This window comes from Balaenoptera physalus, assembly GCF_965194825.1.
Source record: "Balaenoptera physalus genome assembly, chromosome: 4".
In the NCBI taxonomy this organism is placed as follows: domain Eukaryota; kingdom Metazoa; phylum Chordata; class Mammalia; order Artiodactyla; family Balaenopteridae; genus Balaenoptera; species Balaenoptera physalus.
Genome location: NC_138891.1, coordinates 114662679 through 114951036, shown reverse-complemented (window position 1 = coordinate 114951036; position 288358 = coordinate 114662679). Strand labels below are relative to the sequence as shown.

Sequence of the window (288358 nt, the reverse complement as noted above, 5' to 3'; positions counted from 1 at the left end):
GAACACATGTATTATTATTAGTGCTGACCCCCAAACAATTATTTCATGTTTGTAAGAAATAACTGGAAAGGTCAAATTTATGGCTCAAATACTATTTTGCATTATTATATGTACTTCTTTCACAAGAAAGAGAAATATTCTTTCCTAACTCATAGAGAATGAATACATCTCCTTGGGTGAGATCTACTACTATGTTTATATGAGAATACTCATAAGCCACTGTTCCCTTCTTTACCAGCAGAGGATCCCCTCAAGCATTGTTTTGTCTGCAATAGTACAAAAGTGTTTCCTAGCCCTCTTCTCTCTTCTGGTGGCCTGATTACCTGGTCAACCTGCAAACCTTGCTTTACAACCTGTGATGATGCCCTGTACTTTCCCCTATAACTTTTTGCCCATTTGCTGGGGATGGGGTGGGGGATTGGCTAGGGGAGTGATTCCATTGCAGTTTTTACTTCTGCTGAAAGCAGTACAGAGAGCGATGATTACAAGTCAAGCACTCACGTTTCCAACGACATCACTATTTTCCGACAGCTGACTCAATCGCTCAGCAAGCACTTTTAGTGCCATCTAGCCAGGTATGTGATTTTCAGTGGATATGTAATTTGGATCTTGGCCTCTCACTTCTTTAACTGTCAGAACATGGGCCTCCTAGAGCAGCAGACTGCTCAGATCCTAGAGGGAAAGGGCTGACTCCCATTCATCAACAGACCATTAAATGAAGAGTCCCATCTGGTGAACTCCATAACTTTCTGTGTTCCTGTATAAAGCAGGATGGGAGGACATAGGGTGGTGGCAAAATTAATGAGAATGTAGTGAAGAGAACAAGTCTTTCATGATAATTCAGAACTAACTAGAAATATTTTCTTCTGCTTCAGAAATAAAATAAAATTTTAGAATGAATTAAAATTTAAATTAAAATAAAATTCTTATTCTTGAATATGTAGGCTTAAAGAATATGTTTGTGGCATCTGAATTTTTTCTACTTCTCTTTAGGCCAAAAGAAACATGTTTTATAAATTATTTTCTCAATATCTTTGATCCAAAGATTCCCTTTTTACTTGAAGCTAGAAGGCTAAATTTTATTATTCAAATGCAAATGTTTCATGATTGGGATATATTTAAAAATATAAACAAATTTTGAAAAATCTCTGTGAGACTCAGGGAAAGGCTGACATTTTTGTGTTAATATAGAGTCCAAGAAATTAGACCAGCTCTCTGTGCCCTGTAAAGCCAAAAGTAATTTTTATGTCCTATGATGTTTATATAGATACGATAATACCCAAATCCTTCTTTTCACGAGATGTTAGCTAAATTTGAAAAATATCAAAATATTTTGGAAGACATACACATTCTTCCAGTCAAATATAGTTCAAATATGGTTTTGCAAATGAAGAGCAAACATCTATGAGGTTACAGAATACTCATATATCTTACATTTACCAAGAGTAATTTGTTAGAGAGCAACACCTAAATCATATGTTAACATTGACTTTACCCATAGTACATGAACGTACTTCCCAATTGATTTGCCGAATCAATCTCTCAAAGCATAGGTCTCACCCTGATATTTTCCTATTGAAATGGTTTCTTTTTTTTTTTAAAGGAATTCATTCATTCATTCATTTATTTATTTATTTATTCATTTATTTATTTATGGCTGTGTTGGGTCTTCGTTTCTGTGCGAGGGCTTTCTCTAGTTGCGGCGACCGGGGGCCACTCTTCGTCGCGGTGCGCGGGCCTCTCACTATCGCGGCCTCTCTTGTTGCGGAGCACAGGCTCCAGACGCGCAGGCTCAGTAGTTGTGGCTCACGGGCCTAGTTGCTCCGCGGCATGTGGGATCTTCCCAGGCCAGGGCTCGAACCCGTGTGCCCTGCATTGGCAGGCAGATTCTCAACCACTGCGCCACCAGGGAAGCCCTGAAATGGTTTCTTTGCTTAAGGAATCACAAAGAAAAACAGAACTAAAACAATGTCCGTTCTGCTGCTCTCCCATAGATACTTCTAAATCTCCCAAGTCCAAATACTTTTGAATCGGATAACAAAGCCCCAGAGCAGTGTGCCAGTTTTTCCACATTCTGTTTGGAAATCACCTATACATTACCACTGTCTGTTTGGAAATTCTTCATCATTAAGTCCTCTTGCTTGTTTTCAAACCAGGAGCTGTCATTTTGCCTAGCCTGATTTGGGCTGTTGATTTGAAATCTGATTGTCTACCTGCTTCCAACACAGTATCCTTTGGCCTGCTGCACTGCCATTTGGCTCTCCGAGTTTCACGCTGCTAAACTCCAGGTTTGAATGTCTTGTGCACTGCCCAAACCCCTGAGGGCACTCATATATCCAGACCCCTCACGTCTGGTGAGAAGAAACCGTGTACTGAAAAGTCGTGTCGATGTTTTCATTTGCCTTAATGACTTTGCGAGTGAGTGAATTGGATAATGATGTTCCTAAAGCTCCATTGCTAGGAGGATGTTTAATGGCGTAACACAGAAAACATCTCAAGAGAGATTCTATGTTCAGGTTAGGCCCCAAAGTGTAAGTGGCTCTTTCTGCCAAAGACATCAGAACAAAACATCATTATTCCTAGGGGCAAAGAGAAAGCAGATTGTTCTCAGGACACCTGTGCACTAAGAAGGCTCAGATTTGAAAAGGAGAAAGCCATTCCTGCACTAACAGGGCAGGCAGACAGCAATATTTTTGCTCACCCAAAAGGAGGACATAATTAGTGAGATTTAAAGGCTCGAAATGCAGACTAAGCACTAGTAATGAGAGCATTAAAACAAAGAATTGCCAGTCAAGGCGTGGAAGGTTTGAGGCAACAAAGCAGAATATACAGTTCCCGGAAGAAGGAAAGATTGGATGCAGATTCTTTTATCCACGTTGGTTCAAGTTTGCCATTATTTTTCTAATAAAATATCTCCACAGTTTTATACCAGACTTCCACAGCACATCCCTTATGCGCTTTGTGTATAATCATGCTCAAATTCTCTGTATAGCAAAATACAGAATTCACACTCTAGATTGTTGGATTCAGTCATCTTCCGCTAATCCTTTTCTTGTCACCATGGTGTTGTAGTTTGAAAATATTCTTGTGATATTAGGTAGTGCTGTCTGCCTCAGCGGTCCCTCCTGGGGGTTGACAGAGCAGATTCCAGGGCTCGCTATTGGAAAAGGGGAAGAACAGTACAAACGAGCAGACAAGTGACCTTCCTCAGGGTAAGCTGCCTTTAAAAAGCTTTGTTTTCTTTGTGTCTAGAATACATTGAGGAGGGAATGATCCTGCTTTTCTGCCCTCAACAAAAAGTCATCTTTACACAACAGTAAGCAAGCAAGCCCAAGAAGATGGAAACACGAGATGGTAGCTTCGTATACACTTTGTGGTAGCATTACGTGGTTAGTGAGAGTTTGGGCTTTGGAGTGAGACTGCCTGGATTGGAATCCTGGCGTGGCTCTCTCTCATGTTTTTCATTAGTGAGGATAACTTACATCTAGTTTGGTGGTAGATGTTGTCCGTCTGTTTATTTTTACAGGGATATGGGAGAGGTTCAAAAAGGACCTCTCCACAGCTACCATCTTTTCAGAATCCCCTTTGTTTATTTTTGAAGAACAGGAATTATCTTTATTATATATGTTCTTTCTTGCCTAAAAGAACATATCATGTTGATTATTTTAAGGAAATTTGGGGGGATGGTTAAGCAATTTCAGTAAGCAGACTGGGCCACATAATACCTAGTCTCAGGTTTAAGCACACATAACGTGGAACATTCTTTCCTCATTTTGAGGCAAGAGGGCATGTCATAAACTTCTGAATTCATTTATTCTCTTTCACCTTGGAAGGAATTTACAATATTTGAATACAAAAAAAGTTTTGTTGAGCCACCCTTTTACTCTAAGGGTGGCTTATTCTAAGTTTAGACTTCTAAGTCTAAGTTTAGACTTCTGTTTACAAGTATATTATAATGAATATATTACAACAGATCTACTATAATCTGTAAACATGCATTATTAGGATGAAAATGTCCCTGACATAGTCTCTTGTCTTTGGAATAAAAGCAGCCAAATAGAGGCAGCAACAACTACAAAAATTTTCACTTACAAGGAAATAAGAATGAGTATAAATTTGTAATAACAGAGAAAATCCAAGACTGATACTGCTATTGGAAAAGCTTATAAAATAGTTACCAAGTAGCATAAATCTCCCCTAAATAATCATGAATTATCAACGATGTGGAGATTTAGATTAGTCCTTTCTTAGTTTTGTTTGTTCTTAAAGTAGTAACAGAGGTAATTTTCTATCGAATTAAAATAAGCTATCGGCACTTCTTCACAGATCATAGTACACTTTAATAATAAGGCCTATTATTGTTAATGGGGGAGAGTGATTCTACCAGATGAAAAACCTGATGCATCCCTTGGTGCTCATTTATAGTGGTTAAATGGGATTTAGTGAATTGTTAACAAACTGATATATATTGTATAAATGCATTTTATTGCCACTTTTGAGATAAAAATATTTCTATAAATTGAATTTCTAATATTTTAATCTCCACTGATTCAAATATTACTATTTTGTCAGTAATTAAGAACAAATGGGCAAGGTTGAAATGAGGTAGCTTTTGATGTATAGTAGGGAAGAATCTACTAATGATTCAAGCCATACTGAGATGGAATGCTTAATACTTTTAATCCTTAAAAATATAGTGAGCTTCCTTTTATCAGAGGCATTAAAACAGTGCTGAGAAATTTATTTGTAGAAATGACTCACGTATGTATAGAGGCTTGGATAAGTTGCCTTTAACATTACGTGTGAATCTGAAATACTGTCCTTTCACGGTCAGTTTTGAATCCATATCAAAACAGTGTGTCTAGGACAGTGCAACATACTTTATCAATATTATTCTAATTGCAAAGTTGTTACTTTTTTCCATACAAGTAGTACATGTAGAGTAAGACATTCACATGGTTAAAAAAAAATCAAGCAATAGAGTATTAAGCAAAAATAAAATGTTGTCCCTTATCTTCATTGCCATCTCCTAGATGTAGTCAGATTTAATCATCACTTTTTAATATTTTTAGTTAACCAAAATCAGAATAATATGCTTATGTCTAACATTTTTCTTTATTAAATTTAGATACTATTGTTTTCCTGCCAATAAAAATAATGAATTCGTCACTATTACCTCTCCTGCTCCCAGTTGTCCGTGTTTAAGTTGTTATAATTTAGTTCTTTTATTTGCTACCTTCTGTTCTAGTTCTAACCTCTAGTTACAGTTCCATCAGTTTTAAACAGTTCACTCTCCACTTTTACACTTGAATAAACACCTGAACTTCCCTCTTTTTACCTGTACACCATCAAAGTTTATAGTATTTATATTCTGTTACTGTGATTAATTCTTCTGTGCATTGCCTATAGAGTCTAAAAATTGAAATTCAATAAACTCTGATTTCAATTTTGCGTTTATTTACATATCATACACTGCAACTAAGCAGAGTGATTGGAGCTGAAGAGAAAATTATGCTATCCTATGTACCATTTAAAGGAGAATGTTACAAGTTTCAAGGTTAGATATATTTATTTTATCTTTCCAGTTGCTCAAAAGAATGCCTGATTTGAGAGATTCAAGTTCCCTAACACTCATTACAATTAGCAATATTTTTCTTTCTTACGGGAACTAAAATAGATTGGAACTGAAAACCATATCTATTTTTAATATGTCACAGTAAGATCTGTTTGCTCCCCTTCCAGAAGAAACATTATGCATTTTATAATGAGGGGCAAGAAGATAAAAATATGTGGAATTCATGTACCACATCTTATTCTATCCAAATCTTATGTTTGTGTTCTGTTTTAATTTTCTATTAAAGAATAGAGAGGGATCTGCACATTCTCAAATGAAGTCATAGAGCTGTAACTGGGTATCATCATGGCTCATAATATAGGCTCTAGGGATTAAAAAAGTTGGAATAATCTCTCCATTTTAAGAGTTTCCTGTTGATCATACAAAGCTCTGTGACAAGTTGTGTACAAGTTCCTTGGCGTCCCTTTAGACCAAGTAAACCATGCCATTTGGTAATTTCTCCTTAGATGACAAGGAGTCAAATATAGATGATATCATAACGTTGCTTGGCATTTGTGGCTGAAACTATCATGTCCACTTTTATCCATGTGCTACTCCACTTTTGTTGGCCATGGGATTGAGTGGAACGTGGATAGAAGTGATGGACGCCACCTCTAGGACAGGCCCCTAAAATGTCCTGCACGTTCTATCTCCCCTGCTAGTCATCTGGAAATCAAGAACTATGAAACCTGAGAATCACACAGTGGAAGGAGCATGGTTCTCTGGGTCACTCTTTGCAGGAAAGTACACAGAAGGGTAACTTGATCAAAACTGATAAACCACGAAATAAAATTTCATTTTGTTAAAAAGTCATGAGACTCTTTTCATTTCAGTGGCATAAGCTGGCCTATTCTGACTTATATATCATTGTTTTATGATGAAATTATGGTATACTTTATTGGTCTGTTTCTTGGTGTCTTGAAACTTGTCATGTTTATTTAAAAAGAAAAAAGCATAGCTCAGAAAGGTTGGTTATACCCTATTTAAATTTTTTTTTTTAATTTTTTATTTTATTTATTTATTTATTGGCTGTGTTGGGTCTCAGTTGCTGTGTGCAGGCTTTCTCTAGTTGCAGTGAGTGGGGCTACTCTTCGTTGTGGTGTGCGGGCTTCTCATTGTGGTGGCTTCTCTTGTTGTGGAGCACGGGCTCTAGGCACACAGGCTTCAGTAGTTGTGGCACGCGGGATCAGTAGTTGTGGCTCGTGGGCTCTAGAGCACAGGCTCAGTAGTTGTGGCGCACAGGCTTAGTTGCTCCACGGCATGTGGGATCTTCCAGGACCAGGGCTCGAATCCGTGTCCCTGGGTTGGCAGGCAGATTCTTAACCACTGCGCCACCAGGGAAGTCTGGTTACACCCAATTTTAACACCAATTTCATTTACTTCTTATTTGAACCAAGACTTCTTGTGGGGATGTTTTTCTAGAGTTTGTAAAAGCTTTTCTTTTTTGTTGACAAAAATATATTATGATTTCTTCATCATGTTGCTAAGATAATCCATCTTAATCACAAAGTTTGTTTAATAAAATTTATTTTCTGAAGACATACTTCTCTGAGTCTTTAGTTATAATATGTGGCATTTTACTCTACGCCAAATCTTTTTATTTCTTCTATATTTGCTGCATAGCTGTCATTTCAAGTTTTCTTTTCAAGGGTTAGATCCATACCATTCCTTATACACTATGCTTTGTTCTTTTGGTATTCCTTTTTCATTTCTCCAGATAATATCCTTTAATAATTAAAAATATTATTCAAAGGATATAAAATTTTTGACTCCTGTATTTCTAAAATTATCTTTAATTTCCCTTCACTAATTATGGACTAACATAGGTGCAGAATTCTAGGTTTAAAATAATTTCTCTCAATCTTTGACAGAACTGTTCTACTGACTTCTAGAATCCACTGTTGCTAATCATAGCATGTTGTCTATTATAGTCTAAGTTTCTTCCTTCCTTTGGAGATAAACTGTTTTTGTTCTCTGTAAGCTTTTCAGACTCTCTCTTTAGTATTAGTATTCTATAATTTCACAATGATGTGTCCAATGTTGGATAATTAAAAGTTTATTCTGCTTGGCACTTGGTCAGTTCTTTTGGTCGAAACTTCTTTTCTTCAACTCTGGAAAATTCTCTTTCATTTTTCTTGGATCATTTCCTTTTCTGCACTTTTTCAGTCCCACTCATAGCCCCACCACCCTCCAGAACACCCCCCAGTTATATGTTTAATATCATGGTTTCATATCTCATTTTCTTTTTCTGTACATGCATGCTATTAACTAGGGTACAATACAGCCTCCTAATATATATATATACATATATATATATATATATAATGAATATAGACATTGGACTTTCTTGCCTTTCCTATCTCTAAACAATTCAGAATCATTGACATTTTATGCTATCTTTTAAAATATGCTTTAAAATACATAAAATCACTACCTTTATGTCTATTTAAAATGTATTTAAAATACCTCATAAATAACTTTGATTTTAGATTTTATCCTTCATCTATTTCAACCACATTTTAATTTTTCCCTTTAATACTCAAACTTCACATTATGGGGGAAAAGCATAAGGGACATTTATGCCTGTGGAGAAGGGTTCTTACATCATTCGATCATAAATCAGAACTTTCTGAAACTACACCAACTCTCTCAATCAGTTGACACTGTTGGATGTATCATATGATGAAGATCTGAAAGAAAATTGATACTTAGATCCTATTTTTCTTCCTGGAGTCTCCCATTGATTCTAAATGGATTCTCAATATATGCTCTCAATATTCAGAGATTTCCAAGTGAAATCTTTTTCCACCTCCATGATTATGCCTCTGAGATGAGATTATCTTCCAGGTAACATTGTTCAGTCTTGATATATATCTGCATATGTTGTTTTCGCATTTATGTCTTACAGCTAAATAATGTTTCTATGGGACTAGGAAGATATCTTACTACCTTTGAATTTCTGCATTTTCCTATAGAGTCCAGTTTCAAATGTGTGTGTGTGTGTGTGTGTGTGTGTGTGTGTGTGTGTATAAAATTTTGGGTGACTATGGAAGGAGGAACTCTTTGACGGTCTTCAGTGGTAAGGGAATTCTTGGGTATACTCTATTAAGTGTTGGTTCAGTTTTTAGTTATATAGTGTACTTCCAGGCTTACTGTGTGCCACCAGGCTCTATAATTTGCAAACAGTTGTTTCAGTTTTATTGATTTCTCTCTGTTCTTTCTTTCCCCCTGCAACATCTCTTTGGCTCTTGAGAGCACCTGTGCCATCAGGTCTTAGTTGAGCCAGTTTCTTGGTTATTCCTTCCTTAACACTGATGACAGTCTCCAGCTTTTTTCTTATCTACATTGCCACCTTTGCATTTCTACAATAGGTTTCATTAAAGCAAAAAGTCCTAAAATTTACATTTACATTTTAACATAAATAGCTACAGTTATACAAAATAATCACCCTTATATCCCCATTTTGCAATGTGGATGCTACCTTATAGGAGCAAAAGAAGATTTTCCAAGAATCCTGTTGGCATTGACATTGTACATGGCTAGCAAGTAGTAGTCAGTATTGTGGTGTAAGCAAGACACCTACACAGAAACAAAGAAACAGAAAAGCACTGGTACCTCAGGCTTGTCCTTTGCGGGTGTGTGTGTGTGTGTGTGTGTGTGTGGAGGGGGGGTGTTTGTGCTTTCAAATATCTTCCTTCTCTGATTGGTTGGGGTTATGATGCTAGTTAGATGGAACTTCAGTAAACATTTGAAACTGATTAGCTGACTAACAGCATAATTTATGCTATTTCACGCATAAATGAATTATGCTTCTGTAAGATAAAATACAGAATCATTAAGTAGAAAACAAAAGATGACATCATTTTTATCAGCTTGTGCTTAAATAGAAATCCTATTCAGGTCAAGTTTCCTAGGTTCACAGACTACAGAAACACCTGTTTACTTAAAATACTGCAAGTGATTTGTGAAATTTAGAACACAGACTGTAAAACACTCATAATTTGAAATATTATTTTTACTAATAGCAGATATTTAATTTTAAAAGTCCATGGTTTTTAAAGCAAGAACTATTTAGCACTTATTAGTTACAAAATATACACACAAGAGAACTAGAAAAAAGAAACCCCAAAGACTCTTATTTATATGCATTATAGATGAAAATATAAAACCTGTCTAGAACACTGGTTTTGAATTTTACTGTAATTGTGCTTTTCAAAGTAGGTAATTAAATTCCTATGTCTTTGGGAAGAGGTCAGCTGGGATAGCACAGATTAATCTCTCTAGGGCATTTGCTCTTAATAACCATGAATCCTTGTTTCATAAGCTTGAAGGCTTGGCAAGGTTCCATCCAGCTTAAAATACTTTGAAAATGACAGAAATTCACTAAGAAACACTCTTAATAGTTTTACTTAACCACCAGTTAACCTGCATAAGTAACTTTGTGTTCTCATCTACCTGTTAACCTACACTATGATCAGATATTGGGGAAAATGAGAACATGAAGCCTCCCGGGTTTTCGCTGTTCTTGTTGCTCATTCCTGTATTGGGTATGATGTTTGTGCCCTGAGCTAGATGCAGAGGGCAAAAGAGATGAGCTCAGGTACAGACAGAATCAAACCTCTAAATCTATAAATTATTACTGAGTGCCTGTCATCTAATTTTGCATTTCTATTGTAATGTTCCCATGCTGTACTTTATACAAATTATTAAGAATAAATTCTGGTACAACTTATAAGAGAGTCCTAAAAAAACCTTTCTAAGATATAATGACAAAATCTATGTCTATACAAGCAAAATTAGAGTCCTTTATTGAGACTATGTCAGTCTCAAGTCCTTCTAATGAGAAACAAGCAAACAAAGAAAAAAAACAGCTAATTCGATCCTGAATTATCTAACATGAATATTCTCATGTTGATGGGATTATCCTGCCTCACATTCTCATAGCCTAAAAGAAAAAAAAAAAAACTGATGATAAATTATAAGTGAAAAATACTATTTTCTAAAGCATAACTATTAGAGACATAATACAATCCCTGCCTCATTTTTAAAGTTGTGAGCCTAAATTTGATAATTCCATCAACATACACTTAAATTACCAGTAGAATATCTAGATCCCATTGGGGAAAAAAACCCCTTTTTCATATGGTAATTATTAGTGTATGCTTGATAATTATTTTTCAAAAGCTTGTTTAAAGGAACTGGGATCTCCAGTGCTTAAAAGAAGGGCTCTTCTAAACTGAATACCTGTTTCCAGATTATCCTTCCTGGCCATTCAGCAACTTGTGCTTTCTAGTAACATCCTCTGACTTCTCTGAGTTATTAAAGGAGATTTTCCTTGTGTTGGTATTTGAAGAAATGAGTCTTCCCTCTTCCTGATGCCTTCAATATGTGTGTTGGCATCAAAAATTTGGACTCCTAAGGGAAGTGTTTAATATCCTGTAAGGGCAGTATTTAAGGGGAAGAAGCAAAAATGGAGACTATTCTAGGAGAAAATCACATTTTTTTATTAGTCTTAATTAACAAGGTTCATAACAACAACAAAAATATACATGTAATTGCTTTCTTCTCTGGGTTAGTAAGGGCTTCTTTCTTGGGACACTTAAATTATACTTTAATCTTAAAATAAATTTTGTTCATTGATTTTGATTTAATCACCTTTCCCTGTGAGCACTGACTGTTGAGCACTTTGTGTTATGAAAGTTCAAAATGAGGAGATAACTATTACTGTTACATGATTACATCAACCTGAAAATATTTACAGTTTAGTAAATTGTTGCCCAGAACAGCTGTCCTGAACCACCAAACTACCTACAGGACAAAGTATAGACTAGTACTTTTCTTATCAACAATAGTTCAGTTCATCCCTTTTTAGTATTTACTGTATTTTATTATTATTATTAGCAAGCCATTTTTATAATCAATTGCTAACAGAAGGATTTTTTTAAGTTGACATTTATTACTTTTTGAAACTGATTTCTTAGTTGCCAGTGTTTTGAAAAATATACTAAATAAATGTGAGAGCAATTGCAGCATAAATATATGAAGCTAACTGACAGAAGCTGTAGCTGCAAATAAATTGCTGAATCATATTTTTTACCTACTTACTGGGATCCTAAACACTGCTGACTAATATTTTCATAGTCTTCTAAGTGTTTTTCTACAATTAGTAAAAGACACTTATTCTCCATTTCACATTTAGTAACACCTCAAAAATTTATTTGTGCATCAGAAGGAGTTTTTCTAAAATAAAGTGAACATAATCCCCACTGAGCCTACAAATCACATGTATTACATGTGTATTGTTAAAATATATAAAAGGATTCCAACTGCTGGGAAGATCTTGTACATTCTGTGATTATCTATATAAAATGTATTTGACTTTAATGTTAAGAATAATTTTAAAGAAATCTTACTTTTGTCCACTGTTTATTTAATTAACTGAACAGTTACACTCATTCTAGTCTATAATTTCTAACAATATAGTGAAAAGTTACTACATCTCAAAGCTGTTCGGATCTGAAATTAATTTTATTTCTCTGCTAGGTCAATTAATACTAATTCTTTTATATCTCCCCACCCTGTTTCAGATTATTTGTTTCATTTACCATTAATAAACTCCTTACCCTAAAAAAGTTATTGCTTAAATTGTGTTTTCATGTGATGATAAAAATCTGCAAAATCATTTGTTCATTGTTATGCCCCAAATTCAGTCATTAGCATTGAGGTAATCACTCTACCTTTAATTATGCTGCCTACAAAGGCTTACAATAGCTTCGATACTGAACAGAACATTCCTTAAAGCAATTCACCTCAAACTATTAAACTAAGAAATTAATGGCTCTGTCTACTGTGGCTCTTTCTGGCAGATTACTTGAATAAGATAAAGGTTTGTGTAAAGCACATTCTTCTTCCTTGGTCCTTGGTTTGCAGCCTATCATGAAGTTTGATGACCTTCCTCCAATTCATCATTCTAATCAAACTTTCTGACTTGTACCAGCCACTTCCTGTGGTGTGCATTTTAGTTGTTGAGTGTGAGTGTGTGTGTGTGTGTGTCTATGTGTTTAGGGCAGAGAGGTTGTTACATGAAGAACATGTGTCTTAAGGAGTCATATGACAAGACTAAAGAGTATAAATATTAGTGGAAGAAAAATAAGATGGCTTTTATCCCGTGGCTTTTAAATTTGTCTTTCTGACCAAGAACTTACCTAGTTCTCCTTGCCTGATACAACCCATAAGAACTTCCTTTTAGAAAGGAAATTGATGAATTCATTCATACTGAGATGTAAATGATGAAGGGTCAAAATATTTCTAAGGGACAGGGCTTTTATGTTTACAAAGAAATAGCACTATAATTATAAAAATTCATGCTTAGTTAAATAGTAGATTAGTACTATTCTTCAAATATAATAACAACAATGATGATCATAATATATAGTTTATATTAAGAAATACATGGGCAAGACACATCCTATGAGTTTTACAAACATTATCTCTTTTATTTAACAACAATTCTTTGAGGTGGGTAATATTATTCCTGTTTTGCATACATGCATCCTCAGAAAAGTGTCCCTGAAATTTCTGAAATCACATTGCTGAGGCAATTAGTAACATTTTAAATCACTTAATCATTGGAAGGGGTGGTGGTGGGGAGTCCTTGCCTTCATAGTTCAAACTAAGTTAAAAATAAAAAATATTCCATACAGAATATATGCATAATATCACTAACTTAAATTTTGAAACATAATAATACCCATAAACTTTGGGGGAGAAAACCAACAAAAATACTACTTGAAGGCACTGGAGAACAAGCAAAATTAGGGAGAAATTGGATGGGAATCTGCCCCTGGAGGAAGGCATAGGGCAAGTCTAGCAGATCTGTAATTGACCTCCCAAAAGGAGAGAAGATAAATAATGGGGAAAACAAAGAAAATTAAGAATAATGGCAAAAATTTCCCCAAAGTTGGTAAAAATCAAATTGCTGAAAACTAATTATGAGAGAAAACTTTGAAATTAGCTAGAGAAAAAAATGACACATTAAGAATAGGGGACTCAAAACACATATTACTGGAGACTCTTCATGAGAAATAATGAAGTCCCTAAGACAGTGGAAAGACACTTAAAAGTGCTGAGACAAAAAGTTGTCAACTCTATACCTGTTGAAAATAATGTTGAAGAAGGAAAATGAGATACAAACTTTTACAGATAAAGCATAAAGAAAATAATTCATCATCAGAACAACTACACTACAAGAAATGCTATAGGAAATTCTTTAGTTTACAGGGAAATGATACTATATTGAAACCCAGGTCTTCAGGAGCAAATGAAATTACTGGAAAAAATAAATATGAGAATAAATATTATGTGTACTTTTTTCTTTTAATTAAAAAATATATAATTTTGTTAAAAAGTATAAACTTGTATTATGTGTTGTATGTAATACACAGGACAACTGTAAGAGAAAAGATGGAGGAGATGAGGTAAGTGGGCCTACATGGCTGTGAGTTTCTTAAATTTTACATGAAGCAGTATAATATTAACACTGAGTAAACTGTGAAATGTTAAAGATATATTTTGAAATTCCTAGATAAACCACCAAACATATTGCAAAGAGAGTTAGCCAAAATCAAATAGTTAAATAAAAATGGAATTCTAATAAATGCAAATAACACAAATTATGGAAGAAAATTTTAGATGAAATGAAAAAATTCTGTGAAGAACATACCAAACTTTTATACAACATTAGTAGAAAACTTTACTATTGCTACCTACATTAAAGAAACTAAGCTTATTATCAAAAACTTATTCACAAAGAAAGCTGCAGGTAGATTCACTGGTGAATTCTAGCAAATATTTGAGGGAAACAATACAAATCTCACACAAACTGTTTCAGAAATTTAAGTATGAAACACTTCCAATTTAATATTAATTTCCCTGATAACGAAATTAGACAAAGTCATTTCAAGGAAAAAAAACTACAGACAAATATCTTTCATGAAAATAGATACATATATTCTCTACAAAATATCAGCTAATAAAATTCAGCAATGCATGTCAAATCGACATAATGACCAAGAGGATAATAATACCAGGAATGCTAAGTTGGTTTACCATTTTAAAAATTCAATGGAGAACTAGAACCCATTCCTCTCTTACCACCTCCAACTTTCATATCATGGTACATGACACGTGCGTACGGGTACGTGGGAGAAGATGGTATCTTTAACCCAGGGTTGCACATGCACTTGGCCTGGAATTCAGAAAAGCTGAAGAAGGAGATCCTCTGAGAAGTGGAGAAGCTACAGGCCCCATTGTTTGCCCCACACTCACAAAGTAAGCTAGTAGATTAAGTCAAGGTAACACCCTATTAACTGAATAAGAGAAAAATCATATAATCATTTCAATAGATTAAGAAAAAGCCTTTGAGACTATTCAATGTCCGTTCATTATAAAAGCTCTCAGCAAATAAGAATAGAAGAGAACATCTTCAGTTTGATGAAAAGAATATACAAATTCCTTCAACTAACATGACAAAGGTCAAAGACTAACCACTTTTCCCATAAGATCAGGAATGAGACAAGCCTGTCTGCCTGCACCACTTATATTCAATACTGTGTTGGAAATCCTTCCCAATGCAATAAGGCAAGACAATGAACTATAAGACAAATAGATCATAAAGGAGGTAGTAAAACATTCTTTATTCACAAATGACATATTTCTTTTTTAAATGTAGACTATGTTGAGGTGTCTATAAAACAAATACTACAACAAATAAGTGAATTTAGCAAAGTCACTGGATACAAGGTCAGTATAAATAATAATAGTATTTGTATATAATAGCAATAAACAATCAGAAAATAAGGCTGACAATTAAAAATTGCATTTAGAATTAGAAAAGCAAAAACAGAATAGAGTCGAAAAACAAAATATTAAGAATAAAATAACAAAAGAAGTACAATGTTTTTACACTGAATACTATAAAATATTGCTGACAAAAATTAAAGGACATCTAAATAAAAGAAGAGATATACAATGTTCATGGATTAGAAGACTCAATATTTTTAAGGTGTCACTTCTCCCCAAGTTAAACTATAGATTCAATGCAATCCCAATCCTGATTATATCAGGCTTTTTTTTTTTTTTTTTTTTTTGGTAGAAATTTGCAAGCTGATTCCAAAACTTAGGTAGAAATAAAAAGACCTAGAATATCCTAAATATTCTTTTAAAAGAAGAGCTAATTTGGATGACTTACACTAGCTGACTTTAAGATTTTCTATAAACCTACAGTAGTCAATAAAGTGTGGTACTGGTCTACAGATAAACAAGATCAACTTGGACAGAATAAAGAACTCAGAAATAGACCTATCTTAAATTAATTTTTATTTAATTCCATCAATTTTTGACAGAGGGGCTAAAACAATCTAATGGGGAAAGAATATCCATAAAGAAAAAAAAAACAAACAAAAACAATGCAAATTTAAACTCATACCATAGAAATTTAGGATGAATCATAGACTTGATTGTAAAAGTGAAAACTGTAAAACTAAATCCATACAATATAGGAGAAAATTTTTGTGACTTAAGTGTAGAGTAAGGTGTATTATAGAAGGCACAGAAAGTAATAATCATAAAAGAAAAATGATAAACTTCATCAAGAAGTTCACCAGCTTCACCAAATGTAAAAACTTTGGTCCATTAAAACATTCTCTTAAGAAAAGGGATAAGACTGTCATACAGAGTGAAGTAAGTCAGAAAGAGAAAAACAAATATTGTATAATATCACTTATATGTGGAATCTAGAAAAATGGTGCAGATGAACTTATCTGCAAAGCAGAAATAGACACACAGATGTAGAGAACAAACTTATGGATACCAAGGGGGGAAGAGGGGGTGGGATGAATTGGGAAATTGGGATTGACATATATACACTACTATGTATAAAATAGATAACTAACGAGAACCCTATAGCACAGGGAACTCTACTCAGTGCTCTGTGGTGACCTAAATGGGAAGGAAATCTAGAAAAGAGGGGATATATGTATATTTATAACTGATTCACTTTGCTGTACAGTAGAAACTAACACAACATTGTAAAGCAACTATACTCCAATAAAAGTTAAAAAAAATAAAAAGAAAAGGGATAAACTACAGACTGGGAACAAATATTCACAAACATATTATCTGTCAAAGGATCGGTATTGTAGGGGTCCAAAATGAGCCTCCCCAAAATGTCACTTTTGCATGATGATCATTCTGAGCCAAAGATAATCGAGACCCTGTGGATTCAAGAGAAACTATTACCCCTCCATTAACTAGAAGAATTTAAATTGGGGATTATTCCCAGAAGAGAGTTATTATTGGAGATAAACTGTACCTAAATGGCCCCATCTATGTAACAGGGCAAACATCTAATTATCAAACATCTGCTTTTCTTATCATCCTGTGAATGACCCTCCTGTTCTGTCCCCAGGCCTCTATCCCATTCCTTACCTCAGGATGGCATATATACCTTATTTTACCTTTCTCTTTTGGAACCATTCACATATGTGAGGTTCCAGTATGCATAAATTTGATTTTCTCCTGTTAATCTGTCTCATGTCAATTTAATTCTTAGACCAGCCAGAAGAATCTAGAAGGGCAGAGGAACGTTTTCTTCCTTCCTGACAGTATCCAGAATTCATAATGAAATCTTACAATTCAATAATGAAATATCAAACAACTCAGTATAATTGGGCAAAATATTTGAACAGACATTACATAAAGAAAGGTACATAAATGGCCATAAACACATGAAAAAGTGCTCAAGATCAATAGTCATCAGGGAAATGCAAATTAAAACCACAATGGCATATCATTATACAGCCACTGAAATAATTAAAATTCAAAAGAATAAAAACACCAAATTTTGATGGGGCTGATGAGCAACTAGAATTTTAGTACATTATTTGTGGTATTACAAAATGGTACAACTACCCTTGGTATTATAAAATGATACAACTACCTTTGGCAATTTCTTATAAAACTAAACACACAGTAAAACTCTTATTTTTCATTGCTGCTTTGGACTACTCTTTCATTACTGCTGTTGCTTCCTCTTCTGAAGTCCATTATAGCCTCCATATTCCTTCATTTCTAAATCCTGTGGCTAATGTTTACTGTTGTCCAGATGTATCTTGATGATTTTACTGACAAGTTTTCTTCCTTAGATTGTTTTATGCCTTTCTACTTAGTGCTTTTATTGATTGCTTTGATAACCTATATGGCACAACAGTTCTTTGACCTTCTCAACTGCAGGGACTTACAATTAAAGAGTTGCCATCTGGCAAATCCCCATCTCAGAATTTTCCTGCAGTTGGAACTTGAATGATTTTTCTTTGACTTATAGCTTTTAATTCTCTCCATTTTCCACTTTTACATCTGCTCTAAGGCCTTTTGACTCTTGGCTCCCATTGTGACCTCTGATCCTTCACCACCTGCTCATTTTCTTGGTTTTGTTCTTTCTTCACTATTGGGACCTAGCATTGGCCTTGAAACTGGAGACCTTCCATAAATGCTAAACTGAATTGAATCCACTCACCTCTCTGCTTTGGCAGCATACTGTGACCTGTCATCTCAATATCCCCTTTAAGGCACCCTAGAATCACTCATCCCCTTGGCCTGTACTGCATTCCTGAACCCTTAATCACTCTTACCTGTGGTTTCCTCTGTTCTCTCTTCCACCTTGTTGAAAGTTGATGTAAGAAGTCTATACAAATGCCTGATGACATATAATAATTACTATAGCTATTTCAGAGAGACCTAGCTGTACCTCAACAGGCCTTATATTCATCTTGTGTTCTATTCCTATTCTACCCTCTACAGTAGCTAGTCTAATATTTTTAAATTTCTTCAAATATTTTGTTCCCAATCTTTTTTCTTTTCTGAGGAAAATAATGACTCTCCTGTTTTCCAGCAATAATAATTCAATGTTTGATCCCTTTTCATCCTGGCTTCTACAAAAGAGCAAGTTTTATCAATAATTGCCACCCTCCCCTGCCCATTGCACTGTTGATACTGTTTGCATTACCCTCCTTTCCCTCTTTCTATAAAGTTACTCAGATCTCCTCTCTCAAAAAATAAATATACATTTGCCACTCAAAAATTTTTTCCATGGTACTACTCCCCCCCAACACTATGAACTCAAATAAGTTAAAGACAAGCTTGCACTCATTATTTCTATTTCTTCAATTGTAAATTCTTAGCCCCTGGGCCCTTAACCACTTAAACCCTCCATTTGTGGAAGCTGCTTTCAGGAAGGCCACCTCTGACTTTTTCACCAAAGATCAATGTTTTTGTCTGTTTTCTTCATCTTTGAACTGTCAAGTCATGTGACATTCTTACTCTGTGTTTCAAAATTTTATCCTTGACTTGGATTCTGTACTTGAATTCCATTTTATCTTGTATTTTGTTCTTGAATATCTTTTTCACTGATTTATTTCCTTCTCCTCTTCCTTCTCAAAGTTCTGTTCCACCTTGCCCTTCTTTTTGAAAGGGTTAATGGCTGACAATAGCAATTGGGCTCACCTAGTTCAAATACCTCTCCCTAAAGATAAATGAAGTTCTTCTTTTAATGAACCTATTTAAAAATGCTAGGAGAGGGCTTCCCTGGTGGTGCAGTGGTTAAGAATCCACCTGCCAACGCAGGGGACACGGTTCAAGCCCTAGTCTGGGAAGAGCCCACATGCCACGGAGCAACTAAACCCGTGTGCCACAACTACTGAGCTTGCACTCTAGAGCCCATGTACCACAACTACTGAGTCCATGTGCTGCAACTACTGAAGCCCATGTGCCTAGAGCCCGTGCTCCGCAACAAGAGAATCCACTGCAATGAGAAGCCCGCGCACGGCAATGAAGAGTAGCCCCTGCTCGCCGCAACTAGAGAAAGCCTGTGTGCAGCAACGAAGACCCAACACAGCCAAAAATAAATAAAATAAATAAATTTTTTAAAAATGCTAGGAGAAATTCATGATTTAAAATAAATTATATTCTGTTTGCTCATGGTTTATACCTCTTTTTCTTTCTCTCTCCCTCCCTCTCCACACACACACACACACACACACAGGCACATACACACACACACACACTCATGTGACAATAGGAACTGAGTAAATTATACATTATGCTTGGCCATGACAACCAAGTAGTTCAATTGTTAACAATATATTTGTCCCACATTGGTACTGGTAAGGTCCTTCGTAACTAGTATCTGGGTCCCAGCTCTTCTGTATCTCCATCTTCAATTATCCTGTTTCCTATGTCAGTTCCACTTTGTCCACTTCTGGGACACATATGGTCTAACTCATTTGGAGCACACTCTCTGAAATTTCTAGAAATTCATTCCATAAAAAGCCTGTTCTTCTGTTGCCTCATAAAACACAGCAACTATACTTCTGGTAGTACAACCATTTCTGTTTATAATTGCTCTTGCACAAGTCCAAGGAATGTCTTCACTATGGTTCTCCATCTCTCACTTCCAAATCCTCCCTGGCAGCAGAAGCTAACATTAAAGCTGTCTACTCTAAGTAAATGCTGCCTCACTTTCTATTTGCCAACAATATAGGGATTAAATTCTAATCAAGTTACTTTCTGCTCAGTGAATCAAATTTTCTCCCATCAATATACCACACCAACTCTAAATTCTTCATTAAAGCTTTCAAAATCCTTCATAAACTTGACCAAACTTATGTGTCAATCTTATTTTTATTCCAACACATGGTTCTCCTTTCATCACATAGATTGCATAGTGCCCGACACAGCATGATGGTGCCTGTCAGCACAGCTTCTTAAATCAGGTTTGTTTCACCTCACCTCGATGGCTCTTCCCTCTTGCTTGTACCATTATTCCTTCTACATATTGTTCATGGCCAAACTCAAGTCCCATTTCATCAAGGAATCATTCCTCAATTATTATACCTTTCTTGTCTTCCCTTAGTCTGGTAACATTTACTCTGTACCACCACTGAGTATTTGGTCACAAGTATTATTATTTATTTTTAAACTACATTGTGAAATTCCTGCTGTCAGGTGCTTTATTAAATAAAAATATTTATCGCCAGAAGGGAATTAGACATGTTTCAATTGCACATTTACAGTGCCTGAATATTATATATTCAGAGAGTTTGCTGGGTGCCAGATGCTACCCTAAATTCATTTAATTCTCACCACCACACTCGGCAGTTGTCATTATTAAAGCCATTAAATAAATGAGAACTGAGGTCCAGAGAGGTTAAATCTCCAAGGTCAGAGAGCTAATCAAAACCAGTTATGTTTGATTACAAAGCCCCTAATCCTTCCATTATACCTGGAAGATTCCAAATACCTGTGAAATGATTGTTTTAAATGAAAAGACTGTATTGGTTTAATATGATATCCAGTATTTGTTTATAAATATTCTGCCTAACTTTGAGTCTACACTCTGAAAAGAATTCTCCTTCTTCTGCTATTTTGTTGCTGTTGCCGTTGGCAGTGAATGTCCTTCTGGCCTGCCCCAAAATGCCATTTCAAGCTGTGAAGTTCCGTATAATAGAAGTCCAGGTTTGTATTATTCAGTAAAAAACCCCTAAAGATCAAATGATTGAGATAAGAAACTGTCAAGAAGTACAGGAAAAAATTTTATCTCATAATGACAAGCAACAGAGTAATAAAACTAGAACATCTTGAAAATCTGCTAGTATTGTTTAGATGACCTGAATAAATTATGGGTGTTTTAGTAATAAGGTCTTTTTAAAGGGAACGTTACAATATTTATCTCATAGAAAATGTGAAAAATAGCAAATGGAAAAAAGGTTAAAAGAAGTCATATAAAAGCTTCCAATTTTACTTTGTGCAAATAAAATATGTTTTCACCCTTAGGGTGGAGAAAAAAAACTGAGCGAACCTCACAAGACAAAAAAGTATCATGTAAGTAGAAAAACTGGGTCAGCGAGGTAGTATTTATTTTACTGCATCAGCTATAACTATTCCTGAGAAATATATATGAAAAAAAACCCATGTAGAATAGAAATAGTTTGACCATGAAGTTATTAGGTTGAAAATCTTCAAAGTTAATCAGATTATGTCAGTATATCTGAATGACATTTTAACTCCAGAATGTTAAAGGAAAGTGCAATGGATAAGCAAAGGAATTTAGAACTTTTTGGAATCTGTGTTCAGCTGAGAAACCCCAGGAATCTGTCATTTTCTAAGAAAGGTTGATGTCATTATGCAAGGCCATCAGAACTTTTAAAGAGAATAAATTCTCTTTCCCTTAACTCCTTATCGCTTGTGTTATTAGTGAGTCAACCTGAATTTTCTTTTCCTAGCCCCGAATAAGGATCTTAAAATTGTTTGTTTGATTTGGAAACATCCCAGATATGAGGGCCTATGAGGTCTTCCAACACCTGGAACATCTGCCTCGAGCTCGTGGCAGCAGGGCACATCACCAGATCCCCTACCATGTTTTGTTTCCAATGACTTTCATGGCAATCCAGACAGGAGAAGCTGTTTATATCCATCATCCTTTATTATCTACATCATTTTGTTGGCTACAGAAGACATTCTTTTTTTAAAAAAAAAAAAGAAAGGAGAGGGCCTCAAGTTAGAAAAGTAAAAGAAAAGCAACTTAGCTGCTATCAAGGGACTTTGAGGCAAATAAAAACTTTCTATATGAGAATAAGGAAAGAAACCTGCCAGAGATGACAAAAAGACATCTCTTTCTGTGAACAGTCTTACTTTAGTTCTGCTGAGATCCATTAGCAGCTGCGAAGTGTGAAAATTAGGAGCTAAAGCACAGATGATATTTTAAGGCTGAGAACGCACTAAGCTTTCACATTTCCTTATCACATCCCCCTTTATTCCATCCAATGTATTATTCGTGCTATTTTTTAACGATTTCTCAACAGACTCAAATATTGCCTCAGAACTCTGATGAGGGAACACGCTGGTTTGGAGTGATAGCATTGGGGCCTATTTCCCACGAGAAACGTTCAAGGGGTAGGGGAAGAAAGCAGATGTTTTCCATCAACAACTGATGCTGGAGAGCTACCACATGCTCTAGGCTGTAATCATGTACTCCTCTCTTCTGCTTTCATAGACACAGCAGCATGTCATAATTCAAACCCTGTCTTGTTGACACAGCTTGCTTCAGCTGTTCACAGAGCAAATTGTTTGTTCACTGAAACTGAAGACATGGCAGCTCTTTGTGGAATGACTAAAAGGAGTTGCAGATTTCTGGATGATGTTTGCAGTCAAGTTTGCTGCTGTGTGAGGGTCCAGAAACATTACACAAATATGTTTACACTCTTTCAGCCCCAGCTACACATGGGGCATTTCCATCACTGCTATTCACATAACACACATTAGCTAAAACAGCGCCTGTACATCATTTGGTGAGCCTCACACTATACCAAAGCGACTTGATCAAATTTCTCTCTCTACCAAAAATGTAATCTTTATAACTGAGGGAACAGATGTGAAGGGGCAAAGGCAATAGGGATTATTATATGGGAGATAAAATCAATCTCTTATTAGGGCACTGTCAATCATAATATACCACTGGCCTCATCTTCCTATATCATATATGTTTCCTTATTATTAGGGACAACCTACTGGTCATTTACCACAATGGATTATTTTATTTAGGGTATTTGTCTCATCAAATGTGGTTGGCATTAGCTCATGGCAGCAAGCCTTAGTGGACAGAGAACTGATGTAGAAGTTCATATGGCTGGGCTTGTCCCAGCTGGACACAAATTATGTAACCAGAACAAATTCACTTTAGGACTCAGTTTCCTTATCTACGAAGTGAGAACTAAGATATCCCAAAAACTCATTTAAGTTTTTAAATGCCATTTTTTCCAAATTCATGCTTAGTTATCAAAGCCGCAAATCAGCACAATTGCAATCTAATCATCTTTCCAAATGATTACAAATACTTTTCAAAGACAAAGTCCATATGACTAATTTTCTCTGCTCTTCTAAAGGTTATATGTTCACAGGGAAAATTTTCCTGTGAAAAATGAGCAATTTTGCATAATCAGATCACTCCTTTTTTTTTCATTCCACTTTGATTGTTCAAGCCCAGGGCTCTATACATTTTCTGGTTGGTATTTTTGGTCTTTAAGTCTACCTGCCCTTGCCCCCTGCCCTCCCTCACCCAACTCCTTTACATGACAGCAAGAATCATCTTTAAAAAACTATTTCATTATTTCCTTCCCCTTTTCCAGGGTATGAAATACTTCTCTGTTACCTGTGAAATCAAGTCTAAATTATTTGGTCTAGCTTTCAAGACCCTCATTTTTTATGATTAAATTTTATAAATGCCCCAGAATTATCCACCCTTGCCAGGTCAGTTTCCTTACTGACTGAGATACATCACCTTTATTTCTCAGTGATCCCCTTTTTTCCCCCCTCCTGTCATTTACATGCCTGGAATCTCTTTTCTCCTATACTTGATTTAACTGGGTTCTGCCTATCCTTCAAACCCAGTTTAAACTCCTTCAGGCTGCTTCTTCCCAGGATCTCATAGGGCTCCCCAGTTTCTCTTCTCTTTGCATTAGGTCAAAGTGGCATTTTTGGGAGATACATATTAGTGCTTCTCCTTCCTGAGTTTGAAACCAAATGAGAAAAATGGAGCTTGACATATGATCTCTGTGATAAGGAAAGGCTGAATTGGAAGTTGTGACTTACCTAGAGCTAAGGCTGCAGGGAGTTTGACATCCATTATTTCAGCCCAAATTTGAACAACCCCACCCTAGGGTGTGGCAGATCACTGCCTGGAGGCCATGCTCCCTGCCAGCAGGCAGATTGGACAAGACAAGACAAGACAAGGAAGAGGAGGCTAAGCTCCTTTTCCTAAATTCCCCAACCAGATGAGCCTCTCCCCTTCCCCTTGGGTCAGAGAGAAGCCAGAAGCTGTAAATATCATCTACATGAAGTTACTCCATGTGGAAACTTGATGCCTCTACTTCTTGATCAAAACAAGAGATCAAACACATATTGACCCTGTTAGTGCTTTACACATATTAAACATGTGCTCCCAGTTAGATTTGAAGCCTTAAGAGGACGTGAAACATTACCTGTATTTCTTTCATCCCCTCACAGTGCTAGTCACACAATATTGGTCAAAAATTCATCATTGCCTGATTGCTTAAGACATTCAGCTCTTCTTTGTTTTTACCATTAAAATGTATCTTATGAATTTGTGTGCATGTTGAATGTGAACAAAAATAAATATTTGCAGATGACAATAATCTTGAGAACAGTTATCATGTGACCTTCTAAGAGAAGTGCATATAAAAAGTCATATAGAGAGAATACTTTTTGTTGAAGCAGATGGTTTTATGAAGAGATATAACTACTGAATCTTCTTTTGTTTCTGATGGAGTATAAACAAACAGAGCTAATAGTAAGTGCAACAGCAACAAACAGACAAAACCTGCCATCTTTTGTTAGCTCTTTTTGTTAGGGAGGGAAGTCAAAGTGTTTATTATTTTGCCTTAATGGGATACTTTTAGTCATACATTTTACTGATAATATTGAGGGAAAGGGTCATTTTTGTAACCATAACATGGGAGACCTTCTTGGTGTCACAAACTTGGAATGAACTTGGGGGGAGAATAGAAATGTTTAAAGTATTACACCAAAATTTTAAGAAATAGTAAAATGGGTAAAACCACTGTGACAATAATCACAGTTAATTCATCTTAAAATAGTAAACTAGATGTCTTCGAAGGACTAATTGCTCTTGGCTATCTTTATAACAGTATAGATTTTTTTCTAAAATTTCTATTATAGAATTTTAAAATTTTATTCCCTTTCCACTTGTATTTTGCTGTATTTTTCTGATATTTGTGGAATACCTAGTAAGGGAGAGACAGAGAAGCTATTAAAAATTTTTACGTGATATGATTTATATAATATATATTATACATTTTAAAATTTACATATTATGATATACATTTTGTATGAATGTTGTATATGTTTATTACATAGTATAATAAAATATAATATTATATATTACATATTATATATAATTTTTCCTTGGTGACATTCTTTTATCTTAGGAAGAGGTAACATTGTGTTATGCCTTCAATGTTGTTTTTGTCTATTTACTCAGGGACATTATAACGAACTAAAGTCTGAGCTGCCTGTTGGTAAGACATACAGGAAGTGGCTGGATATTGCATTCCAACAGGCAATTCTCCAGAGGAAACTCGGGTGTCTTATGCCCTTAGGCCTTTCTCATACATAATAAAGGGGTCTCTAGTGTGTTGATCTTCTGGCAAGAGTAACTTAGTTTTAGGCTGTCTTAGTGAAGAAGACAATATGAAATTCATGATTTATTAGTAATTGGGCATAAATTGAGTTATATATTATACAGGTTGTTGGGGCAATGGGTAGATTTTTTTCTTTGTGTGCCAGGGGGGTAGAATGCTGGCTGTGATATTCTGATAACTCTCTCCCTTCTTTCCACCCTCACCCAATGATGTTCATATCTTAATCCCAGGAACCAGTCAATATGTTACCTTACATGGCAAAAGGGACTTTGCAGACATAATTAAGTTAAGGACATTGAGGTAGGAGATTATCCTGGATTAACTGGGTGGACCCAATGTAATCACAAGGGTCAGTATAAGAGGGAGACAGAATGGTCAGACTTGGAAGGAGATGTGACAATGGAAGTAGAGGGTCAGAGCCAGAGAGTGATTCGAAGTTGCTATGCTGACTTTGAAGATGAAGGAAGAGACCACCAGCCAAAGAATGCACCAAAGAATGCAGGTGGACTCGAGAAGCTAGAAAACGCAAGGGCGTACATTCTCTCATAGAGCCTCTGGAGGGAGCACAGCCTTGCTAATACACTGATCTCAGCCCAACAGAACCCACTTCAGACTTCTGATCTCCAACAGTATAAGATAATAAATGTGGATTGTTGTAAGTCACTAAGTTTGTGGTAATCTGTAACAGCAGCAATAAGAAAACAATTCACTGACACCTGTTAAGAAATGGGGGAAGACTCAAGTATAAGCTAACTTTACATTTATTAGAACATTTTGCTATGTTAAAGAAATTTATCAATCTTCACAAAGGTCTTAAGGCCTTGTTGAAACAAAGCACTGTAAAACTTTCCTAGAACTTCTGTTTTTACCTTTTAGAAGGTCCAAAAAACTTTCAAAGCCAACTTGAATATACCATATCCCTGATTTGGATGATCCCTAAAGATTTAGGTCTATGTCAAAAGAAGCCTTGTAAGCCTTGTAATCCTGGGTTGGAATACTTCCTAATACTGATCAATAGAACTTGGAATCACTTGTGATCTCATCGGCACTCAGTTAAATTTAATACTTCACCGATATTTGGTCAAGTATGTTCCAAAGCACTGTAGACTTTGAAAAGTTTTACTTTTAATTTACCTGAAACAAAATCTACTCTTCAGTTTTGAGAAATGCATATATCTGTGTGTTCACCACCAGAATCAAGATATAGAATGTTTCCAAAAGCCCCCAAATTCCCTCATGCTCTCCTTTTGTAGTCAAGCCTCCACCCCAGCCCCATCCTTTGGCAACCACCTATCTGTCTTTTATTCCTACAGTTTTATGTTTTCCATAATGCCATACAAGTGGAATCATACAATAATTTGTATAATCACCTTTTGGATATGAGTTCTTTTACTTAGTGAAATGCAGCTGAGGTTTAAACACATAGTGAAGTATATCAATAGTTCATTCATTTTTACTGAGTAGTTTTCCATGGCATGGATGTACCGCAGTTCGTTTATCCATTCATAGTTAAGAGAGGTTAGGGTGGGTTCTAAATTTTTATCACAAATAAAGCTACTATAAATCTTTATGTGCAGGTTTTTGATGATCCTAAGTTTTCATTTCTTTCTACGAGTGGGAATGATAGGTCATACATTTAATTTTATAATAAATGGCCAAACTGTCTTTTCTAAAGTGGCCACATCTCTTCTGCTTTACTGCCAACTATGTGTGTCAGTTCCATTTGCTCTATGACTTGCCAGCACTTGCTATTCTTTTTTTTTTCATTTGTCTTTTTAAAAAAGTCATTCAAATAGGTATGACAATGTTGACTTAATTTCAATTTCTCTAAATATTATGTTGAGCATCTTTTCACATTATTTACAACCTATTTATCTTCCATGGTAAAATATCTTTTCAAATCTTTTGCCCATTTAAAAAATTGTTTCCCTACTTTTGTGTTATGTGTTCTGGATGTAATTCCTTTCAGATATATCATCTGCAAAAATTTCTCACAGTCTATGGTTGTGTTCTCATTCTTTTAATAGTGTCTTTCACAGAGCAAACTTTTTAATTTTGATAAAGCCCACTCTTTATCAATGGCTTCTTTTATGAATTATGCCTTTTGGGGGTCATATTTAAGAACTCTTGGTCTAACCAAATGCCACAATGATATTTTTATATGTGTTCAGGAAGTTTTCTAGTTTTAGGTTTTATATTTAAGTCTATGATGCATCTTGAATTAATTTTTGCATAAGGTGTGAGATATGGGTTAATTTTTTGTTTTGTTTTGTTTGCATATAAATATCCACTTGTTCCAGCATCATTTGATAAAAAGACTATCCTTTCTCCATTCAATTACCTTTGCAACTTTGTCAAAAATCAGTTTACTATATTTGTGTGGGTCTATTCTTGACTCTCTATTCTACTCAACCGATATGTTTCTTTTTGGTCAATACCACACTTTTTTTTTTTTTTTAATTATAGATTGAAAGCAAAGCTTGAAATCAAGTAATGTGAATTATCCAACTTTGTTTTTCCTTTATAAAATTGTTTCGGCTATCCTAATTCCTTTGCCTTTCTATATGAATTTTAGAATACACTTATTAATTTCAGGAATGCCATGGTGGGATTTTTATTGAGATGAAAAAATCCAAATTTAAGAATAATTAACATCTTAACACTATTGAGTCTTCTAATCCATAATCATTGTATAAATTTCTATTAATTTCGGTTTTCTTTGATTTTTGTATAGTGTTCACTATAATGACTCTGCAAATATCTTATAATATTTATATCTAAGTATTTCTTTTTCTTTGGTGCTATTGTAAATTGTAGTTTTTCTTTTACATTTTGAATTTCAATTGTTCACTGCTACTATAGAGAAATACAATTGATGTTTTAAAATATATTGATCTTGTATACTGCAACTTTGAATGGGGTTAAATTCACTTAACTTTATAACTTTTTGTAGAATTTTCATGAATATATATATATATATATATATATATATATATATATATATATATATATATACACACACACACACACACAATTATATTGTCTGTGAATAGAGAATGTTTTGATCATTCTTTTCCAATCTGGATGCCTTTATTTTCTTTTGTTGTTTTATTGCATTGTCTGTGACTTTCAGCATGTGGTTGACCAGGAATTGTGAGAGCAAACGTCCCTGCCTTGTTCCCCATGTTGAGGGGGAGAAATAAGTCATAAGTATGACATTGGCTGCAGGTCTTTTGTAGAAGCCCTTTATCAGGTTGAGGAGGTTCTTTCTATTCCTATTTGGCTGAGAGTTTTATCATCAATGGCATGTGGAATTTTGTCAATGCTTTTTCTGCAGTTTTTGAAATAATCATGGTTTTTCTTATTTAGTCTACTAACATGATGTTGTACATGGATTGATACTCAGTTATTATACCAGTCTTGCATTCACATAATAATTCTTGCTTGTTTGTGATGTGTTATGCTTTACTTATATGTTTGTGGAATTGGTTTCATTATAATACTGAAGATTTTGCTATCTATACTTATGAAAGCTATTGGTCTGTAATTTTTGTTTCTTCTAATGTTTTTAGTTTTGATATAAATGTAACTATGGCTTCATAAAATAACTTGAGAAGTTTCCCTCTTCTTCTATTTTCTAAAAAGATTGCATAGAATTTGAATTATTTCTTCCTTGAATGTTTGATAGATGTCACCAGTGAAATTATCTGTATCTGGAATTTTCTGTCATTAGAAAATTTATAACTATTAATCCAAATTTTTAATCATTGTAGGTACCTTCAGATTATTTCTTCTTGGGAAAGGTTTGGTAGTTCGTGTGTTTCAAAAAATTGGTCCATGTCATCTAAGTGTTTTTCATGCTGTTCCTGTGTTAACAGTTTATTGTCCATGAATTCTGTATGATAACTTATATTTCATTCCTAATATTGGTATATTATAACTTTTCTTTTTTTTTTTTGGTTAATTAGTCTAGAAGTTTATTAATGTTATTAATCTTTTTAAAGAAGAAGACTTTGGCTCAGTTGACTTTTTCTATTGTTTTAACTCTGCTCTTATCTTTATTATTTTTTTTCCTTCATTTGCTTTAGCTGTAATTTGCTTCTGTGTTATTTTTCCTAGTTTTTCGTGGAGAATGCTTAGCTTGTTGATTTAAGACTCTTATCTGTTCTACTATAAATATTCAATAGTATAAATTTCTCTTTACACATTGCTTTAAATGATTCCATTCATTTTGATATGTTGTACTTTTTATTTTCACTTAATTCATAATACTTTTAAAATTCATTTAAATTTATTTAAATTTTTGAGACATCCTCTTTGACCCACAGAAGTGTGATTTTTTTTAAATTCCAAAATTTTGAAATTTTCCAGACAGTTTTCTGTTATTGATTACTAGTTTAATATTTTGTGATCAGTTTAGTTCTATTATGGCCTAAAAACATACTTTGCATGATATTTATATTTTTAATATTTATTAGAGTATGCTTTATGGCACATATTTACATAGATTTTGGTAAATATTCCAAGTGTATTAAAAATGTGTATTTTACCATTGTTGGGTAAAGTATTCTATAAATGTTAAGGTGATGGATACTGCTGTTTGGGTCTCCTATATGCTTGTTGATTTTACGTCTGCTTATTCTATCAATTATTGAAAGATGAATACTGAAGTCTTCAACTATATTTGTAGATTTGATAAATTCCTCTTTCAGTTCCATCGGTTTTGTTTTCTGTATTTTGAAATTATGTTATTAGGTGAATACACATTTAGGACTGTTATTTTTTTAGAAGATTGGCCACTTTATCATTATGTTATGTCACTCTTTGTACCTTTTTAATTTTCTTATTTCTAAAGTCACCTTGCCTGATATTAATATAGTCACTCTGGCTTGATTTTGAATTGCGTTTGCATGGTATATCTTTTTCCATACTTTTACTTTTAAGCTATCTATATGTTTATATTTAAAGTGTATTTCCTGTAGATAGCATATGTGTGTGTCTATCTTTTTAATCTCATCTGACAACCTCTTTCCTTTAATTGATGTGTTTCAATCACTTACACTTAATGTAATTATAGCTATAGTTAGAATAAAATCTATCAGTTGCTAGCTATTTTCTATTTTTTGATCTGTTCTTTGTTTCACTTTTTGTCTTTTCTGCCTTCCTTGGGGGTAATTTAGCAGTTTTTATGATTCTGTCTTATCTCCATCACTGGCCTATTAGACGTACTATTTATATCTCTTTTTCTAAAAATGGAGTTTTCCTAGTGTATACAGTACACATAGAGTACACTTTCAAATACTTTTACAATATATTTCTAATTCCTCTCTCTTATTTTTGTGCTACTGCTTTAATACATTTTAATTTTGTATATGATATAAGCAGAATGTATTGCTAAGTATTCTTACTTTTGGACAGCTATCTTTCAGAGCCAATAATGTAAGAAAAATAAATTTTAATTTCACCTTCATTTATTTTAGTTCCAGTCTCATTTATTTCTTGTGTAGATTCAAGTTACTGTCTGGTATTATATTTCTTCTGCTGAAAAATTACCTTTAACATTTTCTTGTAGGGCAGAATGACTGGCAATGACTTTTCTCAGTTTTGGTTTGCCTCAGAAAGTCTTTATTTCTCCTTCATTTGTGAGAAATATTCTCACTGAGTATAGTTTTTTTGCTTCTCAGTTTTTTCTTTTAGCACTTAAAAGGCAAGAAGTCGTCTTTGATTCTCATCTTTGTCCCTTCGTATGTAATGTGTCATTATTTTCCCCCTGGCTGCCTTCTAGATTCTCTCCTTGTCTTTGATTTTCAGCAGTTTGAATATGGGACGTCTAGATGCGTGAGTTCATTCATTTAGTTATCCTGCTGCTGTTCCATGATCTTCTTAAATATATGATTTGATATTATTAACTTTGTAGAATTCTTAGCCATTGTTTCTTTACCTATTTCTCTGTTCTGTTCTTTCTTTTTGGCCTCTGGAAGTCCAAATACATGTAGGTTAGATCACGTGCAATTGCCTCACAACTCTTGGTTGTTCTATTCTGTGGAGGGTTTTTCCCCCTTTTCAGTTTGGTAATTTCTACAAACCTATTTCACTGACCTATTCCTTAGCTGTTTTGAATCTACTAATGAGCATGTTGAAGGCATTCCTCATCTTTTTCTGTATTTTTCATTTCTATTATTTCCACTTGTTTCCCATAGTTTCATCACTCTACTGAAAATATCTACCTGACTTTCCATGTTTTCCACCTTTTCCACTGTAACATTTAACTATGATAGTAATCACAGTTGTTCTCAACTCACTGTCTAATATTTCCAACCTCCGTCTCATTTCTGAATTTGGTCCATAGATTCCTGTTTTCCTTAACAGTGGTACATTGTCTTTTTTTTGCTATTTCATGTTGGTTAATCACTCTGCAAACTCAGCTTTCTGAAGGGCTTAGGAAAAGTTATGAATTTGAAGTTTGTCAGTTTCGTTGTTATTTTAATAGTGGAAGTTTTACTCTTTCCTGCTTTATATATCCCAAGCGGAAACCAAAACCAGTACTATATACTTTTAATAAATAAGTAAGATCATCTCTGTTTTGAGGCAGCATATAGGTCTAGGTGGATATATGTAGCAGGAGTGAGGTAGGGGGATCAGAAAGGAACCAATACCCAAAAGCTATAAAATGATTCATTAATTTTATTTAAGACATATTTATCATGTATCTACATTGCCAGATCTAACAAAAGTTTAAGGAAAATAATCAATGTGAAATCAGAGGCTTTTTATAATTATTAGTAGTTTTACATGTTATAATAGCTTATAATACAGGTGTCATTATTTGTGTCAGTATTGAAAATACAATGGAATGAATAATTTCCCCAGTGTCATATATACAGTATTTATTGAAGCCAGGATTCAGACCCCTGTCTTACATGCCAAAACTCATGTACCCATCACATTTTACATTCAGTTGGAGGCTGGTGGCAAAATGAGAAAAAATCTTATTAAGGATACATTATTTTTGGTAGATTGAGAACTATTAAGAACAGATAAGGTCTACTGAAATAATTCAGATTAAAGATTAATTAGGGATGTGGCTATGGAATTAAAAGAGACAAATGAATGTTAGAGTTGTCCAGAGATCAAGTCTAGAAAACTTGGATGTGGAGTTAAATAGAACTCAATCAGTGACTAGAAATGGTGATGTCAAAAGATAGATGTTTTGAACAAGGGGAGGATTAATAAAGAGGCAGATGAGGAGGGAGGTGACGAGGTAGGTTTAAATATAGTATCTTGAATTGCCAAAAGCATATATATGGCCTCATGTCTAGTAGAGAGTTAGGAAGTACTAATTTGTGAGAGGATTGAAATAGAGAAATAGGCTTGGTATACATCTATAAAGGAAAATCATTAACCTTGTGGAAGCAAATGATATTCTAGAATTATTAGGGTGCTTATAGGGAAGAAAATATTATCAAAAACAAGCCTTAATGGATACCTATATTTAGAGAATGGGAAGAGAAATGAAGTCCAAAGGAGATAGTCAAAGACTCAATGTGTAAGTAATGAGACAGAAAGGACAAACATTTGTCATAAAAGCCAAGGGAAGAGAGAGAGCTTAAAAAAAAAAAAAAAAAAAGCAAAAGCAAGTTTAACCATGTCAAATGTTCATCTTGAACTGAGTGGGGGAAAGTAATATGTGAAAAGGTTACTGAACTTCTAGATGAAGGCATTGTTAGTGAACAATCGTTCAAGTAGTCTTGTGGGGCAGAAGCCATAAAGCAGGAAATTGTATTCTCATATCGATTTTTATTAAATACGCATGTTCAATTTATGAGAATTTACCCAAGCATCCTTTAATTCAACAACATATGCATTACTTTGGAAAAGGTTTACATTATATGCAAATGGAGAATAATTTGAAAATTGATATGCAAAGTTAAAACACATTTATTATATAGACCCACAGACATAGAAAACAAACTTATGGTTACCAAAGGGGAAAGAGCGGGAGGGATAAATTAGGAGTTTAGGATTAACATATATGCACCACTATATATAAAATAGATAACCAACAAACACTTACTATATAGCACAGAGAACTATACTCAATATTTTGTAATAACCTATAAGGGAAAAGAATCTGAAAAAGAATATACATATATGTGTGTGTGTGTGTGTGTGTGTGTGTGTATATGTAAAATTAATCACTTTGCTGTACACCTAAAATTAACACAACATTGTAAACCAACTATACATCAATAAAAAAATAAAATAAAAAGAACTAGATCTTAAACGATAAAAAACAAACAAAAAATACATTTATTTTATTTTTGCCTTTTGCCCCCAAAATTTTAGTTAAATTTATGCAAAAATGAATTTCATGATTTTTTTCAGATTATCTTTTTTTCTTCCCTATTAATATTTTCCTGGGATTCATCAAAATATGGGCATGATTTTACTATCCATTTTTAATTTTTTTCTGAGCATGAGGTAAATACCTGTTTTAAAATTCCTAGTTTAGATTGACTAGCTTGGTGTTTTAATTACACAGGCTCATTTCACTTTCTTTGGTTAGCCATGCACATCTCTAATTTCAGTTGGAATATTGGCCACTCAGGATCACATTACTTTTCAGTGTCATTTGTATCAATTCTTTTTTGTTACAGAATTGTTTATACTAAATTCACTGGAAGCAGTGAAATCTTCAGCAAAGTGGCACGGGAAAGAGTTAATTTGCAGGGCTGAACTGTTCCCATAGTTCCCACTGTAATTGCTGCTAATTATTTTTATGTTGTAATGAAGCAATAATGATCAAAGCACAGGGTATTTCTTAGGGATTCATGACTGGATGGCTTTGCTTCAGGCCATTAACCCCAGTCATTAATTCCCCTGGAAATACTTTGTGCTGAAGTCATTATTGTTAATAACAGAGCTGTATGAAAACATTTGCACACTCTCTATAGTAAAACTGTTGATTATTTTCTGCCTGTAAAGTTTTGTGATTGAGAAAACTAAGACTGATGAAGTTTGACCAAGAGAGAAAAATATTGTTCAGTGGAGAGGAATATGATATATATTTGACATATATGTAATATGATATCGTGTGTATGTATATATTTATCTAAACACTTAATATGGACAGATGAGCAAGCACTGTATCTTATTTTTTGTACTTGGACTGTATAAACATATTTAAGTTGTGAATATATTTTTTAAATTTTTTATAATTTGTGAATATATTACATATCAGTTGAAGATTTTAAGGATTGCCATTCTTAATTATAGTTATATTCTCCATTATGAAAAACAAATATTGAGCAAATTTTCTTTCTCCTACTATACATCTGTCTCTCCTTTATACCACTTGGAGAATGAACATGAATAAAAATTTCTTTGAAAATTAATTCTCTATTCAGTAATAAACCAAAAATACCCCCATTATAATTTCCTTAGAATAATGAAAGGTGGTGGGACTGTAATTATCACACTGGAAATGTTTTATTTTATTGTTTTCAATATCCTGTATGCACATCACTGTAGTTCTCACCAAAAGAGTAGCTACAATGTGAGATTTAAGACCGGGGAAAATTCAATAGCAAAACAACTTAAACTCTGTCTTAAAGTTCAAAGACCGTTCCTAATCAAAGAACTATAATTGAATCTTCTCTTTAAGCTTCAAGTTAAGCTTCCTTAAGGGCAAGTGGTTGCCCTCAGAAAAAGGTTAGAGAAAAGGAGACACCAAATCGTTAAACTGGAATTGAGCAAAACTCAGTATATTCTGTCCTCCCTTTACTCCCTTGTAAATGAAGTTGTTTCTGTGATAGACCTCAGTCAGTCACTACTGAAGTTTAACTTCTGAAGAAAGATAATTTCTAATATTTATTAAAGTTTTTAATTTGTACTTTTAAGACCATTACAGATAATTTCTATTTAATTATCTTTCATATTCTCCTATATTTTAAAACTTATATAGTGAGGAAAATACACAAAAGGGAGAGGGATATAGCTAGGGAGGATTTCAGATATTTTCCCTATATAATTCACTCTATCCAATATAACTGAAAACATTAGGTACCATACAAATGTAAATTTTTAAAAATTAACAAGCAAAAAAAACCCAACTTGTATAAAATTTTTTTAGCCTTAAATATGGCAGAAAGCTGGTGATTCAATCTGTATTTCTCAAATAGGTGCAAATCAATGAAATGTGAATTAGTGGAAAGATCTATCCTCACTTTATAGATGAAAAAGCATGGTTCAAGTAACTAATTTAATTTAGGTAAATCACCTACAGAACAGCAGAACTAGGACTTAAATTACTCACAAGGCATATTTTTCTCCCTTGTTCCCCTTGGTTTTATCACAGAGAAACATTCACTAGTCTGTCGTTTTTAAACACTTTCTATAGATACACAGATGTCAATAGCGAGACAACTCTTTTCAGTAGTTGGTGGGATGGTTAATCTTATGTGTCAACTTAGCTGGATCATGGTGCCCAGGATTTAGTAAAACATAATTCTGGATATTTCTGTGAAGGTGTGTTTTGGGTGGAGTTAAACTCTATGTCAGTGGATGTTGAGTAAAGCAGGTTATTCGTCATAATATGGGTAAGCCTCATTCAATCAGGTGAAGGCATCACTAGTCTCTACAATCTCATGAACCAATTCCTTAAAAAAAAATCTTTCTCTCTCTAGCCCTATGTGTATCTACTTAGATACACATCCTGTTGGTTATGTTTTCCTGGAGAATCTTGACTAATACAGATGGGAAAAAAAAGAAATAGGAAATATTGTGATGAACCAAATGTATATGGAAAGAAATACAGATATGGAGGACATAGTATGAATTTGAAAATATCTTTGAGTGGAGTTTCAAAGGGATCCCTACCCTTTCCCTACCCCCAGAAACAAACAAATAAAACACCACCACAAAAACTTCTGGGTAGAGTGTGGGTTGACATGATGATCTAGTGATATTTTATTTATGCTTTCTTGCACAGTGAAATGCTGAAACCATTTATATTTGATATACCTAAACTCTGATTTCCCTTAGAAAATCTAGGTTCATATGTAGTTTAAGATTAAAAAGTACTTAGGAAATTCCCTTTCCAGACTAATTTCTTTTTAAATTTTTATTGGAGTATAGTTGATTTATAATGTTGTGTTAGTTTCAGGTGTACAGCAAAGTGAATCAGTTATACATATACATATAGTCACTCTTTTTCAGATTCTTTTCCCTTACAGGTTATTCCAAAATATTGAGTATAGTTCTCTGTGCTATATAGTAGGTGTTTGTTGATTATCTGTTTTGTATATAGTAGTGTGTATATGTTGATTCTAAACTCCTAATTTATCCCTCCCCTGCTTTCCCGTTTGGTAACCATAAGTTTGTTTTATACATCTGTAACTCTATTTCTGTTTTGTAGATAAGTCAGACAGAGAAAGACAAATATCATATGATATTGCTTATATGTGGAATCTAAAAAAGGTACAAATGAACTTATCTGCAAAACAGAAATAGAGTTACAGATGCAGAATAATTTTTGAGCAGGGCATATATGAATGAATTTATGTGTATGTGTATATATGGAAGTAATAATTAGCTAAACAGATAAATGTGGAGGTTGGGGAAAATGTATCCTTTGTGATATGTATTTCACAAAGACTTCTACTTTCTATAAAATTAATTTGCTGTAGAAAGAAAAAAACCCTGAAAGCCTCTCAATAACATATCATCTCTCCCAGAGGCTTCATATTATTTCAATTACATGTAATTATATACACAGGTATATGTGTATATATACATTTATATATATATATATATATATATATATAATTTCATGTTTATATGCAGGGTGGCCTATTTGCAATGAGATTCATTTCATACCTTATTGTTTTAACAGGCCACCCACACATGCTTTAGAAGTACTCATGCCTATATAGCCACTTAAGGTTCTTTCTCCTGTAACAGTCTAAATGGTGGGAGGTGGTTTCCTCAAAAACAGAGCATCATGGGCAAGGGGGTTAGTTTGGAATGGCAGCGTGTAGAAGAGAGTCAGTGTTCCCTATCCCTGGACTCAGCAATGAGTAAAGATGATTCCTTCTTTTGGAGAGAAATGATACTTGTTATTCCTTGTATTTAGTCTGTTATATTGCTAAACTGTATCTCTAAAATATCATTTCCAGCAGTGGCAAGGAGGGAGATAAATGGAAAATAAGGCAAGAACTCAGGAGGAATGATAGTGTATTCTTTTTGCCATAGATGTTTACCACTAATTTTGCTGGCATAGAATGTTTTATGTATTTAAGGGGAGATACCTTCACACCCACATCTGTGGGACAGAGATAGGGAAATGGTTCCTGTTTTTAGACAGTTACTTTGGATGCTGCCTCCTGGCCTGCCTTCTCTGAAATCTCTCCTGCATTATAGCATTTTCAGGATGAAAGGTAGGAAAGACCCTTCTCCTTAGGAATAAATACAAATGAACACTACAAGTCTGCAGATAGATTCCTCCTCTACAATTATTTCACAGAATAGAAAAGTGGCAGGGCTCATCTTCATTATTTTATTTTGTGTAGTGCCTTTCACAAGAAGAGCTCAAGTTGATAATTTGATGATGAGTTATGATGATGATCAATTAAAAGTGAAGTATTATTCATGATAATTGAGGGCTTAAAATGAAAAGTTTTCATTTCAGAGTGGTGCCAAAAGCAAAATTTTACATAAATAGTATTATCCATCATTAGCTTAACATGCAGGCATTCTTTCCTATGAGAACAATTTTTAAGTAATATTTGTTGATTGCTATTCCATTTCCAAATGTAACTAAACCATCCATAATTCTACCACCCCAAAATAAAGTGTTTTTCTTTTTTCCAAATTTACATACTTGTACATAATAAAAATGGTACTGTGAAATCATACAACTCTTTTAGACTTTATTTAGTGGAATAATACTATTCAATACAGAATATGAAAACCCTTCTACTAACATATTTGTAAAGATGCTACAGTGAGGGAAATTCTGTTATCCTATTAATGCCTAAATTGTCATTACAAAATATAGTCTCACAGATATATACTTACTTCTTTAGAGAGATCTCTGCCTCCCCTCATCCAACTTTCCCTAGTACTACATTCCTGCAAAATTCTTGCTGAAATTCTAAGAATATCTTACATTTATGTTTTATAATGTTTGTAGTACTTTCACACTTATTATCTCATTTTTCTATGTTTCTGTGTGTCATAAAGATAACAATAGACAATTATCTCCTATTTTACAGATGTATAAATTAAGCCTCATACAGATTTGCTGAAATTTTCACAAGTAAAATGGTAGCAGTTGAGCCAGGACTAAAACCTAAATTTCTGGTTCGCAAACAGGTCGCATGTTGTATCATAGAGTCCTAAACATATTCATATTAACAATCATCATCAGTGGCTTAAAAATTGGAGCAGAATTTTAAAATGGCCCATTATTTTGGGCCACTGTTACATCCCTCTGGTTCATCTGTTTCATTGGTCACTATGGGACTTTCTTTAGTTCCAGGACATGTGATCAATGCCCACCATGTAGGTGTCACCATTTTAGTGCCCCAAATGAGTATTACAGTATGAGTAACTTCTCTCTTCCAAGTTAAATACAGTCAGTTATTTTCTTACACATCCATTTATCCAGTGCAGCAAAGGTTCCAGCAGTAGGTCCTAAGCTGAATAACCATTGGAAATGCAAACAAGTCCGAGAATGAATGGGCTAAGTTTATAGGAAGTAGGTGGACAGCAAGGGTCGAAGGGGAGAAGAAAGAGTATATGTTGGGAAGGGCAATTTGATTGTCACATTAATTCAAAACCATATGCTTCTTAACTCCTTTGGACAATGTCTAGATATGAATTCCCAATTCAATGACCGAAATCCTGCTCACTGTAATACCTGGTTATCCTCAGACTGTCTTCTGGCCTGTTTCTTTCAGAACAATGCAAACTCCTTGGTGGTGGAGACCATAATAAAAGTGAGTCAAATAAAATGCTTCCTCAGTAGCGTTCCCATTTAAAATTAAGATTACAAGTTTTGTGTCTAGGCAACAGGGTGTAATTCCAGAAGAGAAAGTTATTTCTCATCATCAACTTCAACATCTGGATTCCAGAAAGTAAAGACAAGAGGGGATAGATAAGGCACAAAAGTCAATAAAATGTCCTGCCAGCAGTTCTCGACAAAGAAATTTCGAGTAGTTGATCTACCCTCTGGGTGGTGGTTATAGGACTAAAAGTGAACCCATCTTGAGAGTGAATGAGGAAAAACACTGTAGCCTCATCAGAGAGGGAACTTTTAAAAGACTACTGAAGTACAGTTGACATTATATTACCTTCAGGTATACAACATAGTGGTTCAAAATTTTTATAGATTACACATCATACAAAGTGGTTATAAATATTGATTATATTCCCTGTGCTGTATATTACATACAGTAACTTATTTTATAGTTGGTAGTTTGTAGCTCTTAATCCCCTTCATCTATTTTGCCCCTACCCCTGTCCCTCTCCCTGTGGTAATCACTAGTTGTTCTCTGTATCTGTGAGTCTGCTTTATTTGTTCATTTGTTTTGTTTTTTAGACTCCACATATATGTGAAAACATACAGTATTTGACTTTCTCTGACTTATTTCACTAAGCATAATACCCTCCAGGTCCATCCATGTTGCTGCAAATAGCAAGATTTCATTCTTTTTATGGCTCAGTAATATTCCATTGTATATTATACATATACTACATCTTCTTTATCCATTCATCTGCTGATGGGCACTTAAGTTGCTTCCATATCTTGCCTACTGTAAATAATGCTTCTGTGAACATTGGGGTGCGTGTATCTTTTTGAACTAGTGTTTTTGTTTTCTTCAAATAAATACCCAGGAGGGGAATTGTTGGATCATATGGTAGTTCTATTTTTAATTTTTTGAGGAACCTCCATACAGTTTTCCAGAATGGCTGTGTCAATTTACATTCCCACCAACTGTGTGCTAAGGTTCCTTTTTCTCCACATCCTTGCCAAGACTTGTTATTTCTTGTCTTTTTGATGATAGCCAATCTGACATGTGTGAGGAGATATTTCATTGTGGCTTCGATTTGCATTTCCCTGATGATTAGTAATGTTGAGCATCTTTTCATGTACCTGTTGGCCATCTGTATGTCTTCTTTGGAAAAATGCCTATTCAGTCCTGAGAGGGAGAATTTTATGTTTTAGAGCAAAGGTAAGTTATGGGAGTAAGTGATTTTACTCACTGTCTCTATTGTAGTGTGGTCTGAGAATTTTCTGTTCAGTGGGAGTTAGGTGTTTAACTCTGGGCAAGACACTGTGCCAAGCTTCTTGGGAATATAAATAGGAATAAGGCAAATTCCTTGAATTTAAATATAGGTGCTTAGACTCTATTAAATGCCAAAAAATGATTAAATAGAGAATCAAAACAGGAAAATACATATGGAGAATTGAGGGGACAACAAACATGGAAATGGTAAACTTTAAGCTGGCCACTCAAGGGGGGGGGATCAACTTTATCAGCTAGATTTCTGGGTTGCGGCACATTGACCCTCCTGCATTAATTATTTTTACTATACTGAGATTTGAGTAAAACTCTCAAATTATATGAAAGGCAACTATAAAAATAACTCTATGAAATATGACATTGAGTCTATTGTAGAGAGTGGTCAATGATTTTGTTCTTTATAACATAGGATCCTGAGAGAAACTGCTGTCTAGACTTAGTTCCAGAAATATTTCTGCTTAATAATTGGTTTTGTTGTATGGACTCTCTAAATTGTGCAACTGACCAGATTTTAATTTTAACACAGTTTGTTAAAAAGGAAATGTGTGGCCCAGGCATAGTTTTGCTTCATTTGATAGTCCTGTCTTTATTCTTTTGCCCATTCTTCAGTCTGCTTATTACATTTCATATATCCTGCTTTTAATCTTTTCTAGATGAAGTAGGGTCAACATGGCTTCAGAAAAAATGAAAATTAAAATGGTGAAAATATAGTTTCAAAATATAGTTTTAGCAGAGAGATAACCAGAATTCTGAACACAGATGTTGTTTGTAAGAGTCTGAAATACTTTGAAACATACCATGTCTGAAGAAGAACTGTTCTTACGGTAGTGGATCTGGAAAAGAGTAGATTCAGATTTGGGGTTTGGAGGATACTACTGAACCAAAGAAATGTTGAATCACTTGAGGGTTTTCAACCCAGTGTCTTCATGCAGATTAGAAGAAAGATATTTCTTAGTGTCTCAGGTTGCAGAAAGAGAGCCAAGGTGATAGAAGTATGTACTAGTTTCCTAGAGCTGCCATAACAAAGTGTCACAAGTTGGGTAGCTTAAGACAGCAGAAGTACATCGGTTCCCAGTTCTGGAGGCTAGACGTCTGAAATCAAGATGTCTCTGCAGAACCATGCTCCAATTGAAGGCTCTAAGAAGGATCCTTCCCTGCCTCTTCCTAGACTCTGGTGGTTGGTATTCCTTGGTTTATAAACACATCACTCAAATATCTGCCTCCATCTTCATGTGGCATTCTTCCCTATGAATGTGTTCAAATTTTCCTCTGATTTCCAGATCCACTACTGTGAGGATAGTATTTCTCCAGAAGCAAGCAAAAATTTTATGTTTTAAAGGTTGTTTACAGAATTTTACAAACAACATCTGAATTCAGAATTTTGGTTATCTCTATGTTAAGATCTTCCCTACTTTTTTTTTTAAGGCCCACTGTAATTCCCTATGATCTCATCTTAACTGAGTCTACAAAGACTCTATCTCCAAATAAGGTCACATTTAATTCAACCCACAATAAGTAGTAACAACAGTAATGATACAGCAAAAATTATACTACAAACCAGGTTTTGGCTTCCTTCTCCAATAAGTCTTGTTACAGTCCCCTACTACTCAGCTCAAGTAGTTGTACAAGTTTATTTTTCCACTTTCAGTAATACCTGCTCTGTCGCTGTACTTGTACCTGAATTCTCCCTCACTGTATAGTTCCTTCAGATTAATGATTCATTGGCTGAGACAATCAGATGATTATTTCAGCTGCTAAAAATCTTCCTCCTTCCAGATGACCCACCCTGGACTCCAGTGAGCAAATGATACTACATTTCCTCATAGACTCAAGCTCCTGTAGACAGAGAATCCCATACAAGCCACCTGGCTTAAGGAAAGTAAGGAGTCTTCGTTGACCTCTGTTCGAGTATGAAACATTTATCAACTTAACATGCATGGAATTCGGAGCTAGATCGAGATGAGTTCAAACTCTGATTTTGCAAATACCGGGGCAGACTATTCTACCTGGGCTTGGAGAGGCACAACCATGTGTAAAACTGAGTCCCAGTTTTCCTGACACTCCAAAGCTTAAAGTGAAAAAACAGTGAGCTCCATGACTCACTTAGGAAACACCAGTTCATCAAAAGAAATAAATCTTAGTTACATACAACTGTAGAGTAATTCAGCAAAATATACATCCTGGTTTTGCCACTCCTGAGATGTGTGAACTCACACATTAATTCAACCCCTAAAATAAAATTCCTTTATGTATAACATGAAGGAGAAAACAGCAGTTATTAAGAATCCGCCTGCCAATGCAGGGGACATGGGTTTGAACCCTGGACTGGGAAGATGCCACATGCCGCGGAGCAACTAAACCTGTGTGCCACAGCTACTGAGCCTGCACTCTGGAGCCCGTAAGCCACAACTGCTGAGCCCACATGCCACAACTACTGAAGCCCGCGAGCTCCAACTACTGAGCCCACGTGCCATAACTACTGAAGCCCGTGTGCCTATAGTCCGTGCTCTGCAACAAGAGAGGCCACCCCAATGAGAAGGCCGTGCACCGCAGCAAAGAGTAGCCCCCGCTCACCTCAACTAGAGAAAGCCCGCATGCAGTAACGAAGACCCAATGCAGCCAAAAATAAATAAATAAATTTATGAAAAAACAAACAAAAACAACATATTCAAGTGATGATCAATATGCCTTGCTTGTAATTTATAAATAATGATAACATACTTGCAATGGTTTGTTTTTTTGTTTGTTTGTTTTTAATTTTTAAATAAGACTAAATATCTATTCATTCACATTTGAAAGTAGATGATCTACCGGAACTCATTTTGGGATTTGGGGAGGAAGGTGGGAGGAAGAAAGCAAACCTTTCAGAATAGGGACCATTTAAGCATCACTGCACTGTTTGGATAAAATATGACAATAAAAGGAAAATGACATACTAGTAAATGTTTATTTCCTTATAATTTCCCCTTTCTAATGGATATTGATCTTCAACTACCATAAGCTGAATTTAGTACCCAATAAGAATGCTACAACCCTTTTCATATTATCACCAACACAAGTGGACTGCAGAACTTATATATCTTGAAGTTTAGAATGTTTCCTGCTTTGTGAAATCAGGATAAAATCTGCTTTCATTGGTAAATTTAGGGTATTAGGGTCAAGGCAAGTGGAGACTCAGAATGACAGCTTCTGAAGAGTTAAACTTATATATTTCTTTAAAATAACTAATCTAGCCATGTGTGCTTGGGAAACAATGTAAAATGTCATGGTAATATTGATGTACACTCCCCTAACATGGAATTATTATATTTTTAGTAACCTCCTCAAAAATATTTTCCTTCTGTAATTGGCATTATTTCTATTTTCTGTCTTGTGTTTTATCCAAATAAATATTAGCCTAGTTTCATCTTCTTTTATGAAAGTGTGCTACATTTTGAGCACATGAGATCTGTCTATCTACACATTTTTTTTCCCCTTTTACTCTTAAATGCTTCAGGGTATATTTCCTAAGAATAATAATATTCTTTCATAACTACTGTACAGTTTAAATTTTTAGGGGATTTAATATTGACTCACTCTCCATGTTTTCTTCTCTACATATTCCAATTTTGTCAATGACATTCTTTATGGCAGCTTTTTCCCCTCCAATCTAAGATCCAGTCCAAAATCACAGGTTGCATGTAGTTTCCTTTAATCTGGAACATTCCTCAGCTGTTGTCTTTCATGACAGTAACATTTTGGAAGACTTCAGACCCTCTCTTTTCTTTTTTCTTTTTTTTTTAACATCTTTATTGGAGTATAATTGTTTTACAATGGTGTGTTAGTTTCTGCTTTATAACAAAGTGAATAAGTTATATATATACATATGCTCCCATATCTCTTCCCTCTTGCATCTCCCTCCCTCCCACCCTCCCTATCCCACCCCTCTAGGTGGTCACAAAGCACAGAGCTGATCTCCCTGTGCTATGTGGTTGCTTCCCACTAGCTATCTATTTTACTTTTGGTAGTGTATATATGTCCATGCCACTCTCTCACTTTGTCACAGCTTACCCTTCCCCCTCCCCATATCCTCAAGTCCATTCTCTAGTAGGTCTGTGTCTTTATTCCCGTCTTGCCCTTAGGTTCTTCATGACCTTTTTTTTTTTCTTTCTTAGATTCCATATATATGTGTTAGCATACAGTATTTATTTTTCTCTTTCTGACTTACTTCACTCTGTATGACAGACTCTAGGTCCATCCACCTCACTACAAATAACTCAATTACGTTTCTTTTTATGGCTGAGTAATATTCCATTGTATATATGTGCCACATCTTCTTCATCCATTCATCTGTTGATGGACACTTAGGTTGATTCCATGTCCTGGCTATTGTAAATAGAGCTGCGATGAACATTGTGCTACATGACTCTTTTTGAATTATGGTTTTCTCAGGGTATATGTCCACTAGTGGGATTGCTGGGTCATATGGTAGTTCTTTTTGTAGTTTTTTAAGGACCCTCCATACTGTTCTCCATAGTGGCTGTATCAATTTACATTCCCACCAACAGTGCAACAGGGTTCCCTTTCTTTTCTTTTTAATAATGTGTCTTAATGGGTTTGTCAGAACTTTCTTCACATTTAGTTTCACATTTAGATGTGTATCCTAGCTCTAAATTCTATGTAAAAGTTTGTGCACTATTCAAGGTGTCATATTAGGAAGTGCACCTATGTCTCTCTATCCCTCAATGGTGATGGCAATTTGGATCAACATAGCAAATACTGTCTTCTTTCTCCACTGTAGAGTTACCATATTTCCCTTTGCATCTTAAAAGCAATCTGTAGGGAGACCCTCTAAGACCATGGAAATTCTGTTCGTCATCAAAAAATCCCCCTCCATATTTAACTGAAAAAAGTACTTTTTATGATGAGTGCAAAATAATGACTTTCTAACTCCTGTACTTTCTCTACATTTATTGATCAGCATTCTATTTTTTTTTTTTTTTTTAGCATTCTATTTTAAAGAAGAGCCTTCCCTTCTTTTTCCTTATTGATTATCAGTATGGATACATTTGTTTCTATTTATAATTCATTACTCTCCCTGCTTAATTACCTTGTTCCAGGCTTGGTTAGTGGGTTCACCTTCAAGCTGGTGATGGTGTCCTTTTAATAGGTCATCATTTCTTTTTGTACATTTTTACTTTCTTGCATAGTAAATTATTTCAGACTCAACCTACCCTGTTCTAGACCATAAATTGGTAAATTATCTGAAGATTCCTGTTTAATTTTTCGTGGGGAGTGTTATAGAGGTGTGTGGGTTCTACATGTGCTTGTCGCCACTGGAGTTTCTCTATTTATTGGCTTTGCAACAGACAGAAGTAGTATTTATAACATAAATTCATACTGATACTTCCAACTGCAATCCATCTCAACATTATTCTTCCTTCCCTCCTTGCCCACCTGCCATATTTATATTTTCCTTCATCTATAGTAGGGACCCTGGCTCTCAGCAATAACAATACACTTATTCATTTGCTCAAACCTACAAATCCTGTGTAATAATCTGAGAATTGTTTCATCCATACTAGTACAAAAAGGAATTCTACTAAAAAAGTTCAATATTTCTTTGCATTTCCACCCAAATCCCAATATCCCACCCCTGGACTGAGGGTACATAGTCACATACTGTGTTCTAAAGTTACTTTGATTACATTTTTTGTTTGGTTTACCTTTATCCCTCTGATGTGATATTGAAATACAGTTGAGTTCACCTGTTTTAATTTTAGTTTTTTAAATTCTCATTGTCGTTGACTTATTTTAAATTTTTGAATATGTAAAGCATTAACATGCTCCCAAGAGTCAAATCCATATAAAAAGGTACACTCAGAAAAGTGTAACTCCCTCTTTTTTTCTTCTCCTTTCCACTCATACCTCGCCTGTAATAATTTCATAGTTTTCTGGTTTATCTTTCTTTTATATTTTTTCTTCGAAGAGCAGATATATGCATGCTTATTTACATATATATTTTTTCTTTTGCCTTTTGCTTTTTAAAAAATTTAACAATATATTTTTAGGGGAAAAACTTATCATTTTTTAAAGATGACAATATCAGCTACATGGAATATGTATGTAATAGTATAGAATAATATACAAAAAGGAGAAGGAGTCCACAGAGGAGAAGCATTGCATTCTCATGTTGAGGATAGTAAGGTAACTCCTGTCATTCCATCAGGTACAGCCTGTGCCAGGCCACACTGAACTACATGCTTCCCTCAACTTCCCACTGCAAGACTAAAAATTCATCTTTTCACTTTTGCCTCCTATTCTCTGTGGAAAGACTGTCCCTTCTCTTAAAACTAGTCTTTAAGAATTTGTTTCTTCCATTTCATTCTGGCTTTCCTTCTTGTCAATATGGTTTTTTCCATTAGATTATTTTCCTCATAATAGAAGTGTTTCTCACCATATTCCATGTCTTAATTACCTCCATTATCCTCTATCTCCTTCTGGATATCTCAGCATTTCACTCTTACCCTTTATTGTAAAACTTCTCAGACAAAAGGTTTAAGGTTCATAGACTCTTCCCTATCTTCCATTCACTCTGTAATTCATTTCAGTATTAATTCTTCCCCACCACTCAAATCATTTTTCAATTTTCCTTTCTAAGTCATTGATGATGACACTGATGACCATTACCTCTTTCCTACTCAAAGTATGGTCAAAGCATCAGAATAAACAGCATTACTTAGGAGTTTATTAGAAATGTAGCACAGATACAAGGGAAGGATAAATAGATCTTGGTGGAAGACCTGTCAATGTATTTGGCAGTCTTTAACCCGCCAATGTTCAACTTAGAAGGAGAGAAATAAAGGAATCAGAAGAGCACATTCCTTCTATTTCAGACAGTTTCCAAAGTTGAGCGCTCCAGCTTATGCCTACATTCCAAGTCACATGGTCACCTATATTGGAGAGTTTGGGAAATGTAGTTTTTCTTCCAGGTGGCCACATGCATAGCTAAAAATTGAGATTCTATTAATTTAAAAAAAAAAGGGGGGGTGAGAGAATAAAAATTCAGGACAACTAACAATATCAATGTTAAACTGTTCAAAATGGAAAGCTTTAATTTCCTTCTTCACACATTTCAGAACAAAATTTTTCCTATCCCAATCTTTCCCATCTCAGAAATTTGCATTGCTACTCAAGCCTGTTATTCATCCTTGATTATTTCCTTTCTCTCACCTCTCCCAATTTATCATGAAGTCCTACTCATATTTTATATATTTCTATTTTATGTCATTCCATCTCCACAGCTGCCTTCTCACTCCAAGCCAGTGTCATCTCTCTTTGGTTCTCTGTAATTCTCTTCTACTTGGTCTCACTGCCCACACATTTGTTTACCTATCATTCATTCTTCATAGAAATGTCAGAGTGATCTTTTAAATGTGGGAATCATATCATTCCTTCATTTAAAAATCCCATTGCAGGCAGGATAAAATCCAAAAACCTCCGATTTGAGTTTTCTGATTTGTTTCCTTTCCCACCTCATCTTGTGTATTATTATCCTTCTTATTGGCCAGACTTCAGCCCTGTAGGCTTTTTGTTGTTGTTGTTCTGTTTCTCAGAGATACAGGACACTTTTATTTGAGTTTATTATTCTCTCTGCTTAATAAAGTGATTTTTATTTGTTTCTTTTCCTTTTCTCTTTTTAGTACTCTGCATGATGAGATCCTTCTCATCTTATTGGTGCTTCACCTTAAAAGACCTCAAATGAACTTCTCAGAAATGCCTTTCTGGACCAACATCTCTAAGATAGTTCACTCTAGAATTACTCTATATCATAGCAGCTTTTGGATATCTTTTAGACATTTATCTGATCTATATTTCATGTATTGATTTATTATTTTACTGTTCATCTCATCCTATCTATAAGGCAGAGTCCTTATCTGTCTTGTTTCCACTTTATCTACAACACTTAGCACAGTGCTTAGCATATAGAGAGGCTCAATAAATATTTTGAGTGAATAAATAAATGATTGAAAGCATGTTCTTCTAAAAGAACTCCCAGTTAGGACAACTATTGTGTGGCTTTAGTCAAAACTTATTCTGTAGTAGCTGGACATTTGCAAGCTGACGAAGATAGGCTTCAGTCACTCATAATACTTTTCTTTAATTAATTAATTTATTAATTAAAGATTGCACAGAGGGCCCTAATATTAATATTAATATTAGGGCCCTCTTTGCAATATTATTAATATTAATATTAACATGAAGTCTATAGGCATTTCTGAAAATTGTTTCCAGCTGATAGCATCTCTTCTCATTTTTCTATCACACCTGTAATACTTTCTTTCTTCTACAATCCTACCCCCTTCTCCTTCTCTTTATAATCATCATCACCCACACCCTCATATATCTTCTCTGTTATTCCCTGGATTCTATCACTAAAAGCAAAATTTAATATTTTGTTTCAAACTTTAGTTGAAAGGTTTTGAGAAAAAAATTTTAAGAGAGAATGGAAGATCTTTGGGGGTTCAAATCCTGAAACATACATTCAGAACTCAATGTCTTCATTGCTTTGGTTACAGAAATGGCCAACTTTGCCCTTTTATGCATGGAAACTTTCTAAAGTCTGGTTTTGACAATTTGTGGAAACATAAACTAAGGAATACTTTTTGTTACCATTTCTAATCCAACTTGGGTTCTCTAGTGGACCCTGATTTTCAGAATGTAAAATTTTTATATGAGCCAACAATGCAGTAAATTACTGCTCTTAAATATTTGTTTCAAGGCCCATATATCTAGGAATAATTCCTTTATCTTGGCAGATGAATTATTCCTATGGTTGCAATATGAATTATATTCTAAGTAGAACAACAAGCCACTCAGGAAGCACATTTTTACTCAACACTAGTGCTTCTGGATGAACTGTAAAAATGTCATTGCAACATTTTCCACATTATCTCAACTTTACAAAAAGAGAAAAAAATGTTTTTTAAATAAATATTACAAATTATATTTTTTTCTTGAGGTTTCTTGATACTTATTTCCTAAATGTCCTGTCAAAAATTTAAAACTGAAAATGCCATCTAGTGAGGGTTATATTACATTAAATAATAAAAACCTTTACCATAGTTCTTACCTTATAAAACTATGATTTTTATAATTAAAGACATGTGTTGTTTACTTCTTTAAAGATAGATTGTTAGATGATAGTTGATTTAGGATATCTGCCAAGGTTATTTGAAACTGTATAACTTAAGCTAAAGAAATGTGCCAAGCAGAATATGGTTTATCAGAAGTTAAATTAAGGAAAACTCAATTCACAAATCAAGTTTCCTTTCACTTAAGCTTTCAGACCTAGCTAAGAAACATCCAAGTCTTGACAGTTCAGGATGAGGGGTTTTCTTACCAACAGTACTGCTTTTCTGTGCCTTGTAATAAATTTTTTTAAAAGGAGATAAAGACAGTGCTCTATCATCAAACTCTCCTATTCTATATAAAAACTTAGTCAAATATATTTTCTTCTCTCTTTTGAGAAAAATAATACATTTTTGCTGAGTCATTTTCAAACTAAATATTAGTTTTGTTTATAGACATACTTTTAATTACAACATATTAATGACAATCTCAGCTCTACAAAACTATGTAAAGGTGTATGATCAAGACCTGATACTGCTTTGTTAATTAATTTTCTGTGATAAGCTTACAAATGGATATATTTCTCCATGGCATGTTGATTCTACATAATAGGCCATCCTTCCATCATACCTGTACAACTTTTAACCAAGCTTTTTCATGCTCCCTAAGTTTCTACTATTAAATTTTTTAATTTAACCATTTATTGACAACACATTCTAATTCTGAGCTGGATCAAATTATGATACTATTCCTAAATAAGCAGCAGACTGGTTATGAAATCATATCTATTTCAGTCATTATGTAAGAATTAAATGGTAGAGATTATGATTCTGCTATTAAATATATACTTTAATTACTTTTTTTCTATTATGGACTAGAATGCTGCTATATATTTGAATGAGAAACAGGTAAACCAAAATCAAAGACCAGTAATTTTTTCTCTTATGATGAAAGTGAAATTGAGTAAGTTTTGTTCTGAGCATTTTCTTACTTTTCAATCATATATACATATATATACAGCATACTTTTGTAAATCTAAATCCAGGAGTGAGGGTCTTTTTGTGCTGGGCTCCTGCTTTAATCTTCTATGCTCTAATATTTCATGTCAAGAGTGAAACATTTTAAAGGAAATTGAGGGCTGCCAAAAAAGTTTATGATTGCCTATTCAAGATAATAATTATTATGAAATATATCGAGAGGAAAAAAATCTTTAGCTTCAATATGAATATCCATGCCAATACTTAAATGTACATACATCAAATTAAGTTTCTCATTTCTTTGAGAAATAGCCTAAAGCATATATCAGGTTAAATTACAGCATAGACCTCTAAAGAAATGTGAGCATTAACATTACGGTTTGTCATGGAGCTACCTGATAGGAAATATAAAATATACTGGGTTGGCCAAAAAGTGTCTTCAGTTTTTATGTAAAAATAAAAGACATATTTTTCATTTTCACCAAGAACTTTATTGAACAACGTATTCATCCTTTTGTTCCATGACCTTCTGCCATTTTTCAGACAACTGCATAATTCCATCTTCTGAAAACTTTTTATTTTTTTGAGCAAAGAACTCTTCCAGGTGCCTTTTACAGTTTTCCAGGGAATTGAAATTTTTTCCATTAAGAGAATTTTGTAAAGACATAAGTAAATAGAAATTTGAAGGTACAACGTCTGGTGAATATGGTGGATGAATCAGAACTTCCCAGCCAAGCTGTAACAGTTTTTGCCTGGTCATCAAAGAAAACATGCGGTCTTATGGTATCCTAATGGAAGATTATGAGTTTTCTGTTGACTAATTCTGTATGCTTTTCATCGAGTGCTGCTTTCATTTGGTCTAATTGGGAGCAGTACTTGTTGGAATTAATCGTTTGCTTTCCCAGAAAGAGCTCATAATAGAGGACTCCCTTATCCCACCATATACACAACATCACTTTCTTTGGATGAAGACCGGCCTTTTGTGTGGTTGGTGGTGGTTCCTTTCACTTGCCCCATGATCTCGTCTGTTCCACGTTATTGTACAGTATCCACTTTTAATAACCCAACACAATGTGTTTTAAAAATGGAACGTTTTCATTACTTCTAAGTAGAGAATCGCATGCAGAAATACGGTCAAGGTTTTTTTTGCTTAACTTATGTGGAACCCAAACATCAAAGCGATTAACATAACCAAAGTGGTGCAAATGATTTTCAATGGTTGATTTGGATATTTTGAGTATGTCGGCTATCTCCCACGTGGTATCACGTTGATTGTTCTCAATTAATGTCTCGATTTTATCGCAATCAACTTCAACTGGTCTACCAGACCATGGCGCATCGTCCAGCGAGAAATCTCCAGCACGAAACTTCGCAAACCAGTTTTGACATGTTTGATCAGTCACAGCATCTTCTCCATACACTGCAGAAATCTTTTTTTGCATTTCAGTTGCGTTTTTACCGTTCTAGAAATAATAAAGCATAATGTGCCGAAAATGTTGCTTTTTCTTCCATCTTCAATATTAAAATGGCTACACAAAAATTCACCAATTTTGATGTCTTTTTTTAAATGCACTCTGATATGACAGCTGTCACACACAATCTAACAAAATTGTTTCGAATGAAGTTGAAGACAACTAAGTGCTACTAGAACCATCTTATGGAAAAAAAATGAATGAACGTTTTGGCCAAACCAATAGCATTTTTAATTGTAACGACACTTTAAAAAATGGAGTTGGCTCTCTTATGGAGGTTGAGAAGTCCCAGTGAGCAAGTTCAAGACTCAGGAGAGCTGATGGTACCGTCCGAGTTCAAGTCCAAGGCAGAAGAAGAACAATGTCCTAGGTTGACAACACTAAGGCAGAGAGAAAGCAACTTCTCCCTTAGTCAGCCTTTTTGTTCTATTTATGCCTTGAATGGTTGTATGAGGCCCACCTATATTGGGCAGGGCAATCTGCTTTACTCAGTCTACCAATTCGAATGTTAAACTCTTCTAGAAACACCCTCATAGACATACCCCGAATAACGTTTAATGAAATTTCAGGGTATCTTGTGACCCAGTCAAGTTACACATAAAATTAACCATTACAAGCCCACCCCTTGTAAATTTGGCACCCATATGCATCTCTTTAAACCATATTTAATCTCCAAATAAAGATAATAGCAGGATCATAATTCCACCTAACATGATACAACTATCATACATAGAACTGAAAACACAGTAACTCCTTCCCCAGAAGAGGAGGTAAAGTCCTTGAGCGATGTTTACCCTTCTCCATGATATTCCATAATTAAAATGCAATGGCATTATACCCTGAGAAAACCATAATTCACAAAGAGTCATGTATCACAATGTTCACTACAGCTCTATTTACAATAACCAGGACATGGAAGCAACCTAAGTGTCCATCGACAGATGAACGGATAAAGAAGATGTGTCACATATATACAATGGAATATTACTCAGCCAAACAAAGAAATGAAATTGAGTTATTTGTAGTGAGGTGGATGGATCTAGAGTCTGTCATACAAAGTGAAGTCAGAAAGAGAAAAAAAATACCGTATGCTAACACATATATACGGAATCTAAAAAAAAAAAAAAAAAAAAAAGAGGTTCTGAAGGACCTAGGGGCAGGACAGGAATAAAGATGCAGACGTAGAGAATGGACTTGAGAACACAGGGAGGGGGAAGGGTAAGCTGGGATGAAGTGAGAGAGTGGCATGGACATATATACACTACCAAATGTAAAATAGATCGCTAGTGGGAAGCAGCTGCATAGCACAGTGAGATCAGCTCAGTGCTTTGTGACCACCTAGAGGGGTGGGAAAGGGAGGGTGGGAGGGAGACGCAAGAGGGAGGAGATATGGGGATATATGTATATGTATAGCTGATTCACTTTTTATAAAGCAGAAACTAACACACCACTGTAATGCAATTATACCCCAATAAAGATGTTAAAAAAAAAAAGTTATACAATGTTATAAAAAAAAATGCAATGACGTAAAATTAACAATTCTTAAATACTATGATATAAGTTCAATGTAACTTATGTTACATGATAAGGGAATAAGAGAGAGAAGAAAATAAAGATATTTTCTTAGTGTATATGTATTTATGTGCATATACATATTTAGGTATATACACATATGTATATATACACATTCATAACAAAATAAGGAGAAAATACTCATTAACATTACAGTCCTTATTTCTGTAACCAGTTACATGGTTGTATTGAATAGCTGGTATTTTTAACTATCTTCTTCCACTACTCAGTGTATTCCATTTGCACTCAGCAAGCAACTCAGCTGGTCTTAGTTCTCTACCTGGTGGAGCAATCTAAACCTTCATTCTTGAAGGGTCTTGACCACTAATATTCCTGCCTGGATAGGGTTGTTGTAGTTTTCCATTGACCGTAATCACAGAGCATGGTAATACTAGGACAAGCCCTAAGGGATCTCCTGTATTCCAGACATACTCTTCCCTACTTTCACTGGAGAGTAGCCGCCCAATTTCCACTTGGTAATCAGGATCAGTCACTCTGGCCAGCACAGTCACCCCCTTCTTTTCCTATTGATTCAGTGGCCTGCAGAGTCCAAAGTGGCCAGCTGGAAGTCAACTTCCAGTTCAATGGAATCATTGTTGTGTCTCCTTATGGTGGTACTTCTCCGTTTGGAACTAAGACCTCTCGGCCAACAGGGTATAAGATTGCAGAATCAGAAAGCAAAAATTTTGCTAGTGGGCCACTAGGGGTAATAATGAGTGATGTCACTCCCATTTCCACTCCTTGATTCCTGCACCAGTGAATCCTGGCTATAGGAGAAACATGACCATATATTGTACGCTGATTCAGAACATATACAGCCTTCTGGAGAACTTTGCCCATGACTTGCAAGGTATTACCACCTAATTGGTGCTGTAACTTAGTCTTCACAAGGCCATTCCACCATTTTATCAAGCCAGTTTCTTCAGGATGGTGAGGAACATAGTGAGACCAATCAATTTCATATGCATCTGCCCATTGCCACACTTCTTTTGCTATAAAGTGAGTTTCTTGATCAGAAGCAATGCTGTCTGTAATATTATGACAGTGGATAAGGCATTCTATAAGTCCACAGATGATAGTTTTGGCACAAAAACTGAGTATAGGGAAGACAAATCCATATCCAAAGTGTCTATTCCATTAAGAACAAAAATCTACCCCTTCTATGATGGAAGGGATCCAGTGTAATCAGTCTACCACTAGGTAGCTAGTTGATCACCTTGGGGAAGGTTCCATATTGGGGACTCAGTGTTGGTCTCTGCTGCTGCCAACTAGGTACTCAACAGTGGCTATAGCCAGATCATCCTTGGTTAGTGAAAGTCTGTGTTGCTGAGCCCATGCATAAATTTTATCCCTGCCACCATGGCCACTTTTCATGAGCCCATAGGGTAATGACTAGAAAGAGAGGTTGACTTATACCCACAGAATGGGTCATTCTATCCACTTGATTATTCCTTTGCCGAGGTTACCCTTTGTGAAGTTCATATAGATGCAACTATCTTCATTTTTTTCCCCCATACAGAGATATCTATTGACATACCTCATTCCCAAATTTCATTGTCACCAGTTTTCCATTTGTGTTCCTTCCAAGTCCCTGACCATCCAGCCAAACACAGCCCATCAATTGGTATATAATTGCACATCTGACCAATTCTCTTTCCAAGCAAGGTGAGCAAACAGGTGCATTGCTTGAAGTTCTGTCCACTGGGCAGATTTCCTTTCACCACTGTCCTTCAGGGATGTCCCACAAAGGGGCTATAATGTTACAGTTGTCCTCTTTCAGGTGGTACCTGCATTTGGTGCAGAATCATCTGTAAATCAGGCCTGAGTCTTCCCTTTCTTTGTCGTTTGATTATAGGGAACTCCCCGTGAGGCCAAATGTGTAGGCTGGGAGAGAGAAGGCAGTGTAGCCGGAGTTGGAACCATGGGCATTAGGGCCACTTCTTCCTGTAACTAACTTGTGCCTTCAGGGCCTATTCAGCCCAATAATGTACACACCACTTCCACTTCTTGATGGAGTGTAGCTGTGCACACATGACTTTATCTAGCTTGGTGGGTCAGATAACACCCAGTTCTGCTAGGCATCTCAGGTCACATGGTAACTTAATGGCCCATGGTTAAGCGTTCATTCTCTACTAAGGCCCAGTAGCAGGCCAAGAGCTATTTCTCAAAAGGGAGTAGTTATCCATAGAGATGGCAGGGTTTTGCTCTAAAATCCTTAGGGCCTGCACTGTGATTCATATACAGGGGCTTACCAAAGGCTCCAATCAGCATACTTATCTGACACTACAAGCACCATTGAATCTGTTGGATCCTATGGACCAAATGGCAGAATCGCCCACATGGCAGCCTGAACCTTTTGCAGAGCCTTCTTTTATTCTGGGCCCCACTCAAAATAAGCAGCTTTTTGTGTCACTTGGTAAATGAGTTCCAACTCCATAACACACCCAAAGGAGGAGTATATTGCCTCCAAAATCCAAAGAGGCCCAATAGGCATTGCGATTCTTTTTCAGTTGTAGGAAGGGCGAAATGCAACAACTTATCCTTCATCTTAGAAGGGGTGTACTGACATGCCTCGCACCACTGGACCCCTAGAAATTTTACTGAGATAGAAGGTCCCTGAGATTACATGGGATTTATTCCTCACAGTCTGACAGGCAAATTTCTTACCAGTAAGTCTAGAGTAGTTGCTACTTCTTCTCACAAGGAGTAATAAGCATAATGTCATCAATGTAAAAAGCCAGTGTGATATCTTGTAGATGGAAAAGGCAATCAAGACCCCTATGGGCTAAGTTATGACATAGGGCTGGAGAGCTGATATATCGCTGAGATAGGATAACAAAGGTAAATTTCTGGCCTTGCCAGCTGATGGCAAACTGCTTCTGGTGAGCTTTACTGACAGGGGTGGAGAAAAATGCATTTGCTGGGGCGTAGTACCTGGGAGCACACCACTGGATATGATTATGTGTATAAAAACACTTAGAACTTCATCCTGAAGGGAAAGAAAGGGAGTATAGCAGGAAAGTTCTTATCTTTTGAGAAAATAAGTGTGAATCTACCAAAGAAAAAATAGATTTGTCCCCTTCCTACACCTTCCCTCCCTTCTCCACCCAAATTTGTAGAGAACATCATTCAAGAACATCAATTTCAATTAAACAATTAATGAGCAGCTACTACATCTTAGATCACTCTTGAAGCCATGTGGAGAGTAAATCTGTGAGGGGGAGGGCCAGCAATAAAGACTGATCAGTAGGCAATAGACTAGGTGAGATGTGCTGAGAGTATGATACAAGAAAGAGGCAATGGGAACAGGAAAAGAAGAACTTAGGGTGGTTATTTTTGATCAAGTAATGGAGGCAGAAACCAGATTGCTATGAGAATTGAGAATTTAATATGTTTAAAATTACTAAACCACAAGAGAGACTGTGAGCAGCCAAAGTTTGAAAGACATTCCTTTGTGGTACATCAATGCTCATACAGCTAGAAGTTGGCAGAGATCTCTCTATTCCAGTCCAGAGGTCTTTCCATTACATTACCTGCCTTAGTTTCTGCCTATACAAGGAAAATGTTCTCTTTGAAGGAGAAAAAAAAGTGAATTATGTAATGGTTTCTTTTACAACCGGATACTTCTGTGATTAGAGGCTATACGTAAGAATGCTATTTGAGATGGTGTTTTCACTCTCAGCAAGAGATTTTCAGTTAATCATATGTTGGTCTACTTGACTGCTGATACACATCTGCTTATGAATTCACATTTCTGTCTTGACCAGGTCATCGGCAGGTTATCATTTATTACCACCTAAGTAAATAATTTCCTTCTTGTCTTGTGGCTCTGGGTTAACCAAACCCTTAGGTTCCCTGCCATTGCCTCTTTTTGCTGGAAAAAAAAAAAAAGAGTATCTGTGTTTTGTTTTGTTATTCTTATTTATTTCCTTGCAGCATCTTCTCATTCTTTCAATTAACAAATATTTTTAATGGCCTATGTGATAATTGTTATGACTCTTCAAAAATATTCTGATATTCTTCTCCTACTAGGTGTGATAGAATTGCACTCCACTGACCATTTTGAAGTTAGGTGAGGCCATGTGATTTGCTTTGGCTAACTAAATGTGAGCAAAAGTGATTCGTCTCATTTCCAGGAAGACACTCTAAGAATCAAGCAGCAAGCCCCCCTATCCCCATTCTCCTTCCTGCCATACCGATCACAGAAGCCCATGCAAAGATAGAGACTAATTCTGCCTAGATTAAGTGAGACTTGTGTTGGATTTGTGGTCTAAATAAACAATATACCTGAGACTCTGGAGCTATTTATTATTAGAACTACTGAAATTTGCACTTTGAGATGCAGTGCTAATGTAACAAAAATCTAAAATATATGGCATTGGTCATAATGGTCAACTGATGAGGAAAAAATATATATATATACCTTGGAAGGTGGAAAACAGAAGTTCAATGTTTTGAAATAAAAGACTTGGTAAAGTTGTCTTCTCTTGTAACTTAGAAAGAAGATCAGTGGACAAAAGCAGTTCAGGAGCTTGTAGTTCTAGAAGAAGTCTGAAAACAGAGTACCTGCATTTCACAGTATGTTCAAAGAAAGAGAAGCTCAGAAAAAATCTGATCAGCTTGAGAAGAAATTAAAGAAATCGGGAGAGTACATAAAATCAGGACTTTCAGAGTTGAAGGAGGCTACCACTTCTCACCACAACAAAAATGAGAAGAATATTGACCAACGGAAGACTGTTAAAATTCACCTTGCACCTGAATTAAATCAAGGAAAACGCCAATATACTTACATACTGGTAAATCTTCTGTTTTGATTTTGGTATCCCAGAGAAAGAATGCAGGCTGTGATCTTGAGCAAATACTTTCCATTAGAAAAGAGAAAAATGCCCTAGGAACATTGACAAAGTATTTGTTTTTTTTTCCTCTGAAAAACACTAGGCTCAAAGTATACATTACTAAGTCTAGAGAGAAAGGATAGGGTTAAGAAAGCAAAGAAAAATCACCAATTAAGAATAATATCTAGAAAAGAATGCTGTTCTTAAAAGAACTGTAAGCATGGATTTTGACACACGGAGGTCACTGGAATCAACTAGGTAAAACCATTAGAAAGTTTTTGAGAGAGTTGTCTTGCCAAGAGAACCAGCAGCTGGACAAAAAGAAACTGTGATTGTTCACAAGTTAAAGTGACCTGTGGGGCCCCATCCAACTACCGGCTAATAGTTGGAAACTAATCTGAGAAAGAGCTCAGGGCCAGGATGAACACATTCGTCAATGTCGCCTAGTTCAGTTAGAGCAAGGAAGATAATGGAAAAGACAGTGTCCCACAGGCAGAGCAAAGTGCCGTGTTGGGCCCTGGACAAAGCAAGCACGACCAGGATGGACTCGGGGTCGACTCAAGACATTCTCCACCCAGAGGATGGGGTCCCTCACTGTGTCTAACCTTCAGGACATCAAAATTGCTACTGCCACTGTCTGCATTGCATCTGCCTTTCTTCCCCTTTCTGAGTGAGAATGTTTACTTTGGTTATTTCTTCTTTTATCATATGTTTCTATCAAGTACAATCTTTATTAGTCTATTAAATCTATCTGTCTACTCCATGTCTCTACCTAAACACTTAATATCAGTGGGGGGAAAAAAAACCCACAAATTTGCTGACTGATCTAACTTTAAAATTCAAAACTAGAAATTTCAATAGGATTAAAATCATCAGTGCCTGAAAAATATACCATTCATCCTTTATATGCTCAATTTTGCACTCTATATAAAACCATCACAAGAATTGTTCCCGTCATTTCAAACTTGTGAGAAAAATAAGATCTGATTCCCAGTCATTTTCAAGTGTTATCTTTATTTTCACTTATGCATTTAATGAGAGAGAAAAGCAAGAAGGAAAAGGAAGGAATGACTTTAGGAAAAAAGCAAAATAAAAAGAAGTTCAGAAAAAACAATTTAAAAATTTGAAAAAATTATTAAAATGAGTTTGTTTTAAATCAGATATTGTGTTTTACATATAGTTCTTTTCTGTCAATGTTTCTGAACTCTAGATTATTATTCTTTTATCTCCATGAAGTCAAGAATTTAAAAAATATATTTTTAATTCTGTTTTCATGATTAATATATATAAGTATATGGAAATGTATAAGCATAGAAGCATATGAAGAAATTCCTTAACCATGACTGTTTAAAAACAATTACATCCACAAGATAATTGCATGAACATCATATACCTTTAATTTCCAAACATACAGATATTTAGCCAGGCCTGTGTTTACATCAGGAAAATATTTGTAATAGTGTGGTTAATCTTATTTTTTTAGTCTTTTTTTTTTTCCATCCACCCAGTAAACAAGGTGCTATAGTGGGACTAGATGTAGCTCCACTGTAAATATATCTTCATCTAAAAGTAGCTTTAGGATACATGTTATACATGTTTTGAATTAAACTGGTATCACTGTTTTTATGTCTGAAGCAAACTGCTTCCATACTAGCCTTGTAAGCAATACAAAGACTCCAGTACAACTGTTAAGTTAGCCTCAGGACTGCTTATTTGAAAAAAATATTTTCATTAAAGGCTCTGTTTTTGACAACAAATGTGCACCAGCTTATTTCCTTATGGAGCATCTATCCTTTTCACATCTCTTTTGGTTCCTTGACCAAATCAAGGACATCTTGGCCCGGAGCAGCAGCACACAGCTGTGTTTATAGGTGTTGTTGACAAGAGAACATGCATCCCATGCACCAGGATTGAACCAGAGTTGTTATATACAGAGAATAGGACATGTGGTGAATTCCACTACTAAGAAATTTCATTTAACTTTCCCTACTTCAGGTTTTTTTTTTAAGATATTAGAAAAGAAGTAGTCTTACTATATTAAAGGTAATTATTTAGAAAGTACTTTTCAAATGTAATTTGGATAATGTTACTGAAAAAAAAAGTCAATATTGTCTGAAAAGCATTGAACATGGAAGGCGCCAAGAATTTAATTCCAAAAGTAAGTATAAGGAATAAAATAAAATCAGGGTGTGATATTAAAGAAACTGTTGGTCTATTGAAAATAATTATGCCAATATTTGTAAGAAAGATAGATTATAAATATATATATATATATATATAGTAAATGTTTCAGGTAATTAATTATACCAGGTAGATATAAGGAAATGAAGGTACAAATGAGACTACCATATATTTTTTCCAAAGGATTAGTTATAATTTTCCTAGATTTAAGAAAGAACAATTTATTAAACATCAAAAAAAATTGAAAAAAGGAATATCAAGCTTATGGCTGAAATAAAAATGGTGATGGAAATGATATAATGTTGAACGTAGTAGTTCATCTTGAAATTGAGGTGGAGGAGTGAGGGAGAGCAAGCTGAGATTAACAAAAATGAAAGTGGATTTTAAAATGCTCTTTAAAGAAAGTTATGTGTTATTTTGATACACAGTTAATGGAAAACGTACACTGGTACATTTTTGGAGGATAATTGGGCAACAGTTATCTAGAGATGTAAAACTGAACATTTCTTAATTTGCAAAAAAGAAAACCATCAAAAATATTTTCACAAAGTAATTTTCTCCTCAACACAATACTTTCATCTTTGAGATGACAAGTATGACAGCAGTCATGATTCATCTAGAGTATTAAAAATATCACAAGCTTCCTAGCTGCCCAAGAGGGATGCAGAGAAAAATAAGCATTCCTTTAAAATTTCCCTCTTTCACTACAATGTATCTTTCCTTTTAAAAACTACAGAAAACCATTACCACACAGAATGTATTTTGTCTTTCACAGACAAAAGAGAGAGTTAAGCGAAGGACTAGTTTTCCACAGGCTATTGGGAAGAGTGAATGAACAGGCATGCCTCCCTTCTGTCTTCCTCTGAACTCTATTTTCTTTTTAAGTATACTGTCCCCTGGCCTCCGCTGAACTGGCTGGCCCAAATCTAAATTGGACTGAATTTCTGTGGTAGAAATATATGCTTAGTCAATGGTCCTGATAAATGATATCTCCCATGCCTTCTCTGCTCTGTCCACAGAAAAGCACTAAACCAGTGCATTTGCCACTATCTTCTTGGATAAAAAACAGGACAAGATAAGACCTGAAAAGGAATAAATTCTTAATGTCAATGCCACATTTCCTGATTTTGGAACTCACTTTGTATTTATTCCTTCTCTCTCCTCTATCAAAACCATGGTATCATATAGAAACTAGCAAACATTCTCAATTTTTATCCCTCCAAAATATATTTCTCATAATAAAGGAGGAATTTTATGGAATAAAAGTGGTTGATAAGGAAGTTTTAGAACAGGTAATATTTAAATTAAGAGAATAAAAAGTAAGGAAGCATACTGAAGAAACAAGTTTTCTGGAGTGGAGAGCCCATATTGTTTATTTTTTAAATTAATTATTGATTTTTTTAGAACAAATACTTATTGAGTAACAACTAGGTGCTAGGAGCTATAATGGGAAAATATGCTTTTCTGTTGTTGAATAGGTTTGGAAGGCCAAGAAACTAGTAGTAGAAATAAGGACTTAAATAAATAGGCAAAATGAAGCCTTTAAAAATTTTTGAGAGAGAAAATAACAAAAGTATTAGATTTGACATTATAAGTGAGTTCCTCAGACTACTGTTTATGGGCCTAAACTGGCCCTCTCAAGTAAGAAATTTCTATACATCGTTAAATAGTTTTTAAAAAGAAAAAGAATATTTAGTGATATAAAAATTATATGAAATTCAAATGTCAGTGTTCATAAATAAAATTTTTTGAAACACAGCCATGATTATTTTATTGCATTGTCTATGGCTGTGCCCGTGCTACAATGGTGGACTTGAGTAGGTAAGTAGTTGTGGTTTGAGGTGTTTACCAATAAGTAGGACCAATTTTTTTCCTCAAGTTCTAGGCAAGTTAAAAAATGAAAGAGTATGTTAAATGACACAAAAATATAGCTCTACTAACTAATAAAGTTCATTTTTAAAAAACAAGTTTTATATCAGTGGGCTAGGGGACCTCCTAATAGTGATTCTCTCATTTTGGAGAGATTCACCTATTAAGTTAAAAGAAGTTCTGGGCTCCTATATGGGGGGGCAGGCTTCTTCTACCATATGTCATAGGACAGAACAGGAGACAGAGGAGAAGTCATCACAGAGATAGAGAAATGCCACTTGTGTTTTCTTATCATGGAAGTTAAAGGACTGGGAGATATATATTCCATCCCAGCTCCCCCCACCATTTTGTTTTCTTCACCCTCTGGCCTTAAGCAATAAGTCAATCAGAGCTGTGATGATCCTCATCAGGGAAGCCATCAGCACATGGACAGTCTTGCCCCACCTTCCTTGAACACAAGCCACTGGCCTTTTGTGGTTCCTCCTGGGATCACTGGTATGGAACATAGATTTTTCACCTACAAGGCCCTAAAATATCTCAGAACAGTATACAGACAAAACACACTCCAATCCACTGTGCCACCAAAGCTATACATTCAGTACAAAGTTGTCTGTTATAGTCTATCTGAGCTTCTATAAACAATGAAATTATAGGACACCATTATAGTATTGCCATAATAAAATGAATACCAGAACTTCAATAATATATTGCCAGTAATAAAAAGGTATGCCAAACTTGTGTGCAAATCTTCTCCTCCCATTATCAAATTCCCAGAATTTTAGGGGGAACCTGAATTCTGAACTTACCATGCCTCACAAGTTAAAGTCTAAAGAAATCGAAGTGCCTGTTTTTCAAATTCCTCAAATCAATATCCCATACCTTCTGCTGGCTTTTCTTCCTGGGTTCCATATTTCGTTTACTACTGCCACTTACACTCTGGTCTCTCACACTGGAAACCTGAAAGTGATCTCTGTCATCTATTACACATCCTAAAAACATGTGATTGTCAAGTCCAGGTGATTCTCTCTCCTAAATCACCCTTACATGTGTCCAGTTCTTCTATTTCAGTTTACATTTGCCAAGAGCGAACTTTTATCACCTTTCAAGTGGATTATTGTAAAAGCATCTTACAGGTCTCCTGCCACCAGGCACCCTCTCCTCCACCCATCATCCCATCCACACTAGGCAGGAACTAACCTAGATTCAATCACAACTGCCAACACACAATATAAAGCATATATATGCAAAGAAAAAAATATCAGCCCACTCATATAGGTAATAAAAAAGGGAATGATCTATATGTAGGCATGCATGCATACAAATGGATAAAAGAACCTTACAAGTATTTGGAAATATCAAATGTTTAACAGTGGTTACCTTTGGGGAAAAAAGACAGGAAGACTAATTTGGGTAAGTGAATGTGAAAGTAGAATGTTATCTTTTATGCCAGATAATGCTATATTATTTATTCTAATAACATAGAATATCACTGCTTATTATGTGTGCTATTAGAAAAAAGTAAAACAATGTCTGGAAATACATACAGCAACAACAGTATAATAAAAAATGTGGCATCTACCTGATACAATATAAGAGCCTGGTCCCAGACACTAGTCAGGGGGCTTTCCACTGGCCTGGGTCTGAGGTGGTAAACTTCTGGATAGGGAGGCGTCAATGGATAAGGGAGCAGGATAGCAGAGAAAAGGGGGCAAAACCAAAACACATTTGGAATGGAGAAAATCCAAATAAGTCACCCAGCCTAGCAGATAAAAGAGAAAGAAATATCAAAGGTAGAAACTTCCCTGGTGGCGCAGTGGTTAAGAATCCGCCTGCCAATGCAGGGGACGTGGGTTCAAGCCCTGGTCTGGGAAGATCCCACATGCCGCGGAGCAACTAAGCCCGTGCGCCACAACTACTTAGCCTGCTCTCTAGAGCCCGCGAGCCACAACTACTGAGCCCACGTGCCACAACTACTGAGCTTAACTGCTACAGCTACTGAAGTCCGCGCCTAGAGCCCATGCTCCACAACAAGAGAAGCCACCACAACGAAAAGCCCGTGCACTGCAACGTAGAGTAGCCCCCGCTCACTGCAACTAGAGAAAGCCACGCGCAGCAATGAAGACCCAATGCAACCCAAAATAAATAAATACATTTATAAAAAAAAAATCAAAGGTAACTTCAAGGTTTCCATCTTGACAGCTGTGGTGATTTACAACTGAAATAAATAGCTTATATGTGAGGTGACATATTTTTCAGGTGATATTTTTATTTCCATCTTAACGGGTTAAGTTTGGGGTCATGATAAGACAATCAGGTGGAAATGTTGTATATGTAATCAGAGTTGCAGGCTTAAATGCAGAACTTAAGGTGGAAGATTTGATTGTTTCATTATTATGAGTATATAGGTAATAGTTGGATCCATGAGTTCTTGTGGGGAAGGAATGGAATGAGAAGGGACCAAAAGGCTGAACACAAACCTTTAAACAGAGTCATGAAAAGAACAGAAAGGTAACAATGAGAATAGAATATATAAATAATATTGATTGCACAAAGGACTCAAAGGGAGAAAACATTCCAAGCAACACTGGGGGATCAACAATCCCAGATTTTACAGTGCTATCAAGGATGAATGTGTATGAGAAAAGTCCTTTACCTCTGACAAGAAATAATTATTAGTGACCTTGCAAAGAAAATTTTCTGGAAATATACCTTTACCCTTTCAGGAAAAAAGAATACATATTAAAATAAGCTATATGTATTGTATGAGTAAATATACTATACCATATTAAACATACATTCTGTGAGTAGAACCTAATATGGGCAAATGATATGAACAGATGATAAACAGACAGTTAAATACAAATAGCTATCAAGTATATGAAGAGATCCTCAAGCTCATTTGTAATCAGAGAAATGCAAATTAAAGTAAAATAATTTACCACTTTACAACCATCTGATTGGCAGAAACTAGAAAGTTGAATGGTGGTAATTATTAGTGGGGATGTGGAGAAAGCAGATGAGCTTAATCTCACTCAAGAGCACTCCAGCAATACTTACTCAGATTTAAAGTGCATATACCCTACATCCCAATATTCCTATTTCTGGTTACACAGCCCCAAGATATTCTCACACAGGTCTAGGAAGGGGCTTATATGATGATTATATCAGTCAGGAGAGATGAGATTATGCTGTGGTAACCTCCAAACCCCAAACCCCTTGCTTGGAATACCATAGGTTTCTCTTTTGTTCACACTGCAGGTCCATCACAAGATTGGCAGGTTAAATCTGCCCAGTGTACTCACTCACACTGAGGATGTAGCCACCCATCTCAAACACCGTCAGCCACCGTGAAGAGGGAAAGATGAACTCTGGAGATTTCAAGCCAGCAATTAAATGTTCTAGGCCCGAAGTGATACATGTCACATCTGTCCACACTCATTGGCCAGAATCACATATAAAAGTGATCAGACAACACAAAATGCCTCCCATGTATTCATACACTGCAAGAACCAGAAATACCTGTGAACAATGCCAACGACTTTCAAAACACAGTCAATGCTTCAGTGGGGTAGCAGAGAGTCAATTTAGGTGTCCATTTCAAGAGGATTTTTGGAGATGTAAAATATTCTATAGGTTTTGTGTGGAATACTATGCAGCACTTAGAAGCAAGGAGCTAGAATATGCACAGAAAGGTGGATGGTTAATTAGATTCTGAGTGGAAAAAGAAATAAGATAACAAGGTTTTTGGCACAATAACATTTACATAAATTAAACATATATGCCTACACTAGAAAACAATGCAAGGATACACACAAACTTGAGGATATATATCAGACACATTTAATTTAATTGACCACGGGGGAGAGGAAGGAAGCTGACAGTAGGAAAAGAGTGAAGAAAGTCGTAAATTAAATAAATAAAGCAAAAGGGCATTCCATACTGACCACTGATGATAGGTTCCATGAATGGAGTAATATGATTAATTTGTTGCTTCATATGAGGGTGTACACAAGGCGTAAGCAACTTACATATGATAGAAGTCATGATAAGACTAGAGAGTGTCTCTGAAAGAGACTGGGGAAATTCAAAACCCAGTGGAGAAGTTGAAACCCATTCTATAAAGTACCACTTGCCTACTGCAGTGAGGCAACAATTTGAGAATTAAAGGGAAAATGTGGAATGTTGTGGAAATAGATATAGGCGACCAAGGTGTGGTAAAGTGGACCCATCAAGTATTGTTAGTTCATTAAAGAAAGAAAAATGTAGAGTTGAAAAAGGGACAAATCAACTTATGTTTGAGGAAACATGTGCCTTTTTGTCACCTTTTATGGAGGCTGCTTAGAATTACAATGACAGGAAAAAAATGCTAAGAATGATAGCTCAGGATAAAGCAAATTATTAGCAGCTGCTTACTAGAAATTTTAAATCAATAAAGAATACTGAATTGCTGTCCTCATTTCTAAGAGAAACTATACTTGGGGACAGATGTGAAAGCTTACCATACATCATGCATGTTCTCTATCCTGTGGCAATAACTTTTAATTTCAGACCCCATCTTTGCTTACTGTTGAGCTTCTTTGCCTTCTTAGATTTCTGCTATTTCTCCTCCAAATAAGTCAACTTGTCTCTGATTTGATTCATGTCAGAATTGGCCCATCTACTTAGCTTTCCCACCAGAAGTGAACATCATATGGTGTTTGATGAGTTTTAGCCTGACCTTAGGCTAGAAATTCCCGCCTTGTAAGGATTTCATACCTATCACTGCCCCTTAACCATCTAACGCTTCAACACACACAAGCAGCATACATTAAAAAAAAAAAAAAAAAAGTGCCCAGCAATCTTGTTTCTCCTCTTCCTCTTGTTACATGTCCAGGTCAGAAGCTGAGGGGAACGTGGATATTAGGCTGGTGGACTGCCAGAAATCCACATCTTTAGAGAACCTGCTGGTAAAGATCGTGCCTCTATTACCTTACTTTTATATAATACTGAGCCATTTTCTAAGTAGTACTCTTGCATTTGCATGTGTGATCTTCCTGAATTTCCTGATCATACGAAAGAAAGCTAAAATTAGAGAGTTGACAAAATCGTAGTGTTGAAAAGGCTAGAAGTGATTTTTGTGGTTAGTCAAAGTTTCACACTTCTCTTTTGGGAAAAACATGACCTCTATTTTATAGATCCAGAATCTGATGCCACATTAGAAATATATTCAGACAGAGGGGAGAAATAGTAATGAAAGGAAGAAAGACAAAAGGGCAGAATTAAAATTATGGGTTTCTTGTAAAGTAGTTTATTATTTCTTTGAATTTGTAATAATTCCACATTGTACTAAGTGTTTGAAATAAAACTTAGCTGCGTTAATTCTAATATGCATATAACCTTAAATGATAATTTGTTAACGATTCTATTCAGAACTCAAAATAATATTGGCATCAAAAATTACATTATTAGCTGGAGATGCATATGGCTTACAGAGATTATAGTAAACAAACATTGATTTTTGCTGAGGTGAAGATCAATGTAAAAATCAATCAATGTTTTTCCATTTCAACAAAATCTTAGAATTACCAGCATCAAAATCTCTTACTCTTTCCACTGGAAAGCTTATGTGAAATTGCAGCACCCCCTAAAGAAGTTAAGAAAATTTTTTCTCCAGAACCTTCTTGTATCCCTTTTGGGTCATCTTCTGGCCTCCAGATGTATATAGACTTGTCCAATCCCTCGGTCAGGAATTAAATGTCTAGGTGACAACAGAGGGATGCCTCTTCTTTAAATGCTCCCTGCTCCAAATTAGGATTAATTACACTCCTCTTCAATAATTTTTTAAGAAAAGAGAAAAAAGAAACCAAAATGGAAACAAAATGGAAACAAAGAACAATCCCTCCAAATTAGGATTAATTACCCTCCTCTTCAATAATTTTTTAAGAAAAGAGAAAAAAGAAAATGGAAACAAAGAACTATTGAATGAGTAATAAAGAGTCAGTCATATTTTCATATACTTCATTCAAACCCTACAGAATTTTTAACAAACCCTTCATGTACGTTCTTGTCTAAAAATACTTAAGAATAAACTATACAAAAATTGATAAATTTTATTTCCACCATCACTATGGCAATAATATTTAATTTTTAAAACTTTAAAATTTTACTGTTTTTTATATATCTTTGACTTATAGATTGAGGATTGCCTCCACCTCCCCATTAGATAACTACCTTAAAAATCAAAACAAATTTTTCCTGTTATTTAACTTTTTGTCCTTAATATTCACATCCATAAAATCACTCAAATTTCCCAGAAAAAATATGAAATTGAAAATGCACACACACACACATGAATACACCCACAGCCTAAACAAAAGACATTGCAGGAAAAGACTAAGATGCCCTACCATGTGAAGTCTGTTTTTCCTTCCTCACCCTTCCCTTCTCACCTCATTTGGAAAAAAAAGAGAGATCAAACAATTGACTGTGAATGCATATGCTGTGACCAGGTGTTTCCTGCTTTATTAACATAAGAGATGAATCAAATCACAAAATGCCAGAGCTGGAAATTTCCTTATATACCAGTCCCACGTGCTCATTTTATAGATAAGGAAATCATTCAGAAAGGTTGCTACAACCACAGAGAAGATGGCAGAGCTGAGAAAAGAAAGGAGGTCTCTGGTATGTAGCTTATACAGATAAAGTCTCCAGGTTTTATTTTGTATACTTTTCCAAACATGAGATTGAACATTGAGAAAGATCTATGTTTCTATTAAAGGGAGGTTTGAAAATGTGGAGAAACTTGAAGAAAGGAGGAAGAAGAAAGAAGGAAAAGAGTTGCTAAATCTTAATTGGAATTAAACTTTCTAAAATAGAAAAACCTTGTTCGTAGTTTAATATACACTGGTCCTATTGCTCAGTCTCTGTCTCCATCTTTTCTCCAGATTCTTACCGAACACTCCTTGTTCTTAAATTTACCTTTCCTCGATTCTTCTTCTCTCTCTCTCTCTCTTTTTTTTTTTAATTTTGGCAAAAGATTTATTTTTATTTTTAAAATTTATTTATTTTACTTATTTTTTTGGCTGCGTCGGGCCTTAGTTGCGGCACACGAGACCTTCATTGAGGCATGCGGGATACTTCGCTGTGGCGTGCCGTGCGGTCTCTTCGTTGCGGCCCGCGGGCTTCTCTCTAGTTGTGGCGTGTGGGTTTTCTCTCTAGTTGTGGCACGTGGGCTCCAGGGCACGCGGGCTCTGTAGTTGTGGTGCGTGGGCTTCAGAACTCGTGGGCTCTGTAGTTTGCAGCACACAGGCTCTCTCGTTGAGATACGTGAGCTTAATAGTTGTGGCACACAAGCTCAATACTTGTGGTGGGTGGGCTTAGTTGACCTGCGGCATGTGAGATCTTAGTTCTCCGACCAGGGATCCAACCCACGTCTGCCTGCATTGGAAGGCAGATTCTTTATCACTGGACCATCAGGGAAGTCCCTAAATTTTGACAAAGGATTTGAAGCGGCTGACACATCTGGGATGACATTAACCTCAGGCAGCCTTTGCTAATAAGTAGAAAACTGGAAATTCCCTCCTCAGTATTTACTTTGGCTCCAGGAAGCTATTATAACATGAAACTGCTGTGAAAAAAACAAGTTCAAACCACACACTCTCCTGAACTGCCTTTCAAGCTCAGTCTAGTTCGATTAGGAAACAATGCCCCAAATCAAACCAGCGTTTGATTCACATTGAAATGAACATACACAGGTCTTTCCTGGCAGAACTGGTAGCAACACCAGTTGCTGATTCGTATGACTTAGTCTTAAAGTTCCCATTTATAAAATTCTGCATTTTTGGATATGGCACTTTTCTCTCCTTTAGACGGCTAATTTTGTTATGCTCTCTTCCCACTTATACCTATTAGAATTCTAAAGGAGTCATTAAACACAAGATACCATCATTCATATTAAGGCACCATTTACTGGATGTATTTTTTAATATGCTATTTTCCAGACATTTAATTATTAATATCGACTACTATTCCCACTTTATAAAAGATGGAATGAAGATAGAACAGTATTAAGATACTTGTCTAAAGTTACATCACTGGTAAATGTATTTGTTGGAATCTGAAACCAAGTTTGGCCAACAGTATCTCCACAATGATGCCTTTCTCACTGTGTCTCTCCAACCCAGGATCTGCCCTGATTTCCAGACTCATGTATTCACTGCCTACTTGGCATCTATGTTTGGATGTCTGGTGGGAATCTCAAAATTAATTCATCTACAAGAATGAGTCTTTTAATACCATACTCCTTCTCTGACCCCTATTTCTACTTTATTAGTAAATGGTACCACTATCTACTTAGCTGCTTAACGTAGAACCTTACAGATCTCTCTATGAATCTTCCCTTTCTTTTAGTCTCACTAAGCATATCCAATTAATGAGGAAATCTAATCAGTTTTACCTCCAAAATACATATCTCATATATAATTCTTTCCATTTTCACATTTCTCCCTAGATACCAAAACACCATGATATCTGTCCAGAACTATTTCATTCTAACTTGTCTCCCTGCGTTTACTCTTTTCTTACAATAAGCAATTTTTTGCAAAATGGTTAAAAATATAAATCAATTGATACCACTTCTTTGCCTATAGTGATTTTTGCCATTCCTCTTAAAAATCCAAATTCTTTAATTAAGCCTGAAGTCTGCATGATCTAGCTCCCACATTCATCACAAACTCTCTTCTCTTTTACTGTGCTGTATTTACATGAACATCCTTTCGATTTTTTTAACACCTAAAATTATTTTTCAACTCTGGGTCTTTACGCATACCTCTTTCAGATATCTCCCCTTATTATTCTCATTTCTCAAGACTGGGTACCAAAATCATCTTCTCAAGGAGGTCTTCCCTAATCATCCTACATAAAGTAACACAGATTGTTATACTTCACCAAAATTACCCTGTTTTATTTCCTTCCTTTCATCACAATCTATCATTAACTTATCTGTTACATATTTGCTATTTCCCTCCTCTGGAACATAAATTTCATATAGTCAAAACTTCTTCAGTCTTGTTTGTTGATGTATTAATAATGCTTAGTTTAGTATCTAGAACATAATTGTCATTCCCTAAGCAGTTACTAATTGAATGACTAGAAAACTCACAATCATCTCCTAGCTCTGCTCCTGCATCATTAGGAGTAGAGGAAGCAGAAAACTGGATGGCTGCCATCCCAGGAAGCAAGTACACTTTAACCAAGGGCAAGAGTATAGAAGCTATTGGACTAAACCTTACTTCTGCTCCTTTTTGGATGTATCAAGCTAATTTCTGAACTACTCATAAAGGTAGTGAATGGAGATATAATTATTTAGTGTCATGGTTTGCCTATAATCTATGAAAAAGTTTTGTCACCTGCAATTCTAAAGCAGATAACTTTCACTAATGAAAGTTAACTTTCACTAAATTGTCATCATTTTTCTTGATGAAGATAGGCAAGTAGATAGATAGATATAGACAGAAAAAAATAAAGCATGGAAAAGATAAGGAAGATTAGGGAACATAACTTGGGAGTGCATCAACAAAAAATATGAAGTGCTAAACGAGGCTCTGAAAACATGACCCTATTGATCACCCGATCCTTTTCTAATTTATTTTCTTAGGTGACTGTTATGATTGCCTTCCTTTTTCTTTTTTTAAAAACTTCCTCCTTCATCATTCCATTCACTAAATAAACAATGGCATTGTACTAACTTTAAGTTCTATTTTGCAGTAAGATTGAGTTTAAAAACATCCACCCCTACAGCAATACTGGAGTTTTCAGTTGCTGACTTTTTAGTGGATTACATTAAATTTTTCAATAAGGAGTGCTTCACTGAACAGTCATCTGTGGCATGCCTATCATATACCAGGACCTGCTAGATCCTGAAATTATAGCAACATATGGGACATACAATACTCAGAAGTTTTTGGTCTGGAGTATGTGGGGTAGATGTAAAAGTAGTAGCTGACACGTTACAGTACAATATAACGTTACTGAAAGTAAATAAATCCTGTGACTACTTTGGGGAGAAGAAAATAAAAATAAACACTGCTTAGAGATATTGCAACATATACAAAGGGGAAGACATTTTGCAGATATATTTAAAGTCCCAAATCAGTAGGGTTTGAATTATTAAAAAGGGAGAATATCCTGGGTGGGCCTGACTTTATCAGGTAGAAGACTTTTAAGGAGGGCCAGAGAGTCCCTTGCTAGTTTTGAAGAAGCTAGCTGCCACGTGTAGAGAGGGTCTATATAGTGTAGAAAGGAACTGCGGGCAGCACCTAGGAGCTAAGAACAAACCCCAGCTGATAGGCAGAAAGGAAATGGGGACTTCCATAGTACATCTGGAAGATGACTTACGCCAAAGCCTGAAGGAGTGTGGGGTATCGATAGATTGTTTCATGGACAAGCCTCTGATGAGACCACAGCCTCGACCAGCATCTGATTGCAGGTTTGTGAGGCTGAGCGTAGAACCCAGCTGAGTTGTGATAAGACTTATCTGTGGAAATTGCGAGATGATAAATGTGTGCTCTGCGAAGATGTGAGATTTGTGGTAACTTGTACACAGTAGTGGAAAACTAATACAGAAGGATTTACCTTGAGCTCTACTTGGAAGGACAAGTTGCAGTTGCTCACACAAAGAAAAGAGATAAGTAGATATTATGTGACGGCACAATATGAATATATTGAGAAAGGACATGGCATATTTGAAGAAGGGTGAAAATTTCATTTTGGTAAGAATTTAGGATGTTGACTTACTTTTCAAAGAAATATTATTTTTAAATTTTTTTCTACACCCTCTTGTCGTATTTCTTAGATTTATTAGACAGAAATAACACCCAAACGTTTATTTACAATTTGGAAACTTGAGACCTACAAAAGATTACTAACTTGTCCAAAGGTAGAGTAAGGTCTTGTGGTATCTGAGGCTTATACAAGGGGAAATTTCTTTAATAAGAATATACAATTATGAATATAAAATTAAATACATATTAAGAACGAGGAAAAATATGAGAAATTGGAAATTTTAAATACCACAAATATTGGAAAAATCAGAAAAGTAAAATAATGTTATTTAGTTAACTGGCTGACACACTGTGCTATCATCTTGGATATGTCAACACGTGGTAGGAAGGGTATTTCCAAAAATCATCCCACACTGGGCTATCTACCTAACTATTCACAAAAATGAATGCAAACCACATAAATATATTCCATATAACCTAAATTCAATCTGCCCTCAACTCAACTTCCTCGTGCCAGATCCAAAAACCATCAAAGATGACCAGAATGCCACCTAATAAGAGGGAAAGTCTCACAGAAGGAAATTTAGAGTGGAAAGAAGCTGTAATCTTAATCATTTATAATTAAAATATCTACTTCTGCAAATTTTTACAAAGGCATACAATTATGTGACCACGTTTATAAGGTCTCTTACAGTAGCATGAAAGAAGCCTATACAAGTGATGGGTGTGGAAACGTAACATTCATTAGTTCCATAGTAATCTGCCCTGGATTTGTCCACAGTCATACAATTAGTGGCAGGACCCTTGACTAAAACTGCATCTTCTTAATATTCAGTCTCATGTGCACACGAAAATCATAGAGTAAAAAAGCTAGTGGTACAGGTGTATAAGTTTGTGTGTGTCTTTCCAGATATGTAATGAAGAGTCGATTGACAGAGCCTGCCTAATGTGTTTTAATCCTAAAAAAATTGTGGCAGTTAGCTAAAGTGTGCAAAGGTAGTCTGTACTCATTAGAAAAAGTACTCAATGGGTTTTGAATAAATAAAGCTGTAATTGGAGATTATATTAGGATTATATTAAGAAAGTAGGTTGGAACTTGTTTTTTGTAAATTAATTTGGCAGGGATATGCTCCTTGGGAAACCAGACATGTTTTGAAACAGTGCTGAGGCTATGAATCATAGTCTGTTGACAAAATATCCAAAATGTGGAATCAACTTGTTAATAAAGTCATGTACAGACAAGTATAGATGTTCCTTTTTCTCTCTAACTCCCCTCTCTTTTCACTCCTGCTGCCCTAAATAAAAGAATATCTCATTACGGACAATTGGTTATATGGCAATGATAAGAATCTATAAAAGAGGCTAGGAGAAACCATGCAGAGTAGGTTGGATCTTGAAATAGGGGTAAGAACAGGAGACCAGGGAGGAGAATAAACTCTTCAGCCATATGTAATGGCCTGGAAAGGCTAAAGTAGCATCTTCAGTGTTCTGAAGAACAGGAATGGAAAGAAAAAGATTAATCTGGATAATCCTCTAACCCAAAAACTTCCACCTAAAATCAATGAGTGGCCAATCAAAGGCTCTCTTCCTGGACTAGATGATGAACATTACAGAAATGGAAACTGATGAACTTATTTGCTCCAAATATGTTCTAGTCTTGTGAAAGAATATAGACTCTCAAAGTGAATCACTAGTTTTAGAAATTTTATTGTAATTAAAGATATGATTTTATATCATTTCTGGGAATTTGAATATTGTTACAATCAGTCTCATTCTGAATTTTTATAATGTTAAATTGATATCTGAAAAACACTTCAATGGAACCGCAGGAGGGTGACTTGGACGTCTGAGTTTTATTAAGTATGAAAATTCTATATTTTCAAGGATAATCAGAGCCTATTGATTGTTATAATTTTCTATTTATTCCTTCTTGACAATATTCAGAGTATTTTTTTGTTATACCACTACAAACATAGAGTCAGTTCTGGGTGTATCCAAAAAAGGTCTGATTAAGTGTTTGGTGTATTTCCCATGTCTTATGGTGGTTCTTTTTCTTCCTGTTACCTGCATATACATAGGTTTTCAGTCAAAAAGTAGAAAGTATTCTAATATGAATAAATTATATTAGTGATTGTTAAAGACTCCCATACTTTAAAAGAGATTAACCTGTGGATTTTATCTTTTAAAATTTCTGTCACCCAACAAAGTAGATTATGTAGATTCATTTCCATAGGAATTTTAATATTATTTCTATTACTAATTTCCAGAGTGCTTATTTTAAAATGATCTACAATGGAATCGCTTCATTTAATCAATTATATAATTTATAGTTAAGTAAATTAACTATAATAAAGACATTATTTTTTCTTCTAGTATTTCATATCAATAAGTTAAATCATAATTGGATTTTTGTTACTTGTTTTCTGGTAGTTTTAAAACGAAAAGAAAAGAGAAGTAAAATTAAATTCAACCCACAGACAAGAGGAAATTTGTTGTAGGGGGAAGACTACTGGTTTGTGTGTCAGTCAGACTTGCATGCTGTATTGACAGGAAAGAAGGTTTGGAAGTGGCTTCTGCATTTTCTTATTTGCTTTTAGTGTATTTTGACTTATTGGTATTTAAATGACCATATTCTTTATTTTCAAGGCTGCTAAGTATGTAAAAGAGAGGTGATGAGGGCATGAATCCATGAGAGTATTAGAAATAGGCGAGTGCTTAAAAGTTTCAGCCCTGAGTGTTGGATTCACAAACAGTGGTAAAAGTACACAAGTGTTTAATAGTTGCCTGCAGAGCAACCAGGTCAGGTGACATGCGAGCAAACACAAGTGAGTGAGAAAATAACAAAGTTGTCATATTTGTATTCCTGGTATGGACTCCTAGTCAGCCATGTTCTGGAATAAGAAATAAAGAAGATCTAGTCATATCTGAAACAAATCTGGCCAAAATAATAAAAATGAACAGCAATTCGCACAAATGGAAACACCTCCTTCTCCCTGACCAGCTGTGTTCTCCAAAGCCTGTGGAACTACATAAAGACCAGAGCTTAAATTCTGTCCCTAACTCTCCTTAATGAGAATGACTCTCATTTCAGGAACATAACTGCTGGGGGCAAAAAAGCAGAAATGAGGAGAAAATAGTTCTGTTATTATGTTTCCAGTGCAGTTTGAGTTTATGATCATGACAAAGTGGCTAACGTTACATGAGCTATTGATGGTGATGTGTGCAAAAGTAGGAGCAGACACGCAATGAGAGATAAGGTTGTGGATTACTGGTTAATAGACTATTAAGAGTCAGGAAAAATGATCTATATAAAGATCTATAAAGATCATCTTTGGCATCTATGCATAACTCCTTCAGTTTACAAGACATTTTGATGGTTGATAAGGAGTTAGGGAAATGAGGTCCTAGGAAACTATCCAAGGACAGTTTGAGACCTAGAAGCATGAAATAATTTAGAAATCTCAGTGACGAAACTATAAAAAAGTGCAGATCAGTGATCTGGGAAGGCAGGTGTCAATTAAGATTCCAGTTTTGGAACAGTCAGATCTCTGGATTATATACAGACACTAGAGGGTACATTGGAGGGATGTATGGGTAGACGTTGGGGCTCAGGTATGGGTAGCTTCTTATTCACTGATTTCTATCAGTAAAGAGCTCTGGTCTATTTGGGGGTTAAATTATATGTTCATCATCTACCTTCTTAGCTCTAAATTAAATAAATAAAAAGAACTTTATCCCATCCCATGTTTTTTTCCAACCCCAATAAAGTTATGTGTCTGATTTAACTATTTGACTACCATGGAGGAATCCCAGCTAGTATTTAAAACTGTATTAGTCTCCAGGCTTCTTGTGAGTTTCCATTATTTGAACAAATACATAATTTCTCTCTTGTGTTATCAATCCCACACAATTCTCTTAAAATGCTGAGATTTTATGTAAATCTACATGATTATTGTTTTGAGATTTGAATTAAAGCTATAATTTTTTGGCAATTATGTTTCTGTTTTCATTATGTAAAAACGTGTCAGCTTTGTTAAATAGAAGTGGTTTGTAAAGCCTGCATCCTCTAGACTTCTATTTTTATTCATACTTCCTGCCACTAATTTCTCTGATTAATAAAAGGCAATGCTTATAAAACCCAGAAGAGAATAATTCTGTTAAGTCTTAAAAAACTGTCCACTCTCTCCCAAATGTCCTAGTAAGTCTGAACCATTTTGCACCTTACTTTACATCAATATGTTTCCCTGATTCTCAAATCACTTGGGACATTTGTTTAAAATAAAGATTTCGAGCCCACCATAGATCACTTCCCCATGTAATTCTCAGGATGAGCCAAATTTGGGAAACACTACTTCATATATCATTGTCTTACCACGTACACGGAGACAAAATAAATTAGGAGTATACCTTTTACATATGCAGACGGTCTTTGCAGAATCAATTTCATCAATAGTGGCATTTGAGGACTTGATTTATCTAGAAAATTCACTCCAGTGACAGACCTTATTGAGAATGAGTTTCAATGGAATCTATGATATTACTCTACTATCCACTGGGAACATTTTAATTTAAGATCTTTAGCAACTAGAAGTCTCCAGGATGGTGAGTGATTACAACTGTGAATTATAGTTGCAGCAGCTCAATATTGAGACAAGAACTGCATGACAATATGCAGGAAAACTTTTGACAACTGTCATTCAAAGAGATTAATTAGAGGGACTTCCCTGGTGGTGCAGTGGTTAAGAATCCACCTGCCAATGCAGGGGACATGGGTTCCAGCCCTAGTCTGGGAAGATCCCAGATGCCGCCGAGCAATGAAGCCCGCGAGCCACAACTACTGAGCCCATGTGCTGCAACAACTGAAGTCCGCGCGCCTAGAGCCTGTGCTCTGCAACAAGAGAAGGCACCGCGATGAGCAGCCCACGTACCACAATGAAGAGTAGGCTCCACTCACCGCAACTAGAGAAAAGCCTGCGCTCAGCAATGAAGACCCAACACAGCCAAAAATGAAGAAATAAATTAATTAATTTTTTTTAAAAAGAGAGATTAATTAGACAGTTTTGCTGAAAAATGAACTGGTGTCTTTTGGCTCAAATTAGATTAAGAGATTTAGAAGTGATATATGTATATTTTAACTCAAGAGGTGTAAGATGAAAGAATAAGACATGGTATCCCTGTTTATTTGTATATCTTGATGTTTAGGAGGAAAGTGTTTCTTCTGAATTTAAAGAATATATTAAAGGCTGTCTCTTGAATTGGAGTCAGATTATATCACCACCCCTTGTACACCCACACTCCCAAGATAATCTTAAGGCAATACATGTTTGAAATGTCCAAGATTTTCTCAGCTGGATCAGAATTCAGGCAAATTGATAAGCTCCCCAAAGCCCATATTCCTACCATTAGTGTCTTTTCTTTCTCTAGCATTTTCCTACTCCTTACTGCAAACCCATCCCAGACCCCAACAACTTGAACTAAAATATTTCCCAATGCGCAAACATTTGAGTGACGTCTCTCAAACATGTCTTGCTCTTGTCAATTGCTCTAGTGGCCAGGACCACACAGGTGGGACCTGAGCCCTCTTTCCTCACAACTAAACCAAAGCAGCAAGCAGTAGAGCCATTAAAATACTTAATGGAGGGCAGTGGTATCAGGCAATCAAATCAATAGAAAATATGACTCCCAGCAATTTTTTTAAAATTTCAGTATATTCCCACAGTAGAATATTAATGCAATCATTAGAGAAAATGCTTTGTATAGTTTCTAGTAAGCTGGGGAAATGCTTTTACTTCTTTCTTTTAAATTGAAGTATAGTTCATTTACAATATTGTGTCAGTTTCAAGTATACAGCAAAGTGATTCAGTTATACATACATATATCTATTCTTCTTCAGATTCTTTTCCCCCATAGGTTATTACAGAGTATTGAGTATAGTTCCCAACTCCCAGCAATTTAGATATTACCTGTCTATCAACATGGACTTTTAGAACTTGATTTTATTTTTTTAAACAGTGTTTAGACATTCTTCTACATACTTAACAAATAATAACATTTAATTCTAAGAACAAGCCCATGCAGTAAGTAGGTAATATTACTACCATCCTTATTTTACAAATGAGGCAGACAGGATTAAGAAAGCTGCCCAGAGAAACAGAGCATCTAAGTGAGAGGGCCAGGATTTGAACCCAGGAAAAACTGCTCCAAGTCTGAGCTTTGACAACTATTGAGATTATTCAATGCCTCACAAACTTAATGGCACAGCTCTGCCGCCTATATATAAAGGTGACACTCCACTAGGACTGAGTGTCCTTCTTAAAAGCTCAAGGCATCCTCAGGATATCAGGTTACTAGGTATAACATAATGCCCGCCCTCATCCATCCTCTACACAGCGTGAAAGCCACAGCACGCGCTGCTTATCATGTCATAAATGTCCTCCTTTCTTGTCGTGATCTTTCCCCACAAACTCTGAGAAAATCACATGCTGGAATAAAAGACTTCCCAAGCCACAAATCAACAAGCTAACCTTTAAGGAAACTGTCATAGGGACTTTATGGATGCTTGTGGCACACTGAAGAATGACTCGTGATCAATCTTGTGGGGTTTTGAAAGAAAATTAGAACAGAGGCTCACCAGTAGTCATCTAGTTCCAACTGGAAGAGGCTATGGACTGCTACTTCTGTCATTTGGTCCCTTCCTATAGATTTAAGTTGACACATACTCGAGAATAGGGTTTCTTGCCATTTTATGGTCTATCTGAGAAACAGATTAAAAGTATAGACCCTCTCTCCAAAAAGATGCATAATGTATATATAGAGCAAAAGTTGTCACAAAATTTATAGACACTACCCCTACTTCTCACCATGCCCAGTAATGGAACCCTGGAGAGCCATGAACTTGCAGTTAAACGTCATCACTCAGAGGAATTGGGTAATGACCCTTTAAGCTGTGACTGCAATTTGAAGAATCTTTTTTGATAACCTTAACTTTGTTTGTAAAGTGGTCATTGATCACTGGTGACTCTGCTCTCAATATGATTGTTTTTGTGCTTTCTTGAGAAAGTTAACTTTAAACTAATTTCTCTCTATATATTTCTCTATATGTCTACCTCATGATCTATATAAAGTGATAGAATACTATATATAAAGAGAAAATTACTTAACATTGGGTGTGAAATGGCAAAACAATTAAATGTTTAAGTTGCTTACCTAGAGAGTATAATTATGTTTTAAAAATAGTTGTCAAAGAGCATAGAGTCTTGCCTAATGGGATGTCAGTTTTCAACTCTAACTCAAAATGAAAGGCCCTTTAATCTCTGAAAAGATTGGAAACTATTTGGAAATCAGAGAGCTCAGATTAAACCATTTCTTCAATTAAAAAAATAGAGAGAGAGAGAGAGAGAGAGAATTTAAACTATGCGTATACAGAGCTTTAGTACAAAAAGAAAAGTAGCCACTAGGTTGGATATTTTGCTCCTGTTAATGTATTTCAACAAAACCTATACTTGGTCTATCACAATATTTATTAACCTTTACTGGCTTTGTTGTTTAATTAGCTGACTTTCCTGCTAAACCATAAGTTTCAAGGAGGTAAGGATCACATATATCATTGTAATGTATGCCTCATTCCATTTATAATATTTATTAGGGAACACATATATTTATTAGTAATAATAAAAAATAGAATTATAAGTATGTGCCAAGCACTGTACTAAGTAAGTACATTCTCACTTATATTTCCTTTCATTGCAACAGGCACAAGAATGTTTCGGTAATCTGAAGTAAATATAATAGCACATAGAGGATCTATGCATTAATATATATTTGTTAACTATATAAATGTATTTATGCACTTTTCAAAATTTATAACAATTTTACTTAGTGATGTTAGAGTAATTTAAATAAATTTCAAGCATTTTTTTGGCAATTAGTAATTGGGATACATATATGGACACTATGTAATTAAGCCTATTGCTGTTGCATAAGACAAACATGAAAGGTACACTAAGTCAAAGAGAATATAAGAAAAGAAATCCAGATCTGATTAATCAAAGGCAGAGATTATTCACTTGGTCATATCTTGCTAAGTATTATCACCATTTTATTGATGAGGAGAAGTTGAAAGATTATATCAAATCCTCAGAATATCATTTATAGTTTTGACAAGTAATTTTTTGTTTTGGTTAGCTCTACCATAAATTACACCCATTTCTCAATCTAAATGTAGGTATATTTGTTCATAACCAATCTCCCCATTGTCTTCATGAAACCTCAAGTTAAGAAATGCTCTGTGTGTCATTACAAATGGATGTTGAAATGGGATAGACTCCTTGATAACTGCATTCAGTTTCTGGGCTCCAAATGAATAGAGGTGAGCACCACTTCCAAGAAGGCTATCTTAGGTATGCTTATTTCAGCTTTTCTGTGCCATATAATCCAAGACCTAGAAGATATAGAATATCCCTGTATCTAGAAGAAGCCATCAAATAGCTTTAAGTTGTTTTAATCATCATGGAGATACACATCTGCTAACTTGCTTTATTTCCTCTTCTCACATCAGAAACCACTGAGAGACATGTCTTTTCCTTGCAGACCTACCATTTCTTTCACTTTGGACTTTAAAGCCTATAAATACAAGATAAATCTGACTAAGTACCCTCCAAATAATTCTATTTAAAAATCATGTGAAATATGAGTGTCAAGGTGAGGCCTTTCTGCCTTCAGCACTCAGTCCTAATTCAAACTAAACTCTCCAACTACAACGAGATTTTGTTCACTTGCTCCGCCTGACCTGCCTCTACAACTCTGACTACTTTTTTGTCTTTGGAAAAGCCAAATACATGATGGAAGTATAGGATTCTCTCCAGCCACTGAGAACAGAGCATCACAATTCCAAAAGCCCACCATGACGTTGAGCTAGGGAAGAGAAAGGAGACAGCCATCTGTATTACAGGGACAAAATTAACCTCACAGAGATCAATAGAAATTATAATTAAGCTGTGGATATTTATCCCTCTCAAAGCCTTCCATTTCTCAAATATTTAAATGATGACTTTGCAGTACGACTTTCACTTCATCAGCGTCTCCACGGAAATTGGAAATTACTGCATGTGATACAATTAAAATGTATATCCACAACCACTCAGAATAATCATGGCTAATTAGAAATTATGAATCATTAAAATGACATGGTTTTCTGTCAGTATGTGTGTACAGCACATTCATGTCTTCTAACTTCCCAATCCAATCTCAGTAAACCTAAGGAGGTACATTTGTTTCAATATTTCTATTAAGACCCTCCATTAAGTAAATTACCATTACAGCCAAAGTTTAAAGGTTATCTGGGCTAGCAAACTACTCAGCAGAGCTAATACATATAATTAGCTGTGGTGCGATTTCACATTAAACTTTTCCACTGCTGTTTAGTGAATTTTCAAAAACAAATCATTTATGCAGGCTTATCAAGATTGCTACAGTCCTCCTAAAGGAATTCAGGACATCTTTATCAAAATAAAATCCTAATTTCTATTTTTTCTTGTATCTATCATTAATTTTAAGGTTGACTAAAAAAATCAACTAAATACTTTAGTATTTCTAAAACAATGTTTGGGATGTTCCATGAGGAGAGTAGAAGTATAAGAAAATTTAAAAAAAGGAAAACAAAGAGAACTGAATTAAAACTGATTTTTTTTGAAAATTCAAAGACTTTGGTTTTCTTTCTTTTTTTAAGTTCAGAATAAATTTAAAGGAAAAAATACCTACCTAAAAATTGTTTCTGTTCAAATAGGCTGCATCCAAGCAATAGTCTCAGCTGACAGTTCTGAATTCATAATCCAAAGAAAAGCTTCAGATACCTCCTTCCCTGAAAGGGTGATAAACACGCTCCAAGGTCTAAGTAGATTATGATTCCAAAACTCTCCAACTAGAGAAGAAAGAACTCGATGTAAGACTACAAAGTTTTAAGTACCTAGTGGGTCGTGAGACTGGACTGAGTCCCAGGAGATGTCTGGTAGTAACTTGCACTTAGGTGTGTATGTTTCTAATTATTAGTGTATCCACAGATAGACAAAACCCCATTGCTAGTGCATAAATATTCTCCAGCTGATGCAGAATTGATGCTGCCGTCATTGACATGCTAGTTATTAAGCTGTTGTCTCTTAGCTTTAAATCTGCCCTTCTAGCCTCTTCTTTGTCATGCTGAGGCTGGGACTCTATGAAATACATTTCTGCTTTGCCAGCAGGAACCGTGTTAAGCTTTGCCAACAGGGGCCACTAGAAGGAGACGAGAAGTCTGGAGGATGAAGAAAGGACTTGCTCCTCCTGGTTTTGCATTCTTTTCCTTTCATTGTCCCTTCAGCAAGTGTTCTTCACCCTCAGAGTGGCATCTAGCACCTGTTTCCAGTTTGCATTTTCACATCCAGGAAGGAACCTCATCACGGTCCCTCACAGACACCAGCTCTAGTGGGGCCAATACTCTCTCCTCAGAGGTCCGGCTCCCAGAACTGCAGGTACACCCCTCCAACCTTCTAGGTTCTAATAATTTCACCCTCTCTTTGGGGGGTAAGTGTCCCCCAGACATGGAGGTTCCAGCTGCTTCTTGCAGTTACCAGCTCCGAAATAGCTCTGTGTTACCTTCGTCTTTTACATCTTCCAGTACCTGTTTAACTAATTCTCTACATTCAAAAGTAACTGGTGTTATTTTCTGACTGAACCCTGACTAATACGGTAAGTAAACAACTATTTTAATATTGACGTATGTAGGCTTGCTCTGCATTTCATGATTCTGGCTTGGTGTACACCATGGTGGACTTAAATTGCTTGTCTAGCATTCTTTCCTTTGAAGACCACCCCGTCCTTAATGCTTTGGTCCTGGTGGGAGTAGCGGTGCTGTCAGATATAGTATCCCATCCCATGACAGGTGTGGACTCAGGATCTAGGTTGACTAATCAGATCTCACCCATCTTCTGCTACACAGATTTAGGGGTAGGTATGAGATGTAGGTGGGCCAATCACAGTCTCTCCTGGCACTTTTCTGTTTGAGTTGGTGACATGGTCATATGATGGACAGAAGTTGTGGGAACTAGTTTCAACTTACCCTCTTGCATGGAATTTTTAACTACAGTAGAAGGAAATGAGAGGAGGAAAATATATTTTGAGAGAGAGAGAGAGAAGGCAGAGACAAAAACAGAGAGAGAACAAACTTCATCTGAACCCTCAGATCCAGTTATCACGCCACAGGGACCTACCTACCCAGGCATTTTTGTAACTAGAAAACAAAAGTTGTCTAACTAACGTGCACCAGCAAGTATCATGTGAAGGACTAAATAAACATTAGTATTGGAAGAAAAAGAAAAATACTTTTGCTTAAATGGCCAGAAAATATACATTTCAGATTTACAGAGACGGTAATCAAGCTACTTTCACATTTTTTATTTAAAAGGGAAGCAAAACGTACTACCAGTGTTTAGGAGGCTAGTGTAGTCTTTTTGCTCACAATTGAAATGAGCAGAAAACACTCTCTGCTGGTTATTTATTTTGCATTTATTTGTTTTAGAAGTACATTATTATTTAGTATATGAAAAACTAATTATAAGTCAAAATCCAATCTTGCTTAAGGGCATATCTAAGAGTAACAAATCCTTGGTATCTAGGAGTAACAATCTTTGGTTTGACATGCCTCATATGATACATTACAAACCATGAGAGAATCATATCTTTTCATGGGGCAGTGTTACAAGAGATAGTAAACAAATTAGAACAGCTAAATCAAATTTAAAAAGCACCAAGGTTTAGAAGTCCCCCCCAATACTTGAACTTTTAATATACACTCTGGTCTAGTAAACAGTTATTTCCTGTATACCACTCTTTTTAAAAGCTGATGGCCTGTTTCCTTTCATTTGGCCTAGAGCATCAAAGAGAGTAAGAGAAGTTCAGGATGACTTATGATTTCTCTCCTGGGGTAATGAAGTCTTTTCCTAGTCTCAGAAAGAAACCTGCTCCAATCGTGAGAGAGGCTTCTCCTTCTTAGGGGTATGCAGCCTGATAAGATTTCTATATCATCTCAAAGGGAAAGATTCCAAGAAGTTGGACCTCAGGTCTGCTTGTTGGAAACACAGCGTCCACAAAGTGATTTTTCATCTCATTCTGTCAGCATCCGAAAGTTGCCACTCCAAGATCCTCCCAGGAGGGAGGAGGGATTCTAGCAACCCACACACTTTGTGTGACCTATTATATCCAAATGTCCATTCCAATTCAGTCTCGTTGCTATTGTTTCCAAGCTTATTTACACAAACCTTGCAGTCCAATAGATGAAAGTGATGACACATTTCTCAATCTTGGGTTAGAAATGTGAAGATCAGATCCCCGTTTTAGAATGAATTTTATAGTCCTCCCCAACATATTGGCTCTCTCCGATGCTTTTCCTCTTTGAGCATTCACTAAATGTTGGTCCTGCAATTTATTTTTTAATCTCAGCTTAATGAATATTTACATATGAAAGTAGACATCTGTTTTTATCCACACTACTGTGTCATGATCAGGAGGATTTGAAAGCTGCACTCCTGTGCTTATATCTTCTGTCTCTGCTGCCCGTGCCTTCATTCCTCACCCCTCTCCTCCAATACCCACAGACCATAAACAAAAAAACCTAAGATAACTGCACTGAGCTAGCGTGACTGAATCTTACATTTTCAGTTTATGCCGTGGTCATAAAAAATAGGATTTTCCTCTAATCTTAAAGGTATTCATGCCAATTGTCTGTTCTCTAGCTGGGCCATGAATATATGAAATTACTCATAACAGCTGTTTGACTTTAGCTCTTACTTTTTATATTTTTTTCTATCATTGCAGGAGAGTTGCATCATAGCTTGAACTTACTCTACTGTCGCAACAAAACAGCATTTCCCAATGATTTTGCAATTGACTGAGTGCTTAAATATTTTTTGGTTTTTATTAAAAACTGTTAGGAGCCCCAAGGAGAAAAAGAGTTAACCATCTGTACATGCACAATCAATTAAATAGGCTATATATTACAGTTATATAAATTTTTCAAGTATCTGAAAATTTGTGAGTCATCTTTTTTTTTTTTTTTTTGTGAGTCATCTTTTTTATGCACTAGAATTTTTAGCTATCGTTGTTGGGTAGACACAACCATAATCAATTAAACTGAATAGTTCATGCAAAGTGCTTGTTGATACTTGACACATAATGTCTATTAATGTCAATTATTAGTATTATTTACATTGGTAGTCTTCAGGCTATCTTTAAAATGATTAAAAAATATAAAAACTTACAAATAACAAGAAGGGATTTTTTTTTTCATTTCATAATGAACATTTTATACATGAACTGCAGTTTAACTTTCCCACGATACCTTCATAAAGTTAGCATAAACCATTAGCATTATACCAGAACAACTCATTCCGTATAAAAAACAGGAGACATAGCTCAGATAAACCTTCAAGTTTTATAGAATTGATTTTCCATTTTCAAAAGAAGAGTATTTCTTAAGCTTTCTGCATTATTTTGCTTATTAAATTGTCTCTTTAATGTAGCAAAATTGCCTTTCTGAAATCCACGCTTAAACACCTGTTATAATGATTAAAGAAGTTTATGCTCTCTCCGAATAACAAAGCATCCACTTACCTGCAACGTTTATGCACACAATATAGTGAGATTATGCAGTTTACTTAGTAGCAGTGATGCTCGATACACATCTCTAGGCATCATTTCTGTGACTGATGCACTAGAAATATATTTAATGTGTAAAATTTTATTGAAAATAATTTAGTTTTACTTGTTTATTACCTCTTTTTAAGATTTAAAGATAATAATAAAGATTTAACAGTAGATAATAAAAATATATAAATAAAGATATAAAGGGGATTTGTATATAGCCAAAAAATGGAATGTTATATTGATTTTGCCAATAATCTTAAAAATTGATTAAACCTATATGTAATGGGGTAGTTACATAAATTTTGAATAAAGAAAACAGAATAAATTTAGTGATAGATTTAGCAGTACTAACAACCTATATTACAAGGAAATTGACACTGTATTATAGTTCCATTGTATTGCAAATATCATGATGTTAAAATATGTGAGTATAAATATTGTCCTATCAGATGTGAAAACGATGTACCTGGGAACTAAGAGAAAAGTGCATGGACATAAGTTATATCAAAGATGAAAATCATTTTTATAAATTATATTCATTTGTTTACTCTGCAATTGGTAAGACATGTTGAGTTTGAAATATATAAGAATATTTTAAAATGCCATACTTTATAAACCTGTAGTTTATTTACACCAGAACATTTTATTTTACAGTAGAACAAAAAGATATTTTAGAGAATAAGCACAATTGATTTCTATTAATAATACTGTTCTCAGAAAATAAGAATGCCCTACTAAAATCGTATACTTCCCTTGTTTAACCTATTGTATAATGATGGATTTATTTAAACTATACTTGAACATGCATTTATTTTGCAAGACTTTCTATTAGAGTATTGTGCATTTTGATCACATTTGATTGCCACATTCATAAACTACATGAGTGAGCACTTTCCCAGTATATTAATCCAAATATAGATGAGATGTTTGTTCATCTGTATTAATAATATGCATTAATTTCCCTTTTTATCCTATGTAGCTGTCTACCTTAAGCTAGGATAGCTGTTTCCTCACTTACACGAAAATTGGATTCAGCTGGGAATTATGTTGGAAAAATAAGCCATAAAAGAAAAATCCATTTATATGAAATACATAATTCAGTACTTAGAAGTCACGCAAAGCTTTGGGTGGATATAAGCAGATGCCTTTGTTTTTTATTTATTCAAAGCAAAAGAGATCAATAGTGAGAACAGACCTATTCATCTAGTTAATGGGATATTTTCTAACTCAAAATTACAATATATTTTGGGGCTTCAAATATTTTTTAATTAAGTAAAGATTTTAAATATTCCATAAGCAGGAGAAAAGTTAGGATAATTGTATTTACTGTTTACATTTGGATTATTTTGTCATCAAATTTGTGAAAATAATTAACAGCATTGTAGTGGAAAACCACTTATATCTTTGGTTGCATCTTGGGTGTGCTGTGGAGACAATAAAAAAATATGACTTTAATAACTACAGATACACTGACCTAACAGAAATATTTTAGAATTTAATAAGGATCATTTTGAATCACTGCTGTAAAATACAATTTTTTTCTAAAGGGTAAACCAATCTAATTCTAGAGGGTATGAAGGGACTAAATATAAATGCTATAGCCAGTTGCCCAGAAGTGATTAACTTAGAAGAAAATAATTTTTTAAAAAACTATAAGTATTAGTTTCATCAAAAGTTATTATATCAAAAATGATATAATTTTAATCCCTTTTTATGAACCTCTGAGTAGTACAGGAAGGCAGTAGGTCATAATTTAGGATGAAAAAGAATTCAAATTGGGGTTCTACTTCTGTTTCTACCCTATGGAGAACCGGTAGCAAATACTTGGTTCTTAGAATGTAGGAAGGTAAGGATAGGCTATTAAAGAAAAAATGAATAGAAAATATTACGGCAAACATTTCTATTTCTATAGTGTAGTGTCAGTAACATTACCATTAACACAAATTTTTTCATAAAATGATGTAAAAACTATAGATAGTGTATAATAATTGTCTTTACTGGGAATTTCATTTCAAAGAAAATAAAACAGAAAGTTAAAGCCCCAAATTATTTTAATTATTCTGTCGATGGACAAAAACTGGTCTAGAGAAACAAATAATTTCCACTCATGACGGTCAGCATTTTACATTTACTCATCAGTATCTCAATAAAAATAACATTGGAATATGCATATAAATATATTTATTGTATGATAACATTTTAGCAAATATATTTTTGTGGAATCCTTAGATGTAGTTTTAAATGTTAAATAGTTATCCTTCATGATTCTTCTAGAGAGAAAAATATTTTTAAAACTTTAGCTGGTTCTACTGATATTTTATAGATATTGATAATTGAACGTGTTCTTGTTTTTTAATGTTATTTTCAAACTTTAGCTGTGTTTTATAATATTTAGATATGGATAACTGACATTTTTAGTGCTTTCTCTTTTTTTAGCCTCCAATTTATTGACTTACTAATAGGCTGGACAAGGTTTTAGCTCTCATTCACGGTCCACATTTTATGCACAAACACACATACACAAATGTGCAGACACATGAGCGCATAAAATCCCACAGGTCCTACATCTTACCAAGCGTATTGCATCATTATTCTTTTTGAATAATAATTGGGATTTGTATTATTTCATCTTTGTAAATGTTATTTACAGATATCTACATAGTATATTTATTTTATAATTCCTTTGTTGGAGTTGATAACTGCATTAATTTTCACATACTTAGTCTTCTTATTCATTCTTTAAATCTTTGTCAGAAGTTTAAACGCCTTTAATTCCCCCATGAATTGATCCGTTGTTTTTTTTCTTGGAGATATTATTCCTTAAAACCTCCATCCTTCCACTCCAATTTGAATTGGCTGATTTTCTGCCCTGATGCATGAGTGTTTTACTGATATTTCTTTTCTATAATTTCCCGGGAACTCCCTGCATCCCTGTCTTGGGTTGAACTACCCATTTCTTATCTTTCTTTTTCTTTAGGAGAAAATCCAACAGGATTATGTTGGAAAAAACAAATGAATCATGAACCCAAATTATGCATAACCGTTTGTCTGGAAAATAGGAAAGGGGCACCATATTACACAGAGTGGCAGTTTAATATACTGGTGATGTTTTCTTTTTTAATTTGATGGCTAAGAATTTGAGGATTATTTAATTATTGATTGTTATACTGTACACATACATGTATATGTTTACTCATCTCTTTTACATATATTTCACAATTTTTAAACAAAATTTGTCAAGCATTTTATCCAGACTACGTCAGAGAAACTGAAACATTAGGGGTTTGGGTAACCCGCACTATATGTACTTTTTTCAGAAATGGAGTGGTTCTCAAACCCTCATCTTATATCTGGAGACTATATCTTCTGGAAATTTACCCAGACAACTTTGGGGAGATAATCTTAAACTTATTAAAATTCTTAACATAAAGTTATTTACTTTGAAAATAAAGTACTTTACAATTTAAATATTTTTTCAAGATTTTTTTAAAAATTAATTAAAATATAGAATCATAGGAAAAAAACAGTATGAAGATCAAGATTTAAAAATGCCTTTCATCTTTGGGTTACAGAGATTTAGACATTTATAATATTTTAAAGGTTATCTTAGTTAGTTTGAGGATATAAATAGAATGCAAAAGAAACTGAAGTAATACTATTTGAAATATGTAAACCACTTAGAAAATAGTTGGATTCAAAAGAGTATGAATAATAAACCATACTAATGTAATACAATAAAAAGTAACCAAGCAGCATGTAGCTTCAGCTGGAATAAACCTTCATGATTTTAACAGAAATATAACTTTGCAAATAATAAGAGATTAAATGTGAAGTGTTGCCAACCTTTTTACCCTGCATAAAACATAGCGGTGATTTTGTTAAAAATCATTAATTTATAACATAAGTTTAGTAAACATTGTCTCTAAAATCTCATTCTTGAAGAGATGATATAGGAAATAATTGTGTTGTATATAATTGGGGTACTACTGGCTTACAGAAAATATTTTTGTAAGTATAGTTAGGAGAAAAATAACAAAGTAACTTGAAATTATCAAATGATCTCTTCTATATACTAATGTGTACATGAATTTTATTATATGCTCATACTTGGAAATATGCCATACTATGTATAGAAGCTATAAACTAATACAATTAGGAAAATAATTTACCAATTCTTTTATACAAACATTTTCTGAGTTCATATTATGGACAAATAATAGACTAGTTAATTATTCTAACCTCAATGATTTCATGGAAGCCAAAGGAAGAATCTTTCGAGTTGAAAAAGGCAGCAGTGTCAAATGTAGTAGTAGGACAACAAAAAGAGGATTTTTTTAAAATGACAATTGAATTTGGTAAGTAGATCAGTGATGTCATTTGCCTAAAAGTATCACTGGAGTAGTGAGATAGGAAGCCTGATTTCAGCCTCCTCCTGTTGATGGGAGGAGAGGAAATGAAGACATTGCATGATGACAAGTAGAACTTGAAGGAGCTTAGTCCTGAAGAGACGTAAGTATTAGGAGTCATGAGGGAAGTCTGAGTGTTTGTTTGTGTGTGTGTATGTATATGTTTTTCAAGTTAGAGAATATTGTAGCTTGTACTATGGACTGAATTGTGCTCCCCCTACTACCAAATTCATATGTTGAAACCCTAACCCCCAATGTGACTTTGTCTGGAGATTGGGTCTTTAGGAAGTAATTTAAAGTTAAATGAGGTCATAGGGTGGAGACCTAACCCAATAGGACCACGGCCTTATAAGAAGAGAAAGAAAAAGAGATCTCTCCCTCTCTCTCTACCATGTGAGGACACAGCAAGAAGTTGGCTGTCTGCAACCCAAGGAGAGAGTACTTATCAAACCCCAGCCCTGCGGGCATGTCAATGAACTTCTAGTCTCTAGAACTTTGAGAAAATAAATTTTGGTTTTTTAAGCCTCCATTATCTGGCATTTTACTATGTCAGCCCAAGTAGACTAACACAGCATTTTTTCCCTGAATCTAAATCATAGAAATACACAGCTTTTAAAAAAGCATTTTTATTACTGTTAATAATGTTTGATGAAGAATTTTTTTCATTTGTAAAAATGTTATCTGATATATATGTATTTCTAGCTGTACCATTTATATAACAAATCCATTTACTATTGAGTGGTAACAACTTGAGATTAGGCACTGGATCTCTCTGATCTGTACACCAACCTTTTTCACTACTCAGATGCACGTATATTAGACGCTATGTGCTTAATTATGGGCTGTTGAATTGAGTTTAATGATAAAATTAAAGACCTGTGGCCATTCTGCAGAGTCTCCCAATAAACCTAATAGAAGTATTTTGGTGAGAAGTCAGAAGGTAATAGTTGCTTAAGTAAAATGGTGTGTGGGGGCTTCCCTGGTGGCGCAGTGGTTAAGAATCCGCCTGCCAATGCAGGGGACACAGGTTCGAGCCCAGGTCTGGGAAGATCCCACATGCCGCGGAGCAACTAGGCCCGTGAGCCACAACTACTGAGCCTGCGCGTCTGGAGCCTGTGCTCCGCAACAAGAGAGGCCGCGATAGTGAGAGGCCTGCGCACAGCGATGAAGAGTGGCCCCCGCTTGCCGCAACTGGAGAAAGCCCTCGCACAGAAATGAAGACCCAACATAGCCAAAAATAAAATATAAAATTAATTAATTAATTAAAGAAACGTTTAAAAAAAATTTAAAAAAAAAAAGGTGTGTGTTGTAGAAGAACACGGATATCAGGTTACTGAGAACAAGAGTCTCTACCAAAAATTTTCTTTTACCTCAGTGTGTTGCAGTAATGTTTTTATCCCAGCATTTTCTCTCTAGATCTTGGGATGATCTAATTCTGCCTGTAGAGTTAAGAAAAATTTGCACTATGACAAGACTTTTTTCCTCCTTATAAAAACAAGTGATGTGGTAACTCAAGTTTTCTAAGTATATTTAGTATCAGTATAATTAATTTTCGTTATCCAGGAATGAAATTCAAAAGTTAAGGTTGAGAATGTGTATGAAAAGGCATAGCTCTTTCCTCAAACAATATCCCCAATTTCAAATCAAAAGCCAGCAAGGCAGGAAAGACCAGGAAGTGTATATGAGTTTCCCATGGCTGCTATAACAAATTACCACAAACTTGATGGCTTCAAATAACAGAAATATATTCTTCCACAGTTCTGCAGGCTAGAAATCCTAAATCTAACAGGGCTACTCTCCCTCACAGAGCTCTATGGGAGAATCTGTTATTTACCTCCCAGCTGCTGGTGGTTCCAGGCGTTCCTTAGCTGTGGCCATCATCACTCCAGTCTCTGCCTCCGTGGACATATATTGCCACCTCCTCTTCTCTGTATCCCTTAAAATTCCCTTTGTTTTTCTCTTACAAGTTATATGTAACTGTATTTAGGTCCCACTGGGGTAATACAGGGGAATCTTCTCATCTCAAAATTTTTAATGTAGTTACATTTGCAAAGACCCTTTTTCCAAATAATGTAACACTTGGAAGTTCCAGTGATTAGTACTTGCTATCTTTGTGAGGCCATTGTTCAACCTATTACAAAAGGGACTTTTTATTTTTTTAATCTTAAAAGGTAAGAACTCTCAAAGAAGGCATGCACGTAGATGTTCATAGTAGTAACAACAAACTGGAAATAATCCAATGCCCATTAGCAGGAGAATGGATAAACTATTATGGTATAGTCATATAATAGACTACTACTCGGCAAAAAAAAGGAGTGAACAATTGGTATACCTGGATGAACCTCATCAGATTACGCTGAGCAAAAGTAGACAGACAACATAAGCTGTCTGTCTTGGAATGGAATGGAATGCTGTATACTTCCATTTATATGAAGTTCAGAAAAAGGCAAAGTAAGTCAATAGACATAGAAATAAGAACAGTAATTAAATTTGAATGGGGGAGCAGAGTAGGGGATTTATAGGAAGTGAGTTTGAGAGAATATTCTAGAATGATAGAAATGTTCTATATTTTGATGGGAGTGTAGATTAAATGGGGATATTCATTTGTCAAAATTTATAAACTGTACTTTTAAGATCTGTGCATTTATCATATGTAATTACACCTCAATAAAAGTAAGGCAAGAGCCAAACTGAGTAGATCTATGGAGAGAAAAAGAACCTATCATCCTACTTCCACTGGCAAAGGAATCTCAGACTCTGTGCCTTTATGGACAACCCCATAGTCCAAACCCCAGACTGTGTTCTCTGGCATATGATTAAAAATAGGATTACTCTATTACAAAACACAACTGAATTTCTCTTATTCAACATTTCACTCTTTTGTTTTTGTCTAAAATTGCCATATCTCCAAAATATTTCAAGAAGGCATGTTCTGTCATTTTTATTGCTGGCAGTTTATAACACTACTGGTTAGCCAGTATATGCCGAGAGCTTAGCTGGTCTATTTACAATTGATTTCAGGCAAACCACAACCTCACCCCCCATAATACTCTGGTAAATTGAGAGTTGACTGTGGTTGTCTCATTTCATCCCTCTCCTCATATTTCCTACAGAATTTACATAAAAATCCTATAGATTTCCACTTCATAAAATTATGCTTTCACATCTCTGTACACAAATTTATACCTCCACTTCTTTCCAGGTCACCTTAGTCCAATGACCCAGAATATGTCTTTCATTTTCTTTCAATTATTTTGGTCATATGATTTTCAATCTGGATTTAACATGTTGTCAAGTGGCCTTTATTTTTTTTCCCCTGGCACTGGTTAAATCAAATTCCTTTGTGTGTACAGGTGCCCTTTTTTTTGGATCTCATTGAAATTGTTATGATTTTTTATCTATATTGGACAAATCAAGGCCTAGAGTCTCTTTTTAAGAAAAAATAAAAATAAAAAGAGGAGAGCTATACTGTTTTGTAAGGAAAAGAGGAAACATCACCAATAACAAAAGAATATTAAAAAATAGAGTATACTGGGTTTTAAAGAAACCATATACAGTGGTAAAATTCAGATAAATATTAGGGAACACAGTTCCAGAAACAGCAAGAGATTGAAAATTATTCCTTTAAATGTGTGGACGGGGTGGGAGATTGGGAGTGAATAGCTAGTAGAAATTTGGTTTGAGTTGCTTACAATAAATGTTTCAGGGAGGATTTGAAGATCCACCACCCCTTTAATTGTAGCAACGTAAAATCTGCGTGAGCTCTGAATTATACACAGAGGAGAATCTACGGGGATTTAGCTTGGGTTAATAAGTGTCAACTTCCTGGGACTATGAAATAAGCTGGAAATAATTTGCTAAGAAGTTTCCTGAATATGAAGTGGCTTTAATAAGATAGTTTGATGAGTAAATGAATCAGAAAATTGAGGGCTAAATTTTCCTTACATTTCATACATATTTGCAGTGATGGTAAGGTCAAAACATTTGGATTATAATTTGAGAACCATCAGCTCTTGAGGTAAAGATTATTAAACCAAGTCATTGTCAGGCACTAACATAAAATCATGAATCCCACTAATTCAAATGCAATTCATGGGTCTAGAGCTCACATTTGAGAAAGGAAAACTAAGCCGCACTGTTATACATATTATGCAAATGTATAGCTCAGCTGCAACATTCTGAGACTGTGAAGTGTGCAGAAAATCATGTCTACTAATAATCAACTATGCAAATTACTTTTAAGTAAAATCGAATGAATTTAAAGTTCTTTTTATAAAACATCATATACATTTTTTATTGAATAAAATAGGGTTACAAGGAGCACTAGATATTTACACATAACTGGAAGACTCTCTTATCTTTGCCAAGACACTGTGCTGTTAATGATTCCTGTGATCACACATTATTGTAGTGTTTTACTTTCCTGAACATATTTTTTGAATGACAATATATGCATATATCCACAGCAAGGTAGTGCCCTTGTGAATGTCATCCATAATAGGTATTATAACAGAAAAAGATCTGACATCATCACATATACTACTTTTATATTATATTTATTCACACATCCAAGTATATGGAGTATTTACTCTGTCCCATGCACTTTTCTAGGCACCGGGCATAGAGTAGTGAACACGAGAGATAAGCCATGGGCCCTAAATTTTCCACCTGAGCAACCCACCCAAACACACACAAATGTACAAAATATATGAAGTAATGGTTTTCATGAGGATGTTGAAAACCCCACAAATAACATCTTCCTTCTTCCTTTTTAAAAACTATCTTTTCATCTACTTCTATCTGATTATGCTGTGATGATTTAGCCCATCACCCAGACTAGATACCTCAGAATCATCTTTGATTGCTCATTGTACTGTAATCCAGAAATATAGTTTTTGTTTGTCACATGAATCTGCGTATTATTATCTTCTGTTTTCCTTCCAGATGGCCCTTTGAGTGTGTGAAACTAATCTCTTCACCATGTGTGTCTTTTTCATGCTCTAGCAAAGAATAAGATTTAGAGGTTGCTCACCTAAAATCCAAGTTTATTATCAGATAACCTTACCAGGTACTTACTCTCTAAATACAATCCCTGCTCTGATATAGAGTCCTGCCTAAACTCTGGCCCATTTGCCTTCATTCCCGAATGCAAATTTCTACTGGAGGAGCATCAAGCTGAATACTTCCTGGGTGGAAACGCAAGGTCATGAAAAGGAAACTACGTGTTCTAATGTCCGTTTTTACATATTTGAAGGTTTTATTTGGCTCTCCACATGATTTATCTACTGCATAAAAGGAACAACCGAGCAAAGAATGTTTTACATTTTACAAAATAAAATGTTCAGGCCAAGGCATTTTGTAATTTTGAATTTTATTTTGCAAAATATGAAACATTTACTCAGTCTTTCCTTATTGGTGACTTAATCAATTTGACCTTATCAGAGTTCTCTTTTTTCATATTTTATAGTAAAAATTAACAACAGGGGATATTGAGAAGCCTGATAATTTTAAAATCACTGATTATCATGCTATTAACAGTAATTAAAAATTCAAATGTGTTCTCTCAAACCCTTAGATTTTATAAATTCAAAGCAGTTACACATACATTAAAATAAATTTTTCCCCCAAGTTAATTTTCCAACAAATTAACTGACTATTAAAAAAATCATTAATACATTGCAAAATATCAGAGAGTTTCAATTTATCAAAAGTCTATATTGAGCTTCCCTGGTGGCACAGTGGTTGAGAGTCTGCCTACCAATGCAGGGGACACGGGTTCGAGCCCTGGTCTGGGAAGATCCCACATGCCGCGGAGAAACTAGGCCCGTGAGCCACAACTACTGAGCCTGCGCGTCTGGAGCCTGTGCTCCGCAACAAGAGAGGCCGTGACAGTGAGAGGCCCGCGCACCGAGATGAAGAGTGGCCCCCGCTTGCCCCAACTAGAGAAAGCCCTCGCACAGAAACGAAGACCCAACACAGCCAAAAAAATTAATTAATTTAAAAAACAAAACAAAAACAAACAAACAAAAAACATAGCTGTTGCATGTTGGAAAGATCTTTATAAAAAAAAAGTCTATATTATAGTCAAATTTCATTAAGATAGAAGAGAGTACAGTCTTTCAAACCCGTTCACGTTAACATTTACGTTTTATTTTACTTTCAAACCATAACATTTAAGTAGAGGAAAAGGAGAGGAGTGGAAGATGTTGGTAGTTTTGCAAAAAAGTATCTGTTACTAATACATATGCAAGCATGTCTGGGAAGAAAACTAATATTACCCTGTGCACTAAACATTATGCACACCAGAAAGTACATATTGAAATAGCAGTAAATAAAGGCTTCCAAGTGAAAATACTGTAATAATTATCAAAACTTTCTGATTAAATTACTAACTGTTATATCAGTTGGGATGCTTTCAACTGTAACTAACAGATAGCCCAACTAAAAATGTCTTCAAAGTTATTAGCTCCCATAACAGGAAGTCAAGAAGAAGGTAGATGTCATGGATTGTTGATTCAGTAGCTTAATGATATCATCAGGAACTCAGTTCTCTCCATCCCTCTGCTCTGCTGTTCACATTGTTGGCTTCCGGGGTATAGCTCAGGGGAAGAGCATTTGACTGCATATTGTTGGCTTCATCTTAAGGCGTTTCCCTTGGGATCATAGAAAGGCTCTCAGCAGCACATGAAAATATGCTTCCTTACTAACATCTAATGGAAGGGAGCCTCTCCTTCACTCAGGAAGTGTGGTCCTTTCCCTAAGTCTGAACAGCTAGGATTTCAATAACCAGGAGAACGGCCCGTATGTGTCGATTTATTTTTACATCATGATTTTTTTTTTTAATCATGATATTTTAAAGATCATGAAACAGCATTTGAACTGAGGATGGATCCAGTTTCTCCAAAAATGTAACGGGATGAGTAGTTTGTCACCAACATCTGAACAAATCAAGGTTTGGTTATGAAAGAGAAAGTGGGGAATAGATTCGAGCTGGGCAAATAGCCACGCTTTCTACAGCTGTGGGTCTGTCTCCGCTGAGTGCTCTTAAGTACATTCCTCATAGACCCCATCGCAACACCAGCACGAGGGCTTGCACGTGGTTGGTGCTCCACAGATGTTTCATTGTCCTGCCTGATGGGGAGTTTGAAGGAAGCATCCCTACGGTAGATAAGAAATGAGGAACAACTGAGGAGTGAAGAGTAAATATTAAAATGCTGGCAAAAATGGACTTGTTATCTTGGATTTAATAATGGCCATGCTGGGCACAATCAAAATGTGTGTGAGAAGCTTAAAAAATGGTGTGGTTCAGTCTCATAGAGGTGCTGTGGACCATAAAACACAATCCATGCAATCAAAAATAACGTCAGCATGCATCAAATCCTTTCCTTGTCAAATACCGTGAAGGAATCCTAATCCCTAGAAATACCTCTTAGCTTCCCCCTTGTTTTTCTCTGCCATCCTCAGACTTTATGTACTTTTCCACTCTTTGTGTCTGCCATCAAACTAACTGAACGCTCTGCTCCTTCCTCTAGCCTATGGCACTTTTACTCCATTTCTTCCTATATGGGCCTTTACACATGAAATTCCTATTCATTGTCTAAGAGGTGGGAAGGGCTACCCATTCTTTTACATTAAATATTTTGTGTCCTTATAACAAAAGAATTTAAGGGGAATTGAACTGCAAGAATGTGAATCACCAAAAAATTAGTTCAATCGTCTCAGATCACTAAAAATTTTATCCTGAAACAATGAAAACAGATGAATTTTCTGAAACACTATAACTACTATGGGATAAAATTATGCAGAATGGACACGATGTCATACGAGTGGAAATTATCTAATTAGCATCCAGATATACATATTCTTATAACTGCAGATTTCGTTGTGCTTTTCCTTTTTAATAACACAATGCTGGCGATGGTGATGTGAGAGCAAGCAGCAAGACAGGTGTTCTCATACACAGCAGCTGCTGAGAGGATGTACTTCCACTTCTCTGAGATAAACTTAAAGAAAAAAATATACACTGCAGAGAAGACCAGTCTGCATTTTTCTCAGTGTCATTCATAAGTATAAATTATTTGAACAATCTAAATACATAATACTGATGAAATAAAAATTTATATTACTCAGCCATAAAAAGAAATGAAATTGAGTTATTTGTAGTGAGGTGGATGGACTTAGAGTCTGTCATACAGAGTGAAGTAAGTCAGAAAGAGAAAAACAAATACAGTATGCTAACACATATATATGGAATCTAAGAAAAAAAAAAAAAAAGGTCATGAAGAACCTAGGGGCAAGACGGGAATAAAGACACAGACCTACTAGAGAATGGACTTGAGGATATGGGGAGGGGGAAGGGTAAGTTGGGACAAAATGAGAGAGTGGCATGGACATATATACACTACCAAACGTAAAATAGCCAGTGGGAAGCAACCACATAGCACAGGGAGATCAGCTCTGTGCTTTGTGACCACCTAGAGGGGTGGGATAGGGAGGGTGGGAGGGAGGGAGACGCAAGAAGGAAGAGATATGGGAACATATGTATATGTATAACTGATTCACTTTGTTATAAAGCAGAAAGTAACACACCATTGTAAAGCAATTATACTCCAATAAAGATGTTAAAAAAAAATAAATAGTAAAAAAAAAAAAAAATTTATATTCTAAGGCAAGTTGAGGAAAATTTAAACATAAAAATTTTGTCTTCCTTTTGGCCTCCTCTCTTCCCTCTACTGTGCATTGTGTATCTGTACTATGGATCCACCAAACCTCCTCTTCAACAGAAATACCTGCTCAACCATAAAGAGCAACATTCTCCTAGCGTCAAGATAACTCCTTGGGAAATAACCATTCTTCTTAACCTTGTAAGAGGCCATGATGGCCCATTACCCACTACTTGCTTTGTATGTATAGATCTGGATTGTGTAAACAGTCAATAATATATCATTTAATGTACAGCCCTCTGTCTCAAAAACTTATATCTGTGCTTTGACCTCTAATGGGTGGAAAAGTTCTCAGAGCTACCTGACAGTCTGTTCTCGGGTTATAACCTTCAATTTGCCTCACATAAAATTTTCCATTTCTTTCTTGGATCAACTGATTAATTTTTTCATCGATAATACAAAACTAATGATTCAATAAATTCTAGTTCATTTATGAAATAGAATAGAATTTGGCTATTAAAAATGGTACCTATAACTACACTGAGGATGGCACAGCAGGGAGATGAAAATAACTTGCGTTTTTAAAAGCATTGAGCTCTTAACTCAATCTTTAGCAAGCCCTACTGGACTTCTTGTTTTGTAAGCTGATACATTTCCTTTCTTGTCTGAATCAATTTGAATTTGTTAATACTTTCATCTAAAGTATTTTAACTAATTCATAGACCAAATTCAATAGCATATTAGAGAAACAGCACATTGTGACCAATTGATTTATCCAAGAATTTAAGAAAGGTTCAGCATTAAAAAAAAAAAATATATATATATATATATATACACACACACATATATATGCACACACACACATATATATATATATATATAAATTCTTTAGAGTAAATGAGGAAGGGAGAAATGAACATATGATCATCTTCCAACATATTACATGTTTAAGTAATTATTCACGGCCCATTCCTGAATAAAAATTATCATAGTAAGTTACAAATAAAAGCAACATGATAGGGCTTCCCTGGTGGCGCAGTGGGTGAGAATCTGCCTGCCAACGCAGGGGACACGGGTTCGAGCCCTGGTCTGGGAGGATCCCACATGCCGCAGAGCGGCTGGGCCCGTGAGCCACAACTACTGAGCCTGCGCGTCTGGAGCCTGTGCTCCACAACAAGAGAGGCCACGATAGTGAGAGGCCCGCGCACCGCGATGAAGAGTGGCCCCCGCTTGCCGCAACTAGAGAAAGCCCTCGCACAGAAACGAAGACCCAACACAGCCAAAAATAAATAAATAAATAAATAAACTCCAATCTCTAAAAAAAAAAAAAAGGAGATATCTACAGCAACTTAGAAATATTTTAAAATATTTTAATAGTTTCTAATTTTCCCATAGTTTCTAATTCTAATACTTGGAAGTTTGGAAATAAAACAAGGATGTCTGCTACCACTTTTACTTTTCAATATTGTCTTTTAGCACCACCACTTAAATCAGTAACTTAAAAAAAATAAATGAGTTCTAAAATTTTTAAAGACTGAGATAAAACTATCATCTTCCCATGATATGATTTTAAGTCAAACAAGAAAAACAAAAACAAGATGAATTAGGAAGTACAACTACATGTCTAAATAAAAAAATGCTTAACACAAATACAAACAAAAACATCTGAATCAATTCAGGAAATGCGTTTGGGGTGGGGGAGTGGTGCATTCCCAACAGCAATAAAACTAGAATATTTTTTGTTCTACAGAAAGCATGTTTAAGGTCTATATAAAAAAATAATTATCACTGTTAACATATAGGCCTAAAAAAGGATTGAAAAAAACTGGAAAGATATATCCTGGAAAGGGAAGAATCAACAGTGTAAGGATATCACTTTTCCCAAAATTAACTTTTAAATTAAATGTCTTCCCAATTAAAATCCTTGTCGGAAATTGAAACACTTGATTCTAAAGTTCATCTACTGAAAAGGTGCAAAAACAGTTGGGGTTTTTTTGAAAAAAGTAAATATTAATTGTGTTAAACATCAAAAGTAATAGAAGAGAAATATGTCACCATGTTAAAGTAATAATCACGAGTAGCAGGAGGATAAAGGAGCCTCTTCTTTTCTTAAACAGATTTAGATTTTCTCTAGTAGATGCAACTTCTATTTTCATTTAAAATATTAATAAGTATCTTTATTTTCTGAAATAAAAAAATACAGATTCTACAAATTGACAAAAGGGCTTAATATAATCACAAAACAATTTTACAATGAATTGTTACTGTAAAAGATTATGAAGCATTAAAACTAGGTACTATATTTAGAGCACCTACTCTGTGTCAGACATGTCCTTATATTGATACAGTGCTTCCACTGACATTACAATGTTGATAGTAACTTTTTCCATATGGAAGAAAATTATAGATTTTCCTATTGAGTGATTAAGTTTATCGGAAGTTATATCAAAACCCATCCACATTAGTGAATAATAAGTGCTCTCTTTGAAAGTGCAGCTTTACATAAAGAATTATTCAGAATTTATTCACATCTGTCTTGAACTCTACAAGCATTTCATATTTGGACAATTTGTATAAATCAAAATAAATCAAGAAATTAATTCAGAATGATGTCATATTTAATGAGAAAGTTTACTCATATTATTTAAATGCTCCCTCTGTTTTCTATTACTGTGAAACCTTCAAATATTTTTGCTCACTAAACACTTTTGGACCATATTTTATTACTAAGAATTTCAAAATAAATTGTATTATGGAGACATAAATAAAAGTAAGAAATCATTTTTTCATCTTTACCACAAAATTTTATAGAAACAAACGAGTAAAGAAAGACATTTTATCATATGGTGATAAGAAATGAGACTTTTTTTTAAGGAGGCAAAGCTATAAAGCAAAGAGTTATAAAATCTGCAGGTTTTAAAGATGTAATATGTTAACAGAAAAAACATAAGACTAAAGCTAAAATAAACAGAGACAAGGAGATATGAATAATAGGCAGGGGACACTGAACTATTCAGATAATTAGGGCTAATCTATTTATTTTTTCCTAATTATATCTCAATCTGACCTCAGGGTCTGGTCAGATTCCCTTGACAAGCTATTACATTTGTTTTCAGATATTCCAAAGGGCATCAGGGGTTTCTAAAATCACTGGAGAACAATGTCAATATCAAGTACCAGTAGAATCTATCATAGCTGAATCATGTCACAAGACTTAGGAAACAAGATGCTGAAAAGAATGTTGAAATAGGCAGCAAGTAGGATCAAATGCTCAGACCGAATAATCCCTAATTTCACCCAAAGGTCCCAAGTGGAGACGAATATATCCCGGGTAGAACCAACAGTCTCCTAAAACCTGATCCAGAACCAAAGTTGTATAAGGCAGAAACCTCAAACATATTTATCTCAAGACATGAAACTAAATAACAGGAACATAAACCCGGGTCTAGAGAATCTCTCGCTCTCATTTTTTAAATACTTTTGGGGATTACATATTGACCTACGGTTAAAAATACCTCTTTTTCCTTTCCATAGTTCCATCAGGGAAAGAAAATAAATCAGGTGAGAACCCACATATATTTCAGCCACCAATTATGAGGGCTTCTCTGAGAAACTGTGAATAAATCATTTGTTGTGATTATATAGTTCCTAATTGACAGAGTTTTAACAGAATACTGTTGTGGGGTAGATACCATAAAATACCTAAATCTGTTCATACAGTCAAACATTCAGTCATTCATTTCCTCATTAGCTCAACGAGTATTTTTCAGGCACTTCAGGTACCATGCTTGGTTCCGGGAATACAACTGAGAACAAGAAAGTATTGATAATATACCTCCTCAGAGAGAATCTAGTGGCAATTTCCAAGAGTAAGTAAGCAATTAGAATCAAACAATGATAACTGTAATGACCTGAGACTACCAACCTCAGACCTAGTCTCTTTCTAGAAGAGTTGACGAGTGATGTAAAACCTGTGATCTGAAAGTTAACGACCCTCTACCAGGTAAAATGTGTTTTCACGTGTGATGGGGGTTAGAGTAGACAAAAGGGTATGTCATCAGAGGTATTCGGAGGCAGAATAAAGGTCATGTCTAAAGTTCGAGAGGTAAAAGAGGATGTGGCTTGTTTGCGGGACTGAAATTCTTCACTCTGGCTGGATCTCAGAGTTTGATATGAGTGGATAGAATTTAATCTGAAGAGAGACTTGCCTGGCAGTCCAGTGGTTAATACTCCTAGCTTCCACTGTAGGGGGTGTGGATTCGATCCCAGGTTGGGGAACTAAGATCCCGCATGACACGTGGTACGGCCAAAAAATTTTTTTAAATAAATAAATAAAAATAAATAAAAAAGCATTTAATCTGAAAAGGAAAATAAAGGTCAGATGCAAAGGGTTTGTACACCCCTTTTGTACACCTTGCGCACCTCAAGAGTTTGGACTTTTGAGATCAGTGGGAAGCCATGGAAAAGTCTACCGTCAGGGAGTGCTATGATCCATCTCACATTTTAGAGCAATTGCTCTGGCTGCAGCATCGTAGATCATCTTCAGGCAGACAAGGCTGGAGTCAGGAAGTCCAATGGGAGGGCAGTAGTAACATAGTAAGTGCAGTAGTAATGTAGAAAATGTAGTCATTGTAGTAATGTGGAGGGCAGTGGGTGCTCAGTCACTATTACAGTTGCTACAACTGGCTGTGAATGTGGCCAGCAATAGGAAATAATTATTGTACTTTCTTCTTTCAGTGGATTATTCCCTGTTTGATCAGTTATCAGCCATTTAATGGTCTTCTAACTGGTTTCCCACATTCATCTACTCTGACCACCACTTCATTAACACTGAAGTCAGAGTTACATTTAAAAAATAAGATTGCTTTACTCCTTTATTTACTGCCATCCCATTACTCTTGGGGTAAACACAATTCTTAACATGCTCTTCTGTCTGCTGGACCACACCTAGCTCTGACATTATCATTTATAATCTGCCCTCAATACACCAACCACATTAACTTTCCTACAGCCATTCTTACCCACTGGATTAGTTCTTCTCCCTTAAACAGTCTGATATCATTTGTCTTTCCTTCTTTTTAACAAATGGTATTATGAGTAATGATTGGCACTTCAAAATGTAGCAGAAATATATGGAAATACATATAGAAAAATAATGGACTGAACTGATAGGAACCCCCCTTTCTTTTACAAACACACCAAAATGGTGGATAAACATATCAAAAAATGTTTAATTGCATAAACAACCTCAAAAGAAGGAAAGGTAAATCCTTAGGTATCAATGCTAAAGAAGAAAACCTTAAAGCCAGAGCAATAAGCAGAAACTCACACTGTTGCAGCTACTGTGATATTTTTTACTCAAGTTTAGTCTTTCATACCCATAAGTGAATGCCATCAGAAGACAATCACAGCCAAAAATTATTTTTGTACATAAAGACTAAAGTTGCAAAAAAGTTGCTCCAATTCTGAAAAGAGAACCAGAAAAAGACTGAAAAGTTAATGGGAAAACTTTTATTTCTTCCTAGGGCCTAAGTAGGGGGAAAAAAGTCACCTATGGAAAATAAAAACAAAACACCTAACTCCTTCTAAGCTAAGTATTGAAACTGAATTTTCATTTTTATCATGATGCTGTAATCCCAAGCCAAGAAATTAACACAAAAATTAGTTTAGGACCTCTTAGGCCACCACAGAAATCCATACAAAAACCTCCTTTGGGGACATTTGCAAAATCTAGGACACATGGGACTCTTATGAAATAAACACACGCTTATTACAGATTTAGTTTATGTATATCCCACATTCAGTTTGGCCTCTCTGCTACTCAGGCCTCAGTTGATTGCCTCAATTCCTGGATGAATAGCCCTAATGATGACTTACACTGTTATAGTGAAAAATCCCTGCCACCTGCTAAAGATGTCATGCGCACCACATAGACCAAAGATGACATGCACACAACACCAATGAAAAAGGAAAGCCTATCACAGCAGCACATGGTCTGAATGGGCCTGTGGAAACTCTGCCTATGTGCAAGGAACATCTTCCCCTGGGAGAAGACTTTTGATCAGTTAGAGAGAGGAGACACGAAGAAGACATCAAGTAAATTGTTCTCTCTTAATCATTTCACCAGTGTCCTCTTCCAAATGCATTGTTTCATAAAGGCTTTCTAGAGAGATTATGTGTGACTAAGCACCAGCTCTGTTTTGTCTGCAACGCTGTGGACAGCTCAGTAATGCCTTATCTAGCATTTGCTCCCATTCCTTTCTTGGCTCACTTTAATCTTTTCTTCACTCCTCCTTCCCCAGATTTTTTATCCTCCAATATAATGTTAGCATGATAAAGGTAAAGAAATAAAAAAGAAAGGAGAACAAGTAAAAGATATTGAGAACAGAACAAGAAGTCTCAAAAATAAGTCTACAGGTATTTTGGAATAAGAAATTAGAGAAAGAGAGAAAAGGCAAAATTTGAAGTGATAAAGGTTGAGCATTTTTCGTAATTGAAGAAAGCCATTGCTCTTCAGGTAGAGAAAGCACACTAACACTCACCACCATAGTAAATTATGATGAAATTGAAGAAGCTAAAAGACAAAGAGGAAATATTGAAAGCAGCAAGAAAAACAAAAAAGACAAATTGTAGACAAAGGAATAACTATTCAATGTACAGAAGACTTCACATTAGCAAGATTGACATCAGAAAACAATAGAATAATATCTTATCAAGTTGAGAGAAAATAAATGTCAACCATGAATAATACACCCAAACTATTGTTTAAGAGTCATATTCAGACAGATTTTTAAAATTTATCATCCATAACCCTTGCGGAAAGAACTTCTGTAATACTAAGATAGGCTAATAAGAAAGAAGGAAACAACCCAGAGTTGAAAAGTTGTTGGAAAAAGCAATAGCATGCAAGGAAATTAGTGTGTTGTTACGTTTTTAGAAGACATCAATTATAAATAACAATAATAACTGTAAATAATAAAGGTAATAGTAGTTTGGGGGGATTTTAAAATGTAGAATAGAAAATAATAATGAAAGAGTAGAGGTAAGAAAATTTGAGATAATAAATTCTGGCAACAATTGATAAAATAAATTAGGCAAGTTATAAATTTAAAGTAAGCAGGAATAAAAGAAGTATAATGAATATATAGTCTAAGATAATAGAAAAGTAAAAAGAATTTAAAAACCCTATCAATACACTAGAAGGTAAAAAAATCAGAAAAAAGATATTAAAGGAAAAGCACAGTACATTTTTAAAATATCAGTATAATGTCAAAAATATCAGTATCACAATTAATGTAAAAAACTTAGATATACCCATTAAAACATAGAGTTTCTACAAATAGATATAACCAAACTCTGGGTATAGGTTATTTGCACATACCTATTGATACATCTACATATAGATTTACACCTAAGCATTATAATAAAGGAGAAAAAAATTGAAAGTAAAAATTCCGTACAAATATAGTAAGTAATCATTAATCAAGTAAGGATGGTATTAATATAAAAATATTAATATCAGACAAAATACTTTGGGGCAAAATGCATCATTAATAATAAGGCATAATTTCCAATTAATTTAGGTATCAATCCACTAAGACAATTGTATACTTCTGAATGTGTATTTACCTAACATTATTGTCTCAACCTATATGGGTGTTTATATATAGTATAAATACATATACTATGTTTATATATAATATACATATAACATATTTCATAAATATACAGTGTAAAAATAAATGTACACAGAGATAGATGAACCTACACAAGGCTTGAGTTGAGACATGTCTAGAAAACTCAGCCCAAGAATTCATGAACATTCTTTAAATACATGCCTGAAATATTTATAAATTATGACAAGATAGCCACTCAAAGGAGAATAGCTATTTCCATGGATATGATAGAAGTGAGCTGAAAGGAGAGGAAAAGAGGGGATCGATGAACCAAAAGACGCTGTGCAAAGTGTTACGGAGAAAATAAACTGCAAGACAGAAGGATGAGCCATACGTATTCTTTTTGTTAGAATTTGATTATTCATTTAGAATTCACATTAATTATAAAAATAATAAAATGCGCTGTATAAATTGTCAAGGAACTATTTTATTATTATCAAAGTTAATTTACTTTGAAATGAGTTACAGAAATAATAAGGTGAAATTTGTATAAGCACTGTGTACTTCTCTGTTCTGTGTACTTCCTGAAGTACAATGTACAAAAAGAACACCCAAGTCATCTCGGTGTGTCTTTTAAAAGTTAGCTTTATAGTTGAGAAAACACAAACACACACAGGAAAAAAGTAATTGTTCTAAAATATCACGTTTGAATGTTTCCAACAATTCTATGAATTGATTTTCAATTTCATGGTGTTTTTATTTGTAATGCACCTTCAAAAATGCAATCATGTGCATATATTGTATTGAGCAGGTATGTAATACAGGTTAAAGCACCCAGATATAGTCAACTGATTATCTGTCCTATTAGAACACATGTTTCCTGTCTGCCCCTCTTAAATCCTACTGATGTATCATACATTAAAAATTATGGGGCTTCCCTGGTGGCGCAGTGGTTGAGAATCTGCCTGCCGATGCAGGGGACACGGGTTTGAGTCCTGGTCTGGGAAGATCCCACATGCCGCGGAGCAACTGGGCCCGTGAGCCACAACTACTGAGCCTGCGCGTCTGGAGCCTGTGCTCCGCAACAAGAGAGGCAGCGATAGTGAGAGGCCCGCGCACCGCGATGAAGAGTGGCCCCCGCTTGCCGCAACTAGAGAAACGAAGACACACACAGCCAAAAAAAAAAAAAAAAAAATTATGGAGCAACGCTGCTATATTTAAAATAGAAAACCATCAAGGAGCTACTGTAAAAAAAAAATTATGGCGCAAATGAAGGCATTCATCTGAATCATTCTCGCAAAAAAGTTACTTTTTTCCTGGAATACTGGGTGGGCCAATATAATATCATTAATTTCTATAAGTTCTGAATATTTGAGAAAGTTCTATTCATGTTTGCCCCTAGAGAGTCAATTAGGAAAATGAGCCTGTACACAAATTAATACTGTAAATAAATGGAATGTGGCCTGCCTGAGTTAAGGGCAAATAACAGCTCTCATATATTTGTAAACTCAACTGAGACAGAATATTTCTGTAGACTTAAGGAAAATATTATCATAATATATATTAATACATTATATTATTAATATATTATTTATACAATAATAAAGAATATTTAGAGTCACCAAGAACTATCTCCATTCATTTACTCTATCTTTAATACTTTATTTTATTTGTATGTATTAGTATTTCATAGACTATAATAAAATGTCAGTGTCCTGAAAATAAATTGTAGGCATTATTACTCATCTTTTAATTTTTTTTTTAATTAATCAATTTATTTATTTATATTTTTGGCTGTGTTGGATCTTCGTTTCTGTGCGAGGGCTTTCTCTAGTTGTGGCAAGCGGGGGCCACTCTTCATCGCGGTGCGCGGGCCTCTCACCATCGCGGCCTCTCTTGTTGCGGAGCACAGGCTCCAGACGCGCAGGCTCAGTAATTGTGGCTCACGGGCCCAGTTGCTCCGCGGCATGTGGGATCTTCCCAGACCAGGGCTCGAACCCGTGTCCCCTGCATTGGCAGGCAGATTCTCAACAACTGCGCCACCAGGGAAGCCCCATCTTTTAATTTTTAATGTCAGAAGGTTTATTGTCAAATTGGTTGGTAACCTAATAAACAAATAAATAATTTCTTCTGAAATTAATTAAGTGGAACTAACTAGCTCATATAATCCAAGTTGAATTGTATATGCCTACTGCATGAAGTTCTAAACCCCTAAGGCAGCTATCTAAAAGCCCTGGTTTCTCTCTCCAGACCTCCTTTTACCATCCTTCTATGTATTTTCTCTCTCTCATCCGTCTACCTTTTGACTAACCTGCTTACCTAGCTGTATCCCACTGACTGCCAATCAGTTCTATCACTAGCCCCAGTCCACTTGTGAAAAAAGTCCAATTCAGAGACGTTAAGTAACTCAATTAATGTCACACAGCTAATAAGCAGGAAAGCCAGGAGTGGGTCTCAGAAATGTCCAACTCCAAATCCATAATTTCAGTCCCTGCACTGTACTGCTACTGTGTGTCCTCTGACATAGAAGTCATACAAATATTTCAGATTCTCTGGTAAATTTCCAATTTCTATTCTTGTTCAGCCTGTTCTACATGCTCAGAAAAGGCATCGGTCTTTTGAATTTTACAGATTCTTCATATCTTGTTAAAATGAGTTAATGTTCACAAAGCTTTTCCCCATTCTTCTTAGTATAACATGCTGAAGACATGAAAACACAAAGAATAGACTATGGATTTTGTTCAGCTTGAATACTAATTTTGACTATATTTTTGAAGATTAAAACTTCCTTTTCCTAACAATTTTAAAATTAAAAAATATATTGACACTGTGAATATTTGTGTAATTTAAAGAGTAATTTATATAGTATCTAGATCAGAATGCAAATATCTTTACTATAGGTGTAGAATTGGAGAGCAGGGAGGGAAGAGAATCTGCATATACCCCGTGGTAACTGCAGGAGCGGAGTGGAGGCAAGGGTTATATTTGCAAAGAAGTTGGGGGTGGAGGGAGGTTTGGAGGGAAAATAGGAAAGAGATTTAGACATGGTTCTCAGATCCCAGGACACCAGGTTTAGACTATCATGAAGGAGGGGGTAGAAGCTCCTTTATCGTCTCAGATGAAAACTGAATTCACTGGAGCAGAAAAGACTCAGTGGGCATGAGTTGATTTTTGAATAAGAAGAATAATTTTAGGTTGAAACTTGTTTTATCTTTCTATCCACGTCTGAGGCAACTGGACACAGTGTTCTCAAAAACAAGAGGTGTGAGAAACTGAAAAAAAATTGATAAATATAAATGCTGTAACATTTGAAATATTATTTAAAAAATCAAGAACTTCTATTTCCATTATAGGGAGCCCAAGCATTATTCTAACACAGGTGGAAATAGACCCTTCTTTTGTTTTAGTGAGAGAAACACAGTCAGTGACAAAGGTAGACAGATCACTACCAGTAATAATGAAAGAGGTCACACCACTGTGACAGCAAAACATCCCAAGATGGGGCAACAAAGTGGGAACAAAGTGGGAAAGTGGGAAGTGGCAACAAAGTGGGAAGTGGCAGCAAAGCAGCAGAGCTTGGTGGTGACGTAGCAGAAGAAATTGATCCCACAGGGTTACAGAAGCAAACAACCAAGGCTGCTAAGGAGAACCAACCACTCACCCAATTCCCTGCCAGGAAATGGGAGGAACTATGGGAAGAACTTGGAATCCTAACAATTCTGCTTGGCAAAACACAGACAGAGTATGTCTGGTGGTGTTATTCTTGTTGTGATCATGCCTTCCTCGTTGTCCTCTTGGCTAATGCAAAAGCATGTGCTATGCAACATAAGATAAACATTTAACATCACCTTCTAAGTGGCATTTAAAAATATAGCACCACCTGCCTCTGTTTCCAGAGCTAGTCTCATTGGGTAGGGAGAGGTCATAATTAAATTTTCATCTTGGGTGAATATTGTGCCCTAGATGTTTGCAAGCAGGTCTAATGCGATTGTGAAGAACTTCAGGTGCATGTTATCAATCTTTAGAAGAGCTGGTTCATTTCAGACTACACTAGCATCTACACTAGATGCTACACTAGCATCTACCCCTTGCCTGTGTACCTGTTTGGTTAATTATTTCTCTCCATTACACTATAAATCCCACAAAGTAACCCTGCAGCATTTTCTTTGCAAAATAAAGCATTATCCTTTGTCAAAGGAGTGCATAATTGCAACAAAACAACAGTTCAAAACTGCTTACAATTGGTTTTTTACATTTGACAAACACAGAAGAGAATAATTGCCTAAAGACAGTGTGTAACCTTGATTTAAATGACTTATTATGCACACTTCGCATATATGCAGCGAAAATAAACTTCCTCATTCAAAACAAGTTTCCCCTGCTGACAAATGAATTTGTTTATGTTGAAAACAGTATACATTTATAATTCCCTTGTCTGTTTTATAACTTCGTGGATCTTACATCCACTCCCTTTTTACCTCATTGTCCTTTTTTTAATCCAAGAGATTGTTGTTCATCTATGTTAACTTTTAAAAATAAAACTCAGTGCAAGTCTGAGGAAAATAAAGAATTCAGTCATACAAATAGGGCAGATAAAATTAAGGTAAGAGTAGTATTCCTGTCTCCCCCTCCCACTCAATATATACACCACTAATGCTGTAATGTTGGCTATAGAGAGAGGTAGGTAATAGCATGAACTGCTACAAATAGTATTTAATGTCCTGTAGACCCTCAGATTATATATATATCCCAATTAAGCAAACTCCAGTTTTGTCTTTTTCCTTTTCCAACAGGCAGTGATAATTCTCTGAATGTTTTGAGGGTTTTGTAGAGGTATTTTTGCGATTTACAGGTCGTTTGGAGGGTTAGAGTCTTCATATACTTTCAAGTCTCCCACCTTAAATGTTGTCAGATTACTGATCAAAATGAATGTGAAACCAGATGGGGTTTTAAGAGCAAGATGTCTTACTCCTCTTGAATAAGAGCACCATTAAACAGGAAAGGAAAATGCAAATAAGAAAGAGGACAGATCAAAAAGACTTCAGAATATTTGAGAATGCCTATCATGTGTTTTGATATTATTGGCTGCTTTTTCTTTAGTAAAATTCGGACGCTAGCCATCAAGTTGTACTTAAAGCTTTGCAGCAGATGGTGGTCAATATTAATAGATGCTTACTTGTATCAAGCTGTTGGAAAGTCCAAAGTAAAAATTGCTCAGTGATGGCATGTAAGTAGAGAGGAGAGTTCCAAATGGTCTGAAAAATTTAACATATGCAGGAAAAAAAAGCCAAATAATTAAGGATCAGAAACAGAGGGCAAAAGCAGCTGCCCCACAAGCAGTGCATCTGGGCCCTTTTCGGGAAAAGACACACTGATATAAATATCATCTGAGCCTTGCAGCATGTCTCTTCCTGACTAGTGTTTTTCAAACAGAAATCACTGAATGAATACCTAGCAATCTCCAATCTCCTCTGAATAAGAGGTTTTTAAAAACATATTAATTTAAAAAATCAGATAACAGAGGCATATACTGGATGATTTAAAATCATTTAACCATAAAATGAAGTACAGTGAGGTAATTAAAGCTGGCATTTCAATGTCACTAGATACAATCAGATCCAAATGTCCATTCGTCATTCATTTATTCAATCATACACACACACACACACACACACACACACACACACACACACACACAGAGTCTCTGCTATATGCCAGGCATTAATCTAAGACTGAATATATACAGCAGTAATAGGACAGACAAAATTCTTGTTCCCATGAGAATATATGAGACACTCGTGGGATCTGGATAGCAAGTACTATGCAGAAAATTAAACAGGGTGATGTGATAATAACATGCCTGGGTACTGAGTTCAGCAAAATCCTCTAAGATGAGATGGTACTTCAGGTGAATCATGCATGATGAGGAGGAGAACATCAAGGAGAAAAATAAATAAATGAAGTGAAGAGAAATCCAGGCAGACTAGTTAGTGCAAAGACCATCAACACCTATTTTTGTGTGTTAGAGGAACAGAGAAAAACACTGTGACTGAGACTTGGTACTGAGACGGGAACCAGATGATGGAGGGCTCTGTGGTCCAGGACAAAGAGTTTTTGAATTATTGTAATTGCAATAAAAAGGAATCCACATTTTTAAGTTCCAATATTTCTATTAAAAAGATTGCTCTGGCTCCTAAATGAATAATGGTTTATAGTGAGGTTAAAAAAAAAAGACTCAATTAGGTGGCTTGTAGGAATCCATTCAAGAAATGAGTATAGCTTATACTCTGATGCTAATATAGATATGGAAAGAAGTAGATGGATTCACTGGGTGAATGTGGGAGATGAGAGAGATGAAACAAAGTGGGAGAAGGGTGATGGATCCCTGGTAAATCTCTGATCACATGGATAGGCAATAGTCATATTTTCTGAGTGGCGAAGACTCAGCATTAAGCAGTTTGATGGGAGGAGGGCACTAGGAATAAGGAGTTATGGTTTGGATATTTACAGTTTGAAATGCTTATTGGTCATCTAAGTGGAAAAGTCAAGTAGGCAAGAGAAAAAGGCCTGAAGTTTCAGGGGAAGGTTCAGGGCAAATCAATGACAGAGAAAAAAGATAATGCTGTGGATGCTTTAGAATTGTTTAAGAGATTGAGAAATGCTCTTAGAAAAGTAAATGATCCACTTTATGATCATATTGCTAACATCCAATGTCAAGTGAAGGGTACAGTATCATCCTTTTAAATAGCTAACTCAGAGTAAAAACAAAAAAGCCCCAAACCAAAATGGCACACTTGAATAATTTCTTATTCAATGTAATAATTTTCACATATTTGCATTAATAATTAAATGTTGTAAAATATAACAAATAATTTTAAATTTTTATTTTTTGTCATGATATTTGCAGTCAATATTTTTAAAAATAATGTCTTTTGACATTTTAGTACCCATTATACAGATTCAGGTGAAACACTACCAGAAAGATAGTCCTTCTTTTATTAAATATCTTTTGTTTTATGATTATTTTGTATCAAAATATTATTCATTCTCTCTACCTCCCCCAAAGAAATTGTAGTTAACAAACTTTCACCAGCTACTTTGCAGTTAAACTGTTTCTTGTAGCTTATAAGTGGGTTAGATTTATAGTGCTGGTTTATTTAAATAAATTCCTTGTAGTTTTTTTCTTCTTCAATGTAAAATATGGTTTTATTTAGCTTTTTAGCTCTTAAATAAAGATGTTTGAAATGTAATTTACTTTTAAGAGTTGAACACTTTGAACAAATCACAATGCATTATATTTTTCTTCAGAGGATATAAGGAAAGATGGAAAGGAGACTTTTGCTACTATATTTAAAACGTGTTTTTATTATAAAAAATCAAACGTACAGTTGAATCTGGGAAAAATAAATATTTTAAGATAAAAAAGATGACATTCTTTATGGATTTTCTTTGATGATGCTAAAAGATGATTTAATGATAGTTTCCAGTAGGAAAAAAAATCTCTCTTATTAAATTAAATTTTCTAAGGTTTTTTTTTTTTCATTTTATTTAACATAAAATCCAACTCTCTAAAAGGGTCTCTAAGGTCTCATACATTTTGTCCCTGCTCCCTTCCCAATCTCGTCTCCCACCAGACTTCCCCCAGATTACTAAAGCTCTGGACACAGGAGCCTTCCTTCTATTAACTGAAAATAAATAGACCAGATCCTGCCTTGAACTTGCTGTCCCTTCTGCTTGGAACACTTGACCCCTGGTTGTCTGTGTCAGACTTCTCATCATTTAATTCTCCATTTAACTGTCATCTCCTATGTCAGAGACATAATCCCTGACCGCCATAACCAAAGCAGACCCATTATCTTCCACCGTTTTTAAAAATGACATTTATCCTTTTCCCAGTTTTATTTGCTTCACACTTATCACTACCTAAAATTATTTTGTTTTGAATTTTATATTCACTTCTACTTGAAATTATTATTTATTTACCTGTCTACTGTCAAAGCGTACTTTCAAGTAGCTGGTGCCAAAAGCAGTGCCTGCCACATAGAAGAGAGTCAGTACATATTTATTAAATCAATTACTGATGGATATCTTGAGGGACATTTTAAAACTTTAAAATCTAGTAAATCTGGAAAATGAGCTCCCGTCACCTTTAGCTCCCAAAAGCTGATGAAATTCCCCTGTGGCACCTTTTTAAAAACTACCATTTAAAATGCTTATTTATTGCTATTTGATTTATTGCTCTGAGGTAGATGATGTTTTCTGATCACCTAGCTAGTTACCAAGAAAATCCTGGAATAATTATTATAGGAAAGGGAGCCAAACTAGAATGTATCTAAAAATCCATTATGTTCTGGAATTTTGAAAAGTTTAGTTTAGCAATTAGACATTGTTCATTAAATAGATGTAACTACACTGTGAATTGCGGGCAGCTCCTCCTGGACCCCATCCTTTAGGACACCTTGGGATGGTTTGGCATGCGCTCAATGTCCTCCAAGAAGAAGCAAACTGCACTAGAGAGGCATGTCTTAGAATGAGGCACGTCTCTGAGGCTGACACTATTTCTCTCTACAGATAAAGAAACCTGAGGTTCAGAGGGGCCAGTAACTTTTCTAAGGTTCAGGGGTGTGATTGTCAGAACAAGAATTCACCTCTCTTCAGACATGTTTTCCTCACTGTGCCAGGCTTTGCTATCTCCTGAAACCCTCCTTGCTCTTTTTTCTGGAATGTCCTATAGACAAAACAAAAACAACATGGCTAAAAACAAAATTATCATCGGTGCTCTTTTTCGTATTTTCTCTATTTCAGAAAATGAAGCTGTTATTCATATTTTACGAGTTATCCCCCATCTAAGTATCCAATCAGTTATCAAATCCTATGTATCCTGCTTCCTAAATATCCCTTGTTTCTGCCACAATTCTCCCCAGGGCCAGCCTTCATTCCCTTTACTGCTGCCATAGTTTAGTCTTTCATCTTTTTTTCCAGATTCCAACATAGAACTGTAACTCCCTCTAAGTTCTACTCTCATGACTGACACTGACCTTACTAAGGGAAACATTACTAATCATTTTTAGCCTTAAAATACTACTAGGGCTTCTAATAGTCTTTAGGATAAAGTCCAAATGCTGTGGCTTATCCTTTAAAGTTCTTCACTTTGAGGGATCTATCTTTTGCTCAAGTACTCCATAACCACCACTGTCTCCAGTCATGTTGCATTACTTGCAGTTCCTAATATACTTAATACATTCTAAATTTTCATTCTTTCACACTTATTGCCCCTAGGTGTAGAGACTCCATCTTCCTGTTCAAGTTCTACTCTTCTTTCAGTTGTCAACTCAAATGTCCCATCTTCTAAGAATGTCCCCTGATGCCCCCTGGACCTCTATATTTTAATTTGAGGTTTCTTTTCTGTTCCTTTTCACCTTTGAATGCCTATTTCTCAGCATTTACATACTGCATTAAAATAAAGCAGTTGATTAAACTGTGAACTCTTGAGGGCAGTGAATGGTTGTCTTTCGATTGAGCATCCCAAGATCCCAAGTACTTAGCACAATGTCTAGTATAGAGGCTCTTAATACATATTGCTTGAAAGCATTTAAAAAATGTGTGAATGGAAAAAAAAAAGTACTTTTCTATAATTCACAATTTTGCCTGTTTATCAACCTCAGTAAGTATCCAGGAAAAGAAAAGCCACTAGATGAGATAATCACTCTATTTCTGCGAAATCCAGTTATCCTTGCAGTTTCCTCCTGGTTTAAATTCAGTTGGCTTCTGGGTGGTCTATCTGCTGCTTCTTTTTAGTTCCTGTTATGTTCTTCCTCAGGAATGAAGCTTAGTCTGAGCTTCATGTCTGCATTGTCACAGAATCTCAGAAAAGTTGGGTATGAAGGCATAATGAGGTTACCTAGCCCAATCTTCAAAGGAGCCCAAATCATCTATTTTGACAGGTATTCAATGATAATTCATTACCTATCTGTAAATGTGCTGTGACAAATTTTATGGAAGTAATGAAATTTCAGTAATCCAAGACAGCTCCACTATGATCTCTGCTACTGACTATGTTTTCTTGGTGATAAGAAACCCAGGGAGAAGAGATTAAAACTGCTATTTGAATGAGATTAAGGAGGGGGGCTGTTCAGATTTATGATATGATAATAAATTGGCTGCAAGTGAAAAAAAACAGGAAGAGTATATGAAATTTATTGTTATAAAACAGCACCATAACGAAAGATCCGCTAATGGTTTTATGATTAAGGATTTGTATCAAGGGCTTTCTTTTCACTTAGAGTGTGTTATGATCAAAATAAATAAAAGTGTTGCTATTCATGCAAAAGGAGAAAAAAGGTAAATAACACATTTAAATAATGGAAAGTTCTTAGCAAAAGTTAAGGGGAGCAAAGTTTGTAATCTTCTCTTAATGAATTTCTTTCTTCAGTTCAAGACCCAGAGAGAGAAATGCGATAATTCTATCCAATTATATGAACATATCCTAAACTTTCCTCACCTTTAACATTCTTCTTTGCTTTCTTAACTCACTAAATTTTTTTTTCTTTCTAAATGCCATATGAAAACTATTAACTAGTGTTGTTAATATACTTTAGCAATTTCTTTTAATTTAGTGAATACTGGGTTAGAAATAAAGATTATTCACAACTTATTAAAAAGGGCATTGAGTTCCATGGTTAAAGAGCTTTAAAAAACAGTATAAATATTTTCATTTTGATTGCAAAATATTAGCTCCAATTCCATAGCCTTATATCCTAGAACTTATACTTGAATAAAGGAGATAATAAGAGTAATTCTGAAAGTCAGTATTAAAAAAATTATTCCAATTACCTAATTTTCTCATAATCTTTCTTTACTGCCATTGTTGAAGCTCAGACTCTCATCTTTTATCTGTACAAATACAATGTGATATCTCACATCCAGTGCATATATAAATATGTTAAAAAATACCTTTTGCCATAGCAATATTTTCCCATTTTCTTATTTCATTAACTCAACACTTAATATTGAATAGCAACTGGTAAAAGCATTTTCAGGAAAGATTCAAAGAGAATCAAGTTTGCAAATACACTTTTATTCTGATTCTGGAAGGCTGTCCCCCTGGGATTGCATCTGATAATTTTACTTTATTGTGGGCTTTAGACAACTTCTCTCATATAGAGAAATCTTAGGTGGATTTGGTACTCCCTGTATCTTGAGAACAAGGATATCACTTTCATTCATTCCTGCTTTCACATAGTCTAGCATTAATACATAATTTGGTTATCAAAATAATACAAATCCTACATGTGAACTAGGAAAAGATGAAGGAAGATATTTTTATAATTAAGGGAAAACAAACTATCACTAATTTTGCTGGTCGTCTCATAGTAAAACATAAAATGGTGGAGGACAGTATAACAGAGATGAGGGGGATTTGCCCAGGATAGATTTCACTTAGGGCCCTATACCTTCTTCTGATAATCAATTTCACTTACCTCAATTATAAGTGCCTCTGTTTTTAAGTCTGCCCAATAATGTAATTTCTTTAACAGATACTAAAAAGATCTCTGGCTTTTCTCATGGAATAAATTTCTTTGCTGTCCCTACTGAGCTATAATCCAAAAGGAAAAAACAAGAATCAATTACTAAATACTTCAGAAGAAACAGCAATTTTGTTCATATTTCTTTCTTCTTTCTTCATTTATCTATCAAGTAAATAAAACCAGTGAGAAAGGATGTCAGATGGTTCCGTGACAACATGTCCTTACAAGTCAAAGACCTGGGTACATACTGGTGACTTGAAAAAAATGTTTGCAGAAATGCCTGGTCATCTCAAGAGACTATTTAGTTGCTCTTGCTTTTCTCATTAAAACTTTCAAGGTGAATGAATATGTGCTCCTAAAATATCACCATTTTAAATCCTGCTTGATTTCACAGTCAGCCCATTGATACCATCTTAGCAGATACACAGCTGGAACTTTTCTCATATGAGTCTAATGACCTTTTCCTTTAATACCCTACCTCCTTCAGTTCTGCCTTTCTAGACAGCACAACATACTGAGTGTTGATTTATACCAGGATACAGGCTGTTCTTGCCTTACATTTGTCCAGATTGTATGAGGGTCACAGTGAACAACAACTTCTCTCATGTACTTATGCAATATTACAGAAGTCAGGTCTTCTTTCAGCTTGAGCTTATTATTTGGAGATTTGAGTCCTGACTTCATTAACTGCTTGATTTATTTTTTGCCTTCCCCTAAATTCAAACTACCACCGGTGCCTACATATTTCACTGTGTGTTTTCATCAAGTTTTTAAGTTCTATTTGCTTTTTGACATTGCCTCTCCCATGATACTAAGAGGAATGTAAATTTCAGGGGTGTCTTTATCATATTAAATAAATACCATCTTTCTATTAAAAACAACTCTGGTTCTTCAGCCATTGAGTTTCTTTTATCCTTCTCTTTAAGAAACATGGAAGTTCAGGATTGGAAAGGAGCTGAAGATCAGCAACCTCAGGCTCCATTTAGTGCTTGAACTTCTGGAGTTCTGCTCAAATATGTCCTGTTACATAGAACGCATTTCCTCACTAAGAAACACCATTTCATTTCCCAAAGGCTCTAATTGTTAAAAGGTCTATCTTTTTATCAGAACTGAATCTGTTACTTTCTTTCACTGTTTTTTGTAACTTCTGAGTAACATAGAACTTCTGAATTTCTTCCCTAGGACACCGCTTGATGACAGTTCCTATACTTTCCTCTGCCTGCTCCAAACACTTCCTCACCTCTTACACAAGATTATCAAGCAGCCCTCCCAGTGGTAAAACCTTGTCTTCTTAATTTGCTCCAGGCTGCCAGCCTTCCTGACATACAAAACCAAGAAATTATACTGTTATATGTAGAATAAAACATAATAGTACCATCATTTCTTGCATTCTGTATATTATTCTGTAATTAGTGTAACTTAAGCATAGAATTACTTTTTTGGGGAAGTCATATCACATTGTAATTTCTTGCTAATTAAAATCACTAAAGTCAAATTACATAACTTACGTCTTATAGAACCTAAGTAAGGTTCTGTACCCGAACTAGAATGTTACATCCATTTTGATTATATTTCATTTCCCCTTGTTAGGTTTGACCTACTCTTTCCCAGAGAACCCCACCAAAGCACCTGATCAAGAAACAGTGTGAACCTGAGTGAGAAAACTAAATCAAGTTGTGGTGCAGCTGAGGAGCCTTTAAAAATAACCTGTGAGAGGCCCTATTTTTCAGTTACTGATGGCAAATCTGAGAAAAGAATGAAATAAATGAAAAGAGGAAGAAATTCTTTCCCAGCCTTTAGACTAGAAAAATGTGTGTTCTTCTGCATATAGTAGAAAACAGGTAAATATAGTGTGAGACACTGCAATTTAATTAACTATGGGCTAGTTACTGATAAGCTGATAAAAACTGAATACTGACCCTCACAATAAACAGTTTTTATGAGCCAGCAGTACAGTTACTAAAAATAAAATAAAATAAATTTAGTCACAGAGTTTGTTATTTCTATGTGTTGAATATAAGTTAGCCCAGAGAGGGCAGATTACATAATTCACACAGCATTTAGATAATGGAGCTCATATGCGAACTTAGGTCTTTCTGTACACTTAATACCAAGAAAGTAAAACTGGCATGACAATATTGTTGTAAATAAATAAAGGAATGCAAAATTTCTATTTGAATGAGAGGTAGGACAAAGTAGACATGAGCCCAATTATTTTACTGAGAGAAAAGAAATAGGAATTTTTATTCAAAAACAACTTCTTGATCACATACCATGGAATGTGCTTAGTCTCTAGGCAAACAGAACAAATAGTAACTCCTCAGAAAAGAGAAACAGAAAAATTAAATAGTTAACTGATGTTGAAAGTTAGAGGAGAAAAAAAAGAAATCAGGGAATGTGGATCAAGAAAGCCAGGTAGACAGGATATTCAGTTTTTTAAATAGGGTCATGCAACAGAGTAAAAAGAAATATTTGGGTACCATCTGAAAGAGATGATGGAACAGGCTAAGCAAATATCTGGAAGAAGAGCATTCCAAGCAGAATGAGTAGCCAGTGCAAAGACTGGAACATTACTGGGGTGTCCAGGGAACTGCAAGAAAGGGATTGTCTATCGAACATGATGATCGAGAGGCAAAATAATAAGGAGCTGCCAGAGACAGGATGGTAGCCACAATCATAAGGCTTTGTAGGCTTTTGAAAGACTTTGGCTTACACTTCTTTTTTTTTTTTTTTTTTAATTTATTTATTTTTGGCTGTGTTGGGTCTTCGTTTCTGTGCGAGGGCTTTCTCTAGTTGCGGCAAGTGGGGGCCACTCTTCATCGCGGTGTGCGGGCCTCTCACTATCGCGGTCTCTCTTGTTGCGGAGCACGGGCTCCAGACGCTCAGGCTCAGTAGTTGTGGCTCACGGGCCTAGTTGCTCCGCGGCATGTGGTATCTTCCCAGACCAGGGCTCGAACCCGTGTTCCCTGCATTGGTAGGCAGATTCTCAACCACTGCACCACCAGGGAAGCCCTTGGCTTACACTTTGAGTGAGGTGAGAAGGCACTGAAGGGTTTTGAAAGAGAAGTGATATAATTTGACTTACATTTTAAGAGGATCACCCTGGCTGCTCTTTGAGTTTAGATTGTAGGGGGATGGCATGAGAGTGGAATCAGCAAGAAGAATGAGATTGCAAAAGTCTATATGAGCAGTAGTGGTGTCTTGAAACAAGGTAGTAGTAATAGAGCTGGTGAGGAATTGTCAAAATTCTGAAAATATTTGGAAGGTAGGGCACATATTAATACAAATTACACTGGAAAGCTTTAGAGACAGAGAATAAAATCCAAGTGGGTCTTTACTCCCTTAATCTTGTCCCCAGGTTAAATCCAAAGAAATCAATATATAAACTAGTAAGAGCTTCAAAGAAAATTGCAGAGTCAGGAATTCAGCTGTATTTTTCATAATATCAGTGAAACCATCTTTGATCAAGCTAAGAGCAAACAGTCTCTAGTTTTATCCTATGCATTATTTATAGCATGCCAAATATTGCCCTGGTGTTATACTTATGTGATGGGGGGAACTAAATCAACCCCCAAATCTCAGGTAACATTAAAGAGAGGAAAAAAACCCGTACTGCTTATAAAATTGCATACATGTCTCTTAAAAATAATATTTCAGAGTTTTGTCCTTCTATGGGAATCACAAGGTTGAAAAACAACGCCTACCTTTTTTTCTTTTCCTCTTGTTTTCAGTGCAGTAACATGTCTGTGCCTATTTGCTCAAATAAAAGAAACATTTACTATTGCTTTTTGTTGGTGGTGACTGACATTATAAGCTTTAGTTACAGTCTGAAATTAAAAAAAAGAAAGAAGAGGAAAAATGCAAAAACTGAAATCAAGTTCTGTTTTCATGGAAGTTATATAAACATATTGCAATCTTCTCAAATGGCTCCCAGTGACCCTCATCTGCTTGGTGGTGCACACACTCTTGTGTTATTCCCTCACCTGGAGTGTAAGCTGAACCTAGTGACTTGCTTGTAAGAAATGGAATGTGGCAAAATTAATGGGATGATGCTTCTGTGATTATAGGTCACAAAAGGCTGTGACTTCCATCTTGCTGGCATTCGCTCTTCATGGTACTTTTTCTTGCCTTCTTGCTAACTTGCTGGTATAGTGTAGGAGGCTCTATGGGAAAGCTCACATGACAAGAACTGAGGTGGGCCTCCAGCCAACAGCTTATGAGGAACTGAGGCCTCAGCCCAACAGCTCCATGAAAGACTGAATTTTCCAATGACCATCAACTAAGAGCCTTTAGAGAAGAGCCTTGAGAGCACTACATCCTGTGATATTTCTGGAACAAGAAGACCCAGCTAAAAAGCACCTGGATTCCTGACCCAGGAATCTGTGAGGTATTGTGAGATAATGTATGTGTATTGTTTTAAGCTGCTGTTATTCAGTGATAGATGACTGATACACAGCTCTTTTAGTTCATATTTAGGAGAACTGTCAAAACAACACTGAATAAACACTTTTAAGTAGGTCACCTATTACTTTAATGTCCTGGTTTTTTATGCCATTTTCAGGAAATAATGGTCAACTGTAAATGTTGCAGCAGCAAAAGTAGGCTTTTGAGAATAATAAATCCAAGTTCCTCAAGTTGAGACAATGATTCAGCCAGAATGAGACCATACTCAACAGCTGAAATGTCAGCTACAACTTTCAGTTTTACGTAATAGCTGTAGTTCTGTAATAAACTTATGGCAGCAAGCGTGAATTCATCATGATTCTGCACTGTTAATATGTTTCATGATCACAAGACTCATTAAAGTCAGAAGTATGTTATACCCCTCAAGAATTTGAGGGATGGGAAGAAGTTTTTTGTTTAATATATCTTTTATCTCCCCCCCATCCTCACCCCCATTTCTAGCCATCAGTGGCTAAAATTTAACTGGTCATATGCTTAAATTCTATTGAACAAAAAGAGCATCATTCTAAGAGGCTGTAACTTTCTGTATGGCAGGTAAAATACTTTTCAGTATTATATTTTAAAGTTAGCCAGAGAATATTTCATAAGAGAAATTTAATATAAGTACTGAGTAAACATATTCATAACATATCCTATGAAAAGCCTGGCCGATGCCTAGTTATACCCAACGGCAGGATTATAAAGATGGATTTCTCCTAAGGAGTTGATTTCTACAATTCAGTGAAATATTCTTGCTTTACATACAATTCCCTCAAATGGTAAGTTCTTGTGTAAGTTTAAAATAGAATGCTATTCTCAACATAACTAGCTAGCATCTATTAACAGTGCAAAATGGGATAACTTACTAGCTACTTCTCACGTCTTCTCATGTTTTTGAAAGTCTCTCACAAGACATTTGCTCAATACGACTTCATTCTCCCACATAGGCCCTTCCAGGTCAAAATTTAGAAGCCTTCTTTACACTACACACTGTGGTGATTATTTAGAAACCTGCTACTGCCACTTGTTACCAATGTGATCTTACGGAAGTTACCTGATACTTCTGAACTTTAATTTCCCTGGTCTGGGAAGATCCCACATGACGCGGAGCAACTGGGCCTGTGAGCCACAATTACTGAGCCTGCGCATCTGGAGCCTGTGCTCCGCAACAAGAGAGGCCGCGATAGTGAGAGGCCCGCGCACCGCGATGAAGAGTGGCCCCCACTCGCCGCAACTGGAGAAAGCCCTCGCACAGAAACGAAGACCCAACACAGCCAAAAATAAAAATAATAAATAAAAAAATTAAAAAAAAAAAATGAACTTTAATTTCCTTATCTCTAAAATGGGGGTCATAAACTACAGAACATACGGTTTTATATTTTTCATGATCATGTAAAATAATTTTAAAAAATGAGATTTAAACCCAAATCTTAATTTAAAAGCATGGAAGTATTAGTGCTATCTTATATCCTGCATCACACTACAATCGAGTAGGAATGGATATGTGAATATTTGCCCTCTCCTGAACTTTGAGGAAAGAGGAGAGATTATTATAATCAGTCTGCAGTAGAGTTAGTAATAGAAAGATCATTGTAAAATTTATCTTCTGCTAATATGTTATTAAAGCACATCATAGAAATGTAACTTATTCTAATAAAACTAGTGATACCAACATCAAGGAATGTAAGTTAATGACCCCTACAAATGAAGAGTTAACAGTAAGTGGTCCAAATAAGTTGAATTAAAATAGCACTTTGTATTCCTTGTATTCGTGTCTTTAAATTCAATCTCGAAAGAAATGATTTGAAATAGAAATATTTGCAGTTTTCTCAAGGAGCTCACTAAACCCTTAGCCCTGGGTTAACTATTCTCATACACACTAGAGAGACGTTTTCTCTGCATTTTATCATCCTTTCACTGGAGATAAAAGACCAGGTAAGCATATTCAAAACATGATTTTTCTTGAGTGAATAGAGAGAAGAGACCTCTGAGATCCTTGTACTTTGCTTTTCAGATCACCAAGAATAGGTATACATGGTCAAGAATTGAATGTGCTTAAGAATAGTAGCTAAGTAAAAATGACTACAATATGAATGATTCAAGAGTCAGCCAGTTTCTGGCACTGCGGGCTCATCGGAAATATTAAACCCATCATTCACTGCAGATAAGTTTGTGCAAACCAGGGCCTTCCAGACTGCCCACTGAGTCTTCTTAATATTTTCTAAACAATACTGGCCTTTATGATGTCAATAAGAGGGCCATAAAAATAAAAAAGACATTTTAGGTAAGATTTTTTTTCAAAAATTTCATTTTTTTTTTTTTTAATATATGTGCAAGACATTGTTGGAGCTCCCAGAGTAAAGGCATTTCTATCTGACTCTTCTCTGAAATCTATAAAAACTACAAAATGCATGAAACTCAAATAAAAATTTTCTGTCTTCAATGAAAACATGAAAAGCCAACTCAATTTCAAACCTTATTCTATAAATAAGCTGCCAAGAATATTGACATCACAACCAATTCGTGGCAGGATGCCTAGTCTAGATCTCCCTCTGTATCTATGTCTGTATCTATGTCTGCATTTTCATCTATGTATGTTAATAACCAGACAGCACAGATCTGAAATGCCTGTGACCTACACAGTTGATGATTGATGCTTATTTGAAATAAGTTTAAGGAACTGAATGAATTATGGGAAAATATGTGAGCCTTATTCCACGCTGCAGAGAGTCAGAGTGAGGCTAAACAAGGAACTGACATTCTCAAGAACAAGGCTATAAGTGGGAGGGAGTGAAGGAAACAATCACAACAGCTGCTCATTATCAACTGAAGAGATTTGCAAAAATACAAGATCATCAAAAACAAAAGCTATGAGAGAATGACTCACTCTGGTCCAAGCTTTTTTCTTTTTTGCCCAAATGCTCAGAGCACTGAGTGGATGATGGTGTATACATGTGCTCAGAGTAGATGGTGTAAGAAAGTCTTCTGAGAAATATTTCTTTCCCATCTTATTTTTTCAGCAAATTGCTGATACTGACAGAATAGACCCCATTAAAAATGAATTAAGATCAAAAGAACTTTGTACACAAACTAGATAAAGATATCATAACAGAAAAGGAACAAAGTAACACAACAAATGAACAGCAAATGAAGAGTAGCTATTAGAATAAGAACTAGTGAGAAAAATTTTAAAACATTCCATATAAATACTATCAAAGATATCTTTAAAAACTTGGCCGAAGACAAAGTATCAAAGAGAAAAAAATAAATTAAAAATAATAAGACAAAAGGAGGTTAAAACGCTGAAAAAAAACAAGGAAACAGAAAAGGGAAAGAAAACAAACACGGAAATAACAATCATCTTATGAACAGCAAGAATTGTAATGGACATATCTGAAAACACAGGCTTGGACATAGAAGAATTGAGAAAAGTGAGCCAAATAAGAGTGTATTCAAATACCCAGTAGCAGCAGGGAGATTTCAAATGTCTTGGTCTTGCCTTGCATAAGACTTGGCCTTGCATAAGACCTCTGGCACAGCCCAGGTCCTGGGAAATATTCAAGAATGGCTAAGGATGAAATTACCAACCACATGGCAAGTTGTAAGCTCTGAGTCAAAGGCTGATATAGTGAGATTGAAGTATTTATTCATACTATATCAAAAAGGCAAATAAAATGTTTTCAATTTTCCGTAGCTGATGTGATTTTCCTTGTGTGTTTACCAAGCTATGGGGTGAGGGAGAAACTTTAACTTACCAATTCATCTACTCACTGTCTCTTCTGGTAAATGCAGATACTTTTTAGTTTTAAATAGTCCCTTTCAGGTAAATACTGACTCTTACACTTTGCTGCTTCCTCCCACCATGTCCTTCTCAAGATGCCGTCTTGCTATATGAAAGAGCCTGCGTTTTACCTTCGAGGAGGTGGTACAAAGGGCCTTGCATTCACTTGAGAATCCCTCTGCTGCTCTCTGAGTCTTAGCTGTTCTCTTCAGTGATGGTGGTCCTTGTCCTCCTGGTTATATCTCACTCTAGGGCAGTGATATCACACATAGCCCAAGTGTAATTTGGTCAGAGTTATGGCCAATACTAATATTAGACTCAGAAAGAATAGACCTCAGGAGAGAAAGGCCTCTGTCTTGGGTCCTACACCTTAAAGCATTCCACTCTGGCCTTATTCTGACTGCATCTCTCCCCTGGGAGCACGACAACCCGGAGCACAGGTGCCATCTTCTAAAACACAGACCAAGTACACAGGATCCCAATACTGCTTGCCCAAATGGGCTCTGAACCCACTTCCCGGCAGGCCCAGCCCTCCTCTCCCGGTCCATCTTCTGAGGACAGTCCATACCACTTGTGTATGTACCTGGGGCAGAGAGACTTCAAAGTGGTCCCCACGATCAATTCCTCCTGATGTTATTGCTTTCTATAATCCCCAATTCTCACCCTTGAGGGTTAGCAGAACCTGTGAGTGCTTCTAAACAACAGAAGACGGCAAAGGTAATGGGATGTCACTCCTATATGACTACATCATGTTACATGGAAAAAGCAATAGTATATGGGTCCCAAGATTATGTTATGTAAGATTTGGTTTTGCTGGGCGACTCATGGTAGAGTCTTACTGTCCTGTCACCTTTGAAGAAGCAAACCATGACTTCTACACCCTTAAGGAAATGAACTCTTCCAATATGCTGAGGGAACATAGAAGCAGATCCTTCCTCACTCAAGCCTCCAAATGAGAATGCTGCTAGACTGACACCCTCACTGTAAGACCCTCCTCAGAGGATCCAGCTAAACTGTGGCTTGACTACTAAGCCAAAGAAACTATGACATGATAAATGTAGCTGTTTCGAGCCAAGTTTGTGCTGCACTAAAAACTAACACAACATCTCTAGGTCAACAGGTGGCCAAGGGAGGTGGCTGGGAGGACTGAAGGCCGTTTGGATATGTGGGCTGGGGTATCCTCAAGCATCGAAAGGGGCTCCTTGTAGACTGTGAAGGAGCCAGGGTGGTGTGCAGAAGAGAGTGAGAGGAGAGGCTAGCTGGGACTGCCTTCTCCTATATTGCTATGATCTGATATGGATCTCCAAGGAGCCCTGCAACTATAAATCTACATGTGACCTTCTCGGTTGCGGTGAAGGTGGAGCAATAGAACACATCTCATCTAATAATTTGTTAGCGTTATTTATAGCTTTTAAATATGAACATGGTGTGTGGATCTCCATTTGTACTTGTGTCCTGGGCCTGTTCAATCTGTTCTCTCTCACATCCCCTAGAGCCATCCTGCTAACTCAGCCCCATGTTGGCAATGATAGGCTTAGCCTCTTTAAATTCCCAGTAGAGTACCTTGCTTTGCTACCCTTGGCCAAAATCATTTCAACCATGCATGGTGACCCAGCCAACCCCTCTGCCCATGCATAGCTTGAAGGAAGCATATCCTACTGAAGGGCAGGTGGGAATTTCTAAGTACCTCCAACTCCAGAGGGGAGATAAGGAAATTAGACAGACTTCCTTTTTCTCTCTCTTCCTAACAAGGGATAATTCATGTTTTACTGTCAAGCAGCTTCCCCAAGTTGGGGTTGGAAATGGAAGGAGGTAGGCTCTCTGCAATATAGTTTCTTCCAAGAGTCTTCAAAAGTCTGCAAGGCAAAAATTCTCCCTTTTTATTAGGTTTTCTCATCAATCAAGCTAACTTGGTTTCTCTCTCTAGCACTTATAGTTCAGAAAAGCGGGATGAGGGCACATGTGACCGCTCCATTCCTTTCCTCACGTTCTCTCTAGACAGAAGGGCTGGGCTTTCCATCATCTCTATGTGAGGTCATGAGTTATCCAGGTCTACAGTAAAGCTCCGTGTGCTTGTTTGATAGGATTGGTTTTTGATATGGTATATCAGTTATGGATACTATTGTTTTTCTATAACTCACAAAAGTCAGCTGTAAAACAAAGCTAAAAAATTACCTCTTTGTTGTAGGAAGGATTCTCCACTACTGGGGCTATCAAACTTATAGCTAAACTTTGAAGGTGTTAAGTCTAGAAAGAGAAGAAAAACTGGCTTAATCCACTCAAATGAAACAAGAATTAGACTCATAACACCAAAATATTTTCTTGTCACTTAATAGAAACCTTATTTAAAATGCAAGTTGGTATGCTAAGTGTAGTATTGCTAGATGCGATCATTATAGCTCACAATCTCAGCCAGCATTCCACCAAAATGTTACGATTTCAAAACTGCTGCACAGAAAACTAACTTTGGGAAATGCCATGTTAGATTACCATGAAAGCAAAGACATCCTGGGGCTGCGTGTACAACAGTAACAATAAAATATGTCTAGCTATTGCCAAAAAAATGTCAGAGTTAGGCTAAGTAGTCTAAATGGCATGAGAAGAAACATCTAGTGACTCCACAAGATTTAACCAAAGGTAGGAAGTGAAGTGGGGAGGAGTGGCCAAAGCTACTGTGGACTGCTCTTTTCTTCCCTTTTTTCAAATAGTACCAGGTTAGGAAACACGAGAGGGAAAGGGAAAAGGCTGAGACATAGGTTAGTGAAAGAAGGGCATTTGTATATGAAACTTACAAATTAAGAAATTTAGTTTTAACATAAATTGTATTTATTTCAAGTGTCAAAGAAGCCTAGATATGTCTAGTGGCCTGATGAGGCAGAGCTTGCTTGCATATAGAGCTTGTTTGTAGGGGGGTCTATATACCCCTCTCTTACATCCTTCCCCCACAGTCCTCCTCCTAAGGGGAAGGAGAATCAAGCACATAGGTGATGCCTAACAGTGATGCTCTACATATGTAGGTCTCTTCTAAAGGAACCCCAAGCGCTGTGATTAGTGTTTAGTGGTTGACTAAATCTAAAGGGAGGCTGGGTGGTTGTCAAACAGAGCCCATAAGAAACCAAATGGAGAATCAGTGCCTCTTCAGTTCTGTGGGAAACACTGCACATAGTTTGACTGTGTTGAAAGTTTCAGAGAATTAACTTTGCTCCAGAAGAGCAGTAATGCCCAAGAGCTGTGTCTAGCAGCAACCGAGGTCCTTATTACCAAGTTGCTGGAGTGGGGAAATGGAGTGACCTAATTGGGAGCAACAGATGAAATATCCAAATGCCTCACTCAACTTCTCTGAGAGTTGACTTAAGTCTGCAGACTTTAAGTTGACAAGGGAAGCTGAGAAGACTTGTATGTGAACACAGCTTGAGACATCACATATGGACTCCAAAAGATACGTCGAAGAGACGTAAAGGGAACTAAAAGCACTGAAGGTTAGACTGAAGCAAAACTGAACAGAATAAGGTAATACACGAATCTGAATGTGTCCCTAATTGTACATCAAAGATTAATGTGTCCCAGGAGCATGGGCTAAATGGTCAAATGTGAGTCACAGTTAAAATCTGGCTTATTAATGAAAATTAATTTTTATGTAAAAAATCCTACAGTTCTTTCATTTTCATTGGTTAGAATTTTATACACAGTGCAATACCATGTGTGTAAAGAGTTTTTTTGTGTATATGTTTGTTTATGCACAAAATATTTCTGGACAAAGACACCAGTAGCTGATAACAGTGACTGCCTCTGGGGAACCTAGGAAGTAGTTTGGGAAGGGGAAGTTGACTTATTTTGAACTTTTTACATAAGTATGACTTGAACATTTTTACCATGAACATATTTCCTACTCATAAACCCCATAAAATATAATTATAAATAGAACAAAATAAATATTAGTGTTTTTAAGACCCATTTTTCATTAAACTAAAAGACTCTATACATAATGTCAATAAATGATTTAGAGCAGCTGCTTCCTAGCTTTTTTTAGATAGTGGTATAGATGGCACTATTGGGTAAACTTGTTATTTCTAAATAGACAATAGGATTGTAAAGATTCCAAAAGTCTTATAGGCCCAAATCTATTTTTTTCCCATCAGCCTTCAGGAATCATCAAAAAAAAAAAAATTCTGATCTGATTATGAGAAAACGATTTCTTAATGCCTTATTTTTCTTTTATTTTTCCCTATCTACCAGGAAACTCAAGTAGGCAATGTTCAATTATAGCTCCTGGCAGTATTTCCCATTTCCTTTCTACAAATTCTTATCTGTTTTGATCTTTATGTTTATGCAACTATGTTCCATAGTGGTTTTTATTATTAACAATCTCAAATATGTTTTGGCAGTAGGGATTGCTTAAATTTAATCTAAACCTAGTAGAATAATGGATTGGGCAAAGAATACACAGTCAATATTTTCAAAAACTCTTAGGTAAAATTGTATGTGTTTCTGGAGTGAAATATGGCAATGCATATCAATTCTCTTAAAAAAAAAAGTGCACACTCCTCTGTAATCCAACTTCAGTGATTAGAGAAAAATTGCTTTGAAAGGCATTGTGAATCAGTCTTAGGAGAAAGCAAAAGACTTTCTGGGCAGGATAAATAACAGGCATATCTTGAACACATATTCAGAGCTGACCCACATTAGAAGCTTGCCCACCTGGGAAGTTATATAGCCTTCAAGAATTCTTGAGAGACACAATCAGGCTCACTATTCCAGCAGCATGAGAATAGGAAGCTTGTATTGGGACCGTCCAATCCGCCTGGTCCTAAGTGGTCATATGTGGTTCTCAACTGAGGTTACTTCAGCTACTCCACTCCCCTCCAGGGACATTTGGCAACTCTGGACTCATTTTTGGTTGTCACAACTGGGCAGGAGGGTAATAATGGCATCTATCAAGTAGAGGTGAGGATGGCTGCTAAACAACCCAAATGCACAAGACAGCTTCCCACCCATTTCAAAATCTCCATAGCACCCAGATAGAGAAATTCCGGTATAGATCTATTCTTCTTGGGTTTTGCTGCCACTCTTGGGCTAGTGCCAGACAATGGGGCACAGATCCTCATCTTTGCTCAGCTTGATGGTAAGGAGAGAGTGGTGCGCCAAGAGTGAAAATGATTCTTATTTTCACAATGCACCCTCTCTATGCTCAGGAACATTCTGAGGCTGAACTATTAGAATGAGAAGAAAAAAAAAAAGTTTTCCATATTTAATCCTTCCAAATTCCTCCTTTGAGGCAAGAAGCTCACAGTAAATCATTTGCTTGAACAGGGGTAAGGACAGAGCAAAAGGCAGGGGGGTACAGAAATAGATTAACAAATACTGGTAAAATATTTCCCTCCTATATTACAGAGGTGTTAAAAGTATTTAGTGAGAAAAGGTGTGAAGCAGTCTGGTTTCATCTAGCACATAAAGAGGCTGAAAATTTTATAATAGGATAAATGCAGGACAAAGGTATTAGTATGGGTGGTAAGTTGGGGTGATCATGAAGTTATTGAATAAGATATGGAAAACCCCAAATCGAGATAATTAAAACCATGGATTTGTTTTGCAAACCAAAGTTTTGCTTCAGACATTATCTCCTTATTCAGATGTTTTTAAAATTGGGGGAGGGGTAGCATTGACAGTAATATTCTTCTTTTTCCTGCTCTATACTTTTCTAGAGAGAAGTACTGAAATATGTAAGGAATAATAAAGAAAAGAAGTAGGTATATGGGCTTGGCTAATTCCCACATTTGTTGAAGTGTTCTCTAAATAATTGCACAGTAGAAATACATATCATCTGTTTCCAAAGACCAGGTAAAAATAGATACAAAACAGAACATAAACAGATGTTGAAATTCTAAAATATTAGCAGTATACTTTCACTAACCTTTATGTATTTCATCTCTTTTAAATTTAATTTAAAATGATAGACAAATATTTAGGAACACTTCAACATTTGCTTTTTATACAACATACATCTTATTATAAGTAATGATAAACAATCTTTTCGTGCTATGTGTTAGAAAATGAAATTCTTTGATGTGATAAATGGTAGACTCTTGAAGGGTAGCTGAATATGCTACCGTAAAATATGCCTTTTTGCCCTAAGGATTATTTTGAAAAACAGCAGACACAGGAGAAGCTCTGAAAACAGAGTAGAAGTTACCCTTTTGAAAGAGAAATTTACATTTTTAAAGGATATCTCCATTTGTAAGGGTGTCTCCCTCCTATGGATAGAGAAGGACAACCCTTAAATCACAAGAAACTCTTACAGAGAGTTTAAATGGAGAAGGCATCCATTTAAACCTGCATAACAAGCCTTACCTTTGCTTTTCCTGGTAACCTCCTATAGTTGGCCTCCCTGCTCCCCTCCTCCCCCACACATGCCCTTCTTTCTTTAGTCTTTAGCTGAAGATGGAATTTAAGCTGGTGACTTAGGCCACCTCAAGGAGTTACTAAATTTTTCCCTGGGTATTTCCCATGTATACATGAGGTGTATATTTTAATAAACTTCTGTTTTTCTCTTGCTAATCTGTCTTTCATTACAGGGGTCTCAGCTAAGACTTTAGAAGAGTAGAGGGAAAATTATTGAATACTTTTCTTCCCCTCCACTCTAAAAAAACAACAACAATAAGGAAACAACACACCACAGAGTTGATGGATTTTAACATTTTCTCCTTCTATGGAAGACTTTTTGCAACAAAAAGTATATATTCTAGATATTGGTATTGATGCTGAAAGCTCAGCCTCTCTGCCCTGGTGCTGAATCAAACCTCAGAGACAGAGTTTTGGATGAAGTAGAAAAGAATAGCTTTATTGCTTTGCCAGGCAGATGAGGGCACAGCTGGCTCATGCCCCCAAAACTAACTATGTGTCCCAACCTGGGAGGATTTGATGAGGAGTTTTATAGCAATAGTTCAAGGGTAGGGCTGCTGACAAGATTAGGATATGTGCAGGGCCTGCACTCCCTTAATCTCGTCTCCTAATCTTGGTGAGCTTCTCTGGTCCCTTTAATCTTGCCTCAGGTGGTTTCTTGGCTGCTCTTCCCTTGATTAGCAACTGTTTGAATCTGCCTTTTGGAACTCAGGGAGGGTCATGGAGGCTGGAGTCTTGCCTACAAGGAACAGGGGACGAAAGGGCTTGCATGCCCAGGAGCCCCACAGGGTCCTCCTCGGTTTCAGTATAAGTAGAGATGGTCATTAATGTAGAAAGACAAGGATAGAATACCATGGGTTATGATACTTACAAATATCTCATCATAATTTTCTTTGGTTCAAATACATAGACACGAGGTTTACAACATGTGCTAATCTGTTGGACATGGCACCATTGGCTTCCCAGAAAACCAAGGCAACATGGCCAGCTCATATTATTGTATTCAAGTTCTTCCTCTTCTATGTCCTACCCTCCCCCACCAAAAAGGGGACGTTGCTTTCTTTTAAGAGAAGACTTTCAAGGCAACTGTGTAGGTATACATTTCTTGGACCTATGTATTTTTTTCTGACACAGTGTGGGGACATCATAAAATTCTGATCTCGAATTTTATTATCTTCGGAAACAGTATTTTTCTCCTGCTTTCTGAAATAGATTCTTCTAAATACTGTTGACAATAAAATGAATCAGTCGATCTAAGAAATGGAAAAGTTTATTCAAGCCAAATTGAGGATTATAACCTGGGAACAGCCTCTCAGAAAGCTCCAAGAACTGAACTGCTACTTAGAGGTCAAAGCACAGTTATGTGAGTTTTTGAGACAAAGGGCTGTACATTAAATGCTGTATTATAGACAGTTTACACAATCCAAGTCTAAGCATACAAAGCAAGTAGTGGGTAATGGGTCATCACGGTCCCTTACAAAATTAAGAAGGAATGTTATCTTTAAAGGAGTTTTCTTGTTAGTGCTAGAAGTATGTTTCTCTTTATGGTTGAGCAGGTATTTTTGCCAGTGGAGAGGTTTGGTCAATGCATAGTGCAGATACACAATGCACGGTAGAGGGGCGAGATGAGGCCAAAGAGAAATTTTTTATGTTTAAATTTTCTTGTCTTCCATAAAAGACAAATTTTATTTCACAATAGCTTTCTAAATCTCCTTTTCTACTACCTCTTAAATGTTCGAGTTTTTCAGAGAAGGGTTCTAGGTTCTCATCTCTTTTTAAGCATCACATTTTCTCTAGAAGATCTCAACAATCATTATGATCATTATTAACATCGAAATGTCCACAACTTCCAAATTTAGATCTCAAGCTTCATTACAATTTCTATATCCAACTATAAAGTTTCTGATACTTGCACTAGCAATTCTTCAAGCCACCTCCAGATAATGGTGAGGCTATTAGTTTGTATGGATTGCAGGGAAAGTATATTATTCGCTCTTCCTAATGAAACGTGTCAGCAATTTAAACGTAATCTAGGAACTATATTTTTATAATTGTAATAACACAATCATATTTGGTTTCTATATGAAATGACAAAAAATACTCAGAAGAGAAAAGCTATAGAAATTCAGCAACCTAGGAACTTACACAGTGCTTAGCCTTGATTAACTTAACAACTTGATGTAAAAGCTATTTATTTCTACCATCAGTAAATTTAGTGACTTTCAAGAATCTTTAGGTATTAGAGTTCAGCACAAAGCTGGAAGCATAGGTTTGTCTAGCTCTTATACTTGCCGTTCAATCTCCCTGTAGGCTTGTTATTTTCATCTTTATATTGACAAGAAAAAAATTGCTTTTCTGTTATTGTTTCATACCAACTCTACATAGCATGCATAAATCTAACAGGACTATTGAGTTCACTCCAGAAAGCACTCTAAAATCTTGATAGTAGGAAGACAGTGATGGGCCAAGAGTGGAACTAATTCTTTCAGACTCCATGCTCACGGACACATCGTCTCTTCCTGCTAGCTGAATTGGGGTTTATAGTATTTAAGAGGACACATGGCATAAGGTTTAAAAATGGAATCTGAAATCAAAAGAACTATGTTTTCTCGAGAAGACAGAAAGCCTTTGTCCCAATTTTGCCATGTACACCACAAGATCTGTACTAGGGATGACTCATTCACTATTAACTCTTCTCAGCACCAGGATACCATCCCTAGAACCTAGAACAGTAACTAAGAATGAGTAGGTGCTTACAAATCCTGCTAACTAAATAATTAAACTTTAGAAAACTGACTTGCTATCACCATACCACAGTTTCATCATCTCATAAAAGGGGAAAAACAAGTAGCATCTAATCCAAAGAGTTAGTATGAGGATCAAAGGAGATAATATGTTTTTTTCATAGTTTTAAATTCTCAAATATTACACCACATTAGGTGATGTTATTATTATTGTTATTAATTAAAGCGAGATTCAAAAACAATAAAATTCTAGAGCTAAAAGTTTTGTAACTAATTATACTTTGTTTTCTGTCCTTCTCAATCTTCCCCTAGCATGTACCAACCCTGAATAAACTTAGCCATCAGGAGCTGTGTCTCCTCCTGCAAACTAACAAAGAAAACCAAACAACTCAGCTGACAAATGTCCTGGTTTCTAACTCTATCTGGTACAGCAGATAGGACAGGCTATGTTAGGCTGAAATAATAAATAACCTCAAAAATTTCAATAGCTTAAGGCAAAGGTATACTACTTTTTCACACTGCACATTCATCGGTGATGGGCTGGGGATTCTCCTCCAAGTCAAACATGAGACCCAGCATGACAAAGTATCCACTCCTTGGGATATTTGTTTATTGCTGTGACAGAGGAAAAGGTTTCTGGAGGATTTTCCATTGGCAATTAAACCTTCCTTCCAGCAGTAACACTTGGCTCTTCTGTTAATTCATCAGCTGGAAATGGAGACAGCAGATGAATGTCATCCATGGGTTCAGAGGGTGAAGAGCTGGAAATACATGATGAACACTAATGGTAACTGTATCTGGACCCTCTAATGGTCCCAGAAATCCTACTTGTCCCAATTGTTTTCTCTTTTACTTTCCCACAACAGCCATTTCCAACCTTCTCTATATTTTTCAAACTTCTTACTAACCACCCCCAGGCTCTAAAGATGTTCCCTCCACCGACTTGGTGGAGAAGTGGAAGCCATCAGCTTCTCTAGGGTGGTCAGCTCTGTGAGGACAGGGACAATTTAGTCTTGTTTGCAGTCACATCGCTTCTGTCTACCATAGTGCTAACACATAGTAGTTGTCAAGTAAACACTATTACACAAATCTTTTCCAGTTAATATCACCTCTCTCCTGTTGATATCTGTGGTAGGCTAAAAAATAGCTCCCTAAAAGGTATCCATATTTGAATGCCTGGAACTATATGGGGGAAAAGATGTATTTGCAGATGTGATTAAGTTAAAGACTTTGAGTTGGGAAGATTACCCTGGATTACTTGGCTGGACCCTAAATGCCATTATATTTATCTTTACAATAAGGAGGCAAAGGAAATTTGACTCTCACAGAACAGGAGATTATGTGATGATAGACCAGAGAGAGATTTGAAGATTCTGGCCTTGAAGATTAGTGTTGTGGCTATAAGCCAAGGAATGCCAGCAGTCACCAGAAGCTAAAAGAGGCAAGGAATGGATTCTTTCCTAGAACCTCCAGAGGGCGCACACTCTTCCAACACCTTGGATTCAGTCCAGTGATACTTTGGCCTCCAGAATTGTGAGAGTATAAGCACCACTAAGTTTGTGGTTATTCATTACAGAAAACTAGCATGCATCAGATTTAACTAGGATTTATATTTTCTAGAATGTAATGTATGCTTTGGGCAAAATATTCCTGTATTTGAAAATGTTTAATATTAACATAGAAATGTTTAAAAAAATTAGTTGTGATTTTTATCAACCTGTGCTTGCTACATTTTGAGACGTTACAGTACTTGCAGTATTGTTTTACTTCCTTGAAATGAATTGATTTATAAACTATAGGGTAGAGACTTCAAAATATCAAGTATATATATCAAAATATACTGTCTGCATGTAGCTGTCTCCCAAATGTGGATGGTTTAAAATACATTCATTATAACTTCTGTGGTTTGTGGAGGTAAAATTGTATACAGTTAAATTTCAGTAGTTGTGGCAGCATTGAGGCTTCTCAAAATTATGTGTTTGTTTATTGGGTTTGCTGCCATCTCTCTGTTCTCTTCTTCTCTTTTTACATGTTAGTAATGTTCTCTGCTTACTTTGCTTCTGCATCAGTTCCTAATTTACTTTTCTTCAAAATACCCCAAATCTAATAGCCTTTACTTACATATATTGGCATTGCTACAATAAAATAGAAATCCAATCCTCTGCAAAATATAAGGAATGAATATAATGCTACAGAAATCTTTTAGCTGTTCTTTAGAACTCAGGCTACAAGTATAGAACAACATGTCTTTTTCGGATATGAAAATAAATGAGATTTTCACATTAAAATGACAGACTACATACGGAATCTCATTAAAGCTAACATACCCAAGTACAATTTAGAAAAGTGTTGAAAATGGGCTAGGGAAGGAAATTAAAACTCCTTCTCACACATCTTCATACTTGCTTAGATACCTGAGCACTCATTTTAAATTCTCAAGGACAAGCATAAAGTAATGTTTACCTCCTAGGAAACTTATGTAATTTATAATTCTAGTGTATTTCCATTTATGCTTTTTTATTACAATAGGATTTTATTTTTATAAAATAAAGCCTACCATGATAGATTTCTAAAATTGGGGTATTTATTTAACAACTGCAATGCCTCTTTGTAATAATTGGGTACAGTTGTAAGCGATTTCATAAAGCAATAAGAAAATAATTTGCTATGTGATACTTTGTTGGTCTATAAGAGTATTTTGGGGGTTTTTTTTTGGTTTTTTTAACATCTTTATTGGAGTATAATTGCTTTACAATGGTGTGTTAGTTTCTGCTGTATAACTAAGTGAATCAGCTATATGCATACATATATCCCCATATCTCCTCCCCCTTGCATCTCCCTCTCACCCTCCCTATCCCACCCCTCTAGGTGGACACAAAGCACAGAGCTGATCTGTGCTATGCGGCTGCTTCCCACTAGCTATCTATTTTACATTTGGTAGTGTGTATATGTCCATGTCTATAAGAGTTTTATTGCTGCTTTTGGAATGGTCTTGTTTACATTCCGAGAGTCACCAAAGCAGTGGGAGTTTACAGCTAATTCTCCACTTTCTGTCTGGTCCCAAAACCAACAGCAGAGAGATCATGCTTTTGTTTCTATTTAGATTGTGAATCCCTTGTGCATTCCAAATATTAATCAGTGTTTATTTCACTTCTGGGTCCACCCTTTTCTTCCCCATCCTGCCCTCTACAGTCTTCACAGACTGGATAATGAGACACAGCTGATGCTGTTTGTTTATTCCTGTTGGGATATTTTTAACATCAGACTTTTTTTCTCTGTTACATTCAGCTTCACCCACTCTCACTAGAATCTAAACCTTATTTCTCTTTGGCCCCTCAGGGAGTCTCATATATACACAAAACACCCTTTGAAGTGAAAGGGAGCTTCCCCTTCAATGGTCTTTCTCATCCATGATACCAGAAAGAATATACGGCTCCCCAAACAGCAAATATAGGGCTTTGTCTCCTTTGTGTTTGACAGGACCCCCATCTCTTCATTTCTTCCAGAATATAAAGTTATGCCAACACCCCCAATGCCCCTTGGGTGTTCCTGAAATGTTAAATGAATGGATGAATGAAACCTAATGTGAGGCTATAAGAAAAAAACTAAAAGTTAAGCACAAGCATTCACATTTTCCAGTTGTATCAAAAGCAGGCTGTTTCTGATTCAATACTCAGGCATTTAGCAAAAAGAAGTAACTACAGATGGAACCAGTAAGTGATCTCAGAAGAGCAACAGACATCAAACAAAAGGGATCCATCTCATTCTTACTGGGTCTCATTTCCCAAGAGAGCAAGACCCTTGCTTTATGTGGAAATGTATTTTATTCTCCCGGAATCTTTAGTGCGCTAGAAATCAGCAAAAAGTTGTATCATAGAAAAGCTACAGTGGACTGGGAAAAAAAAGGTGAGAGTGGGTGGCTTGTAAAATAAAATGCTGAAGGACTATTTAGCACAAATTGGTAACTGCTGCTTAGAAGTTTTTTCCACGTTTTTGCTATGATAGTATTGCAACACTTTTTAAATGTCTATGAAGCAAGTGTATTAAGAAACGGGTTCTAGACATCATAAACATTTCAAAAACTATTGAGAAAATTAAAGGCTAAAAATATGAGATAGTACAGAAATAAAGCGAGAAACAAAAGAAAAAACAAAGAAACAGAATATCTGAAGATAGCACTTGAAGAATGAAGCTTCATTGCTCCAAACTGAAAAAACACTGAAAGGAAAAAAAAAAAGAACATCATTTGTGACATTCATCGGCATCTTTCAGCGCCCACACAGGGAAACCGGTATAACGGAAGCGATCAAATACTAGCCATTGTCACAAGGAGGAATGTGACCAGCAAATCAAAATGCTCCACTTTTATCACAAGAACACTGATGTAAAAATAAAAAGAAGTTTGCGAAAACCATAGGCAGCAAATCTATCAGTAAAGCAGGGGGTGAAATCTGGAGGTGGTGCTGAGTACATGGAACACAGGAAAAAAGCATTCGGATTCTAGAATCCTCTTCTCCTATAAGTCTCTGTGGCAGTTACCCTAACGGATCATGTTACGAAATCTCATGTGTTTCCTCCCAAGGTGAATAACTTAATAGGGTGGTAGATGCATTAATAGAAGACAACTGTTAAGACATGACAACTCTGCCCCTGCCTGTCTGCACTCTTTACTTCTCAGACTGTCCAAAGCCAAACCAAGAGAGGTAGTGAGTCACTCCCCTGCCCCAACAGTTGGACAAGAGGATGAAAAGAACCACAATTGAAAGAGTAAGCTTCTTTTTGGCTGGAGCAAAACTGCCTCCTATTTCCAGGTGGGAATCTCATTCAACTTGATTCAGGTGTGTTCTTCCAGGAACATACTCTTTTCGGCAACCCTACTGCATATATTGGGTTGGCCAAAAAGTTCGTTCGGGTTTTTCCATAAGATGTTACGGAGAAATCCGAACGAATTTTTTTTGGCCAACCCAACATATATTTTTCTATGTCTTCCCCTGGTGATGATCCCTATCTTTTGGGAGTAATCCCTATTTACTGACACTTTTCAAGGAACTCCCTACTCTGGCACCAGTTTATCTTTACATATGTACAGCTGACCCTTGAATAATGCAGGTTTGAACTGTGCAAGTCCACTTATACCTGGATGTTTTTCAATGGTAGATACTACAGTACTACACGGTCCGTGGTTGGCTGAATTCGTGGATGCAGAGAAACCACAGATACAGGGAGCCCTCCACAAATTATAGGCAGATTGACGCCTGCGTTTTCCAAGGGTCAACTGTATAATGTTCCTCTTTAATAGCCTTCCTGTCACTTTACACCCTCTATATGCCAGACTAAAAAGCCATTCTCTGTCACCTCTGAATGTCCTAGCACTACTCATCCATTAAGACCTCACTCAACTAGCACTTCCTCCAGGGACCTTTCCTATCCTCCAACTGCCCCTCTAACCATCACCACCACTGAGCTTCCTTAAGATTTAGCAACTCTAGCCTATCTCCACCTATGCCATGTACAACTTTGTGACTTAGACAAGAGATACTGACATTAAGAATTATTTTCCTCAGTAAATCATAAGTTTCTTAAAAGGATCAATGAGTGATTCACTTTTACATGTAATTTATCAGAAAAAGAATAAATGAATGAGGAAGTGCTTATCATTCCCCTCACTGTATGTTCAGTGACATTGTACCAATGCCTCAGTAGTAAATACCAGGTCCATTGAAGACACACCTGCCTTCAGCTTGGTCTAGTCAACTGTTTCATTAATGTCTCCATCATATTGTTCCATAATGTTTCACTGTGGACTATCTGATCCCCCTTATATGGAAATACCTAAATTTTTGCATGGCCTACAAGGGCCTGCAAGTTCAGCTCCAGGTTTACTTGCCCTCCCTCTGTGTCTTCTAACATTCTTCCCTTTACTCTACGACTTCTATATCCACTGGTGTTTTTTATCCCCAAATATATCAAAGGATTCTTGCAAATGTTGTTCTTTCTTCCGGAAAAATACCCCCCCACATTGATTTCTTGTTTTTTATCTATTTAACTCTTCCTCATCCTTCAGATATCAATTATCACTACCTCAGGAAAGGCCTCCTTGACCCCTTAATCTCAGTTCCTATTTAAATACACTTTTATAGAACTGTATTGCATTCCTTCAAAGTACTTTTTATATTCAGTAATTACATATTACATATAGTCAGTATCATTATTTGCTGTAAGTCTGACACCCAACTATACCATAAGCTCCCAAACAAAGACTATTTCTGGTTTTTGCTTACCTATTCTACCTCTAGCATCTCGCAGAATACCTAGAAGACAATTGACACTCAATAAATATTTGTTGAAAGAAAAATATGGATGCACGAACACTTTTACTATAAATGTTGATTGTACCTCTAGGCTGATGCATTTCAATATCATGGGCTTTGGCTCTTCAGACTTATGTAATGTTTGAATTCATACTCTTCTACTTATCAGCTTTGTTAACTTGAAAAATCACTTAATTATTCTGACTCCCAGTTGGCCCAACTGAAAAATAAGAATGATAATGCCTACCCTCACAGGGTTGATGTATACACAGGGTGCCTGATATTTATTAAGAACGGTAGATGCTTAATAAAAACCAATTCCCTTTTCCTTCCCTCAGTAAATTCTGGGCTATGTGGCTATGCTTATTTGACTCCACATAGTCAAATACCAGATTGAAAAGAAGATCTTTAAGTACACAGAATTCATAGTCAAAAGACCTTGTGTTTGTTCGCTTTCATTCATTCAACTGAGAAGTAGCTATGGGTTAGACCACGTAAAAGCTTTGTAGGTGATGAAAATGAGTTTTGATTTTTTTTTCTGAGCATAATGGAAAGATATTGAAGAATTTTCCTTATAGATAACAAGGAAGCTTTCTACTACTAGCTTTAGTTCTACAACCTGGGAAAGGCAATGAGATGCACAGAGCTTTTATGGCATTAGATTTCTTAGGACAGAACGAAAGAATATAGAATGTTTTACTCAGGTCAACCATTGCTAGATTAAATCTTTAAGAGTAAAGAATAGTAAAATTTGGCTAAAAAGATACCATTTGGAAAACTAACTGCAAAAATTTCCTGAAACTTCCCCAAGCAGTTGGGACAAGGCTGGATCAGTGGTGTAACAGTTAAGTACATCCAATTTGCAGGCTTCCAAAGAGGGATGGGCCTACAGATTTTCATGATGATCCAAAGGATTCCCTTTTCTTGCTGTCTTCTTTCCTCCTTTTCTACCTGCAAACTGTGGAACTCCAGAACAGGCTTGCAAATATAGCAAAAATGGCAATTTTAAACTATACAATGAAGGAATAGCAATAATTTAGGCACAAGACGCATGTGTTGTGGGATTTGAGGAATGCCATGAAAAGCTATTTGCCTAAATTCTCTCCTCTTGGGCTGACTAAATATACTGTCTGAATGGATTCAGTTCTTTGGATAAGAATTTTTCTCTCGATTCCAAGAAAAGAGAAAACAGACAAAAACAAATTACAACATAAGAAAATGACTGAATTGAATTGACCAGAAGCCACCTAAGTCAATTGTCCAATGCTAGGTTTTCTCCACCCTCAAATCTGTCTGAGAAATGAATATATTGTAGGGGAGGAAAAAGTTTTCCTTGACCCTATTAGGGTTTCTGGCTGGGTCTGAAAAGTAAACTGACAAAGACAGACTAACAGGAGAAAAGCATACGAATTTATTTAATATAAGTTTTATGTGACACATGAGATTTCATAAGGAAATGAAGACCCAAAGAAACAAATCTATGTAAGTTTATGCCAGAATTGATAAAGAGTGAATAGTGGTGGAGGAATGTGATAAGCTAAGGAGTATGAAGTAATTGTAATACACTAGAGAAAATTTAACAAGCCCTGCTTGTTAGGATTCTTTTTGGCACCCCTTGGTCTTCAGAGATAAGATTGCTCCTTTCTACTGGGAGGGCACCTCTCTCACAAGAAGGTTTTATGGCCTCTTTGAGGGGAGAAAGACAAGGTGAGGAGGGCGAGAAGGCAAGCAGAGTGGTCTTGTGCTCCTGCTGTTTTCACATGCTCCTTCAACTTAAAATTTTCAATATAGCAAGGTACCATATTTGGGGGTAGCATGTCATGAAACCCATAAATATTGGTTGATGAAACTAAAAATGAGCAAGGACTATATCTATTACGTATTCTTTAACCATCTCTGAAGTCAACTGAATGACCTCTCTCTGCAAATTTTAACTTATTTCCCTGGGTTCACATTTGAATAACATTTAGTTTCCTTAAGTTCTCAAACCGGTAGTTCATAGTCAAACACCTTTCCCATTGAAATAAAATTAAGACTAATTAATTTATAAGGAAAGATCAAAAGTAATGAATATGCAAAGTAGAGCTAAGTACCAAACAAGGTGCAGGATATTGATTGTCTACAAGTATGTGAAGGTGTAAATACCACAAAGACTAAAAATTATTAGGCAGAGAAGAGGATTTTGATAAAATTAAGAGACTAGCATAATATTGACAGGATCTGGACCATGAATAAAATTTCACGGAGTATAACTACTTTTGGAAATAAAATTGTAAACTTTCCTCCCCTTAAAAGATAAGCTATGACACAAAAATTATTTTTGCAGGCAGAAAATCCTAAGAAAACTGAGTTCAATAAGTATTCCTTAATAGTGACCCATGATTTGGCAACAAGTGATCCGTTTCCTTATGATCAGGGATTCTACTCACTATTGTTATTCTTAATAGCTCATGAATCTTCTTATACCCAGGCTTGTGAGGTAAAAGAAAATCACATCAAAAAAACAGTCCTATACTGTGCACTTGTCTCACTGGGAATGCACTTTGATGCCAATTTTCCATCATGAATGGAAAAGGCTTAGCCACCCCAAAAATGTTTGACCTTCACCCAACACCATAATTTTGTAAAAATATAGTCAGGAATAGGACTTGGAACTTCTCTATGTCTGAATACCTAACTTTTAAAAGAGCAATTACATTTCTTATAGCTCTACAATGTCAAAGTACTTAGTAAACTTTAAAAAAAATTACTGTATTTTTTATAGCAGTTGCACTTTTATTATACCAAAACCCCTTCTGATGATAATGAATGATAAAGTTTGAGTTTAAAACAAGATCTCATTTTTTAATAATGCATAGCTTTATGGATTGGTGCATCTTACCATTCATCTTATAGACTACATGTCTACAAGGTTATTCCCACAAAATATTAGAGTATCCAAGCATGACCTGTTTTAACTAAGGTCATCCTGGTGTTCTCTGTTTCCTTTTCTCAGGGATTACAAATTATCTGAGGTAAAATTTACTTATACTTACCACGCAAGCAATATATGAATGCACAGAGATAGGTGAATAAAGCTGACTTGTCTTAGAGCTCTAGCGTTTTCCCCAAAGGGTAAAGGCGTTATGTGGTTCTCCCTACTTTTGAATAAATATGAAAATAAAGATATATTTCTTAAAAGGTTTTTAAAACCCCAAATGAGATACCCATATTTCTTGAGGACCAATAAGGTAAGATCAAGTGTTGACCAAACCTGTGTAGAAATGAAGGTGAAATGAAAAGTGGAATCACTTCCCAGGTTAAGGAACTGCCCTCCCTCAACCCCCCACAATAGCCTAATTCCCACCAGAAAATTTTCTGCAGCTCTGTAATTGTTTCAGTTTAGTCAATGACAAATAGAAATAGAGAGCCCTGGAAATATTTTGAACAATTTTCATTGAAAAAGAAATCTCAACACTTGAAGCAAATGATTTCTTTATATTTTAAAAATAGTATGTACAGCTGCCTCATTTATCCATTTTACTCTATATGTACTTATACGGCCTTCAAAAAACTTTTGCAACCATAAGTCTCAGTTCTATTCCTCATGAATTTTTTTATATTGGCTTCAGTTGCATAAGGATGGAGGTTTGAAACAGTTTTCTTAAGTAAAGATGCAAATCTAAAATCTAAGTTTAAATCATTTCCCCTTCTTGCTTCTTTAGAAAATAAATGTGATGTTCATTCCATTGAGAACTTAGCAAATATTCTAAGAGGCCATCGAAAAATAAATTCAATATGCAACTGTAACTGTTTTGAAGACTTTGTTAAATGTCAGGCCAGGCAAAAATGTGACTAAGTTAGTCCCCCCTTACCCACAGAAGATACATTCCAGGACGCCCAGTAGATGCCTAAAACCATAAGGAGCCCTATACATATTATATTTTTTCCTATACATACATACCTGTGATAAAGTTTAATGTATAAATTAGACGCAGTAAGAGATTAAAAACAGTAACTAATAATGAAATAGAACAATTAAAACAATACACTATAATAAAAGTTATGTGAATGTGGTTCCTCTCTCTCTCTCTCTCAAAATATCTTTTTGTACTGTACTCAGCCCTTGTTTCTGAAATTAGTGATAAATACTATTAAGATCATCCTACAGATTTGGTGGAAAACTCTTTTGAAGAACACAGATCCTATCCTTTCTCTAAAGTTCTTCAGTATTTTGATCCATGATTATTCCTTTTCTGAAAGGTCTTACAAGTTCATAAGAATCAAGACATCTCAAGGTTTTAGTTGAAAAGTTGTCACTACCTATTCTGAACTCAAGTGTTTTCTCTTGCGGTTTTACAGGTTTTTTGAAGCAATGAAGTGTAAGCTCTACATTTCCACTGAGCTCATGATCCCTTTCAGCTCCATAGAGTTCAGCCACATGACCTATGGTCTGCAACAGACAGGAAACGTTTCCCCTGTCTTGCTAGAGTTGTGTTTTCGATTGTTCTCAAAAATAAATACAATTTCTAAGCCACAGTTTTTATTTGGTAAATTTTGATGATTTTTAAAAATCATTTGTTTCTCAACAATCTTATGGTTACCAGGGGGAAAGGAGGAAGGGGTAAATTGGGAGATTGGGATTGACATATATACACTACTATATATAAAATAGATAACTAATAAGGACCTACCGTATAGCACAGGGAACTCTACTCAATACTCTGTAATGACCTAGATGGGAAAAGAATCTAAAAAAGAGTGGATATATGTATATGTATAACTGATTCACTGTGCTGTATACCTACAACTAACAGAACACTGTAAATCAACTGTACTCCAATAATTTTTTTTCAATCATTTGTTTCTCTGGATACCATCTTATATGCCCACTTAATTCTACTCTGCTTATTTAAAAAAAACCTTCTTGTAAAAGGCCGCAGAGAATTCGAGGGCTTACGATTCCCACACGGTTGGGATTCACATGCCGCCTTTGTTGCGCAGACTCCGCAACTCACAGAGGCTGCTAGTTCAGTCACGCTTCCTTCCCCTTCTCTTCTCCCCTCCCTGCACCTGCTGTATTTGGGAGTGGAGCATTGTACAGGTTCTCAAGTCTACGGGCACGTGCGAAGAGCGCTTACCTAAGCACTGCCGGCTTTACACTGAGACAACTTTCTTATTGGACTGTTATGAGTTGTCCTTATACTCTTAAAACTGCACATACTAATTTTAGAGCACCTGTCTCTATGCTCAAGACCGCTGAGCAGAAATGTATTGGCTCTGGAGCTTATACTTTACACAATAGAAATATTTATATGTAAGCAAAAGGAAGCAAAATTAAAGATCAGAAGCTTCCTTGAGAGTAAAGAGGAGTAGAAAGAATATGCACAGATCAGAGAAGGAGGAACAGAACTTCAAGAGAAGGTGGAGCATGGGTGAGAAATGGAAAGGACAGACTCAGTTCAGAGACAGTTGGGGGGAGTATTGATGCAGTTTGAATACATTTCCATCTAAGTTACTTGTTGGGACCCTGGAAAGAAACACTTTCTTTGGAATGGGAAGGCCGGTAGTTTATATAAACTAGCAAAACCCCCCAAAGAGTAGTTAACCTATCATCGATAGTCTAATAGACTAACAGACTGTATGCTGCAGGATTTGGTTGCTAAATACAACAGTATCTCAATGTGTTGGCTATTATTTGTAGACCTGAGTAAGTCAGAGCAGCGAAGAGACCACACGCTCTTTTATACGATTCAGATAAAACCAAAAGAGAAAAGCAGAGTGATTACTCTCAGACTAGAGAGGGTCAGATCAATAAGTTAATCATGCATTCTCCTGTGTGGAGGTAGAGAGAAATGGAGAGTTTTGCTGCCTCCTTTGAAACAGATGTTAATGAACTCTGCGTGTGGGAGATGGAAAATCCAGGACAACTCCTCTGTGTTTGGCTTAAGCTACCGTGCGGATGCTACTATCATGCACTGACATAGGGACAAGGCAGTAAAACGAAGAGCTCCATTTTCAACATTCTAAATATGAAACGTCAACGACATATTTATTGGAGATGTCAAGTAACATGATATCTGTAGCTCTAAGGAGAGGTAAAAGTGACAGAGAGGCTTGAGAGTCATCAACAGATAGATTTAAAGTAATGGGGATGAATGAGAACACAGAGGAAGAGTTTAAAGAATAGTGACATTGGCCCTTCAGCATCTAAAGATGAGATATGAAATAGAGAGCCATTGAAGGAGAGGCAGGCATGAAGTGTGGTAGGCAGAGAGAGGAGACCATGATGGCATAAAAGCAAATAACAGGAGGGTATTTTGTTTATGTTTTTGTTTTTGTTTTCCAGGAGGGAATGATCAATAGTATTAAACACTGCTGAGAGACTGATCATGATGAAACAAGACATGACGATCACTGCTGACCTAGATGCATCAGTGCAGTTTTAGGGAGGGCAGCCAGATTTGAAGGATGTGAAAAATAAATGTATTGGTTATAAAGTAGGGCAATAAGGGTGAAAAACTCACTGAAGGAGTTTTACTGTGAAAGATGCAAAAAAAAAAAAAATGCAGCAGTAATCAGAGGTGATATAGAATAAAGATTTTTTTAAGTGGAGAGATATTAAAGATATATAGTAGTAGAAATATAATAAAAATATGATGGAATCACCCTGATATGATTGAGCTTTTTTTATGAAGATATAGCATAGATAAGTGTGAATTCAGCAGCTGTAGCTGACTGAAAAAGAAATGGCTACCTTTCCAAGCTGGGCCTGTCAGATTGTCACTCCTAAAAGTTGGAAGTAGGATTCTAAAATACCCACATGTGAATCTCTGTGAGGCCTTAGTGACTTCCTATCCTTATATTACAATGCTGGTACTCTTCTTCCAAATGATTCTTTTTCGTTTAAATGAATTTGAATGGACTTCTCTATAACATTGAAAGATCACTAGGAACACTGAGTTAAACTTTCCTGAAATTCTCCAAATCTACAATAATGTTTTTTCACGCTGTGAATCTTCAAAGAGCAGACAAAACTACAATGTTTTCCAATATATTTGACCCTATAATAATTTTGTGAAGAATATTTCAGGGGACTAATGATCATATAAAAACAATTTGCAATGTTACCTAGTTTACGCTTTTAACTCAAATTGCTTGGAGGTTCATCTTCATACTTTGCTTCTGGGTTTACTTCATTCTGGTTTTACTTCTGTATTCATCTCTTCACCTTCTACCTATTTCACTCAAATTCCATATGTCAAACCTAGACTTTTCTTGCTAATTTTATCCCTGACTCCCTCTGAAACTTTGAAAGACTCCAAAATCACTCAGATTTGCCATTTGAAATGAGAATTTCATTGTCTCTCACAAACTCTTATTTATGTTCTGAGAAGTATCTCCTCAAAATACTTATACCGATTTTTGAATATCTAAGTACTCACAATATTTATATTTTCTTTACTAAAAAAGAGATAGCAGAAAATACATCAACTTTCTAAATCAATACTACCATTTTCAATTTTCTTGAAGCAGAGACTACACAGCTTATGGAACCTCAAAATGCTCTATTTTCATAGCTTCCAGAAGCTTGGAATGCTCATAAACACAGTACATGCCAAACACATATTTCTTTTAACTATGAGGTGCTGTTTGGCTTTGTACTGCATAGTGACATGTTTCCATTTTAATTATGTTTGAATTTAGCATAGCAATTGGATTCCCTTTTAAATCTGCTACATTGAAATTCCACCTGCTTATCCACATCTCTTACTAAAAATTAAAATCTTAATGGTCACGGTGAGGGAATAACAATTAAGAACTTCCTAAAATGTACTTTTCTGTACTAATATTTATATCACACACGTGTTGCAATGACACATGTTTTGCATTTCAAGCCAGAAACCCTGGCTTATATACACTTCCACACATTTATAGCCTTAATCAAGACAGAAACCATTTGCTTTTCACATAGCAATTAAGGCACAGAAACAATTAAGTTTTTTGCTAAATAGCCTCCTATACTTTATTACACTTTATCTTGTGTTTTTGTGAGGAGGAGCTATTATTTCTGCTCCAAGCTCTTGATCTCCCCAGGGAGTGGAAATGAGCGTCTGTTGTGGAACAGAGCTGAAAATGAAGTCCCAGGGAATGAGAATGTGGAGAGAAGGAAAATGGGAAACCAACTCTGGAAAAAGCAGAAGTGCTTTCATGCAGAAAGTTCTGCACTATAATCAGCTATAGCTATCATGCAAGGTGTCCAGAACTCACTCAGTTGCTTAGAGGTCAGTGCCTTCGGTCTCTACAGAAAAGGGAAAAAGTGGTGAGCAAGGCAAGGAAAATGTACAGGATTTAAGAGAGTGAGATAGGAAATGGAGAGGGAAGGAGAGAATGAGAAAAGATGAGAAAGAGAAGAAGGAAAAATGAATGACAGAGAATCATGAGATTTCAGAGCTGAGTCTCACTGTGGACAGCTAGGAAAAATGGTCACCTGATCATAATCTGAATGTTTACCTGATAACACTCTTAATGGAGATTTTAGATTTTATACTGCTAATCTGACTACATTGTTGCCAGATTGGTTAACTGTCTAGACTAGACTGAATATTTTAGAAGTATCATATATCAGTGGTCCATCCAGGTTTATATTAAAGTGATGATTTATCTACTTTAGGAATAATAGAAAATACTTTCACTTGTTTTATAGAACTATAATTAAGTGTATTAAAAAAATAAGCAGATATTTTATAATTATATATACAGATACATATATACACACATGTATATACAGACACACACATGCATATGAAGGTCTCTGAAAGAGCAGTACCATATGCATGCAAAACTCTTTCCCCTTCAAACAACAGTCAGCTACATTAAAATAATATGACAAATATTCTGACACTTGGATTTCATTCATGCAATCCTTATACAAAAGTCTTTGAAGTTAATATTTGCTCTCTTCTTATCTAAAACAGACTGTTTTGGCAAAAGCTATGTCTGCCCTCCTTCATTAATATCCAATTCAGTGAGGAAAAAAGGCTGACTTTGATTTATATGAAACAATTTTGAAAGTATTTTAAGGTTTCAAAACTAAAATAGTTTCTTAATTTTTAAAATTATGCTTTATGGAGAAAATAAAGTATTAAAATCAAAAGATAAGACTGACTTTGATCTTCAAAGCCAAGCCACATGCTTGTTACATGAGGCTTGCAGGAAAATACGTGCACCTTCTCAAATCTGCATGGTACACAACTAGTCCTTAATAGCCTTGCAGACTGGTATTTATAACGCACATCAGACTTTTGGATAAATTGATTGATTGGAGTTAAAATGCGTGGCTTTCATGTTGAGGGTTCACACAGGTGAATAAATGAATATTAGAAAATATGGTAAAATCTGAAAATTAAAACTGGAGAAGAGAACATTGTTTTTATTAGGTGTGTTTATACTGTTTGTATGATAGACACACGCACACACACACACATTCTCATACACATGCACACATGATATAATCATAGTATCTCCAACTCATTTTGCTCTTCAAATATGAGATTCACCCAACATTTCCCAATATATCTGTTCATCTAATTTAATTCCTCATTGATATAGCCAGGACTAATTTCTTCAACAGTCAAATATTCAATGCAAGCAGTCTGAGCAAAACAGGAAAATGTTTTTGGCTCGTGTAATTGGGAAAGTCAGGAGTGAGGCTAGCATAAAAACTATCTGGAACTATGGATTTGATAAATATCAAGAGTGTCTCTCTCACATTCTCACACCTTTGATTTTCTCCACATATGGTTGTGGTCTTTCTTGCTGCTGATGGGGTAGATAGTGGCTTTGGGAGGCTGATTATTTGCACATCATTACCATGATTTTCTCCACGCTTCCTCCCACCCCAAATCCCCGGTCAGTGTTTTGATTAGACCACCTGGTGCACGTGCATGTGCCTGTTTCTGGAATAATCCCTGTGGCCATGAGCATAGGGTCCTCTGAGCCATGGCATGAGCCACCCTGACATAGGCGCCTGTTCCCGCAGCCAGAGCATCTCACCTGCAGAAAGGCAGGAAGTGAAGGCGACAAAGAGAACAGACAAACATTCATGACCACAGTCATCACTTCTCCTTTTATGAAACCATACGGTTCTCCAGTGCTTACAACAGCCATGTGATCAATTCAGAACAAGTTCTTACTGAATAATAGCTATGAATCACCACAACCACCACCATCTCATACACACACACACACACACAAACACACAAAATAACAGTTATTTCTTATTTCGGGGCAATTGTGCAAAGTGTTTTTCACATTCTCTCACGTGATTCTCCTCTAAATATTTTGAAGTAGACTCTTTCTGCTTTACATATAAGAAGACTGAAATTGTATGTGAACAGCTTGAACAATCTAACCGAAAACTACAAAGGGTATTCAGTTTTGAAGTGTGTGTAGATCAATCAAAGACCTCACAGGCAATAGTAGGAGAAGTGGTGATTGTATAGCATAGATTTGAGGCCTCTGAGGGACTTAATACCAGCAATGCTGATGGCATGGAAGACAATACCAAAAAATCGGCAATAATTAAAATGCAGTCATCAGTACATACAAGATTAGGTTCAACTGAATATGACCAAATCTGAAATAATAGTGACTTACTAAGACACAATCTTACATTTTCCTCATGTAAACAAAGCCTGGGGGAGAGGGCACAGTCCATTGCTGGGGCAGTGACTTGACAATCATCAGTGATCCACCCACAGTGCTTTGCTTCATGTTTCAACATGACTGTTCACGAGGCAGCTGTAACATTCCACTCGTCAGAAAAATGTCGAGGGCACAAGAGGGGCGTAGTCCTCTTCCTTGAAAAACCCTTCCCAGATGTTGCAAAGCACTTTAGCCAGCGCATTATCATATGGCCACACCTACCTACAAGGGGGGCTTGCACATAGAGTCTTTAGCCCATTCAGTCATGTGTGCTGCTAAAAATCTGAGACGCTCTAATAGAAGAAAGGGAAAATGGATATTGGGATGGGAGGACAGGAGTCTCTGACAATAACTCTCTTACACTGTCCTCTGCAATATGTCACTGATGTCACTCTTGGATTACAACTCTTACTGCCCTGGCCATGTTCCTTTAAATAGTCAAAGGGCAGCATTCTTACCTATTATATTGAACATAAGATTCTTTTCTTCTTTGTGATTTACTAGAGTTACACTCTGCTTTATATTTCTGAATATAAGCAGATTGTGTCCTAACTGCTTTGTTAAGACCCACTAAGCTCTCCATACTCTCTCTCTCAAATTTTATTGTAATGTTATATTCAACTGTAGTAAAAATGACTTTATACAACAGTAGACTGTATTTACAAATGGCTGCAAGAGTATTTCTTGTCCTGTGTTTTCATCCAGAAACCGGCCATTCCTTTATCAAGAGATAAAGCCTATTTTCCCTCCCCTTGAAACCGGGAAAATCTTTGACTTTTGATGAATAGAACACAATGGAAATAATGCTGCATGTCTTCTGACACTAGATCCAAGAGTTATGGCAAAAGAGTTTCCACCAGATGCCTCCTCTGTTGGAACGCTTTACCTTGGAGCTCAGCAGCCATGCTGTGAGGAAGTCAAGCGGCCACATGGAAAGACCACAAATAAGTATCTAGCCACAACCTCAGGTGCTTGAGTTGTCCCAGCTAACTGTGAACATGTGCTGTTAGAGCAGTAAGCGGGAGAGCCTCCTGATGATTACTGAGTCGTCTTTGGGCTATCCCAGCTGATACATGGTGGGGCAGAGCAAAGCTGACCCCACTGAGTCCTGCCCAAAGTGCACATTACTGAGATGGTATATGTGTTCATTGTTTTAAGCCACTAACTTTTGGGGTGGTTAGTTATGCAACACTAGATAACTGGAATGTATGTATTGATAAAAACTTAGCAACATACCTGTAAAAGTACACCAGTTAAGAACTAATTCATTCAAGGTATGAAGAGTTATATCATCCAATCACCTCATTTTAAAGAGGAGACAATCCAGAGTGAGTTCATTCAAGCAAGTTGCTTAAAGCCATACAATCATTTCGCATCTTGTACCCAAAAGTCACTTCTGGGTACTCTAATTCCTCTTATGCATAGTTTTTTTCATTCCCTCATCATATCTGAAATATGATTTTAAGTTTCAGCATAACAGATTTATACTGCTAGATATGAACCATAGTTCACTGATTCTCAACTCTCACTCTGGGACACAATCACCTGTGGTTCCTCTGGAATCACAGGATCCTTTGCACCATTGCAGCCTCTTGAATGAGAATCTCCATTTGGGAGTATGCATTTATGTACACATATACCAATTCTACGTGTAATTCATATGAGCAGACAGTGTTGAGCCTTATTGATATGGATCATGTTACCTAGAGGGATGTTCCTTTATAACAGAAAATCACAGGTAAGAAATATTTCATACATTCAACTCTGGATCTGTCCTCAGACCCCATTGCTTTTGTGTATATAAAACAACATGGAATATCAACAGACCATATTTGACAAAAAATAAAAACAGCAGAGCATATTAGATAAAAATAAAAAGAGAAGAGTTATTCTATCATATAATCCCATTCTATATTACATTTTTCTAAGAGTCTTCTGTGCATTAGTCCTTAACTGGTTCAATTCAGTTCAACACACTAGCCAGGAACTATGTTTGGCAAGGGGATTTCAAAAATGAAAAAGACCTGCCAGTTTCATGAAGAAGGTTTTCAGGAAGTTGGCAAATTCAGATTTACGTGACAAAGCCATAACACTATTTAGGCTGCCATGGGATCACAGAACTAAGGCTCTTATTCCAAACTAGAAGCACTTGAAAGAATTCATAGAGGAGACAATACCTAAAAGGATTCTGAAAGCATCAATCATAAACATTATCTGGGCAAAGAAATTTGGGCATGTTATTCAAGAGGAGAATAGTATAGTACAGGGTCAGCAAACTCTGGCCCAGGAGCTACATCTGGCCCACTACCTATTTTTGTAAATATAGTTTTATTTGAACATATTCATGCCATATTGTCACAGTAGAATTTAGTTGACTGGACATATGGTATGCCCCGCAAAGCCAAAGGCATTTACCATCTGGGACTTCCCAGAAAAAGTTTTCTGACCTCTCATATAGAGAGGACGATAATATCTGAAATACCACTGTATATTCAAGGAATTTTTAAAAATTCAATATAATAAAATATAAAATTAAAAGCAGAGAAAAATAGGTTTGAGTCTGGATTCTTAAGTAGGAGACATGAAGAACTGTTTGTGTTAGGTTAAGGTGCTTGTGTTTTATTCTTTCTGTCATGGAGAACAGACTGTGAGTTTGGAGGAGCAGAGTGACATGGTCAGATTTTAGCAAGATCGCTCTGGCTACATTGTGGAGATATTTAAGAAATGCAAAATAGCAAATGAAAGACCAGTTAAGAAGGGAGATATTTTGAGGACCTGAAGTAGTACAAAGAAAAGGGATGAATAGGAGGGGCTCTATAGAAGCTCTTTAGTAAGTATAATTAGAAAGATTTGCTGAAACTTCTCTCTCTTCATTTTCAAATACGTCTGCTAATTTTTGTCACTCCTCTCTTCAAAAGGTGAAACCTAATTACCCTTCCACTGAACCAGACCTGGGGACTCCTTTCTAACCAATACAATGTGGCAGAAGTGATGATATATGTCTTCCCAGGCAAAGTCAGAGAGAACATAACTCCCTCCTGACCATCTTTGCTCTAGAAGAAGCTAGCCACCGTACCATTAATACTCAAGCAGCCCTAGGAGAGTTGCATGGGAAGGGGACCTGAGGCCTTCCGCAAACAGCCAGCACCAATTTGCCAGCAGTGTGAGTGAGCCACCTGGGAACCACTGAAGCCTTCAGTTGACTGCAGGACCAGCCAACATCTTGACTACAACCTCATATGAGATCCTGAACCATAATCCAGAGACACACTCCACAGGCAGTGTAGGCATCTCAGAAGGTGAGAGGCCCCAGGGTTCAGGGCTGTCAGTTTTTACAGAGGTGGGTAATTTCATAGGCTAATGAGGATTATTCCACTATTTTGGAGACGGGGTGGGGATTTCCAGGAATTGGGCCATCGCCTACTTTTCTGGCCTTTTATGGTCGGCCTCGGAACTATCATGGCGCCTGTGGGTGTGTCACTTAGCTTGCTGCTGTATTACAATGAGTGTGTACTGAGGCTCAAGGTCTAGTGGAAGTCAACTCGTCTGCCATTTTGGACCTAGTTGGTTCTTACCAGTTTATGTTGTGTCCTTGACGGCTATGTCATTCTTTTAAAGTTTGTGCCCTGCCCCCTCCTGTCTCACTAACTCACAAAAACTGTGAGAGAAATGTTTATTGCTGCTTTCAGCCACTAATTACAGGGATCATTTATTACATAGTAATAGAAAACATATCATCGTTGATTGAAATGAGAAATGCAAGAAGAGAAAAAAATTAGGGAAAAAAGTGCTATGGGCCATATTAACCATGCTGATTTTGAAGGTCTCTTGGAAGAGCCAAATGAACGTGTTGAGTAGAACTTCCATGTTCCCCCCTAGTCTGACACTTGGGAGAGGCCAGAGATTATACCAGTATTCCCTGAGGTGCCTATCTGTTCTAATGTACAATTTCCAAACTCTCTTCAATTCTGTTTTTATTTTAGTGAGTTTATCTTCGTTCACAGCAAGCTGTTTTGTCCTCACTCTTTGCTTCTGTGCCCATTGGTGTGTAACATCTCATGGTTCAGCAAATAACTGTTATAAAAATGAAACATTTCAAAAAGAAGAGAACTTGCAAAGATAAGACTTCCAGCCTTCTGGCTTATATTCAATCCCCATGGTAGAGAAACAAGGCTCTCAACCAATAACCAATGTACCTGGAAGCTAGAAATGGTTTCCATGGAGAGCCAAATTACAGACACTAGACACTATCAGTGAGACATAGGAATGCAAACCCCAGGGTTTGATAATATTTTCCTTAGCTACTCTAAACATATTCAAATGCAATGTCCTCAAGCTGGAATCTGCTTGGATATGGGCAAGAGATAAGGCCAGTGAGGTTGGTGAAGTGTCCAAATGTATGCACACTAAAGATAGGAAATGGCCCTATGCTATTGTATTCCTAGGCTCGGCTACTAGCTTCTAGCATAAATTTGTTGCTAGCACCATACTTGAATGTCAGCAGAATTACTCTCTGCCACAGTTGAACGCACCGGAATAAAAAATATATAGTTAAATATTTATGTATCAACAAGGAACATCTACAGAAACTGGACTCACTCTAGTTCATAGGAGATTAAATTTGGGACTCATCAGCAAGAAAAACATGTACAGTATCTCAAATACCGTCACGGAGTCAAGAAAATGTAAATATTAAATCATAATTTTTAAAATTAGTATTTACCCTTTAAAGTCTTTAAAACTTGGACATTTGTAGCTCTTTGTGTTTAAATGTTTAACAAACATTTAAGTCACCACTATTCGTGAAGCATCATGGTAGGCATGTAGGGCACAAGGTTGTTAACACAAAATATTTCCTGGAGTTACTGATGATCTCAACAAATTGAAATGTGTCACCTTTTCCTATTATGAAGGGAACTCAATTTTTCATGTTCACAAAATTCAATACACACACACAAAATTTCAAAGAAAAACAGAATCATTCCTCTCTGTGTCAGACATGATGAGTTCTGTTGCTCCCCTTACACTCACAGCCTCTTCTGCCAAGTTTAGAACAACACATGCAACCTCACCTGTCTCTAAACTTTGTTTGCCATCCTCTCCCTGCACCAGTATAATTTCTCCATCTTTTTCAGTCTGATTTTCTCTTCTAAAAAGAAAATCATTCTAAGAAAATCATTACTGAATCATTGAAAGACCCTTTTATCCTGGATAAAAGGTTAAGCCTGCTCTGTGGTTTTCAAGGGGGTGGGTGGTGAGCAGGATTTCACTTACTCAGTAGACCCAAAAGTTAGTGTGTCCTTTAAATACTGAGTACAGGACGGAAGCAATTTCTCACCATAGTGGGAGATGGATGTGGTCAGCAAGGGGAACTTTAGCCCGACTTTAATCAGTTGTCATCAGAAAAGAACACAGAGATCTTACTATCCAAAATTAGTGACGCTATTAGAGCCTACTTTATCTTAAGAACTGCCATTGATTTAGGACCATCCCATCTGACTTTAATTTTCCTGGTAAAACAACAGCAGAATATTCCTGAGGTCCCTGTGCAGCTTTGAAAGACAGTACCCCGAGCAGCTAAGTAAGGGGCTTGCAGGGTTGTCCAAGAAAGGTGGAACTGACAGCTCCCTAATCTGTTCAGACAGAACTCCTATGAGACTAAATCATAAAAAGGACATAGCACATACTCACTAGGGCACCTCTCCTTTCAAGCCACGCTCCCTCCCTCCAACATCGAGCAATACACACATAGCACTACACACAGTTTTGATTGGACTGCAAAATGGGTTAAAGTCCAAATCCACAGATAGCAAATAGCAAAGGCAATCATCCCTAATAGCCTTCAAACATGCCAAATGGGAAGTTCTTTCAGACAGACCTACGCAGAGAATGGTTTTTTAAAAAAAACATGTGTGTTCTGACAGAATTGTTTTTATGATTGTATACCCAATTTCCTCTAAAAGACTCTCCTGAGGTACTTTTTGAAGACTGAAGGAAAATGAACAAAGGGTTCTTGTGGTTTATTAGAGAAAAACATATTTAAAAGATCTCAGAGGGAAGAGGAATTTTTCACATTTGAAGTATAATAAGGATTTAAAGACAAAACCTCTGTGATATTCAGAGATTGTCCAAAAATTTGTGTTTGTTTGGATCCCAGGAAAAGGCAAACTTTAAGTTACACAGTCAAGAGTTTCTTGGACATTATAAATAATAAAGTTTATTATAATTTCTATTTTGTCTTTGCTGCCCATATTTGCATTATAACCATGCACCTTACAAATATATCTATTTGCAGAAAACAGAAGCTGTACTCGTGGAGCTGGTTATTTTTAAAAGTACCTTGTGCTCCAGAGAAGTGCTATGACTTGTTCTCAACTCACGTAAAGAAAGAATGTGTGTATGAAAAAGCGTTTGCTCTCTATTCTTAAATAAGCTGTTAGATGCTACATGTTGAAACTCCTGACAGGGACAAAGGGCTGGAGGAAACTTGCAAGGACCTAGCTCGTAATTCAAGGAGGTCCCACTGCATTATGCTATGAGGCTGTGAGGTTACGGTACAATTGCATGAGCAATCGTATTTGTTGTCATAAATCAATGAATAATGCTTTTGTTAATTATTTGTTGAGTCTTACTTTTGGTTTTGCACAGAACTTTAGCTTTGGAATGATTTAGAGACATACAACAGCACCACACCCTCATTAGGTCATAACTGCTTTCTAACTAGATCTCTGGAGCATTATTTATATAAGTAGACTTATTAGCCTCATTAGCAATGAAGTAATCATATTTGTTATTCAAAGTTCAACATGATGTACTTTTGGCTTTTTGTCAGTTTTAGATGAGAGGAGAAATCTTGGCATTTATCTGAAATGCTTGATATGACTTAAGATATTGTATGTTTCCTCGAACCACATTCTATTATTTCCACATGCACAATAAATGGACTCTTCTGGAATAGAATATATGAAAGTAGAAGAGGAGTCGATTCAGGAATTATCAAAGGGGACTGCATAACGTGGCTTAGGTGGACTGATGCCCCACCTTAACATTTAACTTGGTTTCAGGAAGTCTTAGGTGGGGTAAGAATTGGTCAGCATATTTAACAAAGTCTTGAGGGGGAAAGTCTACTATGACATAACCAGAGAAGCAAAAGGGTAAGAGTTCGTTATCAAAGGAGGTAAAGAGAAAGAAGTGGGAAGACTGGATGGACAAAGTACCTCTAGCTACACTGTACTAGGAGGAGTTGCCTTGCTCCAACTATTCAACAATATTTGTCAAATACCAACTACTTGCAAAGCATTGTACTAGGTACTTTATGCCTTAAAGTTCAGGTTCTAAGGAGGAATAAAAAGCTGTTATTAAGCACTTGTATATACATATTATTTAACTTGACAGCAATCATATACGGTGAATACTGATATTCCCTTTTTCCATAGGTTCAGAGAAGTTAGGAAATTTGCTCTAGATCAAACCCCTACGTAAAACTATAAATCTTGGACCTGTGATTTGAACAAGTTCTTCACCAAATATCCACACAGCTTATCAATGAAGCAAATTCACAAATATTGTATAAAATAACTGACCTTTGTACTCAAAACTAACAGCACCTTGTTTTTTCAGCCACAGATGGATTTGAGCATCTAATGATGCAAAGATAAAAATATCATGTGATATTGAGTATGTTCACCATTTAATATTTACTTTTTTATGGCAAATGTGAAATTCATGGTAAGAACAGCAGATATGCAAATGTATAAATGTTTTCATTTATTCTACAAAGGAATTTAATACCTAACTTAGGCCCCATTGGGTTTGATGTTTTATCCAGCTATTACTAGGAAATTCAGAAAATTTCAGAGATCTCTACGTTATCTTGGCTGTAAAATGAACTTCCTCAAGACTTACCCTGGGGTTGATGTTAAGTTGTTAAGCTTTGAGTAGGGAAGTAAGAAGATTTATGCCCATAGTACTTAGCTATAAGTAGGAGGGAGCTGTCTATCTCTGAATCATGAAACAGCTCTGTTTAATGGGTCTAAAACTGGCCCTTGCTCTGGCTGTAACTTGTCCCATTTAATATCTGGTCATGTTCCAATCCCTATTGTCAACTGGCTGAGAGTGAAGCAGTTTCTGGTAGGGACGGTCGCACCTCAGAGTGCCTTCCCATGTCATTCTGGAAAACAGGAAACTCAGAGGGATTGTCTTTGACGCTCCTGTGCCTAGATATGCCACAACAGCTGTCTTAGTTTGTTCAGGCTGCTATAATAAAATACCATAAACTGGATGTCTTCTAAACAGAAATTTATTTCTCACAGTTTCAGAGGCTAGAAGTCCACGATCAGGGTGACTGCACGGTCATGTTCTGGTGAGAGCCCTCTTCCAGTTGCAGACTGCTGACTTCTTGTGCCCTCACATGGTGGAAGGAATGAGGGAGGCTGACCTGATCACCTCCCGAAGACCCCACCTCCTAAATACCAACACCTTGAAGGTTAGATTTTAATAGGTACACTTGGAGGGAAGCCAAACATTCAGACCATAGCAACAGCCTTTCTATTCTGTAGCTAAAACACCATGACAAATGTGGGACTTTGCTCTGAAGCTTTTCATCTTCTTGGTCTCCATCTAGGAAATGGGACACAGATTCTCGTAAGTTTCTGATCCCCTAATTTAAGAAGACACTATGTAATTTCATCCCTCCCCTCAGACTTCATCTGTGGGTGAAAGTGGCTGTTGGGAAGGAGAGGTAGGATGTCTTCTTCTAACTCTGTATAGAATATTCTTCTTCTCTCCTTCCCCAAACAGAAGCTATTTTATATCACATGGGGAGGGAGGGACACATGCTAGTCCTTGTTGGCCCAGGTCATCTGAGCTTAAAGGGCAGAATCTGCCACCTTGGTTATCTTGTCTATTCTGACAACTCCATCCCCAGGCCCACAGCAATGGTGGCTCTAAGAGCCAAATCGAAGAGGGAAAAGTCACAGAGTCAGAGTGTATGAGAGAAGAATTAAATACCTGGAATCATATTTCTACCACCATTTGTCTCTAGAAACTGAATGATTGTACTCAATCAGTAAGGCAGATATTAATGAATTTTAAATGCAATCAATTTTAAACTGGGATTACTATATCCCAGGCACCTGGATGAAAAAAGAAATATTCGGTCAGTCACTCAGATGTTTCTAGGTATTTAGTGTTGTATATACTATAAAAATACCTGCATCTATTCCCATCCTGGGGACTGTTTGGAGGGCTGTGTACACCAATTTTATAGAATAGGTTATTTTTAATTTTGAAACCAGAGTAGTAATCCAGCATCCTTAAAGAACCAGAAGGGTAGGGAAAAATAACATAATTTGTGAGAAATTTAAGAAAAATGTACATATTGACTTATTTCTCTCTTTCACAATTCATTCTACCTGATGGGATGGCTAGCTGTATTTTTAATTTGGCTGTGATATTTGATTTAATATAGTAATTTTATAAGGAAATAAATTTGATGCTGGAACTTTTCTTATGAATCAGAACTACTTCTACATGATTAAGTTCTTGTGATTATTTATTTTAGATGTAAGAATCAGAAAATGTCCAAAAATACACAAATTTTCTATTCACTTGTTTCATTTTTATTAAATTGGATTCTTCTAGAAGGCCTGATACTACACTAGCCTCAAATAGGTCATATATCAGAGAAAGTCAATAATACCCTGATGATCTAATTGGTGACATCCTAAAATTTCTGCAAACTTCTTGTGTAATAAATATTTGACAGATACACATATTTTATGTTTTGTGAGAACTGCAGTCTTTTTTAGGGGACAGAGTTATTTTTTAAAGGCAAAAAGTGGTTTATGTCATAATCAATTACTCAGCTACAGCTTTAAAATGGTTATTTATAAATTGCTTAATATGGTTGCCAAGTTTAATGGTTGTTTTCATTATTTATTAGATTAATGTTGTAAACACAGTATTGATCCAAAGGGCAATACGTTTCATAAAATATATCTAACCATAAAATTGAGCAGTAAAAGTTGAAATATAAAAACTCCTAGATCCATTTCATAGTACCCTTAGAAACGTGTGTAAACTTGTGTGTTTGAGTTATAGACATGAGGGGCAACTTAAATATTAGATGCACGTATTGTCAAACTGTCATCATTAGGGGCAATTATCCTACTGAACATGTTTAAATTCTGCACTTTTTAGGAAAATATTTTGACTTAGAATATTCTTCTTAATTAAAATATAATTTCATATATGCAAAGGATATACTGAATTACAACATTTGAAATTACTTTGCCTGATACTCTTAAATTTGTGAATGCTGAAACTCAAGAGAATGAAAAACTTGCCCAGAGCATCATAATGTGTAATTAATTCAAGATTTTTTCCACTTTACACACATCCTGTTATTCCTAACCACACACAATTTGGTGCAGTTTTTTTTTTTTTTTAATTTTTAATTTTAATGGTAAGTTATTATAGCATTTCTCTTCCTTTGGATAAAGTTTCATTCCTAACACAATTTGTTTTGTGTATCAAATCACTGTAAAAGTATTATAATTAAATACACATATTTGAGTGGTCTATGAGGGATTCCAAGTACTTATAAAAATCTGAATCATATCCAAAATGTCTCTTTCATAGACCTTCTTTCTTTTCTCACTGCTAACTTAGTGCCGACCCTCTTAACTTCTTGTCTACATACTACAATGGTCGCCTAACTGGTCTCCCTCTCCAATCAATACAATATATGACTGCTAGAGCTATTGCCATTCCCCTGCTGTAAAACATTGACTTCTTAGTGCTTGGAATAAATAACCAATTACTTAGCCTACGTATAAAGTGCCTCATTATATGACCACAACCTACATTTTAACCTTCTCCCTCTACGTCCACCCTCATGTGCAGCTATCTATTTGCAATTCTCACGTTTGCCTGGTATATTCTTCCAGTTCTATCAGTCTTCGATCAAGTTCCCTCTTTCATCTGAAATGATCTAATAGATTCAGCATTCAGACTAAATCTCACCTTCCTACAAACCACAGATATCACCATTCAGAATTCATCTTCTTTCCTATACTGTCACAAGAGTGTTTAAATAGCACATATTACAGTCTTCTACTAAGTTTCTTCATGGACAGCTGTCTCCCTCCCTAGAATAAGGACATATGGAGGCAAGAGAAAAATTCCACTTTGTTTCAGTTAGTCTACGGTGTTTTCAATAACAAATGTGTGCAGACTGAATTGACTTGGCTAAAAACTTGGGCGACTTTTAAATAAGTTACATTATGCATATTTTTGCCTCCTTAAAATGCTAGATCATATACTTTATTTTTTCAGATGATTTAGGGAAATATTCACTAACATTTTTGTATTGGGTTATTATGCCCTCAGGAACCACTCAGGCATGTCAAGTTCTTTGTCTCTAGAGTGCATGACTACAAACTGCAGAGATTTGATTCAGAAAGTTCTATATCCTCTGACTCTTTCTGCCAGCAGCCTTATTTTAATCAATTGCCTGTGGGGAGGCCTGAAGATGTCACTCTCTCTCTCCTAGAGAAAAAACATCAAGGTCTTTGTAGCAGCAGTTTGCTTGTGAGACTTACTGCCCTTCCTGGTTGGTGGATGTTCCTGAAATGCTGTAGAGTGTTGGCGCCGAAGAATTAGATATTTTCTCTGAGAAATAAGAAACAACTTGTTAAAGTATGGGCAAGAAGAGTTGAAACTTGGCTTTTGATGACCCCATTTCTCATTGGGATGGATGTTCTCATTTTCAGAGAGTAGGAGAAACTGGACGAGGGGGTTAGCACTCCCGGGAGTGAGGGATAATCATGTCACACATGGTGGGGCCCACTCCCTCACCCCCCTTCATGCGCACAGAAATGGAGAGGAACTTCTTTCTGGTGGTAGACACCCTATGCCCAGCAGCCTCGCTATTATTGCTTCCTTTTCAATAGAAACAGATATTGTTGCACTACTGTTTGTTGGTTGAAAGGTCATGGGGCATTAGGTCACTGAAGCCCTCAAGGGAAGTAAAATATAGCCAGGGCGAAAACACAGTGCCAGCTGAGGGACCAGCAATTTGATTTTCTGTAGGAATTTCCAACTACTTTCTACTTCTCCATGTCCTGCCCTCCTCAAGTTATAACTTCTGGATTCAATAATAGCTACTGTTCATTTCTTTTTGGCTTTTCCTGTACTTTTCCAAGCAGCCTCCGTTTTTCCAAGGGGATGTCTCTCTTGCCCTTGAAAGTTACAAGATGTATTGATTTCATCTGAGCAACTGGAGTAGTACAATAATTTTGCTTTAGGCTTTTGGGTTTTGTCCTACAAAATTTGTACTTAAGACATCTTTTCAGAATTTTCCTCATGAACAAAAATCATTCCAGGTGGCGTTTGGGAGCACAGGAAGCATATCCACATTTCCTGCTGGAGCTCAGCTCATGCTTGGCTGCCAGAAGCAAATGTCTTTCAGAGCAGTTTTTATATGGTCATAGATTTGAGATCAGCCACCGCCTCTCTGCTTCTTTTAAAAACCACTTTCCATATAAATGATTACAAGCCCAGAAGTCTAGAATTTTTTCTTGTTCTGCTTTTATTGCCAACACACAACGACCTTAAATAAGTCACTAATATTTGAGCCTCAGTTTCCTTCTTTGTCAAATTGAGAGGCTCCCTGGCCCCTTGCTCCATGGCACTGATGTAAAGATCAAGTGAGACCATGAAAGAAAAACGTGTAAATCTCTAAAACACCAAATAAAACAGTGAGATAATTTATGTGACCATACTTTGTAAACTCTAAAGTGATATATGAGTAATTATGCTTTTGATTAAAATTGCTGCCTAAGAGTCCTGAGAACATTCGCTAACCCTCAAGGGCATGAAGGGCAATACTACACATTTAACTGCTACTTTTCCATCCTTGCTAAACTACACTCGCCTCCTGCATGCCCTTCCAGAAGGCTTTTTTCTCACGGTGGCTCAGCCAGCTTTTTGTCTGCAGCCATAAAATCAAGACTTTTATACCTTAAATGCAAATACTTGGGTTCAGGAAATACAGGAACTTTCCTGGAAACTCATGCAAAATATCTTTACTGCCCTCATTCTCTGGAACCCAGAAGCCCTCACATTATTTGGAGATATATGTTTCCGAAAGAAGGTGGCTATTTAAAGCTCATATGGTATGCAGATCAGTGAGCGGAAGGAAAAAAAGTCACCTTCCTATATCTCCCTAGTTGGAGCACCAGTTATTCTTCTGGAAAATTACATTGCAAAAAATATCTGTGAAGGCTTGAAGTTCATCTTGCTCTTTATATCTAAAGAAGCTTTATGTGTATGGAGAGCCTGATATTTTCCTGGCAAATTTTGGCCTGAAGAGATATGGTTGCCTCCCTGCCATGTGGCAGTGCTAAAGCAATGCTAACAGACCTAAGCAAATAAAAACTTGGAGGTGAATACTCTCTCATCTGTTTACCAACCTCACATCAAAAATAAAAGGCAAGTCCTGGGACTTCTCTGGCGGTCCAGTGGTTAGGACTTTGCCTTCCAATGCAGGGGGTGCAGGTTCAATCCCTGGTTGGGGAGCTAAGATCCCACATGCCCCGGGGTCAAAAAACCAAAACATAAAACAAAAGCAATATTGTAGCAAATTCAATAAAGACTTTAAAAAATGGCCCCCCAAAAAAGAAAAATGCAAGGCAAGTCCCAACAACATGCATCTGATTTTTTGTTTTGTTGTATTTTGTTTTAATATACTTTATTTTTAAAGAGTACTTTTAGGTTCACAGTAAAATTGAGCAGAATGTATAGAGGTTTCCCATATACCCCCTGCCTCCACATATTCATAGCCTCCCCCATTAACATCCCCCCACCAGGGAGGTATATTTGTCACAACTGATGAATCTACATTGACAATTCATTATCACCCAAAGTCCATAGTTTACATTAGGTTCACTCTTGGTGCTGTATATTCTAGGGGTTTCAAAAAATATACAATGACATGTATCTCCATTATAGTATCACATAGAGCAGTTTCACTGCCCTAAAAATATCTTTATTCTGCCCACTCATCCCTTCCCCCCTAGCCCATGGCAACCACTGATCTTTTTACTGTCTCTATGGTTTTTTTCTTAGCCAGAGTGTTATACGGTTGGAATCATATAGTACATAGCCATTTCAGACTGGATTCTTTCCCTTAGTAATATGCATTCAAGGTTTTATAATGTCTTTTCATGGCTTGATAAATAATTTTTTTTCAGTGATAAATAATATTCCGCGGTCTGGATGAAGCACAGCTTATCCATTCACCTACTGAAAAACATCTTGGTTGCTTCCAAGTTTTGGAAATTATGAATGTGTACTTATTGCCATTTTGCTAATTGTTTTCTGGATGTTTTATAGCTCTTCTCTTGCTCTCTTCCCTTGTGATTTGATGACTATCTTTAGTGTTATGTTTGGATTCCTCTCTATTTTTTGTGTATCTATTATAGGTTTTTAGATTGTGGTTACCATGAGGTTTATATAAAACCACCTATGTATATAGTAGCCTATTTATTGATGACCTCTACCAGAGGTGTGTTGAACTATCTTCAGTTTAAATTTATTTTTTCTTTTCTCTGTTGAGCTTGGTTGATTTTTACTACTCTGTCATCCAGATCGCCAAATCGTCCTTCTTAATCCTCCCTCTAGCCTATTAGTGGCAGGAGCTGGCCTGGGCCCACTAAGCTGGAGCCGTGCATGCCACGGGGCTGCACAGCGAGTCAGGCTGGGGGCCAGCCCCAGCTACCAGCGCACCTACAGTAGTTGGTCCAGAACAACAGAAGGGCCCATGTAGACCACATAGGGGACACCTTCCGAGCATCTAGCAATGGTGTCCAGAGGGGAACATGCTGCTGGGCCCCATAGAATGTTTCCTACATAAAAGTCTCTTCTCCAATATTAGGAGATGTAACAGACCTACCTAGTACATAGAAATAAACACAGAGAATTAGGCAAATTAAGGAGACAAAGGAATATGTTCCAAAAGAAGGAACAAGACAAAAACTCAGAAAAAGAACTAAACAAAATGGAGATAAGTAATCTACCCAAAAAAGAGTTCAAGGTAAAGATTATAAAGATACTCACTGATATTAGGAGAAAAATGGATGAACACTTGAACAAAAAACTAGAAAATACCATTGACCCTTGAACAACATGGGTTTAAACTGTGTGGGTTCACTTATAAGCAGATTTTTTTCAATAGACACTACAGTACTACATGACTGTGGTTGATTGAATCAGCAGATGCAGAACCACAGATACTGAGGGCTGACTATGAGACTTGAACATCTGCAGATTTTGGTATCTATGGTAGGTCCTGGAACCAATCCCCCATGGATACCAAGGGATGACTGCAGAAAGGAACCAATCAGAGTTGAACAATACAATAACTGAAATTTGTAAAATGTATCTGCTTTTGAATTGGCCTAGAGGGTAGGTTATTCTAGAACCTGCTGACACTGGCATTGTTGCTTCCTCCATTCAGAGAGCTTCAAAGGTTTGTCACACTGTTTCAGATCTATTTTCAGTCATTAGGTACAATATCACTATGATTGGTATTTTATATTCCTCATTTAAATACAAAAGAACAACCAAACAAACAAACATCTTACTAGGTAAATTGTATTTGTTACTTTTCAGTAATTTTAAGTAAATCAAGGCTTTACATCAAGAAATGTACTTACTTTTACCCCAAAGTGACAGAATATCCATTTTTCTCAAGTGCATATGAAACATTCTCCAGGATAGATCATATGTTAGGCCATAGAACAAGTCAATGAATTTAAGAGTATTGAAATCGTATCAAGCATCTTTTCCAAATACAGTGGTATAAAACTAGAAATAAATTACAAAAAGAAATCTAAAAAATTCACAGGGCTTCCCTGGTGGTACAGTGGTTAAGAATCTGCCTGACAATGCAGGGGACACAGGTTCGAGCCCTGGTCCAGGGAGATCCCACATGCCGCGGAGCCACTAAGCCTGTGCGCCACAACTACTAAGCCTGCGAGCCACAACTACTGAAGCCTGCATGCCTAGAGCCCGTGCTCCACAACAAGAGAAGCCACCTCAATTAGAAGCCCGTGCACCACAACGAAGAGTAGCCCCCGCTCTCTGCAACTAGAGAAAGCCCATGCACAGCAACGAAGACACAACACAGACAAACATGAATAAAATAAAATGAATTAATTAAAAAAATTCACAAATATGTGGAGGCTAAACTCTGTGCTACTGAATAATCAATGGGTCAGAGAAGAAATCAACAGAGAAATCAAAAAATACCTTGAGACCAGTGAAAATGGAAATATAACATACCAACACTTATGGGATGCAGCAAAAGCAGTTCTAAGAGGGAAGTTCTTATAAATACCTACATCAAGAAATGGGAAAAATCTCAAACAATCTAACTTTACACCTCAAGGAACTAGAAAAAGAAGCCCAAAGTTAGTAGAAGAAAGGAAATAAAGATCAAAGTAGAAATAAATGAGAGACTAAATAGGGAACAGAAAAGATCAATGAAACTAAGAGCTGATTTTTTGAAAAGGTTAACAAACTTGACACTTTTAGCTAGACTCACAATAAAAAAAAAAATGGGGACTCATAAAATCAGAAATGAAAGAGGAGACATTACAACTGACATCACAGAAATACAAAGGATCATAAGAGATTACCATGGACAATTACACACCAACAAATTGGAAAACTTAGAAGAAATAGATAAATTCCTAGAAATATACAGCCTACCGAGATTTAGTCACTAAAAAATTTAAAAATCTAAAGAGGCCAATTGTTAAGGAAATTGATCAATAATTTTAAAAACTCCCAACAAATAAAAGTACAGAACCAGATGACTTCACTGACGAATTCTACTAAACATTTAGAGAAGAATCCATAGCATTCTTTCTCAAACTCGTCCAAAAAACACAAGAGGAGGAAACACCTCCAAACTGATTTTACCAGGTCAGCATTACCCTCGTACCAAAACCAGACAAGGACACCACAAGAAAAAAAAAAAAAATCACAGGCCAATATCCCTGATCAACATAGATGCAGAAATCCTCAACAAAATACTAGCAAACCAAATTTAATAATACATTAAAAAAATCACATACCATGATCAAGTGGGGTTTATTCCAGAGACGCAAGGATAGTTCAACATCTGTAAAATAAATGTGATACACCATGTTAACAAAATGAAAGATAAAAATCATATAATCTTCTTAATAGATGCAGAAAAAGCATAGACAAACTTCAACATCCATTTATGACAAAAACTCCCAATGAAGAGGGTACAGAGGGAACATATCTCAACATAACAAAGCCCATATATGACAAGCCTACAACTAACATCATACTCAGCAGATTATGAGATTAGGACTAAAACAAGAATATGCCCACTCTTGCCACTTTTATTTAACATAGTGTTGGAAGTCCTAGATAGGGCAATTAGGCAAGTAAAAGACATAAAAGTTGTCAAAATCAAAAAGAAAGAAGTAAAACTGTCACTATTTGCATATGACATGATACTACATGTAGAAAACCCTAAAGACTCCACCAAAAAACTTAGATCTAATAAATTCAGTAAATTTGCAGGAATCAAAATCAATATACAAAAATCAGTAGGGACCAAGGAGATTAGACATTTGCAAATGCAACTTTTTTTGAAATTTCTCTTTCTGATAGCTCGTTATTACTGTATAGAAACACTACTATTTTCTTCAGCAGCTCTGTTGCCTAAACAAATCTCTGCCATGACTTTGAATTTCAATAGCCTGACCCTCAACATCTATCCCAACCTCATTTCTTCCTGTATCACTCTGTATATCCCAATTTACAACTTCCTCGTCTAATGTCTAATCACCTCGGTCCCTGAGCATGGAAAGCTTCTCCACTTCTCTCATTCTATTGAAATACTTCCAGACCCACCTCAAATATCACAACCTCTCTTCTTTTATTCCATCTATTCAGAAATAATTGTTCTTTTCCTAATGTATCAATGGACTATTCATTGCAATTATTTGGCACTTATTTAGCTGTAACTTGTGTTTAAGATTAGGTGTTTACATGCCTGCCTCTCTCACTATACAGGAAATTCATTGAGAAGCGTGAAGAGTTAGCCACCACTTACTGCACCAAGAGTTCAGACTCCAATCCACACAGACCTGGTTTGAATCTCAATTCTGCCATTTATTATTTGTGTATCTATAGGCAAATTGATTAACCTTTCTTGGCCTCAACTTTGTTTTCTTTTTTGGAAAATTGAAATATTATCTACCTTTTAGATTTATTGTAATAATTAAATGACACAACATTCAAAGAGCATCCACATTTAGGACACTGTAATCAAAGCTTGTTGAACTTGGGGTAAATGATAGCAGTAATGAGAAAGAAGGCATTCTAGGTTGGGAAAAAAACAAAAAAAACAAAAACAAGTTCAGGTACCTAGGCAGGAACAGCCGTGCCCCAGGACCACTAAGCAGGCTTTTGTGACCAGAACAGAGAGTGCTTGGGAAAGTGGACAACTACTTTATGTAGTTTGTGTGAGATCATATAGTTAAGTCAGGTTAAGTTTTTTTTCGAAGAGGAGCGGGGTATGATTTGGGATTTGAGAATAATCAGTCTGATCACTATACACTGAAATGGTTGACACAGATAAGGCATAAAGCGAAGGAGGCCTGAAAAGGGTGATTGATAGCATTTGGAGATCAATAGATATATCCAGTGTGCCAATAATTGCTTACTTTCATTTGCTCTAGATTAAACCTCTCCTAGGGGAGCTTCAAGGAGTGTCTACATGTTGTACTTTCTAACCTAGACATGTGCTAAAGCCATGCTCACTCTAACAATATGCTTTTTGTAGAAATAAGTTTTCCTTTTCTCAGTTGAGATCATTCTAGATCAAGGAGTCACATATGTGCTAACCTCTCTTCAAATGATTTCTTTTTTCCAGCTTTGTTGTCCTTCCAGCTGTTTACAAGTTTAGATACTGTAATACGATATATACAGGAAAATTAACCATTCTCACAATAGTATTTTAAGTATCGTTTGCTTTCAATGTTTCCTAATTTATTTATCCATTTGACAAATTTTTATTAAATGCTTATCACATGCTGAGCATTGTATTGATCAATTAAAAAAAAACAAAAAAAACTAGTTAATGGACATACCAAACCTCTACTCTCATGGAAGAGGTTGAGACTATTAGAAAATTCATCAAGAATTACCCTATTCAAATCATTTACAACAATGTCAGATTTGCTCAAGCACTAATACCAGGATACCTTAATCTCAACTTCAGTCTCCTAATTTGCCATTTATTTTGTTTCCTATCTGTAAGAATTCTTCTGAAAAAAATATCTCCTCACTCAAATTCTCATTATATCTCAGATACTTGGAATTTTAGGTGTGGAAGTATATACAAGGGTATATGAAAGACTAAATCCATTATAATTATTGCTTCTCCCTTTTCGACATGTGTATCAGGTGGCAGGAAACAGCCCACATTCCTGGGCTGGGGCTGAGGGTGCATCAATGATTTTAATATAAATCATAATGGATAGAAAAGGTGGAGAGTAGCCTTTAAATTACAAGCACAGAGATGCCTAAGCATGAATACACACTCTGTCACTTTTAGTTTGTGACCTTGAGCAAGTTCCTAAACATTCCCAAGCAGAGTTTATAGAATTCTCATCTATAAAACTAGAATTGTAAGCTCAAAGGGGTAAAATATGATCAAACAATATAATTTACGTAGAGTGTCTTGTACAGTGCCTAGCACCCAAAGGTATCTATTTTTATTATTAATATTTCAGTTTTTGAGACCAGTTGAGTTGAAGTCAATATGCATTAAGAACAGTAAGAAGGAAATTCTGCCATATGCAACAACATAGATGAACCCAGAAGATATTATACTAAGTGAAATAAGCCAACCACAGAAGGATAAGTACTATATAACTCCACTTACATGAGGTATCTAAAGTAGTCAAACTCATAGAAGCAGAGAGTAAAACGCTGGTTGCCAGGGGCTGAGGGAGGAGGAAATGGGGAGTTGTTTTCAGTGGGTATAAGTCTCACTGTGTAAGATGAGTAAGTTCTAGAGACCTGCTGTACCACTTAGTGCCTACGCTTAACAATGCTGTGCAGCGCACTTAAAATTTTTGTCAAGAGGGCGGATCTCATTTTAAGAGTCTTTAGGGGCTTCCCTGGTGGCACAGTGGTTAAGAATCTGCCTGCCAGTGCAGGAGACACGGGTTCGATCCCTGGTCCGGGAAGATCCCACATGCCGTGGAGCAACTAAGCCCATGTGCCACAACTACTGAGCCTGCGCTCTAGAGCCCGCGTGCCACAACTACTGAGCCCATGTGCTGCAACTACTGAGGCCCGCACTCCTGGAGTCCGTGCTCTGCAACAAGAGAAGCCACCGCAATGAGAAGCCTGTGCACCGCAATGAAGAGTAGCCCCCGCTCGCACCGCAACGAAGAGTAGCCCCCACTCGCCGCAGCTAGAGAAGGCCCGTGTGCAGCAATGAAGACCCAACACAGCCGAAAATAAATAAATAAAATAAATAAATTATTAAAAAGAAGAGTCTTTACCCCCACCCCTCCTACACACACAAAAGGCATGAGGAAATTTTTGGAGGGGATAGATATGTTTATGACTCGATTGTGGCAATGGTTTCATGCGTATACGCATATGTCCAAACTCTTCAAATTGTATATATTAAATATGTGTTTTTTGTATATCAATTATATCTCACTAAAGCTGTTAGAAAAAGAGCAGTAATATGTTCCAGGCCTCATGACAAAGTGAGGAGTAAAAATGGATAGAGATATAACCCAGCTTTTATGAAGTTCCAATGTCTAGCAGAGGAGACAGGCTCACAGACTCAACTGTGAACTCTCCAACCTGAGGGAGTGGGTCTGGTTTTGTAAACCACTGATTCTCAGTGCTGGTCGCAGTGCTTGAAACATAATTATTTGTGGAAGAAAGGAAGGAGGGCAAGGAAGGAGAAGAAAGAAAGAGGGGTGGGGATGATAATCTCAAGTGTAGTACATGAACTGATTCAGATTTACATCCTTAAGAACAGTCCATGGACAGTCGAATAGGCAGGGCGGGTAATAGAACAATCCTTGTCCTCTTGCCTAGAGAGGCAGATTTACCATGAAGCCAATGAAGCTTAAACTTTGGAGCTTCTTCCAAGGCCCTCTACTTCATTTTTATTAGTAATTTTGTATTCTTTTTCAAGAGGGACTCCCAAATTATATAAATTCAGACTCCAAAAAACGTGGATCTGCCACCTCTTGCCAAGGTATACACCGCTCTCACTTATTGGGTTGGCCAAAAATTTCGTTTGGGTTTTTCCATAATATCTTACAGAAAAACCTGAATGAAATTTTTGGCCAGCCCAATAAAATGGGGGTGGGATGCATGTACTAGAAAAGGTTGCTGCCTGTTGATATTACTCCTGCGCATTGAGAAAGTGGTGTAAAGAGTAGTGATGTAAACTCTAGCAATGTTTTTTGGATAGAATATAAAACTTAACTAAAAAATAGAATAAATAATAATTAAACATGAAAAAGAGATGTTTCTAAAAATATTTCAAATGCAATGTCGTTAATATTTCTTTTAAAATCGAACTCAGGATATACAATGTCTTATTTAGTATATTCTACTAGGTGAGCTCCACATAACAGTGTACTTTTTCTCTAATAAAATCCACTGTCCTTCAGAGGCAAAAAATATACAAATCAATTTTCACTGCAAAGTAAAGGAGCTGTTACGGTGGAGGATTACTGGACTGAATGTCAATATTATGACATAGTATGAGTGTGTTTCGTGTTTGGTAATTGCAATCATTGTTGCTTTTGTTGTGGTCATCCGTTTACAATGCTTGGTGTCAGTCTATTTATCTCTTGTAAAAATAAAATACAGTGTGTGTGTGTGTGTGTGTGTGTGTGTGTGTGTGTGTGGAAAAAAAAAAAAAAATCCACTGTCCTGCTCAGAATCACCTTCAGTTGACATCTAAGCATCCAACAACCTAAAAATATTTTTATGATAAAAATTAAAGTTTTTATTTATCATTAAGTGGACTTTAATATTCTTATCTGAGAGACCACAGATAAATACGGACCTTTTTATAATGAACAGCAAAATGCAGTTATAACTTATAGCCATCTTCTCTGAAGATAAAGCTTTAAATCTGCATCTATTCAGTAAGATATTATTTTTAGTTAATTTCTCTCCATATATTCCTTTGGTGGTATATAAACATAGATCTCTCTCAAGCCACTAAAGCTTTGCATTTGAAAGATGAGTATTTAATGTTTAAGGCAAAAATAATAATCATTTCATTTCTTCAGTTCCATTAAGATGACAAAAATGTTATCAAGCAGAATATACATGTGCTCTGCAGTGCTTGCTATTTCCAGCCTAATTTACTTTTTAATTAGAAAGTCCATCAGTTAGATCAATGGAATAATTTCTAGCCCAAGTTAAATACTTATCATTAATTCTGATAAATCTAACAAGTAACTTTGGAAACACTGTTATGTGTATTTACTCCATTTTATTCTAAAATATTCTGAAATGCATGCTAGTCTAGGTGGAAAACACACTCAAGTTTCTTTTTTTATTTTAAAGAATACTTACACTAACTTTTCCAAATTTAACTCAAATATTTTTATGTAGTCTCTTAAAGTATGTTACATTTAAATAGATTGACACCCAGATCTTTGTTTCTAATACCATTCTCCAATTAAAGAGGAAATGGCTGATTCTAGGACCAGGGTCCAATATATACAGGATGAGCCTGGAGCATTTTATAGTGCCAGAAAGTAAGGAAGTGCTCAAAACATACACACAGTCACAGAAAAAAGTTGAAAGGATATCACCTGTGGCAAATAGCCTCTTCATCACAAAGTCTGCAATTTTTCTGACACCAGGACCGGCCAAGAATCTTTTATATGCCTTTGTGTGTGTGCACATGCCCACACCTGAGAGTAGTATGTCAAAGGAAAGAGGAACCAACTAAAAGAGCTCTCAAAGGCCAAAGCTGAAATGATTTCAGCAACATACAAGTAGTATTAGATGATAAGCCAAGGCATAAAATATCCATGTCTCCATATTGATATAAATAAATACATAAATAAATGGGGAAGAATAGACAAATCCCCCTTGCAGGAGAAACCCCAATTATTTATGTGGATACTTCACCCTCAGGAAGGTGGAATATAACACCCCTTTCCTGTAGTGTGAACTGCATGTAGTGACTTAATTCTAAAGAGTACAGTGTAGAAAGGGAAGGAAGGAAGAGTAATTTTACTGTGGAGAAACCTGACAAACAATACCTCAGTCAGGTGATCAAAATTACCCTAAAAAATAAGTTATGTTGACAGTAGGTACCTTTGATATGTTGTGAAGAGAATGCAAGTTACCTCTGTGGTATTTCTTCCAGGGTAGTTCTTTAATAAATACTTCACGAAAATCTTAAATTCTATTTTAAATGGAACTGTCAATTTCTATTTCTCTTCTCCTCTATTTCCTCATTTTTATGTAGTTTACAATTTATTTCACAGCAACATGTGTTTAAATTACAAAAAGATAATCCATATAAACTAGTTAGATAAATAAAATCAAAGATTTGTGATTGAAGTAACTGTGGGTAGAAAATAATATCTTCTGAAAATAGGAATATTGAATGAAAGAAATATTAAAGGGATGCAAGATAAAGCAAAAAAGAGACAAAATGTCTACAGAACTTAAGGGACACTGTTATTTGTTATTCTATATTCATTATAAGGTATTACAATTCATGATTAATATATGGTGGTCAAATGGCCCGTAAACATATACAAAACTATTCAATTCTGTTAGAAATCATGAAATTGCCAACGACAATATAAAAAGGTAATAACCAAAATGAAAAAGTTAGACAAAACCAACTCTTGGTAAGGTCATGGAACAACGGTGACTCCCCTACACTGATATTGAGGAGGAGGGGCTATAAATTGCTCCAACCACTTTGGAAACCAAAATCTACTAAAGGTGAAGATGTGCATACCCTACATCTGAGTAATTCCACTCCTAGGAATATACCCATCAGAAATGCACACATGGGTTCACTAAAAACATGTTCTAAAATGTTCATAGCAGTACTATTTGTAGTAACCAAAACCTGGAAACTACCCAAGAGCAGAACAAATAAATATATTGTGGTATATCCATACAAGGGAATACTGAGCAATCATAACCATCACAGTACACAAAATGTAGGTGCATCTTACAAACATGTTGAAAAGAAGATACACAAAAGTATATACCATATAATTCCACTTATAAAAAGAAACTGGTGAAACTAATCTATGCTGTTAGAAGTCAGCAGAATAGTTAACATCTATTCTCATTTTTGGTTGGGTAGGGTGTAGATTAAGAGAATCAGGCTTGCAAAGATAGAGTGACAGACCTGGTATTCAAACCTCTACTTGCTCATAAAACCTGTGTCCTTAATCATCAAATGTAGTAGGAGGTAGGTTGAAGGGCAGCTTCTGGGAGCAGATTTACAAGAGTATATTCAATGTGTGAAAACTCATGGAGCGTTATACTTATGAGGTATCTACTTTTCGTTCTATATGTCTATGATTTAACAACAGACAACAACATGTTGCCCAGCCATCTGGCTTGAGTGATATTCTTCTGTCTCACTATTTGATTACATGTACACTCAGATTATGTTTTCCCAACTTTCATTTACTTTTGTGCCTCCTCATAAATTTGTTAGGTTAGTCAATAAGAACCTGTGCATGAAGAGAACAATTTTATATGAATAAATTTATAATGATGATAATAATTTTAAAGCATTTTTATATTTACTCTTTGCCAAATCTCTCATTCTATAATTTGTTCTCCCACATCTGTACCATTCACCCATTTAGAATTCTTTAAAAGGATATAGACCAAAATCAGATACTTTTCAAGTTTGTTTTTTAGATCTTTCATACATGAGGATGGGTTCCTGTTTGAAAGTTAAAGATCTGTTTCGCATGCCTGTAACCACAGCCCTTTTAATAAAAACCCCGAGCAACAACATCACAAAGTAATTGATTATAGGGGTGGGACTAAAAAAAGATGATATGCAGTGCTAAAAAAAACCACTTCTATGTTTCAGCTAAATGTTACTGATCAACTTGAATTCTGTTTCTTGGACTTAATAAGTATAGGCATTTCATAGTAATAAAGCTAATCAAATACCAAAGAAATAAACACTAAAATTAGAATGACCACACAACTTCCTACGTAAACATAGCAGTTAAGAGCTTATTAATGAAATTTAGAGAATCAAATATAAATAATAATTTACTCCATGCTTAGCACGTAACAGACACTGTGCTAAATACTTTATAAACATTATCTTATTTAAGTCTAACAAATCCTTTGTGATCATCTATTAGCACCTTTTCTTTTGTGAGGGGAGGGGGGTAGATTGAGACAATAAGGCTCACAAAGATAAGTGACTGATTTCTGACTTAGTATTTATATACATATTTGCTCATAAAACCTATGTCCTAATCACCAAATGTATCCACTGATTACATTCCTTTCCTTCAAAAAAGTAGTGGTCAATATGAACAAAATAGAAATGTTTCCTGTCTTGATAAAACGTACATTCTAATGAGATTATTTCTTTTGGATATCTAATAACTTTGAACCTAAGACTGAACAAATAGACTAATGAATACTGTCTAAATTTAGTTCATTTTTTTAATGTAAGCAAGTATTTGATTTATTAGCCTGGAAACATACCTGTCTTATACTTGTTATGATTAAATATACTGAAATAATGCTAGGAGTCATCAATAAAAATGAACATTGTATATTTCTGTGATTGTTGCTTGCTACAATAAACAAAACAAAAGAATGTAAAAATCACTCCAAAGCTTACCCTCCAGAGATACTTATTGTGAATATTTTGGTGCACTTTCTTTCAGACACATTCCAATGAATCTACTAACACACTTCTGTATTTTTAATGGCTGTGACATAGTCATTTATACTGACACATCAAAATTTATTCAACCTGCTCCCTAGTGATAGACATTAAGCCATTTTTTTCTTTTTTTTGAGGGGGGCAGGGGAGTGCTTCCATAAACAACTCCGCAATATAAAATATCTCTACGAGGTTTATGCAATCATCTCCTTAGTGCCACATTTTAATATCCTTTGGCACAGTACATAGAAAACAGTAGGATCTGGAGCTCCGAGAAAAATACAGTAACAACTTCTCAGCTCTCCAAGCTGAATACAAACCTCCTGGTGCCCTTGCTCTGGCAGCCTGTGGGTCCCTGCAGAGCTGGCCTGAATGCTCTGGTCAGGAATTCCACAGACAGGTCTCAGCAAGTGCAACCACATAGGCTGGCCTGCATTTACCCACTATTACCTGGGCCATCCCTGAGGAAAAGCCATAGCTCTTTCTGAGCGCACCCATGGGCAATCCTTTTAAGTTATATATTCAAAAAACGAATCACATGTTCACATTCCAAACATAGTGGCCTAAAGTCATCCATTGTTTTACAGCCTGTTTTCAACTTAAGGCTAGAGAATTCACCTAACACATGGGACAGTCTAGTGACAAAGGGAGAAAGTCTCACAAAATTGTTGATGAAAGGAGATCTCAGAACCCCCAGAAAAAAAATATTCTCAGAATCCCCACCAAACATCCACTGTGTAGGTAGCTGGGATGATTAAATGACATTACAAAATTCTTGGTTCCATGTCTGATATACTAAGAGATCAATAAATGTTAACTATTATTACATTTTTTTCAACTTCTCCATGTATTTCCTTTACCCACTTTCTCTAACTGAAAATTGTATTCTCAGGAATTTCCCTGGCTGCCTGTATGTGTGTTTTCTTCCCATAAAGTCCTGTCATCTCCACTGCAAAAAGTACTGAGTTTATTCAGTTTTTAACAAATTCATCCCAACATTCCAATTCAAACACCCAATATCTCACATGTGAATTATTCTAATGACTTCTCACTAGTCTCCCTACATCTGCTCAAATTCCCTTCCAATCCCACTGTAGAGAGAGGCAGAATGATGTTTTCAAATGCAAATCTGACCATGTATATTCCCTGCTTAACACTGCTCAGTGACTTCCCTTTGCTATCAGATGAAGTCCACATCTTTACCACGGCCCCCCTCCTGTTATCATCTCCACTCCAGCCACTCTGGCCTTCTGTTAGTTCCTCCAGGGCATCAGGGACCTTCTCTTGACAGCCTAGAAAATGCGATTACCTCTTTCTGGAAACCCTGTAACCCAAGCCACTATCTGTCTGCATAATGACTTTTATGTTTCAAATTGAATTGTAGAAGGGTTTTTGGTTCCCTTTCCCACCCTCCATTTAGGCCAAGATTCTCGCCATCAGTTCATTTCTTATATATCTGTTCTGTGTTATATCAGCTTTCCATAACCCCCTCTGAGTTCTACCAGTTTCAGATCCAGGTCTCCCTTCCTGCTATGTTTCCCCACCTAGTTCAGTTCAGAGCAGAGAGCAAATGCTCAAAACTACCTGATTATTGAATGAAACACTAAAAAGATATGTGGAAGTCAAAAGCAACTTATTTACGTATTGGTACTGTATCAGTTTCTTCAGAATGGTCTATGAAGAAAACAGTATGTACTTATTTACAAAAGCTGGAATAAGCTAGTACTAGAACAACCCATCAGTTACCTAAACGCATCCCACTATTAGCACATTATAAAAGACAGATTTAATAAAACTAGATATATTCAACTATTCCCAAATATTATATACTCATTTCAACATAAATGGAATGTGATATTTATTAAAGTCTCTATAATACACAGTAAAATACTTTGTCTGAAGATAAAGGCAAATTAAATCAAATTATGTATGTATATATGTGTGTGTGCGTGTGTGTGTATATGTGTGTGTATGTGTATATATATATATATATATATATATATATATATATATATATATATATATATATATATAAAAAACAAAATATTGTAGATTGAATAGTGAGGCTGCAAGTCCAAGATCAAGGTTTTGGCAAATTGGGTTTCTCCTGAGGCCTCTCTCCTTGGCTTGCAGATGGCTGTTTTCTCACTGTGTCCTCATGTGGCATTTTCTCTGTGCATGCAGGTACGTGGTGTCTCTTCCTCTCCTTTATAAGGACACCAGTCATACTGAATTAGGGCCCCATCCTCATGACCTCATTTAACCTTAATTATCTTTTTTTTTAATGTGGGTGAATAATTATTTTATTTTATTTTTTTAACATCTTTATTGGCATATAATTACTTTACAATGGTGTGTTAGTTTCTGCTGTATCACAAAGCGAATCAGCTATATGTATACATATATCCCCATATCCCCTCCCTCTTGCATCTCCCTCCCACTCTCCCTATCCCATCTTTTTAAAGGTCTTGTCTCTAAATACAGTCACATTGTTGGCTACAGCTTCAACATATGAATTTGGGGAGACACAATTCAGTCTACAAAAGAAGTTCAAATTTTCTTATATCACCGATTATTACCACAAATAGAAAAAAATCCACCTGAGTAGCAAAACTATGCTGTCAGTTTCAATAAGTATATGCTATTTACTCCTATAGTGTTCAGAAGACCCAGCAGAATTCATTTTTTGTGGTTGTGCCATGATAATGATAAACTTCCCTCATTGTTATTATACCTGGGTTTCTGCTAACATAAGCTTATTTTTTTAAGAAATCCAGCAGATCAACGTTGTAAATAATCATTACCGTTCCTGTGTGCAGAATAACCCCTAGGGCCACACAAACTGTGTTTGTCATTTTTTTTCTTCCTGTCATCCTCTTTTGACCCTTGGAGCTCTGCTGTCCTCTTGGGTAAATAGTGTGAAAGCTGACAAAGTAACAAATGTTAGAGCTAAGTTTAACATTGTGGTTGCCATTCATCTCCTGTAAAACACCAACATTTCTAGTTAAAATTAAAGGCACATTTTTATGTAAAATTTTCACAGTGATTTCATATTTTTTAACATTAAATGTGTTTCTTTATTAACTGCTGCTTTCAAATCTCCTGATAACTAGTCTATACATCACATCAAAATTTAATGGTTATTTATTTACTTAATGGAATATTACAATAACAGATTTCTATCCCTACACCCATATTTTATATTCCCCTAGTGTTCTCCTGGTTGAATTTCCAATCCTCACTCCTAGACATCTTAGCCTTAATCATATCCATTTCAGTTCTGTGCTCTGAATACAAATAGCTCATTTTGCAACACAAGCATATAAATAATTCTATCTTTTTCTTCTTATCAAACAAGTTATTTTGCAAATCCACCTTCCACCTATAACCCTGGTTCAGATTCATTTTTTACACGGTTGTTAAGTACTTGTGAACATATGTTTTATGTTTTAGCCTCTGTAACACCACCACTTTCACATCTTTGAAGAAAGAAGTATTCCCTAACTTGGGAATGATTGTTTTACCATTCTAATTTGACTCTCATCCCAGCTCTAATTCTACATCTTTTAAAATGCCATTTTTGATCTTCGCCTTTGTAGAAGAAAGTCTATTAATCCACTCCTCTAGAGATAAGAATCCAAAAAACAGTAGAGATTGTTTTTATCATTTGTTCTTGCTCCTCAGGTGCTATTATTCTTCTGCTTTCAGAAACCAAAATATTTCTCCTCCCTTATCTCTGTCACAGAAGATTTTCCTTAGATATTTAGGATGTGCTTGCCCCTTCCTACTACCTGGTGTGCAAAACTCAGGAGGGGGATGAGAAGGGAGATCCAATGGCAACACAGTTTCCAGAGATATACTCTTAATTTGAGAATGTCTTTGTGATATTGCCAATTTCAGGCAACATGTAAGATACGTCTGGGAGGCACCAAGTTACAGTGCTGGTGTGCCCAACCATTTAATACATGAGGACACTCTCGCAATAGGAACAAAATGAGTTCCCACATATTTATACATTTAAGATGCATTTATAAAGAACTACGTAATAAACACAATTACATAAACACAATTTTGAAATAGAATTGTATTCCGTTAGACAGTAGCGTCTGTACACTTTTGACAATCTGTACACATGTGGGAAGGATAGATTGCATACTCTGTCAACAGGATATACTTTCTATGTATCTGGAGTCTTATAACCCCTGCAATAGTGATTTAGCTCTTCTCCTCATTCAACCTTCAGATTTGACAGCCACAACTTGGAAACCAATTGGAGAAATGAGACCTGGATTATATGTTCCCCTTTGGCTGTATAATTTAGGGCAAATCACTTAGGCCCCTAGGTCCTTGAGTTTTGTGAGGCTTCAAACTAAATCAATCATGCATATAAAAGCCCTCTATGCACCATCAAACAGGATATACATGCAAACTATCATTATCTCAAAGGACAAGTGGAAAAGGCCTGCATGAGAATTGCTCATGAAGTGATAAAGAGGGCTACAAATTTCTAGAGGCCCCTTTGGAGAAATACCATTGTGGAAGTATTTTATGGAGAGCAGAACATACATTCTGGATTCCTCTGTCCTAACCCAAACTCTCTTCTTGCTAGGACCGTGACAGCAGAGCGGGGCAGCCCCTCTCAATTTATCACAGCCCTTCCTTCCCACATTTAATAATGTGCCATTTTTAGTGCCTTCTGCGGGGGAGGAAAAATCTCTTTCCTCTACTCTTCTCTAAGTTCTTGACTGGGACCCCTGTAACAAAAGACAGATGGATACAAGTTTATTTAATATAAGTTTTATGTGACACAGGAACCTTCATAAGGAAATGAAGACCTGAACAAATGGGTAAAAATGAATGTTTTCATGCTAGGTCTGATGAGGAATGGAAAGTTGTGGAATGACAGGACAAAGAGTATAAGCCAACTGTAATTAACTGGGGGACACTTAGCAAGGCCTGTCCCTTAAGAGTCCTCTCTGTGTCCCTTGGCCTTCCAAGATAAAGATGCTCCTTTCCTCTGGGTTTAGGGAGGGTACCTCTCACATGACGTTTAAGATCTTCTTTAGGGAAGGTGAGACAGTCCTTCCTGTATCTGTCATTCCTCAATTTCCTTTAGCCTGAAATATTTAACATGCCAAGTGTCCTGTTTTGAGATAGTGTGTCCTGAATTCCATCACTTCCAAGAATCATTCTTACCCAGGTTTTTCACCGAAACTCATTTTCCCTACATGAAAGCCCAGCACAGCTCTCAGTGGTCCAGGGAAGCAAAATTTGCCACCACAAAATGTATCTCTTTGCTGTGAGGGTTAATTTAGGCTGATTATTTTTAAGGCCCAAAGACTCAGGAAGAACGTTTGACCTTCTCCTTAACTGCCTAAAAGAATGTAGATAGAGGACCTGCTCCAGGAAGGATGCTATCACCATAAATATCTATAGTATGAACTAGGTGTGTAGACCGGAAATAACCCAGCAAAGACTATTAAAAATCTACTCTTTGTCTCATTGTCTGCATGGTCCAGCAAACAATCATTTACTAAACATTTGCTTTTCCATCTCCAAGTGAATTGCCTTCCTCCCCTTTGAAGTCTCAACCCCTCACTGCCAACATCCTCTTTTGTCTGAGGTGAGAGTTTTAGCCGTTTGGGCAAGTTACTCAGTTTTCCTGGGTCTCTTCCACATTATTACACTTTTGTGTGATTTTCTCCTGTTAATCTGTGTCATGTCAACTTAATTCCTAGACCAGCCAGAAGAACTTAGAAGGGTAGAGAAAAATTTCTTCCTCCCCAACAATGGTATAAGTGTTTTCTCTGGAATATCATTGGAAAAATGAGTGAAAGATTTTAAAATAATTTCATTTCTTTTTTTGTTGTATTATAGAAAGGCAATGAACAAAAGAGCAGTTTTCTAATTTATAGAATGATGCCATAAATTGGAATAAATCTATAGGTTAAAATAAACACCTCAGTGTTAAAAATAATGTATGTCTGAAATATTCCAAGCTCCTTCTTGAGTATACCATGTGAAACATAAAATTTAGGTCATGGTTCTAAGTAGGCTCACTCAAATATAAAATATTTATAGTTTATTTTAAGTAAAATCAGATTATACATTAACGGATATGATCTGTGAAGGCGCCATGGATACATGGTTTTCACTTCAGTAAATACTGAACCAATTTAATGAAATAACCAACGAAAGTGTCATTTAGTGCCAGTGTGATCAAGGGTGTGTCACCCGGGTTGTGACATGATTTGTCACCTGAGCAACTGTCTACTAACAGAGTGCAACCAAGTCCATTGACTCATTTATTGAGAACATTATGAAGCCATCCACTGGTAACGATTTTCAGTCATCACTGATCTAGGCCAGATTTGAACTGCTGACCTGGAGGTGCAAGATCCCATATCCGGCTTCTCATTACTTGTAGTAAGACTGTTTGCTTGCAAATAGTCTTACTAAAGAAACTGTTTAGAAAAGGAACAGATATTGCTTCGGTGTCTTCAAAAAACTTCCTGAATATACTGTTTCAAAATGTGCCTGTTTCACTAATTTGCTTCAGCGATTTGCTTCTATTAGTAATGTTCAGGATTCTGAAAGAAAGTAGGTATGTTTTATGCAAAGAAGGGATTAGGAGATTGAATCAACCAATTCTGCTGCGAAATATAATCAGTATTTCTTTATGATTTAAATTTTCCTAAAGAATGATGGAAGAGAGCAATTTACAAAAGTACTCACTTCTATTCGGCAGTCTTATCGATAATTTAATTTAAAGGCTACCGTATCTTTCCCAAATTCAGTAAGCTAGAAACCAACTGAACAAAAGAACAATCTCTCACAAATCGTATGACATTGACAAACTAAAAAATATCTCAAAAAGATCAGGAAAAAAAAAAGGGTATGAGTGGACAGATGAAAAATACGTGTCTAGCTGTTGCCCACCCAGTCATTGCCTCCTCCGCAGCAGACTCTCAAAACGTGGAAAGGGAATGTACATTACCCTGGAGCAGTGATTAATTCCATGTAACTTTCAAAGCAAGCTGAAGAGCTGAACACCTTTGAGAAAGCTATTTCATAAATACGCTATTAACATCATCATACTAAATTGCAAAATTATTTTCCCATATGGAAAGATCTTTTCTCACACTTTGTAAATTATTTCCTGACCCCTCTCTATAGATACGATTTTACTTTTCTTACTATTGGCTTGACTTTCTGAGAAGCTCTGCAGACACAAATTCCTATCCCATAAGTTTCTGCAGTGAGAGATGTTTCTCTCAAATATTGTTACAGATAGTGTATTTCATGTAAAAAATGTGTCCCACATGGTGTAGTGTAAAAAGGATCTCATATTTAAGTGACTCTGTTCAAAAAGAAATTCTTTACAGACATCTCTTTGAAACTGTAAGGAGGACCGAGTTTAACATGGCCCTTGGCAACTCTTATTTATGTATTTCTTTAGCCATTCTAGAGCACCCAAGTTCCAGAAACTTCTCATCACCTACGTTACAAAAAAGCAAATCTTCAACTTCAACAGATCTCATGCCTACCACCTTATACCCTCAGTCATAGTCTTTTCCTCACTTTGTGACCTTTTAAATAATGGGAAACTGACCAGTCACATAACCTCACTTCTGTGCCCCTGCTAGAAATGCAGTTTACCTGCTGGCATTCTTAAAAAAAAAAAAAAAAATTAGAGTAAGTAGCTTTTATAACTTTTTCTTGGCTCTTTTCGGAAGGTGAGATGTGTGTATTTGACAACGTGGGTATGCAGGGCTGGGTTACAGGTTATACTGAAGGCAGGAGAATAACTCAGATTGTTTTTTTGCCCTACACATGTGATTGAAACCTGTCAGATTAAAACACATAATTTTTCTCTCCAATAGCAAGTCCAAAAACTCTATGCGGCTTGTAGCTTTGTGAATAAACTGGCCTTCTGTGTTTGATTATAGTATCTCTACAATAGTTTTCTGTTTAAAAGAAAAATTTTGGTGATGCTCAAATAATTGTTGAACAACTAACAATTTCTGAAATATAAATAATTATGTGTTATGCAATGTGCTACGTGCTCTACAGGTACAGCTCATTTTATCTGCAAAGTAACTCTGTCAAGTGAATGATATTTTATCTCAAGCTTTACAGGTGAAAAAACTGGGGCATAGATTAGTTAACAATTAGCTCATCATTAGCAAGGAAATAAAATACTGGATTCAAAGGCAAGAGTTTGTCTCTAGAGCCTGAAGTTTTAAACACAGCTTTATCTTCCATGGCCACTGAAGAGGAAGGAACGCATATCGCTCTCTTACGACATGACATGATCTCTGGATAAACTAACAATCCTTCGAGTGCTGGCTGCAGTGAAGAAGCCATTCTGACACTGTTCGCATTCCCATTCCCGTCTGTTCATTCCCCTAAGAAGGGAATAAACTCATACATTTGTATGAATGTAGCATACCCGTCCTTGTGGTACGATATAGACCTGCACTCAGAAACTTTGTTAGAAGTCCTTTCTGATTATGCTAAGATTTATGTTCATAAGCAAATACAGTCTCTGCTTCAAGATTTTCAAGAGGAGAATAAAAGCAAGCTAAAAATAGGCAACTAACAAAAATTCAACTTTAAACTGACATCAAGGGGAAATGATGGTTCTGGGATCATTAGTGGGGAGGGAAAATGGATTGGGTACTAGTGTCAAAGTGAAGCACTTGGCTGTCAGAAAGAACCTAAGTAATGTCAACACAATTCCCCACCGCAGGCTATGATACTTGAAAATAGTTTCAACTAAGTTGTGCCTAAATTACAGTTAAGAAACCTGACATTGCTTCTGCTATCAACCTGAGGCTGAGGTGGAGGTGAAGCTGAACAAATCTGATAAACTGCTTTAAGGAAATGACAGCGAGAGCCAACAGGAATTGGGCAGGATGATATAATCCACTTAAACTTTATCAAAGATCTTCATGTTCTGCATCAAAGACTTGTGTTTGAAATAAATAGGTACTCTCATATGCTGAGGAAACAATAACAAAAAGAAAGGTTATTGGTTTTCTTGGTGGCCAAGATGATCCAGAGATGAATCAATAAAAATTGGCAGAATCCAAAAGAAAAATTTTAAGTGATATTCAAACTGATCTTTCCAATATGCCTCTCAATGTAGTTTGTCAAAAATCTGAACTTGTCAATCAACTTTATCTCCTTCCTATCTGGCATCTGTGACAGTCTATAATGTTAAGGTAAACATAAGGATTTTGGTAAGTTTCTTACCAAATATCCTCTAATAAACCAAAATATCATATATTATTTATAATACAGGGAATTATCTGACCACTTTCCCATTTCTATTACTATCTGTATCATTAAAAAATGGGGTCCTCGGGAAGATGGCGGAAGAGTAAGACGCGGAGATCACCTTCCTTCCCACAGATACAGTAGAAATACATCTACACGTGGAACTGCTCCTACAGAACACCCACTGAACGCTGGCAGAAAACGTCCGACCTCCAAAAAGGCAAGAAACTCCCCCCGTACCTGGGTAGGGCAAAAGAAAAAAGAAATAACAGAGACAAAAGAATAGGGACGGCACCTGCACTAGTGGGAGGGAGCCGTGAAGGAGGAAAGATTTCCACGCACTAGGAAGCCCCTTCGCGGGCGGAGACTGCGGGTGGCAGAGGGGGGAGCTTCGGAGCCACGGAGGAGAGCGCAGCCACAGGGGTGCGGAGGGCAAAGCGGAGAGGTTCCCGCACGGAGGCTCGGCGCCGAGCAGCACTCTCCAGCCCGAGAGGCTTGTCTGCTCACCCGCCGGGGCGGGCGGGGCTGGGAGCTGAGGCTCGGGCTTCGGTCGGATGGCAGGGAGAGGACTGGGGTTGGCGGCGTGAACACAGCCTGAAGGGATTAGCGCACCACAGCTAGCCAAGAGGGAGTCCGGGAAAAAGTCTGCAGCTGCCGAAGAGGCAGGAGACTTTTTCTTCCCTCTTTGTTTCCGGGTGCGCGAGGAGAGGGGATTCAGAGCGCTGCCTAAACGAACTTCAGAGACGGGCGCGAGCCGCAGCTACCAGCGCGGATCCCACAGCAACAGGGGCGCAGAGGGAAAAACGGAGAGATTCCCGCACAGAGGCTCGGCGCCGAGCAGCACTCTCCAGCCCGAGAGGCTTGTCTGCTCCCCCGCCGGGGCGGGCGGGGCTGGGAGCTGAGGCTCGGCTTCGGTCGGATCGCAGGGAGAGGACTGAGGCTGGCAGCGTGAACACAGCCTGAAGGGATTAGCGCACAACAGCTGGCTGGGAGGGAGACCGGGAAAAAGTCTGCAGCTGCCGAAGAGGCAAGGGACTTTTTCTTGCCTCTTTGTTTCGCGGCGCGCAAGGAGAGGGGATTCAGAGCGCCGCCTAAACGAACTCCAGAGAAGGGCGCGAGCCGCGGCGATCACCGCAGACCCCACAGCAACAGGGGCGCAGAGGAAAAAAACGGAGAGACTCCCGCACAGAGGCTCGGCGCCGAGCAGCACTCTCCAGCCCGAGAGGCTTGTCTGCTCGGCGGGCGGGGCTGGGAGCTGAGGCTCGGGTTTCGGTTTCGGTTGGATCGCAGGGAGAGGACTGGGGCTGGCGGCGTGAACACAGCCTGAAGGGGTTAGCGCACCACAGCTAGCCGAGAGGGAGTCCGGGAAAAAGTCTGCAGCTGCCGAAGAGGCAAGAGACTTTTTCTTCCCTCTTTGTTTCCTGGTGCGCGAGGAGAGAGGATTCAGAGCGCTGCCTAAACGAACTTCAGAGACGGGCGCGAGCCGCAGCTACCAGCGCGGATCCCACAGCAACAGGGGCGCAGAGGGAAAAACGGAGAGATTCCCGCACAGAGGCTCGGCGCCGAGCAGCACTCTCCAGCCCGAGAGGCTTGTCTGCTCCCCCGCCGGGGCGGGCGGGGCTGGGAGCTGAGGCTCGGCTTCGGTCGGATCGCAGGGAGAGGACTGAGGCTGGCAGCGTGAACACAGCCTGAAGGGATTAGCGCACAACAGCGGGCTGGGAGGGAGACCGGGAAAAAGTCTGCAGCTGCCGAAGAGGCAAGAGACTTTTTCTTGCCTCTTTGTTTCGCGGCGCGCAAGGAGAGGGGATTCAGAGCGCCGCCTAAACGAACTCCAGAGAAGGGCGCGAGCCGCGGCGATCACCGCAGACCCCACAGCAACAGGGGCACAGAGGAAAAAAACGGAGAGACTCCCGCACAGAGGCTCGGCGCCGAGCAGCACTCACCAGCCCGAGAGGCTTGTCTGCTCCCCCGCCGGGGCGGGCGGGGCTGGGAGCTGAGGCTCGGGTTTCGGTTTCGGTTGGATCGCAGGGAGAGGACTGGGGCTGGCGGCGTGAACACAGCCTGAAGGGGTTAGCGCACCACAGCTGGCTGGTAGGGAGTCCGGGAAAAAGTCTGCAGCTGCCGAAGAGGCAAGAGACTTTTTCTTGCCTCTTTGTTTCGCGGCGCGCAGGGAGAGGGGATTCAGAGTGCCGCCTAAACGAACTCCAGAGAAAGGCGTGAGCCGCGGCGATCAGCACGGACCCCAGAGACGGGCGTGAGACGCTGGGGCTGCTGCTGCCGCCTCCAAAAAGCCTGTGTGTGAGCACAAGTCACTCTCCACATCGCCCCTCCCGGGAGCCTGTGCAGCCCGCCACTGCCAGGGTCCCGTGATCCGGGGACAAGTTCCCCGGGAGAACGCACTGCCCGCCTCAGGCTGGTGCAACGTCACGCCGGCCTCGGCCGCCGCAGGCTCACCCCGCCTCCTCTGTACCCCTCCCTCCCCGCGGCCTGAGTGAGCCAGAGCCCCCGAAGCAGCTGCTCCTTTAACCCCGTCCTGTCTGTGCGGGGAATAGACGCCCTCAGGCGACCTACACGCAGAGGCGGGTCCAAATCCAAAGCTGAACCCCAGGAACTGTGCGAACAGGGAAGATAAGGGGAAATCTCTCCCAGCAACCTTAGAAGCAGCGGATTAAAACTCCACAAACAACTTGATGGGCCTGCAGCTGGTGAATACCTGAATAGACAACGAATCATCCCAAATTCAGGAGGTGGACTTTGGGAGCAGGATATATTAATTTTTCCCCTTTTCCTTTATTTGTGAGTGTATATGGATATGCTTCTGGGTGCGATTTTGTCTGTATAGCTTTGCTTTACAATAGCTTTATTTTACTTCACTATATTATAGCCTCTTTCTTTCTTTCTGTCTTTCTTTCTATTTTTTCTCCCTTTTACTCTGAGCCGTGTGGACGAAAGGCTCTTGGTGCTCCAGCCAGGCATCAGGGCCGTGCCTCTGAGGTGGGAGAGCCAACTTCAGGACACTGGTCCACAAGAGACCTCCCAGCTTCACGTAATACCAAACGGCAAAAATCTCTCAGAGATCTCTATCTCAACATCAAGACCCAGCTTCACTCAACGACCAACAAGCTACAGTGCTGGACACCATATGCCAAACAACTAGCAAGACAGGAACACAGCCCCATCCATTAGCAGAGAGGCTGCCTAAAATCATAATAAGGCCACAGACACCCCAAAATACACCACCAGACGTGGACGTGCCCACCAGAAAGACAAGAGCCAACCTCATCCACCAGAGCTCAGGCACTAGTTCCCTCCACCAGGAAGCCTACACAACCCACTGAACCAACCTTAGCCACTGGGGACAGATACCAAAAACAACAGGAACTACGAACCTGCAGCCTGTGAAAAGGAGACCCCAAACACAGTAAGATAAGCAAAATGAGACGACAGAAAAACACACAGCAGATGAAGGAGCAGGGTCAAAACACACCAGACCTAACAAATGAAGAGGAAATAGGTAGTCTACCTGAAAAAGAATTCAGAATAATGATAGTAAGGATGATCCAAAATCTTGGAAATAGAATAGACAAAATGCAAGAAACATTTAACAAGGACGTAGAAGAACTAAAGAGGAACCAAGCAATGATGAAAACCACAATAAATGAAATTAAAAATACTCTAGATGGGATCAATAGCAGAATAACTGAGGCAGAAGAAAGGATAAGTGACCTGGAAGATAAAATGGTGGAAATAACTACTGCAGAGCAGGATAAAGAAAAAAGAATGAAAAGAACTGAGGACAGTCTCAGAGACCTCTGGGACAACATTAAACGTGCCAACATTCGAATTATAGGGGTCCCAGAAGACGAAGAGAAAAAGAAAGGGACTGAGAAGATATTTGAAGAGATTATAGTTGAAAACTTCCCTAATATGGGAAAGGAAATAGTTAATCAAGTCCTGGAAGCACAGAGAGTCCCTTACAGGATAAACCCAAGGAGAAACACACCAAGACACATATTAATCAAACTGTCAAAAATTAAATATAAGGAAAACATATTAAAGGCAGCAAGGGAAAAAAAACAAATAACACACAAGGGAATCCCCATAAGGTTAACATCTGATCTTTCAGCAGAAACTCTGCAAGCCAGAAGGGAGTGGCAGGATATACTTAAAGTGATGAAGGAGAAAAACCTGCAACCAAGATTACACTACCCAGCAAGGATCTCATTCAGATGTGATGGAGAAATTAAAACCTTTACAGACAAGCAAAAGCTGAGAGAGTTCAGCACCACCAAACCAGCTTTACAACAAATGCTAAAGGAACTTCTCTAGGCAAGAAACACAAGAGAAGGAAAACACCTACAATAACAAACCCAAAACATTTAAGAAAATGGGAATAGGAACATACATATCGATAATTACCTTGAATGTAAATGGATTAAATGCTCCCACCAAAAGACACAGGCTGGCTGAATGGATACAAAAACAAGACCCATATATATGCTGTCTACAAGAGACCCACTTCAGACCTAGAGACACATATAGACTGAAAGTGAGGGGATGGAAAAAGATATTCCATGCAAATGGAAATCAAAAGAAAGCTGGAGTAGCAATTCTCATATCAGACAAAATAGACTTTAAAATAAAGACTATTACAAGAGACAAAGAAGGACACTATATAATGATCAAGGGATCGATACAAGAGGAAGGTATAACAATTGTAAATATTTATGCACCCAACATAGGAGCACCTCAATACATAAGGCAAATACTAACAGCCATAAAAGGGGAAATCGACAGCAACACAATCATAGTAGGGGACTTTAACACCCCACTCTCACCAATGGACAGATCATCCAAAATGAAAATAAATAAGGAAACACAAGCTTTAAATGATACATTAAACAAGATTGACTTAATTGATATTTATAGGACATTCCATCCAAAAACAACAGAATACACATTTTTCTCAAGTGCTCATGGAACATTCTCCAGGATAGATCATATCTTGGGTCACAAATCAAGCCTTGGTAAATTTAAGAAAATTGAAATCGTATCAAGTATCTTTTCCAACCACAACGCTATGAGACTAGATATCAATTACAGGAAAAGACCTGTAAAAAATACAAACACATGGAGGCTACACAATACATTACTTAATAACGAAGTGATCACTGAAGAAATCAAAGGGGAAATCAAAAAATACCTAGAAACAAATGACAATGGAGATACGACGACCCAAAACCTATGGGACGCAGCAAAAGCAGTGCTAAGAGGGAAGTTTATAGCAATACAAGCCTACCTCAAGAAACAGGAAACATCTCGAATAAACAACCTAACCTTGCACCTAAAGCAATTAGAGAAAGAAGAACAAAAAAACCCCAAAGCCAGCAGAAGGAAAGAAATTATAAAGATCAGGTCAGAAATAAATGAAAAAGAAATGAAGGAAACAATAGCGAAAATCAATGAAACTAAAAGCTGGTTCTTTGAGAAGATAAACAAAATTGATAAACCATTAGCCAGACTCATCAAGAGAAAAAGGGAGAAGACTCAGATCAATAGAATTAGAAATGAAAAAGGAGAAGTAACCACTGACACTGCAGAAATACAAAAGATCATGAGAGATTACTACAAGCAACTCTATGCCAATAAAATGGACAACCTGGAAGAAATGGACAGATTCTTAGAAAGGCACAAACTGCCGAGACTGAACCAGGAAGAAATAGAAAATATGAACAGACCAATCACAAGCACTGAAATTGAAACTGTGATTAAAAACCTTCCAACAAACAAAAGCCCAGGACCAGATGGCTTCACAGGTGAATTCTATCAAACATTTAGAGAAGAGCTAACACCTATCCTTCTCAAACTCTTCCAAAATATTGCAGAGGGAGGAACACTCCCAAACTCATTCTACGAGGCCACCATCACCCTGATACCAAAACCAGACAAAGATGTCACAAAGAAAGAAAACTACAGGCCAATATCACTGATGAACATAGATGCAAAAATCCTCAACAAAATACTAGCAAACAGAATCCAACAGCACATTAAAAGGATCATACACCATGATCAAGTGGGGTTTATCCCAGGAATGCAAGGATTCTTCAATATACGCAAATCAATCAATGTGATACATCATATTAACAAACTGAAGGAGAAAAACCATATGATCATCTCAATAGATGCAGAGAAAGCTTTCGACAAAATTCAACACCCATTTATGATAAAAGCCCTGCAGAAAGTAGGCATAGAGGGAACTTTCCTCAACATAATAAAGGCCATATATGACAAACCCACAGCCAACATTGTCCTCAATGGTGAAAAACTGAAACCATTTCCACTAAGATCAGGAACAAGACAAGGTTGCCCACTCTCACCACTATTATTCAACATAGTTTTGGAAGTGTTAGCCACAGCAATCAGAGAAGACAAAGAAATAAAAGGAATCCAAATCGGAAAAGAAGAAGTAAAGCTGTCACTATTTGCAGATGACATGATACTATACACAGAGAATCCTAAAGATGCTACCAGAAAACTCCTAGAGCTAATCAATGAATTTGGTAAAGTAGCAGGATACAAAATTAATGCACAGAAATCTCTTGCATTTCTATACACTAATGACGAAAAATCTGAAAGTGAAATTAAGAAAACACTCCCATTTACCATTGCAACAAAAAGAATAAAATATCTAGGAATAAACCTACCTAAGGAGACAAAAGACCTGTATGCAGAAAATTATAAGACACTGATGAAAGAAATTAAAGATGATACAAATAGATGGAGAGATATACCATGTTCCTGGATTGGAAGAATCAACATTGTGAAAATGACTCTACTACCCAAAGCAATCTACAGATTCAATGCAATCCCTATCAAACTACCACTGGCATTTTTCACAGAACTAGAACAAAAAATTTCACAATTTGTATGGAAACACAAAAGACCCCGAATAGCCAAAGCAATCTTGAGAACGAAAAATGGAGCTGGGGGAATCAGGCTCCCTGACTTCAGACTATATTACAAAGCTTCAGTAATCAAGACAGTTTGGTACTGGCACAAAAACAGAAATATAGATCAATGGAACAGGATAGAAAGCCCAGAGATAAACCCACACACATATGGGCACCTTATTTTTGATAAAGGAGGCAAGCATATACAGTGGAGAAAAGACAGCCTCTTCAATAAGTGGTGCTGGGAAAATTGGACAGGTACATGTAAAAGTATGAAAATAGAACACTCCCTGACACCATGCACAAAAATAAACTCAAAATGGATTAAAGACCTAAGTGTAAGGGCAGACACTATCAAACTCTTAGAGGAAAACATAGGCAGAACACTCTATGACATACATCACAGCAAGATTCTTTTTGACCCAGCTCCCAGAGAAATGGAAATAAGAACACAAATAAACAAATGGGACCTAATGAAACTTAAAAGCTTTTGCACAGCAAAGGAAACCATAAACAAGACCAAAAGACAACCATCAGAATGGGAGAAAATATTTGCAAATGAAGCAACTGACAAAGGATTAATCTCCAAGATTTACAAGCAGCTCATGCAGCTCAATAACAAAAAAACGAACAACCCAATCCAAAAATGGGCCGAAGACCTAAATAGACATTTCTCCAAAGAAGATATACAGATGGCCTACAGACACATGAAAGAATGCTCAACATCATTAATCATTAGAGAAATGCAAATCAAAACTACAATGAGATATCATCTCACACCGGTCAGAATGGCCATCATCAAAAAATCTAGAAACAATAAATGCTGGAGAGGGTGTGGAGGAAAGGGAACAGTCTTGCACTGTTGGTGGGAATGTAAATTGATACAGCCACTATGGAGAACAGTATGGAGGTTCCTTAAAAAACTACAAATAGAACTACCATACGACCCAGCAATCCCACTACTGGGCATATACCCTGAGAAAACCATAGGTCAAAAAGAGTCATGTACCAAAATGTTCATTGCAGCTCTATTTACAATAGCCAGGACATGGAAGCAATCTAAATGTCCATCGACAGATGAATGGATAAAGAAGATGTGGCACATATATACAATGGAATATTACTCAGCCATAAAAAGAAATGAAATGGAGGTATTTGTAATGAGGTGGATGGAGTTAGAGTCTGTCATACAGAGTGAAGTAAGTCAGAAAGAGAAAAACAAATACAGTATGCTAACACATATATACGGAATCTAAGGGGAAAAAAAAAAAAAAGGCCATGAAGAACCTAGTGGCAAGACGGGAATAAAGACACAGACCTACTAGAGAATGGACTTGAGGATATGGGGAGGGGGTGGGGTGAGATGTGACAGGGTAAGAGAGTGTCATGGACATATATACACTACCAAATGTAAAATAGATAACTAGTGGGAAGCAGCCGCATAGCACAGGGAGATCAGCTCGGTGCTTTGTGACCATCTAGAGGGATGGGATGGGGAGGGTGGGAGGGAGGGAGATGCAAGAGGGAAGAGAAATGGGAACATATTGTATATGTATAACTGATTCACTTTGTTATAAAGCAGAAGCTAACACACCATTGTAAGGCAATTATACTTCAATAAAGATGTTAAAAAAAAAAAAAAAAATGATTTTTTTCTTCAAGCTCATTATGTTTCCATAAAAGTATAAATTAAGGACAGAGGAAAACATTAAGTTTGAATATCCATGGTTTTAGTCAGGAAGTGATCCAAGCCATTAATGCTATTTAAACACCTTTCCTTTGGTATTCAAGACTGCAGCATGCTATCTTCAGGCAATGTACTGCTGAAAAACAAGACTTTAATGATAAAATAGAGGAACAAAGACAAGCGACTCTTGTCAGTGTCAGTAGGTAAATAGCACTAATCTGTCTTCATTATTGCTAAGCAGGCCGTAATACCAGGTGGGAGGATGTGTAATGTCTTTTACCATTATCCAAGAGCTAAGTACCAGGCAGAAACTTAAAGGCAGAATTACCTTTGATCAACAAAAATGTGGCAATCATTTCAGTCTGAAGATTGCCTTCAGAGAATTTTGACATCTTTCTGTTAAAATGAGAAGACCTCTCACTTTCCCTCATTATCATCATTTCCCTAAATTGTAAAGTTTGTTAGATTTGAATACTTCACACAAGCTTCTTCTCCACCAAAAACTGAATAAACCCTCCAAAACAATAAAACACCTTCATCAGTAGATTTTCTTTTTGCACTCCCCTTAAAGAGATAAAAATTAATCTAAAAGGTAGGAAAGACAAATTGGAACATACAAAATACAAGTACCTACCATCAAAATTAAATCCTTTTTTGAACAGTTTTGTTTCTGGGCTGTATAGTCTTCATTCCGCTAAAAGATACTACTTTTCCTTTACTTTTGAAATCTTATACATGACCAAAATTTGCTAAACCCAATTAATTAAGATTGACCCCATGCAGAACTGTTAAATAAATGACATTTGTCTTGGGGTTCTCTTCTTTTAGTGTCCCTTCCCACTGCTTCCATGACATAGTCTTTTACCAACTCTGTTAAAAACAAAACAACAGGTCCAAAATGGAGTCTTTGATGTGAAACCCTATGTCACCAAACTGAGACACAGTTTCGGTCTCTCCCAGAAATGGAATGTTAAACCAGTCAGTCAGGGATCATCTGGTCGGCACTAGTGAGGTCACTGGCCTGACAGAACCCTGCCATCCCCTAAAGGAAAGTGACCTGCCACACCCAATCCACTTTTTGCTAGTTAAACTTCCTTGTTCCCACTCCCTTCTGCCTATAAAGTCTTTAGTTTTGTACAGATCCTCACAGCTTTTTATCTGCTGGATGGGATGCTACCCAGCTCATGAATCATGGAATAAAACCAGTAAGATCTTTAAAATTTACTCAGTTGAATTTTTTTTTAACAATTCATCATCAAACTGGTCAGTAAATCGTTGCTCACACCCAAGCCCCAATTCTCACCTCTGCCACCACCAGCTACTCTTCCTGTGTTCCCTATGTTAATCAGGTAGACTCATCGGTCACTGAGTTATTAAGGTAAGAAGTATGGAGTCATCCTTGATTCAACATCCAATCAATCTTTATATGTTATTGATTGATTCTACCTTCTACCTATTTCTTGAACTTGACAATTTAACTCCATTCCCATATGTAATTTCCTAACTAACGTCCCCACTATTTCACGTCTTCCTCAATCTGTTCTTTACCAGGTAACCATTGATCTGGTTAAATAAAGAAAATCTGATCATCTTACTGTTCTATTTAAATTCATCAATGGATCCTCACATATTCAGAATAAAAGACACATTCTTTCACGTTGTTTATGAGACCCCCTCTCTCCTTACATCTTCAGAATCATTTTTTCAGCTCTCAGTTCTTCTCTCAGATATTTCCAAATCTATTCAGTGACTAAATATAATTAACAGTTAACAAAATTATAAATTTACACAGAAAATCTGGTCACCTGTAAGGAGTCAGTGGAATTTTAATATGTGTTATATGAAGAGGTTTCGAGAGATACAGTTGGACTGGTAGATTGTGATTAATTCATACAGGGATAAAAATGACATACTAAGGAACATGGATTTAATTCTGAAGGAAATAGAAAGGCTTCAAGGTTTTGAGCCAAGCAGAAACTTGATCAGTGCTGTAGTTTAGGAAAAGAAAGCTTAGAGCAACAGGCAAAATTAAGTGGGTGGAGTGTGCAAGACTGGATCAGGAAACCAATAAAGAGGCTATTGTTGTAAATTAGAAGAAAAGTAATGAGATCTTCCAGTATGGTAGTGGCTGTGAGAATGAGTAGGAAGGAATCAAAGTGAGAGTTATTATGAAGGAAAGTCAATAGTTCTCAACAAGTGACTGGCTATGAGAGGCAAAGATGACAGAGGATTTTAGCATAATGACTAGGAAGAAGATACTACAATGAATACTTAAGACATACTGGAGAAGAAGCACAGTGTGTCCAGCTTCAGCCATATTGGATTTGAAGAATATTGCGATATGCCATTCAAGTAATGTTCATAGTAGGAAACTGAAAATATCAGACTAAGTCTTTTGTATGTTAAGTCAAGGATTTATACCTGATTATTATTTTTTTTGAAACACATGTTCCCTGTTGCTAGTATAGAAAAAAAATTACACAGCCTGTACATTTACAATTCTGTAAGGGAATTTTCAAATCATTGTGAGGCACAAGGCAAGACCAGCTACATAATTTACAGGGCCCAGTGCAAAATGAAAATATGGGGTCCCTGGTTCAAATATTAAGGGTTTCAAGATGGCAACAGCAGAGCATTTAACCAAGCCCAGGGCTCTGCTAAGCAATGAGCCCTGTGCAACTACGTTGATTTTACACCTATGAAGCCAGCTCTGGTGTAAGAATCAAGTGTTCTACCTCTTTTACTGTCATGATTACTAGGAGAAGAGATTTCAAGGGTCCATCTGTGTCCTCTTATGCATCTCAAAATGCACTTGCAATTCTAATGGGGCACAATCAGGTTTCCTCAATTTGTATGTGCTTGATAAAATCATAATTAGTCCTAATATATCTTCTTTGATAGAACTCCTGACATATTTACTGTCTGTCAACAGAGATAAAAATATTAGAAAAAAATAAGAAAGTTGAGAAGAGTAAAATTGTTTAAAAAATTCTCACTTTTGGTCTATTCTTCCCTATTATATTAGATATTTAGTCCTAAGGCTAATAGTTTATCAAAACTGGGACAAAAAATTGAGACATGAATTGGCATTGGAAAACAATTTGGAAGGATTCACACTGCTAGTCTAAAGTGAACCTCTTGGTATTTTATTTATTTTTCAACAAACATTGTCTAGTGCAAGTTATGTGCTAGGCACTATTCTAAACACTTTATAAATATTAACTAACTGCTCATTAAAAAAACCTATGAGGTAGGTCTATTTTTCCCATTTCACAAGTAAGCAAATCAAGACACACAGAGGTTAATGATCTGCTCAAGGTTATAAAGCAAGAAGTAGCAAAGCCAAAAACTTGAACCAGGGCCTTCTGGCTCCAGAGTTCCCGTTCTTACATAATACACTGTGCTATTCCCTCAATACACTACCACTTCCTCACAAACAGAAGCAGAAATAGAATGAAGTGTTACATAATTTTAAAATTCTAGGGAAAATGATTATTTGATGTATATAAAAACATTGTTTTCAAAAATACTCAAATACAACGAACAAAATTATGAATAATTATTGAAAGTACCCAAAAGATAAATAGTAAAACATTGGGTAAATTTTGCATAGAAAATATTGAGGTAATTTAGTATTACAAATATGTACCGTCTTTAATGGTACATCTTTAATTTGAATTCCTGTAACTATCCACAATTTGAAATTTAAATCAGTAAGTTGTCATCTAATGTGTAAACTCTTGATTTTACATGTCTTTGGGGAAGAGTGGAATGGGATCTTCTTGAATTTTTTAATTGACTGCTCGACTTTTTGCCACCTCCCAGCCCTGTGCCTAATACACTGAAAAGTTAAGGAACTCTTGTTTTATTATACAGTATTTTGTGCTCTACTGTAATTCTTTTAAACCAGAGATCTGTACAGCTTGTATTTTTCAAGAGGTTGGAAGTATTTGGCCGTGGTGGGGGAAGTAATGATGGAAAGTCACTGATGGGGAGGAGACTTGAGCTGATGGGCAGTCAGGCCCCTAGAGGATAGTTTGATACTAGTTTTTGCAGAATTCAACTCAACACACATGCATAATTTTCTAACACGTATGAAAGAAAAAGCAATAACTTACTATTAATACCTACTCTAATTTACTCTTTACTTATTTTCAAACTTTTCTAAAACTAAGGTGATTATAAAATCTATTTTCCAAAATGTGGAACATTTTTGGGAAATATAAGTAAGCAATACTAAAAATTATGCTGGGATGACAGGTATACCAGGACTATCCAAGGCAACTAGGGCGTATCACTCAATTTATAACCAATCCAATCCAATCTAATCCAGCTTTACCTTAACCAATTGTTCATAACCCATCAGCAAAAAATTAGGAAATCTTATTAAACTCTCTCGTTCAAAGCTGATAACATTAGCTAATTGGCCCAGATGCAACCCTATGCATTTTGATTTATTTCCTGTGACTCAACCACATGCATGTATAAATGATTTTTCAGCTCACCTGCTCTCACTTCTCAGATAGGTAAGTAGAAAATAAAAGCTTAGAAAAGTGAAACTTTCACTTTACCATGCTTATACCAGTTTTGAAAGACGTGAAAGGGAAAAGGGGGAGGAATGGAGAGGGGAGAAAGGAAGAGGAAGAAGAGAGATGTCAACTAGATGTCTGGGCAGATGAGAAGGGTGACAAAAATTGTAGCATTAATACCTATGAATGCCTGGTTCAGTGATTTTATAAACATACCCAGACTTAACGAGGCTCAGAGTTATTGAAAACCACTAATCAATTTTGAAGAATACCTATATATCAACCAATGTCAATGTATACTCGAGAATTCTGATATTTATAAATTTAGCATTTATGTTCTTTTTTTTTTTTTTTAATAAATTTATTTATTTATTTTTGGCTGTGCTGGGTCTCTGTTGCTGTGCGTCGGCTTTCTCTAGTTGCGGCGAGCAGGGGTTACTCTTTGTTGCGGTGTGCGGGCTTCTTATTGTGAAGGCTTCTCTTGCTGTGGAGCAGGGCTCTGGGCACACAGGCTTCAGTAGTTGCGGCACACGGGATCAGTAGTTGTGGCTCGTGGGCTCTAGAGCGCAGGCTCAGTAGTTGTGGCGCATGGGCTTAGTTGCTCCACGGCATGTGGGATCTTCCCAGAGCAGGGCTCAAACCTGTGTCTCCTGCAATGGCAGGCAGATTCTTAACCACTGAGCCACCAGGGAAGTCCAACATTTATGTTTTCAACTACTGGTTTGAGACCCAAGAATCTATGACTTATATTCATTTGTGATTTTCCTGAGTCACCAATTTTACTTATAATCTGAGAATGGGAGTAAACCACTCTTCTAGCATGTGATCTTAGTAGACTGTGGTCACCACATTCATACCTTTAAATTGGCTCTTCACTCATGATTATCATGCATTTTACAGCGGAAATTATATGCTATGATAGTATCCAATGATTTGATGGCTTGGTATTCCCTATAATGAAAAAATTTCCTTTCCCAAGAATCAAAGTCAAGGACTTCCCTGGTGGCACAGTGGTTAAGAATCAGCCTTCCAATGGAGAGGACACGGGTTCGAGCCCTGGTCCAGGAAGATCCCACATGCCGCAGAGCAACTAAGCCCATGCACCACAACTGCTGAAGCCCACGTGCCCTAGAGTCCATGTGCAGCAACTACTGAGCCCACGGGCTGCAACTACTGAAGCCTACGCGCCTAGAGCCTGTGCTCTGCAACAAGAGAAGCCACTGCAGTGAGAAGCCTGTGCACTGCAACGAAGAGTCGCCCCTCCTCGCCGCAACTAGAGAAAGCCTGCGTGAAGCAACGAAGACCCAACGCAGCCAAAAAAAAAAGAATCAGAGTCAACTGTGTACATAAGCAACCCCCTTCTAGTAGGCAAATCCATTCAAATCCAAAAGTATGTCTGTTTAGAGAAACTAAAATTTGGAGAGGGAAAATTGGATGTTTGCACAGGGTAATGTGAAGCTATGTCAACTGATGGATTATCCTCCACTCTAGGAATTTATCCAAAGAACCTTGGCCCTTCAAATCAGAGTTCTGCTTTCCCTGCATGGTATTGGATATACACTGAGAATTCATGCTCTGCAGTGTTCTTTTTCTCTTTGAATGCCCACAAACACCATTATGTCAAGTCAAGCAAAGTATGACACGATTGACTAGCCTGCAATTTTCTTTTTTTTTTTTTAATTTTATTTATTTATTTATTTATTTATGGCTGTGTTGGGTCTTCGCCTCTGTGCGAGGGCCCTCTCCAGTTGTGGCAAGCGGGGGCCTCTCTTCATCGCGGTGCGCGGGCCTCTCACTATCGTGGCCTGTCTTGTTGTGGGGCACAGGCTCCAGACGCGCAGGCTCAGTAATTGTGGCTCACGGGCCTAGCCGCCCCGCAGCACGTGGGATCTTCCCAGACCAGGGCTCGAACCCGTGTCCCCTGCATTAGCAGGCAGACTCTCAACCACTGCGCCACCAGGGAAGCCCTGCAATTTTCTTTTATATCAATCATATTTCAGACATGTCTACATGAGGCTACACCCTGGTCACCTTGACCAGACACAGGCGTATCCCAGGTCCCTACCATAAACCCATTTATAAATCATCTCTCAGGATACGGGCTGCTAACTTCAGCTCCCCTTGCCTCTTATTACTGTAAGTTGCTTGATCTTTTTTCTGTTTTGGTATCAGAGTGAGACTTTATTCCCAAATTCTGAGGCCTCCTTCATTAACCACTATGTTCCAAATTCAGTTGTAGGAAAAAAATGATTTCAATATTTAGACAATATTCTGTCTTTGACTAATTTAAGCCCTTCATAGAAAATTAATTTTACTAACTCAATAGCCAAGAAAATTGAGATTGACATAAATAGAGGCAAAGAAAATGACATAATACTAATAGATATTTTGCCTGTACAACATAACAATCTTAAAGGCTTTGCTTTTTTCAAATGTTTGCATCTACTTTGGGGCAGGTGTTTCAATTATGGGGATAGAGGTTGGTGTCACTATATACTTTAGTTACTTCAGTTATCTATTACTTTGTAACTAACCACCTCAAAACTTAGTTTTAACAATGTTTGTTTTTGTTTTTGTTTTTCTTCATGATTCTGTGTTTGGCTGGGCTCAGCTACATGGTTCTCCCTTTGTGTGACTGGGCAGAGTTATTCACCTAGGCCTGTGGTAGCACAGCTGAGGCTGGATGTCCAGGAAGACCTCATTCCCATAGCTAGCAGTTGATCTTGGCTGTCAGTGGAGCAACTGTTTGGTCTCAATGTGGCTTTTCTCTCTCCAGTAGTCAAAACTTGCTTCCTCACATCACGGTAACTGGATTCCAACAGAATGAAAGCAGAAGCTAACAGACCTCTTAAAGCCTAGATTCATTCTCACCATGTCCTATTGGTCAAAGCAAGTCATGGGACTAACCCAGACTCTAGGGGAATGGAAATAATCTTCAACATTTAGTGAGAAGAGAGGTGTATGCATGTAGGAATGGGCATAACCTTTTTTTTTTTTACAGCTGTCTTTAGAGATAACTTCTAACATGAAGTTGTCATTGGAAGGAAAGGATGAAGGCTATACAACTATGTATGTTGAAATCAGGGAGGCAAAGAACGTATTGAATTCTTAACAACTTTTCCTCCTAGTAATCCTGATATAAATTGTTTAATAAAAGTTACTCCAAATTATCTTCTCTAGAGCTTGGAGTAAATCTTCAAGTCACCAGCTTAGTTTGGTGCTTTAGGCATTTTCCCAATTTCTCATTTCTTGAAAAACGTCTGTTCTTAGCAAAGAGGTTTTCACTAAAACACAAAAGCAAAAAATGTATAACTTTTCTCTATTTAGTAGAGATTTAACTAAGAAAACCAGCTATAAAAAAATGTGTATCCAAACTTAGTAATTAGTTAAAATATCATTGAGTTCAATCTATGCAGATTTCTCCTAACCCAAAATTATATACAGCAAATAATCATTAACTACAGATCCTAATAACTTAATATCAGTCCTGTCTTATATAAAACCTAATCAAACAATTCTTAATTCTGAAAAGTTCATAACAAAAACATCTAGTATCTCAAGAAGATTCTACTTTAAATAATAAAATTCAAAAAATAAAACTCATGAAGAGCTTTCTTATTCTCCAATGTTGTGTTATTTGAAAAGAATGTTTTTTGTTTTTGTATTTTTCTCCAGGAAGTAGGACAAGCCTGGAATCACTCAGAGCTACAAATCCCAAAGACAGACTACCTGATAAGAGAAGGAAGATATTCCTGTGTCTCCAAATGGCAAAGAACACTCACAGGGCATGTTACATCATCTGCTGCAGAATTTCGATCAGCTTGATCTGACCAGGCAGAGGTGATTTATGGCCTGTGTTTTATTTGGTTCCATCCCTTTTTACAATAATATATCCACCTCTGTTTATTTGGGCAACAATCAGATTTTAGACTTCTTATGCAGAAATGCTTAGAAGATATAAAGTACGCATTTAAACTTTTAGAAATAAAATCGACCCTATCTATGCATATATATATGCAAATATATATTCAAAAGCTATGTGTCTAATAAAAGTTACTTGAAATTGATCATGGGTTATTTCATTCTAAACACAAAATAATAAAGTACACTTTCAAAATTATTATCTCAGGAAAAAAAAAAAAACACTGTCAACTGTGGTAGGCAAAAAAAAGTGCCCTGTCCCGCCAAAGATGTTCATGACTTAATCGCTGGAATCTATGCACATGTTACTTTACACCATAAGCGAAACTTTGCAAAGGGATTAAAGTTAAGGATCATGAGATAGGGAAGACTATATCCTGAATTATCTGAGTGGGCCCAGTCTAATTACATGAGTCCTTAAAATTGGAGAACCATTCCAAAGAGGGGGATATGACTATGGAAGAAGAGTCAGAGAGATGTCATATGAAGATGAGTCAAACTGCCATTGCTGGTTTTGAAGGCAGAGGACAAAGGACATCAACCAAGGGATGCAGGCAGCCTCTAGAAGCCGAGAAGGGCAAGAAAATGTATTCTCCCCTAGAGCCTCCAGAACAGAACACAGCCCTTTCAACATCTTGATTTTAGTCCAATGAGACCTATGTTGGACTTCTGACCTACAAAACTGGAAATGTAATAAACTTGTAATTCTTAGACCACTAAATTTTGGGCATTTTTAATTTCAATTATTTATATACAATGCTACAACCAACCACACCTGAAGATACATATTTAGACAATGCCAACATTCAAACTATTTTATATATTTGTATATTCTAATAATGTACCTATGTCAAAACCAACCTGCTAGTAAATTAATATTGCTCAAATAAATCCAACCTATAATTATTTAAAGTGTGCATGCTTGTAGATGTGTTAAGATGTTTGTTTTAATTGTACTGCTTTAAAGTGTAGTTGGTTTAACATGGTAAACTTCCTAACATAAATATTGTCTTTTTTCTTCCAGTAGTAATGTGGCAGATACCGTCATTACTTTAAAATATTCACATCTACCTGTCATCTTCTCCACAAATTCCCCGATTTTGAAACAAGTGGAACCCTTTGCCAGTTTCAGAGAAAGATTCATAACTGGACTAAAACTACCATTACTATGGCTCTATCCCTTTTGCCAGCGGCGGGTCTAGTGTTGACATATACCTACTTGTGGCAAAAGAGACCCAAGAAGAAATCTTTTAGGGGACCTCTATTTCCATGAGAACAGTTTTCCATCCTACTTTTTGCCTTTGGATGAAATTTTGATGCCAGGAGCCACAGCATCCATCTTGCAGCTATAGGGAGATAGAGAAGCACAGATACAAAAAGCCTACATGACCAGAAGGGTAGAAGAGAGAGAGAAAAAAATTTGCTTTGGATTGCCTTTCTTGGTCTTATTCAAGAAGTAATTAAATGTTTGCTTTGAATAAGTAAAAAGTTTTTATTACATAAGCTACTATTATCAGATTTTCTGCTACTTACAAACACATGTTAGTTGCTACAGATGAAAAGACCTTTCCTTAGACACCAGAATACAAGTAGTCATAAACAAAGCTTTAAATTAATTATTATCTGTGCTTACATTTGTAATGGAGTCTATATTTTTGAAAATTAAAAAAAAATTAAAAGGCAGTTAGATCAGAGCTTTGGTAAACACTTGGAGTTCCCCAAAAAGTTTTCCTCTCTTACAGGAATATTTGGACCAAATCTGTTTTATGAAATTTCTGTAACTTTTGTAGAAAATTCAGTGTTACTTATTAATGGGCTGGTGGTTAGTATCAATTGATAAATGCAGCCATGGAAGGAAAAACACCATTCAGAACTGTTCTGTTCAGATCTTTGAATAAAGACATTTAGGAGATAATTCATCAGACAAAATTCACAGAGCTTGGTGCTATTTGTACATAGTACTACTATACTGTAATTGGTGATCCTTCCCAACCCTGGCAACTATCTTCTCGATCTCCCTCTTTCCACAATACCACTCACCCACCAAATCCTTTTCTAAAAGGAAAAAAAAAAAAATCTTTGTTTAGGTGGTATTGTAGTCTCTTAAGACAAGCGTATGTTTAAAGCAACTTGGTATGTAAGATGAATTTCAATAGAAAATAATTTTGCCATTAGAGCCTTTAGTAAAATTGCAAAATACATTGAGTTTATGTTTGGTGCCCTTTGTCTCTGCCTTCCGGTTCGAATCTACTTACACTTTTATCTTTTTGGGATCGATTCATACCTTTACTATTTTTTTTATTTTCAAGACTCCAACCTCTTTCCTCCTTCCTTCAACTTTTGACAGGAAGTTGCTTTCTCTGTCAAAAATGCCAATAACCCACTTTCCCTTCCCCCAAAGGCTTATGAGCCCCCTCATTTCTGCAACTGACATCATTTAAGAAGAAAATAATTTAAATTCATTCACATTAAAGAATGACTGGCTGATAGGCTCAACTACCCCCATAATTATTTTTATTTTAAAACAAGGAGATTATTAACCTAAATTACACTCATCAGAGAAGCAGCTGGCATATAGGACTTAGTTTTCATCTCAGCTGACCACGTCGTTCATTCTCACCAGGACTCACTCATCTTTTAAAAGACAAGTTTGAATTAGAGAATTTTTACAGGTTCTAAAAAATGTCAATATCCTGTGATTCTTTACATATGGGAAGAGGATAATTTTGAGTTAGGGGACGTGTATATTACACCTTTCCTGTAATACATGTATAAATAATCTGGCAAACTGGTTCTACAAATTTTCTTAATTTTGACCAAAAAGATGACGATTCTAAAAAATAATAGTTTTGAAACAAGAAATTCTCACACACACCTGAGATTTTCTGCTTGGTAATTAACTCTCCTAAAGAGTTTTTCAGTTATTACCACACTGAGAATGAATAAAGAAAGATTTGTGCGGGGGATGATATTTGATCATTGTGTTCATTTATTCTTTAAGGACAAAATTCAGCAGAGTCCGAGCATTTTGACAGGTGTGACAGATTGGCAGCTGCAGAAACACACCGTCTGCTGCAGGAAGCCCCATACCTGCATGTAGAAGGCATTAGTCCATATAGAAAACTTGGAACCTTCACTATAATCTAGAATTTTCCTTTGAAATTTGACTTGCTACTGTGTCCTAAGTAAACAGTGACAGTAATTAAGGCTAGCCTGCCTCCCTCAAGCAAACTCAACTCCAGTTACAAAAGAGCAAAAAAAAAAAAAAAAAAAAAATACTGTCTGGATTTTAATTGGCTAGAATTGCCATCCATCTACTGCATGTGGTGAAAGGTGACCAGATGAAGAAAAGCAGCAGTAAATTCTAATTATTGCTCAGGAAATTGCTGTAGCACTTCATGCAATTCACAGTGAAACGCTATTAATAAAAAGGCTCATGACATGAAAAGTTTATTTTAGAGTGGTATAATGCAGTTTAGGGCGATGCTGTAATTCTATAGAGGATGGTTAGATGATCTACAGAACAGGAAATGACTTACATTAGTGAAACAAACATAATTGACATCAGTTAGGAAGTATGGACAACAGGGAGTCCAGTATTTTCACAACATGCTACTTCTCCCTCAGGATGCTTACTACTAAATAGCTGAGGGAAAAGTTTTAAAATATCCATTTACATCATGAGAAGTAGTTTAAAGGTCTATGAGGTTTAAATTCAATCTGGAACAGATGACTAGCAGAATCTTAGTACTGGGTTGATAAATTTTTATAGAATGGTACAGAATTCTGCAACCACATTAGTTCTTGCCCAAAATAGAACAACTGATCCTGAACTTTGCAAAGGTTTGCAGTGTGGTTTCCAGTGTGGGTTCCAAATTCTTCAAATATCCTTTGCACATATCCTGTGGCATATTTTTATGTAATATATTTTGATGCTAGGTTTCTATGCATTCCATGCAACTAAGATGTCATTTGCATAAACATTAGCACAGCCAAAATCTCAATCCAATTTTTATTGCACTCAGGATCCTGATCCAGTTCTCTGTAGAGCAAGATTTAAGATTACTCACTCATTTCAACATGTAAAATTAGAAGATATTTATGTTAGATGATGGATACTTGATACCACATGGGGATATAAATGGAAAAAACATACAAAAACAGAGCCATTCTATTTGTGTATATAAAAAGATTTCTTTGTTTGGGACCTCTGGCATCCATTTATAAAATATAGCTTTATTTGTGACAGACTGCATGCATAATGTTACAACCATGTTGAAAACTAAATAATGTGGGAAAATGGAGTGCTGTGTATCTTATATGCACTCAACAGAACATATAATGGATCTCTTTCAAATTTCCAATGAATTCACGTCATAAGGCACTGCTTTTCTTGTTGAAGATCTAGCGCCATTTGCTTCTCTCGAGGTTTATCTGCATGCTGCAATGCCTCTCACCATGCTGTGACTTTTCTCCTGGTCTTTGAAATGCACTCACCATTCTCCTCATTCTTAAGACTGAACATATACAGGGTAGCTTGCCTGGAGGAACTTCAATCTTCCTTTTTTTTACTCACCATGATCTGGCTGTGTTTCAGAATTTCAATGCACTGTAACTGTAGCTAGTAATGTAGCATTTGAAGGACAAAAATTAATACAATATAATTATGAAACAAATTAGCTACTGTGGTAAGTCTAAAATGCAGGCATTGCCATACGGCCATTATTTTAATCCTAATGTTGGTACACTGAAGATGCTGCCCTGCAGGTGGATATACCAACACTTTTGAGTTTATTATTTTTTTATTACCCAGGGTATCTTCTGTTTAAAGAGAATTCTGTAGCAACTTTCATCTCTGCATTACTAAATAATTACATTGCGGGCACATAAACTTTGCTGTTAAATATGGGACTAGACAGCTTATAATAATAACCCATACTTTTACAAAGCATGTTTCAATACTCCTAACTCATTTCATCTTCAAAGCAATTCTATTTTTATCCCTACTTCATGGATGTGAAAATGGAAATGCAGTGAAGAAACAAAACTTGCCTATGCTTTCAAAGCTAGTAAGCGTCAGAGCCAGGAGGATACAGGTTTTCCTATCCTGGTAAAATGCTATTTCTAACATGTGATACTGCCTATGAGAGCTATTCAATACTTTGATCTTCAGATGTTGTTAAATTCATAGCATTATCTGACCCTACACATTAGTTCATAACTTTAGGCATATCTTCCTCTGCGCCCTTTAAGGGAGAAGTTACTTGCCAACAAACAGTGGTTTCTGGCTTCTCTTCACACAGGCTGCTGAACACAATTATAGCTTAATGACTCAAGAGTTTCCCAGAGCTGGTATTCTTTTCTGAAATGAGCTACCCAGATCCTTTTTATGCATGGCTGCATGCAGTAAAATGGAAATATGAGATCACCACTCTTTATTCTCTTGTTCAGATTCAGACCCACAAGTATTTTCTGACAGCCTACTACGTGTCAGATCCTGGGCTGCAGTTCTTAGAAATGCCTATTAAAGAGAATACTTGATACCACATCAGCTCTGCTGGCCTCAAACTCCACTGACCTAGCCTTGGGGTTTTGCTCTTTTTTTCCAAAAGAGAAACTTGCTTAACACTTGCTGAAGTTCAGGTTTACTGATGTTGAATGCTTCGTAAATCCAATAAATACAGTTCAGAAGTTTTGATGTTGATCTTTTTATTCTTCTCTCATCTGGCAAGCCACAGAGATCATGAGCACTCTGGCATGTGAGGTGGAAAAGCACATTGCCTCTCGGTGCCTGCAAGGCTGATGATGCAGCCCGTGGTTCAAAAAGAAATAGGTTCCAATGTCGCCGGTAAAATACAGATACAGGAGTCATGCCTTGAGAGTTATCTTGACCTGTTTCTCTTGATTATCTTGATAAAAAAGATATGTCTACATGCTTATATGTTAAGGAAAAAATGTACAATCTTTGAGTAGTATCTTTAGGATTGTGATGGATTGTTTTGTGTTTTCAGAGGATAACTCTAATAGTGTGGATAAGTTGGGGAAAATAGAAACATACATAAGACAATGCAACAATCTAAAGGAAAGAAAAATAAGACCTGAAAAACCACAGAAGCAATGGCAATACAGAGTAGCTTAAAAATTCAGTAGAATTTTTAGATATGAGAAGGGTTAAATATGGAAAGATATTTCAAGGTTTCTAGTTGAGAGACTTAGTGAAAATAATGTTCCTAGCATAGATAACAAATACATGAATGTCAGCTCATAAGGAACATATGTTTAGATTCTAGAAAGATTAGTTTGGGGTCACATTGAAACATCTGTATTGGGTGGTGGCGGTGGGGAACTAGTGTGCAAGAAAGCTCAAGGATGAGGATTTGGGAGTCAGCAATGTTTAAACTAGAATCAAAGTCATGAACATGTGGAGGGATAAGAGAAGACTATGGGCCAAAGAAGCATGAAGACACAGCTTTTAAAGAGAGAAGAGAGAAACAGGAAAAGATCTGAAGAAGTATTCTGATACGTATGGGAAAGAAAGTGTGATAGCGAAACAAGCTGAAAAGAGAATTTTTTTTAATGTTAAATGCTGCCAAATTCAATTAAGAAAAATCACTAAAAAGCATGCTTTGAATTTAAAAAACATTTTCCAGGCAACTTAAAGAGAGTGGTTTACTTAGAGGGATGGAAACAGAAGTCATATTACAGGGCACTGGGGAGTGAATGGAAGGAAGAAGTGGAGACAGCTCATAGGAAACTAATCTTTCAAGAAGTTAACCCAAAAGGCAACAAAGGGATGAATATTCATTGCTATAGTATAAAAATAAAGTTATTTGAAGAATAAAAGTACAAAATAAAAGCTATTGTAATTACCAAGGCATTCTGATTCTTTTACTTTATACTTTCTATAAGTAATAGTATGAAATCAATGGAGGCTAGGTTTGTAAAAGAAACCCCTACCGTGCAGAGAAAAATCTATACCTAAGTACAGATAATTAGCTTGCCAGTTCTGAAGATTAAACTTAGTTATTCAGGACAAGTGGGCAAAATAAACCAAAAGCACTACAATTAATATTTCCATAGTCTTTGGAAACGTAGCAAATATCAGTACCAACACTACAAAGTGAAGAAAGGTAGATACATCAAAACAATTATATTAAAGCTGTTGAAAAGAACCAAAATTTAAAATAGGCATTGTTACAGCAAGATCTCTGGGCTTAGGTTGTTAGCTTATGAGGCATTTTTATTTCTTTGTTTAAATAGATCATGGTCAGTACATCAAAGTTTTGGGGGGGATAAAATGAATCTCTATAGTTTTCTAAAAACAAGTTGCATTTGTAGCTTTAACATTCATTATTAATAAAATAATGTTTATAGAGGATTTCATGTATCTATATACAGTTATTAAATTTTGTAGTTGTCCGACTAACTTTTTCTGTTTTTTTTTTTTTTAAGGTAACAAATTTCACTTTGGACATATGATCTCCAACTAGAAAAATAATCACACTTCCTCATGGCTAGGTGGGGTCTCTCTTGACTTAATTTCCCCAAATAAGGTGAAAATTTGTAAAAGTGCTTTCTTTCCTGCATTCCTTCCCATTGCCATGAGAAAGAACAGTGATGTGCCTATGACCCAGCTTTTATTTTTTGAGGTACATTTTTCATAGTGTAACATGCATAGATTTTACGAGGAGAATTTTGACAAAATGTATACATCCATTTAACACTCAAATTAAGATACAGAACATTTCTATTACCCCTAAAGTTTCCTCATGTCACTTTTCTAATCATGTTGTTGCACGTACCATAGTTCATTTCTTTTCATTGCTAAGTAACAGTCTCTTGTGTGACTATATCATAATACATTTATCCATAATATTTTATAAACTCTCCTGTTGATGGGAATATGGGTTGTGTCCAGTTTGGGACTACTATGAAGAGAACTACAATGAATATTCTTGTTAAACTTTTTGTGCGACTGTATGTTTTCACTTTTCTCAAATTAATACCTAGAATGGATTACTAGGTTATAAGGAAAGTTCATGTTTAACTTGTATTATAGAAACTGTCAGAACAATTTCCAAAGCGGTTGTACTGTTTTACATTCCCACCAGCAATACATATAGAACCAGGTGTTCACCAAGCAGAGGAGGACAATACCGTAAGGGATGGGGAAACAATTATGTGGGAGACTTCTTTGTCCTTGAATCGAACAATAATTCCCCACAACCTTGGACCACTTTCTTTGGCTCTATCCCACCAGTGTGTGATAAACAATGACGTACCAAGGAGGTGTAACAATGGGTTCAGTCTACCCAGTGCAGGCACCAAGATGGTACTTTTTTGTAGAAAAGTTTTAAACAATGATATAAATCACCTAAAATTCATTCTGTTTTTGTCACCATATACTGTATTTATGAACAATGTCAGTGATACTGACACTGGATACTCCTGCACACCAGGGTGGACCACTCATATGCCCCATGCTTGGTGTGCCACTGGAATAAATGACTTTCTTGCTCAACCCACTGAAGATTTTTAATACTTATCTACTCTTAATCTTTTTCTCAAAAATACGTGTATTTAAGATCTACATTCTTAAAACAGACTTATGGTTACCAAAGGGGAAAGGGGGGAGGGATAAATTAGGAGTATGGGATTAACAGATACACACTACTATCTATAAAGTAGAAAAAGGACCTACTGTATAACACAGGGAACTATATTCAATATCTTGTGATAACCTATAATGGAAAAGAATCTGAAAAAATAAACCAGATATATATAACTGAATCACTTTGCTGTACACCTGAAACAATATTGTAAATCAGGTATACTTCAATTTAAAAAATAGATCAGCATTCTTATATTATTAAATACATTCTTAAAATTATGCATATATTGTGCCAACATTTAGTATTACTGACAAATAAAAGTCAATTAAAGTTATAGGCATATTCTTAAACGTTTGAGTTATGAACTGTAATTAATTAAATCAAGTAGTCTATTACCCACTTTTTATATTACATAGCCAGAATCAGCTTTATGGAATTAACACTTTCATAGGAATTTAGAGATTACTTTATATTTGGAAACAGAGAGACCTGTATTATGTAACAGTATTTTCGGCCATCATCCTGACATCGTTGAGCAGTAGAGGCCACCCCAGCAGCACTTGTAGGGTGCTGATATTACCCTGTAATATCAGGGGTTATTACAGTTATGTCACCTCTCTTTGTTGTTGTTGTTTTTACCTTTTTATTTTATATTGGAGTATAGTTGATTAACAATGCTGTGTTAGTTTCAGATGTACAACAAAGTGATTCAGTTATACATATACATGGATCTATTCTTTTTCAAATTCTTTTCCCAATTAGGTTGTTATAGAATATTGAGCAGAGTTCCCTGTGCTATACAGAAGGTCCTTGCTGGTTATGCATTTTAAATATAGCACTTTGTATGTATATCATTTCTCATCTGACCCAATAAAGCAAAGCCAACACCCAAATCAAATCTCATCCATAGCACTTTATTTTCTTGACAAATGATCTTGATGTTTGACTTGCTATTTAACACCTTTGCATCAACCCTGTGAGCGAACATATCTTCCCTTTTCTGAGTTACAATCTTGGCTTCTCCTGAGTGCAGTTGTTCTACCTGACAAGGACACATTCACAGACTAGATTAGTGCGCTCCCTCTGCACTCACCACATGTGATAGAAAACTGGCCTTTGTATGAATGGAAGAAAGTAGGTGCAAGAAAACTGTCACTATTCTGTCTATGTTTTGATTAACATAATTTGTTATTTTTTGGACCTCTAATTCCAGAGGAAAATAAATTGCACAAAATACGCAACTGCTTTAAAAACGTATTTGGATATACTTCCTGTCCCTGTTGTCTAGGCAAAGACCTCCAGTACCACACCTGTAGTTTAACAAGTTTCGCACATCACTCATTGCAGAAAGGGAGGACAAACATCAAGGGAATCTGTGGGGCATCTCAGCAAGAGGGTATCAGAGAGGACCTGCTGGATTTGAGGCAATTTGAGGGAAATGTCAAGGATGTGGGGCTTTACTCTGGATTAGATGCTGTCATGAAGTGAGGGTAACTTTATATTTGGGTATCTTAATAGGTCTTATCAAGGAGCAAACACTAAGCAAAGCTAAATCAATAATTGGTAAAGAAGTAGTAAGTAGTCACTCATTAACCAGGATGGGCGAATGGTTCTTCATTTTTATAGTTTAAGGTACCTGGTTCATGCTTTTGTGTGTGTTCAGATATAATAAAGTGATCTTGTTTTTTCATTCAAGCCATCATATTTACAGGGTAGCCTTGTTTGGTTGATGTTTTGAGAAATTAAGATCAACAGGACTTTGAGCCCTATTGTGAGCACGAGGCTGGCCTCTTGATTTCTGCAGTGGTTTTTTGTCCTTCTGTATTGGTTTACTATTGCTGCCATAACAAGTCTTCAGAGGCTTCCTGTTATAACACGAAATTATCTTACATTCCTGTAGCTCAGAAGTCCAACACAAGTTAAAATAAAGATGTCGGCAGAGCTGTGTTCCCTTCTGGAGGCTCAGAGAGAATCTGTTTCCCGGCCTTTTCCAGCTGCATGTCCGGGCTCATGGTTCCCTTCTTCCATCTTTAAAACCAGCAGGTCAACTCCTCATATCACATCACTCTGACCTCATTTTTCTACTTTTAAGGACCCTTGGGATGACATTGGGCACACCCAGACAATCCAGGATAACCTTCCCACCTCAGGGTCCTTAAACGTAATCATATCTGCAAAGTCTCTATTATCTTGTAAGGTAGTACATTCACAGTTCTGAGGAGTAGGATGTGGACATCTTTGGGGAACCATTATTACGTCTACCATACCATCTCACTCTGGTGATTATCTAGTTCAAATATTCTTATGCAATTAGAAAGAAGTTTACATAAAAGAAGAAAATCCAGATTAAGGGGCCTTGGCTTGGTTGATTCAGTGGTTCAACAGTGCCAGCGATTCAGGTTTCCCTCATCTCTCAGGTCTCTTGCCCACCTCATCCTTAGCTACTCACCATTGTTAGCAGGCCTTCCAGTAGCAATCCAGAGTACATGCTTCCTAGTTGTCAATTAAAAGGTGAGCAATAACCGGCTTCCAATGCCTCCCTCTTAAGTGTGGGAAACTGTCCTAAATTTCCCAGCAAACCAATTCTGAGCTCACTAGTTCAAATTGGCGAGGCCTGCCCAACTTGAACTAATCACTGGCAAAGGAGCTATACCTAAGACAATTAAAGTTAGTTTATCAACTGGAGTGGAATGGAGCATTATTACAATTGTCACCTCATTACATAGAGCAAGTACTTATCAGCACCTGGTCCGTTGATGTATTTTAAAAAGGAATTAAAATTATGAACAATACGTTAAGAGTGTAGATGCTTGGAGTCTAAGTTAGGTGTGGTCAACAATTAGATTATTGATGATCAGAATATAATAGTGATTTATCATAATAAAGTCACAATCTAGGCAGGTTTAAAAAATTAAAGAGAATTACAAATACTCAAGATCGGTACAAATAATGAATAAGTAAACAATCTTTAAGAACTGTAAGATATAAATATTAGAGAGCAGGACAGCTTAATCCAACAGATTCAATAGTCAATAAGGAGAGACATGATATTAATGAACCCAGGGACAAATCTTTGTAACGGACATTAACCTCTCTCCTAGTCGAGTGCCTGGCACACACAAACTACTTCATATGTGTACAGCTGTTGCTCTGTATCCATGGGGGATTCGTTCCAGGACCCATTTAGGATATCAAAATCTGACGATGTTCAAGCCCCACAATTAATCCTCCCTACCCATGAGTTCTGCATCCACACTTTCAACCAACCACAGATCATATACGTTGACCCTTGAACAACACAAATTTGAACTATGCAATAAATATCCATGTATAAGTGGAACAACGCAGTTCAAACTCTTGTCGTTCAAGGGTCAATTGTAGTTCAATGTATACTTTAAAAACTTATTCTGAAGTGCTGCTAACCTGGGATGTGAGGGTGAAATTAGATAAGTGAGATTATCTGTGACCTGTAAGCTGCAGGACTTATGCCAGAAGCAAGAATGAGACAAATGCAAACACAAATGATATGAAGTAACATTTCTCTCAAAGTCAGAAATAACAAGGAAATAAGTAGCTTGTCCCTGAAGATTATTTTTTAGTTGGGCTACTGTTTTCTATTTTATTTTGCATTTTTTTGCTGAAAAGAACATGAGGAATAAAATTACATTAAAGAAAAAAACAAAACAAAAAAAATTACATTAAAGAGACTTCGGTTACTGGTGTGGCATGTAAAGAGCTTAGAAGTCACCATTGCATCTTAATAAGTAAAAAGCTGAACGAACTGAAAAATCAACTTTTCTGAGGTTCGTTATACAAGTAAGGTCACAGAGCAAACTGCTGCCTCCCAAACTGGAGAGACAGGTAGATGCAGAGAATCACAGCTTACTTGAGCAGAAACCTCTGTGGGAACCAGTGCCGGGGGGGGGGAAAACCCAAACTGTAATTGGTAAATTGCTAGAGGCTCAGTGTGAACAAGTCTGAGAGTTAAAAACTCCAAGGGACCCAGTCACTGGGGAGCCCCACACTTCGAGTTTTACCTCCTAGACACTACCAGGTTTTCACAGTGAAAACTGGAAAAGAATTCCCTCGGGCTTCTGGCAGGGGGAGGGGAGGAAGAAACCATTGTGAAATATGCCAGAGCTTTCTGTTCCTCTCAAGAAGGCCTGTCGTCATGAGAAACTATTTTACCAGCACCTAGCTTGCTAGGATTTTATATGAGCCTAACCTACCTAGGGGGAGGGAAATACCCACCTCTGATCCACTCTAGCCCATCCGGACCCGCCTGAGGGGGAGGGGCAGAGGGAGGGGAATGAGAAGCACCTGTGAAGTTCACAGTCTGGGGCACAGGCTCACCAATCACTACCCACAGGACCATGGCATGCTTTCTCTCCTCCCACATCTTACCACCACATTAGTAAAGGCCTATTTACCACAGTTCCTTTTACACAGTACATCACTTCCACCTTTTAACCCAAAATTACAAGGGATACTGAGGCAAAAAACACAGTTTGAAACACAGAAAGAATCAGAACCAGACCCAGATATTGCAGGGATGTTGGAATTATCAGGCCATGAATTTAAAACAACTATGCTTAATATGTTAATCCTAGGGCTGTAATGGACAAAGTAGACAATATTCTAGAATAGATGGAATGTAAGCAGAGAGATGGGAATTCTAAGGAAGAATTTAAAAGAAATGATAGGAAAAAAATAACACTAACAGAAATGGAAAATGCCTCTGATGGGCTCATTAGTAGACTGGACACGGCCAAGAATCTGAGCTTGAGGATGTTAATAAAAACTTCTAAAACTGAAAATCAAAGAGAAAAAAAGACTTCAAAACAAACAAACTAGGTCAGAATATCCAAGAACTGTGTGACAACTATAAAAGGTGTAACATACATGTAATGGAAATACCAGACAGAGAAAAAAGAAAGGAACAGAAGCAATATTTGAAGAAATAATGACTGATAATTTCCCCAAAATTAATGTTAGACACGAAACCACAAATTCAGGATCCTAAGAGAACACCAAGCAGGATAAATGCCAAACAAACTACACATAGGCATATCACATTCAAAACTGCAGAAGATTAAAGATAAAGAAAAATACGTTAAAGAGATCATTAAACTGTTCCCAGTCATTCCTTCCATAGGGTTTAGGTAGAGTCCCTGACTACTTTAATCTCAATCTATCACTTTCTTCCTCAGTAAAAGATAAGAGATTTTTACTTAAATTGTATTAAGATTGTACGTACCGTATTAGGCATCAGAGAAGTTATTTCACAGGAAGAGTTCCACAGTGAGCTTCACTGAAATGGAACCGGCTTTGATTCAAACACACCTGAATTTAACTCTTTGCTCGGCCTCTAATCACGTTTGACCTTAAAAAGGAATACCTACTTTCACCAAGTCTTAGCTTTGACCCCACAAAAAAGGTAGCAGTATTTATTTAGCAGGGTTATTATGAGTGTTAAAGATTATATGTATAAAAACTAGTGTAACATCTGTCTAGCAAAAGTAGCCACTTGATAAATGATAGCTGCTATTATTAGGGGTAGTGAAAAATTACAGTAATGTAGAAATGAAGAGAAACAGAACAAAAGATGTTTAACCTGGCAAGTTTTTTTCTAGACATTTAATCCTACTGTAGTTCCATAAAATTAATTTTGGCCTAAAATACAGTCATTCCAGACAATCTAAAAGCCCCCCCTGCACAGAGGCTAACATCCCAAACATACTGCAAGTGGGGCGCTTTCCTACCCTTGATGTCTGTTAGGCCTACCTTCTCTCTAGGTTAGATAAACAACAGAATACTTTAGCTTTTCAGAAAGTTACTTCCTAGCCCAGGGAAGCAAAGGAAAAAACACTGAGAGAACAACAGAGAAGATTACAGAATTAAGAATATCAAGTCATACCTCCGGGCAAAATTTGATTGTGAAACCTTCTTGGCCTGCAAGACTAGAAAAACTCTTCCTGTCTTTGGAAGCAAAAGTTTTTCGCCTTGGCCTTTCTGGAAGTTTTCAAGATCAGTAGCTTCAAGGCAATACTTTTCAGCCCTGGATGCACGTTATCACCAACTGGTGAGTTTTAAGTAGACTTCTGTCTGGGCCCTCCCCTCAGTAATTTTTGGTTTAATTGGTCTCTGGTGGAGCCTTGGGGGCAATGTTGGTTTTTAAAGCTCTCCAGGTGACAATAATGAGCATTCAGAGCTGAGAGCCGCTGTTTTAAGGCAAACTTCCGCATGGATTTCAAGCCGATCCCTCTGTTCATCCCCAGGCCCATCTTTTGTGCTTTGGGTCAGGATGCACTTCACCCTGTAGCTGCCACATTTTCCTCTTGGGATCTACTCTGGTTGCCTGACGCTAGTTTCTTTACTAATATGCTTCCAAAGTATTCTTCCCATTGGTTGTGAGTTGAGCGAACAATGCATCACTTTACTCCTCAGTTAATCCGCTGACTCTTGGCATCTGGAAACGGCTTCTGTGGCGTGGACTTCTCTGCACAGCTGTAGTCTATACATTTTTAAATGTCGATTCTTTCTTGAGGGAAGATCAGCTGGCTCTGAAATACTGGGTAAAACGTGCTCCTCTCTTAAATGAGATGACATGTATAAAGCACTGTGCGTATGGAGGCACTCAGGAAAGGCTTGGTTTGTGAACTACATTGATTTCTTTGCCTATTTTTCCTACTGGACTGAATTCTTTTGTGGCTATGGAGTCAGGCTCACCAGTGTCATAAAAAATTATCTCTAATCAACATTCTTCGTATGACCTGTCTACACTTTAGCTCTAAGATATCGTATCGCATTTTTTTATTCATTAGCCATAGATTAAATCTCTTTACAATTAAGATGCATAGGTTCTCTTATTCACCTACCAAATCCCTTTTTTTTCCTAAGAGCTGACCACTGGGGTCTCATGGAGGCCTAGTTCTATGACCATTATTTCCTTGCACATGAATAGCTAAATGACTTTACCCAAATCCTATGAAATAAAAAGAATAGCGTTTACTGAAAAACATTTCCCCATAATAAATTGTAAATATACCATCTCAATGTTACTTTCGGATTAAGTCTTACTTAGCACTCCACAAAAATAATACTCATATGTGCCCTAGATATTCTGCCCTAGCACTTATACTATTGTTAGACTTCTCCCCTCTTATTTTGTTTGCAAGTTTATTGTAACATAAACACAAGATTCACACTTTAGAAACACTATGACAAAAGTCTTAAGGGTCACTAAGGATAGGAATGTAGCTCTCCAGTATATACTTATTTTGTGATCTGCCTGTGAATAAGAGCCCTAGACATTTTTCACAAGAAAGTATATGGTTTCTCCTAAGCACAATCCGTTATCTTAGGAAACAGTATTGTCAGTAAAGATATATGGTTATTGTGAACTCATGCTGTGAAAACCAGAACTAAGTTCTACAATAGGAAAGAAATTTCAATAACATCATTCTTAATTTGCTTCTTTTTTAAAAATATCAAAATATTAAAAATTAGATTTTTAATCATGTATTCTACCCTTTTTCTAATCAGCTCTAACCCTAGATTTCAGTGATTGTTTAAATTATTTTAGGTGAAAAATCTCATAATTTAAGACTCCCCTTGTCTCACAGGAGACTCGGAGTCATTATTAACTTAAGATGTTGGTAATAATCATTCAAAGAGATTTATACACAGAAGTTCTACAGAGCTTTCTCCAAACCATGAAATGAACTTTAAGAAACACCTTTGGCTATGTTTTCATGTTTATACACATGGAATCATTATGGTTTATAACCAAAAGATGATTTTTTTTTTTTTTTTTTTTTGCTTATAAAATTTCTTTCAGCAAATGACAACATTCAGAATCTAGGTATCTTCTAATGTTTGCTCCATTCAAATAGAAAATGTTCTTCTCTTTCTCTCAACGGCATAGGTGGCAATAATTGGTAGCTTTGGTGTCTGTGTAATTGTAATGATTCTCCCTTAACTCCCACTCCCTCAATGCCACCACCCCAAGCAAATACACACACACACACACACACACAAACACAGATGATAATAATAATATAGGCAGTCTCTGCTGACATAAATTGACAACCTAAGAATAGCTATCACAGCTAAGTGGCCCAGTAGACCTGGGAACTTCCTACTCTTTATAGCTGGTTTGTAGATTTTCCCTCTTTTTCCCATACCTTTGCCATAGTCTGTTAACTATGCACATGTTCTTCTCTCAACCTTCATCTGTGTGTAATCTCCCAAGCCTAGGCCCTGTCCCACCCCTACTTGCAATGAGGCCCCTACCTGAGTGGCTATAGGCAGTTCTTACAAGAGCTGGGTCTTGTTTTCCTACACAAACCTAGACAAACCTGTTCCTGTTTATAGTGTATTCACCCCCTGGCTGATAAGTGGTGCCTATGAATTGTGTCTGAGTTGTTAACAGATCCCAGGGGAGTGGGTCAGTGGTGGGAAAGTCGAAAAGAGTAACTGGCTGTAAGAGTAACTTTTTACAAATGGATTTATCTTTTCATCTTTTCATCATGGTCCAATCTTCCAAAAATCTTAAATAGGATTTTTATGTTTACATTTAAAGATAAGCAAGTGTTGGAAGAACTTGATTATATTTATAGGTCATGGATCAGGAAGAAAAAAATCCCTGGTACAAGCTACAGGAAATTGAAACAGACAAACCAACTCTTGAGTCCAGTTGAAGAGGGAAGGTCAGCAGGGATGAGTCCTGGGCTTAGAAGCCCTTAAAGGGGAGTGCTTCTCCCCAAACCTATCGTCCACCCTCTCAAGTCCAGAGTGCCTCTGATGCCACTTTTAACATCCAGCACCAGTCTCAGCCCTGCCGGAGACCTCCCTGGGAAACTTAGGCCTGAAACCCTAAAATACCAGAAAATGTGTAACCCATATCCAACACAGCAGAGTAAAATATGTTGCTAGACAACTAAATTGGAAGCTGATTTTTGTCCCTCTGATGATGATTATCTTTTATAAGAAAATGAATAAGAAATCTTCTTGAATCCTTCAAGAACACTATGACTTAAATTATCCTCTGCAAACCTGTGTTTTTTTCATACAGCTGATTCTCAAGAAGTTCAAGGATTTGAAGATCCCTGGAGTGCACAGAATTCTGCTTTATTTCCCACAGAAGGGAGATATTCAAGAATTTAACCATTTTCTCCAAAACATGTTAAGAAATACTGGAAAACTATGGAGATTTCTTTCTCTATGAGATAACATGAGTCACTGAGTGTATTTCTTTATTTGGCTGATGAAGGAGGCTATATTTCATTCTATAATTATAGCTTGATCATGAGCTATAGGACAAAGTGATTTTTTTTTTTTTTAAAGGTAAAAGAGGAAAACATCCTAAGATTGAAAATAGAGACTTGGAGGGGGTCTCTAGAGCAGTTTGACTGGAAATGCAAGACCATGGACCTCTCTAAGTGCTGAGCTGATAGAGTTGATATTAGCTGTATCAGTAGAAGCAATGGAAGCAGTAACCACCGTCCATTATGACTTCTTCCATGATAGCACTTATTATGGGCTAGCCACTGGACTTAGAGTTTTAGACACACTGTCCAATTTTATCCTTACTATAGTCCTACACTGTTGGTTTTCTCATCCGCATTTTTTGTTTGACAATAGAGAGACAAAAAGATATTTGTTATTTTGCCCTGAGTCTCAAAACTTACAAATGGTAAAGGTAGGATTTGGGCCTATTTCCAAAGTCTATATTGTTTTAAGCAAGCACTTCTGCCTTTCAAGGTCCAGGAATGTCAATGAAATATGTGCGTTCTGAAAACTCATTTTTTTTCTCTATTTGAGTATTCATTGGGCTTTTTTTTTTTTTGTCACTTATTTTCAAGGCACCTTTTAAAAAGCTATAGCTTTGTTTCAGCTAAATAAAGGGGGAAAGAATTTTCTTTCTCAATAAAGACAGTGGGGTGTGTTAACTTGCTGTGTGCCCCTTGCAAAATGTGTCTTTGGGAGGCCAGATTGCTCATGTATGTGTGCATGAGGTTGACCTGGAGATCTCGGCAGTCTGTGATATTTCTTATGCTGGTGTTCTTGAGAGTGTTCTGTCTCAGGACCTTGAGAAGTTGGGGAAGCCGGGAGTAAAAGAAAGGTGAAAACTCAGGGGGGTGGGGGGAGATTGCGGAAAACCATAAATGTGATCCCTTCCTGACTTCAGTTTTCCTTCACAGTTGGTATTCGTTTGATTCAACCCCTCAGATCCCCAAGGATAGAGTGTTACAAAAACACCGTCAGTGGCCACTGTGGCCTATACCTCAGGAAGAGGAGGGAGGGGAAACTGCATAAATAAATAATGTAACAGTGGAACTGGGCAATTTTCTGGCCTTTGGGGGCCACTAGAGATTGCCGATTTGGACCGCACAGAGCTCTGGGGTTATAAAACAGCAAACCACAACATGGTGTCCACATGAAGCCTTTCATCGCAGTGTGGCCGGCCAGAAGTTGACCGACCAAAACTCCCGCACGGTAGAGCACAGCCAGCGTGGTCTTTGGAAATCCTAACCTCACTCCTCACTCCAGGGTGGGCTCAGGAATCCTCTGGGTCTGTGGCTCCCCAAGACCAGTCTGAGGATTCATGTCCATCAATGTCAAAGTTTTCATGAGTCTGCTGCAAGACACAAAAAAGCTACACAAAAGGAAGAGTGTGTCTTCCATAAAATTCACTTTATTCATGTGAAGCACTGTCTTTTATTTTGTTTTTTTTCACTATTTTTTAAAATGAAAATCTCCTTTCTCTTATGAAATTACAGTGATAATAAATGGTAGATTATATATGTTGTTTATTTTATGTTCTTTGCTTGGCAAACTTATATCAGGTCCCGGACTCACTTTTGAAATTTCACTGATCCTTGAAATCAAATGCGGTGGGCACTGTTTTAAGGTGTGCGAGAGGGATGAAACCTCTGGGATCTCCCACTACACCAATGAGGCTGCAATGTTTATACCTGAAGAAAGAAAACTTCTGAGCTATCTGGAAGGTTTGGAGATTTGAGGCATTAGCCCTAGGTTCACATTTTGGATTCTCATTTTGTCTCTACTGTTCAACTGTGATTCAACAGGTTTAAAGGAAAAGCTCAGTTTGTTAGTACTAAAAATACAAAACTTTTTAAAAACCTAAGACTCATCTAGAGATACTCAAATTTAACTTTTAAACCTTGATAAAATAGAATGCTGTTCTTTTATTTCTTTTCACTTTGAAGAATGCTCAAGGTATTCACTGCAGCCTAATTTTACTGGATACTAATTATGATATGAGTGGGAATAGGAGGTCATTGATAACTAAGCTAAGTTTCTGAGTACATACTATGTGCAAACCAGTTTTTTCATGTATTTTCTCCCAACCTCACACTGTAATTTGACAGGACAGAGACACGCCTCTTAAAATGGTAGTGTAAATGATAGAATTAAGAAGGATTTTGACATCCACTAAATCTGACGATGAATCCTAGCTCCATGGCCTTGGACAGCTAATTGAAGTTTTTCCTCACTTATAAAATGAAGCCAACAGTGACAGAGTTATTACAAGAAATACATAGTATAACAGGTGTGAAGTATCCCATCAAATGCCTGGTATATAGGAGGAACTCAATATTTCGCTATACAACTTTATCAGATTTATGATTCTTGTAAGTGGCAGAGCTGAGAGCTCCAGTCTCTGGCTCACAGTCTATGATCCTTGCACTATAGCAAAAATAACTGGTTCATCGAGCAGGCTGGGCTCAGTGGGACATAAACCTGACATTGTTGTGGTTTTCTCCATTCACTACCTTTAAATACTCGTCAAAGCTCCCTCTCTCCTCCCTTAATGGTACTCAGGGAGTACCATTAGACTTACAGATACAAAAATGTCCAGTAAATTTAGTCTGGTCAGTTTAAAGTCTCAATATATCCCTTTCAGACCGTGACCTTGCAGTCCCTCTATTGCCACATCAATATTTATAAGACTTACTTTTACAGCCAAATTTAGGAATACCCTCCCTGCTCTGACCAGCCTGCTGTCCAAGTGTGGAGACATTCAAACAATGCTCTGAGGATGAAGAGGAGGTGTAACTGCACTGTGTTCCTGCTGATTTGGCACAGTTCCTGTCCAAGTTTATTTTTTTTCTCTTCTTTAATACTAAAGAACAGGCATGTATTTGTGATCTATTACTGCGCAACAAATTTACCATGAATGTGGAGCTTAAAAGAAAACACATTTATTAACTCACAATTTCTGTGAGTCAGGAATCTGGGCATGACTTAGCTGGATTCTCCGATAGGGTCTCGCAAGTCTTCATTCAATGTGTCAGCTGGGTATGCAATCTCATCTGAGGCTTGACTGGGAAAGGATATGCTTTTGTTACCAGAATTTAATTCCTTGTGGCCTTATGACTGAGGGCTTCAGTTTCTTGCTGCCATCAGCCAGAAGCTGTCCTCATCTCCCTAGAGGCTGCCCTCAGTTTTTTGTCACCTGGGCCTCCCAATATGGCAGCCCATAACAAGGCTGCTTGTTTCTTCAAAGCCAGCAAGGGCATAAGAGACTCCAGCAAGATGGATACTAGAATCTTACGTATTGTATCATGTAATTACACACATGCAGTCACATGTATCCTGCCAACTTTGCCACATTCTATTGTTTATAAGCAAGCCATGGCAGAGAAGTAAGTCACACACAAGGGGAGAGAACTATAAAAGAGAATGAAGATCAGGAGGTGGAGCCCATGGAGGGTTTCCTAGAGTCTATAGGCCACAAAGGCATATCATTGAAATAGAGGGATCCATTCATCTCTAGTGAAAGTGTGAGCTGAAAAGAAACTCAGAGCTCTCCACCAAACTATACACAACAGTTCTGGGGAGACTGGGAATCACAGAACAGCAGAGAAACTAGTGACTTACAGTAAGGAAGTCTATATTCATAGTAAACCTTGCCTCTGAGCCCATTGAGATTTATTCTCTTCTTACAGGAGAGACTTCCTATCTTAAAGGTATTTTGGATCTGTATCCCTCCACTAGAAATGGTCATATTTTGGCAGAAGTAACATGGTAGTTTTGAGAACTGAGTAACAGAGGGAGATTGTAGCATTTTGGATCAGTTCCAGTGATTCATGAATATTTGATCATTTCAATTAATTACTGTATCATTTTATTTATTACTGAGTGTATAGTAAGGAGTGGAGTTAGGGATGAGGATAGATTTAAGAACATCATAGGGGGCTTCCCTGGTGGCACAGTGGTTAAGAATCCTCCTGCCAATGCAGGGGACACGTGTTTGAGCCCTGGTCCAGGAAGATCCCACATGCTGTGGAGCAACAAAGCCTGTGCACCACAACTACTGAGCCTGCACTCCAGAGCCCGAGAGCCACAACTACTGAGCCTGCGTGCCACAATTACTGATGCCCATGCTCCACAACAAGAGAAGCCACCACAATGAGAAGCCCGCACACCGCAACAAAGAGCAGTCCCTGCTCGCCACAACTAGAGAAAACCCTCAAGCAGCAATGAAGACCCAACGCAGCCAAAAATAAATAAATTAATTAATTTAAAAAAAAATCATAGGGAGGTACCAACTTTCTTAATCATATGGAGGTCATAATCACAAACCAAGGAGCATGTGTAACTTATCATGTAAATGGAATTAAGTGTCAGAGTGTTCACCCTCTTAGGAAAAATTAGTATTTTCTATCCTAGGGACGCTTTTCTTTGGGTCCACTTCTACTACTAAGACACAAATTTTTTCTAAGGTTATTTAAATAGCTAGAGTTTGTCTGAACTTAGAGAAGGTTGTATGTTTTCACCTCTTAGAGAGTCTTGAAGAATCCTTTAGATAAGTGAATTTTTTTCCAAAAATATGGTTATTTAAATGGAAACAAATTTAACTTAATTTTTGCTCATTTAAAGCCTTTTTCCATATAAAACCATAAATCATAAAAGTAAAATTACTTTGGTATAGTAATGCACCTATTCTTGATTCAAAAAATGTGTTTCCATATTTTCTGAAGACTTGCCTTATCTAATTTCAGATAAATCTTTAATTCATTTTTCTACTCCTTATTATATATACTTCTGACTGCAGATCTTTAAGTCCTAAGGTTTAAAATGAAGAATTGGCTCAATACTAAATTCCAACTGTCTTTCTCACTCACCAGTTTATATAAAATAACGTATATGAAATACTACACAAATGTTATTAGTTTAACGATTATACTTTTTTTCAGAATGAGGGAATTCTTTGAAATATCTGAGATCTTAAGAAAATAATACTAACAAAACATAAGAATGCAATATGTGAGGATCAAAAAAAATCAGAGTGCCCTTGCATTTTTAGCATTTATTTGTTTAAAGCCAAAATTTTGATGTAATGTGTTTTTAATTCATGTTGCTTCAAATTCTTTTAGCAACTCAGCTCTGAATTCTATGTTAAATCTGAATATTTTATTTTATTGTTCAATGATAAAAGGATCTAAGAAATAGCCACTTGAAAGAAGACAGAAGCTACATGAGCATCTGGTTTAATTTATAGCTCTTGTTCATTATCCTCATAGGAAAATCTCAGAACATATGTGGCAAACGCTTCTGAGAAAAAACCTTTAACCTGAACCTGAATTCAATATTCTGAAGTTATGAACTAAAGTTGTTTAAAATTAGTAATAACTTTCTGCACAACTATCTTTTTAATGTAGTAGAGTTCTACCTACTATGTTAGCTTTATGTACAGTTATCTTCCTAATGTAGTAGAGTATTTCAGACACTGACTAATAATATATAAATATCTAGGGACTTGGATAACATTATAATTTTTGCCTGATTTGGTTTGATCCAAATTCATCTTTTCCCTGAATTATATGTCATCAACATAAAGATTAAAGCAGAAAGTCAATCATGAGTCACTATATACTGGTAACAAACAGTTTAAGAGAAGAACTAAGGCAAGAAAAAAAGAATGATACCTACATCAACTTCCTAGCTACCTCCAGGCAGAACGAGGGCAAAATGCCAGTGGTGTGGGTGGCCAGGAGTGCTCCTGTCTTGGTATTCAGTGCAGTATGTTCTGTGATGTATTGTGCATCCCCCAAGCTATCTGACTTCCTATAATTAAGACCTATGCCTACCAAATCCAGTACTAAATCTCCAATCCACCTATCCAGTTATATAGAAATCAATTAGATAAATAGATGGCTAGAAAGATGTACACATATGTGCATGGTTATGTATGTCAATTTGTCAATTGCTGAATGGTAACCTGCAAAACAGCATTATTATTATAATTATTTTTTTAAAAAGCAAAATAAAAAATTAGCAGAAAAAAACTTCTCTGCTCTAGTTTAGCATTATATTTTAAACTCATTCTGTGCAAATAGGCCTTAATACATTATTTCTCTTTACGTCTTTATATCTTTGTCCTTTATATTTATATATTGTATTATACATATATAATATATATATCTGTGTTTATATATTTGTATGTATACATATATATCTGAGGAGTTTTAAAATTTTCACATGATCCCACCACTCTGGCCACAATCTATTCACTTAGGAATGGGAACTGGACACAGGCTGAACCAATTAAACTATCCCCAAATTTTAGAACTTTAAATTCAGAGAGTCAACATCAAGTGGGCTTTTTTTCTGCCATTTGAACTAAAAGTCAGTTTGCAGTAACAGAGAATGAAGCCAATGTACGAAGAGAAAAAAAAGAAGAAAAAAGATTTTTCTAGTCTCAGCTGCAACCCTGTATGTTCTAAAGTTAGTTGTTTAACTCTTTCTTGGATTCCATCAGGAAATAAATTCTTCCTTTACATTCATGCATTCAAGATGCCTTTCTATTATTTACAATCAAAAAATCAGAAAAGATAATGATAGTCCTTCTTGGAAACATTTCCTTTGCTATTTTGTCAGTGTAATTCCTGTTTATCCTCGAAATCTCAGCTTTGACCACCATTTATCTAGGAAGTCTTTCCCAAACTGCTAAGTGTGGGTCAATTTTATTTTCCATATGCCAAATCCTGTACCATTTCTGTAATTCCTATTATGACTCAGTATTGTAATTGCCTCTTTGTTTTTCTTTATCTCATCTAAATACACTGAAACAGGGACCATATTGCTTGCACTCACTGTTGTTTTCCCAATGTATAATGAACCACGAGGGACATAAAAGATAATTGTTTAATGAGAGAAATATTAGAGGAAGTAATAAGAGAAAAATGTTTGATTTCATACTGGTTTCTGCCAATTTATGATATTTTTTAAATGTGTCAATTAAGATTTTAACTCAAAGCATAGGTTGTCAAACAACTAATATGTGTTATGTTACCATTACTAATAAAACCAATTTTCCAGGAGAAATAAATGAGATGTTAATTTTATATAGAGCTGTTTTAAATACTATCTTTTTTATAAATGGGGCGATTGAAAATGCTAGTAATAGAGATCTACAGTACATCTTAGTTTCTGTTTATTAAATTTCCCAAGCAACTCTCTCCAAACAACAATACCTTTATAGTAAGAATGAAAATTTCCTTTGTCTGAAATTTTGTCTGAAAACCAAAACGTAATTTGTGCCTCCTAAGTGTTAGGGAGCTAACTCAAAAAAAGTTGTATGCTTTGTTTTCCAAGAAAAACAACACTTTTTTTATGAATTGAACAAAGCACACTCAGTTCACATGAGACTAACAGTTGTTCTCAACACTCTGGAGAAGCTGCCCTTTCAGTGAACAGTTTGTCTTGATATGAAGCCAAGGAAAACAGTTGTGCTTAAAATCTTTGCCTCAAATGTTTCATTATTTAGAACATTTTAGGGGGTCATTTATATAATGTTTTCAGTATACTATTTGAGTTTTGTTTATGGTCATTCTTGGAAAATATCTTTATAAAGAAAAGATTGTAAAGGATGCTTCTCGGTTGTATAATCGAATACAATGTCCTGAGTTTCACTGTATTTTTAAATGCTGCCTGCATTTCTACATACATTTGTGTACGTAGAGGTTTAATTGTATTCTCCTACTGTTCACTATTAATTACTCACAAAGTGTAATTAGACATTTATGTTTAAGCAAACCATAATAGACTGTTATGGTTTTTCAAATGTAATGTTTTGCATTAAACAAGCCAAGGTATGAGTTGAAACACAGACTACCTAGATTTACTCACACTAACCTAAACAGTAAGACTCACACTTTAGTTATCTTAGCACAAGGTCTTATACATATATTACTTGTCTCCTGCCAATTTCCATAGGGATACTATAAAAATGTTAATTCAGTCTACAAATCACATTAATATGTTTAGAAAAATTGAATTGTGCAGGTCAATGTAACATAGGCCTGTATGGCCTATTTATTCAGGATGGATTTAAGATATAATGCTAAAACTGTAGCAGGGAGGGTATTTTTCATTTATTTGTTTATTTATTTATTTATTTATTTATTTATTTATTCATTCATTTAATATAATACTCCTTTGCAGATCACTATTCAGCAAGTGACAAAGGATGGCTATTGTACCTGAATAAATCCACCTTTCTTTAGAATTTGGTCTAAGATTACTCCTTGGCAAAACTTTATGCTTCCATCAGCAGTAGGAGATGAGTGGAGCGCCAGGTCCCTTGTATGAGTGACGGGACATGCCTGCAACCTCCTTCCCTTACTCATAGCCTCTCCATAATTCCCTGCCCGAGATCATCAGAACTCATCTCACTGAGCCCCCATCTGTAACCATGACACTCACCACACATAGATCAAGACTCCCAGCTTAACCCTGATCCACTAGATTCTCATCAACATAGGATTCTGTTCATCTTCTCTAATTCCATCTCTACTCCTCCCAGTTATTAAAACCCTTTCAGGATGCCTGCTGGAACTCAAGATCGAATCTCAGCAAAATCTCCTCTAAATTCAAATTTGTCTCAATACCATCTCTTTTCCTTCATGTTCTAGGGAAAACATTTATCTTTATTGAGGACACAGATTCCCCTGCAGCCCTCAAGTGGTGGCTGTTTTTCTGCAATGCTCTTGGTACTACTGGACACAGGATTGGGTCTCCCCCTTACTACCCTTTATAATCCTGGGTTTTGAATTTCATGTCATTAAATTGCACCTTTTACCATCCCGCTTTGTAGTATGATTTACTACACCAATCCCACCCCCCCCCCACCTTATACTTTGAAAATTGCAGATTCTTGGCCCATTGTCACTCATTCTTCTCATAATTCTTAGTGAATTCAAATTCATGAACTTATCCTTTCAGTGCCCTGAATTCTCAGTTCCTTGACATTTTTCCCTCTAGTGTCTCCATCCTGTCATAGCCACTTAATCACAATCATATAGTTATTTTTTTGAACCTGTCATTATAATAATTGTAATTGTTCCATAATATCAATCTCAAATAGAGATTGATAATACACTCAGTCTTTTAAACTCACCATTTTATATGCCAAACACCAATTTCAACATTCCTTTTACCCTACTGTCAATCTTTGGATACCGCCAACATTTCACTATCCTCATCTTCATCTTGTCCTCTCTTTCCCAGTTTTAATTAGATGGCCAATCATTGTACTTACTCCTTTGAATATATTCTCAATTTCCCTTTCCCTGTCCTTTTGAGTACCGGTTTGGCTGAGCCATAGCCCTGGTTAAATCCAACTCTCCATGTATAATGCGTGAACCCATGCTCGTATACATAGTGGAGAAAAGTAAAACAAAAGAAAATCAAAGCATGCACAAATTGTGCAGAATTATGTTAGTTTATATAGCCACTGACCTCCAATACTTCCAGGAAGTCATCAAACATATTTTTAGTCCATTTCCTCACCATCTCTGCTAACTATATTAGAGCTTCTCCACTCAAGTCTCCAACAATTCTCACTCTTACAGACTGACACTGTGTATTAGTTTGAGTTCTCCATAGAACAGAACCAATAGCATACATGTGAGCATATTTATTGTAAGGAATTGGCTCATGCAATTATGGAAGCTGTGAAGTCCCAAGATCTGTAGTCAGCCAACTGGAGACCCAGGAGAGTGGATGGTATTATAGCCCTAGTCCCAGTCTGAGTCTAAGTCCAAAGGCAGGAGAAGACTAATGTCTCAGTTTGAAGACAGTCAGGCAAAGAGAAAGAATTCTTTCTTAGCCTTTTATTTGATTCAGGCCTTCAATGGATTAGATGAGGCCCACCAACATTGGGGAGGGCAATGTGCTTTACTCAGCTTACCAATTCAAATGTTAATCTCATCTAGAAACACCCTCACAGACACATGCAGAAATAATGTTTAACCCATTTCTGGCAACCCCGTGGCCCAGTCTAGATGACACATAAAATAAACCATCACACTTTGTTTCCTCCTTTATTGAGAAAACAGAAGCAATCAGAAAAAAAATCCCTACAACTGCTACCACAACATTCACTCACCAACAAGACTTTGTCCCAGAAAACTCTGCCTTTATTCCTGTCATATTTGGATGCTATGGTGCTATAAGCTAAGGCAAAACCTTGCAATTGTACAATAAATCACATCTACCCTTGCGTTCTAAAAGGCACTGGTTGGCAATTTTCTCTGCTGTTTTCTCAGTCATGTCTTTTCTCTCTAAAGTGGATCATTCTCATCCTCATTTAAATATATGCTTATTTCTCTCTTAAAATAATAAAAGAAACTAAACTCTTTTAACCCCATTTCCACTTCAGTATTTGAAATTTCCCACCATTTTTGTTCTTCAAAGCCAAATTTGTTGATCACTGTCTCCAATTTCTCTCCTCCCATTCTCTCTAAAATCTACCCTAATAAGTTTCTGCCCCTACTGCTGTACTGAACATGCTCTGCATAGCCAGACCCTACAGTTTTTCCTTAGTTACTGGCAGCATTATTCCTTCAGGTGCTCAGGCCACAAACCTTAGCATTATCCTTAGTTTCCCTCTTTTATGAAAATTCCCCATCTACCCAGAGGAGAGCTATTTCTCCCCATCTTCCTCTTACCACTCCCTTCAGCTTCCCAAAACTCACTATCTCTTGCCTAAACTTTAGCAAAATCCTCCTAAATTGCCTCCTTGTTTCTTCTCTTGCTGCTTTCAGAACAGTCTCAATGCAACCTGCTGAAAATACTCGACTAACTTCCAATCCACTCGGGAGTAAAAGGTAAATTGTTGATCTTCATCTGCAAGGGCCTCTGGGACCCATCTCCACCACCGACTCCTCTCCTCCCCTGCTTTTCTCATTCACCTCCCTCTTGAACTTGCCGAAATCTCTTTTACCTCTAGATCTTCACATTTGCTGTTTCCTTATTGAAGGCATCCTCCAAATGTTGGCATACTAGCTTCCTCATTTTCATCAGATCCCTATTTATAAATTACTTCCTATTATACCCTTATTTAGTCCTCCCATTTAAATTTTTGACACTTTCAACCTCCTCTCCACAGTCCAATTCTCTACTTACTTTCTCTCCTAAGCACTCATTACTATCTAACATACTCTATGTACTTACTTACTCATTGTGCTTCTTGTCTACCTTCCCCACCAGAAATAAAGATTCCAGCAGGGCAGGAATTTTTGTGTGTTGTGTTGGCTCTCTTAGCCCCCTCACCTAGAAGCATAGTGGAGATACTCAGTAGCTATTTGATGAATGCCCTATTGAATGAGAGAGTGAATAGCAAATGTTAAGATGGTACCTGACTTTTGTTGGAGGAAGCCATTGAAAAGCAAAGCAAGAGATCCGTTTTACTCCTTTTAGCCTTCCATATGGAAATCTATCACTCAAATAGCTTAGGAAGATTCCTACAATCCTAAAAAATCTACAGATCAGTGTTTTTCAAATGTTTATGAGGAAAAGAATCACTGCTTGTTAAAAACACAGGTTGCCTAACTCTGTCCCCATAGAGTGTGCTTCAGTGGGTCTTTCATTTGCATTTTTAACAAGCACCCCTTTGATTTTAACACAGTTCTTTAAGAAAATGCTGTAGGTTCAAAAGTGATTCAAATTGAGTGACTTATGTAAATGCAGAGTGGAGAGAAAATTCTTCATTATCGTTAACATGCTGAGTTAAAGAAAATGGGTCTGGTCTACATTTCTAGTGTGCATTCTTCCCAGGAGAGAGTTTAAAGTGGAACAGCAATTTGCAAAACATACTACAAAAACTCAGCTTGTATTCATCCTCAGGGGATATGAAGATTTGGTCTTTAAAAGTAAGATCTATGCCAAAGCTGTTATATAAAAACAATTGTTTCTTTAAAACTTCTATTTATGAGCACTATGGTAAACTTCAAGAAAAGGTTACTTGGTTCCTGGTGCCTATGAAGAGCTAATACTAGTCAGATATGCAGCATTCCATTCAAAGAGAATAATTCTCTTATCTTGAATCAACAAAGAACTGGGCTCATGATAATCTTCATTATAATTGTGACACTCAGTTCTTCTCATTTCTACCTGATTTTCCATGTACTTCTGCCTGTAGCAAAGATATTTTGTTGTGTGTTTCCTTCAGAGTTAATTACCTAACTCTAATAGATGGCATTGTAATAGATGTTTTCTCATCAACATTCGGAACTGTATTCTAGCTTGAAAAGAAACAAGAGTAAAGAAAAGACTTCTTAATCCCACCCCACATTCCCACTTATTAATTGACCTTTCTTCCAAATAACCATAAATCAACTAACGTGGTATACATTGCAGATAAATTAACAAATGTCCACATAACACAGTGTGTCTATCAAGAGAAATTTACCCACTTGTGATCGTTTGTTTACACCAGTACTTGAGGGTTAAGGCCTATTAATATTACAAAAAGAAAGTAGATTTTTTCTTTTCTTTTATTCTTTATAAATGTGTTAATCCAAAATAAATCATATTTTTCAAAAATTACAAAGTCAATATCTAGTTATTCAATAGTTCTCTTTTCTTAGTCTAGATCATTTCAAATACAAGAATGAAATAGATTAAGGATAGACTAGGAGGGGGGCTTATGCTATTTGTTTCTGTGTTTGACACTCCTCTGATATTCTGAACTTAGTAGTTTCAGATAGGTTATAGCAGAAATGCAAGGAGAAATATAAACTGGCTTAATATTTACCTTTTGTTTCAAGAGTGACTTTTGGAACTCAATACAAAGGAAATCATTTTGAGACTAAGAATATTTTAGGGTACCAGAGTCTACCAAACAAAATTTGAAGTCATAGGCTATTAGTTGGCAAAAATATGATTTTATAATAAACAATTTTCCTTCTTCTCAGATTTAGTAAAACTCCCATAAGTTAGGCACTAGGCAGGATAGAGTCAGTGGACAGAGTAAAGGACATCACTGAGGTTCTCCATGGCAGTGCCTCTGCCCTATTCTCCCTGCCCAGTCCAGGAGATAGGGGAAGGCTGAAGGTAGAGAGGTCAGTGTGCAATTTCCTGTTGCCTTGGGGAGAGAGAAAAACCAGCAGAGATCCATCCCATTTAAACAAATCAACAAGTCAGGACATTTTTTTGTGACTATTACAGATATTCAAAGCAGCTCGTTTGCCCTTTTCTTGTTTGCCCATTTCTGTCCCCTTCTAACTTTGAATGAACCTAATTATAGGAATGAGATCACTAGGCAATTTAAACTAACTTCTGATTTATGCTCTCCAAGAATTAAATATTTAAAGAGTGACTAGCTCTCTACCCCCAGTGGCCCCCTTAGCAATCCTACAGGCAGATCATGCAGGCAAGATAATATCTGAAGAGAGAGTCAGCCAGTCTGCACGTGATGGAGAATGATGCAGAACCCAGCCTCCTGCCTTAATGAGTCACTGAGATTCTTCCCCCTTTTTCTTCTTTAAAAACTGTTGTGGCGGAGCAGAATCTTCAGAGTTGGTCTCAGGACATTCTTCCCAGATCGCCACCTTTTCTGATTAAAGCATCTTTCCTTTCTAATGACACTTGCTTCTCCATTATTGGCTTTTGATTAGAGAACCGCCAAACCAGAGTTCAGTAACAATATTTGAGTTTAAAGTTAATACTGTCATTACACAAGAAATATCCTTGTGTTTTTTGACAAACATACTGAAATATTTGGTGATGTAAATAACATGTTAGTGATTTTTTAAACATTTTAGCTAAAAAGTATTAGAAAAGAAAGTGACAAAAGTGAATCGTTGTTAATCGCGATATAAGGAGGTTCATTATTCTCTATTATCTCCCATTAAATAGAAAGTTATATTAAAAGCATGAAAATGAACATAAAATAAGCCATCGATATTTAAATTGCAGTCACTACTTCTGTATAAAATATTTTATTCCATATATAGATCCATATGTACTTTGTCACTCTTTTGCTTTAAGTACAATTGTTTGGTACCTTGACAAAGTTCTATGATGAGGCAAAGTTTTTATCTTTCCATAAAATGCTGCCTTTGTTTACCCCTTAATTCTTAGTCATATCAAGCTTTCATTTTCTATAGAATACTGGAAGATCAATTTTTACCCCAAACCCCCAAATATTGTTCCTTGATTCTTCACACATTTTTACTTTCTCCCATCTTTAGCTCATTGAATAAATATCTAGTCTACTTACTACTTAGTTAATGAATGAATAAACATCTAATCTACTTAGTTAATGTATCTAATCTCCTGAATTCTAATATCAATGAACACAAGAAAATATAATACCAATTTTATTTAAAATATGCAATTTATTTATATAGAGAGCAATATGAAATGAATAGCCGTATCTTTATGATAAAAATATACATGGAAGAATAGAGATGGCATAGGCTGTTGAATTAGAAAGAAAGCTCATTTATACAGAGATGTGTTTTATAGAGCTCACATTCATATTCATTCAAATCTCTAACTATTCATTACTGTACAGTACAGTTTCAAGATATTAAAAAATTGTGTGATTGTTTACCAGAGTTGAAAAACTCAAGTGGAAAAACATGACTATGCCAAGTTAATTACAAAAAGTCCTGCATATACCTGCACATATTTACATTAATAATGTAAGTACTGACCATGAGCATTAAAGAAAAATAGAGACATTACCTTCTCAATATAATTTAAAGTAAAAGCCATATTTTCTTCTCTCATCCAGACCTCATTCCATCATATATACTTTTGGTGGAGAAATAACAGAAACTCATTAGAGACAAGAGCTCCAGAATAATTTAGAATTGTATTAATCAGATGCTTCTAGATTGGACCTATCTTCCAAGATCCAATGAATAAGGTCAACTGTTCAGCAGTACACGCCATTTATACTTTGGAGCAGGACCAATGACAGTATGTTAGGCTGAGGATGAGGAATCTTTAAAGTCTCATTTATGCCTCTTGAAGAGGGGAAAAATTGCTTGTAATGAATTGATAATTTACACATGTTATGGTTCAATCCAAAGAACAACCTAAAAATCAATTTTTAAAAACCCTAAAGTTTCAAAGGGTTTTTCTTCACAACGTTTCCCAAAAATATCCTAAAAAATTGTGAAACTAATATTTCCTTCACAGAGAATGAGAATACCTATCACTATGGATAGAATAGTTTCTAATTCTCTCACTATTTCTCTGAAAAATTTTCTGAAGCATAAGTCAATTATATCACAGATTTTCAATGGGAAAACGAGTTTCCCTAAAGCAAAATAAGCAGTGTTTTTTTTTAATGTTGTTTATGTTAATTCTAATGTATGCTTTTAAAATATTATCATAAATGATTTTAAAAGCAAATGGACTTAAAATTTCCACTCACCCATTTATATCCATGCAAATATATTCTGCTCATAAGTTCTTAGTTTTATACATCTAATTTTTTTATCCATATAAATAATTAAGGTTGTGAATGGAAGACACAATGTAATGAGCAAATCTTTATTCCAAATGTAGGTTACTGAATAGTTCTAAGTATTAAGTCCATCACACATTGCTGTAATTGATTATCATTGTACTGTTCACAGTTAACACTTTGCCACCACTTCCATGCTTCAAGAGGTTTACATCTCCGCTATAAACATTTGCTCTATATTGAACTACATGTTGAAGACGTCAGCCTTTGAGAAATTGCTTCTAAGAAACTGAAAACAGAACAATCGTACCGCAGTATTTTCTGACAACAATATATCTTCACAAAGTAACCAATATGCTTGAATAAAACATTTTTTAATTGCATGGGAATTTTTTTAAACATGACTTGGCAGTGGCAGTATTGCATTAAAAAAAATGATCTAAATCCAGAAATTAATTTTTTTTATGTTCTCAGAGTTTAGTTCTTTATATCATTGTGCTATAGCATATAAGAGTCTATATAAAGCCACTGTACGCCTAAAGCCATTTGAGTCTTTTAGATACCTTGCATCTAATTTGCTGAAAAAGCTTTTCTTGCTAAGTGCATATTGGCTCTTCATGTATACAAATATTCACTCAACAAAACATTTAAGGTCTTGTATATCTTAGACATTGGTACTAAAATTTGAGTAAAAGACAATTCTTATTGGTGGAGGAGATAGGTGAATGAACCAATATTTGTAAAACAAACCTTAATGCCTGGTACATATAAGTACCTCAGTAAGTGCTTGTTAAACACACACATACACACACACACACACACACAAACACATATATGAAGCACAATATATATAAGGCACAATATATATAAAATTATATGGTAGCCCATGGGCATAGTTGTTAGTCTGATTCAAATATCTAAACACTTGACTAATTTGAAGGTTTTATAAAAGTTTTTGTAAAGTTTAGATACTTCAAAGTTATTTATATTTATAGACAGTCTCAGTAGTTTTAAATACAGTTTCTTAAGATAGTCCGTGAATCAGAGGTGTCCAGAGGAACCATGTAGATAACAGAAATATGTAATCCAAGACAAGACAAAGTCTGGGGCTGAGGCTGAGCTTGGGAAGTGCTGGGGGAGAGTTTTTTAAATAAATCTGGAAATTACCTGTCCCACTCAAAGATATTTTTAATTTGAAAAATTTTTTAACTTTGTGCCTGTCAAACCAAACAGGTCCTCACCTGTAGTAGATTTGGCCCAGCTGCCCACATAAAGGTCTAAATATATATTAAATACAGTCCAGTATGTTTTAGATGTTTTACATTAAAAATACTACTCTCAACTTTAGTTTTTATCCTTCTTTTTTTGTCACTAGTTGTTATCTGCAATTTATTTATAGGAAACTATATTCATTTGCCAGTTTAAGCTGAAAATTGATTTTTAATGTAAGTAATTGCTGAGAGAGTTAAAAAGGTGGTATCAAAAGTGAGGGATTTTATGACAAAGAATCCAAGAATATACAATGGGGATAAAATAGTCTCTTCAATAAATGGGTGTTGGAAAAACTGGAGAGCCACATGCAAAAGAATGAAACTAGATCACTATTTTAACACCACACACAAAAATTAACTCAAATGAATTAAAGACTTGAATGTAAGACTGAGACCAAAAGACTCCTTGAAGAAAACATCTGCAGTAAGCTCCTTGACATCAGTCTTGGCAATAATTTTTTGGATTTGACAACAGAAGCAAAAATAAACAAATGGGACTACATCAAAATAAAAAGCTTCTATACAGCAAAGGAAACCACCAAAAAGATGAAAAAGCAACCTACAGAATGGGAGAAAATATTTGCAAATCATATGTCTGATATAAGGCTAATATCCAAAATATATAAAGAACACATACAACTCAATAGCAAAAAAACCTGAAACAATCTGATTAAAAAATGGACAGAGGATTTGAATAGACATTTTTCTAAAGAAGACATACAGATGGCCAACAGGCACATTGAAAAAATGCTCAACATCACTAATCATCAGGGAAATGCAAATCAAAAGCACAATGAGATATTACCTCACACCTGTCAGAATGGCTATCATCAAAATGACAATAAATTATAAGTGTTGGTAAGGATGTGGAGAAAAGGAAACTCTCATGCACTGTTGGTGGTGTCGACTAAAACAATGCACAATCTAAAAGTTGAGAATTATATTTTATTTAAGGGGACAAAACTGAGGACTTAAGCCAGGGACACAAAATCTCAGATAGCTTTGAGGGACTGTTCCAAGAAAGTAAAGAGGGGGCCAGGATATACAAGAGTTTTTGCAACAAAGACCAGGTAGTCAGAACTTTAAAAGATTATTGTTAATTAAAGATAATCAGATATTTCAAGTTAAGGAATTTAATGCTTTTCTATGTATGGGAAGATGAAAGAGTCTGAGCTCACTGAAATTATTCCTTTGATATGCACCTCAGCTCTCTGGGGTTAGTATCTTGTGCTCTCTCATCCTAAGCCTCCTCTGGGTACACAGTCAGGGGTGAGGTGGCAGCAGCAGTGAGGTGCTACTAGATGGCAGGCATCTTGTTTTTATCCTGAGTTTCCTCAGGGCTCATCATCAGGGTGGCTGTAATGTGATGGCTTGATGGCTGCAACATCCTTTGTTTAGTGATATGGCAGGTAACATTTTATTCATTGACAGTCAGAATGTATGATGTAGCCACTATGGAAAAAGTATGGAGATTTCTCAAAAGATTAAAGTAGAACTACCCTATGATCTAGCAATTTCAGTTTTGGATTTTGGATATTTATCCAAAGAAGATGAAAACATGAACTCAAAAAGATATATGTACCCCCTTGATCATTGCAGCATTATTTACAATAGCTAAGATATGGAAACAATCTAAGTGCCCATCACTGGATGAATGGATGAAGAAGATATGATTGCTTTATACATATATAGAAGAATGAAATCTTGCCATTTGCAAAAACATGGATAGACTTTGAGGACATTGTGCTAAATGAAATAAATCAGACAGAGAAAGACAAATACCATATGACCTCACATGTGAAATCTAGGGGGAAAAAAAAAAAAAACTGAACTCATAGATACAGAGAACGGATTTGTGGTTACCAGAGGATGGGGGTAGTCAGAGAGAGAATGGGTGAAGAGAAATTTACATTTATAAAGGTAATCTTCATTTGTGAGGGTGTCACCCTCTCTGTATCAAGAAGAGAGAGATGACTAAATCACAAGAAACTCTGAATGGAGAAGGCACAGACTTAAATCTGTGTAACAAACCTTACTCTTGTTTACCATACTTTTTTCCTGGTCATCTCCCTATAACTAGTCTCCTCGACACCCTGCTCCCTTTTGTCTTTAGGTGACGATGACATTTAAGTTGAATGCTAAATGAGACATTCATTTTTTCCTAGGTATCTCCCTTATATGAATGAGGTATACATATTAATAAACTTCTATTTGTTTTTCTCTTATTAATCTGCCTATGCTAAGGGACCCCAGCTGAGAATATAGAAGAACAATGAACATAGGTGTACAAATGTCTCTTTGTTATATACTCAGAAAAGGAATTGCTGAATGATACAATAATACAATTTTGAACTTTTTGAGGAACTGCTATATTGTTTTCCATAGCAGCTACACCATTTTACACTCTCATCAACTCAATTTTAAAGCAACAGTGGAAATCTATTATCCTTATATCATAATCAAGAAACTTAGGCCCAGAGAATTTAAGAAACATCTTATCTCGAAAATTTGATAAAGGACAATTTCAGGATATGAAATGGGCTATTTAAGAATGAGGACTCTGGAGACCATGCACACCTGAGTTCAAATCCTGAGTCAGCTTGTAAGGGCCAAGAGCCATTGGACATGTTACACAGGTCCCTGAAGTCTCCCCTATAAAAGAGAGTGATTACCTCATATGATGATTATGAGTGGATTAAATGAGACTGCCTATGAAGGTATTTAAGTGTACGGAGGAAAAACATCTTTTTCCTTTACCTTTTTAATTTTGTGACTGGGGCCCCTGTAACAGAAGACAGATTAGCAAAAAAACAAAACAAAACAAAACAAAAACACAAAAAACATATGAATTTGTTTAATATATAAGGATATAATATTTAATATATTTGTGTGACACAGGAAGCTTCATAAGGAGGAAGACCCAAAGAAATGGTTAAACCTGAGTGTTTTTATGCTGGGTCGGATGAAGAGTGGAAAGATGAAAAAAGATACGACAGGACAAAGGGTATGAGGTAAGCGTAGTAAACTAGGGGAAACTTAGCAAGGGCTGTTCCTTCACATTCCTCTCTGTGTCCCTTAGTCTGCAGAGATAAGGATGCGCCTTTCCTTTGGGTGTATGGAGGGCACCCCTCACATGAGCGTCTTATGACCTGCTTCAAGGCAAAGTCAGAGAGTTCTTTTTTCCCATGCCATTTTTCAAATTTGTTTGGCTTGAAACAGTCAATATGCCGAGGTGCCATATTTTGGAGTAGCATGTTCTAAACCTCATCATGTGCTTTTCACATTGAAAGCGTTCAATAATTAAGCCCTGAGCATGTACATTAAGCTCCTTGGTTACTGTAAATAAGTACAAGTGTTTATTCCTATAGATTCTTTCAGTAGTTGGCTAATTCAAGTTATTCTGTGTTGACTCTAGTTATATGCTCCAAAATTACATCATTCCCAGTTGTTCTGTACCCATGCTGATCTTCTCTCAAGCTGGTCTGGCTTTAATTGTTCCATAATAGTGACCAACGAATTCTCATTCTTTTTTTGAAATGTTAAAAATTGTCCTGTATATATTAACTATTGGTGGAATTTTTCTCTCCCTGTTGTACTCCCAACAATGGCAATCTTGTTTTTAATATGATAGGTGCTATTTCAATAGGATTTAGGTGAATGTCACTCAGGATTTTATGTCGTACTTTGGAGCAGTGCCAATGACCTTAAGGTTCACACTTAAGATGGTTAAAGCAATGAAGCAGGAGAAACAAAATGTTTATCCACCTCCCATCTCAGATGTAATATCTTTCCAGCCTGACCCTAATCAGAAATAGAACTGGAAATTATTGAGGCACTGTGGAGAAGCACTTGGGAGTTTTATACTTTTTTGCAAACCCTCTCCCACCAAGCTTGTGGCCATAATTTAGCAGCATTGCATACACTTTATGGGAAGAAGCACAATGAATATACTAAGTTGAGGTTCTTAACAAATGGGGCCATGTGTTTATCTGCAGACTTGATTCTAATCCATTCACATATTTTGAGTCTAGTCAATTTTAAAATTGGTTGAGCGACACGAGGCACTTGCTGTAAATAAGTAAAAATAATACCACTCTGATTTTTAAGTTTTCTCATAAATGTGTTTAGAGGAACATAGATTTATAACTATATTTGTGGGCTATGAGAACAAAGTATAAATTATGTGAATAGGAACTTCTACCCCAGAAAAGGGAGTTTGAAAGTGAGATATGGACAGCTTCATCAAGTCAAGTGGCCATTGCGAAGACAAACCACTCAGACCTAATTCAACCATGAAACTGATAAACAGAAGTGAAAGTCAGAATGGAATGCAACCTTTCCCATTACTGCCGCTTAGGGCAGATCAGAAAAGTGCAAGGGTAAACAGAGAGACCACACTGATTTTTAGTAAGAGACAGAAATCCCTCAAGAGAGAAGGCAGAATCAACATTGTGAAAATGACTCTACTACCCAAAGCAATCTACAGATTCAATGCAATCCCTATCAATCTACCAATGGCATTTTTCACAAAACTAGAACAAAACATTTCACAATTTGTATGGAAACAAAAAAGACCCCAAGTAGTCAAAGCAATCTTGAGAAAGAAAAACAGAGCTGGAGAAATCAGGCTCCCTGACTTCTGACTATACTACAAAGCTACAGTAATCAAGACAGTATGGTACTGGCACAAAAACAGAAATATAGATCAACGGAACAGGATAGAAAGCCCAGAGATAAACCCACGCACATATGGTCACCTTATTTTTGATAAAGGAGGCAAGAATATACAATGGAGAAAAGACAGCCTCTTCAATAAGTGGCGCTGGGAAAACTGGACAGCTACATGTCAAAGAATGAAATTAGAACACTCCCGAACACCATACACAAAAATAAACTCAAAATGGATTAAAGATCTAAATGTAGGGCCAGACACTATAAAACTCTTAGTGGAAAACATAGGCAGAACACTCTATGACATAAATCACGGCAAGATCCTTTTTGACCCACCTCCTAGAGAAATGGAAATAAAAACAAAAATAAACAAATGGGACCTAATGAAACTTAAAAGCTTTTGCACAGCAAAAGGAAACCATAAACAGAATGAAAGGACAACCCTCAGAATGGGAGAAAATATTTGCAAATGAAGCAACTGACAAAGGATTAATTGCCAAAATTTACAAGCAGCTCATGCAGCTCAATATCAAAAAACAAACAACCCAATACAAAAATGGGCAGTAGACCTAAGCAGACATTTCTCCAAAGAAGATATACAGATTGCAAACAAACACAAGAAAGGATGCTCAATATCGCTAATCATTAGAGAAATGCAAATCAAAACTACCATGAGGTATCACCTCATACCAGTCAGAATGGCCATCATCAAAAAATCTACAAACAATAAGTGCTGGAGAGGGTGTGGAGAAAAGGGAATCCTCTTGCACTGTTGGTAGGAATGTAAACTGATACAGCCACTGTGGAGAATAATATGGAGGTTCCTTAAAAAACTAAAAATAGAACTACCATATGACCCAGCAATCCCACTACTGGGTATATACCCTGAGAAAACCATAATTCAAAAAGAGTCATGTACCCCAATGATCATTGCAGCACTATTTACAATAGCCAGGACATGGAAGCAACCTAGGTGTCCATCGACAGATGAATGGATAACGAAGATGTGGCACATATATACAATGGAATATTACTCAGCCATAAAAAGAAACAAAATTGAATTATTGGTAGTGAGGTGGATGGACCTAGAGACTGTCATACAGAGTGAAGTAAGTCAGAAAGAGAAAAACAAATACCATATGCTAACACATATATATGGAATCTAAAACAAAAACAAACAAACAAAAAAGGTTCTGAAGAACCTAGGGGCAGGACAGGAATAAAGATGCAGACGTAGAGAATGGACTTGAGGACGGGGAGGGGGAAGGGTAAGCTGGGATGAAGTGAGAGATTGGCATGGACTTATATATACTACCAAATGTCAAATAGATAGCTAGTGAGAAGCAGCTGCATAGCACAGGGAGATCAGTTGGGTGCTTTGTGACCCGCTAGAGGGGTGGGATGGGGGGGTGGGAGGGAGACCCAAAAGGGAGGAGATATGGGGATATATGTATATGTATAGCTGATTCACTTTGTTATAAAGCAGAAACTAATACACCATTGTAAAGCAATTATACTCCAATAAAGATGTTAAAAAAAAAAAAAAAGAGAGAGAGAGAGAAGGCAGGAGACTACGGTACTGCACACAGAAAAATGTTTAAATTATTTCTTGAGGGAAAACACACAAAAATTAAGCAACTAAGTTTTTATAAAATGTGTCTTGGATTCTGTTTAAATTATTAATGGGATTCAGGATATATTATCCCCAAACATGGTACCTTGGCATATTAAATATCATAAGCTGAAGGCATTTGAGAAAATGACAGAAGCAGGAGTGTCACACTGATCTCCCCTCCCCTTGCCCTTCTTCCCTGAAACAGGTCATAAAACTCCCACATGTCAGGTACCATCCCTGTACCAAGAAAAAAAGAAGACATTTTATGACCAGGGACGAGGAACTTGGGGCTGAGAAATCTTACAAACAAACCTTGTTAAACTAATCCTTATCATCCTTGTTACTTCTTCACCATTTACTACCCCTAGCTCAAGCTCCTCTGTCTTGCCAATTCTTCACATATTTATTATTTCTTTGTCTAAAAGGTAGAAAGCTTCCTGTTCTGGCCACTTCTTCAGGGTCTTTATTCTCTTGTCAAGGCTTCCATGTATACGGAAAAGTTCAACAAAATTGTATGCTTTTCTTCTGTTAATTCTCAGGCCCAACCAGAGACCCTAAGAAGATTGAGAAAACCTTTTTTCCTCCCTTACATTAAGTGGCCAATGAGAACATGAAAAAATGTTCAACATCATTAGTCATTAGGGAAATGCAAATTAAGACTACAATGAGTACCACAATTACACACTAAATGGTTAAGATTAAAAAAACAAAAAAAGACTGTAAATGCCAAAATTTTTAAAAAGAGGTAAAACACTAGCACTCTTAAATATTGCTGGTAAAGATGTAAAATGATACAATTTTGTGCATATGTGTGTGTCTCGCAAGTGACATTTTAAAAAAATGAGGAAGGCTAATAAACACAGAGTCCAGAATAAACATGGGTAGAAATAATATAGGTCAACATAAAGAAACTTGGTAAATTATACATCATTAATTTTATTTTAAAAATCTAGTTCAATGTTACAGTCTGAAACTCCTCTTTCCTGTTCAGAACAAAGAATTTTACTCAAAACAGATTTAAATACTATATGAGCCTAACTCCTCTGGTAATGCAAAATCTATATCATGAAGTATTATGATGGGGTTCAGGGCACATTACCCCAAAATATGACATCTTGTCATATTGAATATTTTAAGCTAGAGGAATATAAGAAAACAGCAACAGGTCATACAATCTTCCCTGCCCTGCAACAGGTCATACAATCTTCATGAGAGGTACTCTCCCTACACCTAGAGGAAAGGAGCATTCTCGTCTCTGAAGATAAAGAGATGATGAGAAAAATGGGAACAAACCAGCCTTATCAAGATTTCCCTAGTTTCCTACACTTACATCATACTCCTTAACCTATTATATTTCTGCATAACTGCATACTCTTCGTCAAACCTAGTGTGAATATACTAAGGTCTAACTGTTTATGTCTTCATTTCCTTATGAAGTCTCCCGTGTTATGTAAAATTTTTTATATTAAATAAATTTGCATGCTTTTATACTATTAATCCGATTTTGTCATTTTAATTTTCAGACCTAGCCTGGGACCCTAAGATGATCAGAGGAGAACTTTTTCCTTTCCAGTTTCTTGAATCTGTTTATCTCCCTGGAATGATTCATATTTCTAAATATTTTCCTTTTTACTGAACTCAGTAAAGAGCATTGATATTGTTCTCATTCATTATTCACTTTAGGGAGAGCATTCTGGGTGTTCTACTGAGTGGTTAGTGCTGAACAAAAAGACACGATATGACCCATTCTCTCTATGAATTTATAAGCTGGCTGAAGAGGCAATTGTCTGGATTCTCACCATTGGATTAATTTTTTATACATGCACTATCTAATTTCAATATCAACGACATTTCTAAAAGAAAGTTATTATTATCCTCAATTTACAGAAAAGAAATTGCATCTTCTTCAGTTCACTTGGCTAGAAACAGAATACATAACATAGATTTCTTGTTTCTGTTGTTCCTACTACATAATAAATTTTACTAATGTCTATACCTTCCATCTGTATCCAGAAAATTCAAATCTTAGTGTTGAGAACTAGCTAACCACAGAAAATATACAGTATGACTTCTGAAAATACTGTAAATTTAATGAGAAACCTCTTTATTTAAATGAAAGCAAAAAAAGGAAAGCAAATAAAGACAAACTGAGATTATAATATGGTGAAAATACACTGTTAGTCCTTTGTTGGATCAGATTATATGCTTTTCCTTTATTTATGTTCTTTGTCTCTAGATCAGTTAAATAATATTAAAATTTATATTTCAGTAATTTGGAAGTAATTTTCTAAAGAATGACAGAATCGTGATTTATGCCAACTATAGCTGTACCGCACTTTGGTGAACAAAGAGGCCGACATTTTGGTAGGTAAACTTATATTACCATCTAGTGGTAAAATCTTAGAATTACAGACACAAACTCCCTGAGTCCTGGAGAGGAACTAATCTGGGAGCCCAGAAAATGCAACAAATCATAAACAATGATAAACAATGCCACGGGCTACAACTTCTCTTAGGATCCTGTGGTCTAGTTGCACTCAGACAGTTTCCCAAGTGTGTAGATACAAAGCTGGATTACAATGAAACTTTCTAAAAGCAGTCAATGTGTTTAATGCCTCATCAAGGTGTTGAGTAATGCTGCCTTCAAAGCTGGGTGGGACATGGCTCATTATTTTTATTCAAATTGTAGTCAGTAGTTCATAAATATCCTTCCTGAATCAGCATTGGAAAACCACAAAGCCTAAGAAACACTGATGCCCAGAAAACAATGCAGCCAGGAAAAATAGAATAATGGACTAGATACAAGGTCAGGACTGGTTTTCTTGTAGGAAGAGGAGAGAACGGTGAATATAGTACAGTAGGCTCAGATTTTCTCCTGGTGTTTCCCCATAGTTTGGCACTAACTCTCCATTTTAGCAATCCTTTTCAATCTACCCGTAGGAACACTGATAAGAGTCAAAAATATAGGTGGGTAGGTTGTGGCACATAAACTCATGAATGCAGGTTCCTTTGGATCAAGAGGGATTATAAGGGACTAAAATATGGGCTAGGTAAACTATCCATCTTACACACCTTCTCTGAGTAATGTCATGTGCCACTCCCTCTGTTCGGAACAAGAACTAAAGCAAGTAAGTAAAGATCTATGGGGAAGAATTAGCATATAATGACAGTCCAAAATAAATGACACAACAGAGACCCACACAATATCTTGTTGAGCAAGAAATAAAGAATAAACAGCAAACAAGGGGAGTCAGGAGAAACTTCATGGATGAGGGATCAATTAAGCTTGGCACTGAATTAGGAGTAGGGGCCTAGAAACATCAAAAAGCTCTTTTACTTGAAAAACAGTAAGCAACTTTAGGCCTTCTGAAGAAGACAAGCTTATGTGCAGTGTTGCAATAAAAGATACTGGGCAGCCAGATAGTAACAGCTTATGGGCAAGCTCTTGTCTCACCATATATTATGTTTCTGTATTTTTATAATTTTATTTGGCATGAACTTAAAAAAAATTAACCAAAAATGCCATGAAAGCATTTTGTATATGTTTGTCACTGCTCAATTCCCAGTGATTAGAAAAGTATGTGGCAAATAGTAGCTGCTAAATAAACATGTAAATATTTGTATATTGAAGCTTAAAGCCATTCAGTAAACATTTATTGAACACTTGCTGTGTGTTGGCACTGTGACAAAGTATGTTAGGCAGGTTGTCTTTTTTCCCAAGAAGATTAAGTTATAGACAAGTTATAACTCCTAGTGTTGAGCAACAAGCTTTCTCAAATTACTGGGAAATCTACTAGAACAGCAATGTTCAATATGGCAGCTACTAACCACATGTGGCTTTTGAGCAGCTGAAATGTGCCTTCCAGATTTCAAAGGCTTGGAACAAACTAAAAATAATGCAAAAGCATGTCACTGAAAATGTTTGTATTGACTGCATGTTGAAATGTGCAAAAATAAATATATCATATTAAATAAAATATATCCTTAAAATTAAATCACCTTTCTTTTCACAGTCTATTGAGGTGGTTACAAAAAATGTAAAATTACTTATATGCAGCTCACTTTATATTTCTACTGAACTGCTTTGCTAGAAAATTAAGAATAGAACTATTATCTAATTTTCAGTGTATGAGTTGAAAAACCTCTTTACATTTATCTCTCAGATTATATTAATTTTGATTACATAAGCTAAGAGTGAGTTTGATAAATAATTTGAGTGACTTTAGTGCATTATGCAATTAAGAAAGACTGTACCCAGCTCTAGACAGTAACCTAATTCAATGTTTGATGATTTGTGTGCAGACATAGAGAACCAATCTTGATCCTCCACAAAGCTTAGGACTCCTTGCTGAGTGGAAGAAAAGTAAGACACTTACAATAGTTTCTCCAGCAGGCATTCAGATTTGACCTACTGCTCCAGCTTATACACAGAATCAATTTCTTTGTGAGAAGTTCTACTTCCTGGATGCAGTAAAATTGTACAATCACAGAAAATAGCAAAATTTGAGTTTCACTTCAGCTGCTAGTCAAAGAGTTTTGAGATCTCCCTGTAACAGCGGTATGATCACGACCCAGTGTGTGCATCCTGAGTGGAAATGCTTTCGCCTCAGCCAACACTGCTGCTAGAAATTTTAAGAATACTATTGGAGAGGTGTGTCCTCATGAGAAATAGCAGTAGTGAGAAAATTCAACTTGGAATTCTGTGCACTGTGGGGCAAGGAAACAAATAAAATAGGAAGAAATTAGGATGCTGGAGAATGGATAACAGCAGGAATGTCTGGGCAGTATTATTCTGGGCTAGAGAAGTTATGAAGGAATTTTATCTAGAAAGAACAAGTTATAGTTTAAGGAGCATGTAGGTACCAGGAATTAGTTAAGAGAGGAAGAATCAGAAATCCAACAAATTGCAACATAAAATGAGAAAAAAAAAAAAAAGGTAGATAACTTGGTTTTTAAAACTCTTTCTGCCAGTGTAAAAATTGGGTTCACACATGCTCAAGACTCAATCTGAATTTTAGGCAGTGAAATATTCCCAGCTCTCTCTACTTCCTATCACATAATAGAATTTTACTTCCTGGAAATCATGTGGTTCAATGGGAACATGCTATTAATTATATTCAAAAACTCACTTGTGGAAGTGATATAAGTGCCTTCTCAGCTAGAGTGTTCTTTTAGCAGTGCAAGACTGTCAATGCTATGTGGGATCTAAGACCTACAATAAACTGAGTCACATTATAATCCTTTTGGTTAGAGATAAAGTGCCTTAACCTCTAGGTTTTGTTCCCACCCCCAAACCTCAACCAGTGGTACGTAATTTCCTGATAGGTATAGAGTTTCTTTCTCTGGCAGCTGCCTACACTGTCATTGTGGACTGTATTCAATATGAGGGGGTCTTATCTGAGTGATGTCCAGAAATTTAGGCTCTGAAATGACAGAAGAATGAGGGGACAGCATTTACCTCTGCAGTAGCAGCAAGAGCACTCAAGCTATGGAAGTTCAGGGTTTATATGTCTGTAACAAGAGCTTCCATTTCTGAGATTGGTTCCCCTAGGATTGGTGTTGTTTATTCCCTTACTATGATTGGCTATATGCAAACTAGGTCATGTATATGTTGAGCCTAGATATAGTTCATGTACATACTGGCTTTTCAACCTCACCCATTTGGTGGTAGATTTTTACAGATAATCAAATAAGGCAAAATTCATATTTTGATGCCATGGCCATACCTGGAACTTAATCCACATTTTAGACATTTGTGCGCATTGAAAATACTTCCAGAGCTCTCTTTTCCATCTGGTATGATGACTATCATTGTTCAAGATGGTGGCTGTTCCATCAGCTTTGGTCCCTGAATGACTATACCTCAAGACTTCTGTCATTAATAGTCAGCAAGGTGTAAATAACAGAAAAGGACATCAAACCTGGAATTACTGGTCAGGATTGTAATCTTGGTTACATTATTTACAGATAGAAAAGCAAACCATCCTCTTTGAGTTTCCATTCCTTTATCTTTAAATTAAGGCCAATAATGTCAACCCAACTGAAGGTTATGAAGAACAAATGAGATAAAAGAAAAGAAAACCTATTTTACAGATGAATGATAATTATGAGAAGCAGTAGATTTGACATTTTCTTTGGGAAGTTTAAAAAATTCTCTTTTAATGTAAAACCGCTATATGACTAGTAGCATTTGAAAAGTGGTAAAGCCAAGGCAGAGTCAGGGATGGTCCTTAGCTTTCCATGTAAATGCTACTGCCATGAGCTGAAGTAGAGATCATGGAAGGAGAAGGTTTGTGTCCTTCTGTTGTCTCAGAGAATAGAGTGATTTGCATGATTAACTTAGAAAAAGGTGAATATCTTTTTCTTAAATTTCTCCACACTGATGTTAGGAGTGAAATTTCCCATTTGCACATTAGGAGTTAATCACCTTTCCTTCACCAATATATAAATGATGATATTAACTTCATGCACATCTGAATGTAATAAAATACTCTCTCCTAACCTTAACAATTCTTTGCATCATAATTCTTTACAATTACTCACTGCTTTCCCCCTTGTCAATAGATGTTGGAGTTTAATTCCCAGGACCCAATATATTGTGCCTCACATTTCTTTATCTCTTCCAGGGCTATATAGCAAGTATGTAGAATCCTGCTCTGACATCTGTTTTACTGTCCTTTTTTTTCTTCCCATTGATACTATTAGATTCCTTTTTTTTTTTTTTAACATCTTTATTGGAGTATAATTGCTTTACAATGGTGTGTTAGTTTCTGCTGTATTAACAAAGTGAATCAGCTATACATATACATATATCCCCATAAGCCTTCCCTCTTGTGTCACACTCCCACCCTCCCTATGCCACCCCTCTAGGTGGTCACAAAGCACTGAGCTGATCTCCCTGTGCTATGCAGCTGCTTCCCACTAGCTATCTATTTTACATTTGGTAGTGTATATATGTCAGTGCCACTCTCTCACTTCGTCCCAGCTTACTCTTCCCCCTCCCCGTGTCCTCAAGTCCATTCTCTACGTCTGCATCTTTATTGCTGTCCTGCCCCTAGGTTCATCAGAACCATTTTTTTAAGACTCCATATATATGTGTTAGCATACAGTATTTGTTTTTCTCTTTCTGACTTACTTCACTCTGTATGACAGTCTCTAGGTCCATCCACCTCACTACAAATAACTCAATTTTGTTTCTTTTTATGGCTGAGTAATATTCCATTGTATATATGGGCCACATCTTCGTTATCCATTCATCTGTCGATGGACACCTAGGTTGCTTCCATGTCCTGGCTATTGTAAATAGTGCTGCAATGATCATTGGGGTACATGACTCTTTTTGAATTATGGTTTTCTCAGGGTATATGCCCAGTAGTGGGATTGCTGGGTCATATGGTAGTTCTATTTTTAGTTTTTTAAGGAACCTCCATACTGTTCTCCATAGTGGCTGTATCAATTTACCTTCTCACCAACAGTGCAAGAGGGTTCCCTTTTCTCCACACCCTCTCCAGCATTTATTGTTTGTATGTGTTTTGATGATGGCTGTTCTGACCAGCATGAGGTGATACCTCATTCCAGTTTTGATTTGCATTTCTCTGATGATTAGTGATGCTGAGCATCCTTTCATGTGTTTGTTGGTAATCTGTATATCTTCCTGGAGAAATGTCTATTTAGATCTTCTGCCCATTTTTGGATTGGGTTGTTTGTTTTTTTGATATTGAGCTGCTTGAGCTGCTTGTATATTTCAGAGATTAATCCTTTGTCAGTTGCTTTGTTTGCAAATATTTTCTCCCATTATGAGGGTTGTCTTTTCGTCTTGTTTATGGTTTTCTTTGTTGTGCAAAAGCTTTTAAGTTTCTTTAGGTCCCATTTGTTTATTTTTGTTTTTATTTCCATTTCTCTAGGAGGTGGGTCAAAAAGGATCTTGCTGTGATTTATGTCAGAGAGTGTTCTTCCTATGTTTTCCTCTAAGAGTTTTATAGTGTCTGGCCTTACATTTAGGTCTTTAATCCATTTTGAGTTTATTTTTGTGTATGGTGTTAGGGAGTGTTCTAATTTCATTCTTTTACATGTAGCTGTCCAGTTTTCCCAGCACCACTTATTGAAGAGGGTGCCTTTTCTCCACTGTATATCCTTACCTCCTTTGTCATAGATTAGGTGAACATAAGTGTGTGGGTTTATCTCTGGACTTTCTATTATGTTCCATTGATCTATATTTCTGGTTTTGTGCCAGCACCATGCTGTTTTAATGACTGTAGCTTTGTAGTGTAGTCTGAAGTCAGGGAACCTGATTCCTCCAGCTCCATTTTTCTTTCTCAAGATTGCTTTGGCTATTCGGGGTATATTGTGTTTCCATACAAATTGTAAATTTTTTGGTTCTAGTTCTATAAAAAATGCCATTCGTAGTTTGATAGCAATTGCATTGAATCCATAGATTACTTTGGGTAGTATAGTCATTTTCACAATGTTGATTCTTCCAATCCAAGAACATGGTATATCTCTTATCAGTTTGTGTCATCTTTAATTTCTTTCATCAGTGTCTTACAGTTTTCTGCATACAGGTCTTTTGGCTCCTTAGGTAGTTTTATTCCTAGGTATTTTATTCTTTTTGTTGCAATGGTAAATGGGAGTGTTTCCTTAATTTCTCTTTCAGATTTTTCATCATTAGTGTATAGGAAGGCAAGAGATTTCTGTGCATTAATTTTTGTATCCTGCTACTTTACCAATTCATTGATTAGCTCTAGTAGTTTTCTGGTATCATCTTTAGGATTCTCCATGTATAGTATCATGTGATCTGCAAACAGTGACCGCTTTACTTTTTTCAGATTTGGATTCTTTTTATTTCTTTTTCTTCTCTGAATGCTGTGGTTAAAAATTCCAAAACTATGTTGAATAATATTGGTGAGAGTGGGGAGCCTTGTCTTGTTCCTGATTTTAGAAGAAATTGTTTCAGTTTTTCACCATTGAGAACAAAGTTGGCTGTGGGTTTGTCATATATGGCCTTTATTATGTTGAGGTAAGTTCCCTCTATGCCTACTTTCTGGAGAGTTTTTATCATAAATGGATGATTCTTTGTATTTCTGCACTGTCAGTTGTTACTTCTCCTTTTTCATTTCTAATTCTGTTGATTTCAGTCTTCTCCCTTTTTTTCTTGATGAGTCTGGCTTACAGGTTATCAATTTTGTTTATCTTCTCAAAGAACCAGCTTTTAGTTTTATTGATCTTTACTATTGTTTCCTTCATTTCGTTTTCATTGATTTCTGATCTGATCTTTATGATTTCTTTCCTTCTGCTAACTTTGGGGTTTTTTGTTCTTCTTTCTCTAATTGCTTTAGGTGTAAGGTTAGGCTTTTTATTTGAGATGCTTCGTGTTTCTTGAGGTAGGATTGTATTGCTATAAACCTCCCTCTTAGAACTGCTTTTGCTGCACCCCATAGGTTTTTGGTCATCGTGTTTTCATTGTCATTTGTTTCTAGGTATTTTTTGATTTTCCTCTTTGATTTCTTCAGTGATCCCTTGGTTATTTAGTAGCATATTGTTTAGTTTCCATGCGTTTGTATTTTTTACAGTTTTTCCCCCCTGTAATTGATATCTAGTCTAGATATCATTGAAATTGATATCTAGTCTCATTGATATCTAGTCTAATCTCAGACTAGATTCCAATATCTAGTCTTGGAAAAGATAATTGATATGATTTCAATTTTCTTAAATTTACCAAGGCTTGATTTGTGACCCAAGATGTGATCTATCCTGGAGAATGTTCCATGAGCACTTGAGAAGAAAGTGTATTCTGTTGTTTTTGGATGGAATCCTATAAATATCAATTAAGTCAACCTTGTTTAATGTGTCATTTAAAGCTTGCATTTCCTTATTTATTTTCATTTTGGATGATCTGTCCATTGGTGAAAGTGGGGTGTTAAAGTCCCCTACTATAATTGTGTTACCATCGATTTCCCCTTTTATGGTTGTCAGCCTTTGCCTTATGTATTGAGGTGCTCCTATGTTGAGTGCATAAATATTTAAATTGTTATATCTTCTTCTTGGATTGATCCCCTGGTCATTATGTAGTGGTCTTCTTTGTCTCTTGTAATAGGCTTTATTTAAAGTCTATTTTGTCTGATATGAGAATTGCTACTCCAGCTTTCTTTTGATTTCCATTTGCATGGAATATCTTTTTCCATCCCCTCACTTTCAATCTGTATGTGTCCCTAAGTCTGAAGTGGGTCTCTTATAGACAGCATATATATGGGTCTTGTTTTTGTATCCATTCAGGCAGTCTATGTCTTTTGGTGGGAGCATTTAATCCATTTACATTTCAGGTAATTATCAATATGTATGTTCCTATTACCATTTTCTTAATTGTTTGGGGTTTGTTTTTGTAGGTCTTTTCCTTCTCTTGTGTTTCCTGCCTAGAGAAGTTCCTTTAGCATTTGTTGTACAGCTGGTTTGGTGGTGCTGAATTCTCTTAGCTTTTGCTTGTCTCTAAAGGTTTTAATTTCTCCATCGAATCTGAATGAGATCCTTGCTGGGTAATCTTGGCTGTAGGTTTTTCCCTTTCATCACTTTAAATACGTCCTGCCACTCCCTTCTGGCTTGCAGACTTTCTGCTGAAAGATCAGCTGTTAACCTTATAGGGATTCCCTCGTATGTTATTTGTTGCTTTTCCCTTGTTGCTTTTAATATTTTTTCTTTGTATTTAATTTTTGATAGTTTGATTAATATGTGTCTTGGCATGTTTCTCCTTGTATTTATCCTGTATGGGACTCTCTGCACTTCCTGGACTTGATTGACTATTTCCTTTCCCATGTTAGGGAAGTATTCAACTATAATCTCTTCAAATATTTTCTCAGACCCTTTCTCTTTCTCTTCTTCTTCTGGGACCCTTATAATTTGAATGTTGGTGAGTTTAATGTTGTCCCAGAGGTCTCTGAGACTATCCTCAATTCTTTTCTTTTTCTTTATTCTGCTCTGTGGTAGTTATTTCCATTGTTTTATCTTCCAGGTCACTTATCCGTTCTTCTGCCTCAGTTATTCTGCTATTGATTCCTTCTAGAGAATTTTTAATTGCATTTATTGTATTGTTCACCATTGTTTGTTTGTTGTTTAGTTCTTCTAGGTCCTTGTTAAACGTTTCTTGTATTTTCTCCATTATACTTCCAAGATTTTGGATCATCTTTACTATCATTACTTTGAATTCTTTTTCAGGTAGACTGCCTATTTCCTCTTCATTTGTTTGGTCTGGTGGGTTTTTATCTTGCTCCTTCACTTTCTGCATATTTCTCTGTCTTCCCATTTTGCTTAACTTATTGTGTTTGGGTCTTCTTTTTGCAGGCTGCAGATTCGTAATTCCTGTTGTTTTTGGTGTCTGCACCCAGTGGGTAAGGTTGGTTCAGTGACTTTATAGGCTTCCTGGTGGAGGGGACTGGTGCCTGTGTTCTGGTGCGTGGAGCTGGATCTTGTGTTTCTGGTAGGCAGGGCTGCATCCGGTGGTGTGTTTTGGGGTGTCTGTGAACTTAGTATGATTTTAGGCAGCCTCTCTGATAGTGGGTGGGGTTGTGTTCCTGTCTTGCTAGTTGTTTGGCATAGGGTGTCCAGCACTGGAGCTTGCTGGCCGTTGGGGGAGCTGGGTCTTAGCATTGAGATGGAGATCTCTGGAAGAGCTCTCTCCAGTTGAAATTATGTGGGGCCGGGAGGTCTCTGGTGGTCCAGTGTCCTGAACTTGGCTCTCCCACCTCAGAGGCTCAGGCCTGACATCAGGCTGGAGCACCAAGACCCTGTCAGCCACATGGCTCAGAAGAGAAGAGAGAAAAAAAGAAAGAAAAAAAATTTTAAAATAAAATAAAATAATTTTTTAAAAATTTAATTATTAAAATAAAAAGTAATAAAAAAAAAGAAGAACGCAACCAAACCAGTAAACAAATTCACTGATGATAACAAGCGCTAAAAACTATACTAAGATAAACATAAAAAATCAGAAACAAGTCAGTCGCAGCAAATCCCAAGTCTACAGTTGCTCCCAAAGTCCATCGCCTCAATTTTGGGTGGATTCGTTGTCTATTCAGGTATTCCACAGATGCAGGGTACCTCAAGTTGATTGTGAAGATTTAATCCACTGCTCCTGAGGCTGCTGGGAGAGATTTCCCTTTCTCTTCTTTGTTCGCACAGCTCCTGGGGTTCAGCTTGGTTTTGGCCCCACCTCTGCTTGTAGTTTGCCCTCAGCCTTCTGTTCCTGCCCAGACAGGACGGGGTTAAAGCAGTGGCTGATTAAGGGGCTCTGGCTCACTCAGGCCTGGGGGAGAGAGGGGTACGGTAGTTATAATTGGAATGTGGGGCGAGCCTGTGGCGGCAGAGGTGGGTGTGACGTTGCAACAGCCTGAGGTGCGCTGTGTGTTTCCCGGAGAAGTTGTCCCTGGATCACGGGACCCTGGCAGTGGTGGGCTGCACAGGCTCCTGGGAGGGGAGGTGTAGATAGTGACCTGTGCTTGCACACAGGATTCTTGGCGGCTGCAGCAGCAGTGTTAGCGTCTCATGCCCGTCTCTGGTGTCCAAGCTGATAGCCGCGGCTTGCGCCCGTCTCTGAAGCTTGTTTAGGCGGTTCTCTGCCTTCTGTGGGCAGGCAGGGAAAGAATCCCCTCTCCTTGTGCACCCTGAAACAATGATCTCTTACCTCTTAGAAAGGTCCAGAGTTTTTCACAGAGTCCCTCCCAGCTAGCTGTGGTGCACTAGCCCCCTTCAGGCTGTGTTCATGCAGCCAACCCCAGTCCTCTCCCTGGGATCTGACCTCTGAAGCTGGAGCCTCAGCTCCCAGCCCCCACCAGCCCCAGCTGGTGAGCAGACACTCACTCACCTCTCAGGCTGGTGAGTGCTGGTTGGCACCGATCCTCTGTGCGGGAATCTCTCCACTTTGCCTTCTGCGCTCTCCTCCGTGGCTCCAATGCTTCCCGCCTGCCCACCCCACATCTCTGTCAGTGAAGGGGCTTCCTAGTGTGTGGAAACTTTTCCTTCTTCACAGCTCCCTCCCAGAGGTGTAGGTCCTATCCTTATTCTTTTGTCTCTGCTTTTTCTTTTTTCTTTTGCCCTACCCAGGTACGTGGGGATTTTCTTGCCTTTTGGGAAGTCTGAGGTCTTCTGCCAGCATTCAGTAGGTGTTCTGTAGGAGTTGTTCCACATGTAGATGTATTTCTGATGTATTTGTGGGGAGGAAGGTGATGTTCATGTCTCACTCCTCTGCCATCTTGAAGGTCCCCCTAGATTGCTATTTTTATATTTATTCTTGACTTCAGGAGAAAATCCCCCCTTGAGCTAGTTATCAGTTTGTGTCTATTGGTGTTAGGTTTGTCAGATGTATGGTTGTCCTTTTTTTTCTACTTCACCTGTCACAGCATAGTGGCTATCAATCTTGCCCACCTTGAAGTTTGAGCAATACATAGTCTATAGTCTATTAATATTTTGATTTTGTCACTTTGTGAAGTAACATTTTAATTAGCATTTAGACAGGATTTGTATTTTCGGAACAAAAAGAAAAATGCTCAATCTATATTCCAGGGGTTTCTTCATTCATTCGTTCAACAATTATAGTTTACTTACTAAATATCTACACTATAGGAAGCATACAGGGAGAGAAAAAATATATCAAATTATCCCTTAATGAATTTATAATCTCATTGAAAAGGAAGGAATATATCGATTAACCATTTTAGTTTTTTTCTAAAATATTTTCATTCCTTTTTGCTTTTACTTACAGATTAAATAAATCTGGCAACTGCCTAATACATTTGGGCTATGTAGAGAGTCAATATAAAAATAAATAAGATTTCAGTGAAGTACTTTTTAATAGCAATTTTTAAATTAAAAAAATCCCTGATAATTTCCTTAAATCTTTACTTGGTTTTGTTTAGGAAGCAGTCAAATTTAAAATGTTTGTCTACCTAATTTGTAGTTAAGTAAAAATCTACTCATATAGCTTCTTATGTTCATAATGCCAATTGATACACAAATGAATAACTGAGGTAATTCATGAAGAAGTCAAAGAAAAAAAACCCACTTGGATTTATTAATAATATTCCTAGCCAAAACTTACTTCAGTGCTCAACTTAATTGTCCCATAGAGACCTATCCTTCTATCCTTTATTGTCTTTACATACACCACACACACACACACACACACACATGTCCACACACTTTAATTTAGTCCAATAGGAAACTGTTATTCGCCAAAAGCTTTGTTTGATTTCCATACTTTAAAAAACTCCTCAAATCTATTTCCCTGCTGTCCTATTTCCTTTCAGCTCTACCCTGAAGAAAGCCTCTCTCTGTGATTTGAAACATTTCCTAGTGTCTATTGCAGTGGCTAATTTTTCATCTTATTAATACCAATAATATGATGCATTCGAGCACTCTGCAGTGTTTTGATAAGATTCCATGGGGGTCTAGCCTTTTCCAGCTATATAAAAATGTTTCAAAAAATAAAGCAACAGGGCAAAAATATAAGCCCTGCAGACCATTTGTACCAAAGGAGATTAGAACAGAGGGTGGAGATCTATTCTATAGAAGTGTTTTCTGAAGATGGGGGCCATGCAGAAGGCTTCATTAACTTCCAAACACTTCAGAATGAAAAATGGGAGGAAAGTATCTTGGAAAGACTGGCAAGACATCACACTAAACAATGTACCCGTTACAATAGGTACAGGGAGGTGTTTGATTTAGAGAGTATTGATTTCAATTCCTATTTCAATGAAATGAGAAAAATGGTAGTTTTAAAAAGGGGAAATAAAATATTATACTTTTATCAGACATTGGTCACTTTGAACTTGCTCACTCATGCCTTCCATCTCCCTCAGTCTCAATACCAAAAAGAAAGGAAAAACACTGGTTTCACAGTATGGTATAGTGCACAGAAGGATGAATTATATAGGTAATTCATCCTAAAATTTCAGGAAAAAAAACACTATAAACAGTTAGGCATGCCACCCTTTTCAGATATGATCCCTATGGGGAATTATAGTGAGTTTTGGAATATATACTGGGTCCAGGACATTGTGAAATGTTGGTATATCTTAATATATCACAAGTAGTTTGACAATTCTGAGTACTAACTTTCTAATTCGCTCTTGAGAGGTCATGCTATAAGCTACTTGAAGAGTAGTTATTTTTAATGTGTTAGAAGATGTGAGCTGAACGATTAATTTTTATTAACGTTTTATCTTAGAGGAGTAATATCCCAGCTGTAGAGATAAAAACATTGTTTCCTACCACATTTGCCATAACAAGGGGTATTCTGAAATCTCTGCCCCCAGGAACTTCCTGAAAGTCATATCTCATGTCCACAGTTTGCTTATGTCTTAACCTAAGTAAGGTATATAAAAGTTATTATGATCCAAATAGCAAAATAAATAAATAAATACCAAAAAAAACCCCAAATTCTCAGGACTATTAAATGTCTATATCAGGCAAAATTGATTTTTTACTATTATTTTAACTCAATTGACTAAATGTTAGGTTTCAATTCTCTGCTTCATTTTTCAATTGGTGACAGAGTTTTTGAATGTCCTGGGGAAGGTCTGATCACTATCCCAACACCCACATATCAGAGAGGCCTCTGTAATCATGTCTTCAGGACATCTCTTGGTGCTGTATACACCAGAGATTCTATTACACACAACAGATTGTGCCACAGAGTCATTCAATTGTCTGAAATTTCCTTTTCATTCATTAGTGGAAGGTAACTCTATCAAATACCAATTATATTTAATATAATTGATAATTTGACCTGAAAGCTATATACAAAATTTTCTTAATAAATGGAAATTATTTCTTTAAATATGCTCAACCAAACTTTGAATAGATTTGCTTCATTACAATGCCAGAAAGAAAAATGTGGCTAAAATGAATTATTTGAAGTTGTTACCTGTTTTCTTTTAACGTTTTAGATGAATTCTGACAATAGAGAAATTCAGACTTATAATTTAGTTACATGAAATACCAATGACAATGACCATGGAGTAGTTAAAAATACTTTACAGTTACAGTTTTTCAGAAACTCAAAATGCAAATACAATCGTGCATTTTCTCTTATGATGGAAGCCTAGAAGAAATGGTTTGGACCTGGAAATATAATATCTACAATTTTGGTAAATGTGCTTTTTCTACGTTTCAGTTTTTGGTGCAAAATTAGGGTCTATTTTCAACTCACTCCACCTGCTACAGTTTGTCGGTGGATTGAATAAAAGAAAAGAAAATGTGACAATGTGAAGGATGGTAATAATTTCAATGAGATACCAATGTGCTAATATCCTGCTTTTATTAAGTTCAGCTTTTAACTTAAGCTGTTGAGATTGTCCTTTGGGAAAATATATATATCAACAGGTAGGTCAAACAGAGGGCCACGGGAATTATCATCAGTCATTAGACCACACTGGAAAGTCAACTTTTTGGAAAAACAATACACAAAGGAAAATAAATCAAATAATTCAATATCTTCCATTAAGCTTTAGGGCTATAAATCTGCTCATAATCATTTTAAATAATTGTGAGCAAAGACTTGAATGCATTATGACAATTAGAATGTGCTTTAAAAATGTAGAATAAAAAAAAATGTAGAATCAGACCATCTTGACAGCTGCTTCACATGAGCTACTGAGACACTTAAGTTCCAAGTATTCCCAAAAGAAGGAGAATTAATATACTGTGGAGTTGCATGTAAGGTGGAAGCCCTCTGAACTACCTGAAGGGTTCAAGGTGGATTAAGCCTTTCTGGTCTCTGTGTGTACAAAAGCAAAGAGAGGTGGAGAAGTAAAGCTATGATCTTGATTAACCAAGCAAAAGATAATTCTCTGCACATCAGAAATGAGCAACTGTTAAGGCATGAATTATACAGATTGACTATACTATCTATGTTGATTGAATTCACCAAATAACACTATGCTACCTTATCTTGTTTATATAGACAACCAAAAAATAGTAATATCATGAAGAACATCTAACTTCAAACTCTAACTGTGCCTTTATCTCCCTTCAAAATAAAAAGGTTTATTCTAGGAAACCAAACATGTATTGGAATACTAAGAAAATGAAGAAAAATTCCAATATCTTGAAATGAGAAGGCTGTGACCCTAATGACCACATAGTTTTCATAAGCACCCTGGGCCAGAAAGAAACAAAAAGGAAGGCTGGATCATACATAATCCAGTGATGCATACATATCTCATTTCAAACTCAGAGACCTCACACTTGTGTAGGGAAGCCTGACCAAAAAAGTACGCAGAGAAATGAGCAGATAAATCAACTTGAGCTTTTAATAGGTGACATTAAAACTAAATGGCCTGGGGCTTCCCTGGTGGCACAGTGGTTGAGAATCTGCCTGCCAATGCAGGGGACACGGGTTCGAGCTCTGGTCTGGGAAGATCCCACATGCCGCGGAGCAACTAGGCCCGTGAGCCACAACTACTGAGCCTGTGCGTCTGGAGCCTGTGCTCCACAACAAGAGAGGACGCGATAGTGAGAGGCCCGCGCACCGCGATGAAGAGTGGCCCCTGCTTGCTGCAACTGGAGAAAGCCCTCGCACAGAAACGAAGACCCAACACAGCCAAAAATAAATAAATAAAAAATAAAGAATTATTTAAAAAAAAAAAACCCAAAAACTAAATGGCCAAAAAACCAAATAACCCAATCAGGAAAATGGGCAGAAGACCTAAATAGACATTTCTCCAAAGAAGACATACTGATGGCCAACAGGCACATGAAAAGATGCTCAACACTGCTAATTATTAGAGAACTGCAAATCAAAACTACAATGAGGTATCACCTCACACTGGTCAGAATGACCATCATCAAAAAGTCTACAAATAACAAACACGGGAGAGTATGCAGAGAAAAGGGAACCTTCCTACGCTGCTGGTGGTAATGTAAATTGGTGCAGCCACTATGGAAAATAGTATGAAGTTTCCTTATAAAACTAAAAATAGAGTTACCATGTGATCCAGCAATCCCACTCCCGGGCACATATCTAGAAATATGAAAACTCTAATTCAAAAAGATAACATGCACCCCACTGTTCATAGCAGCACTATTTATAATGGCTAAGACATGGAAGTAACCTAAATGTCCATCAACAGATGAATGGATAAAGAAGATGTGGTATATATATATATATATATATGCTGCTCAGCCATAAAAAAGAATGAAATAATGCCATTTGTAGCAACATGAATAGACCTAGAGATTATCATACTAAGTGAAGTCAGGGAAAGACAGATATCATATGATATCTCTTATATGTAGAATCTAAAAAAATAGTACAAATGAACCTATTTACAAAACAGAAATAGACTCACAGACATAAAAAGCAAATTTATGTTTACCAAAGGGGGAAGGGTAGATAAATTAGGATTAACAGATACACACTACTATACGTAAAATAGATAACCAACAAGGACCTACTATATAGCACAGGGAACTATATTCAATTATCTTATAATAACTTATAATGGAAAAGAATCTGAAAATAGAATATATATTATATATATATATATATATCTGAATCACTTTGCTGTACACCTAAAACTTTGTAAATCAACCATACTTCAGTTAAAAAAAAAAAAAAAACAACTAAATTACTGGTTGAGATGGAGGGTGATCTACCTAGGTAGTCAGTGAAATCTTCCCTGAGAAGATGTATTAGATACCTATTTCTGCATTAGTAGCTTAAAGCAACACACATTTATTATCTCACAGTTCCTCTATGTCTAGAGTCTTGTATTGGCTCAGCTTGATCCTCTGCTTTGAGGTTTTTCATAAGACTATAATCAAAGTATCCGCCAGGGCTAAGGTCTCATGTGGAGGCTTGACTCCTCTTCCAAGCCCAGTTATGTAGTTGCTGGCAAGATTCAATTCTGTTTAGGTTATTGGACTAAGCATTTGAGCAAATGGCTTTTGGTCAGGGGCTGCCTCAGGTTCTTACCACATGAACTTGCCAACGTGGCGACTTGCTTCATCAAAGCCAGTAAGAGTGACAGTGTTCTTGCAAGATGGAAGTCAGAATCTCTGTAATCTGATGATGGAAGTGAAATCCCCACTAGGTTGAGATATCCTATTGTTTAGAAGAAAGGTACTAAAGGGGAGGAGACAGGGTTCATTTGGTGCTGTAGTAGATATTACCTACCACAGAAGATGTCACCTCAGTCTAACCGTGAGAAAGATAAGGGGAGGAGTGACTCAGTCGAAAGGAAATGCTAAATGCCCAAAGTGGAGAAACCTTTAAGTGTTCAAGAAACTGCAAGAAAACAGAATAGCTAGAAAATTATGAATGGTGGGGAGAGTGTTGAAAGACGAACTGCAGTTAAGTCAGGTAAGTCCTCATAGGCTATGCTAAGTAGTTTAATTTTATTCTAAGTGTAAGGAAATATACTGATGGTTCTTTAGCAGGTGAGTCACATGATTTCCTTTACTCTCTAAGCAGACAACTGAGCCTGTTGTGTGGAGAATGGAAAGGATGTCATAGTACTGGTGGTGATCAGATGATAATAGAGGCAAGATAATTGAGAATGTTCTGGATTAAGGTGGTGACAGTGGCAATGGAGAACAGACAACACATTCAAGATGTGTTTTGGAAATAGAACTGGCATGGCTTATATGTGGAGAATGGGAAAAAGAGAGAATTTAATTATTGCTAAGTTTCTGGCTTTAAGACAAGGCTAGGGGGGGCGGGCATGATCGTACCATTAACTGAGATGAACAGACTGTAGAGTGGGAATAAGAAATCAATATGCATGGGGAAAAAATCAGAAATTTAATTTTGGACATGTAAAAGTTGAGATATCTGCAAGACCTTAAGTGGAGATGTCAAATAGGCATTTGGAAATAAAAGTCTAGAGCTCAAGGAAAAGATTGGGCTGAATATTTAATCACACAAAATTAATGAAGTTTAGATATAACCAAACACTCTAGAAGATATGCAGTAATAAATAAAATTATATTTAGGTTTGAGCCCCAGATCTTCCATCAAATTAGCTGTCTTCTGAGGCAAGCCGTGTTATCACTTTAAGCCTTTGATTTGTCAGTTGTAAATACATGTATGATTTTACATTTGTGAAATGTAAGGTATATAATGTCTCCAGAGAATTATTATTCAATTAATTATGTGTCTTTGGTCAAATCTCATAAAGTCTCTGAGGCTCATTTCCCTCCCATGAAACATGAACAGATAACACCCTATGAGTGTTAGGTCCCTTCTAGTTTCAAAATTTGGCGTCTATGGTTGAAATATGGTGTATATTCAGAATTAAATAGAATGATGTCCTATTTTAAAAGGATATTTCAAAATAGTTAAGCACTAAAAAGATTTCTAATGTTAAAATGAACACAATTTAGCTTCCAATTAGTGCACTGAATATAGTATGCATGTATCTTCAAATATTTTAATATAATCACTATTATATGGAAAAAAGTCAGGATTGAAATAAATATAATCCATGGGAGTTTTATTACATTTTTTAGCAAAATGTATATTCAGCATTAGTTAGATGGCAACTATCTACTTTCAAGATTTCCTTACCATCTTCATGCCCACAATAATACACAATCAGAATACATTTAGTAAGTTCTGCAAAAGAAGGTAAGTGAAAAGAAATCATCTGTTTTTCATTTTACATCAGGCCAACAGAATCCAACCCTTCTATTTAAAAACAAAAATTATTGTATTGGCCTAAATTATCCAAATTGGCTATTTTTTTTCTTTAGCATGTACCTTTGTTGCTTTCTTTATCAAGCCCAGTCTTGATTAGCCCTATTATGATTATAGAGTTAATGTGCCTTTTACCAAAATTAACCTTATTGTAAAATAGACAATCATCCTAACAGTATTTGCATATCTGTTTAGTATGAGAAGTTGTCAGTTGAAATGTTCATGACTTTTCAAAAAGCAACAAATTCATTTTCCAAGCATTATAATTCATATTATAATATATAAACATTAGCAAGTGCTTAAGCTATTAAGCAAATACTCTGATTTGAATTTAATTTCTCTTTGTTCCTTTCATCACAATGGTTCGTTTTCCACCATGGTTCTTATGTATGTAGATTTTTTCTTTGGCAATTAAAATGTAGTTATTTTTAGGGAAGTGATTATAAAATTTCCACCATGGCATTCCATACTTGTTCTCCCTCAACGACTCCTTAAACCATTGTTTTTCGTGGTTTTAGTATGACAAACAAGATAGAATCTAAAAATCATCCTGTTTTCTCATTTCATTTCCTCTTCCCCCATGGCAATTTGTTACAGTTGTTTGCTAAAGTGCTAAAAATGAATAAATAGGTAAAAAGAAAATGGCTTGCCTCCCCCCACCCCCCCGTACTGACACTACCATTAAAACATTAGCCATTTAAAACTCGTAAGAGTTAGGTGACACCAACAGCCCACCTATGTTAGCCTGCTTCTTTCAACACTTTGGACCACTCTATAAAGCTTTTACAGAAAGAGCATGTTTGGTTTTTGTTATTCTTAGCCAAATAAACCATGACAAAAAAGCAAACACATATATCTCACGCTTTGATCTAATTTTGATCAGAACGATAAAAATATAAAGGTGGTATCGAAAGTGTGAGGCAAAGAAACAATTTCCAATGATCTATTTAGTATGATTTGAGACTCTTATGGAATGTTTCTCCTTGGCTGTGTTTCTATCTTGGAAGGCAGGATATGAGCACACAATAGCCAATGACACCTGATGGAGAGGTAGGTCCAACCTTTCTTTATTCAGTTTTGTAAAAATGGTGAAACCTTCCCTCTTCGTGAGAATGATTCTTGTGAGACTCATATAAGAATGTGGGCATATGAATTAGAGGAGTAGATTCATGAGAAAATGTTTGAATGCTGGTATTTAATACTTCAGTGAGCCTCTAGCTCAAGAGTTCTTACAATTTAGTTCAAATTTCCATCTTTCACTTGCCTTATTGTCTTAGTTTTAAATCATGTGATTCATTTTTTCCCTCACAGTTAAGAGTTATCAATCAGAAAATTGAATTCTTGCCTTTGAATTTTTTCATTAGTGCTCTTCCTGAAAGTTGGAGCTGCTCATGACATCCTCCTTATGGCAATCCTTCAAATACTTTGTCATCAGTTTCTCAACTTCTTCAGCCCCTGGAGCTTCAACTGCATTCACTTCTTGCTCCCAAGCACCGTAGCCACAATTTGACTCTGGTATCTTTCTGAATTTCTCCTCCTCCAAAATCTTCAACCTAGCATTTTCCTACACTCTCTTGTACTTTCAGTACTACCTTTACTTGACTCTTAACAAAACTCATTTATTAAAAAGAAGTTATTATTTTGGCAAGGTTACGGTGCGTATTTTAAAAGCTCAAATAATCTACAAGCCTTTTTGAGTTAAGATTTTCATTTCCTGTTTCCCATAACTATTAGCAAATTTTAAAATATGTATTTTTTTCTATAAATGATTTGATATTAGTGCCTCTTGATTTTATCTGTTAGATATTATCTATTGATTATTTCTATATGAAAGCTTAGGATTTAGCCTTCACTATTCCTACCTTAGGCAATAAAATCTTCCCCAAATAGTTCTGATATAAATTTCATTAGATCATTATTCAGTGTTTGAAACAGTTTTTTATCAATATTTGTATCTAATCCATGCAAAATATTATACTTTTCCTTCCTTGCCCACCTTTTTGTTTTACCTGAAATTAATTGCATTGTTTTAAGCATTTGCACAGTTTTCAATTCAATTCAAATGCTCACTGAGTTGAATACATTCCCATTTAACATTTTCAAATACATTAGTTCTCCTATCATTTTTAATCCTCTTTCAGAAATCTCTCCCACAGCTTTTTACCCTGCCCCAAAATGAACTGATTACTTCTAAGGCACACTACACAGATGTTGTGTTGGAATTTCCCTTCACCATCATCCTGGGGATTCCCAAAACTTATCCAGTGAGGAATAACCTTTTTCCTGGATCCCACATTACCCTTTCCATTTACTCCCTGATATCAAAGGTGGAAATCCTCTATATCTTTCTGAATAGGGGTTCGTCTGAATTAGTTCTTTTGAGAGCTTGTATGTCTGAAAATGTTTTTCTACTCTTACGCTTAGTTGATAGTTGAACTGGGTAGTTTATTTGGAGTTGGTAATTTTTCCTCAGAATTTTGGTGCACTGGCCCATTATCTTTAGCTAGTGTTGAGTACTGTTGAGTAATTTGATTGACACTACTCTTGTTTCTTGTTCCTTTCTATGAAACCTATTTTTTCCTATTTGGAAATCTGTAGACAAATACTTGTCCACAGTATTCAGAACTTTCACACTAAGGAACCTTGGAATGCATCAATTTTCATAAATTTTACTGGGCATTCAGTCTGCTGTTCAATTGGGAAACATATCCGAATTGTGGAAATGTCTTGAATTACTTACTTGATAATTTCTTCCTCTCCTTTTCTTTGTCCTCCTTTTCTGGGACTCATATTGTTCAGCTATTAGACTTCCTAGACCAATCCTTTAATATTTTTTTCCTTTTCCTTTTTAGTTTCTCACAGCCATTTTTTTTCTTCAGTCCACAGGTCTTTCTGACAGGTTTTCTCAACTTTATATTCCGTCTATTCTGGAAAGTCAGTCATTTTTTGCTCATATTTTTAATTGTCAAAAGCCATGTTTGTTTTCTGATAAATTATTTGTATAGTTTTCTTTTTTAAATGAAACATTTCTTGTTTCGGTAAATTTATAAATGAGTTTTCTTTCCTCAAGTTTCTTATTGCATAGTTTCTCTTTCATAAAGTTGCTTTTTCTGCCTGAATACTTTGCGACAGGCTTAATATCAGACTCTTTCCTAAATTGCCTGATGTTCTTGACTGCCTGTTTATATTTATAAGTACAGCACTAAAACAATGTTTGGAAACATCTTTTGTATTGAGAGTGGAGAAGACTTATTAAGTGCAGTTCTTCACTTAGATTGAATTTGCTGAACCATTTCTGTACAGAACCTTTGATTTTTAGTTTTTTATGTTTTCACTGGGTTGGTCAGAACACCCAGAGAAGGCTCAAAAATATCCTATCCATGGGGTCCCTTCTAGTTGCCGCATGAGTGAAGAGGACTGAGAGGCATGACATTCAGTTTATAAACTTCCAATTAAATCCATTATTTTAAGTAAATTGTCTCTTTCCTTAGCTGTGCTTGGTGCCTCTTGTTTACCAGCTCCAGAGAATGAACTAGAGCTCTAGTGTTCTGTGCGCTTGGACAAAGGCAGTTGTGGAAAAGTGGTAGTCTGATATTACCAAATTCCTAATACTCCTGAGATGGTCTCCTAACTACTGAAATGAGACCAACACTTGTGCTTTGGAAGAAATTCTAATATAAAATAATTGCTTCTAGACTTTCTTAACTACTGATTAGAATTCTGCTTTCTCAAGACTGCTATATCATTTCCCAATCACTCATCCATCTACTTTCCCAGTTTCAGTGGGTTTTTGCATTTCCTTTGCTTGCATTGTCTTTGTGCTGTAGATTTAGGTCTTTAAAATATTAATTTACCATTATTTTAGACTCTGGGAGAGCCCACGCCAAGGAGTACTTCCCAGAACTTCTGCTGCCAGTGTCCCTGTCTCCACGGCAAGCAACAGCCACCCCCTGCCTCAGCAGGAGACCCTCCAACACTAGCAGCTTCTGAGCAGAAGCAGGAAGAACTACAATCCTGCACCTGTGGAACAAAAACCACATTCACAGAAAGATAGACAAGATGAAAAAGCAGAGGGCTATGTACCAGATGAAGGAACAAGATAAAACCCCAGAAAAAAAACTAAATGGAGTGGAGATAGGCAACCTTCCAGAAAAAGAATTCAGAATAATGATAGTGAAGATGATCCAGGACCTCGGAAAAAGAATGGAGGCAAAGATCGAGAAGAGGCAAGAAATGTTTAACAAAGATCTAGAAGAATTAAAGAACAAACAAACAGAGATGGACAATACAATAACTGAAATGAAAACTACACTAGAAGGAATCAATAGCAGAATAACTGAGGCAGAAGAACGGAAAAGTGACCTGGAAGACAGAATGGTGGAATTCACTGCCATGGAACAGAATAAAGAAAAAAGAATGAAAAGAAATGAAGACAACCTAAGAGACCTCTGGGACAACATTAAACGCAACAACATTCGCATTATAGGGGTCACAGAAGGAGAAGAGAGAGAGAAAGGACCAGAGAAAATATTTGAAGAGTTTATAGTCAAAAACTTCTTGAACATGGGAAAGGAAAGAGCCACCCAAGTCCAGGAAGGGCAGAGAGTCCCATACAGGATAAACCCAAGGAGAAACAAGCTGAGACACATAGTTATCAAATTGGCAAAAGTTAAAGACAAAGAAAAATTATTGAAAGCAGCAATGGAAAAATGACAAATAACATAAAAAGGAACTCCCATAAGGATAATAGCTGATTTCTCAGCAGAAACTCCACAAGCCAGAAGGGAGTGGCATGATATACTTAAAGTGATGTAAGGGAAGAACCTACAACCAAGATTACTCTACCCGGCAAGGATCTCATTCAGATTCGATGGAGAAGTCAAAAGCTTTACAGACAAGCAAAATCTAAAAGAATTCAGCACCACCAAACCAACTCTACAACAAATGCTAAAGGAACTTCTCTAAGTGGGAAACACAAGAGGAGAAAAGGACCTACAAAAACAAATCCAAAACAATTCAGAAAATGGCCATAGGAACATACATATCAATAATTACCCTAAACGTGAATGGATTACTGCTCCAACCAAAAGACAAAGGCTTGCTGATTGGATACAGAAACAAGACCCATATATATGCTGTCTGTAAGAGACCCACTTCAGACCTAGGGACACATACAGACTGAAAGTGAGGGGATGGAAAAAGATATTCCATGCAAATGGAAATCAAAAGAAAGCTGGAGTAGCAATACTCATATCCGATAAAATAGACTTTAAAATAAAGAATGTTACAAGAGACAAGGAAGGACACTACATAATGATCAAGGGATCAATCCAAGAACAAGATATAACAATTATAAATATATATGCACCCAACATAGGAGCATCTCAATACATAAGGCAACTGCTAACAGCTATAAAAGAGGAAATCGATAGCAACACAATAATAATGGGGGACTTTAACACCTCGTTAAACCAATGGACAGATCATCCAAAATGAAAATAAATAGGAAACAGGAGCTTTAAATGACACAATAGACCAGATAGATTTAACTGATATTTATAGAACATTCCATCCAAAAACAGCAGACTACACTTTCTTCTCAAGACGCACGGAACATTCTCCAGGATAGATCACATGTTGGGTCACAAATCAGGCCTCAGTAAATTTAAGAAAATTGAAATCATATCAAGCATCTTATCTGACCGCAATGGTATGAGATTAGAAATGAATTAAAGGGAAAAAAACATAACAAACACAAACATGTGGAGGCTAAACAATACGTTACTAAATAACCAAGAGCTCACTGCAGAAATCAAAGAGGAAATCAGAAAATACCTAGAGACAAATGACAATGACGACACGATGATCCAAAGCCTATGGGATGGGGCTTCCCTGGTGGCGCAGTGGTTGAGAGTCTGCCTGCCAATGTAGGGTACACGGGTTCAAGCCCTGGTCTGGGAAGATCCCACATGCCACGGAGCAACTAGGCCCGTGAGCCACAGCTACTGAGCCTGCGCGTCTGGAGCCTGTGCTCCACAACAAGAGAGGCCGCGATAGTGAGAGGCCCGCGCACCGCGATGAAGAGTGGCCCCCGCTTGCTGCAACTAGAGAAAGACCTTGCACAAAAACGAAGACCCAACACAGCCAAAAACAAATTAATAAATTAATTAATTTAAAATAAATACCTATGGGATGCAGCAAAAGCAGTTCTAAGAGGGAATTTTATAGCTATACAAGCCTACCTCAAGAAACAAGAAAAATCTCAAGTAAACAATCTAACCTTACACCTAAAGGAACTAGAGAAAGAAGAACAAACAAAACCCAAAGTTAGCAGAAGGAAAGAAATCATAAAGATCAGAGCAGAAATAAATGAAACAGAAACAAAGAAAACAATAGCAAAGATCAATAAAACTAAAAGCTGGTTCTTTGAGAAGATAAACAAAATTGATAAACCATTAGCCAGACTCATCAAGAAAAAGAGGGAGAGGACTCAAATCAATAAAATTAGAAATGAAAAAGGAGAAGTTACAACGGACACTGCAGAAATACAAAGCACCCTAAGAGACTACTACAAGCAACTCTTTGACAATAAAATGGACAACCTGGAAGAAATGGACAAATTCTTAGAAAGGTATAACCTTCCAAGACTGAACCAGGAAGAAAAAGAAAATATGAACAGACCAATCCCAAGTAATGAAATTGAAACTGTGATTAAAAATCTTCCAACAAACAAAAGTCCAGGACCAGATGGCTTCACAGGTGAATTCTATCAAACATATAGAGAAGAGCTAACACCCATCCTTCTCAAACTCTTCCAAAAAATTGCAGAGGAAGGAACACTCCCAACTCATTCTATGAGGCCACCATCATCCTGATACCAAAACCAGATAAAGATACTACAAAAAAAGAAAATTACAGACCAATATCACTGATGAATATGGATGCAAAAATCCTTAACAAAATACTAGCAAACAGAATCCAACAACACATTAAAAGGATCATACACCACGATCAAGTCGGATTTATCCCAGGGATGCAAGGATTCTTCAATATACGCAAATCAATCGATGTGATACACCATATTAACAAATTGAAAAATAAAAACCATATGATCATCTCAATAGAAGCAGAAAAAGCTTTGGACAAAATTCAACACCCATTTATGATAAAAAACTCTCCAGAAAGTGGACATAGAGGGAAGGTACCTCAACATAACAAAGGCCATATACGACAAACCCACAGCAAACATCATTCTCAATGGTGAAAAACTGAAAGCATTTCCTCTAAGATCAGGAACAAGACAAGGATGTCCACTCTCACCACTATTATTCAACATAGTTTTGGAAGTCCTAGCCACAGCAATCAGAGAAGAAAAAGAAATAAAAGGAATAGAAATTGGAAAAGAAGAAGTAAAACTGTCACTGTTTGCAGATGACATCATACTATACATAGAGAATCCTAAAGATGCCACCAGAAAACCACTAGAGCTAATCAATGAATTTGGTAAAGTTGCAGGATACAAAATTAATGTACAGAAATCTCTTGCATTCCTATACACTAATGATGAAAAATCTGAAAGAGAAATTAAGAAAATACTCCCATTTACCACTGCAACAAAACAAATAAAATACCTAGTAATAAACCTACCTAGGGAGACAAAAGACCTGTATGCAGAAAACTATAAGACACTAATGAAAGAAATTAAAGATGATAGCAACAGATGGAGAGATATACCATGTTCTTGGATTGGAAGAATCAACATTGTGAAAATGACTATACGACCCAAAGCAATCTACAGATTCAATGCAATCCCTATCAAATTACCGATGGCATTTTTTACAGAACTAGAACAAAAAATGTTAAAATTTGTATGGAGACACAAAAGACCCCGAATAGCCAAAGCAGTCTTGAGGGAAAAAAACGGAACTGGAGGAATCAGACTCCCTGACTTCAGACTATACTACAAAGCTACAGTAATCAAGACAATATGGTACTGGCACAAAAACAGAAACACAGATCAATGGAACAAGATAGAAAGCCCAGAGATATACCCACGCACCTGTGGTCAACTAATCTATGACAAAGGAGGCAAGGATATGCAATGGAGAAAAGACAGCCTCTTCAATAAGTGGTGCTGGGAAAACTGGACAGCTACACGTAAAAGAATGAAATTAGAACACTCCCCAACACCATACACAAAAATAAACTCAAAATGGATTAGAGACCTAAATGTAAGACTGGACATTATAAAACTCTTAGAGGAAAACATAGGAAGAACACTCTTTGACATAAATCACAGCAAGATCTTTTTTGATCCACCTCCTAGAGTAATGGAAATAAAAACAAAAATAAACAAATGGGACCTAATGAAACTTCAAAGCTTTTTCACAGCAAAGGAAACCATAAACAAGACGAAAAGACAACCCTCAGAATGGGAGAAAATATTTGCAAATGAATCAACGGACAAAGGATTAATCTCCAAAATATATAAACAGCTCATGCAGCTCAATATTAAAAAGCAAACAACCCAATCCAAAAAGGGGCAGAAGACCTAAATAGACATTTCTCCAAAGAAGACATACAGATGGCCAAGAAGCACATGAAAAGATGCTCAACATCACTAATTATTAGAGAAATGCAAATCAAAACTACAATGAGTTATCACCTCACACCAGTTAGAATGAGCGTCATCAGAAAATCTACAAACAACATATGCTGGAGAGGGTGTGGAGAAAAGGGAACCCTCTTGCACTGTTGGTGGGAATGTAAACTGATACAGCCACTCTGGAGAACAGTATGGAGGTTCCTTAAAAAACCAAAAATAGAATTAACATATGATCCAGCAATCGCACTACTTGGCATATACCCAGAGAAAAGCATAATTCAAAAAGACACATGCGCCCCAATGTTCATTGCAGCACTATTTACAATAGCCATGTCATGGAAGCAACCTAAATGGCCATTGATAGACGAATGGATAAAGAAGATGTTGTACATATATACAATGGAACGTTACTCAGCCATAAAAAGGAACAAAACTGGGTCATTTGTTGAGATGTGGATGGATCTAGAGACTGTCAAACAGAGTGAAGTCAGAAAGAAAACCAAATATTGTATATTAACGCATCTATGTGGAACCTAGAACAATGATACAGATGAACCAGTTTGAAGGGCAGAAGTTGAGACACAGATGTAGAGAACAAATGTATGGACACCAAGGGGGGAAAGCTGTGGGTGGGGGTGGGGGTGGTGGTGTGATGAATTGGGCAATTGGGATTGACATGTATACACTGATGTGTATAAAACTGATGACTAATAAGAACCTGCTGTATAAAAAAATAAATTAAATTAAATTTAAAAATTTAAAAAAAAAAGAAAACTTCTGCACAGCAAAAGAAACCATCAACAAAATGAAAAGACAACCCACAGAATGGGAGAAAATATTTTCAAATGAAGTGAAAGACAAGGGATTAACCTCCAAAATATACAAACAGCTCATGCAAGTGTATGTCAAAAAAACAAACACACAATCAAAAAATGGGCAGAAGATCTAAGTAGACATTTCTCCAAAGAACACATACAAATGGCCAAAAAGTACATGAAAAAATGCTCAGCATCACTAATTATCAGAGAAATGCAAATCAAAACTACAATGAGGTATCACCTCACACTTGTCAGAATGGCCACCATTAGAAAGTCTACATATGATATCACTTATATGTGGAATCTAAAAAAAAGGGTGCAAATGAATTTATCAACAAAACAGAAATATAGTTACAGATGTAGAAAACAAACTTATGGTTACTAAGGTGTAAGGGGGGAGGGATAAAATGGAAGATTGGGATTGACATATACACACTACTATATATAAAATATATAACTAATAAGGACCTACTGTATAGCACAGGGAACTCTACTCAATACTCTGTAATGGCTTATATGGGAATAGAATCTAAAACAGTGGATATATGTATAACTGATTCACTTTGCTGTACACCTGAAACTGACATAACATTATAAATCAACTATACTCCAATAAAAGAAATTTTTTAAAAATTACCATTTGTTTAGTAGAGTTTTGGAAATGAGCAAAACTAAAGGAGAATGTCAATCCATTATCTTTACTAAAAATTCAAATTCACTCATCAACCTGATGGTGGCATTTACCTTCTTGACCTTTACTCTCCCAACCATAAGTATTCTAGCTACTATCCCAAATCTCAAGCCATTACTAACCATTTCAGTGAGACTCATTTAGTGATTTAAATCTTCCACATCGTTAATTTACTTCTATCTACATATTGTCAATTCTGTAAGATAGAATGCTTCATCCCTCCCCAAATTCCCCACTTAGTCTATTTTCCTCTTGTCACTAAGTATTGCTAGAAAAAGTTGTGAAACCACATAATCAAATTTTATTCCAAATCTGTGATTACAATTGAGTTTCTTTGCTTTTTTTTAATCCTTATTTTGCCTGTATATAAGTCCTAAAGCAGCAACTAAATTTTTCTAGTCTCCTAACACTGTCAAAACTACTCTGATCATCTGCAAGTAAGTGAAGACAATGCAAAAAGTTCCCACATTTCTTCTCTCCATTTCAGTGTTTCTTATTCAACCATCGTTTCTTCTACCTTATCTTCAAAGAACAGCAGCCTTTTCTTCTTTATTCTAATGCCAATCTTTGTGCTAAAGGATCCATTTTATCCCACTTTCTCCTGTTCTATGTTCCAACGCTACAGTTTCTCATTTTCGTGTCTGCAGTAAGTCCCAGAATGTTTGGATCTATTCTATACTAAAAACAAATCAACTATAAAACCTTAATTTACATGAATATTCCTTCAATTTGCTGCCGTATCTCTCCTCTTTTCACTATTACCACATTTCTGGTTAAGAGTACTCTACAGCACTCATTATATCTTATCCCTATAAAATCTATTTTCTAGCCAGCACTTTACTAAAACTAGCTTTCAAAGGTAAGCAAGAAGTGATTGCAGTGATTTCTTTTTCTTTCTACACCTTCCTTAATATTTCTACAGGACTTAAAATTGTTCATTACGAACTCCTTCTTGAAGCTCCTTCCTCCTTTGGCTTCCATACTGTTACATTCTCTTCGCTTCCTTCCACTATTTCTATATACTCATTGCTTATTACCTTTAATCCTCTTTCCTGATCATTGTAAGCATGTTTCAATGTTCATTCTTCAACCCATTTTGGATTACCTCCTCCTTACCATTTTTTTCTCTTGATTTTGAGAAAAAAATCCCATGGCTTCAGCAATCACTTCAAGTAAATGACTTCAAAAGTTATATTTCCATCACCAATTTTTTTTCCAGTCTGCACTGCTGCACTTCTAAGTTTCCATTAGATGATGGGAAAGACTTCTATTATCCATGCACCAATATGTTCAAAACTGAATTTGTCGAATTTCCCTCTACCTCATCATCTGGACTTCCTCTTAGGACCTCCTTATTTTTGTTAACAGCATTATTATTCTTCTAGTTAATAAGACAAAGAAAAAATCTTAGTGTTATCTTTCATTTCTTTCTTTCATTGCCACTTTTCTCTATATACAATTGGTGAATATTAATTATACTTTAAAAAATATCTATCAAATTTCCTCTTTCCTTTTTATTCTCATTGTCATTACTTATTTCAGATCCTTCTTATCACTCACCCAGACTATTGCATTCACCTATATTACCTTTAAGCTTTCTATCTTTATGAGCCATTTTCTACTCATTTACCAGAGTAATAACTTCAAATCATAGCTGAATCATGTCACTTCCACCCATAGATGTCAAAATAGAAATAATTTAATATGGACTTAAGATATAAGTGCAAAGTTGAATAATGCATTTTATTTGTTCTTTTTTTGGCGGGGGGGGGTGTTCTTTTCTGCTTCAAAAAGCTTTTTTTGTTTGTTTGTTTGCCACTATCCTCTCAAATATTTTATTTTCACTCATAATACTCTTTTCACATTTTTATAATTTATAAGTTTCTATTTTTAATTCTTTTAACTTCAGAGCTATTTCAGTATCCACTCCCAAACCTGTAATACACTCTGGGAGTATCTATGTATGTAAAAATTTTATTAAATGGATTATTTGTTAGCCAAAGAGCCATGTATTCTATGATTCCACTGTTTAACAATGAAAACATTGACAGATGCTTTTAATTTACTTTTTTTTCTCTTTTACATGACCAAATATTTAGCAACTTAAAACTACCAGTCCCACTCTATATATCCTTGTACAGAAGTGGAGACATATTCTCATTTATCATCCCCATGCAGGAAGCGAACTCTTCAAGGAATATTACTCCCTTATTTTTGCTACCTGAGCATCAAAGGATCAAAGAGACAATCAGCAGCAAAATAATGTTTTCATGCCTCAAAATTGGCTGCTGAGTTTTAGCACACTGGAATGACAAATACAAATATTAATAAGGATTTGTGGGAGTAGCAGTTAAGCAGGAGTCGACTAGTCATATAATTTCTTTCTCTTTCATTTTCTACCTAATTGCTTTAGTAGAAATTGCATGCTAATAATTAAATAAAAAGTAAAAAAGAACTGGGAAAACTTTTGAAACAAATATGACTGACAGGAGTAATATCCTACACATACACATATATACACACACTGGGATACAAAGAAAAAGAGATCTAAAAATTAATAAGAAAACAAAGCAAACTACACATTAAATGGGAAAAAGACACAAATGGGCAAGCTAATATGTATATAAATCAAAATGACCAATAAATTTAGGTAAATATATTCAATCTCCAGAGAATTGAAAAAGTTTAAAAGTAAAATAATGTATTATCAGTGTATACATATGAATCAAAAAAGTTTAAAAATAATTTTATTTATTTTTTAATATTTATTTTATTTATTTATTTATTTATTTTGGCTGTGTCAGGTCTTAGTTGCAGCATGGGGGATCCTCGTTGAGGCATGTGGTATCTTTTGTTGCAATGCATGGGCTTCTCTCTAGTTGTGGTGCGTTGACTTCTCTCCAGTTGTGGCTTGCAGGCTCCAGAAGGTGTGGGCTCTGTAGCTTGTGGCATGCAGGCTCTCTATAGTTGACGCACACAAGCTCATTAGTTGTGGCGCGCAGGATTAGCTGCCCTACGGCATGTGGGATCTTAGTTCCCCAGCCAGGGATTGAACCCATGTCCCCTGCATTGGAAGGCAGATTCTTTACCACTGGACCACCAGGGAAGTCCCTAAAAAGAATTTTAATACCAGTATTGGAAAAGGTGTGGAGAAGGAGTCACCTATAAACTGTTGGGAATGTGAAAATTGGCACCTGTTTTCTGACAGGCTATTTAATGATACAGATCACTAAATAATAAGAAGCAAAAATGTTAATTTATAATAACTATAACTCATGAAAAAATTGTATAAAAGATCTTTCAGATTAAGTGCATTATTCAATAGGGAGGTTAAAGTCTGTTTTACTAATTATATGAAATATATTATATATTATAGAGAATACCCACCTTATTTAATCTATAAAATTCAAACAGTTTTTACTTCTAATAGAAAATTAAAATTACATGCTAGCTCATAATAATTGTTACTAATATATACTCTTCTTTTTCATTAAATAAACAGGAAAAGACTGGTTGTGATGTTTAATGAAATTAATGGAGATATTTCTGAACTTTTATATATGATTATTTCTTAACTACTTGTCAAAACTTAACACTAGAATTCAAAATATGAATGTACATATATTTATGAAAGAAGCATCATATATATTATCATAACATTTTGCCTCCTAAATAATTGACAGTTTTATCTTCAAATAGCATTGGATTATTTTAAAAAATCAGTAAAGAGAAACAACCATTAGACTTATAATTGTTTCATAACTTATAAACATAGATAGCTTCATTAGATTATATTGATTGCCTTCAGTATTCTGTTTTACAGGATGTTTTCAATATTTAATTTAGTTTTTGGTATTTTTGTAATATTCCTTGGAACATATTAACCATATTTATTTGAATTTTTAAATTATATCATGTGTTTGTTTGTTTGCTTGCTTGTTTTTTCCCGGAAGAAAGTATGTCTGACCCGACTGATTAGTTTGACATTGAAAACTGGCTTTGACAGTAGGTTACACTGTGGACATTTTCCCTAAAATGAATGGGGTAAATCTGAAGTTTGAACATTTTGACAAATATTTTTGTGGAACATGATAAAAGTATTTCATTTAAAAAAACAGCATATTGCAAAGTCATAGTGAAATGAATACTATTTTGATTTCCTCAGCAGTTTCTGGCTATATAGATTTGAACATTGTGTCTCTAAGTAAAAATATAGCAAATATAATTACTAGTTATATGTTTCAATAAAATATTTTTGATATTTCTTCCACAAAATGAGAAAGAAAATGACCCAAATACAATGTTCTCAGTTACTTGCTTTCAATAAAGTTGAAGGAAGATCTAGTAAAATTGTAGCTATTAAGTCATTAAAAATAGTTTTTATAACAAACACTTTTTTATTTTGAATATAAAAACTAAAAGGAGTTCAAAGAATTCCCATTGATAACAAAACTCCTTCCCCATCTTTTGTTTATTTAAACAAGATATTTCAGTGCTGGTATCTTAGATAGCAACAAAATAAAAACAAAACAGAAAGAGAGCAAAATTGATTCTGAACCTCATTCTAGAGTTAAGTAATATGCATTGATAAACACCCAAACTAATTGAAAAAAATCCTTCTGTCTTACTGAGAGATACAGCTAAAAAATCTTTGTTTAAATAATCATAAAATTTATATGGAACCATAAATGTTGAGCAGTTATGAAAACATTAGTATTCACAGAAGCTGCTAGCAATACAGGCATGACTCTCTATTCTAGGCCCATTATGCCTGGATAGAATTACAAACATGGAAACGGCAAGTAGCCAAGATCATGTGTAACTAGTGAACTTTAGATCAAAGAAAAGACTCAAACTTGTTTTAGAAAATTACTGGAAAATTTGGAAAAGACAGAGAGATGAAGAAGTGGGAACACTCATCCCACAGAGCTATTTATCGAGGACACCATTCTGGGGGTGCAGAATGCTTTGGGAGCCAGTGAGCCAGTTGGATTAAAGTGGAAGTTCTTTTCTGGTCTAAGAAAATAAGTCATCTGAATAGAGTCTCAGTGTGGTTTTCACAGGGGTGGGCAAAGTTGATTTGGGTTGTACGAACAAAAAGAAAATAACATTTACAACCACAAAAGAGAGTGCAAAAATCCAAAACTGGCATGATGAAATCAAGAATTGTGTAAATGGTTCATAATTCAGTTTCACTCATATCACTCAAACCAGTAGGACCTTCCTTTCTTCCTTTCTTCTTTTCTTTTTCTTTTCTTCTTTCTTTCCTTCTTTTTTTAATTTACCGTTGTTTTTTCCTTTGGATTCCCTAAGAAGCATATCCATGATTGATTATGCTACTGCTGGACACTTTTTGTTTAAGATCTGATTTTCTACTTACTAATAATTTGATGTGAGGTCCAGTTTATTTTATTCTTACTGCATAGTTTTATTTAATCAAATCTTAGTACACTCAGTGGTAAAATTTTTTTTCAAAGAAAGGAAAAAATATTTTTTGTGCTTTGCTCTTTTAAACAGTGTCCACAATTTTAAATTACCTTGTTATAAATTGTTTTTTTCTTATTTTTCCCCTATAGGAAATGACTGCTGTTTAATAGAATTATGCAGCATTTATACTAGGTAAAGTAAAAAAATTAATTCAACGTATTGCGCTGTAATTGTAGGTCTGTAACATGACAGGCTGAAGCTGTTTTTTAAAAAAAATATTTGCTTTAGTATGGTACTGATATAAAGACAGAAAAGAATAGAGAGCTCAGAAATAAAAACATATATATATATATATATATTCAACTGAATATCAGATAAGGATGCTAGGAATACACAGTGGGGAAAGGTTAGTCTCTTCAGCAAATGGTGTTGGGAAAACTGGATATTTACATGTAAAAGAATGAATGAATTGGACCCTTATCTTACACCATACAGGAAGATCAACTCAAAATGGATTCAAGACTGAAATGCAAGATCTGAAACTGTAAAACTCTTAGAAGAAAACAAGAGAAAAAAATCTTCCTGACATTGGCTTTGGCAATGATTTCTTGGATATGACACTAACAGCAGAGGAAACAAAAGCAAAAATAGACAGGTGGGACTATATCAAACTATATCAAGCTTCTACACAGCAAAGGTTAAAAATCAACAGAATGAAAAGTCAACTATGGATTGGGAGAAAATATTTGCAAACCACAAAGGGATTAATGTTCAAAATACATAAAGAACTCATACAACTCAAGAGCAAAAATAAAAAAATAATTAAGTAAAAATAACCTCATTACAAAACAGGCAAAGGTCTTGAGTAGACATTTCTCCACAGAAGACATACACATGGCAACAGGTATATTACCAGATGCTGAAGGGGAGCAGAGTATGCCATTCCCAAATACACTGCTTTGACATGCAGATTATTTTAAGCTGAATGCAATCCAGACCCAGCAAACTGAGAAAACATTTTACCTCTCCCTTACCTACCTAAAAGAATTTAGATAGCGGATGTGTACCAGAAAAATAACTACCACCAGAGATAACTTTTTAAATGAAAGACCTGCCTGCATGCAAGGCAAACTTCTAATTACAAACATCTGTTCTTCTTATCATCCTGTGAATTGCCCTCCTCTTCTTTGAAGCCCCAGGTCCCTATCCTCTTCCTTAGTTTAGGATGGCCTATAAGCCTCAATTGCCCAACTTGCCCTTGAGTCTCATATCTTTGAGTCTCCTGTACATATGAATTTAAATGTGTTTTTCTCCTGTAAATCTGTCTTATGTCAATTTAATTATTAGACCAGCCAAAGAACCTAGAAGGAAAGGAGGAAAAAATTTTCTGCCCCTGCAAGTGCTCAACATCACTGATCTTCAGAGAAATTCAAATCCAAATCACAATACTTTTATTACCTCACACCTGGTAAAATAACTATTGTCAAAAGAAAAAAGATAATAAATATTGATGAGGATGTGGAGAAATTGAAATCCTTGTACACTGTTGGTGAAATGTAAAATTGTTTAATAACTATGGAAAATAGTATGGAGGTTCCTCAAAAAACTAAAAATAGAATTGCCCTATGATCCAGCAATCCCACTCCTGGGCATTTATCTGGATAAAACTTAATTCAAAAAGATACATGCACCTCTCTGTTCATTGTAGCACTATTTACAATAGCCAAGACATGGAGGCAACCTAAATATCCATCAACAGATGAATGGAAAAAAAAGATGTGATATATATATATATATATATATATACATATACATACATACATACACATATATATATATATATACATACACATATATATATATATACATACACATATATATACAATGAGATACTACTCAGCCTTAAAAAAGAATGAAATAATGCCATTTACAGCAACTTGAAGAGACCTAGAGATTATCATACCAAGTGAAGTAAGTCAGAAAGGGAGAGACAATTACCATATGGTATCACTTTTATGTGGAATCTAAAATATGACACGAGTGAACTTCTCTATGAAACAGAAATAGACTCACAGATATAGCAAACAGACTTGTGGTTGCCAAGGGGGATGGAGGGTTGGGGAGGGATGGATTGGGAGTTTGGGATTGGCAAATGCAAACTATGATGTATATTTATAACTGAATCACTGCTGTACACCAGAAACTAACACAACATTGTAAATCAACTACACTTCAATAAAATGCATTTTTAAAAAACAAAAAAAAATTTTTAGTATGTATTTATCAAAATTACTAACATATTTACAGTTTTTTAGTCAATAATATACAAATGCCAATTGAAATGAAAACAATTCAGAATTTAAATTTTTTAACTTTTTAATTTGAAATAAGTTTAAACATTACAATAACATCAAAAATAGTAAATATAAATCCTGTATATCTTTCTTTCAGCTTCCTCAAATGTCAACCTCATACATAACCACAAATAATTATAGTAAAAAGTAAGAAATTAACATTGATTCAATGTTAATTAACAGACCTTCTTCAAGTAGCTCCAGCTGTCTGACTCATGTCCTTTTTCTGGTCCAGGATCCAATTCCTGATCACACACTGCAATTCAGTTATTGTTTTCCCTAATCACCTTTAATTTGAGAGAGTTCCTCAGTCTTTCTTTGTCTTTCATAATCTTGAGATGGTTGATGAGCAATGGACGATTATTTTGTACAGTGTCTCTCAATTTGGGTTTGTATGGTATTTATTTGTGATTAAATTCAGGTTATGCATTTTGGGCCAGAATACAACAGAAATGATGTGTCCTCAGGGCATCACGTCAGGAGGCACATGATGTTGATTTATCTAATTATTGGTGATTTAAAATGTCCATATGAAAATATTATATTGTTTGCAAGTATTTATACTTACGATGAAAAAAATGGAAGTCAATTGAAACATACAGGGGATATGTAGTTTTTAAAAATTAGTTTTAAATATGTTTTAAGAACATTTATGTAGACAAGTTTATTGAGATATTGAATTATAATGAGAAACATAAATCAGATTCAGGAAGATGTGTATGGTCAAGAGAGATTTCTTTTTTAAATATGGGACACATTAGGACATATTTGTTTACTAGTAGGAATAATCTAATGAGAGGCAGACAATGCAATATTATTTTAAATTATGACTTACAAGAAACAAAATTGTCTGTTATTATGGTATGCCTACAAAGTGGAATCCTATACAGCTTTTATAAATGATCATTATAATTGTTGGTATAGAATGTTGTTTACTATTTTCTGTTTAGTAAAAATATCAAAATTTAAAATAACATGCAGAATATGAGTACACTTATGAAGTGGGTGTATGTGTGTCTATTTGTTTAGACTAACCTCTAGAAGAATATAAATGTTACCAGGACTAAAATTGAATTCCTCTGCTTGGTTGACATACACTGTTGCCATGGAATGTTGTATTCTAACTTTAAGAATTCAAATATAAAAAGCAAAGCCTTAATGTTGGTTAAAATTAATTGAATATTTAAACTACACTGGGAGATCTATCTATATGGATTAAATATTACCACTAAAAATACAAATATTTTCAAATATCAAGCTTTCTCTTTTCTCTAAAGATTCAGATAAAGACTAAATATTCAGATACATTGTGAAATTTTTACTTTTAAATGCAAGCTTATATAGAAACAGTAATCAGTAGACTAATTTTTTTCATCAAGTATTTTTTATTTATCTATCAGACACCAGGTGCTCTTCTAGGTGCAAAGAATACAAAGATGAACATTACATACTTAGCAGTAAGAAGGTCTAGACTTATATTACACACTATGCTGCAATGGGAAAAGATGCTCAAATAGACTTATCTATACTTCATATAATATTCCACGTGCGTTTCACACATATCTCACTTCTGATGATGACACTGACCAGTAGGCAGGAAAATAATACTTATATTTATCAATCAGAAAACTGTATTTCAGACAGTTTGAGTGTTTTACTTAATTTCACAGCCTGGTAAGTGTTAAGGCTATAATTTTAACCTAGATCTTTAAATTAAGTCTCACACACGTACATACACATATTTAATTAAAATTTTATCTGTATTCCTGGAAACTGGCTACTCTTCGTTTTAATGAACAACTAAATATTTGGAAGATTAGTTACACAATATATAATCAGATTGGTGTTGGTAGATCTTTTCTTTGTATTGTCAACATGGAAGTTTTAAATGTCAGTGTGAAATAATTATCTGAGTTCTTTAATAGTCAGAAATAAATACAAGAAGTTGTTTTTCTTTTTCTTTCACTTTTAACACTACAGCTTGTGACTCCATTGTGCCATGACTGTACTCCCATCATTAAACCTATAACAATTTCTTAAATTTATTTGTTTTTAATGTCAGCTCTATGCGGGCAGGGGTTACTTCATATTAATCTTTTTCTTTTCTCTATTCTCTAGATTACACTCTGGCGTGTTATATGCTCAAAAGTTGTTTGTTAAATAATTAGATACCTCAGACCTTAACATTATTACAAACAAGAAACTAAAGGCATAGTGAATTATATTATGTCTAATCTTCAAATTACATGCT

At 36.3% G+C, this 288358-nt stretch overlaps 1 long non-coding RNA gene across 1 annotated transcript; it reads right to left on the bottom strand.

Moving 5' to 3' along the window:
• Window positions 1–91679: 91679 nt before the first annotated feature.
• Window positions 91680–265683, bottom strand: LOC309660188. Its single transcript, XR_014263250.1, has 2 exons — window positions 254617–265683; window positions 91680–102046 (listed from the first exon to the last, which is right to left on the bottom strand). It is a non-coding gene; the product is annotated as an uncharacterized lncRNA (long non-coding RNA).
• Between the last annotated feature and the right edge of the window lie 22675 nt (window positions 265684–288358).